The sequence below is a fragment of the Dromiciops gliroides genome, chromosome 2, assembly GCF_019393635.1.
Source record: "Dromiciops gliroides isolate mDroGli1 chromosome 2, mDroGli1.pri, whole genome shotgun sequence".
NCBI lineage: Eukaryota > Metazoa > Chordata > Mammalia > Microbiotheria > Microbiotheriidae > Dromiciops > Dromiciops gliroides.
In genome coordinates this window covers 241,374,175-241,662,532 of record NC_057862.1, presented here as the reverse complement: position 1 = coordinate 241,662,532, position 288,358 = coordinate 241,374,175, and the positions used below count along the sequence as shown (strand labels likewise).

The 288,358-nt window shown below is 37.2% G+C and overlaps 1 protein-coding gene and 1 pseudogene across 5 annotated transcripts; both read left to right on the top strand.

Annotated features, from left to right (window-relative positions):
• The first annotated feature begins 18,523 nt into the window (after positions 1–18,523).
• On the top strand, positions 18,524–18,639 carry LOC122745039 (annotated as a pseudogene).
• A 29,920-nt stretch (positions 18,640–48,559) lies between these two features.
• On the top strand, positions 48,560–261,537 carry PCNX1 (pecanex 1). Of its 5 annotated transcripts, none has more exons than XM_043989025.1 (36): positions 48,560–48,724; positions 83,018–83,226; positions 105,895–106,000; positions 111,221–111,266; positions 115,427–115,516; positions 120,909–122,588; positions 139,158–139,287; positions 146,677–146,861; positions 174,270–174,360; positions 176,730–176,787; positions 178,607–178,824; positions 180,944–181,097; positions 188,222–188,254; positions 189,560–189,731; positions 190,370–190,480; positions 191,807–191,898; positions 192,868–192,977; positions 193,372–193,477; positions 196,371–196,463; positions 199,942–200,092; positions 202,710–202,851; positions 204,100–204,277; positions 206,381–206,489; positions 211,520–211,649; positions 212,736–212,794; positions 213,910–214,125; positions 217,356–217,609; positions 223,108–223,338; positions 224,114–224,214; positions 229,235–229,385; positions 239,254–239,484; positions 240,295–240,569; positions 242,087–242,292; positions 248,984–249,423; positions 249,980–250,120; positions 255,790–261,537. In XM_043989025.1, exons 1-36 carry the CDS (start codon positions 48,572–48,574, stop codon positions 255,928–255,930), a joined length of 6,993 nt encoding a protein of 2,330 aa, XP_043844960.1. In that variant the 5' UTR covers positions 48,560–48,571; the 3' UTR covers positions 255,931–261,537. The 5 variants fall into 5 exon arrangements, with proteins under 5 accessions (XP_043844960.1, XP_043844961.1, XP_043844959.1 ...); XM_043989026.1 differs by having other exon boundaries at positions 139,155–139,287; positions 178,622–178,824; XM_043989024.1 differs by having other exon boundaries at positions 139,155–139,287.
• Positions 261,538–288,358: the final 26,821 nt, after the last annotated feature.

Below are 288,358 nucleotides of genomic sequence, written 5' to 3'. Positions count from 1 at the left end.
GATCTGAGAGAGAGATTCCATTGACCATCCTTTTACCTGTTAGTCTTATTAATAAAATGATTAAATTACCCAGAAACTATGTCTCTCGTATTTTTAATCATCACGAAGGGGAAATATATCCCCAAAAAGTCATAAACTATTCATATCTTGGATTCAGTAATACCACTACTATGCATGTAACCCAAAGAAATCAAAGAAAGAGGAAAAAGATACATATACATATATATGCAAATATTTATAGTTGCATTTATTGTTATAGCAAAAAAACTGGAATCAAGGACATCAATTTGGGAATGGTTGAACAAATTATCATATATTAATGTAATATAAAACAGTAAATATCCATAAATATAATTCACATGAACAAGAGTTTTTGGGGTCTCCAATAATTTTTAAGAGTGTAAAGGGATCCTAAAACCAAAATTTCTGAGAACCATTGATCTAAAAAAATCCCAATAAAAGTATTATCTCTGTTCTAAAAAGTTATAAAAATAAATCAATAGCTCCCTTTCCTAGCTCTGAGCCCCCAGTTTTACTGAACTTTTTTTTCTTCTTCTTTTAAAGTTTCTTATTATAAGGGATGGCTCTCTGGAATGTGATAGACAGAGGGATAGAAGGAAATGTAAGTAATGCCAAAGAAGCAAAACTGAGAATAGAAGGAATCTACTGTTTACTTTACAAAAGAAATAAAAAGCAAAAACAACTAGAAATATCATAGTCAAGATCTAGAATTACCAGGTTAAAGTAAAAGTGTTGCAAATAGTCACAAAGAGAGAGTTCAGGTACTAAGTCAGCATAGTCAAGATCATATATGTGTAACGATTGGAATGACGCCACTTGCTGGAGACTTACTGTAGGAAAGCTCCAACATCAAGGGCCTCTGAGGGCAGGACTATGGGGCTTTCTTTGGTGTCAGGAAGTGACGTTGGCTTGTGGGAGGAAGAAGGGGGAGGCTGGTGTTCTGTCTCTCTTTCCTGAGGACTCTGGTGGAGAGGGGAGCTACAAATGCACTCTCCCTTTAATAGATAGGAATCTAGGCCTTTCTCTCTCTCTTTACAAAATTCTTATTCTCCTTAATAAATGCTTAAAAGTCTAACTCTTGCTAAAGCTTATAATTTATTGGTGACCACTCATTAGATAATTTAGACAGTATAGCTAGAATTTTAGTCCTTACAGATGACTATAACACAATTACCATAAAAAAGAAAAAATCAGGGGAGCAACTAGGTAGTGCAGTGGATAAAGCCCCAGCCCTGAATTCAGGAGGACCTGAGTTCAAATCCGGCCTCAAACACTTGAAACTTACTAGCTGTGTGACCCTGGGCAAGTCACTTAACCCTCATTGCCCCACCAAAAAAACACAACAACAACAAAAAACAACAACAAAAAGGAGAAAATCCAACCTCCTCTCCTGGCTCTGAGACTACAAAAAGAAGAAAAGAGAGTCAATAAAGCTTTTAAAAATAAGTAAGAGAGGGGCAGCTAGGTGGTGCAGTGGATAGAGCACCGGCCCTGGAGTCAGGAGTACCTGAGTTCAAATCCGGCCTCAGACACTTAACACTTACTAGCTGTGTGACCCTGGGTAAGTCACTTAACCCCAATTGCCTCACACAAAAAGAGAGAGAGAGAGAGAGAGAGAGAGAGAATACCATTTTACAGATGAGGAAACTGAGAATGAGATAAAATATACTTTAGCCTAAAGAAGAAAAGTTTTAGGGGGGGCATTTAGCAACCATCTGTCTTTTGGGAAAAGAATTAGATGTGTTCTTGCATAGAGGTTTATAGAATCAATGATTCAGAGCTGTAAGGGACTCCAGAGATCACCCAATCCATTCTCCTCATTTGACAGATGAGAAAATCAAGGCTCACATGGCATAAGTAGAAGCAAGTGGTAGAAGTCACAAAGGCACATTTTAGCTGGATGAAAATGCTGGAGGAAAAATGTCCTATCCAATTAGAGCTTTCTAAAAGAGGACTGGTCTGACCCTGGAAGCAGAGGGTTCCTTATTACTTATAAGCATTCAAAGGGAAGCTGGATGTCCACTTGTTTCCCAGAGAGCATTCTTCAAAAGTACAGACTGGACCAAAAAAACCTCTGAAAGTCCTTACCAACTCTGAGATGCTGTGATTTTGGATGGAATAACAGGGCTTTGTGTGAAATCTCACAAATACCAGAGATTGAATGCCTCTACTGCATAATTGCAGTTGGCAGTACATGTGTGTGTGTGTAACCAGTGGCATTCTCCCAGTGCAAATGCCTGGCTACACCTGCTCCATTCCCCCTCTTTCGTCCAGCTGCCTTGCCCTCCCTTCTCCTCTACCCACTGAACTAACAAAGAGTGTGAGTCAGACTGGGCAGGGGAGAGGGGAGGGTCAGCAACAGGCCAGTCTTTCCAATCTGTGATACATACAAATACTGTGACTAGGACAAAAGGTGGGTTATAGCCAGGTGCAGATTAAGAATAAGTGAATGAATGGAGAGACAGAGAGAGAGACAGACAGACAGAGACACATAGAGAGACAAAGAGAAAGAGACTGAGAAAGAGAGAGACAGAGAGATACTTAGACAGATAAGTACAATACCAAAAGGTGAGCAATCAACTAAAGAAGCCCAAGCAGTTACCAATGACCTATTAATTTAATTGACAACTAATGACCTTTTCTCACTTCTCATCCTTCTTGACCTCTTTGCAGCATTTGACTCTGTTGATCACCCTTTCCTTCTATATACTTTCTCATCTTTGGGTTCTTACGATCTTGATGTCTTTTAGTTCTCTTCCTTTTAGTTCTCTTCCTACCTATCTGATCCCTCCCCAGTCTCTTTTGTTGGATTTTCATTCAGGGCATGTCCCTTTACTGTGGGTGTCCCCCAAAGCTCCATCTTGGACTTCCTTCTATTCTCCTTCTATACTATCTCACTTGATGATCTCATCAGTCCCCATGGATTCAATAACCGTCTTAGATGATTCCCTCTCTCCTTAGCCCATTCACATTATGAACCACCTCTTGGATCCCACCTAGACATCTCAAACTTGAAATGTCAAAACCAGAACTCATTACCTTTCCCTAAAGACTCATCCCTCTTCTAAATTTCCCTATTTCTGAGGAGAGCACCCCTATTCTTCTAATCACCCAAGTTCCTCACCTTAGTGTTATACTTGACTCCTCACTCTCTCATCGCACATCCAATCAGTTGCCAATTCTTGTCACTTCTACCATCACACTTATTTCTATATCTCTCCTTTCTCTTGATTCACATGACCAACACCTTAGGTGAGGCCTCTATCACCTTTTGCCTGGCTACTGCAATTACATCTTAATTGGTCTCTCTGACTCAAGTCTTTCTCCATTCCAACCCATTCTCCACTGAGCTGCCAGTGATTTCCCTAAAGCAAAGGACAGTTTGTGTCACACACATACCACTACTATCTTCTACCACCCCTCCTCATCATCATTTTACTCCAGTGACTCCCTATTACTTGTAGAAACAAATATAAATTCCTCTGTCTGGCATTTAAATGTTTTCACAACCTATCCCTTGCCTATCTTTCCAGTAAAGGTATACTGGTAAATATTTAACAACCAGCTCTCCAAAAAAAAAAAAAAAAAAAAAAAAGGAAGGAAGGAAGAAATTCGTATAAGATACACTTTTTTTTTTTTTAGTGAGGCAATTGGGGTTAAGTGACTTGCCCAGGGTCACACAGCTAGTAAGTGTTAAGTGTCTGAGGCCGGATTTGAACTCAGGTCCTCCTGACTCCAGGGCCCGTGCTCTATCCACTGCACCATCTAGCTGCCCCATAAGATACACTTTTAAGTTTGGTCTGCATTACTTACATTTTCTCCATCACTTTAAGTCTAAACAATTAGAAAAACAATAAATCAAGTCCTGATTTATAGAAATTTCCAATTTCCAAGGTGTAAATGCTCACAGTGAATATTTAACAATCACCTATGGGAGTTTGTTTGAGCTGGCTCAAGAACACCCCTGCTTTCCAGTCTTCTTACATATTAATCTTTTCTAGACACCCTATCATCCAGCCATGCTGTCCTACTTGCTGTGGCCTTAACTAGGATACCCATCTACTCTTATCATGCCTTTTAACTGGCTATCCCCCTTGCCTGGAATGTTCTCTTTCTTTACTTTTACATCCTAGAATCTCTTGCTTCTTTCAAGACTCAGGTCAAATATTACCTTTAGGAGACCTTTCCCAGATTCTCCATTAGCTAGTGCCTTCCCCTCTCAGAATACCTTTCACCCATTCTGAGTATTCTGTATGCTTGCATTATAACTATTTAAATATATGTTGTGTCCCTTCAGAATGTAAGTTCCTGGAGGGCAGGGGCTGTTCTTACTTTTTCTTTAAATTCTAAGCAGTTAGCCCAGTGCCTAATCCATAGTAAGTGTTGATTGGTTTTGATTGATTGGTTAATTGATTAATAATAATAATTAATAATAACTAACATTTATATAGCACCTACTATGTACCAGGCACTGTACTAACTAATTTACAAGTATTATCTCTTTTGATCCTCACAACAACCCCAGGAGATCTTTTTTTATCCCCATTTTACCATAGAGGAAACTGAGGCAAATAGAGATGAAGTGACTTGCTCAAGGTCACACAGCTAGTCAGTGTCTGAGACTAGATTTGAACTTAGGTCTTTTTGAATTTATGGCTAGCTGTCTATCCACTGTGCCACATAGCTGGCTGTGGAAAAACAGAGAGACAGACTGAGCATCAGGGACCAACAACCTCAGGGACAGGAATCTGGGCAACGAAGACTCTCAAAAGCCCAGAAGGTGACTGAGTAACAGAGATCCCATAATTCAAATGTATATGATGAACATGTTACCCATCTCTTGATAGAGGGAATGGACTCAAAGTAAAGATTGAGGCATATTTTTTTTGTACATGGCCAAGGTGGGTATTTGTTTCGCTTGACTATATGTATTTGTAACAGGGGCCTTCTTTGTCTTTCCTTCTCAATTAGGGTGGGGTAGGGGCAGGAGTTAAGATGGAAAGAAGGTGAAATTTCATTTGAAAAAAAAATTTTAAATAACATGCCTAATGAGTGGGTGGGAAGGATAAATATCAGCCCTCCTGGTTTTATGTGGCTAGAGCTCAGCTACTTATGGGAAAATGTGGTTCAGTCCTAAAGGGCTTATCATTTTTGGATGATGCAGCAAGTTTTGAATAGTAGTCTGTTGGTTCTGCATCCAGTGATGGTTGAAGGAAGGAGCAGGTATCAGAGGATTGTTAATTAAGCCAGAAGGAATGGTCCACTCAGAAGACTTTAAAAAGATTAACTTTGGGGGCAGCTAGGTGGCGCAGTGGATAAAGCACCAGCCCTGGATTCAGGAATATCTGTGTTCAAATTTGGCTTCAAACATTTGGTACTTACTAGCTGTGTGACCCTGGGCAAGTCACTTAACCCTCATTGACCCACAAAAAAAAAATTAACTCTGCTCTCTGGTTCTCTTTCTTCCTGGCTATTCCGTCATGATGCTTTGAGATGTTCCCTGAAAGGGGAGGGGAGGGTTTGGTGCCTGTCCCTCAACCCTAGCAGAAATGTCAGACTCTTCTCATGTGGAAGGTGGAGCAGAGGTCAACTGAATTAGGTGAACTTTAACCCCTGGACGCCTTTTCTCTGAGCATAGGTGATTGAACAATGATGTCAAAATAAATGTTTCTAGCCTTGGAGGCAATGTTGTAGTTCAGGAGTGCCTGGGTCTCTCATTTGGAAGTAACTGGCCATAGGAGGAATTGTTTTTTAATATCAAGACCACAAGCAAGATGATAAACCTAACCCCTTGGCCTCACTATGGACCTTGAGAAAAACAGTAGAGAGTCACATTGAAGATGAAATGTCAATTCAACAGTCTTGCAAACTACTTCATGTTTGATGTTTTGAGCCTTAACCTCTCAGAAGAATGTAAAAGTAGTTATGTCATTACTGTTGCTTGTTTAAGTCTGTTAATGTGTTCTTGTGAGTATCTAATGTCAAGCATTCATTTTGTGTGTAAGAAATAAATAACTGCCCTATGCCTGATTTACATTTTATAGTGAGTACCTTTCTGCTCTCCACTTTTGGGGTAATACTAGCTCTGAGCAAAACTAAGCTTTAAGTAATTTCCCCCCAGGTTCCCAGTGTGAATTTACTAAGACCCAGGAAGTCTGAGAAAAAGAACCCCATTCCTCTCATTAGGAGCTAGGTTTCCCTGGGACTGAAACTAGTTCACCCATGCCTAGGAGTAGACTGAGAGTGGTCCCTTAGGGGGAAGGAGAGAGGGAGGGAGAGGGAGAGACAGAGACAGAGACAGAGAGACAGAGAGAGACAGAGGTATAACAACAGTTGGACATATACTGTGATATATCTGAGCAACATATATGGAACACCAACAAGAAAATAATTTTACAAAGAAATGGGAGAACAAGCCACTACAAACAGAGGGAGCTCCTCTTTGGTTTTCTATAGGAGAGTTTTTTTAGGCTCTTGATTTTTCTACAGTTCCTGAAGTTGGGGAGAGAGGAACAAGGGGATTAAGAGCCAATTCTAACATCACCTTAAAAGTAGAGAATTTAAGCAAAAGGAGAATATATCTGGAATACAGAATATAAAGCTAGCTCAAGGTCATTCCTATTTTTTTTTGAAAAAGAGTGATTTAGCTTATTTCAAATGATTCTTTCTCCATTTAAAAACTCACCAGTGTTCCAATGAATCTGTGATCTCATTAATGTAGGTACTCCCTCTAGTGATATAAATCACAAGCCATCCGTGCCTGCCCATATGCTTTTTTCCATGTCTTTCCATAAATCTGCCAGAGGGGTCCACATAAGCTTCTGGGAACTTTCTTCAGGTTCTCTTGACAACGTAAGGATTGCAATGAGCATATGAGCTGACCACTGGTGACAATAATAGCTGACACTCACATGTCACCTTAAGGCATGCAAAGTGCTTTACATACATGTTTTATTTCATCTTCACGAGAGGTAGAAATTGTTATTCCCATTTTACAGGTAAAGACAACTTGACTCAGGGAAATTAAGTGATTAAGTTCACATAACTAGGATCTGTATCAGGATTAGATCCAAGGTTTCCCTGACTCCAAGTCCAGTACTCTGTCTTTACCATGATGAATCTGGTTATCAGTTGTGTGAGTATTGCTTTGTGTTTTTGTTCCTAGAGTTTAATGCTATGCCTGGCACATAGTAAGAGCTTAATATTATTCCTTGTTGGCTGACAGACTGACTCTTCCTACAAAAGTCATTTGCCTTTTTTTCTGGCTATACATTTCTCTTATGGCATTTTTTACATTGATTCTCTGGCATAATTGTTCATTTGTAACTTATTACAGTCTGCTGTGATCTGCTTTATGCCTCTGGCTGTGTGTAAATTATAGGTGGTATAATCATCTGTGTGCCTGTCTGTCTTTATATACCAAATGTGACCATTATCATCATTCTCACAAAGAATAATAGAAAGAATAGGTCTCATTGGAACCAGCAGCACAGCCTAAGCCCTGCCTCTGGCATATCTTTTCTATTATATGAGCTGTCCTTGGTACCTAGGGGCACCATCTATTTGGGGAAGGGGGGGTTCTGAAAACAATCTCAAAGGATCTAGATCAGATCTCATTAGCTAAATGAGATTGGACTAAGTGAGGTTAATGCCTAGAGTGGAACATTCCAGGGAAAACACAGGAGGCTAAAGATGATGCTCATGATATAGGAGTTGATGACATGCAAAGCTGTAAGACATGATAGGTTCAGCTTGGTCTCAGGGGAGTACTCCCTGCTGATATAAAACTAATGTCAGGACTTTCTCTGGTCATCAACCATGATATAAAGTGTTGTTTGCCAGATTGAGACTGTTAACCTTAATGATCCTACCACAGTTCAATAGAACTGATTATATGATGCTAGTTTTAAGTTATTTTTCAGTCATATTAATATACTTGATTGTCAAGTGTGAATTAAGAAGTCCTGATGTGTTTGATTAAAACACCTGTTCTATGTTTTGTAACATTTACATAACCTCAATCAATTTCACATTCATCTTGTAATCCTCCAATGATTCTTAAGCTTTTTGAATATTGGATACTTAGTACAGTGCCCAGTACAGTGCCTGCAACATTTATTATTCAGTCATGTTTGACTTACTGTCCATGGAGTTTTCTTGGCAAAGATACTGGAGTGGTTTGCCATTTCCTTCTCTAGAAGATTAAGGCAGAGGTTAAGTGACTTGCCCAAGGTCACATAGCTAGTCAGTGTCTGAGACCGGAATTGAACTCAGGTTTTCCTGGTTCCAAACCCAACACTCTATCCACTGAACCATCTAGCTGCCCTGCCTAGAACAGAGTTGGTACTTAACAAATTTTTATTGTTGATGTTTTTATTCAGGTAAAACAACTTGTGTGAGGGAAATAATTTTAATTACTTTCAAAACTTCATAACTCTTAAATTAATACATAATTTGGTTTTATAATGGAGTTAATGTCCCTAGCGTTACACATCTTTAAAATTTCAATGAGTCTGGCTATAACTTGAGGGCAACTTGGGCTCAAAATTGCCACTATATGTCCTCTCTTCCTGCACCCAGAAAAGATAGAATTCTTGTTTTCACTGCCAGCAAACATCATTATCTGCATTGTATAGCTAGAGGAAGTTAAACACAGAAAAGATATATGATCTAAGAGTACAGTGAGCTGTAAATTGAGCTTATCTTTTCTGGGTTTAGATCTTTTCCTTTTTCACTGCCACTTTTTAGTTATTGTTCTTGTTCTGAACAGATTGCATAGGTTTAGGGAGTTCCTGCTATAACACCATCTTAATAGTCTCTCCCACAGAGATTATGAATGTTGTCGCTATATTACTAAAATGAAATAAATCTTGTGGATAGCGGCAATTTAGAGAAGGCACTAAAATTAAGAGGGAATGGCTCCTTGTAAAAGGTGGGACTTTAGCTGAGACTTGAAGGAAGACAGGAGGCAGAGATGGGGGGGCGGGGAGACAGTTTTTTGGAGGCATGAGATGATCACCATAGAACCTTTCCAAGCTTTTTCATTCCTCCTCAAACTTCCCATGGTTTCCCCAATCCCCACCCTCTCAGCTGAGAAACTTGCCTCATATGTTACTGAAAAAAGCCATTTGCCTAATGCTCCTTCATCTCCCCTCTTCCTCATCTCACTCCACTCTGATGCTTTCTGCCACTACCTTTTCCTTTACCCATCTCAAATAATGAGGTGGCTGTTCTCTTTGCCAAGGCAAACCCCTCTACATGCAAAAGTGATTCCATTCTATCTTACCTTTTTCAATAGTTTGCCTCTTTGTCATCTCCATTTATCTTCATCCTCTTATCTTCAGACTCTCTTTTTTATCAGCTGCTTCCCTACTGCCTGTAAACACACCCATGACTTCCCCATCCTAAAAAAAAAAAAAAAAACAACCAAACCCGTCACTTGATTCATCCATCCCTGATAGCTATCGTTCCATATTTCTCTTCCATTTTGTGGCTAAACTTGAGAAGGCTGTCTACACTGGTTTCCTCCACTTCCTTTCTTTTCATTCTCTCTAATCTGGCTTCTGATCTCATCATTCAACCAAAGTCATTCTCTTTGAAATTACTAACGGTTTCTTCATTGCCAAATCCAGCGATCTTTTCTCTAGCCTTATCCTACTTGATCTCTCTGAAACTTTTGATACTGCCCATCACTCTCTTCTCTGATACTACCCTCTCCTAGTTCTCCTCCTACCTATATGACCACTTCTCAGTATCCTTTGCCAAACCTTCATTCAGGCCATACTAAACAAAGGTGTCCCAAAGGGTTATGTTCTGGGTCTTTTTTCACCCTCTAGTCTATTTCACAGTGATTTCATCATTTCCCATGGATTCAATGATCATCTTGATGCTGCTGATTCTCAAATCTATTTATATTATAAGCTCTCTGCTGACCTCTTATCTAGCATCTCCAACTTCTTGTTGGACATCTTGAACTGAATGTTCCATAGACATTTTACACTCAATATACCTAAAGAATTGACTTTATCTTTCCCCCCAAACCCTCCTTTCTTCCTAATCTCCCTGTTACAGTTGAGGGTACTACTATCTTCCCAGTCACCCAAGTGCCCAACTTAGATATCATCAATTCCTCACTCTCCCTTAACCCACCCCTCATCATATCCAATCTGTTGCCAAGGCTTATTGATTTTACCTCCATAACATCTCTTGAATATGCTCCCATCTTTCCTCTGACACTGACACTACCCCAGTGCAGGCCCTCATCATCTCATGCTAGTACTATTGCAATGGCTTGCAATTGCAATGAACATAAAATAGATAATAAAAAATAGAAATAGCAAATAAAAGAATCCCCTATTGGCATCCAAAGACCTTCTTTTTTTGTGGGGCAATGAGGGTTAAGTGACTTGTCCAGGGTCACACAGCTAGTAAATATCAAGTGTCTGAGGCCAGATTTGAACTCAGGTGTTCCTGAATCCAGGGCTGGTGCTTTAGCCACTGTGCCACTTAGGTGCCCCCAAAGTCCTTCATAATCTCTCCTTCCCCCATCTTTCCTTAGACCTCCCCTCCTACCATTACCATTTGCTTTTTAGTTTGGTGACACTGGTCTCCTTGCTATTCCTCAAACAAGACAATCCATCTCCTAACTCCAGACATTTTCATTGGTTGACCCCATACTACCTCCAGGCTTCCCTAGGTTCCTTCTAGCAGAAACCTTTCCTAATTATCCCTTTTAATTCTCATGTCTTTCCTCTGTTGATTATTTCCAATTTATCCTGCATAACTTGTTTTTACCCAGCTATTTTGCATGTCATCTCCCCCATTAGATTGCAAGCTCCTTCACAACAAGGATTGTCTCAGAATTTAGTGCAGTGCTTGGCACACAGTAGATGTTTAATGAATGCTAGTTGACTGATTGATGAAGTTTCCTGTGTGGGAGGAACAGTAAGGATGCCAGTGTCACTTGATCACAGACTAAGGAACAAGAGAGTAAGATGTAAGGCTGAAAAGGGAGGAAAGGACCAGATTATGGAGGACTTTTTAAAGAAATATATTTTATTTTTTCCCAATTGCATATAAAACATTTTTTAACATTTGTTTTTTAAAAACTTGAGTTCTAAATTCTCTTCCTCCCTCCCCTTTCCCTTCCCTAAGATGGTAAGCAATTTGATATATGTTATACACATACAACCATGCAAAACATATTCCCATGGTCTCCATGTTCAGAAAGAAAATACAGATCAAAAAGAAAAAAGAAAGTAAAAAATACTATGCTTCCATCTGCATTCAGACTCCATCAGTTCTTTCTCTGTAAGTGGATAGCATTTTTTTATCGTAAGTCCTTTGGAATTGTCTTGGATCATTTTATTGCTCAGAATAGCTAAGTCATTCACAGTTGATCATCATACAATATTGCTATTACTGTGTATAATGATCTTCTGGGTCTACTCACTTCACTATGTTTCACTTCATGAAAGTTTTTCTAGGTTGTTTTTTCTGAAATCATCCTGCTAGTTATTTCTTATATCACAATAGTATTTCATCATAATCATATCATAACTTGTTTAGCCATTCCCCAATTGATGAGCCTCCCCTCAATTTCCAATTTTTGCCACCACAAAAAGCTGCTATAAATATTTTTGTACACATAGGAGCCCTTCCCCCCCTTTTTTTTTAAGTGAGGCAATTGGAGTTAAGTGACTTGCCCAAGGTCACACAGCTAGTAAGTGTTAAGTGTCTGAGGCCTGATTTAAACTCAGGTACTCCTGATTCCAGGGCCGGTGCTCTATCCACTGCGCCACCTAGCTGCCCCCCCCCTTTTTTTTAATCTCTTTGGGATACAGACCTAATGGTGGTATTGCTGGATCAAAGGGTTTTATTGCCCTTTGGGCACAGTTACAAATTACTCTATGGAGGGCTTTAAAAGTCAAACAAGCAGGGGTAGCTAGGTGGCAGTGGATAAAGCACTGGCCCTGGATTCAGGAGTTCCTGAATTCAAATCTGGCCTCAGACACTTGACACTTACTAGCTGTGTGACCCTGGGCAAGTCACTTAACCCCCATTGCCCTGTAACGATTGGAATGACGCCACCTGCTGGAGACTTACTGTAGAAGAGTTTCACCCATGAAGCGAAGGTCTTTGAGGGCAAGACCAGGAGTCTTTTCTTTGGCGTCACTTCCTGACGCAGGCTAGTGGGAGGAGGAAGGAAGAGACTGGCGCTGAGTCTCGGGCTCTTTCCTTTGGACTCTGGTGGAGAGCGGAGCTAGAAATGTGCTCTCCCTTTAATAGATAGGAATCTAGGCCTTTCTCTCTCTTTACCAAAATTCTTATTCTCCTTAATAAATGCTTAAAAGTCTAACTCTTGCTAAAGCTTATAATTTATTGGCGACCACTCATTAGATATTTTAGACAGTTTAGCTAGAATTTTAACCCTTAACAGCCCCGCAAAAAAAAAAAAGTCAAACAAGGGATTTTATATTTGATTCTAGAGGTAATAAGAAGCCACTGAAGTTTATTGAATAGGGAAGTGACATGGTCAGACCTAAGCTGACTATAGGAAGATCATCGTGATAGCTGAGTGCAGAATGGACTGGATTGGGGAGTAACTTGAAACCGGGAAACTAACCAGCAGGCTTTCAATAGTCCAGGCAGGAGGTGATGAGGGCCTGCACCAGAGAGGTGGTAGTATCAAAAGAGAGGAAGGAACATACATGAGAAATGTTATGAAGGTGGAAAAACACAGGATATGATGACTGATTGGCTATGGGGGAAGCAGATCCACGCACATTCTGTCTGTGTGCTTTCTGGAGGCCAGGAGTGTGGGCAAGACTGGTAAGAGGAGTCGAGGGGTAGCATTAATTCTGGAGATTCTGCTCCTGTTGTAGTTTTGACACTGGTATAGTCTGTGACAAAAATCACTTTCTAGAAAGAGCTTTTCCCAACTGCCTCACAACATAGATAGAGCTCAGCTACAATGATGTTCTAGGGAAAAACCTAGTTAAGTTACAGAAAAATTCTGGTCTTTACTCTGCATCCTAAAGACAAAAAGTGGTAGGGGCAGAAGGGTGCAGCCTTCTCTTATGCCTTGAGGGTCCAACTGATATGATCCCCACCCTGTCCATTTGCAAACAAAAGGCCAGCTCTGATTTTGAAATGTTAGTCTCACAGCATCATTTCTGAAATATGAATCATGCCTTACTCTTTTAGCATCTAAAATGATGCTATCATTCCAGCTGGGATTATATACTGATTGTACCAGACAGAAACCTGCTTATCACATTATTTTTCTTTTTTTTCTCCTTTCTTGGGCTAAAGATGACAATGACTCATTCAAGCAATGCTGAAAAATGGACTTTGGTAGTGACTAATTGCTAAGGCAGTAATTCCAATAAAGCCTTCCAGTAGCATAACAGTTTTGGCAGACAAATAGTACAGTCCTTACTAAAGTCCACATCATGTTTGTCAATGTCATCAGCAAACATTTATTGATTGCTATCAAAATTCAGCTCTTCTTCCACCTGCTATTAAGTTTATGCAAAGCCTAAAGGGTAGTCAAGTAGGAACTAAAAGGAGAAGAATGGAACAAGCATGTGTTAAATGTATTTTTTTAAAGTGCCTACTATGTGTTAGGCATTGTACCAAGTGCTTTACAAACTCATTTGATTTTCACAACAATCCTGGGAAGTAGGTACTGTTATTATCTCCATTTAACAGTTGAGGAAACTGAGGCTAGGAGGTTAAATGACTTGCCCAGACAGCTACTAAATGGCTGAGGTGAGATTTGAACTCAAGTCTTCCTGATTCTGGGCCCAAAGAACAATTCACTGATCTACCTAGCTAATTAGAAGCTCACTTATGGAAACAAAGAACAATAAATGCCTAAAAAATGTAGAAGCAGAATTTTAAAAGCTAGTGGTTTTCTACTTTGAGACTTCTCTGACTGACTTCTCCACCACACTCCTGGAAGTTCATTATTGAGATAACTTGGGACTCCACCTCCTCCCTCTGCTTCTCTGATTGGAGTCCAGGGCCATGAACTCTAAACCTCCATTCAGAGAGTTCAGCTCAGACATATCCTCATTGCTCCCCTGGCTGCACTCTTTTGGTACTTCTCTGACTGACTTCATCATGCCTTTGGGTGTGGGTATCTTCTTTTCTTTGTACCCTCTACCCTTAGCCTCCTTTTGTGTGTGTGTGTGATCTTCCCCCATTAAATTTTAAGCATCTTGAGGGTAAGAACTATCTTTCTCTTTTTTTCTTCATATTTGTATCTCTAGCACTTAGCACAATGCCTGGCATATAGTAGCCACTTAATAAATGTTTACTGATTGTAAATTAATAAGTATTTATTGCCTAGTTCCACACTATGAGAAATACAAAGGAATCATAAGAATCAACCCTTTGACCTCAAGATGGATACAATCTATTTGACAGACAAAACATGAAACTATTAGAGAACCAGTTATACAGGATAGGATGCTATGCCAGTATTAAATTGTGTGGTAGAAATTATAAATACTCTAGGAGTTCTAGAAGGGAGATATTGATATGTATTAGAACAGTCAGGAAAAGTTTTATAGAGAGATGAGAGTTGAACTCTACCTTGAAAGATGAATAGGTTTTGGATAAGCAAAAAAGCACCAAGATAGTTGAGGAAGGAGAATAAGACCAGCTACCCCCTTCTACCTTACACTTAAATAAATATAGTCCTATGTCTTAGAAGAAGGGTTGATGGTATTCCTTGCCCTTGGTAAATTCTTTTTTTTTTTTAATGAGGCAATTGGGGTTAAGTGACTTGCCCAGGGTCACACAGCTAGTAAGTATTAAGTGTCTGAGGCTGGGTTTGAACTCAGGTCCTCCTGACTCCAGTGCTGGTGCTCTATCCATTGCACCACCTAGCTGCCCGCCTTGGTAAATTCTTTACTGGAGATGTTGAAAGCAAAGAGAAGCTAGACAAAATAATAACGAAAATTCATTTGGAGGAAGAAAAGATAGAGATTATTAAAGGAAATAATTAAAAAAGTAGTAGAACTAAAGAAAAAATAGTTCTCTCAGATCTAAAACTATATCATAAAGTAAAAATAAAATATTCGTTGGTCTAGTTAAAAATTAGAAAAGATGATAAATGAAACAGATGAGGCAGAAAGAATCAGAAATTACTGCACTCAATCACCTGATGTTCAATAAATCCAAAAACAAATTACCTAGGAAAGTCCACCCTAATTGGTAGAAAACCTGGAAAGCATCTTGGCAGAAATTATATTTAGATCAGTACCTTATACTATGGTTCACAATAAATTCATATTGAATGTGTGACCTAAGTATTAAAGATCTATTTCTCAGCTCTAGACATTTTCACTGGCTGTTCCCCAAGCCTGGAATTCTCTCCCTCCTCATCACTGTCTTCCAGCTTCTCTGACTTCCTTCAAGATCCAGCTAAAATTTTGTCTTGTATGGGTAGCCTTTCCCAATCCTTCTTAATTCTAGTGTCTTTCTTCTGTTAATTATTTCCAATTTGTCCTGTATTTAACTTATTCATACATAGTCCTTTGCATGCAGTCTCCTCTATAGATTGCAAACTCCTTACTAACAAGGGTGTGTCTTTTGTTTTCCTTTGTACCCCCAGCCCAGCCCAGCACATAGTAGGCACTTGAATAAATGCTTATTGACTCACTGATTGACTGAAAAGGATAGAGACTGGAAGCAGGAATACTATTAAAGACTGGAAGCAGGAATACTATTAAAAAGTTCTTTCAATGGTCTGAGAGGCAATGAAGGTAGGAACTAGTGTGGTAGTCGTGCAAGTTGAGAAAAGGGAATGGAAGTAAGAGGTGTTGTGGCAGTAGAAATGACAAAACTTTCAACTCATTGGAAATGATGTGGGAGGGAAATTGAAGAGTCAAGAATGACTCTAGGGGGGCAGCTAGGTGGTGCGGTGGATAGAGCACCGGCCCTGGAGTTAGGAGTACCTGAGTTCAAATCTGGCCTCAGACACTTAACACTTACTAGCTGTGTGACCCTGGGCAAGTCACTTAACCCCAATTGCCTCACTAAAAAAAAAAAAATTAAGTTAAAAAATGACTCTGGGTTAAGAATATGGGTGCCTGGAAGGAAGCCCTCAACAAAAATAGGAAAGAGTTAGGATGGAGAGAGGGTTGGAGTGGGAAATAGAATAAATTATATTTTAAATGCATTGATTTTAAGTCATCTACAAGACAATCATTTGGAAAGGCCCAATAAGCAGTTGGTAATGCCCTTTTTAAATAGGTGAATAAATTCTGATATGGAGAGATAAAGTGTCTTGTCCAGGTCACACAGGTTAGTAAGTAAACAGCAGGGTCAGGATTGAAAGCAAACTTTCTGAATCCAAAGCCAGTGCTTTATTTATCATATTATATAACAGTTGATCAGCAGGCAAGGATTTCAAAACCTATTGCTAATGATTAGCCTTCTCAAAGCCCCAACATCCTGGTGTATACTGTTAGAGTAGGGATAGGGTTGGAGTAAGGAAGTCAAAGCAGTAGGGACAAAGAAAGAGAATCTCTTCTCCTGTTAGTTACTTCTTTCAAAGTCAGGGCAGGAAACAGCAAGGTTAGAGCTAATCTCTGCCCATCAGAAGTTGCTTAAACAGAAGTGAGAGTGGAACCTAGTTGCCCATATGAATACAGGTTGACCCCAATTTGAAGGAAGATTTTTTTAAATTTAAGATCAATTTATAGTATCTAACATATGGTATACTAGAAGGTGGGGCTCTTCTGAAAAGGGTGCAGTTTGAAAAAGTAGGCCCTCATTGCAGCATCTCTGCTTAAATTTGGCAGCACCTGGCAAAGATGCTGAAGAGAGTGGGAGATAGACCCGTCACCTGAACATATGGTGCAGGTCCTTGTCAAAGAACAGCTTATTTAAAGGTGACCCTGCATTCCTATAACTCTGAGTAGAACAGATCAGTTCCTTTCCCACATGAAACAGGGCATGATAAATTTGCTTTGGATCTAAGATATTGGCCCAAAGTTTAGTATCCAGATGATCTTTTTTAAAAAATTATTATTTTGTTTTTAAAGAAAACGTCCATCATAAAGGAGCATACATTATAGCAGGTAGGGCATTGGTTCCCAGTTTGATATTCATATTAGCATAATAATATTGTCATTTATATATTGATTTAAAATCTGTAATGCACCTTTTTTTGTGAGGCAATGAGGGTTAAGTGACTTGCCCAGTGTCACACAGCTAGTAAGTGTCAAGTGTCTGAGGCTGGATTTGAACTCAGGTCCTCCTGAATCCAGGGCTGGTGCTTTATCCACTATGCCACTTAGCTGCCCCTGTAATGCACTTTTATGAACATGTCATTTGAATTTTACAATGATTATATAAGAAGAATACCCCCATTTTACCTCCATTTTTACCCTCATTTTACAAAGAAGAAAACCGAGACTCAGAAGGTTTGCCTATGGAGCAAGCATCAGAGGTAAGAGCCGAACCCTACATCTTCCTGATGTCAGGTGGGTTACTTTGCACACAGTGCCATAGAAGGTGTTTAGATAAACCTCAAAGGCTCTTCTAGAAAGGTTCAAAGAAGAAACCAAGCACATTTGGCCAAAGTATTTCTTGGATCATGTATAGGAAAAATGGTAAGCTGGTGGCTCAAATTCCCTCTGCATCCAAATCCCTCCTCTTGGGGCCCCTATGAAAGATAGTCCAGTGTGGCCCTGGATTCAGGAGAACCTGAGTTCAAATCTGGCTTTAGACACTTGACACTTACTATCTGTGTGACCCTGGGCAAGTCACTTAATCCTCATTGCCCTGCAAAAAAAAAAAAAAAAAAAAAGGAAAGGTAGTCCAGCAGCAGCTAGAGCAGAGTGACTGACAAATGGTAAAACTGAGGAACTTCCAGGCCTACAAATACTGCCTACAAATAGCATTGCTGTCCATCTTTGCCTTCCCTTTTTTAAAAGTAACTATGAGAATCAACACTTGAATGTACGTGAGGGTGAGGAACAGACTTCCAAAGTCTGGGGCAAAATATAAGGGAGCCACAATGAAACTGATTAGGAACCATGGTAACATTGGTTTTGTAGAGCTCTGACTGGAAGAGTCACAGAGAAAGCTACATCCTCTGTGTAGTAAGGTAGGTTGGCCCTTGGGCTACTGAACTTGACCAGTTCAGCTGTTGAGAGCCCAGGGTGTGGAAAAGCATTTCTTCAGGGTGTTGTTGAAAGATTTAATTTCATCAATCTGGTAAGTTTCCCAATATATGTGTGACAGTGATGTGTGTGTGTGTGTGTGTGTGTGCATGTGTGTATACACGTGGTATGTGCTGCAATAGCAACAGAAGCAGATTATGCTGGTTCATGTTCTGACATCTATAGTCCCTCAGAAAAGTACTGTTATTTTATCATTATCAAGCAAGTGAGAGCTGCAGAAAGAGAAAGCAAATGCTTTGTTGGTAGAACTTTATACTGATACAACCATTCTGGAAAGGCAAGAAATTGACTAAAATGGTGCTGTCTTCAATAGCACAGGCTAAAATTGGAACAATGCAGAAAAGATGAGCAAGTCCCATGAGCCACAGAGGTGACATCATGAACAAATAAAAGGAGCAAGAAAGAAATTACTTTTCAGATCAATGGATAAGAAAAGAGTTCATTACCAAATATTGGATAGAGAAGATAGACAGAAGATAGAATGGACAAGACTGATTACATACAATTAAGGAAGTTTTACACAAAGAAACCCAATGCTGCTAAAATTAGAAGGGAAGCAGGTAACTGAGAGAAAAATCTTTGCAGCCAGTTCTTCAGATGAAGTTCTAATTTCCCTATATATATATATTTTTTTCAATGTGTTTAAATTTTTAAGAATAAGACATTTCCCAATTGAATAATGGCCAAAGGCTATGTATAGGCAGCTTTCAAAGGAAGAAATTCAGGCTATCAATAGTCATATTTTTTTAAAAGCTCTAAATCGGGGCAGCTAGATGGCACAGTGGATAAAGCACTGGCCCTGGATTCAGGAGGACCTGAGTTCAAATCCAGCCTCAGACACTTGACACTTACTAGCTGTGTGACCCTGGGCAACTCACTTAACCCCCATTGCCCCGCAAAAAAAAAAAAAAAAGCAAAACAAAAATCTCCAAATCATTAGTAATTAGAGAAATGCAAATTAAAGCCACTCTGAGATTCTACCTCACACCTATTAGATTGATAAAGTTGACAAAAAAGGTAAATGACAATTCTGCAGGAAAATGGGGACATTGATCCACTGATAGTAGAGTCATGAATTGGTCTGAGCATTCTGGAAAGTAATTTGAAATCATCCCCCCAAAATTCATTCAATTATGAATACCATTTGACCCAGCAATATCACTACTAGGCATATACTCCAAAGAGATCATAGAAAGAGGAAAGGATCCTATATGTACAAAAAATATTTATAATAGCTCTTTTTGTATTAGCAAAGGACTGGAAGCAAAAAACTGGGGTGCCCATTAACTGGAGTATGGGCTGGGCTGGCCAAATTATTGTATGCAAATATGATATGATTGTGCATAAGAAAAGATGAGGACAACTTCAGTGAAACCTGGGAAGATTAGGATGAGCTGATGAAAAGTATAATGAGCAAAAATGGGAGAACAACCCATACAATGCCTGACAACACTGTAAAAACAACGTTTACAAACTTAAGAACTCTAATCAAAGCAAGGACAAATTTTTATTCCAGAGGAACAAAGATTAAGCATGCTATCCATAAGGGTATAAAATGAGACATTTTTTTTTGACATGACCAAAACAGGAATGTGTTTTGCTTAACTCTGTATATTTGTTACAAGGGTAAGAAAAATTATAAACTACACTCCCTTGCTTTATGTTTTCATTTTTGTTTAATTTCTATTGATACCTTTTCTTTTCTTTCTTTTTTTTTATGGTGAGGCAATTGGGGTTAAGTGACTTGCCCAGGGTCACACAGCTAGTAAGTGTCAAGTGTCTGAGGCTGGATTTGAACTCAGGTCCTCCTGAATCCAGGGCCGGTGCTTTATCCACTGCACCAACTAGCTGCCCCAATACCTTTTATTTTTAAATTACCTACACTTACCAATATATCCTCCACCCCTGACCAGAGAGCCATCTCTTATAACAAATAATTTTTTAAAAGAGGGAAAAATACAATTCAGCAAAACTAACCAACACATCAATGAAGTCCCACATTATATGTAATGCTTTTCATACAAAGTCCCCAGTCACTATGATGAAAGAAAAGAGTTCATCTTCATTATCTCTTCCTTGGGACCATACTTGGCTTTTATAATTTCACAGTGTTCAGTTTTTTGGTTTTTGTTTTTTGGGTTTTTTGTGGGGCAATGGGGGTTAAGTGACTTGCCCAGGGTCACACAGCTAATAAGTGTCAAGTGTCTGAGGCCGGATTTGAACTCGGGTACTTCTGAATCCAGGGTCGGTGCTTTATCCACTGCGCCACCTAGCTGCCCCCTTAGAATTCTTAATAGTAAAATTCCTTTACATTCACATATGACAACTTGTTTAGTCATTCCCTAGTAAATGGATATCTACTTTGTTTCTATGTCTTTGCTACTACAAAAAGAATAGGTATAGGGGCAGCTAGATGGTGCAGTGGATAGAGCACCGGTCCTGGATTCAGGAGTACCTGGGTTCAAATCCAGCCTCAGACACTTAACACTTACTAGCTGTGTGACCCTGGGCAAGTCACTTAACCCCAACTGCCCCTCAAAAAAAAAAAAGAATAGGTATAAATATTTTGATGTGGATGTGGGACCTTTAAAAAAAAAAAGTGATTGACTTTCTTGAGACATATGCCTAGGAGGGACCAAAACAGAAATGTGTTTTGCTTAGCTATGTGTATTTGTTACAAGGGTTTTTGATTTGCTTTTCCCACCTTCATGTTTTAGAGTGGGGAGAGAGAAAATTGATTATTGTTCATTGAAAAAAATTAAATGTAGTTTTTTTAAAAAAAGAAAGTAACTAAAAAGTCCAGACCATTTGATTCAGATAACCCACTCTGATTTGTAGCTTGGCAGGGTCTGGCTGCATGGACTTAGAAACTATCCTTTGCACATGTTCAAGAGTGCCTTGATAGGACCACTATCTGCCTGGATCATAGTGAGTGCTGTATAAATCCTTATTCCCTGTCCTGCTTCTTGCAGACTTCAAAAGTCTCAGCAGTAAAGAAATCATACCAACCTAGTTTTCCAGTGAATCTATAATGTTGTGAAAGTACTCCCAAGATTAAACATGTCTATTGGGGGGGGGGCGGGGCAATGAGAATCAAGTGACTTGCCCAGGATCACACAGCTAGTAAATGTCAAGTGTCTGAGGCTGGATTTGAACTCAGGTCCTCCTGAATCCAAGGCCAATGTTTTATCCACTGCGCCACCTAGCTGCCCCCTCCTCTGCATTTTGAAGATTGGGCTTTGCCCAGTTGATATGAAATCATTGCTTCAGATTATAAAAATAAGATAATTTTAGGCATTAGAGATCTATCCCCACTGACAAATCCTGTTCTCTGGTCATCTTCTCCCTAGTTGTCTTGCTTCCAAACCAGGGACCGTACCCAAAGGTCTTAACCCTTTTACCTTGAGAATTTCCATTCTAGAAAACCTGGATTCTAGAATGGGATGTGGGGTATAGGGGATGAGGACTACCTCAGGGGCTGGCTCTGTGTTCTATGGTGGAAATGTGCAAGCCACAGAACAGGCGTGGGTACGGGGGGGGGGGGGTCAGAAAGATTTCCCAGCCTTTTTACTCCTTAGACACTCAAGTATTGGAAAGCTTCCCAGGCTCTCTACCCTGTCCAGAATCAAGTCCAGACTTTATGCTAGTCCTTAGTGCATGGTCTGGCTCCCAGTTTTAGGTAGTTCTTCTATCTGTTCTCAGTCCAAACTCAGCACCCCTGGCGTGTCTCAGGCTACAGACAGGAATGCAGGTCCCAGCAGCTGCTTGCCAAGCTGACTGCTATGGTTTTTCCCTCTTCTTGCACCCAGATTGCCGCTAGGAGGTGTCTCCTGGACTGTGGCCACAGCAGCCACTATGGTCTAACAGTTCGAATTCCCAGAGTCATTTGCTATTAACCTGACTGGCAGGCAGCCAGTGAGCCTTGGCTAAACACATTCATCACCCTCCACCCTACCCCCAAGCCACAAGGCCTCCATCCTCTAATAAGGCCTCTAAACTGTCAAGACTGAGCACTCCCTGGCTTGAGAAGAGAGATACAGTGGATTCCCATAGGAAGGAGTGGGGGGTAGGGAAGGAGATAAGTGCTAGAATCTGCATTAATGTTCACTCTCTTTAAATCATCATCAATATCCTTCAGGCCCAGGGGGAACAGGACTACAATTCAGATAGATGAAAGACAAATGCATGGGCACTGGTTATACATATATGTTGATGTGGTTTAATACCACACAGTATCATATTTCTTGGTTTAAAGATCCCAGTGACCCACAATAGTTTTTCAGAATAGAGATTCATGGATAGTGGCTCTGTTTATTCTTCTCCTTTCTGGGAGAGCCGCTATATCCTTTCCTCTCCCCTTCTTTCTCACCATTAATCCCAATACTCCAGTGGATTTGTGAAATCATTAATGTCAATATTCTCTCCAAATGGGGCAGCTAGGTGGTACAGTGGATACTCTGAGTTCAAATCTCACTTCAGACACTTACTAGCTGTGTGACCCTGGGCAAGTCACTTAACCGCAATTGCCTTAAACATCCGGGGTCATCTCCAGTCATCCTGATGTATATCTTGCCACAGGACCCATATGTCTCTGGAAGAGACAGTGAGGTTGGTGTCCTTGCACAGCCCTCCTCCCTCACTTAAATCCAATTCGCTGCAAGTCATGACATCACCTCCGCGTTGTCATGGTCAAAGAACATGTCAAAAGACAAAGAACAGCAGCATTCTCTCCAATGATGCTGTTCACAACCCATCCTTGACTGCCACTGTGTAACCCTAACTTTTGTCCTCCCATAAGTTCACCACAGGGGGTTCATAGTTATAAAAACAATAGCTAGTATTTATATAGTGCTTTATTATTTGCAAAGAACTTTACAATTATTATCTCATTTTGTCCTCCATACACGTCTGAGAGGCAGGTGCTATTATTACCCTCATTGCACTGAGGAGGAAACTGAAGACTAATATGTAAGTGTGTAAGGCTGGATTTGAACTAAGGTCTTTCTGACTCCAGGTCTAGCACTCTATCTATTGCCCCACTTAGCTATCTACACTATCCATGATGCCTATACCACGACCTTCCATTATGTGGATACATATGAAACAAAGAGTTCATGTGAATTTCTTACCTTCTCTTCAAGACTGACCATCTATTCTTTTTTTCTTGTCATATATTGCTCTGTTGCCATCTTTTATACTACTTCTGTGTAACTCCTCATTTGTAATCTGTCACAACCTGCTTCTACCCACCACAAATCTCTCATTTAGTGATCCTCAATTCCAGTACTTTGGAAATTGTAGCATTCTATGACACATATATACAACATCCCTGAAAGAATATTGGTATTTGAAAAAATGGGCCTTTGTTTCAGGGTAGAGCTTGGGATCACTAAAAGAACTATGCTATTGCCCAGAGGCAAATTAGTCTCTCTCCTCCACTTGTTCAATTATGACCTGCTTCAATGTCAGTTTGGAATATTTGAGAAATAGCTCTATATTCAACTGTATAGCATAGTCAGGACAATAGGCATTCTTTACCTCCTTAATTTTTTCTATGTAAAGAATTGGGCAGAGTGATCATGGATCTCATTTAGAAGAATGTACTAAGTTCTAGGGCTTGATATAATCAATACAATGTCACCTATAAGCAGAAGCATCTGGAAGAGGTCTCGCCAGCTATAGGGAATACTTCTTGGGCTTAGACTCTGCTCTGAACCTCCTCTAGAATGATGGCTAATGCTTTGGCAAAGATGTCCAATGTGATGCCATATTGTTATGCTATAAGAAATGAGAGGGGGCAGCTAGGTGGCTCAGTGGATAGAGCACCAGCCCTGGAGTCAGGAGTACCTGAGTTCAAATCTGGCCTCAGACACTTGACACTTAATAGCTGTGTGACCCTGGGCAAATCACTTAACCCCCCACTGCCCTTGAAAAAAAAAAAGAAATGAGGAAGTAGAAAATTTAAAAGACATGGAAAGGGTTACATGAAATGATGCAGAGTGAAGCAAGCAGAAACATCAGTTTGCAACATAATATCAGTATGATAAAGATTAACATTTTCAAGGACATATATAAATTAATAAGGAACGAAGTAAACAGAACCAGGAGAACAACAACACAGTAAAAACAATTTGGAAAATTGTAAGCAAACCTTGTTGTTGTTGTTGTTGTTGTTATTATTGTTGTTGTGTTGTTCAGTCATGTCTGACTCTTTGTGACCCCATGGATCATAGCACACCAGGCACTGGTGTCCTCCACTATCTCTCAAAGTCTGTCCAAGCTCATGTTCATTGAATTCATGACACTATCTATCCATCTCATCCTCTGCCACTCTTTTCTCCTTTTGCCTCTAATTTTTCCCAACATCAGGGTCTTTTCCGATGAATCCTGTTTTCTCATTTTCTGGCCAAAGTATTTAAGCTTCAACTTCAGTATAGGTCCTTCCAATGAACAGTTTAAATTAATTTCTTTAAATATTGATTGATTTGATCTCCTTGCTTTCCAAAAGACTCTCAGAAGTCTTCTTTTCCAGTACCACAATGCAAAAGCATTGATTATATAGCACTCAACTTCCTTTGTAGTTCATCTCTCATAGCCATACATTACTACAGGGAAAACCATAGCTTGGACTTTACAGACCTTTATCAGCAAGGGGATGTCTCTACTTTCCAGTATGCTGTCCAGATTTGCCATAGCTTTCCTTCCAATGACCAAGTATCTTTTAATTTCATGGCTACAGTCATCATCTGCAGTGATCTTTGAGGCCAAGAATATAAAATCTGACACCACTTCCATTTCTTCTCCCTCTATTTGCCAGGAAGTAATGGCACCAGTTGCCAAGATCTTAGGGCTTTTTTTTCAATGTTAAACATCAAGCCAGCTTTTATACTCTACTCTTTCACCCTCATCAAGAGGCTTCTTAATTCCTCTTTACTTTCTGCCATCAGAGTGGTATCATGTTCATATCTGAGATTGTTGATATTTCTTCCAGCAACCTTAATTCCAGCTTTTGGTTCATCCAGTCTGGCATTTCACATAATGTACTCTGCATATAAGTTATTTAACTTAACTAAATAAGTTAATATACAACCTTATCATACTCCTTTCATACCTTCCATACCAATCAGCTGTTCCATGTTCAGTCCTAACAATTGCTCTTGTCCACATATGGGCTCCTCAGGAAACAAGTAAGATGATCTGGTACTTCCATCTCTTTGATGCTTACTATATTTTGTTGTGATTCACACAGGCAAAGGCTTTAATGTAGTTTTGGTTCTCTAGTTCTTCTGCCTCTTTGAAAACCAGTTTGTACTCCTGGTAATTCCAGATTCAAATATTGATGTGCTGAGTCACTTTATTCTTTCTGGAACAACTTGTAGTTATCCTCTGCTCTTCCCCAGTCATCCGTTGGACACTTTCCAATCTGAGGGGTTTATCTTCTGATGTCATATCTCTTATCATTTTAATACTGTTCATGGAGTTTTCTTGGCAAAGATACTGGAGTGATTTGCTATTTCCTTCTCCAGTAGATGACCTTTTATCAGAACTCTCCACTATGAACCATCTGTCTTGGGTAACCCTGTACAGCATAGCTCATAGTTTCATTGAGCTACCCAAGCCCCTCCACTACAAAAAGGCAGTGATCCAGGAAAAGGTAAGCAAACCTAGTGTTTGATAAACCCAATGGTCCCACCTATTAGAACAAGAACTCACTAATTAACAAAAACTGTTGGGGAAACTGGAAAGTAGTCTGGAAGAAGTCAGGAATAGATCAACATCTCATGCCATATACCAAGATAAGCTTTAAATGGGTTATTTAGACATGAAAGGTGAAATAAAGCAAATAACAGAATCATGGGAAAAAGCACTTGCCAGATCTATGGTTAAGGGAAAAGTTCATAACCAAACAAGAGATAGAAAGATTCATAGGAGGTAAAAATGAATAATTTTGATTATATTAAATTTAAAAGGTTTTGCACAAACAAAACCAATGCAGCCAAAATTAGAAGGAAAGCGGGAAAGTGGAGGGGGGAGGAGGATTATAGCAAGTTTCTCTGATAAAAGTCTCATTTGTCAAATACAGAGGAAATTGAGCTGAATTTATAAAAATAAGATCCTTTCTCCAATTGATAAATGGTCAAAGAATATGAACTGGCACTTTTCAGAGGAAGAAAAAACTATTAATAGTCATATGAAAATGCCCTAAATCACTAATAATTAGACAAATGCATATTAAAACAACTCTGAAGTGCCACCTCATTCCTTTGAGATTGGTTTAGATGACAGAAAAGGAAAATGATAAATGATGGAGAGGATATGGGAAAATAGGTACATGAAAGCAGTGTTGGTGGAATTATGAACTAGGTCCAACCATTCTGGAGAACAATTTGGAACCAAGCCCAAAAAACCATAAAACTGCACATAACCTTTGTTCCTTCCTTCTAGGTCTAGCCCCCCAAAAAAATTAAAAAGAAAAAAGACTCATGTACTAAAAAAAATTATAGCAGCTCTTTTTGTGCTGGAAACTGAGGGGATATCCATCAATTGGGGAATGCCTAAACATGTTATAGTATATGAATATGAATAGTATAGTATATGAATATGATGGAATATTATTATTCTATAAGAAATGGTAAAGGGTAAGTTTAGTATAGTATATGAATATAATATATGAATATGACAGAATACTATTGTTCTATAAAAAATGGTAAAGGGTAAGTTTTCAGAAAAAACTTTGAAGACTTATATGAACTGATGCAAAGGGAAGTGAGAAGAACCAGGAGAACAACATACATAGTAACAGTAATAATGTAAAGATAATCAACTAAGAAAGACAGTAATTCTGATCAATACAATAATATACCACAATTCCAAAGGACTCATGAAGAAAAATGCTATCTCCAGATAGAGAACTGATGGACTGAAAAGGCAGAATAAAGTATTTTTCTCTTTATTTTTCCTGCTTTTAAAATATGGAATATGGCTAACATGGAAGTATGTTTAGCATGATCTCACATATATAATGGATATTATATTTCTTTCCTCCTCAATCAGTGGGGCAGGGGATGCAAAGAGGAAAAGAATTCAGAACTGAAAATAAAAATAAAGTTAAAAAAGAGAAAGTTACAAGCTGTGATCAATACAATGGACATTCATGATTGGTTGAAGAGAACAGATGAAACATGCTATCTATTACAGAATGATGATGAATTTAGAGTATATATATATATGTATATATACATATATATGTATGTATGTTTTTGTATAGGCTTAGGGGAATTTGCTTTGCTTCACTCTGCATAATTGTTATAAGAAATTAACTTTTTAATTTGGAACCATGCCCAAAGGGCTTTAGAACTGTGCATACCCTTTGATCCAGCAATGTCATTGCTAGGTTTATATCCCAAAGACATCCCCAAAAAGAGAAAAAGACCAATTTGTACAAAAATATTTATAGCAGCTCTTTTTGTTTTGGTTAAGAATTGGAAATCAAAGGAATGCCCATCAATTGGGGAATGGCTAAATAAGCTGTAATATATGATGGTGATGGAATATTATTGTGCTATAAGAAATGACAAGCTGGATGATTTCAGAAAGGCCTGGAAAGACTTGTATAAACTGATGCATAGTGAAAATAGCAGATCCAAGAGAACATTGTGCACAGAGAAAGCAATATTGTTTGATGAAGAACTGTGAAAGACTTAACCATTCTCAGCAATACAATGATCAAAGACAATCCCAAAAGACTATTGATGAAATATACTATTGTTAAGGGCTAAAATTCTAGCTAAACTGTCTAAAATATCTAATGAGTGGTCGCCACTAAATTATAAGCTTTAGCAAGAGTTAGACTTTTAAGCATTTATTAAGGAGAATAAGAATTTGGTAAAGGGAGAGAAAGGCCTAGATTCCTATCTATTAAAGGGAGAGCACATTTCTAGCTCCGCTCTCCACCAGAGTCCAAAGGAAAACGAGTAAGAGCGAGCGCCAGTCTCTTCCTTCTTCCTCTCACTAGCCCGCGTCACTTCCTGACGCCAAAGAAAAGACTCCTGGTCTTGCCCTCAAAGGCCTTCGCTTCATGGGCGGAACTCTTCTACAGTAAGTCTCCAACAGGTGGAGTTATTCCAATTGTTACACTATCTACCTCCAAAGAAAGAACTGATATTGATGGAACACATGCTATTTTTCACTTTCTTTCATTGTTTTTTCTTTTATTCAAGTTTTCATATACAAAATGACAAATATGGTAATATTTTATATAAGCATAAATGTATAACTTATATCTGATTGCTTACTGCCTCAAGGAGGGGAGAGGGGAGGAGGGAAGGAGGGATAAAAATTGGAACCCAAAACTATAAATAAAAATGTTTATTACTTAAAAAAAATAAATTGGCTTTCTAAAAAAATTGTAAATGAGGAGGGAGGGAGATAAAATAAATATATTTCTGTTAAATTTTTAAAATAGAATGGTGAGGGAGCATTAAAGATGTGAAATGTGTGAACTTTCAGACAAGATATTATTTTACTTAACTGCTTTACTTTGTAACAAGAAACCTCTCATAAAGCAAGGATAATAAGTATTTGTAATGTAAAAACAAACATAATAAAACCTAGAGAAGGGGGCAGCTAGATGGTACAGTGGTTAAAGCACCGGCCCTGAATTCAGGAGTACCTGAGTTCAAATCCGGCCTCAGACACTTGACGCTTACTAGCTGTGTGACCCTGGGCAAGTCACTTAACCCCCATTGCCTGCAAAAAAAACCCAAAAAACAACAAAAAAAACCTAGAGAAAATGCCTTTTGTAATAATCTATCTCCATTTTTTTATGGCAAACACACAAGTGAAAAAATAGAGATGGCATCCTAGTTCCAAATGTTGACAAATTTCCAGCCAACATATGGGAAGAACTGAATAATGAGAGTATTAATCCTACTTTTGTCTTTAGTTCTGTGTTCAATTATTGAATTTACATCTTTTTAGTGTAATCCATGTAGCAGGGATTGTCAAATTTTAGAGTTGCATTAAGTTAGTACTGTGTGATACCATGACCTTGTTCCTATACCTTTTCCACTCTAAAAGTATTTGGAATATATACATTATGTGTATTTAATTCTCTAAGTATCTATAAATTTAGCAAGGTAGTTACTCCTTCCACCAAAGCTGACCACAAACCCTCTATAACTTAGTAGATGATAGATGAAAACTGTGGTAGCTAAAAATGTCATCACCCTACATCTAACATGGTACTGTGTCTCTCCAAATGTAGCTAGTCTACACTGTGATGATCAACTATGATTAACTGGGCCCATACTCTAAACCTTTCCAGTTTGGGGGGGACCAGCCAAAGCTTGTCCTCTGTTGGTGTCTAGTCTTTGAGAGCCCAAGGTCACCTCCATACCACAATAAGGCAAAACTTTAGTGGAGAAAATGTCTGTGTATATACTTAACCAGTTTATTAAAATTTGTTTTGTTTTGGGAGACTGCTAGGTGGCACAGTGGATAAAGGACTGACCCTGGATTCAGGAGGACCTGAGTTCAAATCTAGCCTCAGACATTTGACACTTACCAGCTGTGTGATCCGGGGCAAGTCATTTAACCCTCATTGCCCCCCCCCCGAAAAAACTTGTTTTGATAATTGGTAACCCCCCAACCCATGGACAAGTCACTAAACCTGTATGTGTTTCTCTGCTATGACTGCTCATGTGGCGAGGGAGAATGTTTCTCCAAGTATTTTGCCTGAAACACATGGTTAGAGCAGAAGGAAGTACATCTGCTGAAGCAACTCAGACCTGTGTGGTGTGCACCTGGACTGTGCTTGTGTCAACAACAAAACTTTCCAAACTAAGCACCAGACCCCCCCAAAAAAAGTGTACCAGGTGTTGTGTAAAGAATAATTTTAACTCAGGAAAAAAAAGGAAGTTCCTAGCAAATCAAGGCTCCTGTTCAGGGTGATTGTCTAGGAAAACATACCTCTGCCTCAGTCCTTGCAGGAAAAGTCATTTGAAAAAAGTTAAGTATTCCTAAAGGCATTTGGAATGAGGATTTTAAAACAAAAAGTCCTGAAAGTAAATTTATTATTGGGAGTTACCATTTAAAGAAGAGTCCAATTTTCTAAGCTCAGGAAAAAAAACACCTGACTCTCAAGACTAGTTGTTCATGAGTATTTTTAAGGTATTATATTTTTAAGTCTCCTGTTAAGAGGAGCTTCTTTCACCCTAGTAAACTCCACAGTCCTGATGTCTCTACACTATTAAGGGTGCTTTGTTATTAGCCTGAAAGAGTGAGAGATGACATCACATAAAGCAAGTGCTCCCTCCTCCTCCTCCTCCTCTTCTTCAAGACAAGCAGGGTTAAGTGATTTGCCCATGGTCTGAGGCAGCATTTGAACTCACATCCTCCTGACTTCAGGGAATGTGCTCTATCCACTGTGCCATCTAGGTGCTCCCAGCCCATGGCAGTAGGGTTTGATGCTGGGCAATTCAGCTCAAGAAAGGACCTCAATATCTGATAGCTTATCTTGCCAGGTGATCTTTGGAATTTTCCTAAGACAATTCAAATGGAAGTGATCCAGATTTTACAGGTATATAACAATGAGCTCAGCACAGCTTGGTAGGCAGTCTAATACCTCTTCTCTCCCACACTTTCTTTTGGAGCCTCTTAAATACTAACTCTGGCAATGTGTGCATCAACCTCATCATCTTTGTGTATATCTCTGGAAAATATACTGCCAAGGTAGATGGGCTTAACCACAGCATTCAAAATTTCTCCATTTGCTGTAACCGATGGTTTCATGTATGGATCGTGTGGTGCTGGCTGGTGGAGAACCTCTGTTTTCATGGTATTAATTGTCAGGTCAAAATTAGCACAAAATGACAGAGAATTAACCCATTACCCAACAAGAGATTTTAGGAGTTTTAGGACTTCATCTCAAAACCCCTTGTTTACCCAACCCAATTACATCTTAGCCTCTGAGGCCACATTGAGTGTTCACATCTGTGAACAAAAAGTCACACACTAATTCTTCCTCAACGTTAGTTTTGGCTTGTAGCCTTTTCAAGTTAGATAATTTACCATTCATGCTGTAGCTGGCCTTGATGTCATTTTCATCCTCATTGAGGCAATCAGGGTTAAATGACCTGTCCAGGGTCACACAGTATCTGAGGCCAGATTTTAATTCAGGTCCTCCTGACTCCAGGGCTAGTGCTCTATTTGCTGCATCATCTACCTGCCCCACCAGAGTAGATTTAGTGAATTCATGTTATCCAACTTCAACTTGACTGTTGCTGAAGCAAGGCAATCTTTTTGTTCGCCACCATTTTATTCTCTAACCCACTCCTACAAAAACTTTGCCAAAACTTCTCTCTTCAACCCTCAATCTGCCTCCTTTCTCTCAGCTGAAGACTTTGCCTCTTCACTGAGAAAATGAAGGTCATATGAATTGACCTCAGTCTTCTCCTCTTCCCTTCATTTTAAAACCCCTTGACAACATTGATATGATCACACACATATCATTCTCAGTTCCTTTCTCTAGATTCTGAAAATGAGGCGGTTCTTCTAACAAAGGCCAACCCCTCACTTGATGTACTTTTTTTGGGGGGGAGCAGGGCAATGGGGGTTAAGTGACTTGCCCAGGGTCACACAGCTAGTAAGTGTCAAGTGTCTGAGGCCGGATTTGAACTCAGGTACTCCTGAATCCAGGGCCGGTGCTTTATCCACTGCACCACCTAGCTGCCCCCACTTGATGTACTCTTTTTTTTTTTTAATTTTTTTTTTTTTTTAGTGAGGCAATTGGGGTTAAGTGACTTGCCCAAGGTCACACAGCTAGTAAGTGTTAAGTGTCTGAGGCCGGATTTGAACTCAGGTACTCCTGATTCCAGGGCCGGTGCTCTATCCACTGCGCCACCTAGCTGCCCCCACTTGATGTACTCTTGATCCTGCCCCCTTCCACTTTCTCCAAGTCGTTTTCCCTTCAATCATCCTTCCTCTCTATATCTCCTCCCAAATTGTTTTAAACATAGGAAATGAAAAAATTGAAAGCCTCTGGTTGAGTGATCCACCCTACCTTTGTCAATTTGAACTATTCTATCATTGCTACATTTTGTTTTGTCTTGTCTATGGTCACTGATATCGAGCATCTTTTTAGATAACCACCTAATAAAGGTCAAATTTTGTCCAGATAGGATGAAGGCTTTAAAAAGCCCAACCAAAAGAATAAAAGCATAAGTATAGGGTTGAATTGGTTGACTCTTGGATCTAGGTTGAATAGCGTAGAAAATTTAAGTCAGAGCAGGGATAATGGCCTGAGAAATCACTGAAGGGTACCGAGATTAGAGGTCTTAATGAGAGCAAAGAATAGGTTTAGGATGCAGTGAGGCATAAAGAAGATTTGAAAGGATACAAAGTTATGGTCAGACAGAGAAATGACAAAGTTTCTAAGTAGGGAAACAGAGCACTTGTGAGGAATGGTAAGATCCAGTGTGTGATCATATCTATGTGTGTCTGAGATAGAGACTAGATCATGAGATTTAAGGAAACTGAGGAACTGGGAGGTTGGCAGAATGAAAATTGTGACAGAGAATGAGTTTTGTTGCATTCCTGACATTCTTTTTATTAGGCAGAAAAGAGCTGGGGGCAGCTAGGTGGCACAGTAGATAATGCACCAGCCCTGGATTCAGGAGGACCTGACTTCAAATCGGGCCTTAGACACTTAACACTTACTAGCTGTGTGACCCTGGGCAGGTCACTTAATCTTCACTGACCCACCAAAAAAAAAAAAAAAAGAGCTAATGCTGTTTCATGTGGAGCTAAACACATGGAGTCCAAGCATCACTGCATTCTCAAAGTTTCTTCAATTCTGATTGATTAAGTGGTGCCCAGTATCCCCGAATATTTTTCTTGGTAACAGAGACTAGGGAATTTGTATTGGCCCTGGCTCTTGTTATTAAAAGGACCAAAGATAAAGTCAACTCTGAGTCTTTGCTTTGCAAATCCAAATTAATGTTTTATGTGACTAGAAGATTCCAGAGACAGACCCTTAGAATGATTGAAGACTCAAGGTTAGTCTTCTTATCTAGGGCTATTAATAAAAAAAACAGGCCCTTGGTTAAATCATTTTGAACATAGACAACGAGATATTTTATCATTGAGGTGATAGTTGCCTCCTCTGACCATTCCCTGACCCCACCAAAAAAGTGGTGTTTGGGGGAGTGTGTATATTTTAAGTGAAGACAATTAAAGTCTTTTTTTTTTAACTGGAGACAATTAGGGTTATTGTCACATCTGGGTCTATTTAGGGCTGCCTTTAGTTATGGCAGAAATCTCTCTCTTTTTTTTTTTTTGCAGGGCAATGAGGATTAAATGACTTGCCCATGGTCACACAGCTAGTGTCTGAGGTAAAATTTGAACTCAGATCCTATCCACTATGCCATCTATCTGCCCTTGTCAAGACTCTACAAAGAGAGAAAGGATACCAAGGCCCTTCATCAATGATGTTGTGAGTTGCCTTGGCCTCAGTGTGCCTCACTAACATCATACTCTGTGTCCACACTTTTTCTCTATATTGTGTGTATTTGTAGGAGGGTACACTCCAGGATTATAGGGAGAATATTTTGTAGCTACCATTTCTACCATGAGTTCTTTTGTAAGAACTAATTGTCGGGGGGCAGCTAGGTGGCACAGTGGATAGAGCACAGGCCCTGGAGTCAGGAGTACCTGGGTTCAAATCTGGCCTCAGACACTTAACACTTACTAACTGTGTGACCCTGGGCAAGTCACTTAACCCCAATTGCCTCACCAAAAAAAAAAAAAAAAGAACTAATTGTGACTATTAGCTTATTGTTAATGACAAGCCCACTAGTGGGGGCTTGTGAGCTACAATTTTAGAAACGTATCACCTGGAATCTGGAAGTAGCAGTTGCCCTCTGAGGATCCAATTTGAGAATGTGATTGCAAGTTGAGGAAGTATTCCAGAAAGGGTGTTACAAAAGCATGGTAAAGCTTGCCAGAGCTTGTCCTCAGTTGGTCTAGCCTTTCAGAATCTAGCGTCATCTCTAAGCCATGACGAGGTATTGAAACAGGACTTTACAGAGAGAGGTCCCAGAGATACAAAGATGAAAAACAACACGCATAACAATTCTTCCCCTTGATGTTTTCCCAAAGGTTCTGAGCCCCATTGGGACATATATAATGTAACAACAAGCAGAAGAGCCAGATCACCAAGACAACCACCAACATGCTTTTCCACTTCATGAAGCTGTTTTACCTGGGTCCATCTTTCTGTCATTTCTAGAATACTCAAGAATAGTAGCATTCTGTGGCTGATCTCCAAATATGCCTGCAAATGTGAGCACTCTTTCTCTTCTTTAAGTATCCTAACTGAACACAACTTCTATTTAGGGGAAATGATAGTGCAATCACCTGCTAAACAGCCTCTAGCCAAGCTCTATGGTTCAGCCAAATTCTCATGCTAACAGATGTCATAAAACTCTCATGAAAATTATTGCTTTAGTTAAGAGTTATTAAAGCATACTAATAAAAATTATTGTGTATGCTGTTATGTCATGCCTGGGCCCTTTAAATGTTATGATGGAGGTGGGATTTCAGAACAAAAGCAAACCAGATAATGCTGTCAAAACTATTTCCAAAAAGTTACATTACCACAGAGTCACCTGGACCAAAAAAAAATTATATTTTACCATTGTTGGAGGTAACCAACTGAAACCACACCACAGAACATGCCTGAGTGAAGGAACTGTAGATACAACACCCTGATTCCCCAGCTGCCTTCATGATGGTCAGCACGCTGGGGAATATAGAGATATGCTCTCAAGAAGAAAACTTCCTGGAAAAAACAGAAATACAGAGGCTTACCATGGCCTGACTCAATTTACAAACAACTGAAATTACCTACAGTCAGTCATTAAGCATTTATTAAGTGCCTACTATGTGCCAGGCACTGTGCTAAGTGCTGGTTTACACAGAGACAAAAGATAGTCCCTGCCCTCAAGGAGTTCACAATCTAATGAGAGAGACAACAAAAAACCAAATATGTACAGACAAGCTATATGCAGGATACATAGAAAATAATCAAAAGATGGAATTAAGAGGGATTACAAAAGGCTTCCTGTAAAAGATGGGATTTTATTGGGATTTAAAGGAAGCCAGGAAAAAAAAAAAAAAGATAAAGGAAGCCAGGGAGGTCAGTAGTCTAAATGGAAGAGGGAGACTATTCCAGGCATGAGGGACAGTGGAATGGTGGCATGATTGCCTCTAATTTATTTTGTTTGGTTTCTGAAAATCTGTGGAACCTCTTTACCTAGAGAACCCCTTTTTCTGGGTTGGTATTGGTGGTTTGGCTTCCCTAGATGTTCCTATAGGAAATAAAATCACACTAACAAGGTCATAAACATCCTTCCTCTATTCATTGATGGCCTCTTTCCCTAATGTCAGCTCTAGCCTAGATATGACCTCATATACCCACTCTGACTAGTATAGACTATAAGCATGGCCCTGTCATGGCAACCACACCTTATTCTCTCTCTAGACTGACTCATTTATCCAAAATTGGCCTCATCCTGTCATTGGATTTTGGATATTGGAACAAAATAAGACATTCATCAGTCACTCAATAGTTAATAAAATAAAAGATGAATTTAGCTATAGCAGGAAAAGGATAGTCAACAAGAATAGGCGTATATCAAAACTCAAATTGATTTAGCTGAGAGAAGTTCCTTTGATTGTTATTTGTTAAGATCCACTGGCCAAGTCCTGGAATTCCTCACAGTTGCTTTATACTAAGGAGATGAAGAAATTATATCAACAGTCTGAGAATTTAGTTTCTTGAGACAACCAAATTTTGAGGAGTATCTCAGTACCTTTTAAGGAAAAAATTAGCCTAATTTGCATTGGAAGATGAGATATGATATTGCTCTAACCACAAAAATAAAACATTTACTAAATAAGGTAAAAGCACTAATAATCATAATGTTATCAACTCCTCTTCTGGCCTTCTTGGTTCTACTGAACAAAGTCAATACTCTTTTCCTCTTGAACTGATGAAGCAGTGACACACTCTTTTAGCTTAACAGGAAGCTGAGACAGTGTCATGTTCTTTTAGAAAAAAAGAATAGATCGACATAGTAGTACTTATTCAGTGACAAGTAGTACCATTTAGCCAGAGAACTACAAAACTGTTCAGGTTGGTTTTCTGGGCAATGCAGAAAAGCCCATGCAACTCTTCATTTAATAGGATCCTGCTCTCTTCAATCAGATTCTAGAAAAGTAAAACCTTGTCTCCAATAAGAACAGCTCATAGTTAACACGGGTGCAAAGTTTAACTTCTCCCTGTCAAAACAAGAGGTTCCTCTTTCTCAATCTATAGATAGAAGTTAAGAGCAACAACCTTAGACATCTCTGTACACAGCCACAGAATTCAGTTCTTCTTTAATCAGTACAGCAGCTAAAGAGTTGTCTAGCTGACCCAGACTTTCTCCAGTCAAGTAGTTCCTCTCTCTCAATCAGCAGGCTCCCATCAAAGCAGAGGACAAGGGAGGGCAGTGGAGGGAGTAAGCATTTATATAGCTGCTATCTCAATGATAGTCTTTTATGTCTTCTTTCCCCTGCTTTTTGTGACTCCTGGGCTCTACTTACTTTCTTCTGCTCCTTTTTGTGTATTTCTTTCTAAAGCTTATTCTCAAAGCTTCTTCTCTGAGTTCTTATGTCTTCTAATGTCCCAAATCAGAGCCTCCTATTGGTCATTAACTCATCTTTACCTTAAATGGTAGAATTCAGGAAAGTTTCCTTTCCTTATAGAATCTTTACAGAATCTTTCCATAGTATCTAAAAAGTTATTTATCGGGGCAGCTAGGTGGCGCAGTGCATAGAGCCCCAGCCCTGGATTCAGGAGTACCTGAGTTCAAATCCGACCTCAGACACTTGATACTTACTAGCTGTGTGACCCTGGACAAGTCACTTAACCCCAATTGCCTCACACACACACAAAAAAGTTATTTATCATTTTGTTGGTTGTAGCCTTCAAAATCTAAAAGCAATCTCATGCAAATGGGACCCACTATGCTTTGGCAGCCATTATGACTTGAGTCTGTCTTCAAATAGGTCCTCTCTTCACATTTTCGACCTAGTCCCCAGAACAGCCTCACCTTTTTATCTGAAGAGCTGTGTTTCTTCCATTGTGGAAGTTTTTGTTTGTTTGTTTGTTTGTTTGTTTGTTTCAGTTTTTCCCATACAAATGTTCTTTCTGCCCTTTTCAGAAACCAAGCTGGTCACATGAGGAAGGGGCACCACCTCACGCAGTTATTCTACATGACTAAGGCCTGCACTGCTGGAGAAGGAAATGGCAAACCACTCCAGTATCTTTGCCAAGAAAACCCCAAATGGGGTCATAAAGAGTCAGACACAACTGGAAAAAAAAAAGACTGAACAACAGCAACAAAGCCCGCAGTACACTTCTCATTGGTTACACATTCACTTACAATTCATATTCTTTGTTCTTTCTTCCCATGGACTTTCTAGTAAAGGACTGGCTGATGCTAATGGTCATGGCTATTTTATCCTGAATCATGGAGTCACAGACTTAGCTATAAGTCTACAAGTCATCTTGGATATAATTTAATATATTAGAGAGCAGAGAGGAAGTGCTTTATTGGAGACCATCCAGGTAGTAGAAAGCAGAGACTGGATTTGAAATCAGGCCCCAGGGGGCAGCTAGGTGGCACAGTGGATGGAGCACTGGCCCTGGATTCAGGAGGACCTGAGTTCAAATCCAGCCTCAGACACTTGACACTTACTAGCTGTGTGACCTGGGCAAGTCACTTAACCCCAATTGCCTCAAAAAAAAAAAGATCAATATGAAATCAGGCCCCATAACTTGAAATCCTATAGTCTTTCTACTAAACTGAACTGCCTTCTACACTTTTTTGTGTGTTCACAATTCTTTTTTTTTTTTTAGGTGGGGGTGGGGGAAAGGTGATCATTTGCTAATTCCTGCATTTTCTTCTCATCTGATAGCAGAAGTTTGAACTCATCAACTCTTTTTCAACAGGGGATTGTACTCCCTCACCCTTATAAACAAAACCCCATTAGGGCAGAGGTATCAAACACAGTCACAGAACTCTTGAGTCAGTTTAATATGTAATTGAGAAATATTTAACAAAGCAAATAAAAATATCATAAAATATAGGTAATATTACATTTACAAACTAAGTGGATATGTGGCCCATAGGGATCCTTATCATCAGTGGTTCCATTTCTATTTGAGTTTGACACCAGTGCCCCAGGCTGGGGCTTCTTAAACTTTTTCCACTTGCGACCCCTTTTTGCCAGATAATTTTTTACTCAACCCTGCGTATATAGGTATATAAAATAGGTATACATAACCTTTTACTGTTGCGAAATTTTGCATGACCCCCGAATTCAGTTACATGACCCCATATGGGATCTCAACCCACAGTTTAAGAAGATTTGCTCTAGGCTGCCCTGCTCACAGGAAAATATTTGTTAGTAGACCCTTCATGGCTTTAAGTGCTACAGTGGAGTCTTGAGAGGAGTGGATGACTCTTCCAGGTTAGTTTTGGGGAAAGTACAATAACTTGTATGGCAGTTTAGACAGGATTGTAATATTAGAGCCATTGCCACCCAACTATTACTTCTAAAAAGGGCCATGTTGATTGACCACTCCTAAAACTACCCTACTTAAGTGAGCCCAATGTCTAGACAGACCAACCTCCTCCCTCAGAGCTCTCATCAAATATTCCAGTTTGTGGGGCAGTTAGGCAGCGAGGTGGATAAAGCAACCAGCCCTGGATTCAGGAGGACCTGTGTTCAAATTTGACCTCAGATACTTGATATTTACTAGCTGTGTGACCCTGGACAAGTCACTTAATTCTCATTGCCCCACAAAAAACCAACCAAACAAAAAACTACAAATGTTCCAGTTTGCTCTTTTGTGAGTAAAAGGAATATTCTACCTTACTACTAAACTGTGATTTCCCAAGGCCCTAGAATAATTCAAAGATTAACAGTGTGCCCTGGTCACTGGCACCAGGCAAAGAATTCTTTGGAGAGTAAACATTAAAAGAAACTTTTGGGCAGCTAGGTGGCACAATGGACAGAACACCAGCCCTGGAGTCAGGAGGACCTGAATTCAAATCCGACCTCAGACACTTAACACTTACTAGCTGTGTGACCCTGGGCAAGTCACTTAACCCCAATTGCCTCACTAAAAAAAAAAAAAAGAAGAAGAAAAGAAAAAAAAAGAAGAAGAAAAGAAACCTTTGCCATACTCCTGGATTTCATTTCCTGATACTGGTGGGCTTTTTTCTCCTGGACATTAGTAGGTCAGGTAACTTTATAGTGGTATAAGGAAGCTGAGGTTTTGCTAGACAAAATAGAGGAACAAAACAAGTAGGCTTTGCTGTTGGTATAGATGCTCCACAAAGGCAGGAATGTTGGGATGGGTAGAGGGAGAAGGCTGCATGATGTAGTGATTAAGACACTGATTTGGAGCCTGGAAGATGTAGATTCAAATTCCCCAGCCAGAAGCTTGATAGCTGTATGATTATGAACAAGTCACTTAAACTCTCTGTGTCTCAGGGCCCTCCCGCATAAAATGAGGGAGCTGTTTCCAAGTTTCCAAACTTTTAAGTCTAGGAGAACAATTACCTTATTTTTTTTTTATCATAGCTTTTGTTTTGGCTCAAATTCACTTGCATAAGACAGAGGTGATTTGGGTTGTACCCAATCCTAAATCAGGGGACTTCAGTCTCCACACCCTGCCCCACTCCCAGACACTCTGTTAGGAAAGTTATGTTTATATTTTCCTCCATTTGTCTCTAATGTTGTTTTCCCCCCCAAGTTATGATTCTCCCTGATTCTGTTGTAAACGCACGTTCCTTCAGTTCCTTTAGCTTACTTTTTTGTTGTCGTCGTTGTTGTTGTTGTATGGGAAGCTGTCAATGGGTTGTAATTTGTACTCATGAAGGGAACAATCATATCAATAACATCATAGATCCATTAAAATATTGACACAATGATTTACTCTAATGGTTTTTCTCTATGTCACTAAAGTACATATCTCTCTATTGATATTGTGTTTATACATCTGTGGGTGATTTTTTTCCTCATTCCTTTATTTCACATTATTACTTACAGTATTCAGTATAGTCTTTGGTATATATTATAGCTTACTTTTTTTAAGGTGGCCCTATTCCCATTGGCTCTCTTCCCCCCACCCTCTCACTCCTCCCATTAGTTATCCCATTCCCTTTGGGGTTTCCACTTATTATTTTCTTTTTCTTTCCTGCTTTTATCTGATTATTTAATTCTTCCCCCATTCTTCTCCTCTCAGTTAAGTAGGTCTCCTCCTTTTTGCCTCAACTTAAACTCATCCTATTCTTTAGGTTTTTAATTTTTTTTCTGCATCCCTTTCCAGAGAGAGTTTCTTTTATTCTCTTCATTAGCCATTCTTTCTGTTTACTAGGATGTATGGGGTGTTCGGGGAGGATTAGTACTTTCTGGTGTGAAGGCTTGATGAGCCCTTTTCAGGACTGTTCACCCACCTTTGGTATCCACCTATCATCCGGCTCTCACCTGTTACTCCAAAAAGCTATAGCATGCCGTGCAGCTACACTCAGTAAAATCTTCTCAGTAGAGGGGCCAAAACAGGTTGAGGGTAATCAATAGGCCTCAAACCTATTGGCGAGTTAGGGGATGCCTACCTCGAACATGTGAAGACTTCCCCAGGGTAGAATGGGCAGATGGGAATAATTTATTCCAAGGGCCATGAAGGCAGCTGAAGCAGGCATTATGGTATGCTTAGAGCTTGGTCAGATATCCAAGATGCTAAGGTCATCAACTGCATCCTGGGCCATTGCCAGTTGTCCTGACTTTTGCCTTTCTGTTGGACTTCAATGACTCCAGAAGAGAGAGGGAAGTGGACAACTCTGTGTAACTCTGCCTCACTTAATTCCAATTCATGAGCAAGTCAAGACATTACCCCATGATGCCATTGGTCCTCTTTGACAATGAAGGATGAAGAAGAATAACATCTCTAGACTCTCATTCTTTGGTTCATAACCCTTATAATTATTTAGTCTCTCTCTATTCTCTGGATTCTTCATGGAATCAAAACTTCCAAGGTATCCACTCTCTCCTTTCTTCTCTAAATTGTTTTTGCCACTTCTTTAAAAGGATTACCCCCTGTCCCCCCATTCCCTCTTTTCACTGTGCCTCACTCCTAGAACAAGATCCTTCCTGTAGGTGACAGAGAAGACATTTATCCTATAGTAGGACCTTTCCCCCTCACCCCTGACTCTGACTATGTACCAACAACACTGATCTATACCCTCCCCAGGTTAATTTCTTTTCTTCATTTACCTCAAAATTTCCTTCCTAGGTACATGTGTTCCTGTTCTCCCAGGTGTAAATGCTCTCTGGAGCCACTCTATCTGGCTTTTATTAGCTGGGTATGGTGGCTATGATTAGATAGCTGTCACCTTATCTTTATCAGTGAAGGGTTCATTATACTCTATTAGAATTTGCTGATGGTCTGTGGGCAACCCTGAAGATATAATCCCAGAAGCTGATTGAGAAACAATGCCCAGACAAGACTATGTTCTTAGCAGTCACCAAGAGACCCTTGGAACAATGTACTCGAGGGAGGTAGTCCATGAATGATCTTATGAGAATAATGATCTTCTTTATTCCATCAATGTTTATTCCATCAAAATCTAGAGGGGAAAAGCAGACCCACTGAGAACAATTTAATGACATCACCAGAAGATAATGATGATTTTAAGGCATCACAGGCATGAGTTGCCTCTCTGCAAATGGGCCCTAGTCACATATTCCCTATGTGTATGTCCTTCATGACTGATTCCTGCATGGGACTGCTCCCTCCATTGATGATATGTATATTTGTACAGAAGTGTGCCCCAGATTTAGGGAGGGAAATCCTATTTCAATTTTTCTTATTAGCCAATTTCATTAAATATGGCTCTGTTTTGAACTGGTTGTATCTTCTGGATGGCTAGAGAAAAATGAATACATTGGCAGGTGCTTGTTGGTTTGAACCTTGAACTTAGAGTAGTTAATCTTGGGAGGACTGTACTCCAGATGCCAGTAAAGTCCATGATCTCAAATTGTCCATAGACGTGGAAGATAAAATCTTTGCCTAGCCTCTTCTTGTTCAATCTCAGGGCTCCATTGCCTTTCTAAGGAATTCCTTCAAAATTTGTCTTGATTTCAGGGCTGCTGGCACTGCCTAGCTAGAAGACTGAAGGGTTGCCCCTTTAGGGACCATAATCTTTGACTGAACCAGCATGGAACCTCTTGGTATCTGATTGGCTAAATCTAATCTTCCTTGGCTGGTTCCAAGTCTATCCTCCAGATGGTCATTCAGTTGCATGGCCATATTAAAAAACGCTGTCTAATCTCTAGGCTTAGGATATCCTAAGAGAAATAATTCCAAAGATCTTAAGGGAGCACTTTAAAAGCAGCCTGACTCTATTGACTCCTGCCAGTTAAATATGGCTTTCAGTTGGCAGAACTCATTGTTATAGACTAACAATGAATACCTTTCCTGCCAGAGTCCTAACAAGACTGTAGTCTTATTAGAAAGGAAGGAGCCTTGCTGCTGAAAGTTATGCATAACAGAGTTGGTCATATCTCTAAGCCTGCTAGGAACTGTGCCTGGTTGAGTTAATGTTATCTCCTCAGGAAGAACAATTTCTTTCATCAGAAGGAAGGGAAGAATTATTTATGAAGCACCTACTGTGTGCTAGACATTGTACTAAGTGCTTTACCAATATCATCCCATTTGATTCTCACAATGACCCTGGCGGGGGAGGTGTTATTATTATCCCCATTTTACAGTTGAGGAAACTGAGGCAAACAATAGTTAAATGACCTGCCCAGAGTCACACAGCTAGTAAAGTGTTGGCATATGGCTCCGTCCACTGTACTGCCTTGCTGCCTTTACAAGAGGAAGAACTTCCATTCATGGGGATCATAGATACTTAGATCTGAAAAGGGCTCTGTGTGTGTGTGTGTGTGTTGTGTGTATGTGTGTGTGTGTGTGTTCAGTTGTTTCAGTTGTGTCCAACTCTTTATGACCCCATTTGAGATTTTCTTGCAAAGATACTGGAGTGGTTTGCCATTTCCTTCTCCAGCTCATTTTACAGATGGGGAAACCAAGGCAAACAGGTTAAAGTGACTTGCCCAGGGTCACCCAGCCAGTAAGTGTCTGAGGTCAGATTTGAACTCAGGAAGATGAGTCTTCTTTACTCCAGGCCTTCGATCTATCCATTGTACCACCTACCTGCCCTCTTTCTAGAATCATAGTTTCAGCAAGTAGCAGAATCAGGCCTTGAACCCAGGTTCTCTAACCCCAAATATGTCCACTGGAGTAATGGGACAATGATTCCATGATGTAGCATACAGATATCTGATAGGTAGTAAACAGAGCCATATGTTTAATTTTTTTTTTTTTAGTGAGGCAATTAGGGTTAAGTGACTTGCCCAGGGTCACACAGCTAGTAAGTGTTAAGTGTCTGAGGCCGGATTTGTAACAGGATCGGACTGAGCAGGTTTCATTAGGCAACCTAAAGCAGAAGAAGCCCAGCGACTGAGACAATGCAGCTGAGATGTGTTTTCACCACTGCCCTTCCCTTCTCCCTCACTGAAGGCAGCTAGCCTGTAAGAACTAACAGGAGAGATATTTCTGATACTGGTTTAACCTATCTTTTGGAGCTCTACCACTAGGCAGAACAAAGAGGGACTGAGGGGAGGCTGCCTGCTAACTGGCAATTCCCTTTCCAGCATTCTCTAAGCTTCAAGGAGATAAAAATTTGACTTGAAGGCATATTACTCTGAATTGTGTCTGGGGTTAACCCAGTACTGCTGAATGAATGAATGAATGAATGAATGAGAAACACTTATTAAGTACAAACAACAGGACAAGGCCTGTGCTAAGCAAGAGGGACACAGATACAAAAACAGAGACAATCCTTAGCCTCAAGGACCTTATATTCTTTGGTTTTGGGGGCAGGGCAATGAGGGTTAAGTGACTTGCCCAGGGTCACACAGCTAGTAAGTGTCAAGTGTCTGAGGCTGGATTTGAACTCAGGTCCTTCTGAATCCAGGACCAGTGCTTTATCCACTGTGCCACCTAGCTGCCCCAAGGACCTTATATTCTAACCGAGGGATACAGCTCACTTGGGAAGTGATTGAAAGGGTGAGAGGCACTTTGGTTCAGAAAGTTAGCACGACCGTGATCATTGGGGAATAGATTGACCCACCCCTTCCAAGAACCTTGGCGAAGTGTGTTTGATCATGGTTCTACAACTGGAGGGAGGGTGGTTGGTGAGGCTGTGAAGGAGTAGGGAATGAGGCACAGATGGGGAATCTTTCTGAAACAGTGGGCCAGGAAAGGCTCTCTACGATTAAAACAGGGAAGCCCAAAGGTGGAGGCTCCAGAGATGAAACTGTCAAAACCTCTGGGGCATGGTCTATGGTGTGGTCTCAAGTTAGTAGCTAGAGGCTGTAGATCAAGGCAGAAGCCCCCCATTTTGGAGCTCAAGTCATAGGACCATAAGATCAAAATCGTCCTAGCACAGGCCTGTGAGTCATAACTTGCCAGTCTGAACATCTCTGCTCCTTAGTGGGCTTGTGTGAGGTTTTTGCAGCCTCACAGTGTTCTATTTGAGCATGAGCACATCTGCTGTCAGCACTGACAGTACCCCAGGGGCCTATGAACTATTTCGTAAGTGAATAGGATTAACTGACAGAAGCACAAATGTAGATAGGCAATATGTCATGGCTGTTGACTGACTTGCTAAGTGTGGCACATTACTAATGACTTCTATGCATGGCTGAGAGAGTAACACTTAAGCAAATTAAATTCCTTACCTTTCATCCTGCTCTAGAAATTGGTGTCTAAGAAGAAGGTGACCCAGCTAAAGTCAGAAAAAACAGTCTTGCTTTTTTATTACCTCTTTTCTCACATTTTTTGTCTTACTTTGGACAAACCACTTAACATCTCAGTGCCTTAGTATTCCTTTTTTTTTTTTTAAATAGGAATTCAGTTGTAACCGGGCACCCATGAAGCACTTTCAAAGCTACAGATGAAAGATTCTAAAGAAGTTTAAATTATTCATTCTCAAGCTTCCTTTGTTAAGAGTCAAACAACCATTTAGAAAGACAGCCTTTTTATTGAGTTCCTTCAATTGCTAATTCCCTGTGTGGATTAATTAACATCTTTATCAAATTCCTTTATCCGGTCCAGGGGTAAATTTCTAGTTGCTCCTTTGCCTTCTCTGTAGGAACCTAGGTGATATTAAAGTTGTACATTCTTCCAGGTGTTTTATTCCAATGAGCTTATTCTCAACATCCTGAGACAAATGAATTTCCTTCCTCCTTTGGTATACCGTGGTTCAATGGAATCAGCCCTGGATTTGGAATCAGAAGCCCTAGGATGGAATCTTGACTCTGCTACTTCCTACCCATTTGTCTGACATTTGACAAGGCACTTATTCTTTCTGGGGCTTAGTCCCCTCATCTGTAAATTAGTTATATGATTAAACTATATGATCTCTGAGATGCTTACTAGCATTTGTGATCCTATACTGTATGAATGGCATCTTTACAATTCCTTGGTTTTATGTTGAAGATGGAAACATATCCTTTTAATTTAAGGTTTAATATAAAATTTTAATCTTTATAATTGGGTCAACATAATGTTTTAAAAATTATCAACACACTGCTACCAATAGCTAGCATTTATATAATGCTCTGAGGCTTGCAAAGTACTTTACAAATATTTTTTCACTTACAATAACCCTGAGAGGTAGGTACTATTATTATTCCTATTTTACCAATGAGGAAACTGAGTCACAGAGAGGTTAAGTGACTTGCCTACAGTCACACTGGTAGTAAATGTCTGAGGCAGGATTTGAACTGAGGACTTCCTTACTCCAGTTCAATGCTCTATTCATGAACCACCTGGGTACCTCCTAATATTACCTCTACTAGTCTATATAGTGCTTTCAGATTTTCAAAATGTTTTATATATATTGTCTCAATTGATTCTCACAACAACCTTGGGAGTCTTTTACAGAAGAGGAAACTTAGGCTTAAGACAAATAACAGCCCCCCCCCCAATAATCTATTATGAACTTCAGGAGACCTTATTGGAGTAAAATGGTCTTAAGGTCATAAGAAATCAAAGCATTACTTCTGATTGTTGAAGCTATGGGGGAAAGAAAATTGTCCTGGAGATTTTCTTCTACCATAGTCAAACTGGGCTGATGATGAATTTCTGCTGTCCAGAAAAATGCCATAATTAGAAATGGGGTAGGTGGTATTCATATTGTCAGTTATGATTAGCTTTTAAACAATCTTGTATTTTAATTAAAAAATTTTGTAAACATTATCTTCCAGTGCACAATGCTATGTAGCTAGGCTTGTTTTTTTTCTTGGTCAATCTCAGCTTCTGATTTCTGCTGCATTTGATGCTCACCAGACTGATAATAAGATGCCCTGATGGCCTCAGAACATTTCAGTTCCTCTTTTCATCACTTGGAGGAGATTCCATTCAGGATATTGAGTATTTTTAATTGTGTCTTAGTTTGCCTCATCAACTGGGGTATAAACTTCATCCTTAATTTACTTTGTTTTATTTGTCTCAACTGAGATCAGAAACCTTTCAACTATTATGCAGAACTAAATATGACTCCTATTTTAAGGATCAGAGAAACAGAGGCACAATGTATCAATGCAATTTGGGATTAGGCTAAAAGTGAATAAACTGAATTTTTGGAATAGAATTGAGGAATATACAATGTTCGTGTACACACAAAGTATGAATGAATAGATGAAGGAAGGAATGAAAAAGCATTTATTAAATCCTTACTAGGTGAAAAGTACTGTGCTCAGGCTGAGATTGCAAACAGAAAAGCAAGCAGTCTCTGTTCTCAAGAAGGATCATGTTTCTGTAGGGGCAGCTACAAAGCAAATGGCAATCCATCTTTTAAAACGTTATTTTCCCTGGTTAAACCATATCTATTTCTGATGTTGACCATTTGACAGTGCCTGGGGCTTTGGTGGAAATAACTTTTTTTTTTTAAAGCTACTGGTGATAAATGAGACCTTTACAGTGTTTAGAACTAGAAGGGACCTTAGGGATCATCTATTTCCATCTCCTCATTTTATAAAAAAGGAGACGGGCCCAAGGAGGTGAATGATGAGCCCAAGGTAGAGTAGCATAGCTGAGATTCAAACCATAGTTCTTTTCCTCTCAATTCAGTGTTCTGTTACTTCTTCCAGCACTGTGGTCAAGTTATCTTATCTGCCAGAAACTAAACAAATTCTAAACCTTTCCCCTGCTCTCCTTGCCTACTTCATGCAATAATTTCGGCCTTTATCTAGCCTTGGCACGAATAAGTCTCAAATATTCATAAAAATCTGGCTCTCTTTCTCATGTCTAGTCCACCTACCACCCCACTTCTGCAGTAAATCATCCTTTAGATCTCAGACTGTGTGCGGGGGAAGGGTGGGCATGCCTAGCACAAGCACTCTCATTTCCTCCAGGCCTACGATGGACATCAGATTGGGTCACCATTGCTCTTTAAATTTTTTGTAGAGACATGGTACACGTGTGTGCCGAGGGAGACGGTAAAGGGAAGACCAACTGGTTTCTTCTCTGAATCAGAGGAAACCTATATTTTTTGCACAAAGCACCAGTAAACGCATCCTTGTTTGGAAGCTAGAAAGAAGGCCCCAGAGCTGGCACTTTAAATGTGACTTTAAAGCTCCTTAACCCAACGCCCGAACAGCTGTGAACAGCCCCAGCCGGGTCCCCCGCTTCCCTCGCCCAGCACTTCTCCGCGAGGGCGAGAGAGGGCGGCAGAGAGCGCCTGCGCGGAGGGGAGGGGGCTGAAGGGAGGAGGGGGCGGAGCTGGAGGGGGTGCGGCTCTCTCGGGCTGGGTCTCCCTCTCACCCCAGCGGAGAGCGAGCGAGCGGGAGGGCGACCGGCTGGGGCTCGGGTCGCGGTCGTGGCGGCGGGACCGGGCCGGAGAAGGGGCGGGGCCCGGGGGCGCTGGCGGTCGGCCGGCGGCGGCGGGGGCCCCGCTCGGGGTGTTAGGGGACAAGATGGCGGCTGCGGCGGCCCTCCGCAGGCCGGGCTCCTCCTCCTCCTCTTCCTCCTCCTCCGGCACTAGTAGCAGCCTCAGCCGCGGCGGCGCCGGTCCCATCTCCCCGCGCTCCGAAGGGGGATAGACGGGGGCCGCGGCGGGCGCGGGCGCGGGCTCGGGGCGCGGGCGGGCGAGCGGGCGGGGATGGGGTCCCAGACGCTGCAAATCCTCCGGCAGGGGGTGTGGGCCGCGCTCAGCGGCGGCTGGTACTACGACCCGCACCAAGGCACCTTCGTGAACGCGCTGCATCTCTACCTGTGGCTGTTCCTGCTCGGCCTGCCCTTCACTCTCTACATGGTGAGTGTGGGTGAGTGTGAGCGCGTGTGTGCGTGTGCGCGTGTGCCTGTGCCCGGCTGCGGCCCGAGGGGACCCCGACGTGGGGGCGGGGGGCCTCGCCCGGCCCCGGGCCCCCGGCATCGCTGCTCCTTCTCCCCCTTGGGGGAACCCCCGCCTCTTCTCCCCCTTAAGCCGCCCCCCACTCTCTCCGCCCCTTCTCCTTTAGGGCGACCCCTGCCTTTGCCTGTCCCTTCTCCCCCCGTCGCTGCCCCTTCTTCCCACTTAGGTCCCTCCCCCCCCCCCAATCGCTGCTGCTTCCCGTTTCGGGTGACATCCCCATCGCTGCCCCCTTTCCCCTCCACTTAGGGAGACCCCTGCTTCTGCTTGTCCCTTCTCTCCCTTTTATGCTCCCTCTATATCTTCGCTCCTTCTCCTCCTTTAGGACACCCCCCCCCCCCGTTGCAGCCCCTTCTTCCTTAGGGAGACCCCCGCCTCTGCCCACCCCTTTTCCCCCTTTAGGAGGAGCACCGACCCCCGCCATCGCTGCTGCCCTCTCCTGCTCTCCCACGCTTCCCCTCCCTGGCGCGGCTACTCCGGGCTCCTCGTAGGTTCTTCCGATTCCTCTCCCTTACTCAGTCTACCTATTGAATTGGGTGACCTGGAGGAGGGATTGGGAACGAGGAGACTCTCCCCCCCCCCCCCCGTTTCCCCCCTCCCACTTCTGCCACCAGGCACGCTCTCCCTGGAGCTGGGCCTCCACACTCTTGGCATCCCACCGAGGCCAATCAGAACCGATGGACCCAGTTCTCGGTCTCTTCAGTAAATAATTACTGCCCCCACTCCCCCCTGCCAAGATTCCGCATTTCCTCTTGGGGACTATGGCTTTCTCTTTGGCCTGCTATTGGCTCTTCTGCCCCTTACCAGAGGTCCCTTCTGGTCTAGAGCCCTCCGTGTGAAGAGAATCTACTCTTCCACCCCCTCCCCTCCCCCCTCCCCCCTTTAACCAATGCCAAGTCCGGGGAAGAGCATGCACTAGTGTTTAAAATAAACTTATGGATCCTTTGAATCCATGTTCTGTATTTGCCAATTTCAAAGGGAGTAGATTAAAATTGGGTACTTTACCTTTATAATGCCTCTTTTGAAAATCACACCCTTTCCATTGCTTTCTTCCTGGCTCTTGTGTTTACCAGCCTAGCCTGAAGAGGATCATTTGAATGGTGTTTAAGGACATTTGTTTGGGCTGTTTCTAGGCCTTTTACCAACTGGAAGAGGAAAGTACTGCCTGTTGCAGAATTTATCTTTGATCAACTTCTTAAAGCTCTTGTTTTTTAGCTGTTGTTAACCTTGACTGCTCTAAGTGATTTCTTGACACCCCAGGTTAGGGTAAGGCATTAGGATATGGGGAAAGAGATGATACTTTAAAAATAATTGTAGCCTAGTAACTGGAAGGGAGAAGAAGAAAAGTTATATGTGGAATGTTAACTTTGTTCTTGAGGTGTGTTTTCCTAAAACTATATTTTCTCTAAGTTGGTAATTCTTTGTGGAACCAGAGAAATGCTAAAAGATTAAGCCAGAACCTGTTAGACTACAGTCTCTAAGAAGGGTTAAAAGTATATTTTGCTATCTTTTTAGGTTTGACATTATGGGCTTGTTTTCTGAGAGTTCAATTCTATTATTAGAAGAAAATGATAATTTAAAAAATAAATTCCAGGTTAAAAATGAGATCCTCCATTAGGTTTTCACTTTGTTGAAAGTTATTTTGTATTTAGTGACTGTTGGGTGGAAGTGAAAAGCCTAATTTTCATTATTATAACTATTATTAAATTTTGTTTTTCAGGAACTTTTTTTTGTCTGCCCTTTTACATTGTAGGTTTATGTACAGTTGCATAATTTAAACCATTTTAAAACTTAAATCTCACTGTGTATTCTCCAATGTCCAGCCTTTATATTCAGCTGTTAGGAAAAAGAAAATTTGTTTGTCAAAGAGTTTGCTGTCTTTCTAATTGTGACCTTATATTTATTTCTAAAGGGACATGAACAGTTTAGGATCAGCATAGGGAACTTTTGAGCTTTTTCTGATAAATCCAGAAAAATCCTAAATTGAAAACAACTTTTTGAGTCATATATGTAGAGTAGTGAATGTCTTCCTAGGATAAAGCCCTCCATAAGTTAACTGCTCCCAGGCACTGTGATTACTGAGGTCAAGTCGATTGGCCTAATTAGCAAACTCTGTTAAATGAGATTAGAAAAGGGAGGGAGAAGGAGAATACTGACTGTTCTTTCTTTACATAAGTGGACTGATCACGGGCAATTCTTGCTTTATGTAAGTGGACTGGTCCTAGAACCTACATAAAGTGATTTCTACACATTTTTTCATAATATTAATTTGCCTAAGCCAAGGGGGAGGGAGTCTGGAAGGAAAGGGGCTTGCAAGGAGGGGACTGGCAAGACCAGAACCCAGAGGAAGATGGGGGTGGGGAGGTTTACACATGGGGGCCAGAGACATGGGCACAGATAGGAGAGGACTGGGGACTGGTGACATGTGTGGGCTGGTGGGGATAGACATGCAGTACCTGAGTGAAGATACAGGGAAGACAGACACAGAGATCCATAAGGCTGGAGACAACAGGCAAGTGGGCAGAGGTCTTTTCTCTTAGTTCACGAGGTCTCCAGACCAAACCCCCAGCCTGAGGTAGCAACAGCAGTAAAGGTCTCTCCCTTCTGTTTTCATTTGGAATTTAAAAAAATATATTGTTGTTGTTGGGGGTTGGGAGTCTGTGGAGCACCCAGCAAGGGGGGCAAGTTCGAGAAGAAGGGAAGGGGTAGAAAGCAAGTGCACAGAACTGTACAGTAAAGTGACCAGAAATAGGGTGATTTTTTTTTTGGAAATGTAGATTTCTTTTAGAATTCTTTCTGTAAAGCAGAATTTGCATGATGATTTTGCAGTGAAATGAGAATTGTCTCTACTGAAGTTGAAATTAAGGGCATAGCTTTTAGAGTTTATTCTACAGAATTCTCTGAAAATGTGAGGAAATGTGCCTTTTTTTTTTTTTTGAGAGGATGTCATCAAGGCACTGTACTAGGTGCTAAAGGGCAGGATGTAAAGATGAATAACTATCAGTTAATAAGCATGGATTGAGTTCCTCCTAGGAGCTAGACTCTGTGCTAAGGGCTAGGGATAATAAAAAAGGCAAAACCAGCTCCTGTTCTCAAGGACCTCACGTTCTAAAGGGGGAAACTACATGCAAACTTTTTTTTTCAGAGAAGATATATAGAATATATACTTTTTACACACATACACTTTACAGCTACTTAAAATTAGTGGAGAAGATAAGAAAAATAACTGATATAAGCTAGAATATACTTGAGCAAAAGAGTTAAAATGAAGTGCTCCAAGAGTTCAGAAGAGGGGGAAACACTTCTGAGATTCAAGGAACTTCCTGGAAGATGTTGGTAGCATGTAAAGCTGGGGCACAGTCATTAGATTGTAAGGCCATCTGTTAGATTATGAGCTCCTTGAGGGCAGGAACTACCTTTTGTCTCTTTTTGTATGTCCAGCACTTAGCACAGTGCTTGGTACTGAATGGGTCCTCAATAAATGTTGACTGTTTGTTTGGAATATGAAGGATAAGGTAGGATTTTAGTCAAGCCTGTGTCAGATACTATGCTAAGCACTGGGAAGATCAACACAAAAGTGAAGTAGTTACTACTTTTGAGGTCTAGCCTGGGGTAATGTGTAAGTTGATATAAAATAGCTACAAGCTAATATTTTGAGGAAAGCATTAGAAGCTGTGGGTATTAAGGCCTTATATAGAAAATAGTGGTTTAGGTGAGCCTTGAAACGGGATTATGAGAGGCAAGAGTGAGGAAGATGGCTAGTTTGATTGGATTGTAGTGTATGTGAAGGAATGTAGTGTGTAATAAGGTTGGAAAGGTAGCCTTGGAGGAATAGAGTTTGTGGTTTATTGAGTAGGGGGTGAGTTGGGCCCCTTTGAGCTTTAGGAAAACTTATTTGGCATCTGTGAAGAAAATGCATTGGGGTGAATGAGAATTGAGGCAGGGAGACCAAATAGGAGACTATCGTGATAATCCAGGTGAGAAGTGATGAGGGTCTGAATTAGGATGGAAGCTGTGGAAGTAAAGTAAAGTAAAGTAAAGGGGACTTGTGAGAGATGTAGGAACAATCAAGATTTTGTAACTGGTTGGTTAAATGGGATGAGTAAGAGTGAGGAGTTGAAGATTATATCCAGGTTAATCTGAGTAGCTGGAAAGATGATGAAATAGGAAGAAAAAGGAAATTTCAGTAGTGGGTGGATTTCAGGGGAGAGAAGAAGATAATGAGTTCTGATTTGGACATTGAGTTTGAGATACCTACAGGACATCTATTTTGAAATATCCTATAGGTAGTGCTGCCCCAGGGGAGAGAATAGGACTGCATGTATAGATCTGATAAGTCATCTACATAGAGGTAATAATTAAATCTGTGGTACAAATCCATGGCATGTTGCATATTTAAAAAATAATTTTCAGATAATTCTTTACAGTAAACACTAAAAACTGGGCCTTTAATTTCAATTTCAGTATTCATCTCCTTGCCCTTCTTTCCAGTTTCACTTAGAAGAGATTGATTAGTTGATGATGTTACCAGGATAGAATGTAGAGAGAGAAAAGGACGTAGGGCAAAGACAAGATAGAAACGTGGGGTGAGCTCACAGTTAGGGGATGTGATAGGGCTGATGATCTAGCCAAGGAAACAGAAGGAAAAATTGAAGGGGAGGGAAATCAAGGAATAGGGAATAACTAAACAAAGATAAGAAGGTAGGAAAGCATAATGAAAAGGTTAGTTTGAATTGGGTAGAGTATAGGAAAGTATACAGGACATGGCTAGAAAGGTAGGTTGTGGAAAGGCTAAATGCAAAGCTAAGGAGTTTCATCTTTATTGTTTAAAATTATTTTTATTTTTAAAATTTTCAAAAAAGAACCATTGTAACAAATATGTATAGTCAAGCAAAACTAATTCTACCCTGGCCATGTCCAGAAATATTTCTTATTCTGCATCTTGTGGCCATTACCTCTCTGTCAGGAGGTTGTTTGTTGTATTGTTATTGTACAAATTAAACTGTCTCTGTTCAGTTTATTCTGCATCAGTTCATACAAATCTTTTCAGGTTTCTCTGAAACCATCCCTTTGGATTTGGAGTCAGGAAGACTTAAATTCAATTCTGCTTCAGACACTTATTTGCTTTGTGATCTTGGGCAAATTTCTTAACCTTTCTCAGCCTCAAGTTTCCTAATATGTAAAATGGGGGTGGTTGTGAGGATCAAATGAGATGACTAAATCACTTTGCAAACCTTAAAGCACTACATAACTACTAGCTATTAATAGTATTCTTTAAAAAAAAAAAGGGGGCAGCTAGGTGGCACAGTGGATAAAGCACCGGCCCTGGATTCAAGAGGACCTGAGTTCAAATCCAGCCTCAGACACTTGACACTTAACACTTACTAGCTGTGTGACCCTGGGCAAGTCACTTAATCCTCATTGCCCCAACCAAAAAAAAGGAAAGAAAAAGAAAAAAAAGAATAGTATTCTTACTGGACAATGCTATTTCATTACATTTATATAATATCATTTGTTTAGCCATTCCCCAGTTGGTGGGTACCACCTTAATTTCTAGGTGTTTTTTTTTTTGTCACTACAAAAAGATCAGCTATAAATATTTTTGTACAAATTGGTTCTTTCTCTCTTTCTTTGCTCTCTTTTGGGTATAGGCAGAGTCCATGAGATGGCTAGGTCAAAGGATAAGTACACTTTAGTGACTTTGGGGCATAGTTCCAAATTGCTTTGTTGTTTCATCCTTTCTTTTTGAAGAGGACCAATGGCATTACAGGGTGATATCTTCACTTGCTTATGAATTGGATTTAAGTGACCCAGGAATTGCACAAAGTTGTCAGCCTTACTCTTTCTTCAGAGTCAGCAAAGCCTAGTAGCAGGACAAAAGTCAAGGTGACTGGCCAGGCTTGGTGTCTTCAATGTCTGACTGAGCTGTAAGTACTACGGTGTTTATTTCAGCTACCTTCATGGCCATTGGGACAAATTGTTCTCATCCACCCATTCTTTGGGGGTGGATAGGGTTGAGGGAGGGCAGGGGAGCCTTCACATGCTTGGGGTAGACTTCCCCTAATTCACCAATGGGTTTTGAGGCCTATTAGTTACCCTGAATCTGGTTTAGCCCATTTGCTGAGAGGGTTTTACTGGGGTGTGGCCACTCAGCTTCTTGGAGCCACAGGTGAGAGAATTGGGTGATAGGTAGACACCAAAGGAGAGCCTGAAAAGGGCTCTCAGCAAGTCCTCACACCAGATGCACTAGTCTTCCCTTGACACATTGCTTTAAGGAATGTTGGACCAATCCATAGCTCCACTAGTAGTATATCAATATTCATGTTTTAACAAAGCCCCTCCATTTTTTTGGTTAACTTTGCCAATCTGATGTATGTGAGTCATATGTGAGAGCAACCTCAAAGTTGTTTTAATTTCCATTTTGAAAATTATTTGTGATTTGGAGAATTTTTTACATAGTCATTGATAGCTTAGATTTCATCCTTTGAAAACTTCTTATATAGATTTTTTTGACCATTTATTTATGGGGAATGGAGATTGATATTTAGTAGGTAGTAGTTAGACCTCAAAGTTCATACTAGGGAAGTAAGAGTTTGTAACTTTCAGAGGAAGGTTATAGTATATGGTGTATTTATTTTAAAGGGGTGAGGATAGGGGTGGGAGGTAAAATGAGGATGGGGGGCTGTGATTGAAAGTAGAGAAACCAGTTTTATAAAGGAGGCTGTTAAAGTAGTTCAAACATGAGGTAATGAAGGTCTGAATTCAGTGGAGTGGGAATTTGGAAAAAGGACATACATAGAGAGAATAAAAAGGGTAGGGTGGCTAGAGCTTAACAAATAAGTAATTGGATATGGGCAGGGTGTGGAAGAGTGGGAGAAAAGGGGGAATCAAAGATGAATCTGAGGTTTTGAGGCTGGGTGCCTCAGAAGATAAATCAATTTTAGAGTCAAAAGTGATCTTAGAAATTATCTTCTGTAAAATGAGAGGGGTTGGCTCAGTGGCTTCCAGGGTTCCTTTCAGCTATAATAGGAAAAGTAAGAGAACAGATTTGGGTGGAGAAGATAAATTTTCGTTTTACTGAGTCTGAAATGGAAAAGTTTTACCACATTGGTCACATAGTAGAAATTGGACAGTTTCTGATGTTAGAATGTGTAAAAATGTTAGAATTTGGAATGTGTAAAAAATATGTAGTCAACTGTTAGTTGAATAGCTTTTTAGTAAAGAGGCTTATTTAGGACAGGAAGACGTAGGGGATTTATGTAAAGTTTTTGGTTTGTAGTAAAAGGTTTGATTGCTATTTTGAAAGACGAGGAGCACTTGTAACTTCAGTTTGAGATTTTTCAGTCAAATTTAATTGTTTTCTCATCTATTGAAAATCAAGAAGCACTTTCTGATTAACTTCCATAGCATTTTGTATACCTCTAAAGTACATTCTGCCTTTTATTATTAGCCATTTGTCTACTTATTTTTCCCATTAGACACCAATAACCCTATTTTAAGAATTTCAACTTAGGCATGCAAAACAAAGTTGGACATTGACCATGTCCAAAAATGTGTATTTCATTCTGAATATTTAGTGTATAATAATAACTAATATTTATATAGCACTTAGGCTAGGGAGTGTGTTAAATGCTTTATAATTACTTCATTTAATCTTCACAACAACCCTGGGAGGTAGGTGTTATCATTTTCACCATTTTACAGATGAAGAAACTAAGACACACAAGAGTTAAAGTGACTTGCTGGAGGAAGGGAGTGTCACACAGCTAGTAAGTGTCAAAGGTTGGATTTGAATTCAAGTATTCTTGACATTAGGGCCAGTGCTCTAGCCACTGCACCACCTAGCTGTCTCTGTCAGGAGGTAGGCAGCAGTCTTCTTTATTAGTTCCCTGGAATCATGGTTTATTATTGTATTGATCAGAGTTCTTAAGTCTTTCAAAGTTAATTTGTTTTTACAATATTGCTGTAAGAATATAAAGTGTTCTCAATTTTCCCATGTTTCTCTGAAGCTGTCCCCTTTATCCTTTCTGAGGGAGGAGGGAAATAAGCATTTATTAAGCACCTATTATGTCAGGCACTGTGCTAAACATTTTACAAAGATCATCTCCTTTAATTCTTAAACTGACAGAAGTAGGCTTTTGCATTCATATACTAAGTTTTTTCAGCCATTTCCCAACTGATGGACACCCCTTTAGTTTCTAGTTCTTGGCTATCACCAAAAGAGCTTCTACTGCCAAAAGTAGTGTCTTGTATAGAGTAGATGGTTATTAAATGTTTGTTGAGAGAAGTAGCAGGATATAGTAGATTGAGAGTCAGACTGTGTGACCCTGAGCAAAGTCATTTAATCTCAGTGCTGCAGCCCTGTAAAACTATTAAATTGCAGAGCAGATAGTGATCTGTACTGGTAGTAAGATTTTCCTCCCAAATGAGTTCCCTATACCAATTCAATTACAGGTCAAATTTCAACCCCCCTCCACATGCCTATTGAATTGAACATAGATTGATCCTGAGAATGGCCAGGATTACACAGAAAAGAGAAAAACTGAAATTGTAATTAATCACCAATAGTAGGTTCTGAACAGAATATGCATTTGGTAGCATATAAATTAAGGGTAAGTGTTCTGGATTTGGATTCAAATCCCCTTCCTACAACTATCCCTCAAGTGATTTGAAACAAGACATTTCTCTGTGGGCCTCAGTTTACTTATATGTAAAAAGTGACATGGAGTTGAATTACCAGTTAAGGTTCCTTCCACCTAAGCCCTAAAACAATTAACTGTTGATTTATTTGTGTGTATGTCATGTATATGTTATAGGGGAGAGGATGATGAATAAGACATGGTAGTTGCTCTCCAAACTAGGGAAGCAGGTAGTGCAGTGGATAGAGCACTGGGTCTGGAGTCAAGAAGACCTGAATTCAAATACAGCCTCAGATGTTTATTAGCAGTGAGACCCTGGTCAGGTCCCTTAACCCTGTTTGCTTCAGTTTCCCCATCCATAAAATGAGCTGAGGAAGGAAATGGGAAACCACTCCAGTATCTTTGCCAAGAAAACCCTAAAAGGGGTCACAGAGTCAGACATAACAAACTTGCTCTCCAGGGTATCAGTTGTCCGGGGGGAGATTATACAGCTATTTAACTATCAAAACCTGTAACATTTAAAAGAAAGAGAGAAGAAAGTGTTTGTGATATTCAGAAAGAGGAGAGATTACTTCTCTCTTGGAAGGTTTCATTGGAAGTAATGTTTGAATATGAAGTTGAAGGCTATATAGAAATTACATGGAGCTGCAATGGCAGAAAGAACAAGAGCTATGTGAGCAGAAACTTGTGTATAGCTCTGTTGTATTATCATAGTACGTATGTATAGTGAAAGTTCATTAATTTATGGTTCAGCAGAAAGGAATACTCAGATGACTGGTTTAAAACGTAGCAGTTCTACTGACTACCAAACTATACAGATAGTTTAGTCCTTCCAGGCTTCATTTTCTTCATCTGCAAAATGAGGTCATTGCACTAAATTACCTCTAAGGCATGAATTCTTTTTTTTTTTTTTTTTTTTTGCAGGGCAATGAGGGTTAAGTGACTTTCCCAGGGGCACACAGCTAGTAAGTGTCAAGTGTCTGAGGCCGTATTTGAACTCAGGTCCTCCTGAATCTAAGGCCAGTGCTTTATCCACTGCATCACTTAGCTGCCCCATAGGCATGAATTCTTAACCAGGGATCCCCAGACCTGCACAGGGATGAATGGATAGATTTCAGGGGGTCCATGAGCTTGAGCTGGAAAAACATTTTCTGCTAACGTCCAAATTGGAATTTTGCATTTCCTTCAATTTTGAATGTACCTAAATATATTATTCTGAGAAGTGGTCTATAAGGCATCACCACACTGCCATAGGGGCTCATGGAATAAAAAAGAGCAAAGTTTTAAGAGACACTTTACTCTCATTAGGCCAAAAATGAATTTTAAAATTGTTAAAGTTTATTTGTTAAAGTCCTTTAAAAAAATCCTTTAATATTCAAATTGTATCATGGTAATGCCATTGTGAAATCGAGGTTATAACTTCTAATTACGTAGAATTTGGGGAATTCATGTAGTATTTTAAGAATAATTTATATAATTAGAGGATGGCTTGTCATCTCTAGATCATTTTCTTGGCATCATTTTCACTGTTCAGGACTTGGAAGAATCTGTTAATTGTAGAAGAAAAGTTGGTGGTAATGTAATGGTGGTAATACTCTATATTAGCTAAAAGAACATAGTAGTCAACCAGGTTTTTTGCTGGCAAGATTTTAAAGTAAGTTACACTAATGAAATGTTTAAAATCACCAAAGTTTCAGGCATACTCCGCTTCACAGTAACTTCAGTAATACATTATAACTAAGCCCTATTAGAAAATCCTTTGTACAGTAATATACTTTTTTCATGGCACTAGCCACTTTTTATAACAAGTTTAACTTCATATTTTCTACTTGTGTTTTCTTGAAACCAGTTAACTTATTAGTCAGTGTATCCCAATACTTTGATATATCAGAATAATTGAAATGATAATTGAATTTCAATGGCAGCATCTTTCATTAATTAATTCTTTTTTTTTTAATTTTTTTTTTTAGTGAGGCATTTGGGGTTAAGTGACTTGCCCAGGGTCACACAGCTAGTAAGTGTTAAGTGTCTGAGGCCAGATTTGAACTCAGGTACTCCTGACTCCAGGGCCGGTGCTCTATCCACTTCGCCATCTAGCTGCCCCTACATAATATTTTTAAATTTTCATGTTGATTCAACTAAACTAGCCTCTAAAATCCACCAAAAAGGGATTTTAAAATAAATTGGCCAGGAAAAACTAATACTTCTATTTTGTTTTTGTTAAAGTAATTTAAAAAAAGACCCCTTAACAGTCCTTAACATCATTGATCTATCTCCCTTATAGTCAAGATTATTATTTCACCTTAAAGATTTTTTACTTTTCAATTTTATAAGTATCTGCTTCAGTTAGCTTTGCTAAATAACATGAACACATCAATTTTCTATAGTAGCTGCAAAATTAACCCCCAAATGAGTGTTTTAAAAGTATTGTATATAGTATATACCTTTAAAATTTTTTGGAAGATATAACAACAGAAATAATCCAGTTCACTGACTTGGATACTAAGTGATAGATATTCTTGTATGCTTACCAAAAAAATTTGAGTTTGTGATGGAGGGGATTCAAAACAGAGTCTCATTTAAGGAGAGATTTCTTGTGGATGGTAAGATCTTCCAGGAACTCATGTTGCAAATGGTACTGTGTTAATTGCATTAAGTCCCAAGACATTGCAGATTCTTTGGATTGTAAAGGAAACCAATTACATTGATACAGTAATGAAAATATTAAAAAACAACAACAACAACAACAAAAACAAGTTCATTTATCCCAGGTTAGGAGTCCCACCTATTGATCTTGTTTATCAGTATTTATATTTGATATAGGCATTATAGATGACTAATGAGTTAGACCTAGAAGTGAATAAATGAAAGAGAAAAGGCTGGATTGCAAAGTACTTCTACTGATACCAATTTTTCAAAACTTTGAGGCCCTCTCTTTTCAACATAAATATTTTACAGATGTTGTATGGTAGAGAGACTTGGAAGATCATTGGTTCCAAAAAATTAAAGCTGAGCATTATATGGAGGGTAATGGGAGAAAGATATATGGTAGTTTTGATCAAGTTGCTTCTTCTAACTAAGAATGTCAAAAAACAGGAGCAAAGGATGTCATCAAAGAATTATATAGCAGAAAAAGATGAGCTGGTTATGTGGCTAGATTGGGGCATGATGGGTGGGTGAAATACTCCTTTGGTATACCTTTATCATGTCAGGAGAAAGGGAAGGGAGACAGACTTCAAGCATTTTGGGTGGACCTTCTTTGGTGAACCTTGGGGAACATATGGATGACATTTGCACGGGCATGACAAGATTACAGTGTTCATTGTTGGAAGATCACAAATCCATTTGAATATATGAGAAAAAATTCATTTAAAAAAATGAATCCTATTTAATAATACATTGAAATGGTAAATTAGTCCAATTTAGAATGATTCTAAGAAAGTGACTAAAATGTCCCAAGGAAGTTAAAGACATTGTTTAAAGCAAAATATTCATAGTGATACTTTTTGTGTTAGCAAAGGATTGGAAATAAATTACCTGTCAACTGGAGAGTGATTAAGCAAGTTGTGGTATGTGAATGTAACATTGTGCTGTAAGAAATAACAAATAGAAAAAATTAGGAGAAATATCAGTCAGCAAGGCTTTATTAAGTATCTGCTATATACCAGAAACACTGGTAGGTGCTAGGGATATAGACATAAAGATTGAAAACAGTCCCTCCTTGCAGTGAGTTTAATTTTAATGGAAGACATATGAATGGGTCCATAATGTAGTAAACAGAACCAGGAAAACTATGCATAATGACTATAACAATGTGAATGCTAAGAACAACAAAATGAAACTGAGTACTGTATAATTATAATGATCAAGCTTGGTCCTGGGCAAGCATTGAAAAAAATGCATTGGAAAGGTAGTGAGCTCTCAAACTCACAATGTGATTGCTCCAAAAAACCTCCAAATAATGCCATAGGACAATTCCTGGAGCAGCAAAATCCACAGAAGAATGTACTGAGATCATTTTCCAACCGAGGAGGGCTTGGAATGTCGGAAGGAGGGAGCTGCTATGCTGAGGCTGGAATGGAGCCCAAACCCACAGTAACCCTGACACAGATCCAGTCCCAGAAAGGTCTTGCCAGAGAAAGAGACACCTAGAGTCTCTGAATCAGCTGCAGCGCCAGTGTTGTCTAGAACTAAGCTCACAGTCTGGTGAGAGGGCTGAGCCTTTGGCAGGGGGAAGATTAGAGGGGTCTCTGCTGGTGCTGAGGTGGAACTTGGGTTTTTCACCTCTGCTGGGAACCAGGAGGTAGGCTTGAGTAGCAGTGGCCCAGGTTGGGGAAGGGCACAGGCTGGTTGGAGCTGACAACCACAGCATGCAAAGCTGGTTGATTAGCAAGTTGGTCTGAGGTCACCTACAGACCACGGAACAGGCCAGGCAAGTGAAGAACCTGATCCTCCTTAAATCATACCACCTGGGACACCTTGAAGCTTAGGACAGTGCAGCCTGGAAATAGTTCCCACTTTAATGAGCTTTAAGTCAAGTAAAAGAAAGGCAAGATGAGCAGACAGAGAAAGGTGAGGACCATAGTTTCTTTAGTGACAAGGAAGATCGAGGTACACCCTGAAAGGAGGATGGCAACGTCAGGGCCCCAATATCTAAAGCTTGCAAGAAAAATATGAATTGGTCTCAGGCCATAGAGGCACTCAAAAAGGACTTTGAAGATAAAGTTAGAGAGGTACAGGAAAAAATGGAAAGAGAAATGAGGGTGATGCAGGAAAGATATGAGAAAAAAGTCAACAGCTTGAAAAGCCAAATGGAAAAGGAGTTACAAAAGCTCTCTAACAAAAATAATTGCCTAAGAATTAGGATTGAACAAATAGAAGCTAGTGACTTTATGAGAAACCAAGACACAATAAAGCAAATCCAAATGAATAAAAAAATAGAGGGCAATGTGAAATATCTTATTGGAAAAACTGCTGACCTGGAAAATAGGTCAAGGAGAGATAATTTGAAAATTATTGGTCTACCTGAAAACCATGATCAAGGAAAGAGCTTAGACATCATCTTCCAAGAAATTGTCAGGGAAAATTGCCCTGGTGTTCTCGAAGCAGAAGGTAAAATAGAAATTGAAAGAATCCACTGATTACCTCCTGAAAGAGATCCCAAAAGGAAAACTCCCTGGAATATTATAGCCAAATTCCAGAGCTCTCAGGTCAAGGAGAAAATATCGCAAGCTGCCAAAAAGAAAGAATTCAAGTACTATGGATGGAGCCCCAGTCAGGAAAGCACAAGATCTAGCAGCTTCTATATTAAAGAACTGGAGGGCATGGAATATGATATTCCAGAGGGCAAAGGAACTGGGATTACAACCAAGAATCACCTATCCAGCAAAACTGATCATAATCTTTCAGAGGAAAAAATGGGACTTAAATGAAAAAAAAAGGACTTTCAGGTATACAAATACCTGAAAAGATTTGAACTGAATGGAAAATTTGACTTTCAAATATAAGACTCTAGAGAACCATAAAAAGTTGGAGTTAGGTGACATGCCTAGGGTCGTGCAGTGGGTGAGTGTCTTATGTCTGAGGCCGGATTGGGGCTGGGGTCCTCCTGGGTCCCGGGTGGAAGCTTTGCCCACTGTGTCACCCAGCTGCCCCGTGATGACATCTTTAGGGTAAAATTGAGGGGTAAGAGGAATGTACAGTGGGGAGGGGCAAGGGGAGAAGTAACATGGGGTGAAATCCTACATGAAAGAAACAGGAAAGGGCTTATGGAGTGGGGGAAGAGATGGGGAAGGAGCAGGGCAGTAAATGAGCCCAACACTCACCAGAATTGGCTCAAAGACCATAATCTCATCAGAATTGGCCCAAGGAGGGAATAACGTACACACACAATTGGGTGAAGTAATCTGTCTAACCCTGCAGGAAAATAGGAGGGGAAGGGAGGGCAGGGGGGCAGCTAGGTGGCACAGTGGATAAAGTACCGGCCCAGGATTCAGGAGTACCTGAGTTCAAATCCGGCCTCAGACACTTGACACATACTAGCTGTGTGACCCTGGGCAAGTCACTTAACCCCCATTGCCCCGCAAAAAAAAAAAAAAAAAAAGAAGGGAGGGCAGATTGGACAAGGGGACAGTCAGAAGTAAATCCCTTTTGAAGAGGGATAGGGTGAAAGAAGATGGATAATAGAGTTAATATCATGGGGAAAGGAATAGGATGGAGGGAAATAGTTAACTATTAATTGCGAAAAAGAGAAAAGGGGAAAAAATTGTACAAAAAATATTTATAACAACTCTTTGTGGTGGCTAAGAATTGGAAATCAAAGGAATGTCCATCAATTGGGGAATGACTGAAGAAGCTGTGGTATATGATTGTAATAGAGTGTTATTGTGTTGTGAGACGTGACGGGCAGGATGATTTCAGAGAAACCTAGAGAGACTCATATGAACTGATGTATAGTGAAGTGAGCGAAACTGGGAGGACACTGTGCAGAGTGACAGCAGTATTCTATGAGCAACTATGAATGTCTTGACTACTCTCAGCAATGCAATGATCCAAGATGATTGTCTTCCAAGCATGCTATCTACTCCCAGAGAAAGAACTGATATTGATTGAACACAGACTAAAAAAAAAGCACTTGGGGATTATACATATATAACCTATATCAGATTGGTTGCTGTCTTGTAGAGGGGGGAGGAAAGAGAGGGAGGGAGAAAATTTTGGAACTCTAAATCTTATGAAAATGAATGTTGAAAACTACCTTTACATGTAATTGGAAAAAATAAAATAAATGTTTGTTGTTAAAAAAAAAAAATCACTATACTCTTTGATCCAGCAATACCACTACTTCAACAGAATTTCACCCACCCATCACCCACTGCTGGGTCTATATCCTAAAGAGATTAAAGAAAAAGAACCTATGTAATTTTTGTGGGTAGTAAAGAATTAGAAATTGAGGGGATGCTCATCAATTGAGGAATACTATTTCACTATTAGAAATGAGCAATGTCTGAGGCTGGATTTGAACTCAGGTCCTCCCGAATCTAGGACTGGTACTTTATCCACTGTGCCACCTAGCTGTTCCTGCCATGTTTTTTCTGAAACCATTCCCTTCCTGATTTCTTCTTTTTTTTTTTTTTTAAAAAGTATGGTTTTCAAATTCACATTTGTAAGATTTTGAGTTCCAAATTTTTTCCCTTCTTCCTCCCCAAGACAGCAAGTACTCTGGTATAGGTTATATAGTACAATTAAGGTGAACATATTTCCACATTAGTCATGTTGTAAAAGAAGAATCATTACAAAAGGGAAAAGCCACAAGAAAGAAGAAATAAAAAAACAACAAAAAAAGTGAAAACAGTGTACTTTGATCTGCATTCAGACTCCATAGTTCTTTTTTTTGGATGTGGAGAGTATTTTCCATCATGAGTCTTTCGAAATTGTCTTGGATCATTGTATTGCTGAGAAGAGATAAGTCTATCATAGTTGACCTTCATACAGTGTTATTGTTACTGTGTACAGTGTTCATCTGGTTCTGCTCACTTCAATCAGCATCAGTTCATGTAAGTCTTTTCAAGTTTTTCTGAAATTGGCCTGCTCGTCTCTTTTTTTTTGTTTTTGGCGAGGCAGTTGAGGTTATGTGACTTGCCCAGGGTCACACAGCTACTAAGTGTTAAGTGTCTGAGACCAGATTTGAACTCGGGTCCTCCTGAATCCAGGTCAGTACTCTATCCACTGTGCCACCTAGCTGCCCCCTGCTCATCATTTCTGACAGCACAGTAGTATTCCATTACATTCATAAACCGCAACTTGTTCAGCCATTCCCCAATTGATGGACATTCCCTCAATTTCCAGTTCTTTGCTACCACAAAAAGAGCAGCTATTATTAATAGGTTTTCATCTCATATAGTTGTCTATGTTTTTTGTGTATCTATAGATGTCATAATTTTCTATGTATCTTGGAGATCAGACCTTTATTGGATATTTAATACAAAGATTTATTTCCCACTTGACTGCTTCTTTTGTTGGTTGAAGAAATTTTGTTTCTGCAGAAACTTTTCAATTTATTGTAATCAAATTGAAGTATTTTATCTTCTGTAATTGTCCTATGTCTAACTTGGTTCAGAATTTACCCCCTTCCTGTGATAAGTATATGTAATCTTTTTGTTTAATTTTTAATAATCAGGTCACATCCATTTTGAATTTATTGTGGAATATGGTTTAAAATGTTGGTCTAAACCTAATTTCTTTTTTTTTTTTTAAGTGAGGCATTTGGGGTTAAGTGACTTGCCTAGGGTCACACAGCTAGTAAGTGTCAAGTGTCTCAGGCTGGATTTGAACTCAGGCACTCCTGAATCCAGGGCCGGTGCTCTATCCACTGCACCACTTAGCTGCCCCTTTCCATGATCTCTTTGGGAAAAAGACCCAAAAGGAAACACCTAGTTTCTAAGTGTCTTAGGCCGGATTTGAACTCAGGTACTCCTGACTCCAGGGATGGTGCTCTATCCACTGCTCCACCTAGCTGCCCCTAAACCTAATTTCTTTCAGGCTGCTTTACAGTTTTCACAGTTGTTCTTTCCTAGGTAATATTTATTTTCAGATTTATCAAACATTTGATTATAGAATTCATTTATTTTTTGTTGTTTAGTCTGTTTCACTAATCTACTTTTTTAAAAGCAGTATCAAATGATTTTGATAATTACTACTTTTTATTAAAAGAAATCTAGGTCTAGAAGTGCCATTTCCTTTTAATTTCTAACTTTTTTCCAGTTTTTTTCTTGATATCCTAGATCTTGCTCTGTAAAGTATCCTTTTGGTAGTTTGATAGGACTAAATCTATAAATTAAGTATTGTTATTGCATTAGCTTGCCCCAGCCATGAGCAATGTGGATCCTTCTCACTGTTTAAGTTCTTTATTTCTTAAAGGAACATTTTGTAATTATAACTATCAAGTTACTGAGTTACTTTGGTAGACTGACTCCCACACATATCATGCTTTTTGTACATATTTTGAATGGGACTTAACTTTCTATTGACTCTGGTTCTTCTTATGTGGCTATGTAGAATTTTTATAATTTTTTTCGGGGGGGAGGGTATTTTGTAGCCTGTAACTTTACTGGAGCTATTAAATTTCTCACTTAGTTTCTTTGCTGAATCCATAGGATTTTTATCAGTCACCTTATTCTGGATTAAACCTCATGTTTAGCCTATCTCTTTAGTCTAAGAAGGTAGAAGAGATTAGTTCATATTCATAGGTGGGTAAGGCTAGGGCATCTAGAATTACTGCCAAACCAGCAGAGGTTGGTTGTTTGGAAATGGACAGACCATCAGAGATTTTCTTTAGTCCACTGCTGAAAGTTTTTGCCTTATCTTAATGGAGATCAGGCTTCCATGCTACTGCCTGCTATCTCCTCACTGGGCCTCCTATCATCTGGCCATCATACTCATACCTGACCCATTGGAACCTTGGACTTTGACCCTTGGTCCCTAGGGTTTGATAGCTGAACTTTTGCCTTACTTACCTTGCCAGGGACTAGATCTACATTTCCTCATTAGCATGTAGCTCATTGAAGGCAAGGACTTGCTTATATTTGTATATGCTTTCTTTTTTTTTTTTTAGTGAGGCAATTGGGGTTAAGTGACTTGCCTAGGGTCACACAGCTAGTGTTAAGTGTCTGAGGCCGGATTTGAACTCAGGTACTCCTGAATCCAGGGCCGGTGCTCTATCCACTGCGCCACCTAGCTGCCCCCTGTATATGCTTTCTTATATTTGTATCTCCCTTGCTTGGCATGGTTCCTGGCACATAGAGCACTCAGTAAATGGTCTGCCTTCCTACCCGCCTGCTATTAACATTCAGACATATAGATAAATTGTATCAAATCATGGCAAAACAAAAAAACTACCATCATGGCACACTGTCTCTCTTAGTCCACAAAGGATTTATTTACCCAGTCTCTTTGATGGAATTACAAAAATACTTAAGATCTTTACTGTCATATTTTGCTGGAACAACCATTGATGTTTGAAGGATGACAGCTGTCCTGAGAATAGACAGGAAGATTAGTTACAAACTAAAGCAACTTGAATCATATCAGACTGTTTTCCTTTCCTACACCTCCTTATTTCTTTGAAGGTTGTTTATTCACAAACTAAAGAGTTAACCCCTTTTGTCATCTTGGTCATCTTATTGTTTGAGGGTTTTTTTTTTTTAATTTACTCTTGTGATACTGGAATCCAGTGTTATATGTATGTGGATATCCAGCATGCTGGTAGCATACAATTAAGTAATATTTGTTAAATGCTTTGTTAAGGAAAGCACTTTAGAACACATCAGGCTATCGTCATTTAAAAGTCAGTATTTCAGGTAATGTATTTTGAGACCTTTGAATTTAGCATTGTAAAGGATCTTAGAGATCATCTAGCTCAAATTTTATATTCTGTGATGGAAAAACTGAAGCCCAGAATGAGTGGTTAAGTTACTCATTAGTAGGATCGTGTTAGAATTGGGACTAAAACTCAGGTCTCTTTACTCCTAATACAGTGTTCTTTTTTTTTTTTTTTAAATCAATTTCTGGAAGATGGCTTTATTTTGCTTAAAGTTATTGATCTTAACAACTACATTGGGTTTTGGGTGAACATTCTATCCTTAAATGTTTCATATCATCTAAAAAGCATTTCCTGATGAATTCAAGAATTCCTATGTGTTAGACATGGTATAGTTCCTATGGTTACAGCATTACAGGGAGTGTCAGAACCAGGTTTCAAATCCAGCTCCTGATTGTAAATTCAATATTATTTCCACTATGTCATGTTGCTTTCATATAGGAGTGATATGTACCTAAGTAAATATAGTAAGGTGTGATGGGGCAAAAGAGATTCAGAAACAGTGCCTTAAGAAAATTTGAGGGAGGAGAAGATAACCTTTTGCTAGATGATTTAAAGAAAAATTTCATGGACCACATAATACCTGAACTAGACCAGCTTAAAATATCTTATCTCCTGTCACCTCATCCACCATTTTTCTAACATCCCTAGTTGTTGTCCTTTGTTCTCTAAGAGGACCAAAATAACATCACGATGTCAGTCAAGTTACAGTGTGTCTGACCATGACTGATCAAACCAATACGAGTTTGGAATGCTCTACTACAGGTCGGGCACAAATAATCGATGGGAACATTTGGGTTGGATTCTCTAAACTTGTGCTTCTTGTGTTTCTTTTGAGCTACTTCAGTTCTGCTTTGCTCATAGAGCATAGCATGCTCTATGTCTCTCATATCTACATCTCTATTTTTGTTAAGGATGCTACTACAGAGTCACCACCTTAGTTCAGATTCTCATCATTCTCTGCTGGGTTATTGCAGTAGCTTCCTAAATGGCCTTCTAGTCTCAGGTCTCTCCGTTTTCCACTTCATTTGATACATAGCTGCCAAACTAATACTCTTAAAACAGAGGACCAACCTTTTCTCTCCCCTGCTCAAGGAGCTCAAGTGGCTCCCTATTGCTTCTAGTATCACATACATATCCCCCTGGCATTTAATCTCCTTCACAGCCCGACTCTAGTCTACTTTTCATGACTTATTGAATATTGCTCTACTTCATACACTCAGTGTTCCAGCCAACTTGTTCCCTGATCCTGTTATTTTGTTTTCTACATCCATTACTTTGCATAGGCTGTCCCCCAGGTCTGGAACAAAATCCCCTTACTTATTCCTCTTAGAATACCTCTCTTCTTTTAAGGCTCAGGTGAAGTGCCAGTGCCTTCCTACCAAAACAAAAACCAAACAAGTTAACAACCCCCCCCCCCCAAAAAAAAAAACCCCAAACACCCAGCCCTTTTCTTATTTTTTAGTACCTTCTTGCCCTCTCCTCTGAAATTATTTTGTATTCACTTACCTATGTGTTCTTGTTTCCTCTTAATGTAATGTAAGTTCCTTGAGAGTAGGACTTTTTTATTTTTGTCTTTGTATCCCTGGTGCTTAGTCTAGCACCTGATCCAGAATAAGTGCTTGATAAATGTTGAATGATGAGCCTAATTAAAAAGAATTCTGTCATAAAAGAAAAAAAAATACCTCCAAGCTTTGTAATGGTATGTGGTGACCCATATTATAAAGCTCAAGCAGTGTGTGTAAATTACAACAGCATTTACCAAGTCAAGGCATATTTAAATAGATTAACATTTTACTAGAAAAAAGAATAGCATTCTTATTTTTGTTTGTTTTTTAGCAGGGCAATGAGGGTTAAGTGACTTGACCAGGGTCACACAGCTAGTAAGTGTCAAGTGTCTGAGGCCAGATTTGAACTCACGTCCTCCTGAATCCAGGGCCAGTGTTTTATCCACTGCACCACCTAGCTGCCCCCAGCATTCTTATTTTTATTAACTTTTTAGTACTGGAACTGGAGCATTAACTGGAGCTGAAAAAAGCTCTACTCTATTAGGAGAAAGATTGTTCAGTTTGGAATCAGGACCTGTATATTTGAATCTTGGCTTTATCCCTTGTTTTTCGACTTTTGGCAAGTCTCCTTTAACCTCTTTGCATCTTAGCTTTAAGTTGAGGGGTGGTTGTGGTTGGGACTGATCTTTAAAGAAAGTCCTCTGGAGCTCTAAAACTTATGATTCTTAGTTATTTGTTAAATGTTTGATACTTCTTACACTTTCACTTTCCAAATTGTAAACCAAGTTTTTTCCTGTTCAGTTTTTTAAAGAAAAAGATCAAACTTAAGTTTTAGAAACAATCAACTCTTTGTCCCACTCCATTTGTGATTACATACTCTTAAATTCAATAGTGAAATAGAGATTTAGCATTAAATAAAATGGACTTAAATGAGATCATTATGTAGGTAAGGATTTAAAAACATTTGAATATATGACACTAAATTAATGTTCTGATGGCATGGGACAAAAAAAGGTCATGCATATTAAGAATGTAATTTTTCTACCTAGTACATTTTTTTCCTGCCTCTCTCAATAGAAAGAAAAAGGACATTCCCTTTGTTCTTACACCTATTTGCTTTTATCTCATGATGTCAGGTTTTGGTTTCATGGAACATTTTTCCATCTGCAAGTTGTAGGCCTTGTTCATAGAAACCTGGGTTTTTCCTCTCAGAGTTTATGAAAAATTTCCAAGGTTTACTTGCTCCTTTCCCTCAAATTAGCACCCAACACATTTTTAGATTTTTAAAGGACTTTTATTGTCATTAGCTTAGAACATTCTTTCACATGATTCCGTCAACAGGCGTGTATTAACTATATAATGCATGTTAAGCAAGCATATGATGAGGTGTGCATAATTCCAAATTGTGCTAATTCACAGCTTCACCAGCAGTGCATTAGCGTGTCTCTCTTTCTAGAGCTTCTCCAGAATTGACTCTTTTCATCTTTTGTCATCTTTGCCATTTTGCTGGATATTATGCAAAGTCACAGTTGTTTTGACTTTCGTATCTCTTAATATTAATGACTCGAACCAAAGTTTCATATGGTTTTTAATAGCTTGCAAGTTTCAAGATTTGATTCATGTTGCATGCTACTGTCATCCTCTCCATTTATTTTGTGCCATAGCTTATACCTCCAAACCATTTTCCCAAGACCACTATCAATCAGTTGTGAAATTGAGCAAGGTCTTGTGATTTTCTTTGTATGGCTGAACGAAACCTGCCAATTCTCATTGTTAACATCAACCCTGAGCTCATTACACATTTTGAGTACATGGGCAATAATAATAGAAGCTTTTGCTGTCAGCTGTTTCAGAGCTAGAGCTTTTTCTTTGATTGGGAGGGTTTCACCTTAATTCATATGTTTCTGTGACATAAACAGACTTTAAAAATTGCTTTTAGAGAAAAAATGTTCTTCCTAGTAGGATGAGGGTTAAAGCATGTCCTCTTTCTCTTCTTTTTTGATTTTCTCTGATAATAGGCCTCTTTTCCCTTCTCCATTTTCCAGCCTATAGTAACTAAATATTATAATACGTAATTTAACTTTAGTTTATTCTTTTTTTTGGCCAGGCAATGAGGATTAAGTGACTTGCCCAAGGTCACACCACTAGTGTCAAGTATCTGAGGTCAGATTTGAACTCGGGTCCTCCTGAATCCAGGGCCAGTGCTTTATCCACTGTGCCACCTAGCTGCCCTAGTTTATTCTTTTCAAGGAAGAAACTACCTACAAAGCATCTTTTTCAGACAGATATATTGTATACACACAAATACATAGGTACTGTGCTAATGGCATGATAGAACATGTATTTTTTGTTTTTTACTGTTTGAGAATGGATGAATCCTTTTGTTTTTGTGATCTTAACAATTAATTTTAGTACAGTATTTAAGTGAAGCATCTAAGGTATATATAATCATATATGTAATTTTATATATGTAGATAAACATTTTGCATCAATTTCTGTTTTTGCATTATCAGAAAAGTCTTATTTTCTCAATCAGAAAATTTGCCAGATTTAAAGTAATGAATTTGAGGTATGCAGTCATTATGTTTTACTTATGAACTTTAAGTTGTAAATGTATATGAAACCTTATAATACTGTGTTACAGTGTATGGTTTGATATAAGATTTGTGTCATATTCAAGGAAGTTTTAGTTATAGAGCTACCAAAAAAGCATCTTTAGCTTCATTTCTCAAATATATAGAGAACTGAATCAAATTTATAAGAATACAAGTCATTTCCCAATTGGGGAATGGTCAAAGGATGTGAATAGGCAGTTTTCAGATGAAGAAATTAAAGCTATTATAACCATATGAAAAAATGTTCTCAATCACTGTTGATTAAAGAACTGCAAATTAAAACTACTCTGAGGTACCATCTCACACCTATCAGATTGGCTAATATGACAAAAAAGGAAAATGATAAACATTGGAGAAGATGTGGGAAAATCAGAACACTGATGGGTTATTGGTGGAGTTGTGAATTGATCGAACTATTCTGGAGAGCAATTTGGAACTATGCCCAAAGGGCTATAAAACTGACCCTATTACTGACCCAGTAATACCACTACTAGGTCTGTATCCCAAAGAGATCATAAAAAAAGAAAAAGGAATCACATGTACAAAGATTTATAGCTGCTCTTTTTATGGTGACAAAGAATTGGAAATTGAAGGGATGCCCATCAGTTGGGGAATGGCTGAACAAGTTGTGGTATATGAATGTAATGGAATACTATTGTGTTGTAAGAAATGATGAGTAAGCATATTTCAGAAAACCCTGGAAGGACTTACATGAACTGATGCTGAATGAAGTGAGCAGAACCAGATAAACATGGTCCACAAAAACAGCAACATTGTGTAATGATCAACTGTGATAGATGTAGCTCTTCTCAGCAACTCAATGATCCAAGACAGTATACTCATGATGGAAAATGCTCTCCACATCCAGAAAAAGAACTATGAAGTTTGAATGCAGATTGAAGCATGCTGTTTTCACTTTTTTTTTTCCTTTCTTGTGGTTTTTCTCTTTTGTTCTGATTCTTTCACATCATTAGTCATAGAAGTATGTTCAACATGATTGTACTGTGTAACCTATATCAGATTGCTTGCTGTCTTGGGGGAGAGGGAGGGAGAAACATTTGTAACTCAAAATCTTACAAAAACAAATGTTAAAAACTATCTTCACACGTAATTGGAAAAAGTAAAAGAAAATACTATTAAAAAATAAAAGAAAAGGTATGATAGAATGAACTCTGAAAGAGATCTTATTACAGTATTAAATATAGTAAAGTGATAAATACAAGGTTGCTTGTTTGGCAGAATCGATGAAGTCTTATTAGTTGGGGTTGTGACGAAGGTGGGTTTTTTTGGTAATAAACATTTTTATTTATAGTTTTGGGTTCCAATTTTTATCCCTCTTTTCCTCCCTCCCTTCCCCTTCCCCTTCCCCCAGGTGGCAATAAGATATGGATTATACATGTACAGTTATGTAAAACATTACCATTTTGTATCCAGAAGTATTTGAGTAGGTTTTTTCAGGATGTACTTCACAGGGTTACATTGTGTTCTGGTTTTACCTTGATGTAGGATCAACTAATTTCTCTTTATCATTGCACTGAGAGGTGATCAGACAGACTAATTGATTCTAACAAAATACTGATTTATAAATTAGAATGTTATTTAAAAATTTTTAAATGGATGACATACCCAGCCAAAACAGAAATTTTTCAGCTTCCCAGGAGTTCCCCTTCTTCATTGGGTAGGCCCATTCAGCACACCAAATGTAAATCAAAAGATTGCTTGATGAATTTAAAAATAAGGCAAATAGATATTTCTAGAAAGCTGTGATAGTCATAAAAATGTAGACATACTATGGTCCTATTGTACAGAGAGCAGACTTCATCGTCAAGGCAGGTTGGGTTCAAGTCCCACATTATCAGTCATCATCGAAATGAATGTTTTTCATATTTAATAACTAGTTATTATATTAGGACCAAGATTTTTCCCTTTTCTGCTTCCTCATCTAGAAACTAACCAGTGTAGGAAATCTCTTAGAGATTTACCCAGGTCAAGATCTAATCAGACATGTAAAGAAATTTTAACTTTAGGCTAATGGGTGTATTCCTGCTCATTTTGTTTGCTCAGACAGGTCTGGGAAAGTGTGGATTCTCCCTTTTGTCAGACAGATTATGTGGAAATTGTTGTCTCTTTGACCAAGATTTGAGTGACCCAAGTTACCTACCCCAAGACCTTCATTTTAATATAGTCCACACCTCTCATTTTATTAGCAAGTCTGGGTTGATTGCCACACTCAGGAATATCTTCTCTTTGAAGGGCATATAAACTGTGACTCCATGCCCATTAGGGGTCTTTAGTCTAAGAGAAGGCTAACTGACCATCCTTTTATTAATAATCTGCTGACCTTATTAATAAATGATTAAATTACCCAGAAACTATGCCTCTTAAACCTTTTTAATCATCAATCATCATTATTTGTATAGTGCTTTAAGGTTTGCAAAATTCTTTACAAATAAGAACTTTCACAACTAATATAACTTCTCAGTATCCCAGAAACTTTATTAGAATAGTTACTTATTTGCGTTGCTAGGAGTTTCCTCACTATGAGTTACCTACATCCACAAAATCTGAGATGGAATAAAAAAATTCCTTATGAATTATGCTTTTTCACTCTAGGTGTATTTCTTTTTTGTTTTGTTTTGTTTTTGTTTTAGTGAGGTAATTGGGGCTAAGTGACTTGCCCAGGGTCACACAGCTAGTAAGTGTTAAGTGTCTGAGGCTGGATTTGAACTCAGGTACTCCTGACTCCAGGGCCTGTGCTCTATCCACTGCGCCACCTAGCTGACCCTAGGTGTATTTCTTTTTTAAAAAATGGTGTTTGTGGGGTGCATTTATCTTCTCTGCATTCTACTAGAGAAATCATTGTTTATCCTTCCTTCTTTAAGAGGAACATGATGTCAGAAAGGTGATAACATGACTTGCAAGTAAATTGTATTTAAGTAAGGGAAGGCTATGTCACCAGGCTCAGTCTCTCTTCTGTAGACATCTGGGTCCAGTGGCAAGATAGAGATTAAGACAACTGAAGATGGCCCCTCTAGTGACCATAGACTAATTCTGGATATTTACCACTCAACATTACTCACTGTGTTGCTGCTGGGTTATTTGAAAGTAACTTGATGACCAAATTTTTTTCTAAGATTTTATCCAGACTATCTTTTTTCTTTTTGCATTTGTCCATGTCACTTTTTCCAGATTAGCATACTTTTGTAATAAGTTATAGTACCTACATTTGTTAATTATTTTTTATTTATTACATTTCAAAGGGTGGCTGTTGCTTTAGGACATTGGAAAAGGGGAGTGTGTGTGTGGAAAGGGAGACAGGAGAGAGGGAATGGCTTAATTTACTGTTAAGATTATCTTCAAGTCACACTTTAAGATAGCTTACTTCTGCGTCAGATTCCTGTAGGATAACCACATCTGAGAAGTATGGCTTCTTGGTACCTTCAGTGATATAGCTTCTTGATCTTGTTTATAGATTCTGGAATATACCTTCGGTAGCCTGGAGTTCCTTGTTCATGTTATTTTTCCTTTTCAACTTAAATATCGAAAATACCTTTGAATGAATTTCTGCCTTTCAGAGTTATGTTTTTGTCAGGTTATTTGGAAACTCATAATTAATTATCATTTGAAAACAATCTTTTTTTGGGAGGAGGGGGATAGATTTTCCTTTGTAAGCTAGAGATGACTCCTGGCATTTTTTGGGTGCTTATTTTGAATCTTTGTTCTTTGGTTCCTAAATACCATAAATGTTATATAAGCTATAAATAGTCCTATTCACAACAAAGAGATAAAAAGTATTTATCCCTCTAACTAGCTGCTTTTGGAACACAAAGAAAAACAGAACAAGAAAAAGAAAAAAAAAGGAGGCTGTTAGATTTTTAAAAAATTGTTGCTTGGATCCACTATTTTGTCTAGTTTACAACCATCCAAGTGAAATCCTGGCTTCTCTTCTGGTATCTATCTGTTTACCCAGACCAAGACCTTGGACTATCAGTTTTCCATAACTCCCTATCTGTTGATCTTCATACTCAAGTTTTAGTCAAACCTAGAGTTGTGCAAGATAATAGTAAGCTTTTATAGTCTGAATTTTGACTGCCCAGAAATAGGTATTCCATTTATTACACTGTTTTTATGAAACAGATTCTCTGTTTCCACCTGAAGTCATAGCTCTCATGAAATCATTTAACAAGGTTAGGTGAGGCATGCTTGTACTTGTTATAATTCTCCTATGATTTTGATTGATCTACTTTTTTTCAAGGAGCTTTGTCTTTGAAAATGTATATGTGTAGTTAAACCTGATTAATTCAATCTCCACTAAAACAATTGTTATAAATTATAAATGTTACATGTGATTATGCTATAGTAGAATTAAAAAATTAATTCCTCTGTAAATCTTCTGTACTTAGTTATGATATTAGTGGAGTTAAACCTGTGTTAGCTCTGAAAAAGGGTACACAATATACCCTTTGCTTAGACATTACTAAATATTTGTTGAATAAATCAGCTTCCTCATAAGTAAAATGAGATTAGATTCTTTAGGTGGTCTCTAACGTCTCTTCCAGTTCTAACGTCTCTGTGGTTCTGTGTTTCTACAAATGAACACATTATTTGAAATTATACACTGTTTGAATCTTAGTTTCTTGTAGAAATTCATTTTATGAATTTAAATAAAAATGTATTTTTTTCAGTGATGATTTTTGAGCACATGTTCAGTTTCAGGGAAATAAAGCAGATATTAATCATGACAATTATTTTGGAAAGGTTTAATTGAATTAAATTAATATAATATCTTGCTTTTATTCATACTAATGCATAGCATTAAAATGTATTATCTCATTTGAACTAAACAGCAGTTCTGTAAGGTAGATAAGCTGGACATTATTACCCACATTTTACAGTCAGGACTAAATGGCTTGACTTCCCTTCCTCTGTTTGGTGTACCTTATTTACACATCTTAGCTCAAAATATAGACTGTTTGAAAGGAATAAAACTTGATTTTATAAACTCATATAGTTTTGACCTAACTTAATTTGGAAAAGGTCCTGTTCGTGTCCCTCCTATCTAGTTAGTCATGCCTTTTTTTTTTTTTTTTTGGTGAGGCAATTGGGGTTAAGTGACTTGCCCAGGGTCACACAGCTAGTAAGTGTTAAGTGTCTGAGGTTGGATTTGAACTCAGGTCCTCCTGAATCCAGGGCCGGTGCTCTATCCACTGCACCACCCAGCTGCCCCTAGTCATGCCTTTTTATTTCTTATTGGCAAAGATTTATTGCGTTGGAAGCATATAAAGGGGAAGCCATAAAGGAATGTTGCTGTTGTTGTTTATTCATTCAGTCATGTCCAGTGCTCTATCTCTTGAAGTCTGTCCAAGTTTGTGCTCATTGTTTTCATGACACTGTTTATCCATCTCATCCTTTTGTTTTCAGTCTTTCCCAATATCAGGGTCTTCTCAGTATGTGATGAGAGTATTTAAGCTTCATCTTCAGTATTTGACCCTCTGCTTTGACCTCCTTGATGTCCAAGGGATTCTCAAAAGTCTTCTCTAGCACCCCAATTCAAAAGCTTCGATTCTTTGGTGCTCAGCTCATACAGCCATACATTTCTACTGGGCATACCATAGTTTTGATTATATGGATCTTGTCAGCAAGGTGATATATCTGCTTTTTAGTATGTTGTCAGATTTGCCATAGCTTTCCTTCCAGTGAGCAAGCACATCTTTTAATTTCATGGCTGCAGTAGCCATCTGTAGTGAGCTTTGAACCCAAGAATATAAAATCTGTCACCACTTCCATTTCTTCTCCCTCTATTTGCCAGGAAGCGATAGGACTAGTTACCAAGATCTTAGTATTGTTTTTAATGTTAAGCAGGAGACAGGTAAGATGATCTAGTACTACCATCTCTTTGAGGACTTGCCACATTTTGTTGTGATCCATGCAGTCAAAGAATTTAGTGTTGTCAATGAATCAAAAGTAGATTTTTTCTGGAACCTCCTTGCTTTCTCCATAATCCAGCAAATGTTGGCAATTTGGTCTTTAGATCCTCTACCTCTTTGAAAACCAGCCTACTCTTCTGCTAATTCTTGGTTCACATTGCTGAAACCTAGCTTGCAGAATCGTAAGCATAACCTTGATGGTGGCATGTGAGATGAGTGCATTTGCTTGTTAATTTAAACTTTCCTTGGCATTGCTCTTCTTTAGAATTCAGATGGAAACTGATCTTCCAATCTAGTGGCCACTGTTGAGTTTTCTAAATTTGTTGGCATATTGAGTGCAAGTACTTCAACAGCATCATATTTTAAATAACTCAGCTAGAATCCCATCACCTCCACTAGTGTTATTGTTAGCACTGCTTCCTAAGGCCCACTTGACTATATTTTCCAGGATGTCTGGCTCTAGAACAGTGGGACTCTCATTCTAGTGTCATCTCTTTATCATTTTAGTACAGTCCAAGGAGTTTTCTTGGTAAAGATACTGGAGAGTGATTTGTTATTTCCTTTCTCCAGTGGATTACCTTTTGTCAGAACTCTCCACTCTGAACTGTTTTGGGTGACCCTGCACGTCATCCCACCCCACCCTCAACCTGTGACAATACAGTGTTGGGGGTGGGGGTTATAAAAGAAAACAGTTGACTTTAAGAATGTTTTTGGAAGTTGAAGATCAAGGTCCATAACTGTTACTCAGTTAAGTTCTCTATGTGTCAGTTTCCTTCTCTATAAAATGGAAATAATTGCATTTCTTACACATAGTATTTTTGTGAAGAAAGTGCTTTATAAACCATAAAGTTATAAATGTAGGGTTTTGTTATTTCTGGAGTTTCATAGTTGAAATATCTTTCAGACTATTTGTTATAATTGTCTCAGTATTCAAGTGGTCATACCGTAGTATTTCATTATTAAGTTAGGATATTATTTTATGTACCTTTAGTCATAAAGAAAAGAATCAAAGAAATAGCAAAGGCTGATCTTGTTGGGCTCATGAAACTAATTGGGAGGGAAAAAACTTAATAAACTTAAGTGTTAATTTAGTTCTGTCACTGCTTATAAAATCTAAGGAAAGATAATTGGCAAGTTGAATATCTTATAAAGAAAATATAGATTTGATCATAATATAAGATTTTACTTGCAATACATAAAAAAGGTATGTGAGATTGTGACCTGGCCTCAGATTTTTCAGATGAATGGGCAGTATTTCAGGGAGAATGGTGTAAAGTATCATATTGTCAGTTAGGAGGCCTGCATCGTGGTATAAGATCTACCATTAAGGGCAGCTAGATGGTGTAGTGGATAGAGCACTGGCCTTGGATTCAGGAGGACCTGAGTTCAAATTCGGCCTCAGACACTTGATACTTAACTAGCTGTGTGACCCTGGGCAAGTCACTTAACCCTCATTGCCCTGCAAAACAACAAAAACCAAAAACCAAAAAAAAAAAAAAAAGATCTACCATTAACAACTCTTAGGATACTGGGGAAATGACTTAATTTTTATTTTCCTGATCTGCAGAATGAAGGAAACAAAGGTGTTAGATTAGATAAAGACTAAGATTCTTTTCAGTTCTAACTCCTGAGATTCTTCCATATAAACTTTTGTACCAGGTCTAACAGCACCTAAAAATTGTGAAGCCAGGTATAAGGCTGTTTGTAATCTAAGCATGAAGTTCTGAGAGAGAACTTCATTCTAAAGAGTTAACACACTGCCTAGACATATTTTAAGATCAATAAGGACAATTCTTACTTTGTGAGCCTTCCCGTTCCTTTCTGTGTTTCTTAATGTATGTTGACCATATCGGTTACTTGGAAAGAACATGGTTTCAGCATCATAGGTTGGTTCTCTCTCTACCCCATCACCAATTGTAGTAATTAATTTCATTCTCAGTTCTTAAGTGCTTTTGGTAGTAGTAGGATAGAAATGAAAGCATTTAATGGTTATGTTATATCTGTCTATGCCAGTTGTTGTTCAGTTGTTCAGTCGCGTCTGATTTTTTGTGACCCCATGCACCATAACATACAAAGCCCTTCTGTTCTCTTATCTCGTGAAGTCCTTCCAGGTTCATGTTTGTTGCTTCTGTCTATAACTATCTCTTCATATCATTCTTTACCATTTACTTTTCCCTTCACTCTTTCTCGGTATCAGGTTTTTTCCAATGAGTCCTGTATTCTCATTTTGTGGCCAAAGCATTTAAGCTTCAATTTCTGTATTTGTCCTTCCAATTAATACGCAGAGTTCACTGATTTGATCTCCTTGCTTTCAAAAAGCTTCTCCAGCACCACAGTTTAAAAACATTGATTCTATGCAGGTAGGATTCTCAAAATTGTTGGGTTTTGTGGATATTTTATGAGAACAAAGCAAGGGTCACAATATCTGTGTACCCTATACCCTACACTGATAAGTTTGGAATAATCAGCTTGATTTTAATTACCTGAGGGAAAGTTGTGCTTTGTTCCTTCAACATTAATTTGAAGTTTATTTTGTAATAAAATGTTATGTTTAAGGTGAATTTCTACATAATTCTGAGTGTCCTTAATAGATCTGCTGTCTCTGAGACTAGAGTCCAGATTAGTGCTGTTTGAAACAGATAACTAAAACTCTGTAAACACAGGTTATAAACAACATCATGTGGTATCTGTTAGTGTATAAAACTGAAGAAAAGCTGACTGTCTAGTTGTAAGGTTTTTAAAAAATGATTCATTCTAGATGATCACTAGAAGCACATAAAGCCAGTTGCTTTTTGAAATTCTGTTTACAAAAACTAAATTGCAACAACAAGGAGATTTTCTTATCTGCTGACATTAATATCTGAGCTGTCTCCATGCCAGCAGACAGCCCAGTGAAGTGATGCAAATAGTGCAGAGGGCAAGTTTAAACAAAGCTATTAAAGATCCCGCTTGCATTTATTTCCACTGTTTACCCCTTTGGAGAATAAGAGTTGTTTTAGAACAGGTGTCCCCTCTAGCCTGGAAATGTTAACGATAATCTCTGATGGGAATTAATTACTTTTGAACTATGTGACATAAAACAAATTAGTCACTTCTATGCTTTGAACAGGAAATACTTGTCACTCATAAGTTAAGCTTCTAGTTTGACATTTCGGATTCCTTTTTTTTTTCCCTTTCAATGTACAGAAGTTAAAGGAAATATTTGTACTTAATGTTATTCACTCTTTAGTGTCTTTTTTGCATTCAAACCACTCCCCTTTATACTATGGCTATGGGGAAATGGGCCTTTTGTTTAAATTTTGATTTTTTTTTTTTTACCCCTTTGCCCCTAATGTAACGGAAGTGCATGTGTGTGCTAGAACATACATTCAGCACCCCCTTTTTTAAAAAAAGAAAAGGTCAATTTTGATTTGTTTTTGAGAAATTTTTTTAAACAACTCTTTGAAATAACTCCACAAGTTGGGTCAACAAAGCGAGGTGGTAGGAATCCAGGAATATAATACACCACTTTCAACAAACTGTCAGCCCAGTAGCCTATCCATGGCAGGAAAACAATTTGTTCTGTTAAGAGAATGTTTAGGCTGACTGCTATCCACTTGAAATGGAGTGGCAAAAAATAAAAGCGCGTGTAACCATATATCAGGAGAGAAAGAGGAAAGATGGACAGTCATTTTCAGTTTTTGTTTTCTCCAGTGCTTAAATTGCATTCAAACACTATTATTGCATACTTATATTTTTACAGTTGGTTCTACTTTCACCCATTTTCTAGAAACAGCTAAAAAGACAAGCAGTTAAAATACTGAAGAAAAACGGTAATTCCTTTGAAAATGCATGTTTTGTATATTCAAATAAGATGACTTAAAAAATTAAAAAATTAAATTTTTGGCTCTAGTGCAGCATTAAGCACTGTTAGGTGACTAGGATTTTTTGCAAAGGAACATCTTGCCTTTTCCCAGTCCATGTCCCCAGTTCTTTCCTTTTTACCATTCAGGTGTGTTAGATTTTACAAAGCACTGAGTTTTTTATTTAGAAGAATTGAGACAGCTCCTTCTCCCCCTTACCTTTCTGCCAAAACAGGCCCATTGAAAGTGCGTAAACATAATAAAAGGCCTTCTCTCCATCTGGTGTGTGAGAAAATCAGTAATGTGCCATTCTACTCAAATAGTATCCTGCTAGAAAGCTCCAGAAATTCTCTCATTTCTCAATTTCTCTCAGTTCTCAGAAATTGTCTCAATTCTCTTTTGCCAGAAAGTACCAGAAATTCTCACGGAAGTCTCATGACACTTGCTAGGCTTTGAAATAAGAACTTAGAACAGTCTTTTCCTTTTCTAGTCACCTGATAGAATTCAGTCTCTGTTTTAAAATCTATTATGATGCTTCAGTTTCCAAAGTACTTTCCTCATAATACACCCATGGAGTAGGTAGTAGTATATTTACCCCTATTTTACATAAACTGAAAATGCACAAAAGATGAACTGAAGCTTTGAGAGGTTGTGACTGCTGTGATCACATAGCTAGTTAAGTGTCTGAGAGGGGAATTCTAACACATGTTTCCAGATTCTGAGTCAGGGAGTCTTGATTAATATTTGCTCTTTTGAGTTTCCAGCAGAACTGTATCTTTATGTATTTAAAAAAGCCAAACCTGTTATTCTTCCTTTTTTATATGAGAATTTTAACCTGCTTTTCTGAATGAGAAATACACATTACAAATAAAGCAGTTTAGATTACATAAGTGTATAGATAATTGCATTTGGATTATATTTCCCTAAAAAAAACCTTTATTTGTAAACTTCCAAATAGCAAGGCTATAATTTGGCTACTTTAAATCTTCAATAATCTGACTTAATAGAGATGTATCACAAGTTTCCAATATGGAAAGCTGTTGAATGCTTCCATAACATATTAGGTTCCTTCTACCACTAAATTATAGGTTATCATTGTCATAGGGAAAAGGTTGGGGTCCTTAGGTATTCCTCAGTAAAGAATTATTTTGATGTTAACCCATGGCATCTAGAATATAGCACTAAATAAATAGTAGGCACTTGCAAAATTCTTATTGATTCATATTTTGATTAATTTCTTTTCCTTATGTAAAAATAACTTCTATTTTGTCTTTCATTTCTCTTGAAGGCCCTTCCTTCTTCCATGATTATAGTAGCAGTTTACTGTCCAATGATAGCTGCTATCTTCATTGTTCTGAAGATGGTCAATTACCGCCTGCACAGAGCACTTGATGAAGGAGAAGTTATAGAGAAGAATGCCAATGAACTCACTGATCGGGGAACCAAACCTGAAAAAGATAGCTGTTCAACCAGGAGAAAAGATAGCAATGGACCTAGGTAAGGAAGTCTGCTTTTCCATCTTGCATATGCTAAAACCATACTTAATGGTTTTAGTTGTCAGTATGGTGACTAGGTTACTAAGTAGGTTGATTAGGGTTAGTTTTTACAGATTGTGGCTAATAGATTAAACATAACTTGTCTGCATGGGGACTAGACCCATAACTGAGGTATATGATGCATCTTAGAACAACATTATGAATACCCACTTTAGATATCTGTGATATTTTCATGTCGTTGAACCTTAACTTGAGCTAAAAAAAAACTCTTTGTGAACACATGTAGGAATAATACAGCATGATCAAGAAATCATATGTAATCTTCGGTAATAAAAATGGTAATATCTTTGGATCAATTTGCACTCTGAGTTTTTATTATTCCATATAAAATTTTATTGTCTTCTTTTGGAATTAGGCATGAGAGGAAGAATGTATTCCTGATTATCAGCTAGGAAGGAACTTATGATCCACTGTATCTCATTGGACATTTGAAATCTTCTTCCTAAAACTAAGTTTTGGTACCAGAGAAGTGAATGAATTATATATTTGGAAATTGTGTCCTTTCATAGCCTTTTTGGTTGCTAGTTCTTAATTTTTTGGGTGATGAAGGTGCCATGCCTTCACTTGGCTATATCTCTACTTGGTAATAAAGTGTTTGTAAAGGTGGTCAGGTGTCTGGTTGCCTACAGTTATCTTTTCCACATTGCAGTTTTCCCCACTATGGTTTTGATATATTGTGGGGTCAGCATAAGAAATTAAATGGGATTTTTTGGGGGGAATTTTGTGGAAGCCATGGATGGCACACAAAGACCAGCAGATGACACAGAATCTATGACCAAACTCTTAACCCAGATTTCACAATAAGGTACTGTAAACACCCCAGAAAGAAAAAGAAAAAGAAAATCAGACTACTTCTGTGGTACAAAGTGAGGGAGGACCAAAATATTTTATGAGGATTTTTCAGATCATGGGGGTGCCATGCCCCTAGCTGCTGTGATAAGGAAGGGATAATTGTAATAGCTCTACTATGTAACTTAGACTAGGATATGGTCCTTTGGTGGTAAGGACTCTGTATTACCGGTGCCATTTGTGTTGAGAACAACTTCTGCATTATAAGCAGATACTTTGAGATGCAGATAATCAGAAGTTGATAATATTTGAATTAATCATTTAGCAAAAAGAAAAACTTTTTTTCCTATATGATTATAAACTTCTAGCATTATTCTTATACCTTAGAGAACAAAAATCAGTAACCTTTTTAGGATTGAGCTCTACTAATGGGACCAAGTAATGTCCTGGGTGCCACTGGTATTTAGGTATAAGCAGGCAAGAAGGTGAAAAGGTGTAAATAAAAAAGGAAGGAGAAAATAAACAGCAAGAGAAGAAGAAAAAGGAAACAAAAGTGGTCATATGGTGGCAAACTAGAAATGACAGTCTTGGGAATGAATGAAAGGTAATCAGAAATGACCTCACCGAGATATTTGAAACTAGGTAGCACAGGTCTATGTGTACCAACAGGGCCTATTTTTAAAAAATGTAATTGTAATTTGCATGTTTTATATAAATATGTTCTTAAATAGTTTTCAAGTCAACATCTTATTTCTCCTAAAGCTATCGTTATTGATTTGTTTTCCCCTATTCCTTTTTTACTTATCAATGATCTGTTATAATTAATCTATTTCTGTAGCTCCAGAACTAAACATCAGAGGGAGGGGCAGACCCAAAGAGCCAGAGAAGAGGTAATAGTAGAGAGGCACTCAAATGACTATGAACTAACTTTAAAAATGTTGAGTTGTAATTTGAGTAATTCAGAATTATAACGTTTTTCAGATGCTAGTGTTTTAGAAATTAATTTAGTAATACTATCCAAAAGAATTTTTGAGGAAGTGTAATTTAATTATTTGATCAGCTTTTATGGGTATGGAGAAAAATTTTCAGTTACTTGAGGGTGGAGGGGTTTGGCTTTGTTTTAAGAAAGTGAAAATGACAGCTAATTGTGAAGTGGTGCAAATATAAGGACTCTGATGGCTTCTAATCAATAGCTGGTTTATGTAAATTGGTATTTCCTAGAACTAGGTGCTTGCTTAGCATTGAATATGATAAAAAGAAGCCTTATGCTGATTTTTTTTTTTTGGCCTTCCCCACTCATTAATGGTTTTTCTAGCCTATTTTATTATCAGGAGAAGCCAGGGTTGTTTAAAAAAAAAATCAAAAAACCCAAATGTACCAGCATGACTTTATAACTAGATACTTGTTTTAGTCAGTTTCTGGCAAGACTCTTTTTAGGTTAGATTGTAGTATCCTAGAGCCTAATCTCATCCAGTTTGAGCTGAAATAGGCTTTGCAGTCCAACCTCTCATTCTCCAGGCAAGGAAATGGAGACTCATAGAAGCTCAGTGATTTTTTTCCCCCATAGTCACACAACCAAAAGGTGTTAGAGGAAGTCTAGTACTCAATTTACTTGTTTTTGAAGTAATTTAATTGATTTGTTTTATAACTGAAGTCTTAAAATTTAAAACTAAATTTGAATTTTTCTTTTGATAATTGTATTTCTTAGAAGGATTAAAGCACTGACAAAGTTACAGACTTTCTATATAAGAATAGAAATAGGTTACAGGGATATGGGGGAATAGAGTAAATTTGGGGTCTGGATAAAATTGATATTATTATCCTTAAAAAATTCAATGAATTTTTAAATTGTTTCAGAATTGGACTCGTTACATATTCAACAATTTTTGGAACTTGAAAAATGCATGGAACATGAGCAGATTTGCAGATTCTTCAGTCAGAATAATATTAACTAATATTTTTGGATATTGGTTAATCAATTAAAAATCATGAATTAACCAAGAGTACGGATATACATTGTAAGTTGGTTAGTATTTTGAGCACCTTAACTTTGGTGTGTTCTAGATTTAAGAATGAGGCCTTGTGGCCTCATAAAATTGATTTGAGTTTTCTAAAGAAATTATTACAATCATAACTTGATAAGATGCCTACTTTGGAAATGTATGAGAGCCAATATTGTTCCTTTTGTTAATACTTTTATATTCATGAACAAGTAGTAATCTAAGCATTTATACAGAAGAATTTCAGGTGTACTTTTTCCCCAGATTTTGTTGAGATTTGGAACTATTTACTGAGGATTGTTTTCATGCCAGTTCTGAAACTCAGTTTAGTAGTTTGTTTATAATTGAGTTTTGAAACATATGCACTTTCTAGGAGTAAATTATATTAAAGGATAGCTTTGGGAATTTAATAATTGACTTTACATCAAGACAGGATTTGGATATACCAGGTATATAATAATCACTGAGGCTCCTTCAGTCATAAAAAATTATAACTGAGGAGCTGTCTTATTGCCCAAAGAAAAAGCTGTCTATAGGTCCCTAGAAGGAGTTAGTGTTTTTTGAGAAAGTTCAAAGCCAAAGTGAGTTTTAGAAATTATTTGTTGATTCCTGTTATGGTTATATCCTGGTTTACAAATGGACAATCAATGTTATAAAAGTCCAAGAGTGAGAAGCATTCCCCAAACTTCTCTTGCTTGCCACAAATGAAGAAGGATATATGTGGCTAGGAGCCAGTGTTACCTACCAGTGCCACCACATTCCTTCCAATAGCAAAGCATTTTTCTATGCAAATAGTATGGTGGTTAGGTTTCTAGGAAAATGTCTTTACCCCATAATACAGTTCAGTGTCTTTATTGATTAAATAGGCTCTTATAAGCTATTCTGGGAACATGACCATGGTTTATAGCTGTTTTAAAAATTGAAAATGTGTGTTAAATTCCAAACTTCAAAATCAACTTTTATAAAACGACCTGTTTGAGGTGAGGCTGTCTATACTCAGGTTTATCTTTTTTGCTTTGTCACAGAAGTTTAACAGCATGCTTTGTTTGAACAGCATTCCAAGTCCCTTGTCTCAAAGATTAATTCTTATTATAATTTTCTCTTTTTGAATGTCATGATGACAAAATTTAAGTGTTAAAAAAGTCCAGTGTGGGGGCAGCTAGGTGGTGCAGTGGATAAAGGACTGGCCCTGGATTCAGGAGGACCTAAGTTCAAATTTGGCCTCAGATACTTGATGCTTACTAGCTGTGTGACCCTGGGCAATTCACTTAACCCTCATTGCATGCCCCTTCCCCCCCAAAAAACAAAAGTTCAGTGTCACTACTTAAATCTTTATCTGAGAATCATTTTCTGCAGGTATTTATTTGTTAAGCTTGTGGAGGACAGTAAGCCACAGTTTACACTGTAAATTTGGTCTATATAGAATAATGTGTAATAGATTCTATCAAAAAAAAAAAAAAGGCAGGGGGGGGAATCCCTATTCTTAAAGAGTATTCAGTTTATTGGGGAAGATGGCTTGTGACACACACACACACACACACACAATGGATAGAAAATTACAAAATAATTTCAGAGTTGTTAAATATAAGGTAGAGAGGTTACTAGTGCTTGAGAGAATCAGGACAGGCTTCAGGTAGAAGTTGGTTTTTCAGCTGTGTCTTGAAGGAATAAAGGGATTTTATGAAGCAGATATGAGGAAGTAGCATGGGTCCTGGAGTCAGGAGGACCTGAGTTCAAATCCAGCCTCAGACACTTGACACTAGCTGTGTGATCCTGGGTTTCCTTTGGTTTAGGAAAATATAAAAACTTCCCCTTTACCTCCTTCTCCCTTTCTATCTTATTGTTACTTTCTATTCCATTCTTTTGTAATTAATTCTTTTGTAGCTTTTAAAAATTGCTGCAGTTCTGTAATTTTGGCAAAAAGATGTTTTATTTCAGAAGAGAAGCACTCTTAAACTCTAACAGGTATGGTGTATGACCAGTACAAAGGTAGAGAGGTAGGATATAAAGCGCTTTGTATGAGGAACAAACACAGAGAAAGGATAATTCATTTAGACTATAGAATATGGGAAGAGAATGCATGCTGAGTATAGTGAAGCTGGGAACCGTAATGAAGCTAAGATGATGTTGTAAAGGGCTTTACAAATCAAATAGAGGGGTTTATATTTTATCCTAGAGGCAATAGGGAGCTATTGGAGTTGGAGGAGGGATCTTTACTTAGGGAAAATCCCTTTAGTAGCTTAGTGGAGGATATATTAGAGTGGGGAGAGAAATCAGCCATGAAGACTAATAGGAAGCCATTGCAATAATCTAGGTTGAGGCATGATGAAGGCTTGCACTACAGTGATGATTATGTGAGTAGAGAGTGAAGGGATTAGATTTGAGTTATATTATAGAGATAGAAATGACAAGATTTGACGTATGATTGATACAAAACAGGGAGATTGACAGAATGGTGGTTCCATTAATAGAGATAAGGTAGTTTGTAAGAAAGGTAGATTTTGGGGAAAATGGAATGAGTTCTGTTTTGGACATGTTGAATTTGAGATGCCTCTGAGACTACCAGTTTGACATGCCAAGGAGGCAGATGGGGCTGGAGCTCAGGAAAGAGACTGGAACTAGCTAACTTGGTTGTGATTATTGGACCCCTGAGGCCCATTGGACCTGAGTCACTAAAACAGAAAATGTAGAAAGAGAGGTGGGCAGCTAGGTGGCACAGCAGATGGAATGCTGGGCTTGAAGTCAGGAAGACTCATCTTCCTGAGTTCAAATCTGGCCTCAGACATTTACGAGCAGTGTAACCCTGGGCAAGTCACTTAACCCTTTTTATTTCAGTTCCCTCATTTGTAAAATGAGCTGGAGAAGGAAATGGCAAACACTTGAGTATCTTTGCCAAGAGAACCCCAAATGAGGTTACAAAGTGTCAGACACAACTGAAAGAACTGAACAACAACAAAAAGAAAGAGAAGAGGGTCCAAGACACATCTATAGTTTTGGCACACGATATGAATAAGGTGACTGAGAAGATAGGAGCAGGACCAATAGAAAAGTGTCATGAAAACACAGAGAAGACTGAATGTCCTGGAGGGGAGGGGTAGTCAGCAGTGTCAGATATAGCAGAGAGACAAGTTTGAGGACTGAGAAAAGACCATCAGATTTAGGAATTAAGAGAAAATAGTTTCAGTTAGTTTACGTGAGAAAACAGATTGGTAAGCATTGAGGAGTAAGTGAAAGAATAGGAAATACAGAAATACAGGTAGTGAATGTAGAAAGTTTATTCTTGAAGTTTGGCTGAGAAAAGGAAGAGAGATAGAGGATGATAATTTGGAGGGATGGAAAGTAGAGTAGTGAAGGGATTTTTTTTTCCTTTTTTTAAAGGATGAAGACAACTTGCTCATTCTTGAAGGCAATAGGGAAGAAACTAGTGCATTAGAAGGAGAGAAAAAGGGGAAGATTAAGGAGACAGTTTGCTGGAATGGATTAGTGTATATGTAGAGGGGTTAGCCTTGTTAAGGAGAAGGGCTCCCTCAGAGTTGGGAGGAAAGAAGGTAATGCAGCATGATTACAAGGGATTTTTAGCTGAAGAGAAGGGGGAGAAAATGGAGCTCATAGGGAATAGACTCAGTTTTCTCAGGAGAGAAATAGTCAGTGCCCTTGGCTATGAAAAGTGTCATGGAAAGGCTTGAGGAAAGAAGAGGTTTGGAATAACTTCTTTGGGGAGAAATAAAAGCTCAGGGAATAACATAAAGGTGCTCTTGTTACAGTTACTTGTGTATTTTCCCTTACTATACTTCTTAACCTGTTTATCCTATCCCTCCTCACTCCTCTGCTTTACTTCTACCTGCTACCTTGCCCTCCTATTCCTTACCCTACTTACCTCTTTTCACCTATTTATGATGAGAGTAGATTCCATCACTACCTACCCTCCCCCCCCACTAGCTTCTTTTGTATTGATTTTTCTTTTTTTGTCACATTTGTATGAGGTAATTACTCCTTTTCATTTCTCCTTACAGTTTTATTTTTTTTTAATCACCCCATCAATACTCAGGTTAGCCAAAGTTTTTCTGTCAAAGTAATTAAAAAATGACAGTCATAAAAGTGCTACTTATATTTTCATATATAAGAAGTACTTTGTCCCTTCTAATTGGTCTTTAATGTTTATCTTATATTTCTCCTAGATGTTACATGTTGAATTTCCCTTAAGTTCTGAGTTTTTTGTCACAAAAACCTAAAAGTCTTTCAATTTGTTGAATATCCATTTTTTTTTCCTATTCAGGATTGTACTTAACTTTGCTGGATAAGTTACTCTTGGTCATATCCCTAGCTCTTTTGCTATGCAGAATATAATATTCTAGGACCTACAGTCATTTAGCATAGTAGCTGCTAGGTCTTGTTAATCCTTATTGTAGCTCCATGATATTTACATTGTTTTTTTCTTGTTGCTTCCAATATTTTCTCCTTAACCTGGGAGCTTTGAAACTTGGCAATGGTATTCCTGTATTTTTTTCTATTTCTGCTTTGCCTTCTTATTCTAGAACTTCAGGGTAATTTTCCTTGATAGTTTCTTGTAATATTGTATAAAGATTTTTTTAATCATAATTTTTAGGTAGTCTAGTTCTTATATTCTTTCTCCTCAGTCTGTTCTCTAGATCAGTTGTTTTTCTGATGAGATGTGTCATTTTCTCTTCTATTTTTCATTCTTTTGGTTTTGTTTTATGATTTCTTGTTGGCTTAGAATGTCATTATCTCCCCCATGCTGAATACTAGTTTTCAAGGAATTATTTTCTTAAGTTTTTGGTTCTTTATTTCAAGTTGGTTGACTTTCCTTTCATAATTTTCTTGGATTGCTCTTATTTTTTTCCTAATTTTTCCTCAGTCTCTCTTACTTGGTTTTTAAAGTCCTTTCTAAGTTCATCCAATTCTTTTGTTTACTTGGGACCATTCAACATTTCTCATTGAAAAAGGAATTACTTTTTTTAGCTTCATTATCTTGCTCTGAATATGAACCCAGATCTTTTCTGTCCCTGTAGTAACTATCTAAGGGTTCTTTCTCTTTTGCGTGTTCATTTTTATTCATTTATTTTTGTTTTATTTTGGTCTTTAGTAGTTATTTTCTGAGATCTGTCTTGGGGCCCAACCTTGGACTCTCCTTTCCACTCTAAGACATAGCTATCAACCCCAGCCACAATGTTCTGCAAATGATCTTGTTCCCTTCAGTCCCTCTGGTGGCTGCAAATTATAGCTGTCCCCACTGCCATGAAACCGAAACCAGGGACTCTCCTCTCCTGCAGGTGCCCACAACCCATAGTGTCTCCACCCCTTGTTATTGCACTCACCAGGTATGTGCTAGCTCCTTTTCCCTGCAGTCACAGCCCTGGTCAGCACAGGTGTGCTTGGTGTCCCTCAGCAGTGGAAGGTCTTTCAATCTTGTCTTACTCAACTGTCAGAGGCAGTTGGGTGGTACAGTGGATAGAGCACTGACCCTGGAATCAAGAAGACAGTTCAGATCTCACCTCAGACACTTACTAGCTATGTCACCCTGGGCAAGCCACTTAATCCCAATTGCCTTAAACATTTGGGGCCATCATCAGTCATCCTCATTTATTTCTGGAGCCATATGGCTCTGGAGGAGAGAGTGAGGTTGGTGACTTTGCACAGCTCTCCCTCACTAAATCCAATTCACTGCAAGTCATTACACAACCTGATGTTATAGTCCTTTTTGGGAACAAAAGACAAACAACATTCTCTCCAATGATGTTGTTCATAACCCATCCTTGACTTCCACTGTGTAACCCTAACTTTTGTCCTCTCACAAGTTCCCCAACAGGGGATTGTAAAAAATGTAAAAAAAAATTAACTATAACTAATCTGGAAAAATTTATAACTGGATTTATATGAAAAATTATAATTTTAGTCACCCAGCTAGTAAGTGTCTAAGGCCAGATTTGAACTAAGAAAGACAAATCTCCCTGACTTCTGGCCTGGCACTGTACTACATAGCTGCCCCTTCTGGTCCCATCTAGCAGATTAATATAGGGTTTTGTCCTTTGCCCTGTTGTTTTAAATAATTTTAGTAATTATTTGGCTGCAGAGAGATGGCAAGCTCTTCAGATTTTTAAATGGTATAAAACCGGAAAGGATAGTTAATATATTATAGAATGGAGTTTCTAAAAGATATTGATTGGAGTGATGGGCAATTTAATAGGGATAATTGTGAATTTTATATTTAGATTTAAAAAAAAAACTACACAAGAACAAATTGAGGATGATGTGGCCAAAAAGCAATTCATGTGGAAAAGATGGGCATTTTATTGGTCTACATGATTACTACGAGCAGAATATTATGCCAGCCAAAACAACTAGTGCAATCTTGTCCTGCATTAGAGAACAAGGATGGTGTTAGTTCTACCATACTAGTCATACCATATGTAGAATATTGTGTCCATTTAAGGATGTCACAATTGAGAAACAATTGACAAGCTGAACTCTGTTCAGAAGAGCTTGACTACAATAATCATGGTACTTGTAATTCTCTGGAGTGAACTTCACTTTGATTAGAGAAGCTTGGGATGGTTATCTTTGAATATAGAACTTTTTTTTCCCAGGGGAATGTAAAGAAGATATAATTGACATTTCATATATTTCAAAGTTTGTCATGTGGAAAAGAGGTTAGACTTGGTGTGCTTATCCTCCTTAAGGGCAGAAGCATAACCTGTGAGCTGAAGTTAGTGAAAAGCAGGTTTTGACTCATCATATATTGCGGTGTTTATCGCTTAACAAGAGATATCCAGAAGTACAGTGGGCTGTGTGGAGAGTTGGTGTAATTCTATCACTGGTTATCTTCAAGAAGAGGTTGATCATTTGTTAAAGATGTTGTACAGGGATTTCAGGTTTCAAGTAAAGGTTAGACTAGGTGATTCTTTGTTGTGATAAGTAGTTCAGTCTTCTTTCTACTCTGTTACATGCTGACTCGTAAACACTGGCTACTTTTAACAACTTGATTGCTAGAATCTTTAATAGAAGTGATGGAAAATGTTGTCATTTGCTTTACAGACCAAAGTATGGAAACTACTCTGGTTTGATGTGCCTTCTATTTTTTGTTAATCTTTTTTGAAATTAGCATTTTGGTAGTAAGGTACAGCATAATGTGATGAGAGAATGAATCCCTCAAGGTAAATTACTAGGAAGCTATTCCTAGAATCTTGAAACTGAGTTACCATCCACCATCCCTATAGTTTTTGTTATTTCCCCTTCCATCATCATTTTACTTTATTCCAGAATTTTTAATGTGTTTAACAATAAAACATGTTTTTTAATAATAAAACATCTGATTTTGGAGTTCTAGTTTTAAATGGCTTTCCAAAGCCATTACTTGAAAGCTTTAGAGTGATATCTACATACCTCAACATACTTTATTTCACTACATAACAATACTGTTATTTTAGAAAGAATTCACAGACTGAACTTCGTTCAGAAGAGGATGCTATTATGTAGTAGAATGAAGTGTTGTATATGGATCCCACCCTAGGGAGGTTTATAGTTTGATATTTCCTGTAATTTTCTTTATAAATGCAGTCACTGCTGTTTATATTTACATTTTTAGGACAGTAGTGGAAGTATGTACATTGATACGTACATAGTCTTTTTTTTTCTCTCTCATGAGCTTATAAGTAGTAGTTTATAATTTTTCTTCCTTAGTCTCTTGGCAGTGTAATACCTTTTCTGCCCATCTCTTATAACTCAGTAACACTAGTAAGGTAGATTAAGGACTCTAAATTTGAAATTGATGCAGGGAGACTATTAGAGTAATTTTTCTGAAAAACAAATTTATTCTCGTCCTTATAGCCTTTAATTCTTGCTGTTCTCAGCAAATCAGCTAGAGTACATTTTGCAGTTGTTCATACCCAGTTGTCATAATCCCAATTCTAGAAAATTTTCTGAGGTCCTAAAGAAGTTCAGACATTGTCCTTTCCTCAGTTCCTTACACTAAAGAGTCGCAATGAATTACATAAATGTTATATGAAAATTCCCAAGAAGTTACTTCACTATAGTTTTTAGACAGCCCACAAATTAACCACCTTTAGGGGGAAGGCCTAGGCCTCCCTAACTGGTGGTTCTAGAGGCTACATTTGGCTTTTATCGGAGGGCCCCTTATTATCTAACAGTTTGAGAGCTTTAGGGTTTGATTTTTGGCTTAGGTTGGACTGAAGGGCTTTTATTGTCTAGGGGCTGGTCCAGTCTTACTAGTATTTCCATGGATCATAGACTTAGAGCTGGCAGGGCCCTTACACTCCATTAAGCTTTATCCAGATGAATGTTATGGGTATTCCAAGATCAGTTTTCGAGGTGTACATATGTGAGGGCTGTCTCCTATGATAGATTTGTTTTTGTTTTTTGGTGAGGCAATGAGGGTTAAGTGACTTGCCCAGGGTCACACAGCTAGTAAGTGTCAAGTGTCTGAGGCCGGATTTGAATTTAGGTACTCCTGAATCCAGAGCCTGTGCTTTATCCACTGCACCACCTAGCTGCCCCTCCTATGATAGATTATTGATGGGGCAATAGAGGAGCAGATTGTATTTTTAAAAATAATAGTAAACAAATTTTTTTAAAGTTCTGAGTTCCAGATTCTATTGGTGAGCAATCAGGTATAGGTTATACATGTGCAATTATGTAAAACATTACTATATTAGTAATTTTGTACAAGAAAACTCCAAAAAAATGAAAGAAATAAAGCGAAAAATTGCATGCTTCAGTCTATGTTTAGTCTATCTCTTTCTTTGGAGGTGGATAGATATTATGTCCTTTGGGATTGCCTTGGATCTTTGTATTGCTGAGAGTAGTTAAGTCATTCACAGTTCTTCATCAAACACTACTGCACAGTGACCTGTGCACAGTGTTTTCCTGGTTCTGATCACTTCACTGTATATCAGTTCATATAAATCATTCCAGACCTTTCTGAAATCATCCTGCTTGTCATTTCTCGTAGCACAATAATATTTCATTATAATCATATGCCACATATTCATCTATTCCCCAGTTGATGGATATTCCTTTGATTTCCAGTTCTTAGCCACGACAAAAAGAGCTGCTATAAATATTTTTGTACATATAGGTTTTTTTCTCTTTTTTGGATGTCTTTGAGATGTAAACATAGCAGTGATATGCACAGTTTGATAGCCATTTGGGCATGGTTCCAGAATGGTTGGATCAGTTCATAAATCCACCAACAGTGGATTAGCATTCCAGTTTTCCCACATCCTCTCCAATATCTAATATTTTCCTTTCTTGTTATATTTGCCACTCTGATAGGTTTGAGGTGATACCTCAGAGTTGTTTTAATTTGCATTTCCCTGATAATTGTGATTTAAAGCATTTTATTCATATGACGATAGCGTTGATTTCTTTGTCTGAAAACTGCCTGTTCATATCTTTTGACCATTTATCAATTGGGGAATAACTTGTATTCTAATAAATTTGTCTCAATTCTCTATATATTTGAGAAATGAGGCCTTTATCAGATATACTTGTTTCAAAAATTCTTTCCCAATTTTCTGCTTTCCTTATAATCTTGGTTACATTAGTTTTGTTTGTGCAAAAGCTTTTTAAATTTTATATAATCAAAGTTATCTGTTTTACATTTTGTATTGCTCTTTATGTCTTCTTTGGTCCTAAATTTCTTTTATTTCTTTAGGGTAATTTATCTTTTTGTAGATATTCAACCATTTCATTTAGATTGTAAAATTTATTTGCATATAATTGAGCAAAATAGTCTCTAACAATTGTCTTAATTTCCTCTTCATTGATGATGAGTCCACCCTTTTCATTTTTGATGCTAGTAATTTGGTTTCCTTTCCTTTGTTTTTTGATAAAATTAATCAATGATTTATCTATTTTATTGTGTTTTTTTCATAAAACCAGCTTCTAGTTTTATTTATTAGTTCAGTAGTTTTCTTTCAGAATTATCAATCTCTCCTTTGATTTTCAGGATTTCCAATTTGGTATTTAGTTGGGCATTTTTAATTTGTTCATTTTCTAGTTTTTTTGGTTTCATGCTCAATTCATTGATCTGCTTTTTCTCTATTTTATTGATGTAAGCAGTTAGGCATATAAATTTTTCCCTAAGTATGGCTTTGGCTGCATCCCATAAAGTTTGATATGTTCTCATCATTGTCATTTTCTTTAATGAAAATGATTGTTTCTATGATTTTTTCTTTGACCCACTTGTTTTTTAGGATCAGATTATTTAATTTCCCTTTTTTTGGTGAGGCATTTGGGGCTAAGTGACTTGCCCAAGGTCACACAGCTGGTGTCAGATGTCTGAGGTTGGATCTGAACTCAGGTACTCCTGAATCCAGGGCCGGTGCTTTATCCACTGCGCAACCTAGTTGCCCCTCCAATTAATTTTTAATCTCTTTCAGTTCATTATTGAATGTAATTTTTACTGCATTTTGATCTGAAAAGGATGCACTTATTTTTGCTTTTCTGCATCTGCTGGGAGATTTTTATTTCCTTTGTCATTTTTTGTGTAGGTCCCATGTAGTGCTGAGAAGGTTACTTCTTTCTATTGCCATTCAATTTTCTCCAGAGAGCTATCATATCTAACTTTTACAGAATTGTATTCATTTCCTTAACTTCTTTCTCGTTTATTTTTTGATTAGATTTATCCAGTTCTGAGAGGGGAAGGTTAAGGTCCCCTAGTAGTATAGTTTTATTATCTATTTCTTCCTGTAACTCATTCAACTTCTTCAAAAATTTAGATGCTGTACCATTTGGTGCCTATATGTTAAGTATTGATATGACTTCATTGTCTCTGGTACCTTTCAGCAAGATATACTTTGCTTCTTTTATCTCTTTTAATTAGATCTTTTTTTGCTTCTGCTTTGTCAGAAATTATGATTGCTACCACTGCTTTCTTTGCTTCTGCTGAAGCATAATAGATTCTGTTTCAGCTCTTTATGTTTATCTTGTGTATAACTCTCTGCTTCACATGTGTTTCTTATAAAGATATTGTAGGAGGGCAGCACAGTGGATAAAGCATTGTCTCTGGATTCAGGAGGACCTGAGTTCAAATCCTACCTTAGACACTTGCCACTTACTAGCTGTGTGATCCTGGGCAAGTCATTTAACCCTCATTGCCCGCAGGAAAAAGAAAAAAGTGAGGCTATTGTAAGATTTTGGTTTTTAATCCATTCTGTTATCTGCTTCTGTTTAACAGGTGAATTCATCTCCTTTACATTTATAGTTATTCTTTTTTTTTTTTTTTTTTTGGTGAGGCAATTGGGGTTAAGTGACTAGGCCAGGGTCACACAGCTAGTAAGTGTCACGTATCTGAGGCTGGATTTGAACTCAGGTCCTCTTGACTCCAGGACTGGTGCTCTATCCACTGTGCCACCTAGCTGCCCTACATTTATAGTTATAACTGTTTATTTCCTTCCATGCTATTTTTCACTTGTTCCCCCCCCCCATTTTTAGCTCCCACCTTTTCCCTCCTCAAAAGTGTTTTACTTTTGATCACAGCCTTCCCCAATATCCCTTCCATTTCATCACTCCCCTTTCCCCCTTCTATTATCCCTGTCCTTTTTTAACTTCCTTATAGGGTAAGATAGATTTCAATATCCAACTGAGTGTGTATGTTATTCCCTCTTTGAGCCATTTTTTATGAGAATTAGGTTTAACCTTTACCTGCGCCCCTCCAATTTTGTCCTCCATTATAATAATTCTTTCATGTCTCTTTTGTGTGGGACAATTTACCTCATTCAGTTTCTCCCCTTCTTCCATGCAATTTCTTTTTCTTTATTTTGTTTTTTTGGGTATCAACCCATCAATGTCACTTCATAATCTGCTTCTCTAGGATTTTTTTTTTTTCCTGAGACCAATTTACATTTTTCTTTGAAGCTTCACCTGTAGCCATTTTGTTACTATAGTCCTCCCCTATCATCATAGTAACTTTCTATGGTCAAACTTTTTTTTTTTGGCTCATTTTTATGCCTTTTTTTGTGAATTGGTGTTTTATGGGCTTTTTCCTGCACTGTCCCAAGTTTTTGTGCTGAGGCTCTGGGTCTTACTGGTGGCTTTCACTAGGCTGTAGGGCTTAGTCAATTTTTTTCTCTGTAGGGTAAGCTTCCCTTCTCACTGGTATTGGGGGGGCTTGGTCCTCCCTTTTGGCCTCCCCTGGGTGTGGGCTGGCCTTTTCCAGAGTTGGTGCTCTGTTGCTGGGTTGCTATAGTTAAAAGTCATTCTGGTTATTGTCCCTGGAGGAGGGATCTTGTTGCTGGTCCTTCTCAGGGGCAGTATCCTGCTGCTGTGTTGCTATGGTAACAGAGTCTCTCTGCTAGCAGGCCCTGGAGGAATAGTTTTGTTGCAGATCTGCCCAAGTGATGGGGCACTGTTACTGGTTTGCTATGGAAAAAGAGTCTCTGGGCTGGTAGGCCCCAGGAGTGAGAACTTGATATTGGCCAGCCTTGGGTAGGGCTTCACTACTGGTTAGCAATGGGGTCAAAGCCTGTGGTTTGTGCTGGGGTTGTTGTGGCAGGTGAGGGTTCTTGCAATGCTTCCCAAACTACTCACTTGCCCAGGGGACTGCTAGTTTCCACGAGGATGGGGCATCACTGGTAGATTTGCTCCAGGCTTAGAACCCTGCTTCAGGCTTCCTGCTGTGAGCCTAGCTACTGCTGCTGCTGTTCTTAGATCTCTTTTGCCTCCCACCCAGGTAAAGTAAACCTTTCTGCAGGGCTGGTGAGATGCTTCTCTGCCCCTGGAACAATTCTGCAGCGGTTTTCTATTGGTTTGGAGGGGAAATTTGGGAGAGCTTCAGAGGGTTCCTTCCTCACTTTGCCATCTTGGCACTGGAAGTCCAGTTGTATTTTGAATTTACAGTGTTTCTTATTTTTAAAAACTAGTTCATATTATGGACATAGGACTTGAAGGTATATAAACAGATAGGACATCTTATGGAGGCTTTAACTTTGATTAATACTACCTTGCTGCATTACTTGGGTTCAGTAAAGGGACAGACAGGAGAATATTTTTATAATTTCATGGCATCTAAAAAGCTAGTTTCCTTATTTAGATTAAGCAACTATTTAATGTTACTTTCCTTTAGCTTAGTATCTTAAGTGTTGAAAATAGCCCATTCATTTCATTTTCCTTTGGTTTAGGAAAATATAAAAACTTCCCCTTTACCTCCTTCTCCCTTTCTATCTTATTGTTACTTTCTATTCCATTCTTTTGTAATTAATTCTTTTGTAGCTTTTAAAAATTGCTGCAGTTCTGTAATTTTGGCAAAAAGATGTTTTATTTCAGAAGAGAAGCACTCCTAAAATAGGAATGATAGAAATATAAGCAATATATATTTTTAAAAGTCATTGAGTTTAAACCCTTTATTTTATAGATGAGGAAACAAGCACAGTTGGATTAAGTGACTTGCCTAGGATTATATAGCTATTAAGTCTCTGAGACTGTATTTGAACTAGGTTCTTTGCCCTCTCCTTTTTACCACACAGGCTCTAGACTGCTAGTGGATCTAAATCTTATCAATCTCATGTTCCTAGAGCCATACTCAAAGCTTACAATGGGAGAAGGTATATTACCACTTTCTAATCTTCAAGGTAGTGGGCCCAGCAAAGCAGCTCTTTCTACCACCCCCCACTGTATCTACATGTATAGATATCTGTATTTGCCTGGAGAGCTACTGTGGCTACTCCAGTCTCTACTGGTGGCCTAAAGGCTGCACTATCATGCCCCAGCTCTTCATCCTCAAGCTTAACCATTTTAAGTACTCTTTCCCACTTTGGCCTCTCCTTCTGATTGGATGACTCCTCTTAAATAATTTAAAAGGGGGGGGGGTGCCAAGACCAGCCATGTCTCATTTTTCTCTAAGCCACACTTCCTCCTTTGCTGTAGCCCAAGCATAGTACCTTTGTCTCTTTCCCTTGCCACCCTTCTCCTCCTCTTTTTTTTAATGTGTTATCTTCCACCCATTAGCATGTAAGCTCCGTGAGGGCAGGGCCTGTCTCTTTCTACTTGTATGTGTATTCCCAGTGTTTAGCACAGTTCCTGGCACATAGTAGATGCTTAATAAATAGGGTGGTGTCCCATGTACAAGGTGATATTTAATTGCTCCCTACACTTGGCCGTAGAGTGTGGGATGCCCTATTGAGGCAGCATAGATACAGTGTACCATAATCATTTCCTTTATGAATTTCATCCTCATTCATTGATTTCCATTTGGGGAACTGGCTGTCGAGGTTTTGTTGTTATTGTTGTTGTTTTTTTATCGGGGCCACAGCTCCTCATGTTAGGTACCTAAAAAGAATGGTCTTTTTCTGGGGTGTCTATAACTGTTTCATCTGGATTTGTACAAGTAAATTGTCTGTGAGATTCCCAAACTGATATAACTCTTCTGCAGAAAGATTTCAGTTGGATTACATCCCTACCAATCATTGTTCTAGTGACTTAACAAGGTCTTGTGAACTTCTGCAGCTTTATAATTCCTTGGTGGCAAAATACCTCTCACTCTTTGATCTTGTGACAAAAGAAATAACCTGCTGGCTCCCTGGGGCTTGCTTATCTTTGGGGGGGGGGCGGGGCAGTGAGGGTTAAGTGACTTGCCCAAGGTCACACAGCTAGTGTCAAGTGTCTGAGGAGGGATTTGAACCCAGGTCCTCCTGAATCCAAGGCCAGCGCTTTATCCACTGTGTCGCCTAGCTGTCCCTAGGGCTTGCTTATCTTTGCTCTTGATTTTCTTCACTTATACACCTGATAATTTCCATTGAAACCTCCTGGTTGGAGACCATATTTCCTTCCCGGGATCAGATTTCTGTCCATATAAGGATTTTCCCTTTCACTTCTGCTATTGTTGAAGTTCAAAAGTCTGTTTTCAAGGCATGGTCCTTAAAAACAAAGAGCATATTCATTACTAATTCTGGTCATTAAATATGTTTACTTTCATTTCCTTATGTTGGCAGTCCAGCTTTTTTAGTACCATTAACCAGAGGGGGAGAATTTTAGTCCTCATGGTATCTGTATTCTTCCTGTCACAATGAGAAGACTTGATATATATGGTCATATTGTGGCAGCCAAGGGATGCCAGTCCTCTGTGCCCTTTCTTTACTGAATTAGGTTCATTATGAACCAAACTTGTCAGCTACTCCAAACATCTTGAGTCAGGCCTGACTTTAGTCCAGTGGTATACAGCTCAGGATTGGAATAAAATGAGACCCTCATGGACCATCTAATATTTAACAAAAGCCATTTATTTGACAATAGCTTGAAAAGAATATTCAATAAGAATACAGCATTGATTCAGTTTGGGTATACTTCCCCTTCTACATTTCCTACATTGGAAGTTTTTGTAAAACTAGAGGAGTAATTTGAACCTTAGTCTTGAGGCAGATTCTCTTGCTTTTTTAGGTAGACATTCACCTAGCCTATGTGGAATATATGCTGCTTTTGCCACAACTGTGGACTGGTTTTTGTTTTTTTTTTTTAATAGGTGAAGATAACTGAAGCACAAAGAGTTAAAAACACTTATGATTTGTTTAGTGCTATGCAAGTCAAAGTTGCTCACCTTATTAGATATCATTGCCTCTTTTTAAAAATAAATTTTTATTCATTTTGAGAACTATTTTTTCATATTCTTTGACCATTTATCCATCTGGGAATGGCTATTAATACTATATATAATTATTGTTTATATAGCTGTGATAACAAGCCCTTACCAGAGAAATTTGATACTTTTTAAAAAATTACCATTCGACCACTTCTCTTCTTATCCTATATGCGTTTATATGTCTATCTAAAAATATTATGGAATTACAGGGAAACTTGCTTTATACTAAAAAGAACTTACAAATACAGTAATACGTTTTCTCCTTGCTGTAAGTGAAGAACTCCATGTATCCCTTAATGACTCATTATGGTATGAAAGTAACCCCGTGTTCATACCAAGCTGAAAAGGCTTTCAGTCGAGGCTTAATGATGGATATTTTATCTAATAGTCAGCCAAAGCAGATTTGGCAAACCAGAAGGTTAGCCAACAAGTGATAAAGTGATATACTCACTCATTCATATTTCTCTCTCTCTCTGTAAAATAAGGCTCCTTCAGTATAGAAGTATAAGTGTAGATCACAAAAATAAATGGAATCTAAAACTAGGATGTTTCAGTATACCTCATTACCTTATTAATGGCACTGTAGTTCAGTTGAAAGAATGTTAAACCTGGAATCAGAAGACTTGAATTTGAATTTTGACTCTACTTCTCAGGACTGTGTGATTTTAGACAAGTTATTTAATCATTCTGCATCTTAGTTTCTTCATCTCTAAAATGGGGGTAATAATACCTGTAATATTTACCATATAGGGATGTTGTAAAGATCAAATGAGATGACACATATGAAGCTCTAAAAGACAGAATTGTATAAATGTAAACCCTTGTTACGGTTTTTCTTTATGACTAAGGTAGCAGCAAAAAATTGTTTCCATAGAAGTATGCAGAAACTCTTATTCTTGTTTGATATGCTTGTCCATATCTTTTCTCTGTCCTTTTTATTCTTTACAATTCCAGTGGAAACAAGATTAGGGAATGAAGTCCAGTGCAGGTAGCAGCCACGTTTCTGGTTACTTAGCACTAGTATAGCTTGTGTGGACTGGGAAATTGAAAACTTTGATAGCAGCTGCTACTTTAGTATTAGATTTTTTCCCCCCCTTAAATATCAAATAAAAGATAATGTCCATATACATTGTAGAACAGAAGGGGGAGATTACACCTGAATTTGTGACTCTCTATTATGTAAAGCTTGCTTTTCTTTTTAAGTATATAGTAAGTTTTTCATATAACTTTATAAAAACTGCCCTTCTTGCCTTTGATTACTTCTGGCTTTCCTTTAAAAAAAATCTTTTTATAAACATCCCTAGTTTCCCTCTTCTACCTCCTTCTACCCTATTCAAAAGCAAAACAAAAACATGCATATTCCCCAAAATGAACTATTACATTGAATACAACATTAATTTTGTCCAGAACTATGTTGAATCCATCACCTCTCTGTCAGGAGGTGGGTGTCATGTTTCAGCAGCGATATTCTGAAATTGCGAATAATCACAACTAGAGTGCTGTATTTCTCCATTGAACTTTTTAGCCCTTTATAGCCTTTTCTTGACTTTTGAGATATTATTTCAGACAATCCAGTAGGATTTTTTTCCTGTGTGGGCATTCCTAGCTGTTAAAACTTAAGTTTCCTTCTTTCTCTCCCAAATCTATTAGGACTGAACTAAGTGAACTTTCTTTATTAGTAGATGGTGTTCAACATGACACTTTTTCATTTTACCCTGAAGTATTTTAAACTTCAGGTATTAAAATTAAGTTAGTGTCAGGGGCAGCTAGGTGGCGCAATGGATAGAGCACTGCCTTGGATTCAGGAGAACCTGAGTTCAAATCTAGCCTCAGACACTTAACACTTACTAGCTGTGTGACCCTGGGCAAGTCACTTAACCCCAATTGCCTCACCAAAAAAAAAAAAATGACAAAAAAAAATTGTTAGTATCCATAATTCTGTATGACATATTTAATGAAAACAAAAAAGACTGCTGTAGTCTTTTGTTAATAATAATAATAATAACAACAAGTAACCTTTATATAGTTCTTTAAGCTTTGCAAAAGGCTTCACAAGTATTATCTCATTCTTACAACAATGCTTGAGAGAGAGAATGGATGCTGTTATCTTCATTTTTTTTTTCCAGTTAAGGAAACGGAGGCAAATAGTTTAAGTGGCTTGCCCAGGGTCACAGTGTCTGAGGTTAAATTTGAACTCAGATCTTCCTGACTCCAGGTCCAATGTTCTCTCTACTGGGCCACCTAGCTGCCTAGTCATCCTAGGCTCACACATTGGAATTATACTTCCTGCTACAATGTAGACCTGACAGTAATCTGCTAATATTCTTATTACTAAGCATAATTTACTTTGTACATCTACCGTTAGACAGGAAAATAATATGCAGCACAAGGTGAAGAAGCATCATTTGGCGGGGGGTGGGAGGTGGTGGTGGTGGAGGTATGTATGAGGCAGTTGGTGTTAAATGACTTGCCCAGGATCACACAGCTAGTGTCAAGTGTCTGAGGCTGAATTTGAACTCAGGTCCTCCTGACTCCAGGACCCATGCTCTATTCACTGTGCCACCTAGCTGCCCCCCCAGAAGCATTGCTCTTGTTCACATGCTGCTGCATGGGGCATAAGAAGTTCTGCTAATTCTGCTGATTGTTTTCACCTCACATTTAACTTATTTCTTCCTAACTCAGCCCTCAGTGCAGCAAGGTGATTCTTTCACTCCTCTCTATTTGATTTTCTTTCCCAGTAGCCACAGTAGCTATTTCAAATATTCTTTTTCTTTCCTCAAGCCTTCTTCTACCCACCCTCAGCTGAGACCCTTTCTTCAAAATGAACACTTTACCAAAATAAATAAATAAATAAAAAAATAAGTGTTTACTCTGAGAACCCCCACATCTGATAATCCTTTCTCATCTCACAATGCCTTGACATCGTCCCCTACTATTTCTTTTTTCGTTGTAGTCTCAGCTGAAGAGATGGTCTTTCTCCTGACCAAAGTCAACTTTTCTCCTCTTCCTTTATGTTCTCCTGTCTTTTCCTACAGATTGCCCTCACTGTCATCTATCTAGTCTCTCTAATCTTCAGTGTCTCCCTCTCTTTAGGAGACACTTAATTAAACATATCCAAAATATCTCCTATCCTAAACACACATGCACACGCACACGCACACGCACACGCACGCGCGTGCACACACACACACACACACACACACACACACACACACACACACCCCTTTCTCTTGAACCTACCACCTCTACTAATTATTTTTCTCTATCTCTCTTCCCTTTTACAGTTTAATTCCTTGAAAAAGCTGCGTGCATTTGGTGTTTCCACTTCCTTTTGTCTTACTTTCTCTTTAACCCCCTGCATTCTGGATTCTGACCTTATTATGCAACCCAAACTGCTCTTTCCAAAGTTAGCAAGGACTCCCCAATTCTCATGCCTGAAATACATTCCCTTCTTCCTTCTGACCTTTTGGAATCCCTAGTTTGCTTCAAAGCTCAGCCTGTGAGTCGCATTCCATTTTAAGAAGTCTTTCCTGATTCCCATAACTTCTAGTAGTACATCCCTTCTAAAAACTATCTTGTATTCATTTAGTATATATCATGTAAGTATACGTTGTCTCCTACATTGGAATGTAAGTTTTTCAAGGGCAGGGGATATTTTGCTTTTGTCTCTATATCGCTAGCATAGAGCCTGGCTCATAGTGGGTACTTAACAAATGCTTTTTGATTGTTCATTGATTCTTGAATCAAATAAGTTGAAGTTTCTTTTGCAGATCATGGCTACTGTGTTTGGTATTTGATTCTTTATGTGTAGGCATTATATCCTGTGAACAATACTCTTTCACCTCATTTGGCTTATTGGTAATTAATTATTGTAGTTTCCAGAATTCCCATTATTTTAATTAAGGTAGGATTCTAATGTGTTAGGAAAGTAGATTGGTTTAATGGATTCCTTATATATTATCAGGCTATATGTTTCTGACAGGAAATAATAACATGTCAGACTTAAAGTATAGGATGGATTTTTTTTTTAAACTACTTTAGTATGTAATTACTAATACAGTCATTGGAAGGCCTGAGGTTAATGGGGGGAAATTTTTGGCCTATTGTGAAATAAGTAGGTAAATTTTTAAGAATCTAGCAACCATCAGCATAAATAAATCACATATGTTTTGCTCAAATGAGGTTTTTTTTTCCCACTTTTTTTCCATAGTGACCCTGGTGGAGGTATTGAAATGTCTGAGTTTATTCGAGAGGCTACACCCCCAGTTGGTTGCAGTTCACGAAATTCTTATGCTGGTCTAGACCCAAGCAATCAGGTAGGAGCCTCTCCTATTCTTTATGTTGTCATAGTATATCTGATGTGCCTTTTACTTTCACTTGATCTTTGTTTGACTAGTAGATTAAACTTTTGTGGGCTATTCAAAAGCTTTCTATTTATACTACTTTTATTTCTAATGGACTTTCATATAATCTTGTTTTACATAATATCCCACTCAGATAGACATCAACAAATCAGTAACCCTGTTTTAAAGACGGTAAAACCAGAGGCCTGGCATGTCTGTTGTCTTGAGACCAGCCTAAGTTTGCTGAAAGGCTTGGCATATAGGTGACAGTATTTATCCACAGCAGTTTCCTGCTGGAAGTCTCTACTTAGATGTTACAGTCTCACTTTAAACTAAATATGACTAAAACTGGATTCCTGATCTTCTCAAAGCCAGTTCCCCTATTTTGTCGGTGGAATTATGACCCATTTTATCACCGAGGTCTGAAACCTTGTATTCATCTACAATTTTTGCCTTCTTCCTGAGATTCCTGAAATTACCAAGGCCCTTTGATTTTTATACAGTCTGCCCCTTTCTTTCCCTTCTCATTGCTGTCATAATATTCTAGGCCCCTGTTTCTCTATGTCTGTACTGCTGGTCCAATAGTTTCCTAATTGGCTTTTCCATGTCTTCAAGCTCTCTCCACCATCCAGCCTATTTATCTTAAATTTCACTCTACACTATCACTCTGTACCATTCATTCCCTGCCCAAGAATCTTTACTGATTCTCATTACCCATTGAATAATTGCCTAAATTCCATACTCTTCCCTTGAATCAGGTCCTCCATACTCTTCTACTTATTTTCAGCATGCTTTGATGACTTGCTTATACTTAAGGATTTATCCTGCTAGCCAAACTAATCAGTTTGTTTTTAAAGACACCATGTGCATTTTCCTCTTGCCCCTTTATCTGTAATGGCCTCCTCTTCCTATTTGTGCCAAAGTCCTTTTCTCCCTCTAATACCCATCTGAAGTCCTACCTCCTCTCCTACTCAATGATGTCTTTCGAATGATCTTAGCCTATGATGATTATTCTCTCCTCTGAACTACTGTAAGTTTTACTCTTGATTCATTTGACACTTGTCACAATCTCTTGTTTTTATTTGTTGGTTTTGTTTTTGTAATCAGATTGTAAGCGTCTCAAGGAGAAGCACTGTAGCATTAGATCTTCTTGGTATCCCTGGCCCATAGCAGAATCCTGCACATAATAAGCACAGAGTGGCTGTTCATTGGTTATATAGAGCTGTAGGGACTCTCGAAACCTTTTGGTACAAACTTCTTCTTCTATAGAAGGGGAAACTTGAGACCTAGGACAATTAAGTGACTTGACCAAGGTCACACAGGTAGTAAGTGCCAGAGGCAGGAGTTTTCTTGTTATAAGACCAGAATATTACAGGTACCTTGAGCTTAATAGACTGGAAAAAAGTGCTAGATTTAGAGTCATAGAACCTGGGTTTTAATCCTTCCTCTGCTACTGTGTGGCTTTGGTCAGGTTACTCAGCTTTTCTGAGTCAATCTCAGTTTTCTCATCTGAAAATAAAGGACTTAGATTTTATTCTTTATAGTCTCAGCTCTAAGTCCCATGACTCTGTGCCCAGGGCTTTTATTACTTGATACATGCCAAGGAGAGAGCTGTCCTTATATCTAATGAATTAATGTCACTGAAAGCTATAAAATGTCATAAACACATAAGATGTTCAATTAAAATAGATTTCATGATTTCTGATTATAATTAAGTTCAATAAGATGGACTGAATTAAGGAATTTGTATTTCTAGTTATTCAACAAAAACAAGTGGGAAAATAATCTCAGTCAGCAGTATCTCTTTTAGTATTTGTATTTCATCCCATATATTCATTACAAGTAGATCAAGTGAAGGGAAGAATATTGTTTTGTGAGAGATACTTGGATGTAATTAGATTGGTACTTATTTTTTAAAAAAGAAATATGGTAAAGAGGAAAGCATTACTCATTCTTAAATTTTTTGTTTTGGTGGCAGTTGTTCCTATCTTATCTTTTGTGGATAATAAATTGGTAATTAGGCTTTTGGTCTTTGAATGATTAGAAATTTTAGTTTCTTTGGAATTTGCAGGGTCAGGCTCTTTATTGAAAAATGTAACCTGTTTTTGACTACCCCAGAGACAGATCTACATTTATCTAGGATTTGGAGAGGAGCCTATGCTTTTTTCATTTGTTTCAAAAATGAAGGATCAGCATTGGTCCCTGGAAACTGCCTGATGACTTCATATCACAAGAGCTTGTTCATTGTATTCTATGGAGATACTCCAACTCTGAACACTATTAAGAAAAAACACCTATTTTTTTTTTAAAGCAATAAATCTGAGGGGCAGCTAGGTGGCTCAGTGGATAAAGCACCAGTCCTGGAATCAGGAGGACCTGAGTTCAAATCTGACCTCAGACACTTGACACTTACTAGCTGTGTGACCCTGGGCAAGTCACTTACCCCCCCATGGCCCTGCCAAAAAAAGCAACAAATCTGATTGGAATGGGGGAACTTTTGAAAGCTGATGTACCTTTTAGATTTGTGGTTTCAGATTTTCAGTTATTTTTAACTAGACACAATTGACATACTCTTATTGTTTTCCTTAAGCAGAGCTTGGTGCTTTACTTAGATTTTTTTCAGTTGTTAATCAGTTCATAAAATAGGAAGAGTTATACACCAGAGTATACCCAGTTATACACCATGAAGGCCATTTTAGAAATATGTTCAGAAATTTGTTGTCAGACCTTTTGTTTTGAAAAGGGTGGGTGAAGTTTTTACAATTGTGACTTTTTAAAAAAAGTCTCTTCCCTCAGATTTTACAGAGGAAGATAGGACTTTTTTTTGGGGGGGGGTTCTTTTTTTTGTTTGTTGTTTTTTTGTTTAAGTGATTTGTCCAATATCACAGAGCTAGGTAGTAGAAAAATAGTTCTAGAACCCAGGTACCTTGAACAAGTATAGTACTTTGCCCACCGAATCACATTTTTTCTTTCTTTCTTTCTTTTTTTTTTTGCAGGGCAGTGGGGGTTAAGTGACTTGCCCAGGGTCACACAGCTAGTAAGTGTCAAGTGTCTGAGGCCGGATTTGAACTCAGGTACTCCTGAATCCAGGGCCAGTGCTTTATCCACTGCGCCACCTAGCCGCCCCCCACATTTTTTCTTAAAGTATTGTTTTGCTTTTTCTTCCCTTCCTTTTTTGTGATATAGTTGTGGTTACTCTCAGGTGCTTTTGTCTGGTGGAAGATGGTTGGTAAGAAAGGACTACATCTAAGAAGGAAGAATTGTAGAGAAATAATTTTATGATTGCTGTTTCAGCTTGAGAACAACTGAGGATCTTTTTCTTACATACTGCCTGGCAATCACCATATGAAATTGTCTTAATAAGTTACCTGTATGACTTATCTTGTATAAGAGTAGGATGTACATGAAGATGGACTAATCTCAGAATTTCATAGTAATATCTATAAACTTGCTATTTCTTTAATTAATATGCTCTTTCTAACCAGCAGCTATATTTATTATGGGGCTGGTTTGAAGAAAAAATTGTGCTAAAGCCTGAGAATTATGGTTAATGTTAAAAACAGGAGATCAAAATAATAAGTTGTGGTGGTCTTATAAAACTTCATTTTGGTTAGTCTTTTTCCGGCTGTTTATTTTTTCTATTTAATTATGAAGATGATAGTCATTGTTCAAATGACTAAATTTTCAAATTTTTCATGAATGTTAATTCTGTGAGTGCATTAAATATTATTTTAGAAGAAAAAAATTAAGGCTCTTTAGTTCTCCTTTGGTGAATCTGTTTGAAATTATGTTTGTAGGAGCAGTTGCCAAGAATGTTGTTTAATAGCTCCACTGTTATACTTTGTTTTCTGGGATGAATTTCAGGATTTCTTGTTACTTTCTCTCTTTATAAAATTCTCGAGTTAATGTAATAATTTTTTACTGTAAAACTTTAAAAGAGGTTTCATATCCTTTTGGGGGGGCGGGGCAGGGCAGTGAGGGTTAAGTGACTTGTCCAAGGTCACATAGCTAGTGTCAAGTGCCTGAGGCTAGATTTGAACTCAGTTCCTCCTGAATCCAGGGCTGGTGCTTTATCCACTGTGCCACCTAGCTGCCCCTTTATATCCTTTTTTACAATTTTTTTTTTTTTTTACTAAGCAGAACCTATCTTCCCATTATCTTCTCCCCATCCCCTTCCAGTTGGAAAAGAAAGAAAATCTGAGCCCCTGTAAGAAATATGTATAGTTAAACAAAACAATTTCTTTCATTGGCCATGTACAAAAAAACATATGTCTCAGTTTGCCTTCTACCTCACCTCTTTATCATGAAGTAGTTTTAATATCATCAGCCCTCTGGAAATAGGATTTGACATAATGTTGATCAGAGTTCTTAAGTCTTTAGTAGAAGTTTTATATACTTTTGATTAACATCACTAAAACTAAGTTCATTGATCACATTTTTAATTTTTTTTTTTTTTGGTGGGGCAATGAGGGTTAAGTGACTTGCTGTGGGTCACACAACTAGTAAGTGCCAAGTGTTTTGAGGCTGAATTTGAACTCAGGTCCTCCTGAATCCAGGGCCAGCGCTTTATCTACTGCGCCACCTAGCTGCCCCTACATTTAAATTTTTAAAAAAATATTATATATTAGACCTGGAAATTTCTTTTCTTAAAATTGCTTTTAACTTTGGTTATTTTCAATACCATTTAGTAGGCACTTAAAATAAATACTTTGTTAGTCCAGCACAGAGATAAATACATATTGAAATAGTCTTTGTAAAAGTCAGACTTTGGGGCAGCTAGGTGGCACAGTGGATAAAGCACTGGCCCTGGATTCAGGAGTACCTGAGTTCAAATCCGGCTTTGGACACTTGACACTTACTAGCTGTGTCACCCTGGGCAAGTCACTTAACCCCCATTGCCCTGCAAAAAAAGAAAAAAAAAGTCAGACTTGAATATCTTTGTAACTTGCTGTAGGATATTTAGTTTTCTATACCCCAATTTCTGAGTACATTATGGAACATATGAACTTTTTAGTTATATACACCCAATGTTTGTTTTACTTTTTCACTCAAAATAACATAACAGTTTGCTTTTTTTGGGTCAAGATAAGAATGGTTGAAAGTACATATGGATCATATCAATATGGAGTTCATTAATCTATTGCTTTATAAAATTAATTTGTTTGAAAATTAATAATCATGTTTTGTTTCCAGATTGGGTCTGGTTCACCTCGACTTGGAACAGAAGCAACCATTAAAGGTTAGACTTTAACTTAAATTTGAAAATTATCTCATTGTTTCTGTTTAATTTTTTCTTATCAGTCAATCATAAAACATTTACTGAGACTTGGGGATACAAGAAAGGCAAAAAACAGCCCCTGCCCTCAAGGAACTTACATTTTCATGGAGGAGACAACATGTAAATAACTGGGTAAATCCAAGATCGATATAGACTGGGAAATGAGCAAGGGGGCGGGTGGCACTGGTAAAGGTCTCCTGTATAAGGTGGTGTTACTGACACCTCGATATTCTGAAGGCTTCCTAATTTCGTAAGTGCTCATTGAAACCTTTCTGTGCCTTCTTACTCTCTGATTCTTGTTCATGTCTTTCCATAATTTCTCTGTAGAGATTCATCTAATGGGCTGGAAGCTTTCTTCTGTTTCTCTTAATATCTTGGAGGTAACTACTGTAACATTTAGGCTGTTCATCTATTGCCCTTTTTTTGTGCTAAATAACTAGTCTACCTTTTCCCAGTCAGAAATATCCTCATGTAACGATTGGAATGACGCCACCTGCTGGATACTTACTGTAGAAGAGTTCTGCCCATGAAGCGAAGGTCTTTGAGGGCAAGACCAGGAGTCTTTTCTTTGGCGGGGAGGAAGTGACGCAGACTAGTGGGAGGAGGAAGGAAGAGACTGGCGCTGACTCTGGGTCTCTTTCCTGAGGACGCTGGCGGAGAAGGGAGCTAGAAATGTGCTCTCCCTTTAATAGATAGGAATCTAGGCCTTTCTCTCTCTCTTTACCAAATTCTTATTCTCCTTAATAAATGCTTAAAAGTCTAACTCTTGCTAAAGCTTGTAATTGATTGGCGACCACTCATTAGATATTTTAGACAGTTTAGCTAGAATTTTAGCCCTTAACACTCAGTAACATCTTTCGTACTGTCTTTCCATCAAAAGTCATTCCTTATCATGTTTTGCAGCCTGCTTAATCCTTAATATTATTAGCCTTTGGGTTACTTATTATTTTCATTCTTTTCCTGAGATAGTGGTATTTCATTATTGTAGAGCTCTATTACACCATCCTTGGAGGAGGGATAAAATATGTCACCTCTAGTATTTATGTTAAAGAGAAGGCCTTTTGCACCAGAAACTAATTTATAATCTATACATGATGAACTCAGCAATGAGCCAAACCAAGGATTGAGTAGATCAGGCTAGCTTATATTTGAAAAACTATAAGATGCTTTTAGTGATTTCAAACAGCTTGCTGGTAGAAACCTTCATCTTTTTAGCACCACTATTACCCTACAGCTATTGTTTAGCTGTATAATAAAATAATGAAACCAAGAACTATTATTATAAGTAACTCAAGGCAACGGAACAATGCACATGAAACTGAATGGGTAGTCCGTCATGATATTACTTCCCCTCTGGTTGGATTATTTGGACTCATTCAGTGTACTGCCTGTCCAGTTGTATATATCATAGTTTATGCAATATATGTTTTCCATCCACTTATGTTTAACCATCCACGCTAAGAAATAATATTTTGCTCTGCTGTAAGGTAGTCTTAGAGAGTTTTGAAGACCAAGCTAATTAGTATATCTCATCTTAATAGGAACATTCAGGCACTGCCACTATTATTAGGGAATCTTTTTTTATTTTTTGGCACTATGTTTAGAACATTTTCCATGACACCTTAAGGTTAACATCTCTCTCTGCTTTGATGTCAATAGTCAGTGGATTATTCAATGAAGGTAACTATATAGTCACATTTGATATAATTTTATATTTTCATAGTGTTGTATAATTGTAAAAGGTAAATGAAAGATACTTTGTATGACAGGTGCCTTATGTTTTACTAAGTCATTTAAAAAAATCAGTTAACAATTGGCAGATCTGATTCTCCATGCCCTCTCAATCAGTTGTGCATTATTTATTTATTTATTTTGGTGAGTCAGTTGGGGTTAAGTGACTTGCCCAGGGTCACACAGCTGGTAAGTGTTAAGTGTCTGAGGCTGGATTTGAACTCAGGTCCTCCTGACTTCAGGGCCGGTGCTCTATCCACTGCGCCACCTAGCTGCCCCCAGTTGTGTATTTATAATGATATAGTCTGCTGTAGAAAAAATTTCTGTGCCAATCCTGCCTGTTCCTCCTCATATTTTCTTCAAGGATCCACTTAATGTGTGTGTAGATAATTCTTTTGAAGATCTTATGTGAGAAAATAAGAATATTGGTTAGTAGTTGCTTGATGTTATCTTTGTTATCTTTGAGGGATAAAAATCATGTCTATTCTTTAAAAAAATTTTCCTCTCTTTGAGATTCTGTTCTGTGAAATTTTTTTTTTTTTTTGATGAGGCAATTGGGGTTAATTGACTTGCCTAGGGTCACGCAGCTAGTAATTGTTAAGTGTCTGAGGCCAAATTTGAACTCAGGTCCTCCTGAATTCAGGGCCAGTGCTCTATCCACTGTGCCACCTAGCTGCCTCTCTTTGAGATTCTGAAAATTATGTTACCTCTGGTACAGATTCTTACATATCTATTTGCTTAGTTTACTGGTATAATGGAAAGATCACTGAATTTTAAATTTGAGGTCCTAGATTCAAATTCCACCTCTTTACTACTTCTATAATCCTAAGGAAGTCATTTAATCACTCTGGATCAGTTTCATCAAATGTCAAAATGAGAGTTGAACTAGAGGACTTAAATGGCTCTTCTAGTTCTAAATCAATCATATTATTCCCCCTTCCTCCCCTCCCCCCCTCCCCCATTTGATATTGTTTTGTTTTGGGGGGGGCGGTTTGGTGAGGCAAATGAAGTTGCCCAGGGTCACACAGCTAGTAAGTGTCAAGTGTCTGAGGTCAGATTTGAACTCAGGTCCTCCTGAATCCAGGGCCAGTGCTCTCTCCACTGTGCCACCTAGCTGCCCCCCATTTGATATTAAGTACCATTGTTACTTTCTCTTGTAATGCATGAGGGTACTGAGATGGTAAAGTTTGAAAATTTGGTTGTTCCACTGTTCTCACCAGCAAAAACTGATCACTCAAAAACCTGGTAAACCTGTACCATCTACCAAAACAAATGGCATCTATTTGCTGTACTCTTCCTAATTTCATCTATATTCTCTGGAAGATTTTTTTTGGGGGGGCAGGGCAATGAGGGCATCTAGCTGCCTCCCCCCCCCTTTTTTTTAATAGTATGTCTGAATCTAGCACCAAGGTTCTTGCAGGCTTATTGAAAATATTGATCATTAATGTGCTAATTTAGGTTGAAATACATTGTCAGAATCTTTCTTCATAGTGGATTTTTAGACCTAATAATTTTATAGAAAATAATTTTTATTTTAGAAGTTGATAAATTAAAATTATGCTATTCCAGGCCAGCTAGGCAGCTCAGTGGATAAAGCACCAGCCCTGGATTCAGGAGGACCTGAGTTCAAATCTGTCCTCAGACACTTGACATGTACTAGCTGTATGATCCTGGGCAAGTCACTTAACCCTCATTGCCCTGCAAAAAACAAAACAAAACTATTCCCGTTTGCATAAACATGCCATAAAAGTGTGAATGTATTGAACTTCTCTAATAAATTGATTCTTTTGACTTTTCTGTTTAATTTGTGGAGCTGGAGAAATTAAGCTTTTGTTAAAATCTGAGTTTTGTTTTTAAGATTTGTTTTAGTGGGTGGGCATTTGCGTTTTGTATTACTGGGGTGAAGTATGGCAGATTAGATTACTCAATTTTAAACTTCTAAATTAAGAATACAAAATAGGGAATGGTGGTAAGGGAAAAATAATTATATATGCTACATTTTTCTTTTTCCCTTTGTTCTCCTTTACATCTTTATAGAAAAATTACTATTATTTTAATAGCTTTCCAGTTGTGAAGTCCTTGTTTTTTTTTTTTTTTACTATTAGTAGTTTAAAAGCAGTTGGAAAATTGGTATATTACAAGATTATTTAAATGTATAAGAAATAGCAAGTATTTTATTCCAGATATTTAATTTCTTGGCTTACTGGCATATTAGGAGTTCAGAATCTCACAGTTCATCCATTTTTTTTAACTTTGGAATTGAATGATACCTTTGGATAGATGCATAGTTACCCATATATTCAGTTCCTTAGTCTAGCCAGGAGGTATAGTTTTTTCTTTTAAGACAATAAACACCCTAATGTGTTTCTTTTAAACTTTTTTTTTTTTAGGAGATACTGACACTGCCAAGACTTCCGATGATATTAGTTTAAGCCTCGGACAGAGTTCTAGTCTGTGTAAAGAAGGAAGTGAAGAACAAGGTGAGATTCTCTTGTGCTTAAATGTTCAGGAATCTGAGAAATCAAATAAAAAATCAGTTAAGTGTCTACTACAAGCCAAGCATTGGCTTATAGTAGTCACTGGAAAGGCAGATAGAAAAGTGTGACAGTCCCTGCCCTCGGGAAGCTTCGATTTTAGTGGAGGAAACAACACATATAATGCAGTGGCTTCTGAGGAAGGAAGTTTTCATCTATGGCATCCTAGGAATGGTGAATGGAGCTGAATCAGAGGACCCTTTCCAAAAACAGTGGTAGCATCGATTTAATCATTGCTTCCTGAGAAGAAAGTAGAAGGGACGGGGGGGAGGAGGGAGAGCTCTAGGAAGTTATTTGTGCAGCATTAGGGCTGATGGCAGAGTGTCATGGGGGAATGGAGTTTGAAGCTTGGTCCTGGGCCAGCCAGATAGAGTGGGATAAGTGAGTTTGCATTCATATGAGTACTCAGCAACCACCAGGACAAGTGAATTCCAAGACAGAGTTGGAGAGCTGAGTTCATTGACTCTTTTCAGGATGGTAGGGTGGTCTTTGACTATCTGGTCTCCAGGAAGCTGTTCCAGGTGGTGAAAAGGTGAGCTGTGTTAGGAAGGTGACAAAATATTTGGAGTGAATGATTGAATGTTCATGAATATTATTTTATTTTCACAGAATTCCTCTAGAGTAGGAATTGACAGATAAAATATTCTTGTTTTACACGTAGAAAATCTGTAGCACAAACTGATTAAATGACTTTCCCAAGGTCATACATAGGAGGACTTGATGCCTTGTCTTCTACCTTCAAATTCTGTATTCTTTTCATTAGTCTGTGGATGATATGTAATGGAAATGTAAGATAGCAAAATTTATAAAGCTACTAAAAGTCCTTAAATTTGGATAGTTTGAACTCTATCAGTTATATGTAAATTTTAAATTGCATGGATGTTATTGCCAAGTTCTTCCAAATGTGCCTTCTTATTAGGAGGCAGCATGATACTGTGGACACATTGCTGTCTCTAGACTCCAGGGACCTAGGTTCAAATCTTGCCTCTTACTACCTAATTGTTTGTGTGACATACATCTTGTTCCTTTATAGCTTCTGTGATCTTAGGAAAATCACTTAAAAAGAAACTGAGGGCCAGGGAGGTTATCTGTTAAATGAAGGAGCTGAAGTCATTGGCCTTTTGAGGTCCATTCTAGCTCCTGTCAGTGATTGTATAATGTAATTAGCATTTAGGATTTGACAGTCAGAACAAAAGTTTCCAGCTTTTATGGAACTATAGCAGCTTGTCATCAATATTTTTGATACCCCCTGTTTTAGAAATTCAGAAATCTTAGAGGTCACCTAGCCTAGCCTGTATCAGAACAAAAATCCCCTTTATAATAGCTCCCAAAGGGTTCATTGTTCCTTTAAAAGAAAAAAACCACACACACCAAAACCAAGCCTCTTGAGATGGAGAATTTATTGCCTTTTGAGGCAGTCTGTTTAAATAGTTTGTATTTTTAGGTAATTATTTTTTACATTGAACTGAAATCTGCTTGCATGTAACTTTTACTCCCTTGTTTCTAGGTTCTTTCTGAGGCCAAGAAAAACAAATGTTATTACTTTAAAAAAAAATTAGTATTTTATTTTTCCCAATAACATGTAAAATTAGTTTTTAACATTTATTTTTAAAACTTTGAGATCCAAATTCACCCCCCCCGCCCCCGTGAGAAGGCAAGCATATAATTGCTTTTTAAAAATAAGAAATCCTTTCAAATATTTAAAAACAGTTATCATGTCTTCTCCCCTCTTCCTCTCCCCCCACATCTTGCCACCTACCCAGGTCTTTTTTTCTGTGTACATCCTTGGTTCTTTGCTCTTATGGCATGAAATCCAGACCTTTTACTATCCTGGTTCATCTCTGGACACACTAGCCTTAGTCATTTCCCTTCTTAAGGAGTACCAAGAACTATTTTGAATATGATGTTCTAGATGTCGTCTGACAGAAGGTCTCAGAACAGCAAGACAAATGCCTCTCTTCTTTGGGACACTTACCTCTATTATTGAACTAACAGTTTGCTGTAGAACTTTTACATGTGATCTACTGTCTACCTCCTCGTCTTCTACTTGTACAGTTGATTTTTTAAAAACTCAAGTCTAGGACTTTATATTTGATGTATTTATAATATATTCGTGTTAATGTAGTGATAATACTTAAAATGAAGACGATACAAACAAGATAGAATGTGACAGGCACATAGTAAATATATCAATTATAATTTATAATACTGTATAATAAATTTATTACTGTTACATTTAGAGTCTTATTTTATTTATTTTGTCTTTAAAATCTTTTTCGATCTTGACTCAGTTGCCCACGAAGTTATTCCTCCTACCCTCATTTGTAAATTTTGAAAGCATGCTATCTATATTAGCATCTAAATCATTGAAAAAAGTGTTGATTGGAACGTTTCTTTTTCTTTTGTTTTTTGTTTTTTTGTGGGGGCAATGAAGGTTAAGTGACTTGCCCAGGGTCACACATCTAGTAAGTGTCAGATGTCTGAGGCTGGATTTGAACTCAGGCCCTCCTAAATCCAAGGCTGGTGCCACTGTGCCACCTAGCTGCCCCCAGCAGTGGTTTCATAGGATATTTTCCTTAGAATTCAGTCTTAATTACTATGATGTGGGCCTAGTTGTTTAATTATGAATCTAATTGAGCTAATGTATAGCTGATGTTTCTCCATCTTTTCACCAAGATAAGTATGAGATACTTAGTGTGTGTCCTATTGAAATCTCATTATGAGTAATAGTACAAAAAGTACAACCAAAAAAAATTAAAACCAATTACAACCAAAAAATTGTAAGGCATTGTTAGTGGAGGCATAGTTTCCAGAACCAGGAATATATTACCCTATTCTGACTTTCAGTCCATTAGAACAGTGGTGCCAAAAGTAACAAAATGAAAATTTATAGGATAAATATACAATCCTATAACTGAATTTGAAATCAGTTGTAGAAGTATAAGGTAGGGAGAAAGATGTGACTAGAAAAAGCACCCAAGGGTTCTGCAGCTATGACAGTACATGTCAGCATGTCCATGTTGGCAGGTAAGAAAGCTCATTTGACCTTCAGCTATTTATTCATAGCAATATGGTTCTTTTATTCTAGAAAGAAAATGGAGTCCCACTGTACTGTGCTCTGTTCATCTAATTTTATATATTATATATTGTTGTATTATTTTCTATTAGTTTTACTAAATTTTTAACACTTTCTGAAATTAAGATTTTTTTAAAATAGTCTGGAATTTTTTTGTTCCAATTACTAAAAATAAAATCTCTCCGCCCTGCCCCCCCCCCCCCCCAGTCTTTTCTTAGAGCCAGCCAATGGTGCTGTAGAGTGCTGGACCTGAAATCAGAAATAGCTGAGTTCAAATCCAGCCTGAGGCATATACTAGCTCTGGGACCTTGGGCAAATCACTTAATCTGTTTGCCTCAGTTTCATCAAATGAGATAATATTGTAAAGACTTGGCACTGTGCCTGGCACATAGTAGATGCTATATAAATGTTTATTCCCTTCTTTCTTTAAACACACAGAGAGTGGCTCAGATGAACAATACCTATTAAATGGGTGAATACAAAGATTTATAAAGATTTATAGGATACAGATATCTTTTTCTTAACCTTAGGGCTTGAAATGGTAATTGGCTAATCTGAAACCTTTTACCAACCAAAGTGAAGGGGTTTTATTTTATTCTTTCTATGAGTTTTCTGTTAACTACAAGGAAAGGATTGACCACTGTATCATAATATTAAAAAAAGCCACACCTGTTTTGTAGCATTCACTAAACTTGACAAAAGTGATTTGGAGTACATAATTTAGAGTTTGAGGACAATTTTTTTTCCTGTGTACACTGGGAATAGAACAGGGAAGATCTGGTATATGCTCTGGTCAAGAGATCTAGGTTAGAAGCATGGGATTCAATCGTTCTATAGATGAGGAGACTGAAGTTTTAAGGGATGAAGTGATTAGTAGTGGTTAAACATCAGAAAGACTTACTGGTGTTAGGATTGACAAATTCAACCTCTGCTGAATTCTTTAAAAAAACAAAACAAAACAAAACCCAACAACAACAACAAAAAAACCAGAATAGCTTTAAAATTTTAAAAGGTGGTGGTTTATTTTTAGACCCATCTAAAAGTAGGAAAATGGATTAAATGATCTTTTAAGACCTGTTCTACCTTAGTTCTTCAAGTGTGGCACAGTGTGGTACTGATGAAAAAAGGCTGGGCTGTCTTTGGAGTTAGAAGACCTGGCTGGTTTCACATCTTGACTATACCCCTGGTTGTATAACTGTGGGAATTTAGCGAAATCATTTAACCTTTGGCTTAGATTGTTGTTCAGTAGTGTCTGACACTTCATAACCCCACTTGGGGTTTTCTTGACAAAGATACTGGAGTGGTTTGCCATTTCCTTCCCCAGTTCATTCTACAGATGGAGATACTGAGGCAGACAGGTGAAGTGACTTGCTTAGGGTCACACAGCTAGGAAATGTCTGAGGTCAGATTTAAACTCAGGAAGATGAGTTTCAGCACTCTATCCACTGTGCCACCTAGTTGTTAAGTAAAATGTTGCCTTATATAATCACATTGCCTTAATCCAGTTGCAGTTATGGTAGATTAATAGTAAAATATGTTTTCTCTTTTATAGCATTTAAAATGTCTATAGCTTTGCATGGAGTAAATTGATGAAAATTATTCTGGTATTTAGTGTATGTCATATACATGTCATGAATATTTATTTATTTCATATAATATGATAGAAAGATTTATTAGTAATAGCCTTATTTAATTTTAACTTTGTGGAAGATGAAAATGATATATTCAGATATATTCTTCCCTTTTGTTTATGAATCTGAGAAGTGTCCAGCTTATGTTAAATAGGGTGACAAATAGAAGCTGTGATTGGTTAGTCATCTTCCCCTTTTCCTCCTGTACTAAATAAATAGCAAGACTATTTCATTAATGACCTTTTAAATGTACTGGCCAGGTATTGTTAGACATATATTCTTCCATTTCAAATGATTCCTCTATTGATTTATAAAATGGCCTTGATATTTCAGAAGAATTCTGAATTATGTTTATTCTTTCACTGAATCTACTCAACTCTTTCCAGGTCAGTTAGTTAAGCATATAGATGTGATTTTTGTCTATTCCATCCATAGAATGGTTTCTTTGTATAGCTACAAATTAGGAATCAAGGCTGTAAATAGTGGGTGGCTGGCAACTTGTCACTGAACTACTTAAGAAATTGTTTATACTTGGTTTACTGTACATTAGGAATTCCTGCCATTGCTAAGCATTAGAAAGCATATAACAGATTTATGTTAGTTAACCTTTCCAAATATGTGTTTGAAACAGATTTGGCAGCTGATCGGAAGCTTTTCCATCCAGTCTCCAATGACTCCTTCATCTCTATCCAGCCTTCATTATCTTCCTGTGGACAGGACTTACCAAGGGACTTCAGTGACAAAGCAAGCTCCCCGAACCACCACCACCATGTGGATCAGTCTCTGTCTAATGCCTGTGACACAGAAGTGGCTTCTCTTGTGCCATTGCACTCACACTCTTATAGGAAAGATCACCGGCCTCGCGGTGTTCCAAGGACCTCCAGTTCTGCTGTAGCTTTTCCAGATACAACTCTAAATGATTTCCCCCTCTATCAGCAAAGGCGAGGTCTGGATCCAGTCAGTGAGTTAGAAGCTTCCAAACCTCATTCAGGATCCAAAGAATCTTTGGGAGAAAATTCTTGCTTATCTGGGGATTTGAAAAGCTTCAGTCCACAGCCCCCTGCAAAAAGTGGAAAGAACAAGCCTTTGAAAGCAGACAAAAGTGTAGACAGCTTAAGAAGCCTGAGTACAAGGAGTAGTGGCTCAACAGAAAGCTACTGCAGTGGAACTGATCGGGATACGAACAGTACCATCAGTAGTTATAAAAGTGAGCAGACAAGCTCAACACACATAGAAAGTATCTTATCAGAGCATGAAGATTCTCCTAGAGGAGGGAAAAGAACTTCTAAGAAAAAAGAGGTCTTTGTTAACCAAGAGGAAGATAGTAGCTATACCAGTGATAAAAGGACTAGCAGTGAAATGACTGCTTTGGAATTGAGTACAAATAGTGGTGTACAGGAAGCCACGGATTCCAATGCCTTAGATGATGTGCAAAGTCAGAAGGGTCTTAGTACCTCTGCGTCTGAAGAAGCTAATAAAAATCCTCATGCAAATGAATTTACTACACAAGCAGACAAGACTGTTGGAAATACTGACAAAAGAGAGGAGCAGAGCGATAAGTCAGCTGTTTCAGTTGACTCAAGAATTTGTAAAGATGTTGGTGGAAAACAAAAGGAAGGGGATGTGCGCCCTAAATCCTCGAGCTTAATCCACCGCACAGCCTCTGCCCACAAGTCAGGCAGGAGACGGACAGGAAAAAAGAGGGCTAGCAGTTTTGACTCAAGCCGTCACAGGGAATATGTTTCTTTTCGCGGCATATCAGCTACCAAACCTCACAGTGCTATATTTTGTCATGATGAGGATTCAAGTGATCAAAGTGACTTGAGCAGGACTTCAAGCATGCAGTCAGCTCACCAGTTTAGCAGTGATAGCTCTTCCAGTACCACTTCCCATTCATGTCAGTCTCCTGAAGGAAAGTACAGTGCTTTAAAGACCAAATACATTAATAAAGAAAGAAGTGCTGATTCTGAACATACACACAAGGGTTATATGGGTCCTGAAGGAACTAGCAAAAAGCGGACATCACGGCGGACTAATAGCACAAATAGTGCCAAGAGTCGTGCCCGAGTATTGAGCCTGGACAGTGGTACTGTTGCATGTTTGAATGATGCAAATAGGCTAATGGCACCAGGGAGCATAAAACCATTAACTACTTCGAAATCAGATCTTGAGGCCAAAGAAGGAGAAGTACTAGATGAACTATCTTTATTGGGAAGGGCTTCACAGTTAGAATCAGTCACTCGATCTAGGAATAGTTTGCCAAGCCAGGTTACTTTTCCCGAAGGGGAAGAGCAAGATGCAACAAGTGGAGGTAAGTAACTAAACTACAAGAAGAAAATTTTGCCAAGTGAAACTGCTACAGTGTATTACTGAGTAGTGTTACTTCATGTTATGTTTCTCTATATTCCTGTGCATTTAGACAGTTAAAAATGGAGTTTGGTCATATGCCATATGCTGCATTTGTTATAGACACAAGCAACAAATTGCTTTTGTAATTATTTAATGAAAATAATTTTGAATCCATTATTGATGACATTCTTTTCCTAACCAGTGGTAATGGCTTATTACATTTAGCTGTTGTGACAGACTGGTCTTTTCTTTGTATAAAGTAAAGATGATTCATTCAGACATTTGGGCACTTTAACTATATTGCAGTTTGTCCACCAATATTTCAAAATTCTACTTTTGTAACATGTCATGTTGTTCAGAGCTTTGTAAAAATTACTTTATCTGACCCCAATTACTTGAAGATATTATGGCTTATGTTTGCAATTTCTACATTTCTTTATTTCCTCATTTTCAGCTAAGTATGCTTACTTCTTCTATAACAACATTTTTAAAACAATAGAATTGAATTTTTTAAATTTTGCATTTTGTATCGAACACTGAATATATAATCTTCATGTAAAAAGCAATAATCATTTTTCAGTTATCTTATTTTAGTTGAAATAGCTTTAGTTAACTACTTGCTAAAGCTAAATTTTGTCACAAGCTCTCATACTGTACAGAAAAAAGTGAACAACTTGGCTTCTATCACATAGTCTTGTACTTTGTCATTGTATTTTAAAGTTAGCAAAGCATTGACATTTTAAGGTAGGTATTATAGTTTCATTATTAGACTTTGACAGTCTGTATTTGTTTTCTTAGAGCATCTTGTTTGTTTTTCTCAGGCCTTAAGGTCCTGAATGTGATAAATTAAGGCTTTGGGTTCTAATTTGGATTCTAATTTTTTCCCCACTAATCTGTTTTTATGTGATTTAAGCTTTACTACTTTTTAAATTTTGAGTTTGAATATATCCTTTTATTAAAAATTTAATTAAACTGAGCATATGTTGCTTATACAAACATCTTAAAATAGAATTATCATCCAGTTGCTTTTTCTTTCAAACAAGTCGAGTAGAAACTACCTTAGCCTGTTTTGTGGCAAACACTGTTTTTAGGGTAGGTTCTGCAAAAAGGTAATTACTGATATAAGTATCAAAAGAACATGATTGCATATTCCGGAGAACTATGATTGTTTTCTGTATGGCTGCTGCCAATGCAGATTGTTCGATAGTTGCTTTCCTCAAAAAATATAATTTCTCATTATTGTTTCTTTGAACTCAGGCAGATTGGCTGCTGCAGGAGGAGAGGGAGAGGGAAAAGGAAAGGGAGAAGGGGGGTTAGAGAAGGGGGGAGGAGAGAGAGAGAGAGAGAGAGAGAGAGAGAGAGAGAGAGAGTGTGTGTGTGTGTGTGTGTGTGTCTTGGCTACTTTCTCACTTAAAGCCTTCTCTGTTTGGTGTTGAACCTGCTAGAGCTTGTGATTTACTGCTGTGTTGAATCGGGAAAGACCCTTGTGGAGGAATGGGAATATTAAGATATTGTGTTTATAGCACCCTCTCAAATGAGGCTTCTGAGACCTAAAGATGGGAGAAATGTTATATCCATAATGTTGACAAAATAATTAAGATAACTTGGGTCTTCATTAATGTGGATTAAAAATGTTTAGTTGGTAGAGCTAAATATTTTTAATGGCTTCTAACACAAAACTATTTGTGATTAGAAAGAGTTAAGTTTTGAAAATGTTCATTCATATAAAGTTCTTGCTGTTAAAATGTTATGTATTACTGGGGGAACAAATAATTAATTGAATGCTATTGTGTTTTCATGGTTAGATGTCTTTTGCTCTATATGGGGGGGAATAAATTATTTTATTTTGAGAACTTCAAGATGATATTTACCGATTCTTCCCTTTTACATGGATTTTGGTATTTACTAAGAGATATTTGTAGAAGGATGTTAAAAAATAATGTATTGAAACTTTCTAAACTATTATATATGAAAGTAGTCTGTGAGCTATGTAAATATACTTTTTTTTAAAAAAACATAATGTGTTTTAAAGGCTACCTGTCTCATCCCAGTTTTGGAAAATTGTGAATAAGAAAATAATTAGATTCTTACAGAGTTCTGCTTTTCCTCCTTTTTGTTATTTGTGCTTTGATTCTTGTTGTGTACAAAACACACTGCATTTTGCACATAGAAAGGATTTTTGTTTACACTATCATTAATTGTCATGGGTCTATCTGGCAAATTAGGAAATTCCCTGTGGTCAACAACCCTTTGTTGGCAAATATCCATCTTCAGGTTTGTGGAAAACAAGTAATCTTCAAGTTCATGGAAAGTTCAGTAAACACATCTCCAAAATACATAGTTCTTAGAACCATAAACTACACAAAATTTATATATTTAATTTCATCATGATGACCATGAGAGGTACAGAAAGTTGCAAAAACGTATCTTCTTGTTTCATTTGTTGGGAAACAAAAATTTTGGTTTTGTATTATTATATTTAAGCTTAGGCAAAATATGTTATTTTTATGTTACCCTTTTACCTACTAGATTAATTTTTAGATATAAAAAGCAGGTATGAGGGAAAATATTAAAAATGTAACAATTTTTTATATTAGGAATTTAATCCTAGAAGTCTGTCTTCCATTATACCATAGCGTAGCACCTCATATTTAGCAAAATCTAAGTAATATCTGACTGATAGTAAGAAGCAAATAGAAAAATGTTACTTTAATAGTCACAATTCTGTGTATAAACAATTCATGCTTTGGTAATGTGGATTTTTTTCCCTTTAAGATTTTTTTTTGTTTTTTTTGTGTGTGAGGCAATTGGGGTTAGGTGACTTGCCCAGGGTCACACAGCCAGTAAGTATTAAGTGTCTGAGGTCGGATTTGAACTCAGGTCCTCCTGACTCCGGTCTAGTGCTCTATCTACTGCGCCACCTAGCTGCCCTTCCCTTAAGTTTTAATAGTAGTATGTTGCATTGGTAGTCTTGTGCTTTAGCTATGCTCTCTCTAAGTGTTTGTTTTCTTGAATATTCATCATTGATGAACATTTTATTATATTGAGTTGGATTAAATAAAATTTTTATGAAGAATTTTATATTACTGCTTAAATGCAAAGAGCATTTTAAGCACAACATACTAATTAACATATTCTATAATTTATTTGTATTTCTCCATTTACGTGGATAGTTACATTTCTTGGCCGTGATTCTGGATAAAAAAGTGTCAGCATTGTGTATTGATAAGACAAATGCCCTAGCTTTTATGTCTGTTATCTTAAAAAATATCTGTCTATTTGCTTTCATGATGTTAAAATATGGAAATGTTCAGAAACTTGGGTTTAACAGTAGCTTATTTTTGTTATCATTTATTAATTTCCTTTTTTATAAGTAAGCACAGGTAATTCTTTTGGTAAGCAATTTTTTGATTCTTACCCTTTTAATTATGCCATAGCATTCTATTATAACACTGTTTTGAGAGGAAAAGTATGAAATGTGCTTGCTCTCCCTGTCATGCCTGTCTCTTGCTCCCTTGCTGAAGTCTCCAACTGAAAAGCATCTTCTCCTGGGGCTTCTCTCAGAAGCCTTTTGTGAAACAGGAAACAGGGCCGTGTACGTACACACACACACACACACACACACACACACACACACACACACACACACACGCCCAAGCTAATTGACTGGTAGCACTGATTGACAGGTCCCATAGTTGGTTCTATAGATGTAACTTCCGGGTGCAGGTTAACTTCTAGATGCTAAAGTCACATGGTTTTTAAATCACATGCTTTCTCCTCATGGTGGAGTTTCCCTGCAATATCTTCCCAACAGGGGTGTCATTCCAATTCTCATACTTCTAAGTCAGATATATTGTTGGATTTGGTGGAGACAGGTTGGTTATCAAAGTTGGGCTTTTAAAACTCCTGTATTGTTCTGGTTTGTGTATATATGTATATGTAGACACATATATCCATGCCTATGTCATTCCTTTGAAATATTTGCAGAGTTCTTTCCTTTATACTTAAAACTGGGGACATTTTATGTTTCTTTGATTAGAGATTACATTTCTGCTTACTTTTGATAATTTAATCATTCTAAAATCATACATAGGGCCATAGTTAGAACTGAAAGGTAATTCAGATGTTTTCTAGTCTATTCTACTCTTTTTCTACTTCAGCAACCTGAGGACAGAGAAGTTGAAATGACTTGCGCAAGGTAATACAGGTTGAAAGTAGAAGATCTGGGACTTGAACCTAGCTCCTCTCCCACCAAACCTGGCCTTTTTTCCACTCTACCATACTTCTTCTCATGTCCTTGTATTGAGATCAACTGAAATTTATACCCCAACTTCCCCCTCTCCCCACTTTCCCCAGTGTCCCAAGTCTGATACTCTTTTAGTGACTTAGAACCTCAGGTTTTAATTTTTAATTTTTGTTTTGTGGTTACAATTCTTTTGATTTCATCTCTGACCGTATTTGTGCTTTTAGTTCTTTGGTCCTTGAGAGAGCAAGAGATGTGTGCATGCATGAGCATGCATGTGTGTGTGTGCGTGCACACACACACACACACACACACACACACACACACACCCTTTTCCTAATGGAATCTCAGAATGTTTGGGGATTGTTATTTACCCTGAATTTAGTCCCCCACCCCACCCCCATTTATTTCATGTTGTAGCTATACACTCAAATATTTTTTGCAGAATTACAGAGTGTTTGACCTGGAAGAGATCTTAGAGATTATCTACTCTAATGCCCTCATTTTGTAAACGAGGAAACTAAGCCTTGTGGTGGTAGTTATTTGGCCAGGGTTCTATAGCTACCCCATGGGAGAGCTGGAACTAAAACCTAAGTATTCTCACTCCATGTATAGAGTCTTTTCTACTATAACATACCATTTTAATATGAATAAAGTATTCTTTGTAAATAAGCTGTATAATAATCAAGGATAGTTGAGAATGGCTCTAATGTAGTTATATTTGGATTTTTCTACTTATGTGGGAAAGTTAACTGTTATGAACTAGCTTCCAAGGTATGATATTGACATCTTCTTGTAGGTTTTTAAGTCATTCACAGACAATTATTAAATTCCTACCATGTGCCAGGCACTGTGCTGTATACTAAAGAGAATACTAATAAAAATCAAAACCAGCCTGTTTTCAAAGAGCTTCCATTCTAATGGGAAAGGCATGTACATCCATTGGTATTTACAAAGACTTCTTGTTAAGATGGTGACATGGGGCACCTAGGTGGTGCAGTGGATAGAGCACTGGCCCTGGATTCAAGAGGACCTGAGTTCAAATCTGGCCTCAGACACTTGACACTTACTAGCTGTGTGATCCTGGGCAAGTCACTTAACCCCAATTGCCCCACAAAAAAACGAAACAAAACAAACAAAAAAAAGATGGTGACATGAAGAGTTCTCTGTGGACCCAGTTTGCCTAAGGAACACCTTGATAATGGAGCAAAACACCACTAATCTTCTCCATCTTATATAGGACAGCACAAAGAGACCTGAAGTAAGGACAGCTTTGGGTTCTGGTGGTGGACAGCACAGGAAAACCAGCCGGCCCCAGCCTGGGTGGAGGAAAGGGGCTGGCAGAGCCTGGCCCTGGAACAAAGGCCTAATTCAAGAACTAAAGCTGTAGGTTTGAGCGAATGGGGAAAAGAACCTTCCTACAATAAAGAAATGCTATGTGTTAAGGGAAACCCGAGATAAAATTCCAGAGGAGGAAAATAACCAGAAATCTCAGAAAACAGAATGAATTGTCCACAAGGATTTCAAGAATGGGTGGAAAAAGTGAAGAGCTGAAACAAAAGATATGAGACTAAAATGCTTGTGTTACAGGGTGGGCTAACCCTCACACTGGTTATGGTGATACCTACTCACTCTGAGTTACCTCACTTATTCTGATCTACTTCCTCACTAGCAACTCCAAGGTCCTCGAGAAGGACCATCACTCTACAGTTACTTGTAAATATCTCAGGGTGTTGGTAATAACCCTGCTGAGAGGAAATATACTCCCTTACAACTGTTGCTCTTGAGATCTCCCTATGTGTTTCAATTTATACAATCTGCTACTAATAACAATGACACTTAAATCCTAAATATAACCATTTGCTTATCAATAAGACAAAAGAAATAAGAACACAGATACTTACATATAAAAGTAATACATGAAATCCTGAAATAAACTTGGATCACAGAGAGAGAAGAAAAACCTTTGTACTCAGGGGGCATCTCTATGATAATTGCTTATCTGTTGGTTCTCACCCTTCTCTCCCTATGCAAACTTCTATATTCCAAGCATTTACAAGCTCTTTCAACTTAAAATTAAGCCTTAGAAGAAGTTTATTTCTTAATATAAGGAGCATCAGGTTGACTATCTCTGGACTCTGTTGCCCAGCCAGTTCTCCAGTTATTTACATGCTGTGTTGTCCAATCAGAAAAAAAGCTCACAGCTTAGATGAACAATTTGGGAAAGATGAGCCAACCTAACCAGTTCTTTTTGTCCAGCAAAGCAGCAGTGCAGTACCTGTCTTTTCCCTCTCTTAAAATCAGAGGAGGAAGAAATGGGCAACATGCGTTTTTGAGAAAATTAACCTCTCTAAAGCGTAAGTGATTCTGAAAGTTAATAGCTGAAATTGTAGTCTTCATTCCTTCAATCAGGGCCTAGCTTCTAAAGCCACCTTCTCGGGTGACCACTTGTCATGTTGATGCTTTCTGAAGAGCTCCAACAAACTGCTTTTTTGATCCCTGCTTTTTCTTCTCTCATTCTACAGTCCTCGGTCTCAGCCTATCTCCTCTTCATTCTGAGACTTTGAATGGCTTAAAGCCTTCCTGGCTCTTAGCCACTTGAAAGGAAACCTGTGAAATTTCCCCTCTAAAATTTAGTCCTTTTAAAATCATGTTTCTGTCTCTTTGGAGTTTTATCTTCTTAAGTCATAAAATAGTTATGTGCTGATGAACTGGCTGCAGCTCTTAAGTTGTGTACATGGTTCACATCCCATTTTGTATCCTTGCACTTTTTTTTTTTTATAAATCGTGTTTTTCTAGATTTCAAATAATAAATCGATATTCTTTCTCTTTAAGCCATTATGCTACTATCCACATACACTCAAGGCATCATCCTAAGTCATTCACAATGAACTTTAATGTATTTATTGTACAGTTGATTTTTTTTTTAATCCTAAACTCCTGAAATCCCATCTAAAAGTTGTGGGTTTTATACACATATTTTAGCAGTTTTTATTAAACTAAAATTCTTTTCCTTCTTTTAGTCACCATGATATTAAATCTATATTAGTGGGGCAGCTAGATGGCGCAGTGGATGGAGCACCGGCCCTGGAGTCAGGAGTACCTGAGTTCAAATCCGGCCTCAGACACTTAACACTTAACTAGCTGTGTGACCCTGGGAAAGTCACTTAGCCCCAATTGCCTCACTAAAAAAAAAAAAAAATCTATATTAGTAACAATATCTCATGTCCTTTAATAGTTCTTAAAAATTATTTCCTTTGTATAGAAGTTATTTTTTTCTGACCATTTCATCACTAAACTGCTTCAAATTACTAAGGATAGTACATTATATTCTTCCCCCAATGAATATTTTCAGTCTTCTGAAAAATTAAAATTTCATGGTAAGACCATCCTGACATTTATATAACAAAAAGGCAAATATTTACATAATTGACTCTTTTTTTGAGTCATTTCAGTCAGGCCTGACTCTTTATGACCCCATTCTGGGTCTTCTTGGCAAAAATACTAGAGTGGTTTGCCATTTCCTTTTTCAGTTCATTTTATAGTTGAGGGAAACTGAGGTAAACTGTTAAATGATTTGCCCAGGGTCACACAGCTAGTAAGTGTCTGAGGCTAGAAAAATCAGTTTGTCTGAGTCTAGGCCTGGCATTTTACCCACTGTGCTACCTAGCTGCCCAACTAACATTTTGCATAACATTTTTTCTTATGGCTAGACAAATATGTAAACACAAGTCATTTTTAGTCATAACAATAACACCTATGCTATAGCAGATAGACAACCAAAATTTACGTGTGAAATTTTTATATACTTTTAACCTTAATTCTTGAATTTCTTATTTTAGTATAATTGTAACTGAACTTATACTTTAGTTCATGCAAGCTATCATAGTCCCTTCTGAATTCACTCTTTGAACAACTAGGATATTCAGGTAAAGTTGAATTGCCTCTAGGCTTAATGCTCTTTGATCATATGAACTTTTATTTTCCTATTAGTGACATATATTAAGACTAAAAATAAATCATGTACATGAGCTCAAATATTTTATTGATGCTTACATTTTTCAGATATGTTGCATGAGTTGGGTGGAACTTTGTGTTGAACATTGAACATGTTATACATTTATTATATACATCATTAAGCTATTTTGTGAACAGTAAGATCTATTTCAGTAGATCAAAGGTCCTCTTTTGAGCTAAATGTTTAAAATCGTTATATAGTGCCTTCATGGCTATGACAAGGGACTATTAATTCTTTCCTGATTATCTATGTAATATCAGTTAGCATTTTTTTTTTTGAGAGGCAATGAGGGTTAAGTGACTCACCCAACATCATACAGCTAGTAAGTATCAAGTGTCTAAGGCTGGATTTGAATTCAGGTTCTCTTGAATCCAGGGCCAGTGCTTTATCCACTGCGCCACCTAGCTGCCCCTATCAGCATTAGCATTTTATATAATGTTCCATTCTGAAACTTCAATTTCTATTTCTTCAGTAGTATTCTCTGTAGGGTTAGTCCACTTACTTTATAGGTTGTATTATTTATCGTCATTCATTTGTTCTCATTGATCTTTCTGATCAATGATGCTCATTGATCATCTCATTAATCTCGTCAATATTTGATAAATATTATTGGCATATATAGGACATGTGCCTTTAGAGAACAGTTCTAACTTCAGAGATGCACTTGGATTGATTGTGTTAACTTTCAGAATGACAAGTAGCTATTACTTCTACCAATATCAGTACCAATATTTTATCATCAAATCTATTAGATAGGACATTGGCATATTACTTTTTTCCTAGTCAACTGTGCTTACTAAATTGGTAATTAACTAGTATGTCATTTGTCTTTGACAAGAAGCATGCAGTGCAAAAGTGATCAAAATGTATATTACAGTGTTGTTATTTGTGCATGCTTCTAATTTTGTTCTGTACTAAACTTTTCAGTGCTAGCCCATGTTAAAACTAAAAATATTAGTTTATGTTTTTGGATACTTAGTTTCACTACCAATAAGTCTTCTTGACCAATAGTGTCAAACTCAAATAGAAATAGATTTCTGTATGCAGAATATTGATGTATGAAACCACAAATTAACATATCCATGTTGCATTTTTATTTTGTTAAACATTTCTCAGTTACATTTTAATTGAGTTTGGGTTGTACCCTGTGAGTTTGACACTTCTGCTTTAGACCATCACTTTCTTGATATAAAAGTGCTTCCAAGCCCTAGGGTTTGGGTTATCATAGGTCAAAATTGGTGCGTTAACCCAATCTTTTTTGGGGGGGGCAAGGCAATTGGGGTTAAGTGACTTGCCCAGGGTCACACGGCTAGTAAGTGTTAAGTATCTGAGGGCAGTTTTGAACTCAGGTCCTCCTGACTCCAGGGCCAGTGCTCTATCCACTGCACCACCTAGCTGCCCCAACGCGTTAACCCAATCTTTAAAAGTTTGTTTTGCATCTCAGTATTCTCCATTTCGTTTCCCACGATTTAATAATTAACACTTTTTGGTTTTTGTAGTCATTGCTAAGACACAGCCACCTGAGTAGTGCTTGTATCCTTTCTATATCAGTGCTCACTTCTTGCTAAAATGTTATATCACCTACGTACTTCAAGGAGGCTCTATAAAATGTGCATTGATGATTGATCTTCATATATTGATAATCACAGACCAACTCCCTCTCTTACCATTTTCACCAGTCAGGTTATTTTAACTTGTTTTTTCCCTCCAAATACAGTGATAGTAGAAAAATACACCAACATTTCCAGGTAGTTCATGTCACCAACTATCTTTTCCCTCAGCTCCTGAAAAGTGGCAGGTGCTCCAAAGATGCCTTGAAATAGGCTCAAACTGATAAAATCCTGCTGGACACATGAATTCTTTGTTTTCTTTGGCTATTGAAATTTGATAATAGCCATTGCTTAAGTTCAAAACCAAGAACTAGTGACTAACTAAAGCATCTTGAATTCCTGGCATTGTGATCTCTTTTAGGCCTTTCATGTTTGACAATCTGCATTTCAGCCTTTACAGTTTTTGTCTCACAAGATGCTCCCATTAATGAGCAGTTCTTTTTTAGATCATGGATTCTTAATCTGGAACATGAGGCTTAAAAAACATTTTGATAACTTTTTCATTATAATTGGTTTTCTTTATAATTTTATGTATTTAAAAACATTGTTCTGAGGAGTCCATTGGTTTTAGCAGACTGTGAAAAAGGTCTAAGATGCAAACAAAACAGTTAGACCTCTGTTTTATATGGTTTCTAAGATCTTCCATTACAGAGAGCTGAATTTTCATGACTGATCTCTGAATGATCTAGATCAGAGTTTTTTGTTTGGTTTGTTTTGAACTTTTTAAATATACGTCATGGAACCCATTTGTAGTTTGATGAAGCCTATGGACCCCTTCTGAGGACAGTGTTTTTAAATATATAAAATAAAATACATAGGATTACAAAAAAAATCAATTATGTAAAACCAAGGTACATTAGTGCATAATTGGTGGAATTGTGAATAAGTCCAATTTTTCTTAAAAACCATTTAGAACTGAACCCATAAAGGTTGCAAAACAGTATCTACCCTTTGACCCTACAATATTATTAGACATATACCCTAATGAAATCAAGGATAGAAGCAAAGAACCTAAATGTATAATGATATTTATAGCAGTACTTTTTGTTGCAGCAACAAAATATTGATGTCCATCATTTGGTGAATGGCTAAATAAATGGTGATATTAAAGCATAAGAAGTGAGGAATGTGACTGATTCCAAGAAATATATAAAGAACTGATTGGGAATGAATTGAGCAGAACCAGAATAATTTACTCAGTTGACAACAGTAATGAGGAAAACTTTAGAAAAACTTGAAACTTTGACTAAAACAAAGGACTGATACTTAAGTTTATCTTGCACTTCTTGATGGCTGATGGCCTAGAATGTAGACCCAGATATGTATTCTCCGATATGGCCAGTATCTTTATTTTGTTTTGATAGAATGGGTCATACATAATTATCATGACAAGAGGCATGTACTTTATGGGAGATGGGGTGTTGGCCAGTGGCATTTTAAAAAATTTTAATGATTGACAATGGTATGCTGGAAAGAGCAATAGACATGTGCATTCTTTTTCCCTCCTTCATATTTTGAAACATTTGTGCTTGTTGATGATTAAGTGAATAATAAATACTTAATTTTATTAAATAGCTATATCAAAATATGTGTAGACTAAGATGGAAGGTACCCTTAGAGGGGAAAGGAACTAGCAGCTGGAGGGGATTAAGAAAGGTCTAATGCTGAAGGTAGTATTTGAGATGAGTTTTCAAGGAAGTCAGATTCTGAGGGGCTTAACTTTCCAGGCGTGGAAGATAGCCAGTGTAAAGGCATAGAATAGGAGATTGAGAACTTGAACTAAACTTCCTTGAACTGTACATTGTGTGTGGAGGAACAGGTGTAAAAAGATTGGAAAGATAAGAAGAGGCCAGGATGTGAAGAGCTTTAAATGCTAGAATTCATAACTTTATACTAGAAGTAATAGGGAGCTGGTGGAGTTTAATGTTAGGTGAGGCCCAAGTAACATAACTAGACCTACATTTAAAGAGGCTGGATTGGAGTGGGGAGAGACAAGAAGACAAATTAAGAGACTAAGCAGTAGTCCAGGTGAGAAGCAACATGGCCTTTCACTAAGCCAGTGGCTGTGAATGGAGAGAGTACATGTATACAAGAGATGATGTGGAGAAGGAAACAAGATTTGGTATTTCATCATATTTGTTATATGTGTAGAGTCAGTGAGAGTTCATGTATGACACTGAGATTGTGGACTTTTGATTAGATGATACCTAGTAACAAGACTAGATGACCTCAAGCTTTATTTTAAGCCTTTTGTTAGTCTAAATTATATTTAGTGCTTTGAAATAATTTGCTTGTAAGAAAGTATATACCTACTTGTCTGATTTATTTATTGCTGAATGAGAATTATTCTAAGCTTGCTAAGAGTAGATAAAGCTCTATCTTGGACCCTCTTCCCTTTTGTCCTAATATTTTCTGTCTTATGATTTCATTAGCTCCCCTGAATTCAGTTATTATCTTTATTCAGAGGACCCTCTAATTTTTATATCCAGCTCGAGTGTTTTTTCTTGAACTCGTTTCATATTGCCAATTTTCTGCTAGATATCTATTTAATTGTCAAGTCTCATTAATCCTATTTGTACACAGAGGATCTTAATGTTGAATTTGATAACTTGTTTTAAAATTTTGTTGGACTGTTTCTATATGGCCCGTTTCTTATGTAAGCTCATTTATATTATGTTATTATTCTGATTTCATAAGCTTCACTATACTGCCAAGGGGTTCATGACAGAAAAAAGGTTAAGAACCCCTGCTCTACATTTTTCACAAGCTGCATCTCATGCTCCACACACATAAAACTGTTACCCTTGTTCAGGCCCACATCACCTTTTGCTTGGACTCCTTACTGCATTAGCTTCTGAATTAGTTTTTCTAGTTTTCAGTCCTTTCCAGTGTATACTGTGGCAAAATTAATATTCATAAAATATCTTTCTATGTCACTGCTTTTGCTTTAGAAACTTTAGTGATTTATTTCCTCTAAAAGTACAAACTTCCCTTTTCATTTAAAGCCCTTTACACTTTGTAGTCAGTTTCAGTTTAAAGTCCTTCACAATTTGGACTCAGCCTATCTTTCCAAGGCTAATTTCACATTAATGACCCTTGTTACGTAATCTAATTTCCAGTCAAACCGATCTGTTCATTTTTTTCTCATGCTATAATCCATGTCCCATTTTCATGGGGTTTTTTGCACAAATTCTCTCCCATGCTTAGATTTCTCTCCTCTTCATCTCTGACCTTTTGGAATTCCTAGCTTTTCTAAAGGCTCAGTTCAGGTGTCACCTCTTACAGAAGTCCTTTCCTAATTCTTCCAGTTAGTATTCTCTAACACTTATTCCCCCTTGCTTAGTAAGTGTGTATTGATTTGAATTCTCCACACTTTAACTTTTTCTTAAATTAAGAGCTTTAGCAAGAAATGCTTATGACTAATGATCATTGTTTTATATCTGACTGTATATAACTAGTTTCCATTTCTCTCTTGACTCTCAAGTTTCACTTCTCTGTCACCCATTGGACATTTCTGCCTGGGTGTCACTTAGGCATTTCAAGCTCCCCATGACTAAAAGCAAATCAGTTGTCTTTCTCCTTAACCAGCAAACTTTCCAGTTAGTTCCAGTTAAAGATCTGCAACTTGAGAGTAATTTTTGACTTTTCATTTTTTTTCACCAATCCATCCAGTCAGTTGCCAAGTTTTGTCGATTCTACCGTTATAGCATCTCACACATCTGCCACCTTCTCTCTACTCTTAACAGCCACTATCCCAACTCAGGCATTCAGTGCCTCTCACATAGACCATGTCACTTCCCTGCTCAAGAAGGTCCAGTGATGCCCTCTTGCTTTTTGGATCAAATAAAAACTCCTTAGTTTTTCATTTTATTTTTTTATTTGTGATATATAATTATATTTTATGCATATATTAAACATAGATATAATATACACAAATACATATAGTGTATATAATATAAATTTTCTACATTATTACATTTAGATATACCTAGATATATTCTAATACATTTAACTTAACATTTTAATTCTTTAAATAACTGTTATATAAATAACAAATACATACCAATTTATATAAATAATTTATGACAAATTTGTTTAAATATAATTACTATATAAATAATATCTAAATTCATAAATGCACAACATATATGTGTGTGTGTATATATATATACACCTCCTGTACCTTTCCCAGCATACCCCTCCCCCACCTTTCCAGAGTAAACATTTTTATTTATATTTTTCTATTCCAATCTCTATCCCTCCCTTTCCCCCTCCCTTCCCTCCTCCCTGAGGCAGTAAATAATCTGATATGGATTATACATATATGATCATGGAAAACATCACCATATTTGTCACTTAATGAAAGAATGTGAAAAAATAGCATGCCCCAATCTGTTCCATCAATATCAGTTCTTTCCCTGGAGGTGGATAGTATGTTTCATCAGTATTCCTTTGAAATTGACTTGGATTATTGCATTGCTGTTAATAATCAAGTCATTCACAGTTCTTCATCAAATAATATTGCTGTTTCTGTGTAGAGTATTCTCTTGGTTCTGCTCACTTCCCAATACATCATTTCATTCATGTCTTTCCGAGCTGTTTTGAAGCCCTTATTTTTTTCAAATAATTTAATTGGGATTAATTGTTCTATTAAAAGTTTGGTAGAAGTTTGGCATTTTAAAACTTTGTCATGATCTGACTCTAGCCTACATTTCCATGCTTATTACAAATTGTCCCATTTTGGCTTTCCTTAAACCAAACATTGTTTCTTGTCTCCTTGCTTGGAATGCACTTCCTCTTCACCTCTGCATCTTTGAATCCATAATTTCCCTTCACAGCTCAGCTAAAGTCACCTCCTTCATGATACCTTTCCTGATTTTGTCCTCCTCCCCCAAGTTGTTTCTCCCTGCCCTAAAAATTACCTTTCATTTACTTGTATAAGTTTAAATGTGTACGTGTTGTACATGTATTCCCTTCATAGAATGCAGCTCCTTGAGGAGAAGGAATAATTTGTTTTTGTCTTTGCACCCCCAGTTTCTCTCACAGAGTAGTTGCTTTATAACTACTGGATAGATTTCAGCCAGATGTCCTTTATTCTTTCCTCGGTGATTTGACTGGCTTATTCCCCCCCCCCCTTTTCCTTGTTTCAGGGGAGGGGAATGAGAATATGTCCTAGAAATGGTCCATAGTCAGCTTTTTTTTCCCCCCACAAGAATTCCCGATCTTACAATGTAGATATTTGTTAAAGCATAGCATTCTGTCAGAGGCTTTGTTGTTCAGTCATTTCAGTCGTGTCCAACTCTTTGTGTTCCCATTTGGGGTTTTCTTGCCAGAGGTACTGGAATGGTTTGTTATTTCTTTTTCCAGCTCATTTTCCCAATGAGGAAACTGAGGCAAACAGGGTTAAGTGATTTGCCCAGGGCCTTACAGTTAGTGTCTGAGACCAAATTTGAACTCAGGAAGATGAGTCCTCTGGACTTTGGGCCCTGCACTCTATCCACTACACCACTCGTGGCCCTATGCATACAGCATATATCAACCATATCCCATTCTCTTGAAGTAGTATCTTCCAAACAGAAGGATAGTGTGTATATGTATACATATGTATGTATGTATGTATGTATGTATGTATGTATAGACATATTTGCAGCTCAGTTTCTGTTTAACTTCTGTTGTCTTATTTTTGTTTAATATCAGAAGAACCTAAGTAAAAACAATAAAACACAGGTTATAGACATATTTTGTATTTTTTTCAGCTATTACTAGGAAAAAAAACCCTCAGAAATACTCCCCAATTCTAGAACCAAACTTTTCTAACCTGAAACAATTCTCTAAATGTATTTTTAAAAGAAATTATAAGGTTTTTTAAAAAATTTAAATTGATAAAATGAATGTAGCAGTGTCCGCTTGAGAGAGGAGTAGTATGTTAGACTGATGTAGTATATTGCTATTTTAATGAGTTTTACTTCTGTACATCAGAGTTCGTTTGTACTTGTACTTTATTGTTTTTGAAGCAAACACTTAACCCTTCACTTTTTGATAATAGTATACTGCTGAGAAGGGGAAATAACACTGATGTTGATCCAGAGGCATATGCATTCATCAAACTGAGTTTGGTAGGAGAACCCACAGTTAAAATTTATTTGTACATTACTAAAATGAGATTTCAGTAAGCCATTTGTGCAACTTAACAGTTGTATTTGATGCTGCCAAAAAATTGTAGAGTCAGCATATGAGAGCACTAGTTAAATTTTTAAACTTACCTTCTCTTCTAGATAAGGAAAATGAAATACATATAAACTAGAGCAGAAAGGGAGTAAATACAATCAAAAGACCTTCAGTAGAGCTTTTAAGTGATTTGAAAATCTTAAAAAGGTATTTGAGATAAAAAAGTGGAAAGCAGAGCAGATTTTGTTTTTTAAATAGTTTGGTAGAATTGGCATTTATTTTTAAGAAAGTAATCACCTTAGATATGCATTTTTTTGAACTCTACATAGAATGAAAGATAATACATTAGTTATTTCTAAAAACAAATTTATTTAGTTGATAAGGCCACATCTCCTGGGATAGTGGGGAGGCAAGGGAAAGACAGACTTTAAGCTGCGTGTTTACACTCCTGACTGGGTTCCTATTTGACCTGAGTCTGTCTTGATGCAGCAGCACAGGACAGCGAGGAGATGGTTACATTTCGCCGTGAACGCAGCACATTTAGGCGTCAGGCAGTGCGGCGCAGGCACAATGCAGGGAGTAACCCCACCCCTCCTACATTGCTCATCGGATCACCCCTCAGGTACAGTATTAAAAGTTCCACCATATTCAGCATGCATGTAGCCATCTTTAACCTTTCCTCTTTTCTTTTCTCCTCTCTCCCACCTCCCATTTCCAAGAAATCATTTGAATAACTTATGTTCTTTCTTCTAATCCTTCCTTTAATCAATGCCTTAATAAGCTCTTTTGGGCTCTCCTTGCATGTATGTGATGATGGGCTTGTTGAAATGCGCATGTCTATGTTGCACCTTTTTTCTCCAGAATATTCAGATAAACCATATTTTATTTGCTTGCAGAAAAAATTTAGCAGTCACATCAGTATAAAAAACAGCTTTCAGCCAAATCTGTTTTGTTAGTTATATTTAGTATTTTACTTACTGGCTCAGTATGATATGGTAGAAATAGTAGTACTTCACTGAGGATTGGGAGATCTGAACACTATCTTGACTGCTACTTACAAATTCTATGACTTCATTTTAACTTCTACAACTAATTATTTCTTATTTGTAGATTTAGTGGGGTAGACTAGTTAACCTCTTAGTTTCCTTCTAGCCTTAAATTCTATAGTAATAGAAGTATTAGTTTGGGCATTTTTTCTCTTTATGATTTCCTGTGAAGAAACATGGGAATAAGCAGTTTGAGTCCTTATTCCTGATTAACATAAATAATTTAAGCAATTGTAAATTTAATATATCAGATAAAAATCAGTCCATCATTATTAGTTACATGAAAATTTATTTCACTATTTTATTCGCAAGTTGTCTTCATACCTTTGAACCTTATAGGATTTTGGTACCAAACAACTAATGTATGAAAAGTAATGATAACTTGAGACCTAGATACATATGTAAATCTGTGTCTAAATTTTCAACACTTAACATACTTTGAAGAAAAAATATATTGGTTCTAGTATTATAAAGTAAGGGGGCATGCACTGATTCCTCAGATGAGAAATCTTTTCCTGTTAAATCTCCAAAATAATAATACCCCATGTGAATACTTCAGTTTATTCTCATTTACACTTAGTTGTATTAATTTGTATTCTGAATTAACTAGAAATTAGTTACTAAAACAACAAATGGAAGGCTATTTAAAGACTCGGGCACCATATAATTCTAGAAGCACATCCCCCAAAATATATTTTAGTACTATGTATAATTTTCCTTGGTATCTGAAAGCATTTGCTGTAAGAAATTTCATGGAATCTTTTCATTTAAAACCCAAGGAAATAATTATTTTAGTTAAAACCTAACATGGAGACTATAGGTGGTGGAAGATCAAGTCATTCATTTTGGGCTAAATCTTATTTTTTAAAAATCCAGTTTTATTTGTACTCTGCTATATTTTAAAGTTTTCTTAAATTTTAATTTCACTATTACTATAAGGCAGGATTTCTTCCTTCACAGCTCCATCTCTTAAAGTCACAGTGTTGTACATATGGCTTGATGTTCAGCTTAAATGAACAGTTAAGAAAGACAGACTCTAATAAAAGAAGAAATTTAGTTTTAGTTTTGTTTTTGTTTTTGCAGGGCAGTGAGGGTTAAGTGACTTGCTCAGGGTCACATAGCTAGTAAGTGCCAAGTGTCTGAGGCTGGATTTGAACTCAGGTCCTCCTGAATCCAGGGCCAGTGTTTTATCCACTGTGCCACCTAGCTGCCCTCAGCAATTTGGTTTAAGAAAAAAAATTAAGCTTCTTTTGCTTTTTTTTGTGTCTGCCCTTCATCATTCTTTTCTTTGCTGTTATACTTCTCTCTTACCCTGCCTTACTCTGCCTTTATTTCATTCGAAACTTCTCTCTTCTTTTTTTTTTTTTTTTTTTGCTGATAGCCTTTTAGGCAATACTGTAACACTCTGAAATAGTTTTGCATTTTACCTATCTTTTACCTCTTTTTGTTTCTTGCAACCTTTCCCTTTTCCCTAACTGCTACTTCTAGACAACTTCCCCATTCACTCAATAAGATGTCACTTAAAAATCCTTAAATCTTTTTTCTTAATCATTTTTTTCTCCCAGAGCTCTCTGTGATTTGCTGCAAGTGGGCCTGGTTGATGCTCACTCACTAAAACAACCTAGAGCTGTTAACATAAATTGTCTGGTAAAGTAGATCCTGATGCTGCTCCATAGTTGAATACCCCAAGAGGATACATGAATTTTATTTTCACCTACATTTGTAGGTTTTTGAATATGATCTTACTATTACAAGGAAAGTGTGGCGTGTGTAAGTTATATGTAAAATGTAAAACAATACAGATTTCCCTTCTTCCTCAGACTAAATGTATAAGACAGCGGCTCCTTTTTAAAACCTGTTAATAGAAGTGTTATAGTAGATCTTACCATCCTTCCAGTCTGGGCTATAGGCTAAGTGTTCTTATAATGTCTTTTAGCATATTAACTAAACTAGCTTCAATGGAATTTTAAACAGACTCATATTATGCCAATTTCTAGTTTGTAGCCGATAGTGCTGAAGGTCAGTTATAGTACAATTTAAAGACAAAGGTTGTCTGTTTCCTCAATAATAACTTGACCTTCTTGCGTAGGAATAGCATATTATTGAAAAGGAAACTGAAGAAGTATCTTGGTACAATTTTTCAAATTTAGCTTCTTAATAAAAATTCTTATAGGATAGCCATGTAAAATTTAAAGATTTTTTTTTTTGCTAAGAAAAAAAACTGAAAAAAACTGACAACATGATTTAATGATACTTTTTTATGTTTTAATGACTAGTTTTCAGCTTTAGATAGTTTAAAGCAAGTTGCTTTGAATTGTAAATGTCCTAGGGTTAAATGCGCCAAATCAGTTATTTCAGCAAGAGAATTGGTACATAATATGTAATGTATATTATGATTTTAATATATTTCTGTATTCCTGGTGGTATCTTTTTTTCATCAAAACAGGCTTACAGATCAATGGGTTTTTTAGGCTCTCAATTTTTGCCAAGCTGTAACTAAAATCTATAACTAGTCTTTCCCATAGTATCTGTTACCAAAAAGTAAAAACCAAGGGTGGTAATCTTATGAAATATGGTAGTAGATTTGAGGGTGATATCAAGTTTTTTACTTAATTAAAAAAAAATTTTTTTAATCTACCTTTATCTAGTTTCTGTTCATACTGAACCTGTAGACCTGAGTTACTTGCATGGTTGCCTTGAAGAAATTCAGTTCTATTATTAAAACAGGTGATATATTTCTCTTGTGTGTGTGGGAATTTTTCAGTTTTTAAAACTTGATGCATGTAAAGATCTATAATTAAATTCAAAACACATACATTAAGTACCTGCTGTTCACAAGGCACAGTACTAGGCACTGGAAGTACAATGATGAAAAATAAGCCTCTCCTCTCAATGAGTTTACCATCCACTCAGAGTCAGATTAGATGTGCCCAAATAAATATAATAACAAATAGAATGTGATCGTGATGTATCAAGATTATAGTAATGAGTTCATTGAGGTCAGGAATCTTTCCTGTAGACTTAAGATAAATATTTTTGAACACCTGATATGTGTAAGACCTATTTCTAGGCAGTATGGGTGAAAGAAATAAAACATGAAAACTGGTTCCCAAATCTGACTACAAAGACAAGTATTTAAAAAATGATCATACTTGGCAGTATGTATTAAATTCTAAACATACAAACAATTAAAAGGGAAAGATTAAAAACTATGATTTTGTAGTGCTAATTGATAAAGCTTTAAATGTCACCAAGGCTATTAGAAGCTATCGATGTTTAGGCTTAATCTCTTCCTTTTCTTTGTTATTTTTTGCCAGTAGTATTTCTTTTTCTCATTCTAGGGGTTCTTGCATAATACTGGATGTTGCTGAGTTGATCAGTAATACCAAGGTTCATTTAATAGTGAGCTAATGGCTTCTAGAGAAATATTTCCGAACATTTTTCTGTGAAAATTTTTCTTAGCATTTTTTTCTTTCTGGAAATATTTTGAAATTTTGAAAACACAAATTGATGGCAGTGAGAGGCTTAAACATTTGATTTATGAATAGCTTTTAATATAAAAGTTCAAATGTTCACTGACCATGTAGATTTAGAGGTAACATTTTTTTTCTTAGTTATGGGTTTGATTTTCATATGATTGTGGCATAGTAGAAAAACGTGGAATTTCTATCAATTTTCATACATATGTAGTACAGAAGAAAAGAATGTGTGATTTATAGTAAAATGACCTGGGTTTGCCTACCCGCTCTACTTGCACCGTTTATATGACCTTATAGCAAGTCACTGAACATCTTTGTGCCTCAATTTCTTCATCTATAAAATAAGATAGAGTAGATGAGCTCCAAGGTGTTTTCTAACATTAAATCTATGATGTTGTGCTATTGAGACTTTTTTTCCCTTTGTAATTATGATCCTAGACGGATATATGATATTATGAATCTCTGAAATTATGACATAATCTTAAATATTTATTTAGAATATGTACTCTGAATGCTTTAAAAATTACATAAAGTAGACTCTTAACTATTTCCACTTTAAACGACCACTTTGGTAGCTAAATAGCCCTTTTCTTTTCAGTTTGCTTTGTCCATAATTTTTGGTTCTGAAAAGTCATGCCATTATAAGCAATTGAATGTTGCCTTACCTCAGTTTTTTTTTCCACTTTTGAATAAATTTCATTTTAGCAAATCCCCCAGGTTAGTTTTTTTGATGATGAAGAGTAGAAGATCAAATTATTTTATATTCCTGTTTTGTAGAAAATATTTTTTTCTGGCATTATATTACATACCAAGAACTATCTTTTCATTTGTATCTATTTAAACTATAGTTTACCTTTAGCCGTAAGACACATTGATGAGGAAGTAAGTGCTCACATATCCATAGGCTAAAACATGCTTTTCATGATTGGCAATTCAGTGAGGTTTTTGGGTCATTGTTGCAAATTGGCTTTTTGACATTGTCCTGTGTGCATGCTTGTGCTTAATTTTGCATGTTTAAAGAAACCCAATAATTTTCTAAGTGATTTTCTAATGGTTCTAAAAGAAAGGAGCTGAAAAACAGATGTTCCAGAATGTGTTTGTTGCTGTAACTTGGATTGAGAGCTATATCAGGTATATTCTGCTCAGTCTTTTATTTATGCAATTGTTTCAGATTTCACATTTGCCACTCTTCTGACTATAAAATATTTTTTAAAAACATCAAAATATCTGTATATTGAACAATAAATATTATTAAAGGTAGTTGAATTAAAACAATAGAATAAATTGATGAGGCTTTATAAAATCTCATTTCTTCTGCCCTTGTATCTTTTTGAAAAATGGTTTTTAATCCACACCTTTTAGACATGTGTGATATTGTTGGTATGGATATTATTACCAGACCAGTTCTCAACTTCCTTAATATTCTTGTACTTTAAAAAACTTATTCTATTGGAAAAATTCATTACCTTACAACCAACTTGTGATCTATCCTCTCTGAACTTAGGTAGGCAGGTCCTGGGACAACACATGTATAGCCTGTTAACTGGGCCCACTAATTAATATATTCCAGTTAATTAATGTTTCCTTTCATGAAGTTAAATTTAGCAGAATGCTAAAAAAAATGAGTTGTATAATATTTAAAAAATAATATATAATGAACTTGCAATTCAGCAGGCACCCATTGATTGCAAACTTTGCTAAAGATACTGTATTATAAACAAAGAATATTAAGATTGGTACCCTAAAGACTTATCTCTCAAGGAGGTTACAGTCTAATGGTTAGGAGAATCAGGACCTCATTAATGGTAAAGGGTTTGGTTCTCCTCAGGGCTGCCTGGAAACTCCCTGGGAGAGAAGATGCTCTGCCTTGTGATGATGAGCTTTTGGAACTTAATGTTGAAGGCTGGGTTTTAAACCTCAATGCCTACAGTGGTAAGCCTGGCTTTGTGGAAATTTGTCAGCTCCTTGCCTGCATGCTTCTCAATGACAGTCTTCAAGCCTGTGGGTGGCCATGTAGAATGAGATCCCTATGGTGCTCAACAGCAATGGCCAGCTGTTAAACATCCATCTTTGTCAGTAACTGCCCAGTCTACTCTCATGATAAAGGCTGCCACTCCTTTGTTATTGCATGGCTGCATTTACTATGTTGTCAATCATGAGGATGGCAAGTAACTTCTCATATATCAGTTTGTAGACCATTAGCCATACTTTCTGGTCATAGAGTGGTAGTATGTGTCTCCATGAAGAACATATCTTTCAAGTGCCCTATGACATATTGGAAGCATAGCACATCTAGGATCATGCCATAGCTAGTCTTTCCAATATTTAAGAATAATGTATTTTCTTCACTTTTGAGGCATTTTAAAAGAAAAATTTTGCTGCTGATACAATGCAAAAGCTAAACAGTCCTTTCTAGTTTGCTTCCATTTAAGTTTTTCTGAAATAAAGAATATATGTTAAACTATATTATGGACTGGGAAAAAAGAAAAACATCTTCAAAATGAAAATAGACATTATGCTGCTAAGTAATCAAAAATGGTACATTTATTGTGGTTTAAAAATTGGCTTTTGGTATGAATATTTTAGTCTTACGGGATACTTTTAGAGTTTGAACCAGGGATTGATAAGAATCTTACAGATAAGACTTCTTATCCTAAATTTTCTTTTGCCACCATTTTAGTTTATATTTTATTTGAACTTTTATTTTAGGTTATCTGATATTTGCCTGTTTCCTAGTCTAAACATTTTTTTCCCGTTTAGTTCAATGAGAATTCTATAACTTCAGAGCAAGTTGGGTTTATAATGAGTTTGAATAGCTGGTACCTTATATTGATCACTTGTATGACATATTTTGGAGTTGAGGGTCCATGAACTTCTATGGGAAAAAAAATTATATCTTTTGTTTCACCAATCTTTGGGTGTTTTGGTTTTGTTGTTGTTGTTGTTTTTTATCCTATGTACTTTATTTTATGCATTTAAAAACATTCTTCTAAGTGGTTCATAGGTTTTACCATACTTCTTTGAAGGATTCCATGATATAAAAAAAGTTCTAGAAACTGATCATGAGCCCCAAGTGAGGTCTGTCCTCTAAAGTATCAGGTTTTTCCCCACAGACATTAAAAGGACTCTACTTCTTGTCCTTTTCTATTACACCATATAACAGTAAACAAACTCCTTAATTTAACAAATACATAATGGTTACCTACAATTTGTAAAATACTGTGATATAGACACTGTGAACCACATATAGAAGAGCATGCAGTGAAGAAACAAAAAGATTTCTGAAGCTCCGAGCTATATTAGAGATACTGGTTTACATTTATTTCAGCAATAAAAACTGTACATTTTACAAAGGCTTTTCTCTTATGCTATGCTTAATGATAAATTTATCCTTTTGAAATCTGTTTTCTGTGTTGCTTCATTTCTGGCTATTGTTTTCTCTTATTCTTCCCTATAATGTCTTCCCCAATCCATGTTTTTTCGTAGCCTTCAAGATGGTCAGCAAGGCCAGCAGTCCACAGCCCAGGTCAAAGTCCAGTCCCGTCCCCCTTCCCAGGCTGCAGTGCTCAGTGCTAGTGCCTCCTTGCTGGTGAGAAATGGGAGTGTCCACTTAGAAGCATCACATGACAATGCATCTGCTGTAGGCGGTAGCAGTTTGCATCATGAACTTGGTATGCAGGCCTTATGTAACCTTGGTGACATGGAAGTTTTAATGCAGCAGATAATGGGTAATGATGAACTGAAATTCACTTTCCACATAGCTTCATTTCAGAACCATATATAGGGATACTTTTTAACAGGATTTAGGTTAAGCATGAAGAGGAAAAATATAACTCCTGCTTTTCTCTTCTCATTTTCTCTCCACTCTTGTCCCACACTTTTCTTTCCAGCATGTTCACTGTAAAGGAACATTTTTTAAAAAAGTTTGATGTTAATGTTTTATGCTTTCTCATAATCTAAATAGTTGTATCATTAAGTGCATAAATATCTTGTAGAAGAATGCTGAATTTTTCTCTTCTGTGCTTAATAGTTCTGTTTTTTATGGGAAAGAGACACTTTGTTTTGAAGTGAATGTTAATCATCTTTTCTATGATTCATTCCAGTCCTGAATGTTATGCTCTGAGATAATTATAATTGCATTATAATACCAAATACCTTTCTCTGCACCTATAATAATTTTCTGTTAGTAGATCAATCTATGGTCTCTAATTTAGTGATCATTTAGGACCATAAGATCATAGATTTAGAGCTGAAAGTTACCTTACTAGTCTAATGGTCTCACTTTTAAAATGTGGAAATGGGGGGGTTGGAAAGGTTTAATGACTTGTTTAAAGTCACACATGAAGTAAGAAAACAGGATTTGAACCCAGGTTTGTAGACCCCAGATCTTCTTTCTGTTGCATGCTGCTGGGCTCCACCTGGTGGATCCAAAGACTGTTTTGTTTTTTAAGCCCCTGCCCTCTTAAGGAGCTTATATTCTACTCTACATGTTACATATTACTTTACAAATAAGTAATAATGATGATACCTGACACAAACTGAAAGTTTGTGAAAGACTTTACACACATTATCAAATTTAGCCTTATTTTAAGTCCTAGAGGTAATACTGAGCAATCATTAAACATTTATTAAGCACCTACTTTGTGCCAGGCACTATGCTAAGTGCTGGACATAAGAAAAGGGGCAAAAGACAATCTCTGCCCTCAAGGAGCTTAGAATCTGTTGCGGGGAGATGACATAAACAAGTATATAAAAAGTAAGCTATACATAGGATAAATAGGAAATAATTAACAGATCGAAGGCATTGAGAAGGATTGGGGAAGGGGCAGCTAGGTGGCACAGTGGATAAAGCACCAGCCCTGAATTCAGGAGGACCTGAGTTCAAAGCTGACCTCAGACACTTACTAATTGTATGACCCTCGGCAAGTCACTTAACCCTCATTGCCCCACCAAAAAAAAAAAAAAAAGGATTGGGGAAGGTTTCCTACACAAGATGAGATTTTCATTGGAACTTAAAAGAATCCAGGGAACTCAGTAGTCAGAGCAGAGGAGGGAGAACATTCCAGGCATGGGGGGACAGTCAGAGAAAATGGAGTCAAGAGATAGAACGTCTTGTTTGTGGAATAGTCAGGAGGCCAGTGTCACTGAATCAGAGGATGTATCAGGGAATAAGGTGTGAGGAGACTGGAAAGGTAGGAGGGGACTAGGTTATGAAGGGCTTTGAGTGCTAAACAGAGCATTTTGTATTTGTTCCTGGAGGCAGTAGGAAGCTACTGGAGTTTATTGAGTACAGGCAATAAAGTGGTCAGACCTGTATTTTAGGAAAATCACTTTGGTGGCTGAAGAGTGGACAGATGAGTGCGAAGAGACTTGAGGCAGGCTGACTCACCAGCTGGCTATTGTAATAATCCAGGCATAAGGTGGTGAGGGCCTGTATTAGAGTGGTGGCAGTGTCTGAAGAGAGAAGGGGGTATGTTTGAGAAATATTACAAAGGTGAAATCGACTTGTCTTGGCAACAGATTGGGGAGTGGGGGTGGAAGTGAGAAATAACGAGAAGTCCATGATATTTTATAGGTTGGGAGCCTGAAAGAGTGGGAGGATGGTGTTGTCTTATACAGTGATAAGGAAAGTAGGGTGCAGGGTTTAGGGGGAAAGATAATGAGTTTAAGATGCCTACTGGACATCTAGATACCTGAAAGGCAGATGTGAGATTGGAGGTCAGCATTGAAGGTTGGCTAGTTGATTTGAGAATCATCATCAGCATAGAAGTGAATGAGATCACCAAGTGAAATGGTAATGAGGGAGAAGAGATGAGGGCCAGGGACAGAAACCTGAGGGCCACCTATGACACCTATGATTTAGGGGGTGGGTTCTAGATGAGGATCCAGCAAAGGAGAGACTGAGAAGGTTCAATCAGATGTGTAGAAAGAAGACCAGGACAGGGTGGTGTCCTAAAAACCTAGACACAGGAGAATATTGAGGAGAGGATGATAAACAGTGTCAGAGGCTGCAGAGAGGTCAAAAGAAGTAATGTTTGAGAAAAGGTCATTTTATAGATGAGAAAGAGTGACTTTTGCTTATGGTCATTAGTTTACTAGTGTCAGTGGTAGGATTTGACTCCAGGTCTTCATCTTTACAAATCCAATCATCTATTGTGCTGCAGACTACTTATTTTTTTAAAAATAATTTTTAAATGATATTTTCTATTTCTTACATCACCATAGTATCCCATGTACCCTTCCTAGAGAGCCATCTGATGACTTATTTCCTCCTTTAGAGAGAGAAAAAAGTCAGCACAACTGATAGTTAAATTGAAAAAGTCCAAAAATATGAGAAATGTGTAATATCTATGGACCTCTCACCTCCATGAAAGGGTACTTTTGGGGGTATCTTGTCATGTCTCTTCATTTGAGTCTCACTTCATCTTTATAATTTTGTTACATTTACTTTTGATTTTTTGGTGTGATGTTTTTTTCCAATTTCATCATTACAGTTATTGCGTTTATTGTTTTCTTGGCTCTACTTACTTTACTCTGCATCAATTCATACAGGTCTTTCCTTGCTTCTCTGTACTCATCATAAATATAATTTCTTAAAGTATAATAGTATTCCATTATATTCATGTGCAACAATTTATTTAGCCATTCCCTTGCTGATGAGCATCTACTCAGTTTCCAATTCTTGGGTATCACGGAAAATGCTGCTATAAATATTTTGGAGCATATAGGGACTTTTTTTTCTTACAGTAGCTTCCTTGGGGTATGAGCCCAATAATAGAGGCCATGGTTAGTCATTTTATTAGCATAATTTCAAATTGCTTTCCAAAATGGTTGTAACATTTCACAACTCTGCCAACAATGTATCCATTTTGAATGCATTGTGGAATGTAGTGTAAGATGTTGGTCCTCGCCTCATTTCTGCCAGACTTTTTTATAGTATTCCTAGTGGTTTTTTTTTTAATCAAATAGAGAGGTGTTGTGTTTTTTTTAGTTAAATAGGGAGTTTTCTCCTGTATAATTTGTTTTCCCCTTTATCAAACACTAATTTATTGAGTTCTACTGTTTGTGAATCTTCCTTCTGTAGTCTGTTCCATTGTTCTATTTCTTGATTCTTTAACCAATTCTAGATGGTTTTGATGATTGCTGCTTTATGATATAGTTTGAGTGAAGTGTTATTCCTTCTTCATCCTTGCTCCTTTTCATCATTTCCCTTGATATTCTAAATATTTTTTTCCAAATGAATTTTGTTATTACTTTATTACAGACTAGCTAATAAGGACAATTATTTTCTGAAAATGATAAAGCAAGAAAAAAATTTGTGTTTCCACTTTTGATATTATTAGTCAAATATATAACTAGAATTTTACTGTTGGTATATATGCATTTTCAAGTAACAGTTATTTTTAGTTGCAAATATATTCTGTAAAGTAGTAACAGTGCCTTTAATGCTAATGACATCTCTTTTCATAATATTTTTCTTAAATAAGTTTAAAGTTAGTTACAGATATGATTCATATTCATAACATTGCCATAAGTGTTTGTTTAGTACTACCCTGTGTCATAGATTTTGCATTGTGGTTGCTGTAGTAGATTTACTAAAGGACAAAGTTTTAATTTGATTGATTTTGAATCTCGAGACATTTATCTCAGCAGATGTAATTACAGTATTAGTTAGCTTTTTCCTGCAAAGGTATTTGGTGTGCTACAAAGCTTCGCCTAGAAATCCTTTACTGTATGACCATCAAATCTTTTTTTAAAAAAATAAAATTTTTTTGGATATCTTTTGTTCTTTTATTGCCTTAATTTTTTTTTGGCGGGGGTGGGGGGGGTGGGGGGGTGAGGCAATTGGGGTTAAGTGACTTGCCCAGGGCCACATAGCTAGTAAGTGTTAAGTGTCTGAGGCCAGATTTGAACACAGGTACTCCTGACTCCAGGGCCAGTGCTCTATCCACTGCGCCACCTAGCTGCCCCTGCCTTAATTTTTCTTACATTTCTTCCTTTCTCTCCTCACAAAAGTCCTTCCTTATAACAGAACTCATGAATTCTCTCTCACTTTACCTCTTGAGGGAGATGTTTCTTCACATATCAATTCTTTGGGGTAAAGCTTGTTCTTTATAATTCTGCAGCATTCATTTTCATTTGTTTTCTGGTTCTTTCTATTTACACTGTTGTAGCCATTGTGTATATTGTTTTTTTTTGGCTTCATTTATTTCACTCTCTATCAGTTCATTTGAATCTATACATGCTTCTGTGTTCATCATGTTCCTTATTTGTTACAGCATGGTAATATTCTATTTTATTTATGTACAGAGGTTTCTTTAGCCATTACCCAGTGTTGAAGTCTTAATGAAATGCCAGTCCCTTGCACATGAAATGTTAATGTATTGGGGGGGGCGGGGCAATGAGGGTTAAGTGACTTGCCCAGGGTCACATAGCTAGTAAGTATGAAGTGTATGAGACTGGATTTGAACTCAAGTCCTTCTGAATCCAGGGCCAGTGCTCTATCCTCTGCTCCACCTAGCTGCCCCTAATGTTAATGTATTCTTATACCAGCATTTACAGTGGTATAGGCTGCCAAATTGGGTTTTACAGTCCTTAATGGCTGGGGGTGGGGGTAGACTGTATGAGTTAGGGAACTGTGGTGTATGTGTACTGTGGTGTATTAAAGATGACTGACAAAGGGACCAGCAGAACTGCAATTTCATATCAGAGACTGGTAGGAAAACTCAATTTCCTGCCATATGTTTCTCAAGAATTTTGGCTGTATTCTTTTAATTAAATGCTTGACTATTTCAAGAGATTTTATTCATGGTGACCTCACTAGAATGGCAAGAAGGTAACAATTGTGCTTTAGGATTTTGTAGCACAAATTATATTTAAATTAAAATGATTTTGCCTAGCACAATAAGGATGATGAATTTTTTTCTGTTTAATTGGTTTTTTAAAAAGTACCAGTTGGGCAGTATTCACAATATTTAGAGTATATTTGTGTTTTGTGTGTGTGTGTGTGTGTGTGTGTGTGTGTGTGTGTGTGTGTACACACACACACATATAAATGAATTACTCACTGGAGACCCTTTCTTGAATTGAAAGACACTGAGTTCAAATCCGGCCTCAGACACTTAACACTTACTAGCTGTGTGACCCTGGGCAAGTCACTTAACCCCAGTTGCCTCACTTTAAAAAAAAAAAAGAAAGAAAAAAAGAAAGGCACTAACAATCTGAAGAATGTATTCTTTTAGATGATAAACCTTTCTTTATACCCTTGCACTATACCTTTGTGGGACTACTACGTGTGTATTTATGTATTTCTAGCATTCATTCCTTTTATTTAGGGAATCTTAGAATGAAAGGGGGCCACAAAGGTTATCTGGACCAAGACATTACTGATGAAATTACTCCTAATGAAAAATGGTCATCAAGCCCTCATGCCTTTATTTCTTTAGATCTCTTGCCTAGCATTTTACACACTTGTTTTACACTCCTCTACTTTTCTCTTCTTAGTGAAATAGTAACTGTCCATTATTATTCATGATTCTCTAAGTATTTATTGCCTGTTGCATCCATCTTTCTTCAGCTTGTCAAGTTAGTCAAGTATTGCTGATTAGGGCACTTTGAGGGATCTTTTGATTTTTCTTTAGCAGTTGCTGTTTAAAATTATAATTGATGTTAATGTAGTTCCTGTTGTACATTATGTATTTTTCATCATCGGTTTTAAAAATAATTTAGGATTGAGTTCTTTTAATTTTATGTCATTTTTTTCTAATCTATTACTAATTCTGATGTTTACTCTTATGACTTGGTGACTTGATTATGGAATGAGACTCACATAAAAAATGAGTCATTGCCTAGCAATTTAAATTTTATTTATTTATTTATTTTTAGTGAGGCAATTGGGCTAGCAATTTAAATTTAATTTTTTTGTAATGTTATTAAGTGTTTGCCATTTTCAATGCTACCCTTTTCCCTTTTTTTCACATAAAGCTGTGAATGTGTATTGTTTGTTTATACCTTGCTTTCCTTAAGTATATAAGAAACTCAGTCCGTTTTCATAGATGATCCTAAAACTGTATAATGGATGATGATTCTGTCAAATGGCACCCAATCTTGTGCCCAGTTCTGGTAAAGGAGTCCTCTGGAATCTCTTTCTGACCAAATTTTTCTGTCCTCATACTGTTCCCTGGGTGCTGTGCACTCTTGATTCCCCTGCAGCTGCCTCTGGCCCACAGCTGGTAATACTTCCACCTCACCACCTCCTAGTGTCTGAAGACTTCTCCTTCCATTTCTGGACTGGAAAAATGACTCATTGTGACTGTTTGTTGATTATCCCATTAATAATTCAGTTCAGCCTGCTTTTTATGAACTTTAGAGGGATGTAATGGGAGAGTTTGGCAAAAATGCTCACTTGACTCTGCTGTCTTGGTTTCCCCTTATAAATTCACTTAAGGTTCATTTAATTTCTTTTTCTGAGATTCTGTTATTTAAATATTCAATTTTTATATTCATTTGGGAAGTTGATGTTTTTATATTTATTAATTTCATTTGTCTTATTGGCATATAATTTGGAAAAATAGCTTATATTATTTTTTCTTCATCTGTGGTAAATTCTTTCATATACAATTCTGACAATTTAATTGTTCTCTTTAAAAAATAACTAATAGATAGGAATGTCTGATCTTTTTCTTTATTCTTTATTTCTCTCCCTCCCCCCAAAAGCTAGCTACCAGTTTTGTCATTTTAGTATAATTTTTGTTTTCGATTTTGTTAATATTTATTTATTTATTTATTTATTTATTTATTTATTTTTGGCGCGGGGCAATTGGGGTTAAGTGACTTGCCCAGGGTCACACAGCTAGTAAGTATCAAGTGTCTGAGGCTGGATTTGAACTTAGGTACTCCTGAATCCAGAGCCAGTGCTTTATCCACTGCGCCACCTAGCTTCCCCCGATTTTGTTAATCTTTTCTCTGACTTTCAGAATTTGTTTTTTGGTGTTTAGTTAGAGTTTTATGATTTGTTGATTTTTCTAGGTTTTTAAAAAATTGTGCGCCTGTTTCATTGATTTATACTTTCTCTTTTTTGTTGATGAAAGTTTAGAGATAAAAAACAATTCTTCTAGATACTGATTGGGCTGCATGCTCAAGATTTTCCAATTCTTTTGAAGAAAATGTTCATGATGGAAAGACATAAATTGTAGGTGTAGTAAATAAAATAAACTGTTTCCTTGTGCACAGTACATAGTACAGTAGGAAAAAAAAGTAACCCTGGGCTCTTTTCCTAACATACTCACAGGGGCAATTAGTAGATCGTGAAGAAACAGTAGTTTACCAGCTTTCACATTCGTTCCAACTTCTACATGGGACAAAAGATTATAATATATACAATTGTAAATATCTCTACAGTGAGTACCTTTCTAGTTGATTATATTGGGGCTTTGTATTTTGAGTGCTTTGATGTTAGAATAGCTGAGAGAATTATACAGATAGATTTTTTTAAAAAATCCATTTATTCAGTTTCATATTATTTCCTCCCTCAGATGAGAGTAGTTGATAAGGCATTCTTTAAGACATTGTTTTGATGAAGAGCTTTGTGAGAAATAGTAAGCTTTCAAAGAAAGCCTAACTGAAAACTAGGAGCACCTTGCCCTCCTGTAAAACCACTATTTCATAATTAAGCTCTGGGCTTAGTTGACCTCCAAGCTTCTTTTTAATTTTCAGTTTATGATTATTTGAAATTCTTTCTTTTGGGGGGGGGGAGGCAATTGAGGTTAAGTGACTTGCCCAGGGTCACACAGCTAGCAAGTGTTAAGTGTAATTTCAGACTTTTCTCCCTCCCTCCCCTCCCTCCGCCCTCCCCTAGACAGCAGGCAATCTGACATAGGTTTTATACACACACACACACACACACACACACACACACACACACACACACGCAATTATTTGAAATTCTTAATCTATCATGGATCCCTGAAGAAAAGTCTATAAATTTCAGCTTCAGACTTTAAAAATTGTTTTTATAAGATCAATATCTAAAATAATTTTAATGGCTTCTTTGAATAGTCACATATTGACCCAGTAATAAGCTGTTGAAATAGAAATCATTTTTAAGCTTTGGTTTTATATTTGAAACCAATAAGTCTCTCCTGACTTCATACTATATGCATTTCTCATGTAACATGAAGAGCTTCACAAGTATTTACATGTTCTAATAAACATCTGGGTTGCATGGCACACAATTTCTCCTCAACAGAATACAAAATATTTTATACTTTTGTCTTAAGATGTTCAATTGTATATCAAAGTGTAAAACTTAATATCACTTTGAAAAAATAAAAGTGCTTAGGTTTTTTTATTTGGAGGGTGATATGAAATACAGATAAAATAAGTAACATTTTAAAAAATCTTTTCAATAAATGAAAATATTTCATTGTATCTCAAACAGAAATGTAGGGAGAATTTGGGAAAGTACTTGATAACATGTACAACTTCTTTTCCATAAAATTTTTATTTCTGCAATTGTATAGTTGCTCTTGGTTTATAGAGAGACTTTTAGAATGTTATATCTGGTAGCTCAGAATATCTGCATAGCCTCACATTGCTTTATGAGATGATGGGGTACCTGGGTCTGAGTGAGACTCTTTGACAGTATCTGGTCTGCATTCATGGAGTAGTTTGGAGACTATATGGGAGTGGAGAGAGCAGCAAGACTTTGCCTGGTCCTCTTGTTCCTAGCAGTCCTCTTGTCCACCTGGATTTATTCTCAAAATTTAACCCTCACACACAGTATAAGCAATAAATCTTTAGTGAATACCACCTCTCATCCAGCATCCATGCATTAAAAAAATAGTTCTACTGTTAACAAAGGAGATGGATATTTTTTGCAGTCTTTTTGCTAGCCTTTCATTCTCTTGCTTTCCATTGTACCTCTCTCTTGTTAAGAGACTTAAGTCAATGCCAGGGACTGTGCTAAGCTCTCAAGCATACCAAGAAAGGTAAAAGATAGTCACTGTTCTCAAGGAGCTTTTAATCTGATGGGGGAGACAACATACAAATAACTATGTACAAATAAACTATGCACTGGATAAGTTGGAAATAACCAGTTCTTTTCATTTAAATTTATGACCCACATGTGTTCTAGAGAAGGGCAGGTTTCTTTCCCAATTTTGAGTGACTTGAGGAGAATTGGAAGGAATTTACTGGGGCAAATGATGGACTTAAAACCACTTAGGAACTACAAGTATGATGAGAACCTATAAGATCCATAACCTATAAAGTAATAGCCTATAATAATCAATTTAAGATTGAAATTCACTGAATATGTTTTAACCAATACAGAATTGAACTTCTCATTGAAAACTTAAAAGGGTAGATTTTTGTCTTGATCTAGGAAAGGGAAAAGGCTGTGGAATGGAGATTGACTTACTTAATAATTAGGTCTGTTGAATCTCCATGATCATAAATAACTAGATGATATAAAGAGCTTCCATTTTTCTAGTCTTGTGTACAGCAGGAGCATCAAGTTTTTGTAGCAAATCCTCCATGTTTCACCAGTACTTAATGTCTTCATAATCTAGATTAAAAATTTAAAAATGTTAAAATGTCTATTCTTCCCCTGCCCCCGCCCCAGGGCAGGGCAATGAGGGTTAAGTGACTTGCCCAGGGTCACACAGCTAGTAAGTGTCAAGTGTCTGAGGCCGGATTTGAACTCAGGTACTCCTGAATTCAGGGCCAGTGCTCTATCCACTGCGCCACCTAGTTGCCCCCTTAAAATGTCTGTTCTTGTAAAAGCTGTATTTACTCTGGGGCTTTGCATTTGCTATAGTACTTAAGTTCTTATATAATAAATTACATATATCAGAGTAGTGATAGGATTAAATTTTCCAGAATGCAAGCATAATTAAGTAAGCTTTTGTCTTGATTGATTATTACTAGTAAAAAGAGAGAACCATATAGCATAGTTTGTCCTTGGTGTTAGGAAGACCTGGGTTCAAATTCTTCCTCTGGCAAATGATAGCTAACCTCTCAGTGCCTCATATATATCTTTGTTTTTACAACTGCAGATTACAAATGAGTAGCCCACCTGCATTGGGGGAGGTAATTTTCACATAGGAAGCTACTTACATAAATGTAATTACAGATTAGTGCTATATTCATGGGGTGGCAGAGAAGAATGTGAAAGCTTGCATAATTTAGCTCTTTTTTTTTACATCCATTGCCATCATTTAGAATTCATTTATTATTATAAATCTTCCATCTAAAAAGTCCATTAACCTTTCTGATTTTATTTTTGTTGGTTTCCAAATTTCCTTTGGAATCAAAGAACATAGGTTCAGATCCTGCCTCTGACACATCTGTGAGATATTGGCCAAGCCAATTCACCTATGTCTCAGTTTCTTCATTTATAAAATTGGAGTGTTGGACTAGGTCTGAGATAGTGAAATGTGTTGTTTTCATCAAAATGTAGTGAGACAGGGGCAGCTAGGTGGCACAGTGCATAGAGCACTGGCCCTGGATTCACTAGGACCTGAATTCAAATCTGGCCTGAGACACTTAACACTTCCTAGCTGTGTGACCCTGGGCAAGTCACTTAACCCCAATTGCCTCACAAAAAAAAAAAATGTAGTGAGACAGACCCCAAAAACAGCAATAAAAGAACCCCTGGAGCAGAAAACCCCACAAAAATAAGGGCTGAAATTATTTTCCAGCTATAAATAGATTAAAGAGGGCCCTGCTGGGCTGCAAGTAAAGTCCAACCCTAATATCATGCCGACAGAGACCCCAGGTACGCTGCATGAAAGAAATTTACCCCCAAGCCTCTGAATCAGCTGCAGCACCACGGTGAGAGGGCTGAACGGCTGGCTGGGGACGGGGGGAGGGGGGAACACAGGGGTATCAGCGGGACCTAGGGAGGAATTCAGCTGTCCCACCCCAGCAGGGAACCAGGAAGAAATCCTGAGCAGCAGGAGGCCCAGGTAGGGGAATGGCACAGGCTCTTCAGAGCTAAAAACCACCACAGCATTATGCTGGCTGGTTAACTAGCAAGTTGGCTTGAGGTTATCTTCAGACCAGAGAACAGGCCAGGCAAGAAAAAAAAACCCGCCCTCCCTCAAACCAAAACACCTGGGACCCTCTGAAGCTTGGGACAGTAGTATAGCCTAGAAGCACGCCCCCCCTCCCCCCCCCCCCCCCCCCCCCCCCCCCCCCCCCCCCCCCGCCCCTTCCAGTGGGGAGTTAAAAGTCAAGTAAAAGATGAGCAAGCAAAAAAAGTTCAGAACTATAGAAAGTTTCTTCAGTGATAAGGAAGATCAAGGTACATCCTCAGAAGAGGAAAACCACCTCAGGGCTCCTACATCCAAAGCTTCCAAGAAAAATATGAATTGGTCTTAGGCCATGGAAGCTCTCAAAAGGGCCTTTGAAGAGAAAGTAGGAGAGGGGGCAGCTAGGTGGCACAGTGGATAGAGCATCAGCCCTGGATTCAGGAGGACCTGAGTTCAAATCCGGTCTCAGACACTTGACACTTAGCAACTGTGTGACCCTGGGCAAGTCACAACCCCAATTGCCTCACCAAAAAAACAACAAAAAAATAGAAAGTAGGAGAGATAGAAGGAAGGTGTTGAGAGAGGGAAGAAAGAATGGAAGGTATAGAGAGAGGGAAGAAAGAATGGAGAGGAATGCAGGAGAGTCATGAGAAAAAAGTCAACAGTTTGGAAAGTCAAATGGAAAAGGAGATAAAAATGCTGTCTGATGAAAATAATTGCCTAAGAATTAGGATTGAACAAATGGAAGCTAGTGACTTTATGAGAAACCAAGACATGGTAAAGTAAATCCAACTGAATGAAAAAATAGAGGATGGGGGCAGCTAGATGGCACAGTGGTAAAGCACCGGCCCTGGATTCAGGAGTACCTGAGTTCAAATCCGGCCTCAGACACTTGACATTTACTAGCTGTGTGACCCTGGGCAAGTCACTTAACCCTCATTACCCTGCAAAAAAAAAAAAATAGAGGGAAATGTGAAATATCTCCTTGGAAAAACAGCTGACCTGGAAAATAAATCCAGAAGAGAGAATTTGAAAATCATTGGACTACCTGAAAACCATGACCAAAATAAGAGCTTAGACACCATCCTCCATGAGATTGTTAGGGGAAATTGCCCTGATATTCTAGAAGCAGAAGCTAAAATAGAAATTGAAAGAATCCACCAATCACCTCCTGAAAGAGATTCCAAAAGGAAAACCTCCAGGAATATTATAGCCAAATTCCAGAACTCCCAGGTCAGGGAGAAAATATTGCAAGCAGCTAGAAAAAAGGAACTAAAATACTGTGGAGCTTCAATAAAGATAAAACAAGATCTAGCAGCATCTACATTAAAGGACCAGAGGGCATGGAATATGATATTCGAGAGGGCAGAGGAACTGGGACTACAGCCAACAATCATGTACCCAGCAAAACTGAGTGTAATCTTTCAGAGGAAAAAAAAAATGTAGTGAGACAGGTCAGTTTTAAAGTAATGAATTGGTGTCTTTCATTTTGCATTTGAAACAGTTAATATGCCTTCATAAAAATCCAGTAAAGTTTTCTTAAATCTGTATAGACAGAAATTGGACTTTCTTAGGGTATATTCAGTATAATTATGATTTGAGTCTGTATCAGTATAGAACTTTATCCTTTCAATTCTATTCTTTTTATAAAGCACATTAACCTGCAATAAATGAACATATTAGTTTATAAATGTTTTTCTAAAAAAAAATCAGGATTCTTTTTCTGATGTCCCCCCCCATACATACATACACACACACACACACACACACACACACACACACACACACACACACACACACACACCATTTAAGTAAAAGGCAATGGCTTTATTTCAGTTACCTGAAGTTTTTATTCTCAGTTAAATTTCAAAACTACTGACATTACTAGAATTATCAGATTTAAAAAGTAGAATTTTTAAATTCTTTTCCTTTTTAATGTTGTAGTGATAGGGGCAGCTAGGTGGCGCAGTGGGTAAAGCACCAGCTCTTTATTCAGGAGTACCTGAGTTCAAATCCGGCCTCAGGCACTTGACACTTACTAGCTGTGTGACTCTAGGCAAGTCACTTAATCCCATTGCCCCTCCACCCCCCAATGTTGTAGTGATTATATAATTTGTTCTCTTGGTTCTTGCCACTTTGCTGTGGAATAACAGTCCTCCAAGCTTTCTCTAAATCAGTCTATTTTGTCATTCCTTATAGCACAATTCTATTCCATTACTTATTTATATACCATAATTTGTTCAGTCTTTTCCCAATTGAGGACTACCTACTTTGTAGTTCTTTGTGCAAAGATGCTACTATAATGTTTTGGGTTTTGGGGTTTTTTTGTATCTATAGGTCTCTTTCCTCTTTCTTTAATCTCTTTGTAGTATAAGATTAGTAGTGAGATGGCTAGATCAAAAGACATATATGGGGGCAGCTAGGTGGTGCAGTGAATAGAGCACCGGCCCTGGAGTCAGGAGTACCTGAGTTCAAATCCGGCCTCAGACACTTGACACTTACTAGCTGTGTGACCCTGGGCAAGTCACTTAACCCCAATTGCTTCACTTAAAAAAAAAAAAAAGACATATATAGTTTAACGGCCACTGCTTTTTGGATGTAATTCCAAAATGCTTTCTAGAATGGTTGGATCAGTTCATATATCCACTTAAATTTCATTAGTGTGGAAAGTGAGCCAAGATAGTAGAGTAGAAGAAATCAGTACAATCAGATTCCCACGCAATTCCAGCATCATATAGAGTAGTGATCAAACAGTCAAAGGAAAAACATTTTTCCAGCCTAAGCTACCAAATTCAGCCTATAGCCAAGTGACCAGGGCAAGATCTATGGATAGGTTGGGATCATGGGCTCAGTACTTAGTAGGCCATCAGTATGGGGACTCCTGGAGCTTATTTCAGATTTCTTCTCTGGCCCAGATCAGCAGCATGGGTTCTGCCAGCTGGGCTAGGAGTACAAACTCAGTGCCTGGAGCTCCAAGTGTGGCTATACTGAAATCAGATCCTGGACTCAGTCCCTTGTTCAGGATATTAGTGGAGTGGGGCCAGGATCATGAATTCAGTCTCCAGAACTCTCAAAGTTCGGCCAGCAGCTCCAGGTTGCCCATAGCAGATTGCAAGAGATAATAGAATTAATAGGTTAGCACAAGAAAGAGATACAAAACCATACATAAGTATAGACTAACTGAAAAGGACTCCATAAGGAAAAAAAAAAGTTATTAAAACAGTTAAAAAATTGAAACAATGGAGGGAAATGTAAGGTATCTCCTTTAAAAAGGGGCCGGGCCGGGGGGTGCAGCTAGGTGGTGCAGTGGATAAAGCACTGGCCCTGGATTCAGGAGTACCTGAGTTCAAATCCGGCCTCAGACACTTGACATTTACTAGCTGTGTGACCCTGGGCAAGTCACTTAACCCTCATTGCCCCGCCAAAAAGAGAGAGCGAGCGAGCATGGGAACAAAAATAGTCATAGTAGAACCAGAGATTAAAGCAAAACTAGAAATTAATATTCTGAAAAATCACAAAGTGAAAACTCTTAGGAATATTATAGCTAAAATCAGCTTAAAGAAAAAATACTACAAGCAAAGAGTTCAAGTCCAAAGTAGCCACAATAGTAGCTTCCACAATAAAGTAGTGGAGAGTATGGAAGATAGTATTTTTTTTTTTAAGGCAATTGGTTTGTAGAGCCAAGAATACTTGCAAAACTGAGTATCATTCTACAGGAGACTAAGTGGATCTTAAAAGTAATAGATGCTTTTCAAGCATCCTGGTGAAAGCTGAATACTAACTTTAAATACTAACATGGGAGTAGAGAGAAAAATAAAAAGGTAAATACAAGTGAGCAGTGAGAAAAGACATCAAAAAGATGAAGTGTTTTCATTCTCATGTTGGGAAGGAAAGTTTATGATATAAGCATTTCCTCCCTAGGAATTGTAATGGTATTAGGTATCAGAAAATCAGATAAGATGGAGAGCCTGAAACTGATTTTCATAAAGTTTGGATAAAAGAAGAAAGGAAAAAAAGGGGGGGAAATGGATTCATTAGGAGAGAAAATGGAAAGAGTAGGTGGAACCTTTTATCTCACATAATCTTGGGGTACACATATACATCTATAAAAATGAGGATGGGGTAGGCCAAATCCTGAATTAATTTTACTTTCATCTGAACTGATCAAAAGAGAGTAGAAAACACACACACACACACACACACACACATACATACACAATTTGGTGTGGAGATACGTTCAGTTCACCTGGGAAGGAGGAAAAAATGGTGAGAGGGAAAATGGGTAAAATAAGAGGTACAATTGGTGTAGAGAAGGAGTTTTAGAATTTAAAAGGGAAATTGTGAATAGAAATTTAAAATTTTTGAAGTTTTTGCACAAATTAATGTATACTATTAGAAGAATTTAAAAAAATTTACATCATTTAGTCTTTTATTTTTCTTCTTTATCTTATCTCTCTTGAGGTATTACAAGCATTTTTCTCAGGAGAAATCTGACCTTCACTGTGGTTCTTAATGTACTTGATGTGCTTCAACTAAACATTAATGTTCTTTCAAATACCCTATTACCTCATTTTAATCTTCCCATTTTTTTCCCATGCCTACTAAGACCTTTATTCTTTATACCCCCAAGTTCTTTTTCCTGGCCATCACCTCTGGACTTCACCATTGTCTCCAGAAACTCATAGATCTAAGGAGAAGACCCGGGTACCCACCTCATCATTTCCCAGTAGTGGTTCTCCTATGCTTAATTGTGGTCTAGAGAAATTCACCTGCCTCCTTAGATCACATCAACTATTTTGTTTTTGTTTTTGTTTTGTTTTTTGCAGGGCAATGAAGGTTAAGTGACTTGCCCAGGGTCACACAGCTAGTATGTGTCAAGTGTCTGAGGCCGGATTTGAACTCAGGTACTCCTGAATCCAGGGCCAGTGCTTTATCCACTGCGCCACCTAGCTGCCCCCTACATCAACTATTAAAACTCATACTTCCCCACTTCCCTTTTCCCCGACTGGGGAGGTTGGAAGGTATATCAGAAAACTTGAGCAATACAATGATCCAAGACAGTTCCAAGGGACTCATGATGGAAAATGCTATCTGCATCCAGAAAAGGGACTGTGTAATCTGAATGCAAATTGAACCATACTGTTTTCACTTTTTTTGTTGTTTTTTCTTTCTTGAGGTTTTTCCCTTTTGTTCTGATTCTTCTTTCATAACATGACTAATGTGGAAATATGTTTAATGTGATTATACATGTCTAACCTATATCAGATTGCTCGCCTTCTTGGGGAGAGGGGAGGGAAAGGAGAGGAGAAAAATGTGGAACTCAAAATCTTATAAAAACAAATGTTGTTGGGCAGCTACATGGTGCAGTGGATAAAGCACCAGCCTTCACATACACGCAAAAAAAAAGGTCCATATTCTCTAGAGATCCATTATATCTAACCTTTCTAAAATTCTGTTCATCACTTTAGCTTCTTTCTTGATTATTTTATATTTAAATTCATCAAAGTCTGAGGGGAAAATTGAGGTCTGCTACTATTACAGCTTTTACTTATAATTTATTTAACTCTAAGAATTTAGAAGCTATGCCATTTGGTGCATATGTGTTCAGTGATGATATTAATTAATTTTCCATACTAACTTTTAAGAAAATACAGTTTCCTTTGTCTTTTTTAATTATGTCTACTTTTGCTTTGTCTGAAATCACAATTTGTATCCCTGCTTTGTTTTGTTTTTTTGTTTTTGTTTTTGCAGGGCAATGAGGATTAAATGACTTGCCCAGGGTCACACAGCTAGTAAATGTCAAGTGTTTGAGGTCAGATTTGAGCTCAGGTCCCCCTGAATCTAGGGCTGGTGCTTTATGCACTGTGTCACCTAGCTGCCCCCTATATCCCTGTTTTTAAAATTTCGTCTAAAGCATAATAGAGAGTCTGCTTTAATGCCTTATTTAAACTATGTGTATTTTTCTGTCTCAGACGTGTTGCTTGTAAGCAACATATTATTTGATTTTGGTTTCTAGGCTATTCTGCTATCCTCTTTCAGTTTATCCTCTTTCAGTTTCCTCCCATTCACATTCACAGTTATGATTGCTAACTGTTTCCCTCCAATCAATCAGCAAACATTTATTAAGAGCTTACAGGGTAGCAGGCATGGTGCCAAATCCTGGGGATACAAAAGGAGACAAAAGACAATTCCTGACCACAAGGAGCTCACAGGTCTAATGGGGAAGACAACAAGAACACATATACTCATACTCAGACCAACTTGTATACAAGATAAATAAGAAATTAACAAAGGGAAAACACCAGAATTAAAGAGGAATTTGCAATGACTTCTTTTAGAAGATGCATTTTTGATTGGGTTTTAAAGGAAGCCAGGATAGCCAGTAGCCAGAGATGAGGAGTCAACATTCCAGGCAATGGCAGATAGCCAGAGAAAATGCACAGGGCTGAGAAATGTAGTTTCTTGTTTGCAGATCAGCCAGGAGACAAGTGTTACTAGATCAAAGAGTACATGACAGAGTAAGAGGTAAGAAGGCTGTAAAGGTAGAAGGGGGATAGGTTATGAAAGGCTTTCAGTTTCAAAAAGAGCTTTTTGTTTTGATCCTAGAGGCAACAGGAACCGCTAGAGTTTATTGACAAGGTGGGTAACATAATCAGACTTTAGGAAAATCACTTTGGTGGGTGAAGAGAGGATGGGAGTGGGAAGAGATTTGAGGCAGGCTGACCCACCATCAGGCTATTTATAGTAGTCAAAGCTTGAGGTGATTATGGCCTACACTAGAATGGCGGCAGTGTCAGAGAAAGGAAATGGGGTATATTGATGAGAGGTTGCAAAGTTAAAATTGAAATCAACAAGAAATTGGATATGTGAAAGATTGGGATGGGGTGAGAGATAGTGAGGGATCCAGGATGAGCCTGAGGTTGGGAGCCTGAAGGACTAGAGGATGGTATTGTACTCTACAGAGCATCCATCCTATTCTTATTTTTCTTTCTCTTTTTTGCCCTGTTCTCTCTATATGGGTATGTTTTGCCTCAGATTAATGCCTCTCTTGATCTGTCCTCCCTCTAAATCCTATTAAGATGAATTTCTGTACCCCCCCCCCGTGTGTGTATATGTATTCTTTCCTCCCTTAAACAGTTCAGATGAGAATGAAGTTCAAATGTCAGTACCTCCTGCTACTCCCTTTTATATACATTCTTCTTGTGTGCTCCATTTATATAAGATAATTTCCCCTATTCTCTTCCTCCCTTCTAGTGAACTCCTACCCTTCCATTGTTCTTTTGCCATCATCCAAATGTAATAGAATCACATCCAGACCCTCATTTAATTAACCTCCCTCTGAGACCCCTGGTTATTGTAAAGTTCTTATATATCATCTCTCCATATAAGAATGTATACATTTTATGTGAACCATATCTGAACAGTGGGTGATGAGCTGCCAGATAACTCCCATTCCTGCACTTAGCACTAGATCTCTTGCCTTGGTGCTGTGTCTTGGCTCTCTTTATGTCCCTAGCCACTGGAATGTTCCCAGTCACTGCTTCTGCCAGCACTCCTGCAAAGTCCTCAGTGTCTGCACACCTCTCTGTCTTCCTAAGCTGTGGGCTAGAAAAATGTGACTTTTTCCTCAGCTTTCCCAATTAGAGTATGGCCTGTGTTGAGAGAGATGTACTGAGTAAGCCAGGAAAAAAAGCTTTTGCTCATTCTGCCCTCTTGACCCCACCTCATTTAAGATGCTTTTCTCAGTCCTGTGCAGCCCATTGATTTTTTAGGAGTTGCTCACCTGTTCTTCCTGGGGTGCATTCCTTTTCTTGATTCCCTATCGCCTATGCTAGTTCTTCCTTGAATCCATAATGCCCCCCCTTTTTTCCCTAAAAGGCTTTCTCTTTAAAGTTATTTCATGCTTTGAATGCTATATGTCTCTTCTCCCTGCTAGATGGCATGTCCCCTCTCTGCAGTAGCTCTTCTGCAAGATGTCATGGCTGATAGGACCTGAAGGGAAAGGAAAAATCTCCCCTTTGTTTGGTAGTGGTACAGGGGTCAAATGCCACAGAGATGCTTGCTACCTCAGTGGTCTGAAACTCCAGAACTCTCTCCAGGGCTTGACAAGGCAGTTTTTTAAAGGCCTCCAAGGATCTAGTCTTTCTTCCCCACTTAATTTCAACCCTTTACCTTTTTTTAAAAAAATAATAATTAACATTTTTATTTATAGTTTTGAGTTCCAAGTTTTATCCCTCCCTTTCTTCCCCCCTCCCTGAAGTGGTAAGGAATTAGATGTGGGTTTATACATGTACAGTTATGTAAAACATTACCATATTAAACATTTTGTATAAGAAAACGAATAAAATAAAAAAATGAAAGAGTGAAAAATAGCATGCTTCAGTCTGTGTTCAATCAGTATCAGTTCTTTCTTTGGAGGTAGATAGTATACTTCATTATTAGTCCTTTGGGTGCCCTTTACCTTCTATAATTACATCAGCTAGTTAGAGGAGAGGCACCCCCTCCCCTTTTACATTTAAATTCCTAAATTTTGCTGCTCCTTTGATTACTATGAGGACTTCAAGGATTAAAGGGTCACATAGGAACAAAATTATTCTGTATTTTGCATTTTTCTGGATTGAAATACATCTCTGATGTTTTATTTTCATATTTTAATGTGTATATTTCCCCTGATAGAATGTAAGCTCATGGAGGGCAGGGATTGTTGTAGTTTTTTTTCTTTCTTTCTGGCATGGGCTCAGTAGTACTTGTTTAATAAATGTATTTTGATTGATTTGTGATATTAAAAGCCAGCATGGTATTTTGTTTAGAGTGCTGGAGTTGAAGTTATGAAGACTTAAGTAGGTTCACATTGTAACCCTTAGTTGGACAAGTTACTAAATCACAGTTCCTTAACACTGTTTGGTTGATAGAGCTCTAAGGGAAACTAACAATATAGTGGCAGAAGTAAAATTATATCCTTTTTTCTTTTTTTTTGGCAGGGCAATGAGGGTTAAGTGACTTGCCCAGGGTCACACAGCTAGTTAATTGTCAATTGTCTGAGGCTGGATTTGAACTCAGGTACTCGTGAATCCAGGGCTGGTGCTTTATCCACTGCGCCACCTAGCTGCCCCTATCCTTTTTTCCTAAGACTATTTTTTATTGTGCTTTTTAAAAATTATTAAGGAATGTTGGTCAGCTGAGTGGCTGACCCCCCAACATGTCCTGCCTTAGTATGCTAATAAATTTCTTTTTAGCTTTATATTCTTGAATTTTGTCTTTTTAAATAGGGCAAAGGCCTAAACACAGAATTTTCCTTTTAAAAATCTGGCAAGTCAGGGAGATTTTTTTGAGGACCTTTGCCTGTGACTGTCACTTAGAAGAACCCTACTCTACCCCCCCCCCCCAAACCCCCCCCCAGCCTGCACTCAGGCCTTTGCCTAATAGCTGGTCTGAATGGATTCAGTAGTGGTTAGTTAGCCATGAAGTGATTGGACAGTTTAACTCCCCCAGACTCAGCAAGGATAAGCAGAAATAATTCCCATATGCAAACATTCTTTCCATTAATGCATGAAGGAGCAGAAAAGGGCAGCTGGTGAATACAGGCCCAGCATTAGGTTTCCCAGAAACAAAAAGGATAAGGGAATACAAGTACCAATATGAGATTGGCACAGAATAAGCCTCCTGCTGATTCCCTATTAGGCAAGCTGTTGTAAAAGGAAAGACTGCCAGTTTGACAGGGAATGTCCTTGGAAACTAGGGTTCATAATTATGAGAAACAAATTTGGCCAGATAAATATGGCACTTTTGGTTATTATCATCTGTGACTGTTAAAACCAGATCTGAAAAAACTAGAACCTAAGGAAGGCGGAAAAAATCATGGAATTCTTAAATTTTTTTTTTTGGTAGAGAATAATCAGAGAAGATGGAAGTAAAGATTTTGATGGGCCCCAGAAAGGAAGCAATGTGAGGTGGGCTTGATGGACCTTCCACTTCAGAAGTTCTCTAGTGGTGAGACAAGCACAGACAAAGGGACCTTAGAAGGGTGGAATCTCAAAACATCTCTCCCAGCTTTAGGCAGTGGAGATTCTTTCTACCTTCGCAACCTTCACCAGGTTGGAGATTTCAGAGATAAAGACAAGAAAAGGAAGGGAGTCTTTTTCCTGGTTTGTAGAAATGTATGGCATTACACAGAGTTCATGTTTTTGAACATGAGCTAGAGACTAAAATTTATAACCAAACTATAATATCTTTACTGTAAATTTCCAAATTGTGGTTTAAAGTTTTTTGTAGCTGCTAAAATGTTTTACTGGATTTTTGAGTTTTGCAGCTGGGATTAAGATTTCGTGTCAACCCTTCCTCTAGGGTGGTACATTTTGTTCTAATAGAAGTTGAATTTCAACTCCTAGAGAATAAACATAACTGGAGGTAGTTTGAAATGATTCAACAGAATTTAATTATTTAGGCAAGTAGTAGCTAAATCATCTAAATTGAAATAGACTGCACAACTTCAGAAGTAAAAAATTGGTATTATATAAGGAATATATTATATAAAAGAGATTCAGTGAAATGTTAGACTAGAATATGATTAAGAAACAAGATGAGATGGATTTAAGAAAATAGTGAAGGTAAAGAGAAGTGAGAAATCAGTGTAAATGAAAGGATAGTTTCAGAATTGGTAGACTTCAATCAAAGTCTAACAGAAATATAACAATAAAGGAAGAAAGTTTAAGAGAGCTCTAAAGGAAGGAGATGGAATTGTGAGACTGATTGGTGGAACTACTTCATCAACCTCCTGAGGGCTTCCCAGAGTTTAAACTGTAAAGAATAGTAGGTACTTCTGAAGTATACTTTATCTACCCCCTTAAAATATTAGAGGGCAGCTGGGTGGTATAATGGATAGAGTGCCAGACTTGGAGTCAGGAAGACCCGAGTTCGAATAGACACTATGTGACCTGGGGCAAGTCATTTAAGTCTCTTTGCCTCAGTTTTCTTATCTGTAAAATGAACTGGAAAAGGAAATGGCAAACCACTCCAATATCTTTGCCAAGAAAATCCCAAATGGGGTCTAGGAGAATTGGACATGACTTAACAACAACAAATAAAGTATCCCAACACAAAGGAATTGATTTGGCTCATTGGGTGACATTAAAGGACCTTCCCCTGCCAAAAAAGGTTATAAGGAGGTGAGAGGGCTGCCAGGAATTTTTTTGAACATGAGCTAACTGAAAGCAGTAGGGTCTGAAATTTGAGGTGCTTCAGCTAATGACCTTTGAGAAAAGTGAGATTTTTTTAATGATTACCCATTGGTTATTATAAATCCAAATTTAATCTGGTTAAAGTTTGTTCTGGAACTAAATGATAATGTGGTTTCATTTAAAGTGAGATATGTTCTCCTATTAGGATAATTGTGGTAGATCAGAACTTAATGGAAAATACATTTTCTATTTGGTATTAAGGCAATATGCTGGGGGAAATGTGATTAGAAAAGTTTGGGTTTCTTATATGACCTTGGTGATATGTAAATCTCCTCTCTCAATTTAGTACCTTGTGAGTCCTCTAAGTAGTTTACTCTGCAACTTGACTTAGTTTACCTGTAGAGCCTATTTAACTAGGTTTTGTTTCCTTAAGGGATGTATGAGATTAGGACTCTGTTTAACTAAGTTTGTTTGGCTTTTAGGATATTAAAGGAAACATGGGATTATGATTTCTGTGATACACATTATACTTGTTTCCTATTATGAATTTAAATCCCCTAGTTTATAGTCATTGATGCATGCTCAAATTGATTTGGCACAAGCAGCTGAGATTAGGATGGTGTGGTTGAGAATAAAAGAACAATATAGATCTGATTGTGGTGCTGTACCATGAGTCAGGTTAACACCAAAGGAGGAATATTATGTAAACTCAGTCACTAATGCAGTCATTCTGAAGTGACCCCATCTTTCTTTTTTTTTAAAGAATTTTATTTTTCTGAATTAAATGTAAAAGCAAATTTTGACATAATTTTATTTTTAAACTTTGTGTTCCCAACTTCTCTTCCTCCCTCCCTTCCCACCCCAACCCAAGAACTCAAACAATTCAATATAAATTATACATGAGTAGTCATAGAAAACAATTTTACATTAGCTAGTTTGTGAGAGAAAACAGATAAAAACAAAACTTCAGATTAAAGAATTGTCAAAAAAAATTGTGTTTTCAGATACCATCAATTCTTTTTCTGTAGATGGACTGCGATTTTCATAAGTTCTTCAGAGTTATATTGGATCATTGCCTTGCTGAAAATAACCATGTGCTTCCCAGCAGATCATCTTACACTAATGCTGTTATTTTGTATACAGTACATTTCTCTCTGTTTCAGTTCATGTGGGTCTTTCCAGGTTTTTCTGATAGCATCCTGTTCATCATAATTTTTATATAGTACCTTGAACTTGACAGAATTTTCTTCACAATAGCCCAGCAGAGTAGGTACCATACGTTTTGACATTGTAGTCAATCATCATAACTTTCTCTCCATCCCATTCCCTTCCAATGATATTCACTCTATTGTCTATTTTATTTTGCCCTATTCCTCTTCAAAAGTGTTTTGCTACCGACTTCCCCTTCCCCTGCTCTACCCTCCCTTCATTCACCCTTCCCCTCCTGCTTTCTTGTAGGGTTAAATAGATTACTCTTCCCAGTTGGGTGTGTGTTATTCCCTCCTTGAGTCCACTCTGATGAGGTTAAGGCCTTTGAGCTAATTCTGTTTTCTAAATTTTTCTTCCTCCCTCCCTCCTCAACTCTATGAAATCAAGCAATTCAATATATGTCATACATGTGGTGTTATGCCGAACATCTTCACCTTCCTCTAAAGTGTTTTGCTTTTTACAGCTCCCTCCTGCAAACTTCCCTTCCCTCCTTCCCCTCTTCCCCCCTGCCCCCATCTCCTTCTCCTCCCACTTTTCCTCAGGACAAAAATATATTACTATACCCGCTGGAGTATGTATGTTATTCCCTCTTTGAGCCAGTTCTGATGATAGTGAGGTTCACTCACTCCCCCACTCCTTCCCCCTCTTCCCCTCCCCTGCATAAGCTTTTTTCTTGTTTCTTTCATGTGAACTACCTCTCCCCATGCCACCTCTTCCCTTCCCCTTCCCCCAGTCCATTCTTCCTACCCCTCAACCCTATTTTAAAGATGAGTGACCCCATCTTTCAACCTTGCTGACGTTAGGGTGGGTGGTCCTGTAGGAGAGGGCATTTGCTCTAATAGTAGCAGTATCTATCTCCTTGCTGCTACTCTTCTTTGAGTACAGGGCAGCAGCTGCCAGGCATGCTCATTTAGCTCCTCTCTCCATTTGAAAGGTAGGCCAATCAAATTACTTAGGGAGGAGCTGAGGCAGCACTAATCCCACCTCTTCAGTCAAAATACCTTTGCCTTCATATGGATGATGCTTTCTCCTCTCTATAAAAGCAGTGCTCAATTTCAGTGCTGGGTCAGCCCAGTCAGAGACTTTACTTTATGTGATAGTAAGATCCTTTTTCACTTTAAAAAACAACAATTTATAAAATAGAAAACTATTGAGGAATATTGCTGGATGATTCTTATCACATAATCCCAATATTCGTATTACCATGGAGATCTTATATATTTAGATTATATTACATTATTCATAAAACTTAATTCTAAAGTCTAAAGCATTTACTATTTTATACATCCCAATTTATGCATTTTCTTTATCCTCTTTAATATTTGAGTTGTTTTATATTTGAATATCAGTTTAACAAAGGCTTATACATTCTACTCATGTTAACTATAAATTTTGATTAATAATTTGGAAGATGACAGAAAGTTGGTAGACTAAACAGTTCTTAATTTTCTGATGCCAATGGGAAAACAGATGTTGCATGGAATAGTAATACTTTACATATGATCTCTGGTTTTTAAATGTTAGCAAAAAAAACCCACTAATTGAATTTTGTTTTCATCATTCTACTATCCACTTGATACAATCCTGTTCTCCTTTCTCCATATAAAACAAAACACCTTTAATTAAAACTGCTGGGAAGTAGCCAGACTGACTACTGCTTATAGTTTAGTTCTTCTCTTCAATATCTGGTAAAGTTGCTGATATACAAATGAAGTGTTTAAAACCAAAAAACACTCTGGTTAGTCTACAAAATGGATAATCATTCTTTTATGGATTTCAAAGAATACTTTTCCACTAACCTAAGAGAGATCTGTTAGGCTCAAGGCCCAAAGTAAAAGTGCTTTTTTAAAAAAGTTTCAAAATAAGTTTTTTTCTAAAAGTCTCTTCTGTTTGTTTTGTTTTTGTTTTTTGTTTTTGTTTTGAGGCAATTGGGGTTAAGTGACTTGCCCAGGGTCACACAGCTAGTCAGTATCAAGGGTCAGAGGCAGATTTGAACTCAGGTCCTCCTGAATCCAGGGCTGGTGCTCTATCCACTGCGCCACCTAGCTGTCCCTTAAAAGTCTCTTCTTGGGGCAGCTAGATGGCGCAGTGGTTAAAGCACCGGCCCTGGATTCAGGAGTACCTGAGTTCAAATCCGGCCTCAGACACTTGACACTTACTAGCTGTGTGACCCTGGGCAAGTCACTTAACCCCCATTGCCTTTAAAAAAAAAGTCTCTTCTTTGGGGCTCACCTAAATTATTGCAATATCCTTTAAAATTATATTTTTTTGGTGGCAGCTAGGTGGTGAAGTGGATATATCCGGCCTCAGATACTTGACACACCAGCTGTGTGACCCTGGGCAAGTCACTTAACCCCCATTGCCCTGCAAAACAAACAAAAAGTCTCTTGTTTAATAATAATCTTGATTGTTATAGCTAGGGAAAGGAGAAAAGAGTTGAACTTGTTTTCAACTCCCTTCACCCTCCTATCTCAGAAATCATAGTTACTTAAATAGACCAAAGAATCCAGCAAACTGAGGGAAGAGAGAGGAGTATATTCGTTGTACCTTCGGGGGGAGGGGGTGTGGGGGGTGTTACTGGGTTTGAAGGATTTTTTTGGTACACTCAGGTTGGAGCAGAGGCACCTTGGTTTAGTGGATAGAAAACTGGTCTTAGAGTCAAGAAGATTTGAAGTCCATTCTCTTGTCTTTATTAGCCCAGGGCTAGTCACTTAACTTCTCAGTGACTCAGACAACTCTATGATATTGTAACTCTTTCTGATCTGTATTATTGGGGGAGTTTGCTTTGGGGGAAATTCACTTTATAAGTGAATTCATGAATTTGGAGTAAAACAAACACTATCTATTTAAGTATCTTTTGAGCACCTGGAAATCCTTCAGATTATTATTTAGAGCAGTATTTTTTACATAAACAAATTTCCATTACAACAAAATAATTTGTCCCACTGAGTTCATTGTAATTGTTGCTTAAGATGTAATCTACTTAAGACAATTGTCATTTTAAAAATATTTTTTGTGGGAGTTTTGGGGTTGGCCAGTGTTTCAGTTATTGTTGCTAAATTTTCTTAAATTTCCAGTCATGTGATTTGTGATAGATTAGAAAATTATTGTACTATTAACTAATTTTAATCTAAAACTAATGTCGATGTTAGCATAATTGATCAGTCTTTTGATGAACCATTTCTTCTTACAAAACTCTAAATTTGAAAGCAGTGAAGTTAACTTGGAATTTTATTTCATATCAAACTTAAAGCAGCCTTTCAGTATAATTGCCTCTTGACATTATTGGCAACTAAATTAGATCATCTGTAAGGAATATTAAATTCATTTGATATTATCTAGATTTGTTGTACTGAGTTTGTTAGGTTAAAATTAGAGATAAATACATTTTAGAAACAACTGCAAAATTGACAAAGTATCTTTACTTTGATTCCATTTTAATACCCTAGGTTGAAGTTCTGACTTATGATATTCATTTCCATTTACACTATGTTAAATTTTATACGCTGATGATTTATGTTGACCTGTAGAATTTTATGTCATATTTTTCTCATTATTTAACTTATATAAGCTATATATAGGGCAAAGGGGGAAGTGGGAGCTTCACCTGTATTCTAATGGCTCTTTTTCTTTCCCCTTTCCCTCCTTTTTTTGGTAGGTAAGTTCTCTTCTACACTTTATGAGACTGGTGGCTGTGACATGTCACTTGTGAATTTTGAACCAGCAGCAAGAAGAGCATCCAATATCTGGTGTGTGCAAATTCAATTTCCAATTATTAACATTTGTTTATTTCTTTTTTAGCCAAATGCTTTGAAGTTTCTGAGCCTTGAATCATAAATACGGTTATAAAATCCTTCATATTTATGCAAATTTAGTTAATTTGTCAGAGTTTATTTTCTGAAGAGGTTTTTTTTTTTTTAAGTTAGTAACTTCCCTTGGAAATTGGGAAGAAATATTTTAAAAATAAGATTTTTTTCTAGTGAGGGAGAATTCTTTTGTTATATGGTTTCAGAACTTAGCTACATTTTCTGAGTTGGTGCTGAATTATATTTATATGGAAAATTATATTTACAATAAAATCCTTTAATTTAAATTGCATGTCATCAACCTTTTTTCCTTCTTTTTAAAATCACATTTCCTGAGGGCTAAATGTGTTTTTTGTGTGTGGTTTGTTTTTGGTTTTTTGTTGTTGGGCTTTTTTTGTGGAGCAATGGGGGTTAAGTGACTTGCCCAGGGTCACACAGCTAGTAAGTCTCAAGTGGCTGAGGCCGGATTTGAACTCAGGTCCTCCTGACTCCAGGGCCGGTGCTCTATCCACTGTGCCACCTAACTGCCCCTTGTGTTTATTTTTAATAAAATAATTAGGGCAGCTAGGTGGCGCAGTGGGTAAAGCACCGGCCCTGGATTCAGGAGGACCTGAATTCAAATCCGGCCTCAGACACTTGACGCTTACTAACTGTGTGACCCTAGTAGGCAAGTCACTTAACCCCAATTGCCTCACCAAAAAAAAAAAAGAAAGAAAGAAATATACAAAATAAAATAATTAGCCCGTATTTATCACAGGTTGGATGTAGAACATTTCTGAAAATGAGGATATTTTTTCACATTTTGTATTTTTCTTAGGAATGAAATACAGAAAATGTGACATCAATGGTGGGGTGTGGGTGCAAATTCATTTTCAGTAACAGATTTATTAAGTGTTTACTCTGTGGAAGCACTAGGTGCTACATGAAAAATAGATACCATCCCAACCCTCAAGGAGTTTGTCATCTCTTAGGGAGAAATGACATGTATACAAATAAGTGTACAAGGAATTGTGTCATAAGGCAAAAAGGAGATCAAGATAAACCAGATTTAGGATGGAGGGACAACTTTCAGTAGGGAAGATCAGAGGCTTCTTTGAGGAAGTGGCTGCTGAGCTGAATTTTGAATAGAGATGGAAATGAGTTTTTAGTATATTCCAGGTGTCTGGAGTGAAATCTTGTTTCTATAAGTGATTTATCATTGCTAATCAGGATCCCTCAAGTTGTATGTTTTTCTGCCTCCTCTCAATTACCCTTTCCCTAAGTGACTGAGATTAGGTTAAAGTTCTAAGACCTTTTTTCTGTTAAAACTTTGTCTTAATAATTAGTTATCTTTGAAGTTATACATCATTAAAGGGTGTCTGTATGTTTGTATATGGTTTAAATTAAATTAGCTTGTTACAAGGGTATTAACCAGTATTAGGATAATTGAACTTTATGACATTTCTGTAGGACTCTTAAGTGCTTTGCTACATTATCTCATTTGAACCTTAAAATAACCCTATGAAATAGATCCCAGAAGTTTTTATTGCTATTTTACAGAGTGGAAACTGAGGTTTAGAAAGATCAAGTCTCTTGCTCTTGGCGCTATGGGAGAAGCCAAAATCAAACCCAGGTCCCTTCTGACTTTAAGTTCAATGATTCATCTTCTGCTCTAAGGTCATTTGACCACTTCTGGCCAGCCATGTGAGAGATATCATAGTATAGTAGAAAGAGCACTGGATTTAGTGAGAGGACCTCGTGCTGCTGGCTCTGCTTTACATTAGCTCTATCACCTTAGGAAGGCAACTTAACTCCACTGGGCCTCTATTTCCTCAGGTTGTAAAATGAAAGAATAGAACATTTAAGAGCCCTATAATCCTAGTTTATTATTCCTGATGGGTATAATATATAGAAATAGTATCTTTTTTAAAAAAATCAAATATCAAAGTACACTCTGCTAAAGTGAAAAAATCATTGAAACTTGTGACTTAATACCTTTTCTAGCTGGCATAGTATTTATTATATTATAATTAATAAAACTTCTGATTAAACTAGCATTGTGTACGGATTCAAAGAGTCCAGGGGAATTTGAAATTTCAGTCATTAACATGACTGAAAGAAAAAAGTTGTACCATAAAAGTTAGAATTAGCTTGGACATTTAAAATATGAAAATAGTTGCACTATGGAAACTTATTTTGAATCATGTATCTGTTTATTAAATTACTGTTTTGGAACTTACAAATGGCAAAATTACTATGTAAGCACACATCTCTTCTAGAGAATTGCTTACAAAAACTATTTATAAACTGAAATGTTTCTCATTTTGTTTTAGTGACACGGACTCTCATGTATCCAGTTCTACCTCAGTTCGATTTTATCCACATGATGTGGTAGGTTTTATATTTGTGTTTACAAGTTGATGTAACTTTGAGGTTTGGTGAAATATAAGTGGATTAATGAAGATGCAGTTGCTGTGTTCTTATCTCACATTTGTTCTTATACTATTATTTTATAAAGTGAACTTTATAAGTTACACTTATTTGTAGACCAATAAAATTTAAAGGTTGACTTGGGGATTTCTAAATGTATGCTTTCTCTCTAAATTTCTTAAAAGACTTTAAGTCAACAATATTAAAATAAAATAGCAGACCACTCCAGTATCTTTGCCAAGAAAATTCCATGGATAGCATTGGCATGCTATGGTCCATGGAGTCACAAAGAGTTAGACACAACTGAACAATTGAATGACAACAACAAAACCATACTTTGGCTTTGTGAGATTAAAAAAATATATAGTAAATAATATCTCCTTAAGCCTCAGGTAGTGTGAGGGCCAATATTTGATATACGGAGCGTAATTTGGGTGACGCCTTAATACTTGGGTCCCGGAAATATGAGGGACCTTATAGGTTTAACCCTCCCCTCTGAACTGCCCTTTTTAGATATTTCTCCTAGGACAATAAGAAAGGAGCCTCTAAGATAAAAACAGGAATGTTAATCTTTACCACAAATAATTTTTACCACAGTAGATTTTAATCTAGTTGGAGATATAAATTCACATAAAAACTTTATGAAACAAAAAATTCAAGTTAATGTAGTACTAGCTACTATATAGATGGAATGTAAGCTCTTTGAGGGACAGCTGTTTGATTTTTGTCTTTGTATCCCTAGTGCCCAGCACAGTACTTAGCAAATAGGTTAAGAAATTGATTGATTGCTTCATTGTATATAATTGCTGAAGGAACACCAAATTCTGATGTGATAGAATAGGATGGGGTTGATTGGTGCTAATGATGGAAGAGGGGTCAGTTATGAGCAAGGTCTTAAAGGATTTGAGGGATATAGATTAGCAGAAAGGAGAGGAAAGATAATTTCAGATATTAGAGAGTTGCATTTATGAATATATTGAGGAATAAGTGTCAATTATAGAAAGAAAAATTATTTGACCAAATCAGATTCAGAGTTGATGTTGAGAAGAGCAAAGACTTTTAATTTTTCTTACAACAATTTTTAGAAACCAAGTTGTGAGGGGAAAGGGTTGCAAACAAACTTTTTTTTTCCCATTGCTAAAGCAAAATCCTAAGTTTATAGACAGTCTAGTAGATTGGTCATTTTCAGAGATGAGGGAATCTGGGAAGTAAATGGTCAACAAAAAGTGAAAATGTAGTGTTTTTGTTGTTGTTGTTGTTGTTGTTGTTTTTAAGTAATGGTTGAGTGGGTGGCCTAAATGCCATGTTGTGAAGAAATAATGTCAAAGCATCAAAATTAAGCCAAAAGAATTGAGATTTGGTATGAAGAATGCCACAATTATTTGCTGAAGAGACACCATAGCTTCATTATAAATAATCATTAGGTAGGACAGAAGAATTTGTAGTGGTTTTAGTGTTTGGAAGTTTTAATAGAAATTCACAAATGAACCCAAAAAAAACTATCATTTTTCAAACCCCTCCTTGTTAAATCTTTAAGCCTTTTACCAAAGAACTATTTGGTGATGGAAGTTTCATGTTTTCTACCTTCTGGTTCTTTCTTTCTTGAATTACTAATAATAAGTGAAATATCCCAAAGATGGCAGGAGTTATCTGAGGAAGAAAAGAAATGAAACTGGATAATCTTGGATTATTCAGGTTCATTAACTGGATAGTCCACTCTTGAATCGTGAGTTGGATATATTATAACTAATATGTAGTTTCAATGTTAACCTTCTTATAGCTCTCTCTTCCCCAGATTCGATTGAATAGACTGTTGACTATTGATCCAGATTTGTTGGAGCAACAAGACATAGATTTAAGCCCTGACCTGCAGGAACATATGCAACCACAAGAAGAAGCTGCCCAAAAAGTAGAGCACTATTACCGCTTTTGGATTCTGCCCCAACTTTGGATCGGCATTAACTTTGACAGACTTACTCTTCTAGCCCTGTTTGATAGGTGAGAAAATGGGATTTGTAAGTTACGCCTAGCTTTGCTTTTTGATTGTAATAAAAATAGGGGCCCCCTTTGGTTACAAATAAACTATTAATGAGAGTGGAAGCATTCCAATAAAATGTAAGTTCATTCAGGCTAGGAACTGTTTCATTTTTTGCTTTTGTTCTCAGTGACTAGAATGGTGTCTAATAAATGATTGATAGTATAAAGTTATATGCAATAGATTTAGGTTTAAATCCTGGCTTTATTACTTAGTTGACTCAGTGACCATGGGCACTAGGGCATTAGGGCAGCTAGGTGGTGTAGTGCTTAAAGCACTGGCCCTGGAGGCAGGAGGACATTAGTTCAAATCTCATCTCAGACACTTGCTCTGTGACCCAAGGCAAGTCAGTTAACTACAATTGCCTTAAACATCTGAGGCAACCTCCAGTTGTCCTGGTGTATATTTTGTTCCTGGACTCAGATGGCTCTGGAGGAGAGAGTGAGGTTGGTGACCTTGCACAGCCCTCACTCACTTAATCCAGTTCAGTGCAAGTCATGATACCACCTCCTGATGTCATGGTCCTCTTTCAGAATGAAGGACAAACAACAACCACCTAACCTCAGTGACCGTGGGCAAATCTTATAACTTCTCTGAACCGCAGGTTCCTTATCTGTAAAGTGAGAGTATTGGGCTAGATGTCTTGTCTACCTCTAAATATGCTTACCCTGTATCAATGGGAATGTTTTCATCATATTCAAATGATGTTATTTGTGGCTCCCTACTCTATATTTTTCTATAGTCATCCTAAGTTCATTTAAAAAAAATGTCCTGTAGGGGGCAGCTAGGTGGCACAATGGATAAAGCACCAGCCCTGGATTCAGAAGGACCTGAGGTCAAATCCAGCCTCAGACACTTGACACTTACAAGTTGTGTGACCCTGGGCTAGTCACTTAACCCTCATTGCCCTGCCGCGCCCCCCCCTCCAATGTTCTGTGACTGTTATAAATAGGCAAGATCAGAAGGGATAAATCTATCCATGAATCCAGCAACTCTTAGCTCCTTCACAAGTGATGGTTCTCCTTAATATGAAGTTGTACAATTAAATGCTACTCCTCAATACCAAACTATGAGAGTATAGCTGTATATAATGATTAGGAGGTTTCACATCTGTTTGTAGCCAAAGCCAAGTTAGTAAAGATTATTTTATAAGTTAAAGTGCCTTTTTGGGGCAGCTAGGTGGCGCAGTGGATAAAGCACCAGCCCTGGATTCAGGAGGACCCAAGTTCAAATCCGGCCTCAAGACACTTGACACTTACTAGCTGTGTGACCCTGAGCAAGTCACTTAACCCCCATTGCCCTGCAAAAAAAAAATGCCTTTTAACTGTTAATATGAAAAACAGCAACTATAATACCTTCACTTTATTTATAAACCCGTCACATATCCTGGCCATCATCACAAATATGTTAATTATGTTTTATTATAATATCTTATCTTATTGTGATGTCTATCATGATTACAATGAAAATTATCAGTGTTCTATCAAGTAATATTCTTATAATTTCTGTTTAATGTAAAGAAACTAGGTTGTGTTCTAAATTGAATCAAGACAAGAAAAAGACTTAGTTGGTATCTAGCAAGGGTCAAACACTTTTATGTAATGATATTTATAATACAGTGCTGCATTAAGTCTTCTAAGAAAATGTTTTAAGGATTTAGTTTTTAGATTTAACTTCTTTTGATAACCTGCTTATTAGCATTTTTAGTCTTCTAAACTCTTAGCATTTATTTTGACAAATAGTATAGTCACTATAGCATGTCACATGCTCTCTAAAACATTTTAATAGGGGTGAAATTAATTTCTCTTTGTTATGAAAATGTATGAACTTTGTGTTAAAATATTAACATTTCTGTTAATGGCATGTTCTGTTTAGATTAATGTAACATATACTAATTTTCTCATTAGTTTCTTTTAAAATGGAAGGTAATCCAGAATGTAGCTAATTTATACAGAGCTCCAGAAAATTATCCCTAGCTAAATATTGTAGCTTTATATTAGTAACTTCCCTTTCTTCTCCCCTGTCCAGTTTCTAGAACTTACTAATCTAATTAATTCAGTTTAATTTTTTGCTTTTTTTCAGGAATCGTGAGATACTAGAAAATGTGTTGGCTGTCATCCTGGCTATTCTTGTTGCTTTTTTGGGATCTGTCCTCCTTATACAAGGCTTCTTCAGGGATATCTGGGTCTTCCAGTTCTGCCTGGTGATAGCCAGTTGTCAGTACTCACTACTTAAGGTATCCAATTTTTCCCTTTTTAATGCTAGAAATAGATAGATAGAATAAGGAAGTACATATATATTTATGTAATTGGATTCATACTGAAATGTTAACTTTTGGATTTGGCCTACTTGGATATTAGAGTTGGATTGGACAGTGGAGAGCAGTTGGGATTTGCAGAGGTCAAAAACCTAAAACCAAATGGTAATGTGTAACTGGTACTTCTTAAAATGCTCTTTTCTAGAAGTGGACAGGCAAAAAGAATATTTTTTGGCATATGTTAAAAGCAGAAATATGAATATTTTATAATCCTAATTATAATTATATATTATATAATATAATTATAATCCTTTTTCTTCCAAGTAATATCTCACATTCTCTATTTGTGCATGTTTTGACCAGTTGGGCACCTATTAGCTTAAGCTGAGGCCATGTATTTGTCTTGTAGAAGAAATACTCACTACCCTGCATTTTGGGGCACCAATCTTCCAGAACAAATTTATTAATTAAATTATTTTAAACATCTCAAGAGAGAAATAGAACAGTACAGAGATCTATCTTGTCTTCAAAAAGTTCTCTGACCAAGCATTTTTCTAGTTAAAATGGATAAGATTCAAAAACAAAGATTCCATATAAAAGATGAAATACAGAAGTACAAATTTTAGGTTAACAGTTTTGATTTGTCGAACAAAACAATTCCCTATGTACCTCCAAGAACCGTTTTGCTAAAACTGTTTAATACATCTTTTACCACTCTCTGGAAAGATTCTTCTTTCAATTTTGTTAAAATTAACTCAAAATAATTATTTTAACTGAATAAGGAAAAGGTACATTTTTGCTTTTAGTTCGATCATTAACCTAATCACTTTCTGGGGAAATTCTTTCCTAGGCTGATCAAATTTTTGAAAACTTTAGAATAAGAATGATGTAAAGGGGCAGCTAGGTGGCATGGTGGATAAAGCACCAGCCCTGGATTCAGGAGGACCTGAGTTCAAATCTAGCCTCAGACACTTGACACTTAACTTAGCTGTGTGACCCTGGCCAAGTCACTTAACCCTCATTACCCCACAAAAAACAAACAAACAAACAAACAAAAAGAATGATGTGAAAAGATTTCAGTGCAGGGCATCGTCTCCTCAGATTTGATTAAGTACAAATTAGGTGTTCTAAGGATTATATATAAAAACACTGAGAAAAGACTTCTTATTACTTTAAAAAGAGGGAATGAGGGGAGTGGTGCTTCCATAGTTCTTAGTAGACATGTAATTACATGTCTACTTTAGTGCCAGAGGAGCAACAAAGAAATAGAACCTTCTGCTTCTGGGTAATGTATTAAACAACTCTTCTACCACCCCTTTTTATAGCCAGCAAAGAGAATTGATCAATTCTATTCCCTCTGAGAGGTGGTGGGCACCAATTTCATTAACCTTCATTTGTATAAAGAAAAACATTCAGGGATTATGGTTTGAGGACATGACGCTACAGGAAACGGAGGTAGCAATTTATTTCTGGACTAAAGACTTGCTTTCCTCCTTTAAATTTTTAAAAGTTAACGCTATAGAAGACATTGAAGGTTTTTAAAAATATAAGTCATTAATTGTGATAACTATGTAACAGAAGACTAGACTAGCCAATGAGCCCAGTATTTAGGAGCACGTACAGAGTGCTTCTAATACAGTTTCTAAAGGGACTTTAGAGCACGTGAGGACATTCTTTAATGTGATGTCCATGTGATAAAGAGGATCCTTTTTTGACTGGCTGTGTATCCAGAAGTGGCAGGTGAAGAGGAAGGCATTCAAAGGCCTCTGAGTTTTCTTCCATCTGAGACTAACTCCCTATCTTTAATTGCCTTTCATGCAGTTAAATGCAAATAGGTAATTTTCCATTCCTGCTGTTAAGACTCAGATTCTTATTCTCTCTCTGACACAAACTGGTTGTGTGATTCTGAGCAAGTCATTTAACCTTTCAAGGTGCTAGGGTACCCTCCAAGATTGTAAGTTGCTGAGAAGGTGCCGATCTGCATTGTTAGCTTTTCCCCACTCTTGTTAGTTACCAATGCCAATGAAATCACAGTCCCTATTCTTATTTACTTGCACATGTCCTCCTCTACAAGTTTTTACTTTGAAAAAGCAAATATTTCTGAAATAAACCTGTTGCTTTATGCTGAGCTCGGTTGGTCTTTTCAGAAAAGATAAAGTGTTAGAGTCAGCACATACTCGGCTGCTTTTCTTTCTTGACTCATTGGCATAAAGCATTTCCTATTTTCTCCTCCCTTTCCTAGTGATGGGAGTGGGTGACAGTATTGGAATCATTGTGCTTCAAATGATTAAGGAGAAATCATCAAGAGTACAGGTACTATCCTAGCTGCCTACACCTGTTTCTCTTTCAGAGAGGTCTAGGCATAAATATCAAATTTGAAAAAAATAAAGAATTATCTTCAGAAAGTCCAATGATCAGAAATATCATTTTTCCTCTTACAGTTACAAAAGGAAAGCCTCTATTTAGATAGTATCTTTTAGCAACAAGATATTGCTAAGAAAAGGGACTAATATTAGACCTAAACTCCAAATTAAGTTTGGAATTTCACTGTACATCCCTGAGAGTCTTCAGTAAAGAGTGACGAGGGGACAGCTAGGTGGCACAGTGGATAGAGCACTGGCCCTGAATTCAGGAGGACCTGAGTTCAAATCCAGCCTCAGACACTTGACACTTACTAGCTGTGTGACCCTGAGCAAGTCACTTAACCCTCATTGCCCCGCACCCACCTCCCCAAGAGAGTGAAGAGGATAATGAAAAGTTCAAATATTAATTGTCAGTATAGAAGGCTAGGATGTAGGGGTTTTTTCTAATTATCCCTTCTTCTCTTCTTGATAGTGTAGAAGCCAGAGGAGAAAAGAGAGAATAATGCGAGCAATACTTGAAGAGAATTTTTACAATTTGCATAACTTTATGTAAATGAGTCCCCCACTTAGTTTTAAGTCTCTAGCCTGGTTAAGCACTTTTGGCTCTTTTGCTGCCATATATGATGTCTACACTTGGATGCCCTAAAGTCATTTCTGACTCAGCATATAGAAACAAAGTGGCAACATGGTGTAGTGTATGGAAAGCTGGCTTTGGAATTTGGAAATCTTCCTGTGACCCACTCTATTTAGCCATGTATTGGGGGTGGGGAACAAATCACTTGACCAATCTATTGGTGCCCTGGGCTACTCTCCATGTTTCCAGTTTGTACATTGGGGCAATATATACATTGGGAATTATCCACACAGCAGAAATCACAGGACTAAAAACAAAAAAACTCATCACCATCTGTCGCATATTATCTCCCCATTCCAACTATCCAACCTCATTTTGATTTCAAAATTCCACTAGTCCCAGTCTACTTTGATTTATTCTTTGTCTTGTCCCAATAGCAGCAGTTTAACATCTATCTTCTTGGCTCTTTTTCTCTCTGCATTTAAACAAGTAAGTCTCTCTTGGGTGTTGTATTACAGTGGAAAGAGCACGTAATGTAGTTAGACTGTTAAGACTTAGGTTCAAATCCATGCTGTCTTTTATTAAGCAAATCACTCTATTTCTCTAAGCTTCTTCATTTTCCTTACCTATAAAATGATATACCGCCTACCTCACAATTTGTTGTTAAAAGGTCACTTAATAATATATGTCAGCTGTTATCATCATCATCATATTTTTGTCCTAATATTTGCTGGCAGTTTTCTCAAGTAGATGATCCCTTCCTTTTGTCTCCTTTTTCTTAATTCCATTTACTGCTTCCGAAGTTATTAGTAATCCCTTAATTGCCAATTTTGGAAGCTTTTTCTTACTGTTCATTCTTTGACTTCTGCAGTATTTGGCCCTGTAAACCACCTCCTTCTCCATTTAAAAACTCTTTCCTAGATGAACTATATTCAGATTCTCTCTAACCTCTTACTACGTTTGTCTCCACTGATTCCTTTTCCCTTTTTTTTGTGCTCCAACTGGTCATTCCTTGTCACAACTAGGTCAGTCCTTGTCACTCTTGCCTTTCTATGGCCTCTTTCTCAGTGAATTAACCCACTTTTCTGTTCACTTGGATACAGATTATTTTTCCATCTTATTTTCTGCCCTAACCTCGTCCATCAAGTACCAATTCTCTGTCTCTTGCCACCTGCTGGGCACTGGAATGGTTTGCTGTCTCCTCCACCTCATCAATTCTAAAACAGAACCTTCTCCCTACAAACTCCTGACTTCACTACTTCTGTTCTTCCCACTTTTTCTTTGTGGTATCATCCTATCAACCAGACTTTCAAGGTCTGTTATCTTTGACCTGATCCCTTTTTATCTAAGTCACTAAGTTCTGTGAGAAAATTCTGAGTGAAATGTCCTTCAAACCTGTCTCTTCCTTTCTGTTCCCATTATTACCATCCTCATCCAGTTCCTCATGACTGAATTATTGTTGTAGCCTCCTTATTGGGCTTCCTGCTTGTAGGTTTTCCTTTCCTATCTGTCCAACAGTACTATTAAATTAATCTTCCTAGAATGCTTCATTTGCAGTGTTAGTCTCCTGCTCAAAAGCCTTTGCTATTTTCCCATTACCTATAGGATTAAGTTTAAACTCCATAAGGCGATCCCAATACATGCTTTCAGTGCTTTACATGAACCATTCAGACTCTTCCCAGATGAACTATATTGTTCCCTAAATATGCTTTGCTAATTTCCCATTCTGAATTCGTTTATACCATTGCTTTTGTCTAAAATTATCCCTCTCTTCTCCTTGTTGTTATAATTATGATAATATTGTTATCATCCATAGCAGTAATAATGGCTCACTTTTATTTGTCCACTTAAGGTTAATAAAGTGCTTTCCTTAAAACAATCCTGTGAGGTAGGTAGCCCAGTGCAGTTATTATCTTCAGTTTCCAGATGAGGAATCTAAGACTCAGCAAAGTTAAGTGAATTGTCTATGATCATAATTAGAAAGTATCATAGATGAACCTTGAACTTAATTTATGCAAGCTTCCAGTGTGGTATTTCAGGCATTATTCAATCATACCTCTCTCAATCTTATCCCCCAGTGCTCCCTATTATAATCCTCCTTATTTACCCAGGCATGCATGTAACCTCCTTCCTCCACACCTCATGCCTCTTATAACATGTTGTAGACCTCTCCTCCCATAATTTTTCTTCTCTAATTTTGTAAATCTTATAATTCCTTGAAGATTTATCTAGCTGCCTTCTTTGATTAACTCAGGCCTTAATGCTCTTAATCTTTTATTAATTCCCTTAGCTTTCTAATCTGTACCCCAGAGTCCAGCACCTAATTAATAATATTCTCTGACTGTATATTGTCTCTTTAACTAGATTCATTGTGTTCTCTATGTCCTGTCAGAGAGCCTTGCACTCAGTTGGCATTGAGGACATGTAGACTGAGTAGAACATGAATGTAATTGAAGAAGGGTGTTTGAGGATAGATCTTAAGAACTAATTCTCTCCTTATATTTTGTGGATTAAGGTGTCTTTTCCCTGACCATGACTCCTCTCTGTGTTGTTTCCTTAATTAGAATCTAAGTTTTTTGCTTTTGTAGTTTGTATTTCTCACCCTTATGCTTAGCACAGTGCTTGGCCCTAAGGCTTATTAATAAATGCTTTTTTTATTCATCTGTTATAAAATAAGAAAGTGAGTAAATAGAAGAGAATCTAGATTCATATCCTTATAATTGTTTCCATTTTAGATTTGAGTGGAGTAGATTTTCAGGTACTTCCAAAAATGTCATTGCTCATTGATAAATTTGTGAATTATAGAATTTTATCTAGAATACAACAGCCTCTCCTCTCCATTCATTGACTTATTAAGCAAACATTTGTTAAATGTTCTTTAAGTGTAAGGAATACCTAGTTGCTATAGAAAATATTAAATCTAAGAATGTGCAGCCTTTGCCTTCAAGGACCTTACAGTTGAAGAGTACAAAGGACAGATATGATACTAAAAGGTAGGGAGAAGCAGGCTAGCAGATGAGGGTGATTGGGGAAAAGGCCTCAAAGAGGAGGTGCACTTTGAGCTGAGCTTTGAAGAAAACTAGAACTTCTAAGAGGATGAGGTCAGAAGGCAGTTATTCCAGGCATGAGGGAAGGCTCTGGGCAAAGCTGTGGAGTTGGGAAGTTGAGTTCATTTGTGTGAGAAATCACATTAGGTTGGCTTGGCTGGACAGAGAGTGCATGGAAGAGAATGATGTGTCATAGACTGTGTGTGTTCAGTTTAGTCATGGTTTGAAGTATCAGCAGAAAAGAGATGCTTAGTAGGAAGCTGGAAATACTGGTTTGGGGCTGGAGATAGAGATGTGGGGAATTAACCTCAAACAGCTGATAATTGAGGAGTTGAATATTGATATGGAAGATTGGTAAATCTTAAGGGATAAAAGACATTTATGTGTCTTTTAACATTTGCACTGACACCAACACTGTTGTTCAATTTTGTGTATCCTGTTTAACATATATGTTGATGTCTGTTAATATATGATTCCTTATTTCTATTATTATCATCCCTATTTTACAGATGAGGAAATTGAGGTTGAGGTAAGCTAAGGGACTTGCCCAGGGTTACACAGTTAAATCGGTTTATGAATCATGATTTGAACTCAGGTCTTCACGACCATGTCCATCATTATATATCCACTCTTCCACCAAGGTGTTGCTTCACTTGTGAACATTACAGTTTTATGTCTTTGCTGAATAGACAATATGAATTAAATATTAGAACCAAAAAATATCATTGTAAGTCCCAGGGATAGGAAAGAACTAACATGATACTAGGATTCATATTAGAGCGACCCATGTTATATTAGAGGAAGAGTTTATTTATCTAAAGCTTTGAAATAATGATCATATGTTAGTAGGTATCGCTTCATAAATACTAAGCTGGATACACCATTTTGAACATATCCTTCTATAGTTTGTCTCACAGAGAAAAATAATTTCCTTGCCATGATAATCAATCTATATGTGGTACTAAATCCCCATTCATTGGAATTAACAGGTAGAAATATTAATGTCTGCATTTTACTCTTTATCTTAAACTTGCCTTCATTTTGGAAAATGGTTCTAAAGTGAACAGAACCTCAGGGGTGTAATTTATCTAACTTTGACTCTTTCTGTTTCATTTTCAGAGTGTCCAACCAGATTCTTCTTCACCTAGACATGTAAGTTGTTATAATCCACAAAAAATACAGCATTTAGCCAAGCCTACCTTAGTGTGAGTGCCTAAATGAAGGTTCACAATGCTACCACCTCACTGATGAGTCATGAAATATTCCTGGAGATGCCATTGAGAGGTTCTTATTAACTCCCAACAAATTTGGTATTTGGGAATAGAGATAGATTATCAATATGTAATATAATTAGTTTGTATTTGCAAATTCTAGTTGTAACATTGAAGATTATTCTAACAACTTATTTTTACCAAATCTTTCAGTTGAATGATGTCAGTTAAATAAGAATTGATTAGGTGAAACATTACATTTTCTGATTGTACTTATTGTTATTTTCATATTGGTGTTCCAAAATGTATGGTCTTCCCTTACAGAATCCAAGTTCCTTGAGAGTAACCATGATTTCATTTTCATTTTTATATACCTTGAACCTAGTCTAGTGCCTATCATGTCCTAAGAACTCATTGACTGATCAGTATCATAAATACAGTTAATAGATAGACATAGATTTTATCCATTCATTTTGATTGCTTTGTATATTGCTTCTCAAGCATTACTAACAGGTAGAAAAAAAGGTAGCTATGCTTCTCCTTTCCTTATCCTCCAGGAAACTCTTTAGTGTAGTGGAAAGAGCACTGGACTAAGCTTTAGGACGTCTGGATTCTGGTCCTTAGGTTTGGGCAGGCTCGGAGAGATCATCTAGTCCAAACCCTTTGGTGCAAAGGGCAAGCGGTGCCCAAGGACATGGCATTTATTACACTTACTCTGTGTCAGGACACACGGAAAGGCAAAAGCAGTCCTTGACCTTAAAGAGCTCACAGTCTAATGAGAGACACCATGCAAACAGCTGTGTATAATGTGGAATACGTTGGAGGTACTCTCAGAGGGCAGGCACTATGGGGAACCAGGAAAGGATTCCTGCAGAAGGTGGGATGTTAGCTGAGGATTGAAAGGAGCCAAGAAATCCAGGACTTAGAGATGAGGAAAGAGAGGAGTATTCCAGGGATGGAAGTTTGAATCCCTGCATTATCTCTGTGAGTACAGGGTAATCACTTTATCTTTCTGACCCTTACTTTGTTGTTCTCAAAAACTGGTGAATAGGGCATATGGTGGATTAACTGATCCATAAGGGCCTCATGTGATTGATATAAGTCTAAACTTGATGAGAATTTTTAAAGGTGAGTGGGAATATATTTTAGCTCTTAGGTATAGTATAATATATAGTATTATCAAAGAAACTTATTTTTCATGAAATGAATTATTTTAAGTAACTAAGCTATTTTCTATCATTTCCAGGGTCATAATCGCATCATAGCCTATAGTAGACCAGTTTATTTCTGTTTATGTTGTGGTCTTATTTGGCTCCTGGATTATGGCAGCAGAAACCTTCCCACAACCAGGTTCAAGTTATATGGAATGGCTTTCACCAATCCACTGCTGCTTATGTCAGCCAGAGATTTAGTTATAGGTGAGTCATATTTAAATTGTCTTATGTCATCAACATTGATTTATGGGGCAGCTAGGTGGCACAGTGGATAGAGCACCGGCCCGGGATTCAGGAGGACCTGAGTTCAAATCCGGCCTCGGAAACTTAACAATTACTAGCTGGGTGACCCTGGGCAAGTCACTTAACCCCAATTGCCTCACCAAAAAAAACACAACCCAGCAACATTGATTTATTAGTGTACTAGCAGTATTCACTGAGTCAGACTGGCTACTGAATGCACTATCAAGGAAGATTCACATACTGTAATTGTGTTTTGATCCTTTATATTAATCTGCCTAGTGGAGGGGAAAAAGTGGTTTCTCAGAAGTAAAAACTAGGAATGTTTATTAAAGTGTTTTAAAAAAAAGCTCTTTCATTATATTTATTAAGCAGAAAAAAAATGAAGCACCTGTCCATGTGTACTTAATGTTTTCATTTAAAATGGCTAAATTAGTTATTTTTTAGGAAGCTTAACATTTTATAATGATCATTTATATCAAAATGTCACTTCTAAATAAGATGTCACCATTTTATAATCCTAAAAGAAACTGAGGGATATGTTACTATAAAGATCCTTATATTAATCTAATTTCACGTCATTTCTTTTTTTGGGGGGGTAGTGTTCACACTATGTTTCCCCATAGTGTTCTTTGTTGGGCTCCTGCCTCAGGTGAATACATTTGTGATGTACCTCTGTGAACAACTGGATATTCATGTGTTTGGTGGCAATGGTGAGTGCATTTTATATGTTGGAGAGAACAGAAGCAAAATGACTAATCATCAGTGTTAAGAAGTAGCCTCTAATTTAATATAGGTTTACTTTCAGATCTGAAGTAAAATTATATTGCTTACTTTGTATGAAAAAATGACCAAGATTTAGTTTAGTCAAATGTATCTTTCAATGAAAGACCCAAAGTTATTGAAATTAGAGTTTCTTATGTAAGAAATGATAAGATACCATTTTAATAAAACTTGTAGTTTTTAAGTTTATAGTAAAATGAGATAGATGTAAACACATTTATGAAAAAGCACTGTATCCTTCTCCCTAAAATTACAAGTCTGAGAGAAATTATATAACATTTTAAAAATACAATTTTGTATTTGTTTTCTTTTTTGTAATTTTTTTTTAGAAAGTATTTAATCTGGAGAATTATTTTACTGAAGAAGCTTTTGGGGAAATTATCTGTTTTCAGTCAGAATTTGTGGTTGAAAAAGCTATTCTTGGGGTCAGCTAGGTGGCGCAGTGGATAAAGCACCAGTCCTGGAATCAGGAGGACCTGAGTTCAAATTTGACCTCAGACACTTGACACTTACTAGCTATGTAACCCTGGGCAAGTCACTTAACCCTCATTGCCCCACCCCACTCCCAAAATATATCTATATATGTATAGATCTAGATATATAGATATTCCTACATAATAAATGTCTTTCAAAAATTAAAGAAAAATTTGATGGAATAATAGGAAAATACTGAGATTACTGTACCAGGTGCAATTATTTGAATAACAAGAAGAAATATTATTCCTAATAATCAATGTTTCACCTTCTACCTTGTTCTGACTTTAAACAAAATGATGCTAGTCCATTTTTTCTACTTCCTTTGTTGTTTCTTCTTACTGCTTCAATAGTTAAAATAGTTCATTTATTCATTTAAAATTTTGTAGTGAAATTAATCATAGTGCTTCATCCAATGCCAGAAGATGAAATGACAAAATTTTGCTACTACTTCTTCATTTTGGTTTTTCCTTTCACCCTGCTTTCCTAGTTCCTGTTTTTTGCCTGAATTGTTTACATTAATCATCCATCTTGTTCTTTTCATCTTTACCTTTTCATCATCAAATTGTACTTTTATTTCTCTGATTTTGAAGTGATATGCCAGATTTTTCAATTATACTTTGTATTTTATCCTCTCAGTCTTTTGACGTTAAAATCTCAAAGTATCACCAGAACTAGTAGAGAGAATAAAGATAAACTGAAGATAAACACTGAAATCTATAGACTGTTTTCATCTGCAGATGATTACAAAAGGTTAACTTGTGTTTCTTCCACATGTCTAGCCACTACAAGCTTGCTCGCAGCACTTTACAGTTTCATCTGTAGTATTGTGGCAGTAGCATTATTATATGGACTTTGTTATGGCGCTCTAAGGGTAAGCAGTGAATTAAAGTTTATTTTGTTAGGTTACTACTTAATAAAGATAATCATCTTTTTTTAATTTTTCATCACAGTCATTTTACTGAACATAGCGTTAGCACAGTCTTAATATGTCATATATTTATTGATTTGAATGATTTTGAGCTTTCTTAGAATTGTTTTCTTACTTAAGGCCAAGGGAGAAATATACTTAGTGTCAGATTTTAAAACAAAATTTAGAAGTTAGAAATGCTGTTGATTATAATTAATTGATAATGTATCTGTATCCCCAGTTCCTACCATGCTGCCTGGGACAAGGTAGCATCTAATCCTTATTGATTAATGGATAGATAAAATTAGTCACTTAAAGTTTATTGAATGTTCATCAAAAAAAACCCTTTTTAGTAGGTACTATAAAACAAACCAACAAGACAGCTAATACATACAGAGGAAGCCCATATTTATGTAACTGCTTGGGTGCTTAGGGTACAAATAACTTTTGAAAATAATGTGGCAGCCTTCCTAGCAATCCTGAGACAGCCTAGATCCAAGCATAGTAGATAAGAGTGACACATGTAATTACCAAGAGTAATTTTATTTATAATTCTACAATTCTGAAAAGAAAGGGTAGATTACAAATTTTGCTGGTGAATCGTAGAATTTTTTTGATCCCAAAAGTTTTCAGGAAGGAAGGGAGTCTTCCTAAGTGCTCTTGCCAGGATGATAATTGTACTGTATAAATGAAATAATTTAGACAAATGCCTCAGAGTGGAAGGTCACCTAATAAAAATGAACCCTAAGGTAAGATTGTCTGAACTTGAGAAAGTGTGGTATATTGGTAGATGACAACAGAATGAAAGATGTGCAGTGTTTTTCTTGCTGAATTTAATTTTCTTTTACCCATATGTTAATTTAAAAACATTAAAAGTGGAAATATGAATTATAGACTTATTTATTACTCATTCTGCTCATTTTTTTCCAACAGGATTCTTGGGATGGCCAACATATTCCTGTACTTTTCTCTGTATTTTGTGGTTTGTTAGTGGCGATATCCTATCATCTCAGCAGGCAAAGTAGTGATCCATCTGTACTTTTGTAAGTAAAACCAAAAACCATATTGAATTAAGAAAATTCATATAAGGATTTAAGCATTTTGGATGAGTTTTTTTTTCCCTTAGCCCACCCCAAAGTGCTACTGCTGTGACTTTTTGTTTTAGATTTCTAAACATAATAACTTTGGATGATTATAGCCACATAAGCTCAGAGGATTTGGCAGATTTGAAAGGTATTAAATTGTATGTTGTATGATGAAAAGACTAAATGTTATACTCAATTAGCTTATAACAACGTAGACCCGTTAGTATGACATCATTAGTTCATGATTAAACTAGATTCATCTTTTCATTTCCTTCTTGAAACTATAATTCTTTGCTGTTTGAGGCACTACTTTTCACTGATATGTCTGATGTAGTTTTTCCTTATATTGTAGCTCTTTGGTGCAATCAAAAATTTTTCCAAATACAGAAGAGAAAAACCCAGAGGATCCTCTCTCAGAAGTAAAAGACCCACTGCCTGACAAACTTAGAAATTCTGTTGTAAGTTCCCTAAGGTGTTGTCCCTTTTTAAACGACCTGAAAATGTAAATCATCGATACTGAAATGTTTGTACTTTTAGATTATATACTGTTTAAAAAACTTTCTACAGATTATTATGAAGACCAGATTATGGTCATTCAATTGTAATGTGTTTTATTTAGCTCATTTAAAAATTTTAACATGTGTTAACCTCTTCCTAATTCTTATTTTCTAAATATAGTGAAATAGATAATTTGCAGAGAATGGATTTTGGAGCAGCTGAAACTAAGTGATATCATTAGTCATAGAATGATAACATTTTGAACAATTATATTTAATTGAATGTAGCATATAAAAATTAAGAAGTCAGTTTCAAATAGCAAGATACTTGTTTTCAGATATTTCTATATTTTATTTCCTTTTACATAAGGAAACTTACTTTTCAAATAGGGCTCAGGAGAAATCCATGTGGACACAAATTGTCTTCTTCCTCTTATTTGCTGCTACAAATAAGATCCCCAGTTTTTATGACTGTTGTCATCACTCTCTATCAGCATCAAAGATTCAAAGCAAGTTCTTAACTCCTGTAGCTATTGAGATTTCTAGTCTCCAGACTTTCAGGGAACACAAAGATTTGTTATATCTAAGAGCCTTAGCAACTCCAAGGAAGGAGGAAGGAAAAGAAAGGGGCAAGACATTATAACTATTCTCACAGTATTCTCAGGCTGCCTTGGATTCTGCTCTAAACTCTAGGATTGATATAGCTGTAAAGTCATATGTGGCTTTCTAGGGGTGGGTCATACAGATAATCAAATTGAAAGAGGGTAGGAAATACACAATATATAAATTACCTGGATAATAAGAGATCTTTACAAATCTCTTCATGTTTGGTGCCTATTCCTAAAAATCATTAGGCATGTTTAAAATATTAATTAATATAATTCATTTATGTGTGTGGATGTTTTTTGTCCCTAGGTTGATACATTATCTAAATTCTTACTTTGGATTGTTAACATTAGTGGAAGGCAGTAGACTTAAATATGGAACTGACTAAAAAAGGTAGTGGAGAATAAAGGAGATTAGAGAGATCTTGGCAAGACCACCTTTAATTAGCCAAAGAAGAGGCTAAGATGGAATAAAGTCAGTTTGTCCACTCTCAAGTATAACACACAGATGCTTGGTGTTTCCCAGTAGCCAAAGTTATGAGAGATAACAAGTAGCCAAAGTTATGAGGGATAACAAGGCTTCCTTGGCAGAAAATGATTTGCCAGTGCTGGGATTCCCTTAGGATTAAAATGCTTTATGACAGTATTGAACTTTTAAACTTTAGCTCAGAGTTTTTCTTTAATTAAAAGTGATGAATAGGAAAACTGAACTTTGGCATCTAACTGAGAAAAAGGAACCCTAAACTTTGAACTCATGAGCTGCTTCTTTCAGAGACAAAGAAGAAATTGAAGTTTTTATAGAATAAAATAAAGAATAAGGTTACTAAATAGAATCAATTACAGAGTGAAATCACTTATGAAATAGAAAATCAATATTATATTTTACTGCCAAAGTAATTTTCTTAAAGTGTATGTCTGAATGTGTTACTTCATTAATTTGCATTACTTTCCTACTCAATATATTTCAGTGGCCCCCTATTACCTCCATGTTCAGATATAAATGGTATCTTCCTACCTTTCCAGTCTTTTCACTCTTTGAGTGGTAATATTAGCTTTTCTTTGTAAAAGCAGTTTAAGGTTTTCATAATAATTTATTCAAAAGACCCTTAGTGTAGGCATTGAAAATATAATTTTTCCTATTTCATAGATGAATTGACTGACACTCAGGTCAGTAACTTTTCCAGTGTCATTTGAACTTAGGTCTCTCCAAACTTTATTGCTTTTTCAGCCACCTGCAGGTGGGTTGGAGCTAAATTATAGAATGCCAAGCTAAGAATGACCAATTTGAATGCTAGGCTTTAGTAAGCAAATAGGGACCATAGAAACTTCTGAGTAAGGGTTGGTATTATTCTTGCTGTGCATTTAAAAGGTTCATTCAGTAACAGTATATAGGGTGGAATGGGACAAGATTCGAGATGAGACATGAACACATACGGCATATGCATAATCTGACTAGAGCAGAAGATTCTCTATGGATAGGCACTGAGATAGGATAAACAGCAGTTCAGATTATCTGGAGAACTTAGAGGGAAAGGCAGAAGAATTGGGGGGGCTTCTATGAATTCTGTCTTCAGAATCTTATCAAAAATAAACCTTGATTAAGAGCTTACTTTGTGTGTATCACTGGGGATGCAAAGATGAAAATTAAATTGTCTCTCCCTTTAAGGAGCATACATTCATACATAATACTGAGTTCCATAGTCTATTTTCCTTCTCCTCCCCCCAATCTTTTTTCCTTGCACTTTGCCACATTTTTGCTCAGTTAGAATAGTAACCGTCCAGAGAGCAAAAACAAGTTCGGCCGATACAGTAGAAAGGAATTGTTCAGTGCCTGCTTGTGGACTAGCATCATTATTTTTCCTTTGCTGTATAATGCCATTTGCGCTCTCTTACTCTCATTTTCTCCTTATTGAGAAATAGAGTACCTGGTCTAGTGGAAAGAATTCCTATTTCACAAAGTTTTCATTTATTTGTTAGGTCCATTACTAAACATGAAAAATTCAATAAGTCATTAACTTCTCCATTTTTTAAATGTTTTAAAAACTAAACTAAAATTTAAAAGTTTTAAGGACAAGTGCTATTTGCTGTAATTATCATGAATGAGGAAGAAATTAGAATAGTGGAAAGTAGCCCTGGAACAATTCCTTAATTCAAATAAATTAGCTTCATTTAATTTTGAGTATATAGGAAGACAAACTTAAAAAAAAAATCAGATTGATTCATTTTTATGTTTCTATTTTGTTCTATAGAGTGAACGGTTACAATCTGACCTCATAGTTTGCATAGTGATTGGTGTGCTGTATTTTGCAATTCATGTCAGCACAGTGTTCACGGTTTTACAGGTAAAGTATTAATCTTTCTCTTGAAAAGAAACCCTACTAGCTTCTTATTGTTGATTCATTTCTAATTTGATTTGATTTGTAATGTTTCCTTCTTATGGTATAGTAGTTATTTAAAGAGGATTTTATGTACAGATCCAATTTTTAGTCTGAATGTGTAGACCGACATTTGATTTCATTTCATTTGAATGTAACGTGTATGTATGTGTATGTATATAAAAATCTACATACATACACATTGTCACAAACCTATTTCTAAGCATATGTCTATATGAATTAGTAACATACTATGCAGTTCAATAGATAAAAGAAAACTCTTCTTCATCCCTAATCTAATCCAATCTAACAGTTAGTTATTAAGGTTCTACTATCTGCAAAGCACAAAGGATACAAAGATAAAACATACCCTCAAGGAATGTAACTTTGAGGAGGTATAGATAGATAAAGTAATACATGATTGCTTGAAGAGGAAGAAAGCACTGGACTAGGGGCTTTAGGTATTGCTTCTTATAGTATGTGGTACAAGATGAGCCCTGAAAAAAGACAGGAATCCTCTTAGGTAGAGATGGGGAAACAGTATATTCTAGACATGGGAGACAGATGCCCAGTACAAAGACACAGAGATAGGAAATATAATGCTGAGGTGAGGGAACAACAAGTAAGCAAGTTTGGTTGAAATTTGAAATATGTCAAGGGGAATAATGTGAAAGAAATTTGATTTATAATGGGAAGCTGAACTAGTATTACAATCTTGTGAATGGTTAAAGGTAATAGATGCAAAAAATGTTGTGGAATCTGAATTGGCAAGAGTTGGAAGCTAAGTGGTTTGAGGAGTGAAAGGGAGAAAAGAGCTGAGGAGTTATCCTTAGGTTAGTAGTGTTTTCAGTAGAAATAAAGAATTCCATTTTGGATGTGTTGGATTTCAGATGCCATTGGGACATTTAGTTTGAGATATGCCATGAGTAAATAGTGTTCAAGATTGACGCCAAGGTTAGGTATCTAATTCTGGGATTCATCACATAGAAGTGAAATTTGCATCCATGGGATCTGATAATGTCATCCAGGGAAAGCTGTATAGAGATTTGAAAAGAAGGCTGGGATAGGACCTTGGGGAATATGAGGGTTTGGGTTTCAGATTGGGATGAAAACCTGGTAAAAGAGACCTAGGAGGAGACGGTCAGACATAGGAAGAAAACCAGAAGAGAAAACAGTTACAATAAAATAGTGTGTCTTTTGAAATATTGGGGGGACACCTGTCTCTGTTCTAAGTTATTGGAAAACTTAGCTGGGATTTCCAAGATAATACTACTTATAAATTCGAGGCTATTGCACCAGTTTTCGGCATTAAGTATTTATATTATTAAATCATATTAAATGTTAGTAAAGAGTTGACTGCATTTAAGGCAAGCCAAAAATCCCCAGCACCATAGAGAGTGAGCACATGGCTCCCCAAAGTTCAGAGATCCCACATTATCTAGATAGAAAAGAAGAGGGATCCCTGGCTGCCTCCTCTGGTGTCCTAGTCCAAGAGAGCATGAGAGAGTGTAAGCCCCTTGCGGACCAGACGAGAGGCAGTCCTTATACATTGTTCAAAGCTAATTGGCTAGTATCATTCAAATGTATAGGTTTACTGAACCTAAGGGTGGTCCATATTAAAATGAGCTGTACATCCTGAGGTCAGAGTCCAAAGGACAGACCCTCTGAGGGCAAAAGGCTTTCAGGTAGGTGTGGGGTTTTTTTTTGGTTTTTTTGTTTTTTGTTTTTTGCGGGGCAGTGAGGGTTAAGTGATTTGCCGAGGGTCACATAGCTCGTAAGTGTCAAGTCTGAGGCTGGATTTGAACTCGGGTCTGCCTGAATCCAGGGCTAATGCTTTATCTACTGTGCCACCTAGCCACCCCCTACATGTGGTTTTAATCTCTGTTGTTTCTACTGAGTTAATCTGATTTCCATTTCTAAGGACTCTGGGCTGGCTCTGTGAAACCAGCCAGATTGGGGGGGGGGCAGTCTCTGCGTCCCCCAAAAAACCCATTATTAATAATTATTTTCTCACAATAGAGAAGAATAATGTTTAATAAGGGAGACTTGTTGCCAGTGTAAATTAGTTGAGAAAGGCATTTAAAAAGACTGTAACCTCAAGAGGACTATTTCAGTGGAGTGGTGAACTTGGGATCCTAATTACAAGAGTTTGAGAAGTGAATGAGGGGGGGCAGCTGGTGGCGCAGTGGATAGAGCACCGACCCTGGATTCAGGAGGACCTGAGTTCAAATCCAGCCTCAGACACTTAACACTTACTAGCTGTGTGCCTCTGGGCAAGTCACTTAACCTCAATTGCGTCACTAGAGAGAGAGAGAGAGAGAGAGAGAGAGAGAGAGAGAGAGGTGAATGAGAGTGAGGAAATGGGGCAACGAGTATAGACAACTCTTCCTAGGAGTTTGTCGGGGAAAGGAAAAATATAGAAATCAATAACTTGAGGTGGAGTACAGTGAGGATTTTTGAAGAATGGTAAAGGCTTGGGCATATTTCTGGGTGGCAGAGAAGGAAACATTGCATGTTGAGAAATTGAAAATTATATAGAGAGGAAATCATCAAAAGCACAAACTTCTAGCAGAGACAGAAATGGATGGGATCAAACATACAAGTAGAAAAGGGGGCCTTGGCAAGCAGAAGGACCACATCTTCATTAGTGAGAGTAGCAAAGGTGGAGAGAGTTTAAGATGATGTTATTAAAAGTTTAAAAATATGGGATAAGAGATGAAATGTCTTTCCTGTTTTCTCAGCAAAGTAGATAGTGAGGTCCTCTGATGAGAGAGAAACAGAAGTGGGTTAGGAGACTTGAGGAGAGAAGAGAATGATTGGAACAGCTCCTGTAGGAGAGTGTAGCAGAGGTTCAGTTAGGAATAAAAGGATGACAGTGCTTTGAGAACCCTGATGAGTTAGAAAATACATATTTTTAGTGGACCCTGTCAGTAGGATCATGTTACCCCCTCCAGCATGTTGAAGAGAGGGGACATGTCTGTTATGTCTGTTTATTTAAAAGTATCATCTTTCTGTTGCTAGCTGACAATAACCTCGAGGGCCAAAGTAATTTCATAAATTGTTCTGAAATTCACAGAGGATACTGATAGAACAGCAACATTTACCCCCAGTTTTCTCCCCTAGTCATATAAGCAATACTTTGAGACACTATTTTCTCCCCAAAGGAAGCCATATTGATTGTAAACATTTATAGTATATTTGTTATCCCTTACTTCCATAAATGATTTAAACAAAAAAAAATTATAGAAATAGTAACTTGTAGACAAATGTTTCCTGGAAGCTAGAGTTGACCTAATAGTAGTCTATTATTAGACTATATTTGTGTCTTCATTGTTACATGGGAAAGCAAATTTAAAGAAATGACAAGTTAATTGTGAGTTTAGTGTTTGCCTCAAAAGTATTTATTTATTTAATTTTTGGTTTTTTGGCTTTACTTTTTCTTTAGCCTGCTCTGAAGTATGTTCTCTATACCTTGGTCGGCTCCGTAGGCTTTTTAACCCATTACATGCTGCCTCAGGTTCGGAAGCAGCTACCTTGGCACTGTTTCTCTCACCCACTGCTGAAAACCAAGGAATATTACCAATTTGAAGTTCGAAGTAAGTAACATTAACACTTTTGGGGGGGTGGGGCGGGGAGGCAATTGGGGTTAATTGACTTGCTCAAGATCACACAGCTAGTAAGTTTCACGTATCTGAGGCCAGATTTGAACTCAGGTCCTCCTGACTCCAGGGCCGGTGCTCTATCTACTGTGCCACCTAGTTGCCCCTACACATTTATTCATTCGTTTATTAATTTTGGTGAGGCAGTTGAGGTTAAGTGACTTGCCCAGGGTCACTGTCCGAGGCCGGATTTGAACTCAGGTCCTCCTGAATCCAGGGCCAGTACTCTATCCACTGTGCCACCTAGCTGCCCCTACAAATTCATTTTTAATTGGAAAAAATGCCATTCAACTTTACGGTTACATGTGAAAATCCTTTTACTACCTACCTGATTTCCTTTGGTTTAATTCTATAGTCAACAAACTTTTCTAGAGAGAAAATTAGTCATTGTTTGAAAATTAAGGAATCAAATATTGCAAACTATTCAGTGGAGACCTTGTATTTTCAAAGATTTGGTAGTCTTGGCCTATTACCTAAGTTGATTATGTTAATAGGACCATCACCCCAAATTTGATCCCTTTTCATGTTGACTAGCTTTGCCCAGAAAATCAACTCTTCCATGAGTAACATTGTCCAGCCAATTTCATAATATTTACCTTGGTATCTAATATGGTACACACCTAGAAAAATAACTCAAAAGCAAATATTCTATAGAAGATTGATGGTCATCATCATCACATACAGTGTGAATAATAATGTGAATATATTTTATACATTTTATGTTCAAAAAATGAACAATTTTTGTTGAGAACTTTTACTTATAATATTAATAATATGTTTACATAGTTGTTTCTTTTCAAAATGTTTTTCATGCATTATCGCTTTTTATTCTTAAAACAACCCCCTGCAACATGGAGAAATATAATTCTTTTTATTTTATAGGTAAGGAAAGTAAGGCTTTGAGAAGTAAAACTATGGCCCAGTGTTATACAACTTATAATTGTCAGAGATGGGATTCAGATTCAAATCCAGTGCTCTTTGCAGTGTACCAACTAAATTAAGACAATTGTTAACCATGTAACTTTTTGACTCTTAAGATTTTTTTTGAACATTTGTTGCCTTCTGAAGACCTCTCACTTAGCAAACTATTTAAAATATGTGCATTTTTAGTTTATCTGTAATTAGACACCTTAGTAGCAGCATTATATTGACAGCGCCTCACAGTGCTTAATTTTTAATGGGCATTTTCTTGGTGGTGATATTATATCACACTAAATGTATTTCTTTTGTTGGCTTGTTAAAAAATTATAATGTCAAAATTGGTATGTTTTAGAAAAAGGGCTATTGAATTAACCAACAGAGTGAAAACATTTCACACATCCAGGAGCTTATTAAAACATGGTGAGGGGTAGCTAGGTGATGCAGTGGATAAAGCACTGGCCTTGGATTCAGGAGTACCTGAGTTCAAATCCAGCTTCAGACACTTGACACTTACTAGCTGTGACCCTGGGCAAATCACTTAACCCCAATTGCCTCACCAAAAAACAAACAAACAAACAAAAAACACAGAAAAAACCCATGGTGACATTGTTTTCAGTAACTCATACATTTCAGATTAAAATTCATTTTGCCTTGGGAATTTTCTTCAATGAAACAAACATATGAAATATTTGAAAGGTATTTTGAAGATATATGGAATCCTACATGATTTTCAGGGCCATTGCTTCAGGTGCTGAGGTGTCTTTTTCATGTCTGCTTATATATATCTGGATACAGCATTTAGGAAATGAAGCAAATAAATAAATAAATATGTACGTCATTTACCTTTTGGTAAAAATCTTTGTGAAAATTGAAGTACTTTTCTTTATTAATATAAGTCATAGAAACAAAAATCATGAGTTTCTAGATCTTTAGTGGGTTTAGTGAATTAGATCCACAAAAATCTGAGAACTGGATATCTGATTTGTAATTGACTTGAATTAATTGCCTCTATTAGATCTGTGATTTAAGCTGTGCTAGTATTCCCTCCTAAAGCAGATCACAACCTTCCTGTGCCTTAAACCATAGACAAAACTAGTTTTTCATCAGGTAGTCAAACATATTGATCTTTATAGGCCTTAAAATTATTTGTTCTTTTGTTATAATTTTGCCTTTTTTTTCAAAATAAATTAAAGTGTGTGTTGTATCCATTGGTTTACCTTTCCTAGCTTAAATAGGCTGGTGCTAAATGGGCATACTGTCTGTCCCTGGGCATATTCACTGAAATCTTTCCAAGTAAAACCTGCAAAGGCTTAGGTTCTGCTATAAAAGCCTTCAAAACCCTAGGTTTACCTTCTGCTTTAGGATAAGTTATTGAAATAAAACTGTAATGAAGGATTGGGCCATAATCTTTAACACTATAATTTTATAAGTGCCAATTGTTGATCTCACAGGTCACTTAAAAGTTGGCAGTGGATTGGATATGAATTACTGAATTTCATATATATATATATTGTTTGCACTAACCTTGAATTATTGTTTGAATAGTATAAGATTTCCCTTTCTTACCCAGTGACTAAGCTATCTATAATGCCAAAATGACACATAGTCTTTCTGATTTCTGTTACCCTGTTAGATGCAGCCCATATGATGTGGTTTGAGAAACTTCATGTATGGCTTATTTTTGTGGAGAAGAATGTTATCTACCCATTGATTGTTCTTAATGAGCTCAGTAGCAGCGCAAAGACTATTGCTAGTCCCAAGAAACTGGATACTGAGTAAGTATAAAAGTCTTTTAATACTAAGCTGCCCTGTCATGATCTTTTCTAGGCAAAATTGTGAAGTAACCAATAAACAAATACTTATTGATCTCCCATTATGTACTAGACACCATCTGAGAAATGTTTAAAAATGGCCTTGTTTCCTTCCTTTTTTTCATTCTGTTTTTTACTTTCTAATACAGAAAGCCTTCCTCTTCTCCCTCTAGTACTATAACCTGTTTTAAAAATTGATGTTCCAAATGACCAACTACCATGGGTGGTTTCTATTCTTAAAACATTTTTCCCCCGTTTCCTTTTTTTTTCTTCTCATATTGCCACTAGCCCGGTTCAACCCCATAGCACCTCTAGCCTGGACTATCTGCCTCCTAACTGATTTTTGTCCTTTATTTCTTTCTTCTCAATGGGTTACATTGCAGCTGACAAAATGATCTTTCTAAGGCACAAGTCTGTCCATGTCATTCTTCTACTCAAAAACTAATTATTGCCTCTTTATTAAATTCCAAACCTCCACTCAGTATTGGAACTCTAGCTCCACAGTCTGGTTTCCACCATGATTTTACAATGCTGCAATGCCACTCTTCCTCTATTCTATATTCCAGCCAGACTGGACCGTAAGTTTTTCCTTAAACTTAGCATTCCCTCTTCCATCTCTGTGGATTCATGAAGACCATTTTCAGGCCTGAAATCGACTCTTTCTCAAGAGTCTGCCTTTCAGAATTCTCTTCCTCCAGGTTCTGTTCAGGTGCCCTTTGGTCCCTGATTTCCCAAGATGAACATAATTGTTTCTTCTATAGATTTCCATGAAGTACAGTACTTGTATCTTTCCTTTTTTCCTCATCAATCTATGTTATATTGTACTTATGTATGTATAATACATTTTCCTTCCTTGAGGACAGGGTTTTTTTTGTTGTTGTTTTTGTTCCTAAATAAAGCCTAACAGAGCCTGGCACATAGTATACACTTATTGGAAGTGGATTGATTGAATCGATGAAAAACTCTTTCATGTTGCTTAAAATCTTTTAATAATCAGGCTACTTAGGATTTGACTTGATTAGACTAGGGAGTTTCATAATGTGTAAAAACCCAAGAATATTATTTGGTTAACCAACAGAGAAAATCATTTGTATTTCATCCAGAAATTAAAAGCCAAGTAAATTGAGCCTTTTAAGAGTGGTAAGTAGTTTTTATTTCTCAGATTTGTCACACAGTCAGCAGCTAATGAATTTTGCTTTTATCCTATTATAGGTTAGGTGCTTTAATGATCACCATTGCTGGTATGAAGTTGCTACGTTCTTCTTTCAGCAGCCCAACTTGTCAGTATGTCACCGTCATCTTCACTGTGCTCTTTTTCAAATTTGACTATGAGGCTTTGTCAGAGACAATGCTGTTAGATCTCTTCTTCATGTCCATATTCTTCAACAAGGTAACTTAACATTGAAAGTTTTATTCTCAGCTTTAGGAACTCTGGCCTGAACAATAACAACAGAATACTTCATGATCATTATGCCAAAATTTGGCCCGACCCTACCTCTCAGTAACAAATTTGTTTCTCTTTCCTAGAGGGATGATATTGTTATGTAAGTGCTAACCTGTGATATTTACTAATAAAGTATTGGAATTTTAGAAAAGAAAGAAATAGTCTAGTCTAGAGTAATACAAAAAGGCTTCATAAAAGAGGCAGAACTTGATCTGGGTCCTGAAGAATAAGTGGTATTCACACACAGAAAAGATGGTTGGATAGTCCAGGTTACTTTGGAGATAGGGAAGGGCAAGGCAAGCAGGAGTATGCGAAAGCATATAGGCAGAAATGAGTGTAGTATATATGGGAGGTTAGGGAGGGAGTCAGTCTTGTTGGAACACATTATTATGGACTGAAGATATGGTTGTAATTAAGGTTAGGTAAGTAGAGAGGCCTTGATTACAGAAGGCCTTGAAAACCAGATAGAAATCGGAGTCTTAAATTCTTAAGGTAAGTAAGATGATGAAAATTACATTTTCACAGTATGTAGAATTGAATTGTAATAGTAGGAAGATCCTGGAGGCAGGGAGAACAGTTAGAAGGTTATTGTAATACAGTTGTTATTTTTCTTTTTAGTTGTTTGATGTTGAGGGCATTGTTAGCAATAAAACTATAGGAGTTCAAAATTCTCTTCTTAAACGTGTTTAACTAGAGAAATAGGGGTAGAGATTGGAGCTATGATTTCATTCCAGTGAGAAATGCTAGGTGAGAAACTCCCTCTGCCAATGTAGATTGGCCCCTTGTCTGCAAATTATATCTTAGAGGCATCTGCCCAGAGCACTGAGTTCAGTAACTTACTGAGGGTCATATACCCATTATCTGTCAGTGAGGCAACATAAACTCTCAGGTCTTTCTTATCTTTGAGGATAGCTCTCTATCTGTCATACCATACTGCTTCCATTTCATCTGATCACTTATAAAAGGTTATCAGTTTCATTACTTATTTTCATCAGTGTTTTACCTCTGCATTATTTCCACAGTGTGAGATTTTACTACATCAACTATTGTTCTTGAGTTTTATCCTTTTATTTACTCTCCTGATGAACAGGGAAATGATAAGAATAGAAATGGACTATGGAACAGAGAAGTATTTCTAAGATAATAGGACAATCAACAGAAGGAACATACAATTGCTGTAAATCTTTAAACCTTTAGACTAAAGTTAGACCTTATTTTACTAGTCTGTAAGAAAATAAAGTTGCAGGGGGACAGTCATTTAAACAAAAAATCCACAGTTCTAGTATCATGCCTTTTTTGATTGAAGATTATATTCCCAACCTATAGTCCCTACATATAATAGGTCTGTGAATATAATATTAATGATAACAACGAACATTTACATAGGCACTGTGTTAAGTGTTTTACAATTATTATCTCATTTGGTCCTCACAACAACCATGAGAGGTAAGTGCTATTATTATTTCCATTTTACAGTTGAGGAACTTGAGGCAGAAAAAGTGACTTGCCCAGGATCATATAGCTAGGAAATTTCTGAGGCTGAATCTGAACTGCCAAGTGCTTTATCCACTGTACCACCAGCAGCCTCATAAACTTTGAGTAGGAGTTGTGGTAGAAGACATGAGTTTGTACATAAAGAGTTAATGAAAATATTTACTACTTTTTATTATTCTGTGAAAAATATACTAGTTAGTTATTTTAAAAGACTTGCCTGATTCCTAACATATTTGTGGGCTTTGCCTCTTCCCCAAGGCTCCACCTCTACCCGCACCACTTTGGCACCTAACTGCAGTGCCACTAGAAGGCATCAAAGTACACCAGAGTCAAACTCACACCCATGAAATAGGTCAGGGATAATGATCCTTATTCTTTAAAATGTGCTGAAGTCTTACGTGGCATAGCATTTCTAACTGCTGACTCCAATATCAAAAGACCTGCTGTTTTCCTGTTAAGAATAGATGCCATAGTCTCCTTTAATTTCTAAAATTACAAATCATTTTGATGGTAAGATTTTCTTACTAATTTTTCTCTTCTGTTCTTTTCTTGCAGCTTTGGGAACTTCTATATAAGTTGCGGTTTGTGTATACTTATATTGCACCATGGCAGATTACATGGGGCTCTGCTTTTCATGCTTTTGCCCAGCCTTTTGCTGTGCCTCGTATCCTTCTGTTTAAAACTTTGCAAGAATACATGATTTTCTTTTGTAGGAAAGGGATTTTGCATATTGTTCATTATAGACTAAAGCAACCAACTAATTAAGTACCTGGACCAAGAATTGGACTAGATGCTGGAGATACAAAGACAAAATTTAAAAGTCCCTGTTTCCAGAGGTGCTTACATTCTGTTGTGGGAGACATCTGGTACATATATCAGTATGTTCAGAATAAATAAGTATATGTAGGATAAATGGAAATTTCATTCATGATAGTTAATTACAAGATTGTTAGTCTGGGAAGAAAGTAGCCAGTTGGGGAGCTCAAGGTAGAGATGGTAATTTAGTTAAATATTGAAGGAAGTGAAGCATACCTTGAAGTGGAGGTGAAGATGGGGCTCATTCCATGGAAAGAAATAGTGGAGTTGGAGTATTGTGTGTAAGGAGAAAGGAGAAGGATTCTGGGGAGTAAACTTGCCTCATACTTCACTTGAAAGCTTCCCTTTCTCTCTTCATCCTTTTGCCACTTTCTCTTCCTTCACCACTGTTTCACATTAAAAGGTAATTCTTCTCCTTGCCAAAGCAAACTCTTCTACATTCACAAGAGATCCCTTTTCATCATCTCCAGCCTAATCTCCCGATTTGCTATCCCCACTCTCATTATCTTCAATCTCTCCTTATATAGTGGCTACTTTTCTCCTGCCTATAAACATGCCCATATCTCCCCCATCCTTGCTAGCTATCCTGCTATATTCTAGCTTAACTCCTTGTGAAGGCTGTTTGAGATAATTTTCTTTCCTCTCACTCTCTTCTTAATTCTCTTTAATTTGGCTTCTGACTTCATCATTCAGCTGAAAGTGCTCTCTTCAAAGTTGCAGGAATCGGGGCAGCTAGGTGGCACAGTGGATAGAGCACCAGCCCTGGATTCAGGAAGACCTGAGTTCAAATCTGACCTCAGACACTTGACACTTACTAGCTGTGTGACCCTGGGCAAGTCACTTAACCCCAATTGCCTCACCAAAAAAAAAAAAGTTTCAGGAATCACCTGAATTTCCAAATCCCATTGGTTCCCATGAAAACTGGGAACCGGAGAGCCTGAAAGGATGGTGGTACCTCTGACAGTAATAAGGAAGTTAGGAAGAAAAGGGGGTTTGAGGAAAAAATAAGGAGTTTAGCTTTGGACTGGTTGAGTTTAAAATGTCTACAAGACATCCAATATATAACCAATAGGTAGGTAGAGATATGAGAACAGAGATCAGCCTTTTCTCAGTCCTCATTCTTCTTGACCTCTCTGTGACCTTTGACACTATTGATCATACTCTTCTTGATACTTTCTTCTCTTTAGGTTTTCATGATAATGTTGTTCTCCTAGTACCTTTCTGACCATTCCTTTTCAGTTTCCTTTGCTGGATCTTCATGTAGGTCTAACTGTGTAACCCTTGTTAAGTATCCTTGTCCCCTGAGGGAGCTAGGTGGTACAGTGGATAGAGCACAGGCCCTGAAGTTGGGAGGATCTGAGTTCAAATCTCAGTTCAGCCACTTTGCTATATGTGTAACCCTGGGCAAGTTATTTAACTCCATTTGCCTCAAACATCTGGCCCCATCTCCAGTCATCCTGATATATATCTTGCCACTGGACTCAGATGGCTCTGGAGGAGTGAGGTTGGTAACCTTGCACAGCCCTCCCTCACTTAAATCCAATTCAGTGCAAGTCATGATATCACCTCCTGATATCCTAGTCCTCTTAGACAATGAAGGACAAACAACAATATCAACAGTGTCCCCTAAGGTTCTGTCCTGGGCACTCATCTCTTCTCTGCTATTTGAATTAATGATCTCATCAGCTTCCATGCTGATTACTGAGAATCTACTTGTCCAGCTTTTTGCTCTCTGCTGATCTCTGTTCTCACATCTCTACTTACCTATTGGTTATATATTGGATGTCTTGTAGACATTTTAAACTCAACCAGTCCAAAGCTAAACTCCTTATTTTTTTCCTCAAACCCCCTTTTCTTCCTAACTTCCTTATTACTGTCAGAGGTACCACCATCCTTTCAGTCTCTCCGGTTCCCAGTTTTCATGTCATCCTCAACTCCTCATTCTCTCTGATTTCCCATATCCAATCTGTTGCCAAATTTTTTTTATTTTATCTTCATTAGCATCTCTTGTATCCTTCTCTCCTCTGATATTGCCACTACCCTGGTATAGACTTTATCATCTCCAACCTCCAGTCTTTCAGTAGTCTGCTGGTGGGTTTCCCTGTCACACTTCAGTCTGTCCTCCACTCAGTTGTTAAATTGGTCTTGCTAAGGGGCAATTGTAACTATATCACCCAGGATCCTATTCAATCAACTCTAGTAGCTACCTGTTGTCTCCAGGATCAGATATAAAATCCTCTGTTTTGCTTTTAAAGCCCTCCATAACCTGACCCTTTCCTATCTTTCCAGTCCTCTTACACGACACCACCTCTAGCTTGAGCCCTGGCCCCATGTCACATCTCCAGTGACACCAGCCTCCTTGTTATTCCTTGCACGTGATGCTGTATCTTTCAATTCTGGGCATTTTCCCTATCTGTTCTCCATTCCTGAAACTCTGTTCTTCATTTTTACTTCCTAGTTTTCTTCTCTTCCTTCAGGTCACAGTCAAGTCCCACCTTCTCCAAGAAGCTTTTCTCAGTACCTGTTAGTGTTAGTCTCTTGTGCAGCTTTTCTCTGATTTATCTCGAGTGTGAGAGAGAGAGAGAGAGAGAGAGAGAGAGAGAGTGTGTGTGTGTGTGTGTGTGTGTGTGTGTGTGTGTGTGTGTGTGTGTGTGTGTGTGTGTAGTTTTTACCTAGTTGTTTGCTTTTGGCTCCTCCATTGACTGAGCTCCTTGAGAACATGGATTGTCCTTTGTCTTTTTTTGTATCTTTAGTATAGTGCCTGACACGAAGTAGGTGCCTAATAATTTCTTACTGACTGAGAAACATAAGTTGGGACCAGGTAGTAAAGGATTTTATAGGCCATACAGGAGTTTATATTTTTAATCCTAGAGGCAACTGGGAACTACTGAAGTTTATTGAGTAGGGGGGTGACATGATTGGGCGTATGCCACTTTGGCAGCTGTTACAGGGAAAGACTTGAGTCCAGAGAATATTACTGTGGGTGAAAAGTAGAGGGCATAAACTAAAGTGGTTAGTATTTTAGCATAATATAAAGACTGCAGACCCAGAAGGATTGGTGGTCCCTTCAGAAATAGGAAATACAGACGAGGGGTGGTTTTGGAGATAAAGATAATGAAACAAAATAATACCTTGCTTTATAAGTGTCGAGTTATTACTGTCAGCATTTCAGTATTTGCGCAGTTGACCACAAAAAACTTTTCAGCAGGGATGCTTTGGGGCTTAAGAACACAGACTTAGCATTTGTTCACAACTATGATTAGTGCCCCATCACCATCACGGCCAAGAAGTGGAAGGGAATCATGGGCACAAGCATATGAGAAAAGACACTAATGTGAGCTAGATCCATAGGATTTCTATGATGCTGGTGATTTGCTTGTTATAATCCCCATTCCCTCTTCCACCCCCATCAAATCAAGTGGTAAGGATTTGATATTGCTGTCTGGAAATCTTATGTATGATCTTAGATGTCTCCCTTTGGCACCTACATTCTCTCCTACTTTTCCTTCTGTGTCCTTTTTTTAAACCTGATTCTTATGCCTTGAATATGTTCGGCCTTCCTATGTATATCTTCCTCCAATCATCCTTTGTACTCCTATTTGTTCAGATTCTGCCCATATCTCAAAGCCTTTCTCAAATTCCAACTCTTCTATGAAGCATTCTGTTTCCCTAGTCAGAAATGATCTTCTCTGAAGTTTCAAGTATTGTTGAATTAAAAAAAAAATGTATTGTGCTATGTTGAGAATCAGATCTATCAGAATCTTAATTATTTATTTACAAGTGAGAGTTTCTCTGGCCATTGCAGTTACAGAATTCAGACAGGTAAAAAAATAGCCTATATACATATATACATACATACATATGTATGTATCTATGTACTTAAAAAATTGTTTTATAAGATTGCTTTCGGTTAAACAGCCAGGATTCTTGCAGAATAGAAGATTTTATGTTGTTTTTAGAATCCTCCCAATTTTCATAGCATTAAATGAGCATATTGTCTCTAGAGCCCCTGGATTTACAATTTTAATTGCTTTAACTCCTAGAACTGGCAACTGCAGATTTTTGAATGTGAGAGCTCTCCCCACCCACAGTCCCCCACCCTTCTTATCTCTGATGCGTGTTTACACTTTACTAGTTAAAGTTTGAGCCTTGCATGATTTTTATTCCACAGTACTTTATACCTTTCTAATGTATTTAAAACTTTTTCTTTTGTATTAATGTTTTTTGTTTACTTGTCTTTTTTCTAGCTCTTAGCTCAAGAGTGTTGTACACTTTTATATCCTCTTTAGTGCCTAGCCCATAGTTTAAGTGTTCAATAATGTTTGCTGAATACCAAGATCTTTTTTTTCTGAATTTCCCCAGACTCTCTTGTAAATAAAGGGAAAAACTCTTCACATGAAAATATAAAAGCTTATTTGAAACCTTATGCATTTTAATTGTGAATTTTGGGGATCTTTTTTATTGGATAGAAAAAATATCACATTTCTCAACCTCAAAAAGATATAGTCCAGACTTGTATTATTATCCTTTACTTACTTTTTATCTCCCTTGTTGTCTATTGAAATCCATGGTGGGTAGCTACTCTTATCAAGAAATATCTAATTTGGGAGTTTATTCCATGGTTAGCCTCTAGAAATTTCTTTAGTAGGATAGTACAAATTTACTATTATGACTAAGATGTATGAATTAAGTTTAGAAATAGACTCTATCATTTAAACAACCCACAGCCTACCCTTTCCATCTCCTTATTTAAAGGATTCATTTACCTAATCATAAGAACGAAAATACATTTGTAAGAAATTTGTTTTCCCTTCCATTTTCAGAGTACTACTGTCTGATTAGGATAAATGGTGTTTTCTTTAACCAGTTTTCCCACAGATTCAGCCATGTTGTTTGTCCAGGCTGCTATATCTGCCTTCTTCTCTACTCCACTAAACCCCTTTTTGGGAAGTGCGATATTCATCACTTCATATGTTCGACCAGTCAAATTCTGGGAGAGAGACTACAAGTGAGCAAAATTAAACTATTTAGAAACCTTTTAAAAGTTATTTTTAATAGTTAATACTGTCATATTAATAATTATAATTATTTGAAAACAAAGTAGTTTATAGAATTTGACCTTTTTCTTTCTCCTTTAAACCTAATGCATACCTGTTTTTACTTGGTGTTAACAGTATTTGTATTCTCTTCCTTTCCTATGAACAGTGTTGTTAGGGTGTTGTTTTTGCAGGAAGTGACATTTTTTTTTTGCCATGATGAGAAAGGTACAGATGTGTTTAGGTTGTATGGTCATAAATCTAGAACTGGAAAGGAGCCTCAGAAGCTCTTTAGTACATGTGAGAAAATTGAGGCCCTGTGATGGATGTTACTTGAATTGCCCCATGTTACTAAGGTAGTAAGCAACAGAGGTCAAATGTAAAACATGTCTTCTGACTTGAGAGCCCATGCTGTTTTACACTGAACCACAATTAAAAGTTAGCAAAAATAGTAAGATAACTAGCAAGACACAAAAGCTTTATCCTTCGTGTTATGCCAGTAAAGAGATTTGAGCAGATATTCCATAGTGGTTAATTACTAGACGGAGATGATAATTTTCTCCTCTGTACAGCTTAATGTTAGATGTTCATAGCAGGATGGGATGTTAGTTAGGCAGGTAATAGATCTTAATTAGTCATAGAGGGCTTCAGAGCTTAGTCAGTATTTTCCTTTGACTTGCACATGGTGTCAGAGGGAGGCAGGTAGAAATAATTGTAAGTTTTCAAAGATGCCAAGTATATAGTGGTTGCAAATCAAGAAGGAAGTATATCTTTTACTTTGTGCCAGCCTTACAGATATCACAGGTGTCCTTTTTTCAGAAGTACATAGTTTAAAAATGACATCAGCATTTTTATTAAAATGTTATTAACTTTAGACAGATATCTGAGTTACATTTTGGAAAACCTGTGTTAGATATTAAATTTTCTATAAATTTTCATAGAATTATGTTTTTCTTCTCTTCATTTTATAATTTCTCCCCCCAACCCCATCCTCAGCTTTATTTTTTCTACATAGCATAATAGAATCTATTAATAATGTTTTGTTTTATTTTATTCAGCACCAAGCGTGTGGATCATTCAAACACCAGATTGGCTTCTCAGCTTGATAGAAATCCAGGTAATATCACTAAGTTCTCATTGAAACTAAATGAATTTTGTGTATCTCAGAAAGAAAGTAAATCATTTTCAGAAACCCAATAAGTGGTGGTGAGAAGACTGGCTCTCCTTACTTTCTATAGGCTGGAAGGGCAATACCCACTCATGGGCTTAAGCTCACTTCTGATTTGCTTGGAAGTTTTGACCTGCTCCATTTCTGGCATGGGCTTATTTACCCTTCCTCAGACAGCCTGGTGTACCCCAATTTCAGGGGATGCTCACTTTATTGGTGCTGGGTTTAGTGGGGACAGCCAATTGAATTTAGCCCTGCTGTAGCCCGGAACCAAGCTCAACTGATCCAAAAGCCTCACACTTCTCCTTTATAAAGATTACTTAAAATACTTTTATCAGGAGGAAAAAAAAAGATTACTGGTGTGAGCCTTCTCTGTGCCTGGACCATTCAATTACTTTTATTCTTCCTTCATTTAAAAAAATCCCATCCTATTTTATATCTCTTTGCAAAAGAAAATAGTACTCATAGGAAAACTCTTTTCTTTGAGAAATGAGAAAGTTAAAGTTCATTTTCTTTAATCAGGAGCCCACCACTGTGGAATTCATCTCTGGATACAATTCCATTTTTTTTTTGTCTTTTCCTTTTTCTATAACTCGTGTTTTAAACCTCTAAAATTTTTACATCGTTTGTTTGGGTTTTTTGGGCTTATATGAATAATTCTTTATCTTGTAATTATTTCATATTTTTGTAACAATGTGAAAAAAACAGCAATAAAAAACCAGACATTAGTCAGGAAATTTAAGTATATAAACCTAAAAAGACTTTATCTGACCATTTAAAATTTTCCGTTTTATAAAAATGATTACACATTGGACATTTGTGAATTATGGGTAGATGGTTTCAAAACAAGAGAGGAAATTAAAGAATGTAAGAATGCAAATCATAGGCTAAAGTAAAACTAAGGATTTTAAGTGCATAAAATGGATTTCTTTTGTCAAAAAATAACTAGATAACAACCTTCACTAGAAGTGAGTTTATTTTTTAATATGTAAAGCAATATTATTTCAGTTAGGCAGTAAAAGTAGTGAAAGTTAAGATTTGTTTTTATTTTTTAATCCCTGCAGGATCAGATGACAACAATTTGAATTCCATCTTTTATGAGCATTTAACACGTTCCTTACAGCACAGTCTATGTGGAGATTTGCTGCTTGGGCGATGGGGAAACTACAGTACTGGGGACTGTTTCATTCTTGCTTCTGATTATCTCAATGCATTGGTACATCTTATAGAGATAGGCAATGGCCTTGTCACTTTCCAGCTAAGGGGACTTGAATTTAGAGGTAAGGTGTTTATTAGTCTTATTTCTAAAGTTGAATCTGCCTTGATTTATGTTTTATTTGTTGATAGCCTAAATCCCAAAGTAGATGTTAACATAAAATTAAGCCTTAACTATTGGAATAGAAAAATGAAAAATCAGAATATTAAATTTTGTTCAGTTTCATATTTAGAGAATAGTTATAAGGTATCCCTTGTATATGAAGATGATGCTACTAATACACTATGAGTAGTTTGAGTTATTTTTCCTGGCATTATGAGTGATATGTCCTTATTCAGATCTAAGTTTGAGTCACAAAATGCATTTTGAAAGTATATAATAGAAATTCATTACTGTAATGATACAAGACACAAGAAGAGCTTCCCTATATTAATGATGCATGGGGGGGGCAGCTAGGTGGCGCAGTGGATAGAGCACCAGCCCTGGATTCAGGAGGACCTGAGTTCAAATCCGGCCTCAGACACTTGACACTTACTAGCTGTGTGACCCTAGGCAAGTCACTTAACCCCAAATGCCCCACAAAAAAAATAAATAAATGATGCATGGTCCATTTCTTTGACACTTTATGCCTTGAAGGATATTGATGTGACTTGCCATATATCCAAAATTGGGGGAAATTCCTCAATTTTCGATTCATTGTTCTCTTCTTTTTCTATATTCTTAGGCATTATATCCACTGTTGCAGCTTTAGTTCTCTGCCCTATGTGAATTTTTCCCATATTTGTTTCCGTAAGACTGATGTATAAATTCTTAGTTTATCTGTCCTTGTCAGAAGTTAGAATCAGATAATTATGGAGCTGGAAATGACCTTATGGAACACCTGATACAGCATTTATATTTCAAAAATGAGGGAACTGAAGTACAGAAGTATTGAATGAATAAAAAAGTCTTTTAAACTGTTTTCTGTGTGCCAAACACTGCGTTAAGTACTGGAGATACAAATAAAAAAGAGACAGGCCTCTCAAGAAGCTCTCATACTGTACCTAGGGGAATCAGCACATATAAGAAAGTTTAGGAAGATCTGGAAGCCCCAGATATTCAGGGTCAAGGTTGATGACAAGGCCTGGGCATCCTCGTGGTATATGAGCAGTTTACATGCCATTTTCCAGGAATGGGGAAAATGAATCATCAGAGCACTCATTAAGAACTGGTGGCTTGGGGCAGCTAGATGGTGCAGTGGATAAAGCACCAGCCCTGGATTCAGGAGTACCTGAGTTCAAATCTGGCCTCAGACACTTGACACTTAATATCTGTGTGACCCTGGGCAAGTCACTTAACCCCAATTGCCTCACCCCCCCCCCAAAAAAAAAAGAACTGGTGGCTCTCCATTTTACTGGAAAAACTGCAGTTGGTATAACTTGGTACTATAAAATACTTGTATTTTGCAAATATCTATCATTAGAACTTCCTTGGGACAGTCAAATTGTTCTCTTTATTGGAACAACTTAATGGAATATTTAAAAAGAAATTTTACCTTAGAAATAAAATTTAGAAATTGGCTGTGGAACATAATCAGTTAGAATTTTTTTAATGGTTTATTGAAATAGAGGTTCTCAGAAATAAAGAAGTAATAATTCATCAGTCGTTAATTATGTGTATTTTTTGGCTCAAACCTGTAATTTTTATTGGTTCAAGGGAACTCCCAAAGAAGGAAACTGTTAAAACAACTTTTAACTTATAGTCTCCTCACATTATCTGGAGAACTGACATAAGTTCATAACCTCAGGGTCATATAGCAATACACACATGCAAGCATACATCTACATATAAACGTATACCTGTGTGTGGGGGACAGTCAGAGAAGCAGCACAGGATGGTGTTGAGAGTAGTCTGTTTGAGAATACAGGAAAGGATGGGATCAAAGATACTTATAGAGGAGTTTGCTTTGGTAAGGAGAAGGGCCACCTTTTTATTAGAATCTAGAGTGAAGGAAAAACTAATGGGCCAATATGAGATGAGAAAGGGAGAAGATGATCATGATTTCGTTGGTGAAGTATGAAACTAGGTCCTGAGCTGAGAAGGCAAGAGACTTTTTGGAGGCTGGAGGAGCAATGATAAGGTTTAGAATAGCCACAGGCTTGAATAAGATAGAAGTAGGATTGTTTTATTGTCATGAGGGCCTAGTTTTGAAGACAACAGTTTCCTGACTTGTTTCAGCAGCAGTAAATAGGAACAAAGAAGGTGGATGATGGGAGTGTTACAAAATTAGGGACTAACAAGTTCCAGTGAGAGGACAAAGGAACAAGGATGTTAAGAGCAAAGGATTGTATATAATTAAATTGGTTTTTCATGAAGTCAAAGAAGCAAAGTAGAGCCTAATGCAAAGGTGCAGGCTTGGGAATGTACTAAGCATGATTGGAGGTCCTGGGAAGGACAAAGAATAAGCAGGGTTAGCATTTTAAAAGGCATTGGGAAAGAGAATGATATAAAAGATTATGATCAGATAGAGGAAGTTCAGAGTTGATGAACTTTGTGGGTGATGACAAGATCAAAGGCATGACTATGTCTAGAAGTCGAATGGGAGGTCAAAGGAACTAAGTAGATTGAGGAACTGGGAAGTTAGTATATTTGTGTAAATATCAGTTTGCTTGTTGAAGTACCCTACTATGATGTCAAGAATTGCCAGGCTTATGGGAAATATAGTGAGCTAGGCACTGAACTCATTGAGAAGAGGGAGAATAACCTGTGGTTTGATAGCTGCCAGAAGCTGGCTTGGATGATAAATTTGCTTGTAGTAGAGGGAGAGACTAGACATGACATTGGGAAACAAGGAGTATTTCAGTTCCCCCACCAAGATCAGTGAATTTTAGGGTATGAGAGAAAGTGTTGCCTCAAGATTAGGTCCACCTCTCAAACATTTGGTATACCTGTCTTTTGCCTATTCCAAATAAGTCACCAAGATGGTAAATGGCCACAGTTTTACTGCATGTTACTTTTTGTAGATGACTGACCACACCTCTTTTAAAATAAGATTACTAGTATAGATTCTGGGACAATAAGGGAAAGTGGCTGGGTTTTCTAATTTAACAGAAGACAAAAGTTCTGTTGAATATAATCCACACACAAATAATCAGCAGTTGAATTGAATTTTTGTCAGCAGCATATACTATATTCCTTAAGATGATGGAAATTTCAGGATTTGTAGCATTCTTTTATTTTTTTAGTTTTAATCCATGACATTTTCTATTTATTCACTTAATTTTTTCCCTTTATAACGGTCTTCTTTTTTTAAAGGTACTTACTGCCAACAAAGAGAAGTAGAAGCTATTACTGAAGGAGTAGATGAAGATGATGGTTTTTGTTGCTGTGAGCCTGGTCATCTTCCCCACATGCTCTCCTTTAATGCTGCATTTAGTCAACGCTGGCTAGCTTGGGAGGTTCTTGTCACCAAGTATGTGCTGGAAGGCTACAGCATCACTGACAATAGTGCAGCTTCCATGCTGCAAGTGTTTGATCTTCGGAAAATACTCACCACATACTATGTTAAAGTAAGGGATTTGAAGAACATAGTAAGATCTGATAGTTTAAAATATAAATGATCTCTGGTATCCCAGAACAGATGTATTTATAAAGTCACATTGTTGCTTTCTTTAGTAATACTTCATTGAAGCAAACAGTATTAAAGATAGTAAATAATGGCTCTTCATCTCTTCAATTAGTAATGTATTTTACAAAAATACAGTTTGCAAAAATGTTTTTGGTCTCTCATTTAGAAATCTGCACAAAGCTCAAGTGATCAAAATGATATAAACCTTTAGCAGTTTTTTTCATGCTCTCCTAAGATTGTGTGGGTGCTTTGCTTGGTACATTATAAAATCATATTATACAAAGTTAAATGGGCTCTCACTTGAGCAAGTCATTCCTTTTATTCCTTCCTAATTGATTCACCATTTCATTCTCTTCAGAAGCTATTAGAAACTTTCTCATATCTCCCTTCTCACAACTCAGCTAAGGATCTCTCTTTTTTTTTTTTTTTTAGTGAGGCAATTGGGGTTAAGTGACTTGCCTAGGGTCACACAGCTAGTAAGTGTTAAGTGTCTGAGGCCGGATTTGAACTCAGGTACTCCTGACTCCAGGGCCAGTGCTCTATCCACTGCGCCATCTAGCTGCCCCTAAGGATCTCTTACTTCACTGAGACAACTGAGGTCATTTACTGTGAGCTCCCTCTACTTTCCCTTTATTCATCTCAAAACATCTTAACACCATCTTCCACACCTTCCTTTCCCCTAGTCTCTGTCAATGAGGTGTACTTTCTTGCTAAGGCCAACCCTTCTCTTTGTGTCTATAATCTCATCTTGTTCTTCTTGTCCCCTTACATAAACTTTCCCACACCCCCGAGTTATCTTCATTTTCTCCCTATATTCTGCTTCCCTCCTAACTCCTTTTAAACATAGCCAATTCTCTATCCTTAAAAGATTTTTTTAAACCATCCCTTCAAAACTACTGTCCTAAATCTCTCTTCCCTTTCTCAGACTCTGAGAAAAAGCTGTCTACTCTTTGACCCATTTCCTCTCCTTTCACTTTTCAACCTTTTTCAGTCTGAGTTCTGACCTCATTATTCATTCTCTTTTCTCTACAAAGTTACTAGTAAAGTCTTAATTGCCAAATCTGATAGCCCTTTCTCATTTTCCATCATTTTTGATCTCTCTGCTATGATACTCTTTTCTTATATATTCTTTTTCTTTCTTTCTTCTTTTTTTTTAAAATACTGTCATCTCCTGCTTCTATCTATTCAAACTGCTCTTTGTCCTCCTTTGCTGGCTCATCCATATCCTATTCCCTTGTGATTGTACCCGAAAAGTCCCTCCTGGGCCCCCTGTTTCTCTTGGTATATTGCTTTTTTTTCCCATTTGACTGGGTGTCTTCCTTCTCATGGTGACTTGATCAGTTCTTGTGTGTTTGACTAACAGAACTGTAAATCAGCCTTAGTCTTTCCTTTGAGCATCAGTCCTATATAACTAACTGCCTTTTTCTAAAATAATTTTTTATTTTGGGGGACTGCTAGGTGGTGCAGTGGATAAAGCACTGGCCCTGGATTCAGGAGGACCTGAGTTCAAATCCAGCCTCAGACACTTGACACTTACTGGCTGTGTGACCCTGGGCAAGTCACTTAACCCTCATTGCCCCACCCCCAAAAACAAACAAAAAAAATTATTTTAATCTTTCTCAATTACATGTAAAGATATTTTTTGAGTTCCACATTTTTCTTTCACCCTCCCTTCCCTCCCCCTTCCTGAGGCCAGCAGTCAGCTGGATGTAGATTATGCATTACTATCATACTAACTGCCTTTCAAACATTTCAAAGTAGATATCCCAGAGAAATCTCAAACTCAATATGTCTAAAACAGAATTTATTATCTTTTCCCCTATATCCACTCCTCTTCCAAATTTCCCTATTTCTGAAAGCACCACCATTCTTTTTGTTTGTTTGTTTTTTGTTTTTTGGTTAGGCAATTGGGGTTAAGTGACTTGCCCAGGGTCACACAGCCAGTAAGTGTTAAGTGTCTGAGGCCGGATTTGAACTCAGGTACTCCTGATTCCAGGGCTGGTGCTCTATCCACTGCGCCATCTAGCTGCCCCTACCACTATTCTTTTAGAGAAATGTTCAAAAGGTGAAATGAACAGGCCTTTGCAACAGCTTGGATGGGCAGGGGTGTGGTGGGATGGGGGTTGCAGTGAGAAATAGTGAGGAATCAAGAATGACACCCAGGTTGAGCTTGAGACTGAGAGGATGGGATTGCCTTTGATGGTGATAGAGAAGTTTAGAGTGAGGAAGAATTTAGGGGGAAAAATAATTAGTTTATCTCTTTTTGAATATATTGCATTTAACATATGTACTGGACATGATTAGACACCTGAAAGGCAGTTGAAGATTGAAGACTGGAGGTCAGTAGAAAGGCTGGGACAGGATAGGTAGATTTAAGAATCATCAACATAGAGATGGTAATTAAATCCCTGGGAACTGATGAGCTCACTATGTGAAATAGTATAAAGGAAGAAAAGAGGGCAGCTCAGGACAGAAGAATTCCATTGGGACACCTGCAGTTGGAGGATATGGTCTGGGTGAGAATCCAGCTAAGGATACTGAAAATGAGCCGTCAGAGAGGAAGGATTAGAGAACTGGGAGAGAGAAGCATCCCAAACAAAAAACTAGAGAAGAGATTACCAAGGCAGAAAGCTAAGGAAAGGTCAAGAAGATTGAGGACTGAGAACAAATTACTGGATTTGGCAATTAAAAGGATCCTGGTAACTTTCCACTCCAGTCTATTCTCCACACTTAAGTAACTATGTGACTACCTTACTCAGTGGCTCCTTGTTGCTTCTAAAATAAAATAAAATAAAATAAAATAAACTCCTCTATTTAGCTTTCTTTTTTAAAGAATGTATTGTTGCGCAGTGGATAGAGCACTGGCCCTGGAGTCAGGAGTACCTGAGTTCAAATCCGGCCTCAGACACTTACTAGCTGTGTGACCTGCCCCCCCCCCCCAATGCATTGTTGGGGCAGCTAGGTGGCGCAGTGAATAAAGCACCAGCCCTAGATTCAGGAGGACCTGAGTTCAAATCCAGTCTGAGACACTTGACACTTGGTAGCTATGTGAACCTGGGCAAGTCACTTAACCCTCATTGCCCTGCCCCGCCACCCCAAATTATTTTTCAATCTTTTTTTGTATATGTGTGTGTGAAGCAATTGGGGTTAAGTGACTTGCCCAGGGTCACACAGTTACTAAGTGTTAAGTGTCTGAGGCCAGATTTGAACTCAGTTCCTCCTGACTCCAGGACTGATGCTTTATCCACTGCACCACCTAGCTGCCTCTATTGTTTATTTTTGACATTCCCTTTTTTTAATTTAAATTTTGAGTTACAAATTTTCTCCTTCCCTTTAGCCCCTCCCCCATCCATTGGGAAGGCAAGCAATATGATATCAAGTATAAAAGTGAAATCATGCAAAATATATTTCCATATTAGCCATGTTGCAAAGGGGAAAAAAGCAAGAAAAATAAAGTGGGAAAAATTATACTTCAGTTTGCATTCAGTTCATCAGTTCTCTCTTTGGAGGTGTATAGCATTTTTGATCATTAATCCTTTGGAATTGTCTTGGATCACTGTATTAAGTATTTCGCAGTTAAACATTGTTATAATATGACTCTTATTGTGTACAGTGATATCCTGATTCTGCTCACTTTGCAGCAATTCATATAAGTTTTTAAGAATTTTCTGAAACCATTCTGCTTATCACTTCTTGTAGCACAATAGTATTCCATCACACTCACAGAACACAACTTGTTCAGCCATTCCCCAATTGATCCTCTCAATTTCAAATTCTTTACCATTCCAAAAAGAACTGCTTTAAATATTTTTGTGCCTATATGTTGTTTTCCTTTTTCTTTGATCTCTTTGGTATCCAGAGCTAGTAGTGGTTTTGCTGGAACAAAAGGTAGGCACGTGGGGAATACCCAGTGAAAATGCCCAGAACTGGGAGTTGGAGTGTTGCGTGTAACAAATAGCAGCAAGGAAGCTAGTGCCTCTGGTGGTAGAGTGTATAGGGGTGAGAGGTGTAAGTCAGAGAACTGGAAAGGTAGGGAAAACCTTAGTATTGCTGGGTTGTAGAACACGTGGAAGGGAGTAAGATTTAGTAAGATTTGAAAGGGAAAGGAAGAGGCTCACTCTCTTGGTTTCTGACTGCTTCTTTTGGTGTTCATTCTGTCTCCTTTGCTTGATCATCATCCTAATTTCCCAGGGCTCTATCCTGGGTGCTCTTCTTTTCTCCTTCTACACCTCTCCTCTCGCCATCTCATTAGTTCCATTGGTTCAGTCATCTCTGTAACTGTTCTCTAAATCTGTATGTCCAGCTGTAATCTCCTTAATTCCAGTTCTATATCACTAACTCCCTGTTGGATGATTCTATCTACATTTCTTGTTGATACCTTAAATATATGTCGAACCTTTCCCCCCAAATCCATCCCTCCAAACTTTCTGTTGCAGACATCACTGTCTTTCTAGTCACCCAGGCTTGTAACCTTGGAGCTATCCTTGGCTCTTTCTTGCAGTTCCCTATATCCAGTTAGTTACCACATCTTATCAGTTCTACCTCCTCATCTTCCCTCTCATTCATCACCTTTTCTCCATTCATACAGCCAATACCATAGTTCAGGCCCATGTTAAAGTCACCTATTTAATTGCGCTCTCTCTCTCTCTACTTCTAATCTTATTCTCTTTCTAATCTGTCTTCCAACTTGACATTTCCTTTTTTTTTTAAAGTGAGGCAGTTGGGGTTAAGTGACTTGCCTAGGATCACACAGTTGGTAAATGTTAAGTGTCTGAGACTGGATTTGAACTCAGGTCCTCCTGACTCCAGGACCAGTGCACTATCCACTGTGCCACCTAGCTGCCCCCCAGCTTGACATTTCTAAGACACATATCTGAGCATGTCACTCACCTACTTAAAATTCATCAATCACTACTGCCTCTGGGAGAAAGTAGAAAATTGTTAGCTTGGTTTTTAAATCTCTTCACAGCATGGCTCCCACTTACCTTTCCAACAATATTTCATATTACTTTTGTTTTATGCTTTCTTAGGTCTGGTCAAACTGAACTGTTTAGCTATACCTGTCATTGACATTCTATCACTTGTCACCATACCTTTGCACAGGTGGTTTCCCATGTCTTAGAATTTGCTCCTCTTTCACCTCCACTTCTTAGCATCCTTTTTAGAACTCATCCTTTCAAAACACAGATTATATGCCACCTCCTACCCAAGGTCTTTTCTGATCCCCTCCAGTTGTTGGTGTTCTCTCAATCTTTTAACTTATCTAGTGTACATGTTGCATTTCTTTCCTCCTTACCACCCGCAGAATATGTTTTTTAGTGGTAGTCTTTGTATCTCCATCGCTTAAATAAGCACTTTGCACATGGTAGATAGCTAATGTCTTAATTTTGCATTTTAAGGCTTTTTTTTTTCCTATGTTTCATTGTTGTTGCAATTTAGGGTATCATCTATTATGTCACAACCTCCTCCAAACTAGAGGAATGGCTGGCCAATGAGACAATGCAGGAAGGACTACGCTTATGTGCCGATCGCAATTATGTTGATGTGGACCCTACATTTAATCCAAATATTGATGAAGATTATGATCATCGGCTAGCAGGCATATCTAGAGAGAGTTTCTGTGTGATTTACCTCAACTGGATTGAATATTGCTGTTCTCGAAGAGCAAAGGTGGGTGTGATTGAGTATGCTTTGCACCTTCTTTTCCAGGTTTCTCTTCTATGTATTGCTCACATGATTTGTTAAATATGCATGAAATTAAGTTGGGTTTTTGATGTATTCTCATCATGACTTGTATATTTGGTTAAGGGAATTAACTACATTTCATGTTCATAAGAAAAATTAAGCCAAGCTATTCACCCTATTGTTTGATGGAAGTATTTTATTAAATAATGAAATGGCACTGTTTTTTCTAAGGGTTTGATAAAGTAAACTGTTCTATATGCATATTATAGTTCATCATGGGCAAACTAAAGTGAAATGTGCATTTAAATTTACTTCCATTCTCTCATCTGATGACAGATAAATTGACTACTATCATGTAAAACTGCTTGTCATCAGCTAAGCTTATGACAGTAGGTAAAATATATTCACCTATTTCACCTATTATTAGAATGAATATTTCTATTTGGAGCTATTAGAAAAACTGATTTAAAAAGTTTTCCACTTGGTAAATTATAAGACAACAATTTTTCTTGTATCATATTTTTTATAGCACCAGATTAAATCTCAGGATCCCAAAGTATTCATGGCTTATACTAATGATTCACTTTCTCTTAGGGCTAAATTTATTTTTATTAGGATTTTTATTTGAAGATAAAGCCAAATAATAAATGAGAGTTCCACTTTTTATTTTACATCCCTTTCTACTTAGAGTGCTATTTTCCTTCAGCCCACGTTATTAGGTAGTCATCCATTCTCTAACATTTTTTCACTTTTTCCAAAGCCACTAGATGCAGATAAAGATTCCTCCCTAGTAACTCTTTGTTATGGACTCTGTGTTCTGGGACGGAGAGCCTTAGGCACTGCTGCCCACCATATGTCTAGGTAAGAAAATGCCTCTCTTTTTTTAAAAAAAAAAAAAAGAGAGAACAATCGGATAGATTATATGTGAATATCATCTCTTTAAGAAAGTGTGTCTTACCTTGAAGGAAAGTACAGTTATCCCTTCCACCTCAGGCCTTTCCCCATTGTGGTTTCGATATATTGCAAGTTGGCATAAGAAATTAAATGCAAATTTGGGGGGAGTTTTGTGGAAGCTGCAGATGACACTTGAAAGCCAGCAGATGAGACAGAAAATTTAGAAACTCAGAAATGCTTACAATGTATGCATAGTATTGTACCATATCAACATATTTTATCTTTTAATGCCATAATACTTCAAACTTCTCTGGTATGAAGGGAGAACCAGAAAATTGTATGTGGATTTTCGATATTGCTGGGTTGCTACACCCCCAGCCCCCATGATGGGGAAGGGGTGCTGGTATAATTTAGGTCTAGAGCCAAACCATTCCTCCCTCCTAGCTCAAGCATTTCATTTGAGTGTTTTCTCCTTGGATAGGTTCCCTGTGTGCCCACCCCCTTCACCACTAGAGTTTGCTGTTGCCTGGCTTTCCTCTTCCTTCTCCCTTTTTTCCTCCTGCTTTCCAAAGTGGCAATTAGCTCATCTGTTAAATTTGTACTAATACAAGAACACTTTTGGGGTATCTTGGGGGTCGTCCTTTAGTTCCTAGGCTAACTTAAGAGCTTTTTGGAGTTAATGTATAATTTTATGGCTTTTCTATTTATTTTGTTGCATTTACTTATTTCAAAGGATACCTGGCCAAGTGGGTAGAGAGAGGGCCTCAGAGAGAGGAAGACATGGGTCCATGTCTTGTTTTGCCTGTAACACACATTAGCCATGTGTGAACCTTGTCTAGTCAATTAACCTCTCAGAGTCTTAGAGTTGCTTAGAGCACTGAGTCTTAACTATAACTCTTGAAGACTGTAAGCAAAGGAAATGCTGTCCTGAGAGTTTCCTCCTCTTGGAGTTACACTGTATCAGTGAAAGCACAGGTCCAGTTCCTATTCCTATTTCCTTACATAAATCAAATAAGATAGTAAGAATAGCATGGGGCAGCTAGGTTACGCAGTAGAGTGAGCACTGGCCTGGCAGTCAGGAGGACCAGAGTTCAAATCCAGCCTCAGACACTGGACATTTACTACTCTGTGACCCTGTGCAAGTCACTTAATCCTAATTGCCCGAGAGAGAGGTGTAACAAGGTTAGTAGGAATAGCCCTCACTTGTAACTGGTTTATTTGGGTCATTGTCATCACATATAGGTCACCCCTTCTTAGTCTGCTATTTGATTTTTTTCTCACATTTAATCATATTATCTTGAGACCTAGGATTATCCAGGGGTATGCCCATGTAGCTCCTTTGTTAAATAAAATTTCAAAATATGTCTCTCAATCAACTAAGCTCAGAGCTCCCACCCTAGTACTTAGTAGTATTAATTTAATAAACCTCCTATTTGGATAGTAGTTACTCATCTTTATCTATTGAATCCTTTAATCTAGGATTAAATTAATATCATACTTAATGAGCACAGTTTATCAACAATAAAATCAATAATAAAACAATTCTTTATATCTTAGTTGTGAGAATCACAGCCAGAGTCACCACAAACTTCACTGTAAAAGCAGAGGTATCATCTTCCCTTCTGAAAACACAATTCCAGACCATTTAGTTCACTCAGCATAATAAAATTTCTTTGCATGAATCCTTTCCAACTTCTTAGCGTGAAAAAAGAAATTAATATCTCTTTTTCTCTCTCCTCTCACTCTCCACAATTTCTCACAGGTCATCACATATTAACATTAAACTTGCACACATTCTCCTTAACTCCATTGGGATTAGTACCTCACAGAATTACAGAACTATAACTCTCTCAATGAGAAAGTAAGTTTCCATACTTCCATAGGAAAGACTTTTAAAATAGGAATTACAGGAAGAATCAGTAGAGTGGTTAAAATCTCTCCTGTAAGATAATATAAAAGAATTATTTAAAAATTACTCTTTTAAAAGTTGATTACCACTTTCCCGAGATCAAATGATTAGCAGAATATAAGCTGGAACAAATAGCTCACTTCAAAACCTAATTCAGCCTTATTACTGTGTTCCTCTACCTTATCTCCCTTTGCTTCTTTCTCCTGTCTTTCCCTCTGTTTTTATTCCCATTATGTATCTTTGTCTTTTCCCATTCAGTTTGATTTGTCTTTATCAGTCTCCTCTGTCATTCTCCTTTCTCTTCCTTTTTTACCACTCCTTTCCCCCTTTATCTCCTTTCCTCTACTTTTAATACCTTCCCACATTATTAGATTTGAAAGATATTTTTTTTTGTTCTTGCTGAGTATAATTTTATGATCCCTTTTCTTAATTTAAAACTTGAGCAAGATAAATATTTTGTTTCTACTTCTAAGGAAGAAAAAATAAAATAAATTGCTGTTCTGTATGTGAAAATCAATTATTTTTCCCCATGATCAATGAGAGAGAGAGAAACTAAGAAATCACTTATTAAGTGTCTTGTGAGTGCCAGGCATTATCCGAAGCACTTTACAGATATCTTACTTGATCCTCACAACAACCAGGGAAGGTAAGTGCTATTATGATGTCCATTTTATGGTTGAGGAGAGTGAAGCCGACTGAGGGTAACTGAATTGTCCAGGGTCACACAGCTAGTAAGTGACTGAGGACATATTTGAATTCAAGTTTTCTTGATTCTAGGCCCAGTTCTCTATGCATGATGCCATCTAGCTGCTAGATGGAAAATGTTTCCCTACAAAGAGAAAATTGTTTTTAACTTTTATAAATTTTTATAGTATTATAATGTCTTTCTATTCTTTCCAAGCTTCTATGAAGCTTCCCGTGATCCTCTTACCTAGAAATAGTCTTTCCCCAACCAGTCTTTAATATGTGGCACCACTCTGAATCCTTTTATGCAACTTGATCATATTGTAACTTGTATTATGGTTTTTATGACTATATTTTATTTTCTCTCCTCGGTTCTTTCATGAGAGTATGAACTCTTTGAGTGCTGGGACTGTCATCTTTTTCTTTGTATTTCCAGTGGTGCTTAATAAGTAAAATGAAAGAGAAGGTAGTTAATATTTAAAAGGAGTAAAGATTAAATAAGGAATACAATTAAAGATCATTTTTTAAAAACCATCAGCCCATAAAATTGGTACAAGAATAGTAATTTGTCTGGAAAAAAATCTGGGAGGTTTCTTGGACTGCACAGTCAGTATGAGTTAACAGGATACTGGGCTGGTCAAGAAAGCTAATGGGCTCTTGGGCTACTAGCAGAGAAGCACTACTTCCAGGAATAAGAAGAAGGAAATAATCCCACTGCATTTTGCTCTGGTGAGACCACATCAAACAATAGCATATACAAATGCTCAAAAATATGAAATAAGGGGCAGCTAGGTGGCGTAGTGGATAGAGCACCGGCCCTGGATTCAGGAGGACCTGAGTTCAAATGTGGCCTCAGACACTTAACACTTACTAGCTGTGTAACCCTGGGCAAGTCACTTAACCCCAACTGCCTCCCCCCCAGAATGAAATAAATGGGAAGTGATTTTGGCAGGAGGTAGCAATAGTGTGGGGATAAAGGGGTTGTCAGGAAAGACCTGGTATAGGAAATGGGAGTTGGGCTGAGCTTTTAAGAAAACCAGGGATTCCAAGAAGCCAAGATGAAGGCGGTTTGTGTTGCAAGCATGGGAGATAGATGGCCTGTGCAAAGATGCATAGAGATGGAATATCAGGTGGCCCAAAAAAAAAAACAGATAGGACCAGTCTGGCCAAGCCAAACTGGTTACAGGGAATTAATATGTGTATAATAAGCTTGAAAACGTGGTTTGGGTCAAAATTTTGAAAGGTTCTAAGTGCCATACAGACAACTGCATCCTGGAGTCAATAGGGAACCATTGGAGCTTCTTGACCAAGGGAGGACACAGCGCTGTGCTTTAGGAATGTCCCTTTGGCAGTTGTGTGAGGGGGGTTGTTTTGGCAAGAGAAGAGACTACACATCTGGAGTGTGGCGTTCATTCTAGTTGCCCCAGTGTTGAAAGGATGTTGTTAAGCTGGAGAGTAGCCGTGGCAGGACAAGCAGGAGAGGGAAGGACCTAGATAGAGTCCGTGTTGGAAGGACAGAATTGTCTTCAGGTACTTGAAAGAAGAGGGATTAGACTCACTTTGCTTTGCCTCAGAGCTCAGAACCAGGAGCAGTGGGTCAGAGCCACAAAGAGGCAGATTTGACTTCATGTAAGGATAATTTAGTAATAATTAAAGCTATTCCACATCAGTGAAATAGGTTGTTCTGGACTTATTGTGTCTTGAAGCAGAGACTTTATGACTACTTGTCAGGTATGTCGTAGATTAAATTCTTTTGGGCTATCAGTTAAACAAGATAGACAACTAAGGTTCCTTTCAATTTTAGTATTTACATTGTTCTTTAAGGTTTGCAAAGTGCCTTACGTATTATCTTATATGCTCCTCAAATTCAATTCACCCTCCATTTCTTTGACTTTCTCTATTTTGTTGTTTAGTCATTTCAGTCATGTGTGACTTTTCATGACCCTAGAGGTCTTGGCAGATAGAGTGGCTTACCATTTCATTCTCCAGCTCATTTTACCGATGTGGAAACTGAAGCAAACAGAGCTTAAATGATTTTCCCAGGGTCACATAGCTAGTGTCTGATTCCGGATTTGAACTCAAGTCTTCTTGACTCCAGATCCAGCACTCTGCTCCATGCCTTCCTATATTCTTAACTTTTCGTTCTACTTTCTATGTAAAGTTATTTAAAAGAATGTAAATATATATTGTTTCCTCGCAAATACATTAAAAAAAATAAAACAAATAGAAAAAAGAAGTTCACTGTTTTAAATTATTATGCATGATACTTTATATCTTTTAGTCTCATCTTGGTTTGTTCTAAGTTGTAGCCATAACCAGTTTTTTATTTCTATGGATATGATAGAGAGGATTTAAAAAAAAAATAATACGCCTTTTTCTCTCCACTAATCATAGTAATTTGGAGTCATTCCTGTATGGCTTACATGCCTTATTTAAAGGAGACTTCCGGATTTCTTCAATCAGAGATGAATGGATCTTTGCTGACATGGAATTACTAAGAAAAGTGGTAGTCCCTGGAATCCGCATGTCACTTAAACTTCATCAGGTAAGAAAATGAGGTAGTTAAGTAACCCATAAATCCAGTCTTAAGTTAAACTCAGTATGCCTGCTTTCCAGAGCTGATACATCAACATGCAATAAAACTGTATTTTGGGCATAACAAAACTCTCCATGTTAGAAGTCATAATATGATTTCTGTTGTAGGCAGCTTTCTTTTCTTACCCCAAATAATTATTGAATTTTACTAGGACCTCTTTGCCACTTATCCAAAAGTATAGCAGTAATATCTTTACTAATGCTTTTATAGTGTCAGTCTAAATTAGATGAAACATGATTTTTAAAAAACTTTCTCTTGAAAACAAAAATTCTTCCTCTCATTTGTGATGAACAGTGGGAGATCTTGATGAATGGGAAAATGTTAAGTAATAGAATGCATTCTCTATAGTTTCTATCATTTTTCTTTTAGGAGCGAGGTTTATATTCAAAGGAAACTGATGTGTTGGTGAATTTTGAAAGAATAATTTGTGGTAGATTCTTAGATCTTTTGCTCTAATTCATTGGATGGCAGGAGCTGTCTTGCTTATTTGCATTTGTATTCCCAGCACTTAGCATAGGACCTGGATTATAGTACTTAATAAATGGCTTTCCTCCCTGCTTCCATCCATTAATTTATCATGCCTCTCCCCTGGGTGAATGCTAGCTAGCTTAAAATACAATATAACCTGCTCCCTAGGGAATTATAGCTTAGCCACTCACTGAATTACAAATTTCATTTAAAATGTTACTTGGAATTAAAAACTACTATGAGTAGAGTTAGTCTTCCTTTTAAACTGTCTACACAGAGTAGTGAAACACTGTTGGAGTCCAAATAAAGCATTTAAGAGAACCTCTAGATCATTTAGAGAATATACCACCAAATTAAGTACTGACACTTCTAATAACTCAACTTGACAATATTATCAGAACTGATCATAGAGACCATGATATGACTCATTAAAATTCATCTGCTGAACTTAGACCTCATTGTTGGAATAAAGGTTGCATTTCTGACTAAGTGATATGACTATAGTTTAAATGTTGCAATTAAGTTGTTAATGTTATTAGTTGCTGTTAAATGCATTATTAAAATGAAGAGTATCATAAAGAATTTTCTGTGAAAAATGGAGCATTGTTTTTAGGATACCAGTTACAGATGACGAAAGTCCATTTAGGGTCACATAAATTTCACCAATTAAGGACTAAGCCAGGAAACAAAAAATGCAATTCATTTATTTATTCATTCATTCATTCATTCATTCATTCATTCATTCATTCATTCATTCATTCATTCATTTATTTTGGTGAGGCAATTGGGGTTAAGTGACTTGCCCAGGGTCACACAGCTAGTAAGTGTTAAGTGTCTGAGGCTGGATTTGAACTCAGGTCCTCCTGAATCCAGGGCCGGTGCTCTATCCACTGTGCCACCTAGCTGCCCCCAAAAAAGTGCAATTTAAAAGATGAAAAGACTAGTAGTAGTTCAGGTTAAAAAATTTGGGGGGCGGGGCAGCTAGGTGGCGCAGTGGATAGAGCACTGGCCCTGGATTCAGGAGGACCTGAGTTCAAATCCAGCCTCAGACACTTAACACTTACTAGCTGTGTGACCCTGGGCAAGTCACTTAACCCCAATTGCCTCACCCCCCAAAAAAAAATTGGGGGGGGGAATTTTTAAACAAATGATTATTTTATTAGATATAACTACTACATGATGCAAAATTCTCCAAATGCAAAACTCTGATCAGATTATATTATTCCTGACAAATAATTAGTGACATATTGCATACCTTAGTAAGAGAAGAAATTTGAGACACAGTGTCTCTTAGCATCATATCTGGACTATTGTCAGTAGCCTCCTAACTGTACTCCTTGTCTTCACTCTGTGCTCACCATATGATTAAGCCTCCTGAAATGCTACTTTGAACATATCACTCTCTAGTTCTAGCAAAATTTCTATTGTTTCTTAATGCTTAATAGATTAAGTCCAAATTAAGTCCCTGACATTAAAGATTCTCTGTTGACCTGTTTGTCCATCCTTCTCTCTCTCTACTCCCTGGCATACCAACCAAATTGGTACATTCACTATCTGTCTCTAACCTGCTTTATACAATTTCACCCCTGTACTTTTTACTCATGGTGCTTCTCTCTACCTTAAATGTTCTCTTTCAATCTCTGCCTCTTGAAATCCTAATCACCTGTGGTCCAGGTTTTGTTGGTGTTTTTTTCCCAACATGAATGAAATGAGTATTATATTCAGAAAAGGTTGAAAACAGTAGATTGCTTTATGGATCCCTACAATTAGAGTCTACTTTCACCAGGAATGCAGTCCTACAATGTACAAATGCCTCTGTAGTGGCCCCTTTTCCAGGCCCATTTCCTTCCTTTGCTGTAGTCAGCAATACCTTTTAAAGGTAGGGCAATGCTAATAATTATGGATAAGGTCTAATAAGGACAGTTAGAGTTGGAAACAGTTGGAACCTGCCATTCTGGAGGAAGGAGTCTAAGGCTAATAATAGTTACAACTGAGACAGAGGCTTTAGCCAGTGCCACAGTGACTAGTCTTTTTCTTCTTTGAGTTACATATACTGACCTAGCTTGCTTGCCAAAAGCAGGTATCAACAACAGTCATAAAGACATTAAATTACTTGACAGCATTGTAGATCACATTGAAGACCTATGACTAAGAGTCAGTAGGGCTTCATGAAGACAAAATCAAGACAGCGTAACCTAATTTTCTTTTCTGATAAGGTTATTAGACTTGTAGATCAGAGGAATGCCTGTGAAATGTCTTCCATAATATCCTTACGGAAAATATGAAGTAATATCATCAGAGTAGTAGTATAGTTAGGTGGATTTGGAATATAACACAAAGCTAAAAGAGCTAGCTACACAAGTGGACCATAGATTGAGCATCCAAAAAGACTTTTTAGGCCAGAATGATGGATGGGACATAGTAAAATAAAATTTATTAGAGAATACTAAAAGTAAACTCAAGGGGCAGGATGATGGGAGGGAACTGGTATGAAATTATTGTGGATAAAATTAATCATGGGTACCTCTCACCTATCAGATTGGCTAATATGACAAAAAAGGAAAATAATAAATGTTGGAGAAGCTGTGGAAAAATTGGAACACTAATGCATTGTTGGTGGAGTTGTGAACAGATCCAGCCATTCTGGAGAGCAATTTGGAACTATGCCCAAAGGACTGTGGATGGGATTGTGCATACCTTTTGACCCAGTAATACTACTATTAGGTCTGTATGCCAAAGAGATCATAAAAAAAGGAAAAGGACCCACTTGTACAAAAATATTTATAGCCGCTCTCTTTGTAGTGGCAGAGCATTGGAAATCAAGGAAATGCCCATCAATTGTGGAATGGCTGAACAAGTTGTAGGATATGAATGTAATGGAATACTATTGTGTTGTAAGAAATGATGAGCAGGCAGATTTCAGAAAATCCTTGAAAGACTTAAATGGACTGATGCTGAGTGAGCAGAACAAAGAGAACATTGTACACAGTAACAGCCACATTGTGTGATGATCAACTGTGATAGACTTAGCTCTTCTCAACAATATAATGTGATTGTATATATATATAACCTATATCGGATTGATTTCTGTCTTGGGGACAGGGAGAGGAGAGAGAGAGAGAAAAAAAAATTTGGAACTAAAAATCTTATGAAAACAAATGTTGAAAACTATCTTTACATGTAACTGGAAAATATTAATAAATACTTTTATGATTTAAAAAATTAATCATGGGGACTGCATGCTGGTTTTTTAAAAGGGAGAGATCAATACAAAATGGGTCCCCATTAGTAACAAAAAGAGTTGTGGTAAATATTTTTGCACATGTGGTTTTCCTTTTCCTTTGATCTCTTTGGGATGCAGACCTAGTGGTCTTACTATGCACAGTTTTATAGCCTTTTGGATATAGTTCCAAATTGTGTGCCAGAATGGTTGATCTAGTTTGCAACTCCACTGGCAGTTTATTGGTGTACCTATTTTCCCTTAGGTAGCTAGGTGGCACAGTGGAGAGAGTACAAGTCCAAATGTCAGGAAGGCTTATCTTCCTGAGTTCAAATCTGGCTTCAGACACTTCTGAACCTGGGAAAATCACTTAACCTTGTCTGCCTCATCAATAAAATGAGCTACTGAAGAAACTGGCAAACCACTCTAAGCAGTATCTTTGCTGAGAAAACCCCAAATGGGGTCACCCAGAGTCAGACATAGTTAAAAAATGACTGAAGAACAAAGTTTTCCCCTCATCCACTCCAGTATGTGTTATTTTTGAGAAGTGTGAAGTGGTATCTCAGAGTTGTTTTAATTTATGTTTCTCTAATCAATAGTAAGTTAGAGCAATTTTCCATGACTATAGATAGCTTTGATTTCTTCTTTTGAAAACTGCCTGTCCATATCCTTTGACCATTTATTAATTGCGGAATGGCTCTTATTCTATACATTTGACTCAGTTGCCTGCCTGCCTGCCTGCCTGCCTAGCTAGCTAGCTACCTACCTACGTACCTACCTATGAGAAATGAGGCCTTTTATTAGAGAAACGTTGTAAAATTTTTGGCTAAAACTTCATTGTCTATGGTACCTTTTAGCAAAATGTAGTTTCCCTGATTACCTCTTTTGATCGGGTCCATTTTTACTTTTAGCAGTTAGTATTTGAACCCAAGTCCTCTCATCTGTTTCTGATACTCTTTTTTTTTTTTTTTTATGTATGAGGTATTTTATTTTTTCCGTTACATGTAAAGATAGTTCTCAACTTTTGTTTATACAAGCTTTACAATTTCAGATTTTTCTCCCCCCTCCCCTAGACAGCAGGTAATCTGATATAGGTTATATCTATATATCTCTATACATATACATATATATATATATATATATATACACACACACACATATATATACACATAATAGCATTAATCCTATTTCTGCATTAATCCTGTTACAAGAGAAAGAATCCGAGCAGTGATGCAAAACCTCAAAATAGAAAGAAAAAAAAAACCAACAGCACCCAAAACAAAAGAAATAATATGGTTCAATCAGCATCTATACTCCACAGTTCTTTCTTTCTTTTTTTTCTTGGATATGGAGATCCTCTTCTATCATGAGTTCCCTGGAACTCTTCTGTACCATTGCATTGGTGAGAAGAATATAGTCCATCACAGTAGGTCAACACTCAATGTTGATGATACTGTGTACAATGTTCTTCTGGTTCTGCTCATCTCACTCATCATCAGCTCACGTAAGACCCTCCAGGTTTCTCTGAACTCTTCCTGCTCATCATTTCTTACAGCACAATAGTATTCCATTGTATTCATATACCACAACTTGTCCAGCCATTCCCCAATTGATGGGCACCCCCTCAACTTCCAATTCCTTGCTACCACGTAAAGAGCAGCTATAAATATTTTTGTACTCTGATACTCTTTTTACTGTCTTAGTGTTGTGACCGCAAGATGGGTCTAGAACATACAAAGTAGTGTTAGATATAGAGAAAACACATTTATGTGAAGGAATCCCTGAACTGGAGGGATTCAAAGAACTGTTTAGGCAAAGATTGATTGAGGCAGAATCAGAAGCAGTATTGTGATTGTATCACAGTACATACTATTGAGACAGAATAATAACAACAGCTGACATTTAAGGTTTATTAAGTGCCTTAGATACATTATCTAATTCATTTGATCCCTTTTCCTGATCTCCCCAATTAACTGCTCTCTACTTCCACCAAGTATCTGAGTAGGTGTATTTTCCCCTATAGAATATATGTTCCCTGAGGGCAGGGACTGTTTTGGGGTTTTGTTTCCTTTCCACTTAGCAAAATTGTTTTGCAAATAGGAGCTTAACAAATATTTATTGAATTGAATTTGATCTTCTGAACAAACCTGTGAGGTAGGAACTGCTTTTTTTTTTTTCCCCAACCTGACCAGTCATTTCATAAATGTTGGGAGCTTATGGTGAGGAGTAACTCTGCCTATACAACCTTCTCTGCAACTCAGAGTTTTGGAAGGGTGGCCCTGGCACCACCGAGAAGGGAAGTGACCTGCCAGGTCACAGCCAGTGTGGGGCAAAGGCAAGACTGGTACCCAGGGCTTCCCGACCTGGAGGCTAGCTCTCGACTACACTATTCTTCCTCTTTATTTTGTTTGTTTTTGGTAGGGCAATAAGGGTTAAGTGACTTGCCCAGGGTCACACAGCTAGTAAGTGTCAAGTGTCTGAGGTCAGATTTGAATTCAAGTCCTTCTGAATCCAGGGCTGGTGCTTTATCCATTGTGCCACCTAGCTGCCCCCTATTCTGCCTCTTTTGGTAGTAAATCTTATAGTTATTGTTATTTCCAGTTTTAAAGAGAAAGAAATAATCTTGGAAAGGCTAACTTTTTTTTACCCATAGTTGCCTAACCAGTATAAGAGGCAGAGTTTGAGCCTATGTTTCTCCTAACTGTGGGTTGAACAATATTTCTACTACATCACCCTACTTCTCAGAAAGAGGAAATAAATGAAGCATTTGAGAAACAGGCCATGAATATGACACAAAAGCAGAATAATTGTAGTGATGGGGGAATCTCTTATCTAAACATCTGTTGGAGTTCCTTGTCTGCCAAAAGTTAAACAGCTAATAATTTCCTGGCTTCCCTTACTGATAATTTTAGCCTTCAAAAGGTGATGGAAACAATGAGAGAAGCTCTTTTTCTGAACCACATTCTCACTTGGAAAGTAGAATTTATGTGGAAATAAGTTGGAGGAGTTACCATTTTATATTAAAATTCATATTGTGAAGGGAAGGAAAACTGGAAATAGCCTGACATGTACACAGGCTTTTAGGAGAACAGATTTCAGAGAAGTCTGGCTAGTGTCCCAAAGGCTAAAATTCCTTGAGGGAAGTCACTTCAAAAAGGGACCAGAAACATGGTATTTTTAAGTTTACAAAGTCCTTTCCTCACAACAACTTGAATATGAGGTAGATGGTATAAGTATATTGCCCTCCATTTTGCAGATGAGGAAACTGAGGCTCAGAGGAAAATAATTTTGCTCAAAGTCTTAGGACCTGAACCCAGGTCTCCTATGAATCCAGCCTTCTTTTTTACTATGCTGGCAAAAGTGGCAAATATGATTCCTGATCCTTGCAACATTATTGCACCCAAGAGAGCTAGAATGCTATAGAGCTAGCCCAGCACACTAGAAAGGGAAATAAATTGAGCCAGTTTTCTAAAAAAGGGAAAGATTAGGGGGGGCAGCTAGGTGGCGCAGTGTATAAAGCATGGCCCTGGATTCAAGAGGACCTGAGTTCAAATCCGGCCTCAGATACTTGACACTTACTAGCTGTGTGACCCTGGGCAAGTCACTTAACCCCCATTGCCCCGCAAAAAAAAAGAAAGAAAACAAAAAGGGGAAAGATTAGAGGCTGTAAACTATAGGCTAGTAGTGAGTTTCAATTTCTGGCAAGATTCTAGAATGCATTATTAAAGGAATATTTAGGGCACATCTACAAGCAAATGCAGCAATGACACTCCATTGCTTCATCAACAGAAGCTGGTCATCCCTTTCTAACCTCATTGTTTATTTTTGATCCTTAAAGACAGGATACTGTAATCTATAGAGAGTGACTGGGGTCAAGTAACATTATTTTTCTGTGCTTCAAGCAACTTTCTAGAAATCTGCATTGGACACTAACCCTGAGGGTTTCTTTCCCATGTTGGTGAAATTATAGCTTCTTATACTATTTTCATATTCTGAACATGTTGATAGAGAATACTATATATAGATAGTGTTCAGTAAATCTAGCAAAGTGTCTGATATTGTTTCTCATGCTGTTCTTATAGACAAGGTGCAGAGCTGTTGACTAGTTTATAATATAGTTAAAGTGGATTTGAAACTGTTTAAATAAACAGGCCTACAGAGTAGTCAGTCATTAATGAGTGGTTCAGTGTCAGTTTGGAAGGAATTGTATGGTAGAATGCCTCGAGATTTTGTCTTTGGCTCTGGCTTTTCAACATTCTCATCATTAATTTGGAGAAAGACAAAGTTGGCATGCTTATCAAATTTGCAAACCTAAGAAGGAGAGCTAAAATGGTGGATGACAGTGTCTGGATGTAGAAAGTATTTGATGAGTCAAAAACAAAGCGATTCATATGAAAAAAATTTGGGAGTTTTATTGAATTGCAAGCTCATTATGTGTCACTCATTTGTTATGGCAGCTGAGCAAGCAACTGCAATTTTTTGCTATGTTGTACAGGCCTGTGGAGATAGATCCCATGCTGGTGCTGTGGTCAGCTCTTGGTGTCATGTTTAAGATGCTTATTGATAAGTTGAAACATATTCCAAGAAAGATACTCAGGATCTTGAAAGGCATCAAAATTCATGCTACATAATCATCAATTGAAGGTATCAGGAACATTTGGTCTAGGTGTGAGCAGATTTGTAGAGGGCATGATAACTGCCTTTCAAGTATTTGGAAGAGGCAGCAGATTTGTTCTGCTTGACTATAGCAAGTTGAACTGAGAGAAACATGCTTAAGTTACAGAGGCAGACTTAGATTTCCTTCCTGTGTAAGGAAAAATTTCCTAATAATTAGAACTTTCCAAAAGTAGAACAGCCTCACTCTGCAGATAATGAGTCCCTCTCAGTAGAGATCTTCACACAGACATAGTATTGGGCAAGAGGGTGATAAAAGAACATTGATGATGGATTGTTTTTTCTTTAAGTCTGCTCCACATCAGATTCTTCATTTTCTTCATGACTGCTAATATCTGGTATTGGGACAATGGGCAGGGGTCCTCCTCCCTCCTTTGCTATCTTCAGGGTGTACCTCCTTGCTGGATGTGGACTAGCAGAAGTGTGGTGAGGAGGTGTGGCAAACTTGAACCATTAGATTATGCTCTCCTGCAAGGCAGGGACTATCCATTTTATTTTAAACAAAAATCCTGGAACTTAGCTAGTGTATGGCACATACTAGGTACTTAATAAATGTTTTTTGATTCACTAAAAGATTGGAAAGGTGATTCCTGTGGGAATGGATAAAATGGCTGGCTTCTGAAGTCCCTTATTAAACCCCAAAATTCCATAATCACCTCAATTACTAGTGTTAGCTCTTTCCTCTGAGCTTCCATACAGTTCACTTGTAATTTGTCTTTAGTTATTGTCAGAGTAGTCTGTAGTTTATTATGAACAGGACTGCCAGTGTTTTTCCTTCAGTTTCAACGTGTAGTTTAACATGTAGCAAAAGAAGGAAAGGAAAGAGGACCTCATTCTTGCTGTCACAGGACCTTCTTCCACGGCCCCATAACTACCTATACCCTCTCTGGTCTTAAGCCTGAGAGGTGCTAGAATCTTTATGAGCCATCTAAGGCAGCTTCTCAGGAAAGACTGCCAGATTTGGATCCCTGGCACAGTGCTGTGAATTTGATGTATCAATTATGCATCCAAAAGGAACATTTCTAACTGAATTTGATGTAGGAATCATCAGAAACCTAGTAAAAATTGTTTTTAGATGACAAGCATATGTGATACGGTAAGACATGATTTGCTGAGCATTTGTTGGTTTAATATGCAAAATCATATACTCTTTGAGAAAACATCTATTTTAAAATGTATTAGATATGTCATAACTAATGTCATTAGTTTAACATGTTAAAATTAGTCATAACACAGTCATGTAAAAAAAAAAAGTCATTCTTGGTGGATAGCAGGGACTCATTAACAAAATAAAGCCAGTTTTCCAGAGCTAATCCTTAGATTGGTCATATATAAATATGTGGGTTGGTGGGAGTTAAACATTGCTTTTACGCCAGTTCTAAAGTACTTTTATTCCAGAGACGTGGGCATTTTTTCTTCTTTAAAAAGTGAATAAATGTTGTTTTCCTTGCTCAGGATCACTTCACTTCTCCAGATGAGTATGACGACCCTACTGTACTTTATGAAGCCATCATGTCACATGAACAAAATCTGGTAATAGCTCATGAAGGCGATCCTGCTTGGAGGAGTGCAGTGCTCTCTAACTCTCCTTCCCTTCTTGCCCTGCGCCATGTCATGGATGATGGCACCAATGAATACAAGATCATCATGCTCAACAAGCGCTACCTTAGCTTCAGGGTTATCAAAGTAAGTTCCTTGGAGACTGATTTTTATCAGTGAGAGTGTTTCATTAACCCCAGGGGCTAGTCTTTGCTGGATGTTTCACTGGCATCATGAGTTACCTCAGAATTTCTTCAAAATACAAAACAATTCTCTGCCTCTCCTATGGCTAAAACAGCCCAAAAATATGGCCGTGATTTAGTCTCATCTCTAAAACTTTTTCACATACTTTTAAAGCCTTGATGTTATAATAATGGGCTTAATTATTGTCTAATTAGATTTTGGTGCTCTCTTAGCCGCTGCCCATGCAGTCTGAGCAGCATAGATCTTATGAAAGTTTGCTACAATAACTCTGGTCCCTAGGTAGGAAAAACTTAACTTTTCCTTCATAGTAATTAAATATTGTCTGCAGTTAGCTCTAAAGTCCTCTCGAGTTTTTAAATAATCATCACTTTACTTTTCTTTTTCTGCATCTCTCAAACTCTTCAGTAGACTTAATTTTCAAATTCACACTTTGCTAGTTTGAATGCTATCAGTTATTTATGACTGTTTCTTTCAGAAGTGTCTAACAGCCCAACCTTGCATCCAGTTGAAAGTACTAAATATAGAAGAAGAAAAAACATCATTGTTCTTGGCTTTAGTATATGTCAAAAGTAGGGAACAAGTTTTATATAATCTCATTAAATACACAATAGCAACAGCATAATAGTGTTGAAGGAAATTGGTGAACTTGTCTTCATTTATATTAGTGTATTGATTTTCATAATTCTTGTGATCACTTTTAGAGTTCTGAGAAAGATCATGTTTAGTTCTTAGACAGTTTTCCCATGTTTACAGGTGAATAAAGAATGTGTTCGTGGCCTTTGGGCGGGACAACAACAGGAATTAGTTTTCTTGCGCAACCGGAACCCAGAAAGAGGGAGCATCCAAAATGCAAAACAAGCCCTGAGAAACATGATTAATTCATCATGTGACCAACCTATTGGATACCCCATCTATGTCTCACCCCTGACAACATCTTACTCTGACAGCCATGAACAGTTAAAGGACATACTGGGGGGGCCCATCAGCCTGGGAAATATCAGAAACTTTGTGGTATCGACCTGGCACAGGTGAGCTATAAGGAAGGAAGAAGCTGTGAACAGTGGGAAGGTGGGGGGATGGTGCCACTTCTCATCATGTTAAATCTTAATTCTCTAGAGTTAAGTAGAATTAATATCCTCATTACTGATGTTATTACTTGTGGTTCTAGCATTTGAAAGCTAGATCCAAGTGACATATATCAAAAAAGATCATAATTATTTCATCATAGAAACATCAGTCTTTCATTTTATTGTCTTTCTCATTCTAAGCTATGACATGTTACACTACCAAATTGTGTGGACCACTTAGCAGAAAAATTGATCACTAATTTTGTACAAATTGAATGATTTTTTAAAATTCAATTCCAGTTGTGGGAAAGTACTGTATGTTTATTAAGGCTCCTAGTTGTATATGTGCTACAGATGCATGGCTTCTTTTCTGACACTGAGTCACTGCACAAGACACAAAGGAATCTTATCTGTCTTCAGTTCTCACTGTACTAAGTATGCACACAGATCCTTGGCTTCAATGTTCCTTTTCCCTCACACATCCCAGGAGGTTTGGGACTATGGAAGGCTTAGACCAGAAAGCAGCTTTAGAGACAAGGGAGTTTCTGAGTCTTTGAAAAGAAAGCCAAAGAAATAGGCAACATAAAATCTTTACTTGATTATTTTTAAAAGAAGCTTTTGTCCGGTGATTTGAAAAGCTGTTTGATTGACCAGGAGTCAAATAGATATCCTGAATTCTTTCCCTAACTGTTGCAAATTCCTTTGTCTCTGGCAAGTTGCATAAGCTCCCACCCACAGACTCCAATACTATATTTTAAAATCATGAGAGTACTGCATTTGCTAATTAAATGCAAATATCTCTGAGGGTTTTCTTATCTTATTTCCTCCCTCCCTGCTTCTCATCATTCCTAGACTGTTTCAAGACCCTGATATATTGCCTATTATCACATTAGCTCTTATCATATGGCTTTAAGGGAAGGGCCTTACCATTTTAATGTTAACTTTAATCAAAACAAAAGGGAGAACAGAAAATGAATTAGTGATGGACGTAGATGGTACTTTCGTTTTTTTAGAATTTTTGTATTGGAGTCTTTTCCCTAGGAGCAAGAAAAGAAACCCTGTAAAATGCCAGAGATGGGAAAGGATTTGGAGATTTCTCAGAAGTGCAAATAAATGAGGTCTTAAGGGTGTGTACATGTTTCAATCATCAAGCAGACACAAGCACAAATTCTATTTCCAAATATAATTTTTATGGTATAGTAGAGTATTATTGTGCCTCTCCTAATGTAGAAAAGGTATATATAGAGTATATGAAGCACATTGGGTAGGGTGGAAGGTGATGATGGTTCCTAGTTCATTCTTCTAAAAATATAACAAAATTTTTTGTTATATTCGATGTCATTTTGAGTAGTTTTCCATGGGGAGCATTATTAGAATTAACTTAGACTGTTAACATGGTACAGGATAAGTGGAAAAGAATAGAATCCATACCTTGAGGTATCTGCACCTAATAACTCTGAGCTGTGTTTTGTTCATAGGTTAAGGAAGGGTTGTGGAGCAGGCTGTAACAGTGGTGGGAACATTGAAGATTCAGATGCAGGAGGTGGAACTTCTTGCACCAGTAATAATGCAACAAATGCCAATGAACCTCAGAGCAACGTGTTACAAGGAGGCAATGGAAATTCAGGACAAGGGCCTGGAGCTGGGCTCTACCCTCCTGTCACATCTCATCTTCCAACACTTGGTAATAATGAGATTCTTTGTGTAATGGTGTTCATTTTTTAGCTGTGGTGACTAGCTGTGATTGTGACTGTTTCTGATATCTAACACATATAGCTTAGTTGCTCACTGTCTTGAATAACTCACCCAGAAAACCCTTGAGTCACAGCATATTCAGACCAGAAGGGCCCACAGAGAGAATCTCCTGTCGCACCTTCATTTTACATAAGGGAAACTCAGACACTGAGTACTTGTGTCACCCAGGATTGCACCGATAGTGACAGAGCTGGGCTGAGAAGCTGCTTTCTGTCCACTATCCCACACTGCCTCTCAGTCATCCGTCTTTGCTATGATAGTTTGTAGGAGTAGTTCCATCACTGAGCACCTTCAAATGACTTTCATCCTTCCTGACCATTTCCTGTTTCTCAGGAAATTCTTTACTTCGTGATCCCTGCCCTACCATGAGACTGAGTTTTTTATGTTATATCTTAATCATTTATCTAGAGAGCTCCTAGTGAGAAACTGTCTTTACCAACATAGATCTGTACCTAAGACTATTGGCTGCAGAGGGAGTTGCCTGAGGCATTGAGAAATTAAGTGGCTGGCTCAGCAACATGCAGGCCATATGTCAGAGGTGAGACTTAAACACTTGTCTTCCTAACTCTAAGGCCAGCTCTCTTTCCCCTCTGCTACACTGTTTCTCAGGGTTCCCCATCACTGATAATATCACAATACCTGAAAAATGCTTTAGTACAGTCCATCAGAATATTACTCTTGCTTCTTAGATTGGATACAATTTCCTGGTCTCCAGCTTTGATACCGTCACTGCTTTTTTCCTTGTTCCAATTCTATCAGTGACCTTCTGGTTTTTTTAAATTAGCATCCTCCAAATTCCTATTTAACATATAATAAAATGCCCATAAGATAACTTTTCTGTATTAAAAGTTCTTCTGACCCAGAGAGAGAAATACTCCTTGTCCTCCAGTGCCACCTCAAGACCATTGTTCTATCACTGTCTTGTCAAATGTATTTTTTTTAACAATCATATAATCCAAACTCTTCATTTTACAGATGAGAAAATGAAGCTCAGAGAGGGACAGTGTCTTACCCAGCTTCATACAGCTAATAAGTGAGATTCTCTGGGCCTCATTGTTTTCATCTGAAAAATAAGGAGATTGGGCTAGAGCAGAGCTTCTTAAACTTTTTCCACTTGCAGCCCTTTTTCGCCAGAGACATTTTTAGGCAACCCTAGGTATAAAAGTATATAAAATAGCTATACATAACCTTTGCTATTTTTCATGCCACCCCCCCAGTTCAGTTATGTGACCCCATATTCGGGTCATGACCCACAGTTTAAGAAGCTTTGGACTTATGAGGGCCGAAATTTAATATATGGGCCTAAGGTCCTTTCTAGTTCTACATCTACAATCCTAAGATGGACCTTGAGGAATGATGGAAGATGAGAAGAGAAAATATCAAAGATAAAGTCAGGGCTTTGAACAAAGAATACAAAGTAAATGGAACCATATTATGTCTAAGGCCCTTTTTAGCTGTATATCTATAATCTGTGATTCATTTTGTTTTATCTTGTGAGGCAATAGGGATTAAGTGACTTGCCCAGAGTCACACAGCTAGTAAGTGTCTGAGGCCATGTTTAAACTTGAGTCCTCCTGAATCCAGGGCTGGTGCTTTATCCACTGTGCCACCTAGCTGCCCCCTGTGATTCATTTTGGTGACAGAAATAGTGAAGTCAGAAGGAACAAATTTATGGGGAAGGATTACAAATTTAGTTTTAGATATTTTGAACTTGTGATTTTAGTGAACATCCAAGTGAATATGAAGTCACTATGAATGTGAAGTTCAGAAGAGGGGGTCAGGACTAGAGGCAGAGGTCATTGCATGGAAGCACTGAAGTAAATTATATTGCTAAGGCAGGGGAAATAGTATGTTCCTTATGAAAATGGAAGAAAGGTTTTCAGTTTCAAAACAAACAAGAAAAAACTTGGAGAAGCAATGGAGAAGCTTGACTTATGTCAGAAGGTTGAACGGTTGCAGAAGGTCACCCAGAGAAGAACTACCTACCTACTACTAGGTTTGAGGCTCTTCCTAAAGAGGAGGAGCAAGAAGCAAGAATTAATACTTGTCGAATCTATTTCTATTCACTGAGAAAGAAACAGCTGCTTGTACAATATAAAATGGAGATACTGATTCAAAAGTACTGTCAGGATCAGGAAGGATCAGAGAAAGAAGGAGGAGGGATAAATGAATTTGAAAACATTCATCAAAATTTGGGGAGACAGAAAGAAAATAAATTTAAAGGAAAGCCAAGAATAACTTGATTAGATTTGGGGAGAGCAGAATACAAAAGATTCAGAGAAAGAGAAGATATAAAGTGGGATCCCATAGATTAAAATTCTACAGCAGATGTCAGCCCAAGGGATAGGGGAAAGATCACAAGAATTATGAAGACACAAAAAGAATAAAGAAAGAGAGAGAATAACTAAAGAGAGCAACGTGGATAAATAGGGAGCTTACTAACCAAGTCAGATTTCAGAAAGACATTTACAAACTCAAACATAAAGTATTTCCACAAAATGTAGTTATTTCTAATGAAATTTCCCTATTATTTCTTTGTTTTTGTTATCATTATATAGAAATGGTGATTTTTTTTTAAAATGGAGGGGCAGCTAGGTGGCGCAGTGGATGGAGCACCGGCCCTGGAGTCAGGAGTACCTGAGTTCAAATCCGGCCTCAGACACTTGACACTTACTAGCTGTGTGACCCTGGGCAAGTCATTTAACCCCCATTGCCTCACCCAAAAAAAAAGGATATATTTTGGATGAAATACTGCATGTGATTTCAAACTGCCTCTAATCCTCCCATTGTAATGTACTTATCATGAAACATTTTATATTATAGTTGTGTTTTATCCCCCTTCTAAGCCAAAAAGTTCATGAGAGAAGTACCTGGAACAGTGCTTTGCATACAGTAGACACTTAATAAATTTATCAGTGCAGTGACTTGGTAGAACAACAAACTGCTTTAACATTTCTCCAAACCTTCTAAATACATAAACCTGAACCAGGCAGTTCAGCACTGCACCTTCTTTCCAGTATCCCTGAAGTCATTTAGCCTGCCTAGCTGACAAAGTATATATGGAAAGTCAGGGCAGTGGCTGTTGAGACTCCAAACCTCACATAAGTTACCGTGTCCTTTTTTTTAAACCAGAACTGTGATTTCATTGTACAGTCATCCCTCCACAGTCATAGTTTTGGTTATTTGTGGCTGGCCATGGATAATTGAATGGGAATTTGGGGAGATTTGCATGCATTCAGGAAAATCTCAGATGTAAAGAAAACTAAAAAAAGTCTTAGTAAGTCATAAGTGCACAAATACTGTATATTATTAATCAGTTTTATCATTTACTTATTAATTACATTTTATTTTAAGTTCCAGTGTGCTAAAAGAACTAAAGGCTACACTCTTGGGAATGCCTATTCTTCATCTCTACCATGCAGAGTTAGTCATGTGTTTGTTGTCTCTTGTGCCTTTCCTTGCAGGAAATCAGTGAAGTGATTGCTTCAGCTACACAGGTGGCTGCAAAGACTGATGGAGAAACTGCAACTTTATTTTTATGGGTGTAGTGTGTTGTTTTACTTGTTTTGTGTGTTAATATGATCAGAGTTGTTAAAATAAAGGTTTGGGGTGGGGGCCTAGTGTTATTTGCCCCTTTTTTTTTTAACTTTGGGGGGTCCTATTCCCCTGCCCCAGTTGAGAAAGGACTATGTAAGGAGCACTAGGGCACTAGGATCAGGATGTGTCAAAAGTGGGAGTAGAACCCAAATCTTCCCTTCAAAGGCCACTTCTCTATGCATGCTGCCTCTCAGAAATGTAATTTGTAGACGAGAATGGAGTAAGAATGACAGGTGCTAGAATTTGGAAGGATGCAGTTACTCAGGAAAGGCTTCCTAGAGGAGATGACATCTGAACTCCATTTTGATTATTAGTGGGATATTAAATGATGGAGATAAAGAGTTTAGATCTCATTCCATATATAGGTTATTGTATAAGAAAAGGTACAGGGGCAGCTAGGTGGTGCAGTGAATAAAGCACCAGCCCTGGATTCAGGAGGACCTGAGTTCAAATCCGGCCTCAGACACTTGACACTTACTACCCGTGTGACCCTGGGCAAGTCACTTAACCCTCATTGCCCCACCAGAAAAGAAAAAGAAAAGGTACAAGCATGAAAGCATTGGTTTTATAGACTAGAAAGTGTGAATGATTCACTTCATACTATATTATTCCAGAGTCATACCTGATGTATACATGACTTAACAGGTACTATGCTTGTGCTACAAGTTTTGGATCATAGAGTTATTAAATCCAAATATAATTTAAGAATTTTGTTCTAATCTATGCTTTGAGGTATTCTAGGCCCAGGTTGCTGAGACATCTAGTATTTGTCTTTGCATGGTCTTAGCCTCCAAAATGGAAGTTTACTTTGTATATCTAGACATGATCATTTGACAGGAAGCCTGTAGCACTAGATATTACCACTTTCTGGGAACAGCATCCTTGATGATCATAATTTAGACCTACATTCAAGGTTGGAGGCCAGTGCCCCGTAGCAATCATTCTTTTCAGTTCTATTTCTTTACTAGGGTGCTATTAAGTCATCTGCCAAATGCATTTGGGACCCAGCTTCTAGATTCAAAGCAAATTTGTTGTGTGGTCTTTTGGCCAAATTTCTCATGGCCTCCTGATTTTACTTTGTCAGAGATGTTAATAAATATTTAACTTTATTGTTGCTTCCCATTATAAAGTCTCATTCCTAAAAAAAAAAAATTTAAAAAAATAAAAAATTATCATTCCTTTTACCCACCCTGGTCATAAGTATTAATGACAACTGACATAATTAGAATTTTCCACAAAGAGGTTAAGTATTTAACTACTTCACCGGTTATTCAACCAAACAACCCTTAGCTGTTAGCTTTTGGGCCCACCACCTTTTTAGCTGTCTTGATACGTGCCTCTACTGGAGAGTAAGCTAGAGAAATAAAAAAAAAAATCCAAACAGGGCATTTTAATATTTCTAGTAAAAAGATTTTATGAGTAAGGCAGCTAAACTAGAAATTAAAATGAAGTTTTGAGACGCTGTGGATTTCAGTTATCAGTTCTACATACTGGTTTTCTAGTAAGAAAAATTGAGAATTGAGTACGAATGAATCAGGGTTAGACTAGCATTTTCAAAATTACCTCCAATATCTTAGGATTTTATATTCTCTAAAATTGTGGTGTTCACTATCTTTAAATTCTTTTCTATCATAGACTTTGTTCAATATTAATATTTATGGTACATTTTAAGAATTTTAGTTTATTTCTAAATGAAAAAATGAAATTTCAAATCTGCTTCCTCATACTTGATCTTTTATGGTAGATGGGTCTTTCTTGTAACTATGTAATTTGTAAATCCTCTGCTTTCCAGTCTTAGGTTATTCTGGTCTGCATTTTTCCTATATCAGCTTTGTCCAAAAACAGTGAGACAATTGATTGTCCGTTTGTTGTCTCTCGTTTTCACTACTTCACTGATCTACTTTGCCAGGCATAGATGTCCTAAACATTATCTTTTACAATATATCTCACCTAATCATTATTGGTAACATTGCTGCAGGCTACCTAATGTTTATCTATTAGTATTTTCATTGCCTCTTGGGGTAACTTTGTAATTTTTATTCATCTGAGTCGCTAATTCATAGTCATTAGCCTCACTGAAAGAGTATTAAAGCTTCTTCAAACATTGGGGGCAATTGTAGTGATTTGTATTTTTAAAGTGAGTAATTTAAAAATATATATCAATCCTCATGGACTAAAGAATATTGTTGAACTATATTAGAAAAATATGGGATATGACTACTCATGCATAATTTATTTTGAATTGCTTGCATTCTTGTGGGTGGGGGGTGGGAAGGGAGGGAGAAAGAGAAGTTGGAACACAAAGTTTTTAAAAATTGATGTCAAAATTTGTTTTTATATATATTTTGGAAAATAAAATTCTAAATAAAAATTTAAAAACACCTTTTAAATTAAAAAAAAGAAAAATATGGGATAGTGAAAATTTCTTTAGCATATTCTTAATGTATGTGAAAGCTAAACTCAGTTCTCACAAGGTAATCAGATTAATAAACTAAGATTAAAATAGTTTATGGAGTGCAGATATAGTACTGTATTCACAATTTGATTCATTTAGAATATATTTGGGGCAGCTAGGTAGTACAGTGGATAAAGCACTGGCCCTGGATTCAGGAGGACCTGAGTTCAAATCCAGCCTCAGACACTTGACACTTACTAGCTGTATGTCCCTGGGCAAGTCACTTAACCCTTATTGCCATGGGGGAAAGGGAAAAAAAAAAGGGATATATTTGAAATATGTGGCATTCCAAAGAAAGAACTTGAAATTTATTATAATAAATGTTGTAAGTGTGTCTTTCTGATGACAGAGTTGGGGGTAAATATTGTTTTAGCAAGTGAAGCTTGTTTTTTAAATAACAAGTAAAGAAATAAATGTTCTAGATACTCATTAACTGTGAGACAGTTTTCAAGAATTCTACATGTGAGATATGTGCTTCTTTACATTAGCTGGGTTACAGTCTCAAGGATTCAGAAATGAAAAGTATTAAGTTTATAGTACTCTTATTGAAGTGATTTTCCCCCCCTAGGTACCAGCCACAGCTCCCATTCTGTACAATCAAGTCTGGTTAGGCATTCTCCGGCTCGTGCCTCAGTTGCCAGTCAGTCCTCTTACTGCTATAGCAGCCGTCATTCATCTCTCCGAATGTCCACTACAGGATTTGTGCCTTGCCGGCGCTCTTCCACCAGTCAAATTTCCCTTCGTAATTTACCATCATCCATCCAGTCCCGCCTTTCCATGGTGAACCAAATGGAACCTACTAACCAGACTGGCCTGACCAGTATGCAGCATGGCCTTCCATCTTCCAGCAGCTCCAGCCAAAGCATCCCAGCCTGCAAACATGCCCTTGTGGGTTTTCTAGGGACAGAAGGAGGACAGAATATTGCTACTGATACACAATCAGGCAGCAACTTAAGTCCTGCCAACAATCCACAGGCCAAAAAGGGAGATGTGATTTACAGAATCCAAGTAAGTAAGGAAAGAATTTGTCTTTTGTTGTTGACCCAAGTTTGACTTAAGTCTTCTGTCCATGGGACCATAACCAATACTACAGACTTTTATGTATATTGGCTGTCTTGAACTTTTAAACAGCTTTGACCGGTTATGCCTTCGAGTTATTTCTAAATTTTCCTAAATGGAAGTTAGATTGGATTTTCTTTTAAAATATACCAGGTTATATTTTCTAAAAACTTGAATGCCTTAGGAGAATTGAAGCTAGTGCTAAGGCTTGTATTAGTCTGCTTTTATTTGAAGAAGCAAATAGATCTTTGCAGTGGTAATTTTTCCACCAGTCTTTATAAGCCATTCTTACTGGGTTACTGTAAAAAGTTCTCACAATAGGATGAAAGGAATTTGGAAAGAGGACTTTTAAAGTTTCCCACTTCTTTTAACACGCTGCCTGGATCTGGACATTCAAAGAGTGCAGTGTCATATTAGGGATTCTTTTTGAGTTCTACAGTTTTCATGAAGGTAAGAGAGGGGGAAAGCATGCATTTTAATCAGACCATTTCTGTTTACAATATAGATTGTGGATCCCAGTCAGATTTTGGAAGGGATCAACCTGTCAAAAAGGAAGGAGCTGCAGTGGCCAGATGAGGGGATTCGGTTAAAAGCTGGAAGAAACAGCTGGAAAGACTGGACTCCTCAAGAAGGCATGGAAGGACATGTAAGTCTTATTAAAAAATTGGTTTCATGATTTGATTTTAAAAGTATCCAATAAGCATTAGATAATTTCAGTACATGCTTTTGGTGAATGTGATGATTCATATACTGCTTATTTTGAGCTTGACCTTATACATTCCCAAGATCAGTTTTTTTAAAAATGTTATTTCTCCTAAGCATATGAGAGAGAAGTTGTATATGCTTAGTCAAGTATTTTAATTGTGTAGTTGTACATCATTTTATTACAAATATTTTTGGGGCAGCTAGGTGGAGCAGTGGATAAAGCACTGGCCCTGGATTCAGGAGAACCTGAGTTCAAATCTGGCCTCAGACACTTGACACTTACTAGCTGTGTGAACCTGGGCAAGTCATTTAACCCTCATTGCCCCACAAAAAAAAAAACAAATAAACAAACAAATATTTTTAATAGAAGAGAAATAGTGAGTTCTATTTTAAGTCCATCTGTAGTTTTTAATGAAGAAATTATATGTTGTTCCTCATTCAGGGTAATATAGTTCATCTCTCTCTCTCCCCCACCCCCTTTATTAAAAGGATACGCCTGGACCCATTATTGTCATTTCTAGTGAGGACAAAAAAAACATAATAAAATTCTGCCTTTTGGTTATTTGGTTCTGTAATTTGGTTTTGACACTCAATTCACATGGAGAAGGGAGTAATTAGTCAAATGGTCTTCCAGAAAGAACATAAGTGCAAGAGTTCTTTTCATTCCAGTGAGGTAGCTTTGAAATCACTATAAACCTTCAGAGTTGATTACGTTTAGAGTAGGAGTTAGTATTGGACAACAGTAGCAATTGTTTTTATGGCCACTAAAACCTTCAGAAAACACAACACAAAGAAGTGCACAAATGTATAAATCATGCACATGCTGCATAAATATCCACTTTTTTCAAGGAGAACAAAATTAAAATTCAAAATCAACAAAATGAATCTAACAGCAAATTTGTTCCAACTGGCAGTGAATGTAGTGCAGTGATTATTTAATGTTCTCTACAAACAAGATCAAATTTGAGTCAGGGCTTGTCAAATTGCGATGAATATACAATATGCTATTGTCACTGCAAGTTGGCCTAGCCTTACAACACAGATGAGTGCATTATCACTGAATATAAACGTGGAATATGTAAATTCTCAGTTAAATAACTTTTGCATGGCAGTTAAACGTTCCATAACATCTGTTTATTTCTCATACATATTGGATAATGACAATATAATTAGGTAGTCTCCCCCAAAAAACAACTTTTTTGAAACCTGAAATAACTCAAGAATGTTTACAGAAATTCATTTAAAGGTTTTGACAATTAAATTTAAATGGAATTGTCTTAAATTTTTTATTACAGTGAAATAATACTGTTTTGTGATGAATACATAGCTGCTTTGAAGAGAATCCAGTGGGACAACTGATAGCTAGTACAAGCAGAGCCTTAAGAGACAATTTTTTTGTTTTTTGGTGGGGCAATGGGGGTTAAGTGACTTGCCCAAGGTCACACAGCTAGTAAGTGTCAAGTGTCTGAGGCCGGATTTGAACTCGGGTACTCCTGAATCCAGGGCCAGTGCTTTATCCACTGCGCCACCTAGCCGCCCCTAAGAGACAGTTTAAATAGCAGAAATATTAAGTAAAAAGTTCAAATCCAGGAAAATACAACGTTAGCAAGATGAGAATTGTTCCTGAGAAAAATTGATGCTTTTATAATTAAAACCAGACAATATTGTGAAGAATTTTCAGAAATCTTGTCTGACATCAGAATGATTGCTTGCATTGTATATAAGATCCAAGCAGTTGCTTACAGAATTGCTAAGTATACAGAGTTGAATTCTGTAGGAGAAACACTGCAATTTATAGCTAATTATATGGTCAAAATAATCCTTGGGAAATCATAAGCAGAGCAATTTTGAATGGATCCAGTGCTTTCTTGGTGAGCAAAATTGTCCAATTGTCTAAAGAACTTTGCAGTCAATTCATTGAGAGGCTAAAATCTTTTTTTTTTTCATTGCATGGATAAACCATCAGATATAGAGATGCTCATTTGATTATTTTTTATATATTATTTAAACTGATGTCAGGGGAGATTGATAATAATACAGTATCAAAAGAAATTCTTAATATAATGAGATAGATTATTTTTTAACTTGAAATTATATAATATGGAAAAAATTGTATTGAACACTGAGCTGATGGAGTTGATGTCAGGATGAACTGTAGGTTTGTAAGCATTATTTTAGTATGTGCCTCTTTGTTTAATTTGGACACAATGCTTATAGCCAACGTGTCAAGAAATGTGTTGTTTTGCGGCAGCTAGATCGAGCAGTGGATAGAGCACCGGCCCTGGAGTCAGGAGGACCTGAGTTCAAATCCGGCCTCAGACACTTAACACTTACTAGCTGTGTGACCCTGGGCAAGTCACTTAACCCCAATTGCCTCACTAAAAAAAAAGAGAAAGAAATGTGACGTTTTTTCAGACTGTCACAAAGGTAATCATTTTTATGAAAAACTGTCCCTTAAAAAGGAAAGTTTTGTAAAAGTTTTTAACAATATGGAGGTAAAGCAGACATGTGTAGTATTCTGAAACATACTGGTTTTTGTGTGCCAAAGCAAAGGGCATTTGAGCTTAAATAAGGAATTGCCTTTTTTTTTTTAGTGATAATAAAAACTAAGCAAATTCATTTTTATAACAAAATTTACCTCCTGAAACTTATGCATTTGGTGGATGTTTTTGGTTCCAGAAATATAACATAGGTGACTGCATTTATGGAAATGTTCACAAAGTAATATTTTTGTGTTTCCCAATTTAAAAAAACAACAAAAAACAATCCAGCTTTGTAAAAGAAATAGAAAGGAGTAAAGACATGATTATTCATTCCTTTGACCTGTCTATGGAAGCAATTATTACTTTATTTTAAAGACCTGGCTATTTCTCAATATAAATGGATATGGAACCTGTTTGTTATGGGCAAATACACCCCGTACATCTAGCTTTATTTCATCTGAGCAAGAATAATTGATGGCCAAAAAAAAGAATAGTTGATGGCCTTGTCTTGTGGTAGTACATTGAATTAAAGCATGTGAAACCTAAAAATATGACTGTTTTGTGTACAAATGAATAGAGTTTTTTGGTTTATCAAACAAAGCTATGCAAATTTCACTACAGTTCATAATATTTTTATGTGAAATGAGGTTTTCTGCTATAGCTATCAAACAAAAGCTCAGTCTCTATTACTAATTGAGTAATACTTCATTTTTAGAAACTTTGTGTTGGAAGACAAGTCCACCCATCAGATTAATAATAATATTATTGTGGCTATTTTAGACATTATAAAAATCTTTAAAGGTTTTTAGTCATTAAATACTTGTGTATCTGTGTTTATGGTTTATTATTAAATTGTGGTATTTACTTGAATAACATAGCTAAGGGAATTGTGGAGGTTGTTTTATGAAAGTGTAATAAAAATAATAATTAAAGGGACAAAAAAGGAAGTATCACTACTACATAAGGTTTGGAAACCACTGCCTTATTCTTTACCTTACTTTTTTAAACATATGATCTTGTTTCAAGAATACCTCTGATGTAAATGTACCAATTTTAAATTCTACTTCTAACGTACATAGGGTAGACTTTGTTAATGTTTGCTGCTAAATTATACAAAAGTGCATTTAACTGAATGAGTGTGGGGGTGGGGTTGTACTTATATTTTACCTGTCCTGACTGAATATTGCACTAGGCTGTGGAGACTGGCACATTATACCTCAAGGAACCATGATGGTTCATAGAATTCTTAGCATTTGCCTTAAAAGCATTTTTGGAACTTGTTTCCAAAAAGTCTTAATTGCCAACCATGTTCATCATACAGTGTCATCCCATTTTAATACTTGACATAGGGTAAAAGGAAGAAGGAAAATAAAAATAGAAAGCTTAGAATTATAGAATAAAATGACATTTGATTTTTTAAAATTTTTACTTTTTTTAAAATTTGTGGTGGCAAATATTTTGCCTTGAGTTTTACTCATATAGTAGGTATGAACCTACCATATTATAGATCGAAGTTTGATATTTAATGCTACGCACCTTATTCCTTGAAGTTGTGCTTATAACATCCCTTATAAGCAGTTATCCAACCTCTGTTTGAGGACCTTCAATGACAGGAAACTCAAGACCACCCAAGGCAGCCATTCCATTTTGGAACAACTTTCATTATTAACTTGATTTCCTTTACACTGAATCAAGATCCACCTCCCTATAATTTCTGCTCCATTAATCCTATTTCTGCCCTCTGATGCCAAGTAGAATCACCACCATACGTGTCATCTTGAGTTCTTTGTAAAATAGAACAGAACTGAACACAGTGCCCCAGATGTCATGTGGACACAGCATTGTACAGTAGTTCTGTTTCCTCACTAACTGGAGATCACATTAACTTCTTATCAGAATCATTATCACCTCTTTAATGATCCTAGGCTTGAGAACTGCCTAGCCCTATGCCCAAGTCTCCAGCTACCAAGAAAGCTTTTAAACTAGATTACTTAAGTCTCCTTTTCTACCCTGTATGGAATGTTAGGCAGGCAGTAGTAATCTTAATGGAAGGATGTGAGTTCCTGTGTGCTTCACTGCTGTCTGAGGAGTAACAACACAGGATAGGAAGCAAGAAGAGGTGACATTAGATTGCTCTCGATCTTTTTCTTCTCCCAGAAGCATCATTGGTTTTGTTTAAGTTGTGGTGAATTGTCAAAATTTCTGACAGTGATATTAAGACCTAAATACATATTCCAAAGCCAAATATAAATTACTTTTTCATTACCTATCTATACCCGCTTTGGTTAGCATAGATAATTATGAATTGAGTATTAAGTTCAAGTGTTAGCTATAGGGAATGTTGGCCTGGGGGGGGGGAGTCCCCAGTTTTGTAGAAATTAGAAAAACGAAAAACTCATTAAATGATATAAAAAAAATAGTTCATGTATTTGATTCAAGTTTGATTTTTTTTTTTTTTTTTTGCTGTAGTCAAAATTGCCTGTGAAACTAGCAACCCATTAGTATGAAGTTTATCTTTCATGCCTGGGATTCAACTCTGGTCTGCCTATAGAGAACTAAAACTATTAGCTACAGAGCAACAAAAATCATAAGCCCTTTTCCCACCAATTCCTCATTGCTACTTAAAATGGTATTTCTCTAAGAGTGCCCATACTAGACAGTTTGTGTTTCCCATGCCAGTGTATAGCTAGAAGCTTTCTATTTTTTTTTTTTAATTTTTAAAAACTTAATTAATTAATTAATTTTTTGAGAGGCAGTGGGGGTTAAGTGACTTGCCCAGGGTCACAGAGCTAGTAAGTGTTAAGTGCCCCAGGCCAGCTTTGAACTCAGGTCCTCCTGAATCCAGGGCCAGTGCTTTATCCACTGCGCCACCTAGCTGTCCCCTAGAAGCTTTCTTTTTAAAGTAGTCCAACATTATCAGCCTTGCAAAGCATGTTTCAAATCTTTAATGTCACATCTTGCTCCATGATGTACGGAATCCTGAGCTAGAGTGTTACTTAAGATCTTAGGATTTAGAGCTAGAAAAGAACCTTGAAGATCATGTAGTAACACTCCCTCATTTTACTGAGGAGAAAGCTTAAGCCAGAGGATAATGATACTAACTTCTATTTTATTGTGGCTTTTCTAGGTGATTCACCGATGGGTGCCTTGCAGCAGAGATCCAGGTAGTAGATCCCACATAGACAAGACTATCCTCCTAGTCCAGATTGATGACAAATATGTTGCTGTGATCGAAACTGGAGTACTAGAACTTGGGGCTGAAGTGTAAACCGTGTTTCGCGACTACATTTCATCTCTTCCTCCCTCAATCCCAAGACTTTGGAAAAGGCACGGAGGGAGTAGGAGAAGGGTCTCCCAGGAGTCACTTCAGGCCTGGGAGGACTTAACAAATAGAATGGGCTTAGACGAGCCTCTTTCTCCCCGCCCCCTCACTCCTGCCACTGTTTCCATCCCCCCAAAAAGTTCAAATATTTTTTTAAGTTCGCTGCTGAGGAAACATTTTGCATGAAGGATAAAGATTTTATTAAGAAGCATCTCTTTTAAAAAAACAAACAAAAAACTTTTTCTATGCATTGCATATGCTTTAAATCAACAAACTCTTCATTTCTAAAATATGAACTCATCATATTTTTCTAATTTATTTGCCAAAAATAATTGCTATGTTTGGTCACAGAACATATGAAATCCACTTACCTTAATTTTTAAAAATCAACTTGTGTACAAACTTTCAGTTCAACCTAAAGCAGTATAGAAGTTTAATGCATAGTAAGAGACTATGAACAGACAGATTTATCTTATTCCTTGTGAGCTAAAAACTTTAATGAGAAAACTGCACTAATTTTTTTACAGCAATGCACTAAGAAGTCTGAGGTTGCTCAGAACATTTATTTATATATATATATATATATATATAATATATATAAGATTAAAAAAAACATTATTTAAATTGCCTCTGGGATTTTCCCCTCCCTTTCCACATAATCACAGATGGCAGGAGCTACATTGCTCATCCTTTTTCTTGGTTGGTTCAGTATGTTAGATTTCATACCAGTGCATTTGTTGTTTTCTTTACATGGAATCCTAAATCTTGAGATGAACCTATCTATATGTTGGCATTGTTTCCCAAAGCCATTTTTCGTGGTGCATTCAGTAATGTGAACACTACTGCCAATTATTGTGTCCACATCAAGGATGAGCACCCAGTGCAGCAGGATAGATCCTGTTTTTCTACAGCAGTCATAGAGATTCTGCTCCTCACCAGTTATGTTGGTATCAATTTCCAAGATAAAACACTTTTCACTTTGCAAGGGGAGGACAAATCTCAAAGAGCTGAGTGAAGAGGTTGTAGTGCTAGAGGGCCTCATAAGGATGTCTTGAAGGCATTCAGCTCAATTCAATAGTTTATCCAAGTTTAAAAAAAAAAACTTAAAAAAAAATTACACAGATGGTGCAGCCCTTATCAAATCACCCTTAATCACTTTGCCTTTTCTTTTCCTTTTCTCTTCATTCTTTTTCTATTACTTGAATTTTATTTCCTATGATTATATATTCTGTATAACTGTAATTTGGAATATTTATAACTGTGAAGTTGACTTAATTCATGTGTTGTCACATATCCTGGATTTTATTAGGTTTTCTAATGTGTGTATTCAGGGATATGCGTAACTCAAGCTTACATTAGGTTGGGTGGGAGTTGCAGCTTCGATTTCATTTGCAGCTCTTAATACTTTTTTTCTAACTCCATGAACAGAGTTCCCCTTTTAGTGTGAGACTGTGTGAAGGAGACTGCATACATAGGTTTATCATTTGGAAGCAGCCATCTTTCTACCTCCATATGATCTGACTGTTTAAATTGTCTTGGGAGGAGGTACATTTGTTCCCCAAGGGCATTGAAATGCCTCACAAAGAAAATCTTGGAGTAACTATTTCAGGGATAAAAATGAAAGAATACAAGGTATTATTGCTGTTCTGATAAAAGACCCATCTGCTTTTACTCACTTTCTTTTCTTTTCCATTTTTTTTTTGGGTGGGGCAAAGTGGGTTAAGTGACTTGCCCAGGGTCACGCAGCTAATAAGTGTCAAGTGTCTGAGGCTGAATTTGAACTCAGGTACTCCTGACTCCAGGGCCAGGGCTTTATCCACTGCACCACCTAGCTGCCTCTACTCAGTTATTTTTGATCCAAATGGCATGTAGTTAAAATACCCTTTATATTGGGTTTTGCTTAAGTTGGTACACTGTTAAAAATCCCCTCTTTCAGAATTGAAGATTCTATAATGGTACATCACCTGTACTATTGAAATAATGTGTAAGCTGAGGTTTGTTTTTTTTTTTATCAGACTTTTGCATAGACTGACATTTCTGAATTAACTGCTTATTATTTCCCTGATACATACATTATAACATATATAAATTTGCTTTAATTAGTAAGTTACACCATCAAAGTTTAGTGTTCCTTTTACTATGAGGATAAGGTCTTAACTTTTTAAAAACAACCCTTTTAATAGGACTTATGTATTCTCTTCTTTTTGAAATGTATGTGACCCTCTTCATTGATGAATTAGGAATAAGGCTTAAGGATAAATGAAAGAGAAGTCTTTCTAGATTTAACAAGAGTATTCTGATTTGTTCTCATAAAAGAATTTTACATGGGTGGTGTAATCAGGAGCTGGGTAAATTTTTTTCTAGAAAAATATTAAATTGATCATAAGATCATAATGGCAACTTTACTTCAAAAGAAGTCTCAAGTGCAATATAATAAGATTTTATTTCAAGAGAAAAATAGGTTTTCTTCACTAGGAGTTAGATATTGTTAGACTATAATCCATTAGTATCAAGAAACAAGAATTGTTGATCCTAAAAAACCTCTTTACGTGAAGCAAAGTTATACATGATAAAAGCCCTCTCATTTTCATTCAAAAAAATCTCAGAATACCTTGAATGTTTAGTTCCTCATCGGTATTTTTTCCATTTTGTACAAGTGACACCACCAATAGCTATGATATATTCTTTTATATCAGGTAACTAATTTAGAAAACATTTATAAATTTTCCACTGTAATAAAAGGGGGAAAATTGAGTTATTTTTCTTATTTTTAATCCTCAAAAAGGTATTTCTATTTGGTGTGCCCTCTTAACATTTTTCATTGATCTCAACATATAAGATCCCAAAATTGTAGGAAGCTATTTTGTGGCTTTTACATTTAAATAACTCACAATTATTTCTTTTACATGAGTGAGTTTTAGAGGCCCATATTTTGAAAGTACAGGAATTTATATTCTATGTCAACCTTTGCAATTCACAGAAAGTGTATCTTTGGTGTCTCTTTTCTCATCTTCCCTTCTATCAGAAGTGGGAAATTGGATGGTTTATGATTTGTTAAGTTTTTCTTCTAGAATAGCCCCAACAGAAAGGCTAAGAATGAATCTACTGGTTCTTTTACAAGTTCTTAAGTCAGTATGATCCCTTCTTTTTCTGAATATATTATTTATAAAGACCTTCCTGGATTACTTTTCACTAAAGAAAGTTAATCTTTCCAAATCTAGTTCACGTATCCTTTTTCCAAGTATTAAAAAAAAACAAAAAACTGGTAAATTTTAAAGATTTAGAGGGGGAAAGTATTGGGACATATCAATATGAGACTTAGCCCTTTCCTTTTACCAAAAGTAGGGAAGTTATGACCTAGCTTCACTGCATTTCTTATATTGGAAAAGAGTTATACAAGAAAATGTAGTACTATTAAAGTACCACTAGTACTTGTCCTTAATGAGGTAAAGAAAACTGTATCTGTAGACCATGTGCCAAACAATGAAACTGATAGTTTCTGCAAGAAAATCTAACTTATTGAGCAGATATGCTTTCCTTATACTTCTCGAGTTTTTGGCTTAGTGGTTGGTTTCTCCAACATCCAACTTTAATGAATTTTTTAAAGGCTCATTAAATATTGAGGCACACATCTCTTAACCTTAATAGATGGCACTTTGTCAGCTGAGCATCAGTTCTGCCTTCACCTTGGAATGTAGGTTAACAGATTGCTTTATTGGATCATTAATTAAAAGCCTGAGCCGTTTTTATGTATGATTTACCTAGTTCCTGAAAAGATGTCTTATTGTATTAGCCAACTTTAAAATGTCTACCAGAAGGATTTATGGCTTACTACTTTGAGTTATTTGAGTTATTCTTCCATGGATATTGTTTCTGCTTGTCAATTGTTACTGTTCTTGTGTTTTTTTATGTTATTCTTTCATGAATATGGACAAATTTAGGTATTTTTAAAGTATAGATATTCATGCTATTGAAGTGCTTGACATATTCCTACTTTCATCATGTGAGATGATCATAAAAAATTACTGGAATTATTGATTGTTGTTTTGACAGGGTCCCACTAGTGCTTTTTGTCATAGATGTAATTCATTGTCATACTGGATCTAAAAATCTGTTTAATATTTTTGATGGCTTTTACTTGAATTATAATTATGTAGATATTTTTAGTCAGATATGTATGATAGCATCATATATCTCTATAGATATATAGATATGTATCATACTTTAAAAAGTCATTGGTCATGTAACTTTACTTTTCAGTCTTACATGGAAATATTTGTTAAGGTCAGGGTTTGGGAAGACGGATACCCTGTGTATTCAGTATAACTGAATGAAGAGAGTGTCTTAAATTGTTTCCTTAGCCCAAATTTCAGATCTCCATTTCGCAAGGAACAAAAAGCCAAAACAATTTATTGTTTTGTTCCTTCCACTACTCCCCCCCACAAAAAAAGTCTGAGTGATATGCTTCCAAATTTTCTTATTTCAAACTGGTTAAATGTTTAGTTAAAAGCTCTAAATGGGAAGGAACTAATTGTGCAGATAGTATATAGTAATCGTTAACTTTGCCTTGAAGCTAAGCTAAATTGTGAATCATTTCAACAATGTCACTTGTCTGGAATGATGTAGCTATTTCCCCAATAATACTTAAATGAACTTTTAAATGGACCACATATTTTTCCTAAACTAGGGCGAATAACTTCTGGTTTTGAAATGAATGCCACATCTCCTAAATAATAAAAGACTTTGTATTTGTATTAAGATTTTAAAAAATTGGGAGAAACCAGAGCAGATTAATAACACCAGTGTTATATGACAACTTTGTTTCAAGGCTTTTATACCTATTATATAGGGTTATATCTATTCTGTTGTAATCTTTATTATGCTCTGTACTTAATGGCTTCTGACTTGGTAGAGCCCAACTGGAAGAAATGAAGGTCACTTAGCACAGGGGTGAGAATAAACTGCTAATTGTTGTTCCCCCAGTTCAGGACTCGTTCTGTTTTCAAAATAAAGAAATGGATATAAGGATGGCTGCTCCAAATGACCTCCAGGGCTTAGTATACTTAAGTTTCACAAGCCTTCAGAATATAAAGCTTGATTTCACAATGGAAAAATAGAAATGGGGTTAAATATCTGCTTTTGCTTTTTAAAAACTCACCATGTAAGAAAAACTGCATCCTTAAATTGAACACATTTACTTTATGTTGTGAGCTTTACTTGAGGAAATGGAAGGAGGAATATGTAAAGTAGCTAGTAGGAAGGTGTGAGGGTGAAATAATGGATTTACTTTTTCTGATACGGGGCTCAGAAAAGCATATATTGCCTCTACCAGCATATGGATATTGATTGGAAATAGGGATATATGTACTCACGTGTGTCTGTGAGTGTGTCTGCGTGTGTGTTACTGGAAACCGCCTGTAAATATTGTAGTTGTTTTAAATGGAAAATAAAAGCTGAGGTTTTTTTGTTTTTGTTTTGCAAATGTGTTGCAACAAAAGGACAGTATTGACAGTGGATAAAACACTGAGGAAATAAATTTTTTTTTTCATTTTTTGCGTGGTCCTTCTTTATCTCCCCACCCCTTAACATCTAAGAAATATAGAAAAAAATAATTACGCTGTACCTAAAAATACTATTGCCTCATTTCCTTGAACACTGACCCCAAAGACCTGGATTCAGACTCTGGCTCTCTGATGCTTGTCACCTGTGTGACTTTGACTTAATCTTCCTAGGTTTTATTTTCTTCCTCAGCAAAATAAGGGGACTGGACTAGGTGGCTTTCCATGTCCCTTGCAGGTCTAAAACTACATCCTGTAATAATGATATGTCTTATAAGAGATTAAACAAATAGATCTTTATGCCAAACAATAAGCACAAAAGAGGTGTGGGGAGAGAATATTATAGTTTGAAATATCTAAATTGGCTACTCATGGGCTAAGAATATTGTAATAGGAGGCATTTCTCATGGAAGTAACTAATGTAGGGCTATGGTAAATTCTACACTATGGTGTGATAACACTTGAAAATAGTTTTTTGTTTACTGTCAAGAAAATTAGGCAGGAACCAACTTCCTTAGAGAGTTTACCAGTCATAGGACAATCTTGCAGAAGACAGGGTCTTCTAGCAAGCTTCTTCCTTATCTGCACAAAGAATGGAAGAAATAACAAAATTGTCAAAATGAATGTGCATCCTAAATATGAAAGGTAACATCAGAAACTTAGTAGAGAAACCTGTTACCTTTTACAACTACAGCAGGAAGAGTTCTTAAGAGAAAGTAACCCCAAAAGATCAAGATAATTTAAATGACACAAATTAAAGAGCTTTTGCATGAACAAAATGTATCTAGCTGCAGGGTAACTATTCATGTAAAACATTCTTTGCATTAAGTATCTGATAAAAGTCTGAAAGCCAAGATAATGTTGAGAACTAACCAAAGACAGCTGAAAACATAGCTCTTTGAACTGGGGAAGGAAATGGCAAACAGCTTCAGTATCTTTGCCAAGAAAATCCCATACAGGGTCACGAAGAGTCAGACATGACAACAACAAAAATAGCTCTTTGAAGTTTACCTCCCCCCCCACACACACACACGTATAGTCTAATTGGTTTGAACACTAACTCTGAAAAAAAATACACAAATACAGCATCTTCACAGCCTCTCGTGAGGAAATGGGCTGAGAAGTTGACTTGTCCAGGGTCACCCAGCTAGTAAATATCAAAATCAGGGTTTGAAACCCAGATGTTGCCAACTCAAGTCCAGCGCTCTAGCCACTACATCACCTAGTGGCTGTGATCAAAGGATTATGAACAATTTTCAAAAGAACAAATATATATATATATACTACTACACAGACATCTCATCAGTTTTCATTAATAACCATCTCTGTGCTAACCATTCTCAAATCTACCTATTGTGCCCCAAACCCTGCTGACCTTCAATTTCCCATTTCCAACTGCCTTTCAGATATCTCAAACTGGATGTCTAGTGGACATCTTAAAAAACTTAACATGTCCAAAACCAAATTCATTCTCTTTTCCTCTGAACCTTCCCCCACTCCTACCTTCCCTATTACTGTAGGGGGCAAAACTGTCTTCCCAGTCCCTCAGGTTCACAACCTCCAGAATCAAATACAAAATGTTTGGCACTCAAAACCCTTGATAGCCTACTTAGCCGCCTCCTACCTTTCCAGACTTCTTAGACCTTACTCCCTGAAAAGTACTGTTCAGTCAGTGCCATTCCATCTATTCCATGAACAAGTCACTATTTCTTTGTTTTAGTCATTTTTTCTAGCTGTTCATCATACCTGGAAGACCCCTTCTCCATCTCTGCCTCTTGGCTTCCTTTAAGGCCCAACTAAAAGCCTATCTTTTATATAAAGCCTTTTCTAACACCTCAATAACAGTGCCTTCCCTCTCTTAATTACTATTTATCCTGTGTATAGCTTGTTTGTATATATTTGCTTGTTATCTCCCCTATTAGACTGTGAGCTCCTTGGGAGCAGGGACTGCCTTTTTCCTCTTTTTGTATCCCCATTGCTTAGCATGGTACCCAGCTGGCACTTAATAAATGTAGGTCCTTAATAAATGCTTATTGACTGACTAAAACATTTGGAATTATGCTTTTTTAAAAAACTTGATTTGAAATGTCACAGACTCTTCCACTGAGATATCTCACTATAAAAGCATATGCCCCAAATATGTCAAAGTGAGAGTGAAAGATGAAATACACTCCCAAAATAACAGTACTTTTTATGGTATCAAAAAATTGGAAACAAAGTAGAAGCCCATGAATTGAAGAAGACAGCACTATAAGAAAGTGAATAAGAATTTGGAGAAGCATGACAAAACTTTAATGAATTGATGCAGAATGAAATAGGCAGAACCAAGAAGCCAGTATACACAACTAACAGTGATAATGGAAAGAAAAAATTAAGTTGAACACTTTGGAAATATAACAACTAAGCATGTCCCCGAAGGAGATAACAGAAAATGTATTTTCCTCTTTTCTTTAAGGAGGTAGAGTACTCCAGGTGTGGAATGTCACATGCATAATTTCAGCGTTGGATGATACTTGGGTTTTGCTAAAATGATTTTTTCCGTCCTTTATTCTCTGTTCCAAGGGATGACTTGTTGGATACAGATAATTTATATTTATATATATAATTATTAATTATTATATATTATATGACATAATTGAGAAAAATAATTTTTATATATACATATATATAATTGAGAAAGAAAATGTGGCAACTTATGATCTTAGAGAGTTGCCTAGATCATAAGTTGACAACCTGCTTTGGGAGTTTCTTCATCTCAGAGATCCATATACCAATGAAAGCATAGGTCTGGTCCCCGTCCCTCTTCTAGAAATGATAGCAATGACTGTTATACAAGAGGGGGAAAAAATAAGGCATAAACATTTGCAAAAAAAGAATACTTGTTTTAGGTAATGATAGTTTACTTAGAAAACACCAGTGAAGCATCAAAGAAATTAATAGAAACAGCAGCTTCAGTAAAGTGCATGATACAAAAATCAACAAAAAATATCTTTTCAGCATTTCTAAATAGAAATAACAAAAAAAAAAGGAAATAAAGTGGAAATTCCATTTTAAATTATTTTTAAAATGTGTAAAATACCTGAAACTAATCTACCAAAATACACTGAAGGCTTATATAAATGCAGATACAAAAAGAAAAAAACTGAATCAAGGGGCAGCTAGGTGGCACAGTGGATAGAGCACTGGCCCTGGAGTCAGGAGTACCTGAGTTCAAATCCAGCCTCAGACACTTAACACTTACTAGCTGTGTGACCCTGAGCAAGTCACTTAACCCCAATTGCCTCACACACACAAAAAAACCCCAAAATACTGAATCAAGATTGAATGTTCAAAATCAGAAGAATAATTAGGGCTTATGGTTGAGCTATAGAAACATAAAGATGACAATACTACTTATGTTAATTTACATATTTAGTGCTTTACCAGTTAGACCACCAACTGGTTATTTTATAGAGGGAATATACACTAGAGGGCAAAAGATATGAAATTATTCATATCCATGGGGGAGCACTATAGAATTCAAATTACATTCCAAAACATCTCTAAGAACTACTTGATAGTGATTTAACAGTAAAAAGTACATCATTATAACATCAGATATGCATAAATCAGAAACAATTATACTCAGTAATCCTGTTTGATCAACTTTACAACAAATTATTCATAGAATTGACAAGAACTGCTGGAAAAACTGGGAAGTGTTGACAAAATGAAGTTAGACCAGCAATCTTCACCATATACTATAATAAGTTTGAGTGGCTATTCCATCTAAATATCAGAAATTACCAAGATTAAAGGGAAGTAGAAAACTGGGAAAGAATTTTTGAAACAAATATCTCTGATAAAGGCCTCAGTTCTCAAACATATAGAGAACAATCGAGTCAATTTTCTAAAAATACAAGTCATTCCCCAATTGATAAATGGTCAAAGGATATGAACAGGGAGTTTTCAGACAAAGAAATCAAAGCTATCTGTAATCATATGAAAAAATGCTCTAGATCACTATTGATCAGAGAAATGCAAATTAAAACAACTCTGAGGTATCACCTCATACCTATCAGACTGGCAAATATGACAAAAATGGAAAATATTGGATGTTGGAGGGGATGTGGGAAAGCTGGGATGTTAATCCAATGTGGCAGAGTTGTGAAAAGATCCAACCATTCTGGAGAGCAATACCACTGCTAGGTTTATATCCCAAAGACATCCCCCCAAAAGAGAAAAAGACCTATTTGTACTAAAAGATTTATATCAGCTCTTTTTGTTGTGGCTAAGAAATGAAAATCAAAGGATTGCCCACCAATTGGGGAATGGCTAAACAAACTGTGGTATATGATGGTGATGGAATATTATTGTGCTATAAGAAATGACAAGCAGGATGACTTCAGAAAGGCCTGGAAAGACATGTATGAAATGATGTATTGTGAAGTGAGCAGAAACAAGAGAACATTGTACACAGAGATAGCAATATTGTTTGATGAAGAACTGTGAATAATTTGACTATTCTCAACAATACAATGATCCAAGACAATCCCAAAGGACTATTAATGAAACATACTATCTACCTCCAAAGAAAGACTGAAGCATGCTATTTTTCATTTTCATTCATTTTTGTCTTTTAATCAAGTTTGCTTATACAAAATAAATATGGTAATGTTTTTATATAATCATACATGTATAACCCATATCTGATTGTTTGCTGCCTCAGGGAGGGGGAAGGGGAGGGAGGGAAAGAGGGATAAAAATTGGATCCCAAAACTATAAAGAAAAATGTTTATTACTTTAAAAAAATCATCAGGGGCAGCTAGGTGGTGCAGTGGATAGAGCACCGGCCCTGGAGTCAGGAGGACGTGAGTTCAAATCCGGCCTCAGACACTTAACACTTAATAGCTGTGTGACCCTAAGCAAGTCACTTAGCCCCAATTGCCTCACCAAAAAAAAAAAAAAATCATCAGAAAAAAAATTGAAGAGAATCCATAATACTAAGTGGTGAATTCCTAACCAAACAAGGATCACAGAAGATTAAAAAAGATGAAATAGTTTTGTCTTTTTTTTTAATTTCAAGAAATTCAAAAACTTTTTCAGAAACAAAATAAGTGCAGCAGGGCTTAAAACAGGAAGCTACTGATTATTGAAAAAAGACTTTGCTTCAACCATATCCAATGTAGGTTAACTATCTAAACTACATAAGAAATTGATGCAAATATGTAACCCCAAAACTACCCTCCATTAAATAAATGGGCAAAGGATATGAAAAAGTTATCAGAAAAACTGCAAGCTATTAATCCTATCAAAGTTTGCCCTAAGACAAGAGAAAGAAAGCAAAGGTGTGAAGGTAGACAAAGATGAAATTAAAATTATCCATCTGCTGATGCCATGAAGGTTTACTGAGAAAATCCTGGGGAATCAGCAAAGGTACTAGTTGAGACAATATAACTTCAGCAAAGTTGCAGTCTACAAAATAAACCCACAAAATCAATAGTATTTCCATATAATAAAATCCAAGAAGCACCAATATTCAAATTAACAACAAAATATATTTAAAAGCTTCGAGATTAATCTACCAAAATACATTATAATAATGGCTAACATTTATATAGTGCTTACTATTTGCCAGACACTATGTTAAGTGCTTTGCGATTATTATCTTATTTGATCCTCACAACAACTGTAGGAGGTAGGTACCATCATATCCCTATTTACAGATGAGGAACCTGAGACAAATACAGATTAAGTGACTTGGCTAGGGTCACACAGCTATTCTGAAGATAGATCTGAACTCAGATCTTCTTGACTCTAAGCCTGGTGCTCTATCTACTGTACCCTACATAAAATACTTTTTTTTTTTAGTTTATTAATAAATAACATTGATAGAGTGTTCTAAAGTTTATAAGGCACTTTCCTCACGGTAAGTCAGGTGATAAAAATGAGGCTCAGAATATTAAATGACTTGTAGTTATGAAGTTGGAGAAGTGGGACTAGAATTCTGGTCCCCTGACCCCAAGTATACTGCCTTTTCCACTACATATCATGCTGCCTCATCTTTCTAGATTCACCCTTCAAATACGCTCTGTAAATCTGTATCCAAACACTCTCAACGAAAACAAAAAAAAAAAAAAAACTGATGCGACTATAAACCAGTGAGACTGACATAAAATATTTGTAAAAATTCAGGTGTAAGTTGCTACACAACAGCTTAAATAGCTGGGAGAATATTCAGTGCCAATGGCTAGTCTGACACAATAAAAATAATGCTACCAAAGTTAATTTACATTTTTGATGCTTTCCTATCAAACTAACAAAGGGATACTTTACAGCAGTGATGTCAAACTCAAAATAGAAACAGCACCACTAAACCATACATAAGGATTGCTAGGGGCTGCATGTTGACTTAATTTTAAAATGTAATGTTATATGTTACTATATTTTTCTTTATTTTATTAAATATTTTCACATATTTTAGTCTGGCTTTGGCCACATATTTGACATGTCTGCTTTACAGAATTCAATTAAATATAACTAATTTATAGAAAGAAAAGTTCTAAAATATCAAAGGAATTAATGAAAAAAAGATCAAGGGGGAATTGTACCTTCAGACTTCAAACTTTATTATAAAGCAAGTCATCAAAGATGTTTAAAAATGGAGAAGTTCATCAATGGAAACAGATCAGACAAGGGGCAGTTAGAAATCATTGAATTCAACAACTCAGCATGACCTTAATATTACAAATTATACCAGCTGGAAGAATAGCAATAAGTACAGTGAATTCTCGCTCCCCCTCAAACACATCTGAACAGATCTAGAAAATATGGCAGGCTATATGAATCCTGATCAGGAAATGCAAGAAAAAGTCAGGCATTTATCTAGCCTAGATTGGTATACAAAGAGAGAGAGGTCTGGACTCTATAATTATCAGGGGCAACAGAAAGTGTTTAATTAGACAGAAGGCCTAAGAGTGATTCATCTTAATCATTTTAAAAGAAAATTGGTAAAGCAGGTCAAGAGGAATATAGTAGGGAAAGAGGGAGAATTATGTCACATAATTAGGCTATTCTGGTAAACACCTATGTAAACAGAAGCGGGGAGGCTGACACTTGAACTTCCCTCTCATTTTAACTGATCAAAGGAGAGAAGGATATATACACATTTGGGTACAAAAATGCATTTCAGTCAACAGGGAAACAGAAAGCAAAAAACAGAAGGAGGAAAATGAAAGAGGGTAGATTAAGGGAGGAATTAATCCTAAGCAAAACAAATTATAATTAATGTACAAAAATTCTTTTCGGGGTAGCAAGAATTGGAAAATGAAGGGATGCTAATCAGTGGGGGCATGGCTAAACAAGTTATATGTGTGATAGGAAAACTACTGTGCTGCAAGAAATAATGAAGGGGATGGTTTCAGAAAAACCCAGGAAGACTTCTTTGAACTAATACAGAAATGAGCAGAACCAAAAGAACAGTTTATAGAATAATAATGATATTTTAGACAACTCTAAAAGACTTGGGAACTCTGATCAGCATAGCCCAACCACAAGCCCAGAGGATTCATGATGCACCATGCTACCCACCTTCTAACAGAGAAGAGGAATCAGAGTACAGAATGAAACAATTTTTCTTAATATGGCCAATGTGAATATTTGCCTTGTTTGACTATACATGTTTGTAACAGTGGATTTGTTTTCCTTCCTCAACTGAGTTGCAGATAGGAGTTGGGAGGGAAATGTAGGCATTAAAATTAGCCTCAGGCTCCCCAGCAGAGTTTCCCATCCTCCTCTGCTTCAGCTGAGCCTCAGCTGTTACCCTCTAAGCCTGTAAACTTCGTGGATGAAAAGCCCCAGGCAAGGTGCGCCTGTGTGCACAGCGGAGAGGTGCATGAAAAATAGGGGAGACGCTGGGGTTTGCTTCGCCCAGTCCCCAGCTTGGCCCAGGCAGCACGGGGCTCGAGCTGGCCCTGGGGGTGGTGAGCCAGGGTTTCACCTGAAAGAGAAAGTTAATAAAAAAGGACACTAGAGACGCTGAAGAGGGGGGCAGACAGACAGAGGAAGGAGTGGTACAGAGTAAGGGGTTTTTCAGGCATTTGGTGCGACAGTAAAGAGAGGGTCTGACAAGAGAAGGACAGAATCAGTGTAACTCTAGAAGACCCTATCAGAAAGGTACAGGACAGAACCAAGGCAATTGTAGGCTTTATTATAAACAGAATCAAAATAGATATAGATCTTTTCAGGGACATACAGAGAGGTGAAGTCAAAACAGTTATAGGCCTTTTCAGAGAGATATAAAGGAGCAAAATGAGAACAGTCACAGACCCTCTCAAAAGGGTACAGATCAGGGAAATATAGAGAAGTGATGGTTTACAGGGGAGGAGACAACAGTAAATACTAAAAATTTTATTTTTCCAGATTTTAAATACATTAACCCTCCCTACTCCAATTCATCCTCCCCAGAGTAACGAACCTCACGTGACCCTCAAAGTTGAGGACACATATTATGATTGCTTATTAAAAGCCGAAAGAGTAGCAGAATTAACCAAGAAGCAGCTAAGGGCCATTCTGGGAGCAGCTGGGTATTGCAGGCAATGGATACCCTGTTTTGGTGAAATCGGTAAGCCACTTGTGGCTCTGACAAAAATTTCTATCCAAATGTCTTTATAGCTGGATTCCCAGCATTTTTCAGCTATAGCAGAATTGAACCAGCCTGCTGATGTTGCTGCTCCTGTTCCTGCTTGGCCGCAATTTGATCCAAGTCATCTCATTCTACCTGCACCATTTGTAGGTGAAGAACTTCTCCACAAAGAGCATATGGCTTTAACATCTAGAAAGGGTTACTGAACCTGTAACTTATGAAAAGGGTTATTGAACCCTATTGCTTAATTTGTAAGACAATTAATAGACATATTGAGTCTCACTGATGTTTTGGTTCTTTTGATAAACTGTTTATCACTTCAAGTATGCTGATGTTTAAGCTTTTTTTGATAAATTGTTTATCACTTCAAATATCTTTTATTGTCATTGTACTAGAAAGAGAATTTTATGGACAAAATGATGTTGCTGTGATAAAATAATGGGATTTAGCAGATACTCAAACCTGGAGATTAATCTAGACTGATTGAATCAAGTGAGAGTGATTAAATGCTGATTAGCCTACTTCAAGTTAACTGGATTGTAATCACACCTTGAGAACACCTTCAGAACCAATGGATTTGGTTGACGCCAACCAGTCAGCTTGAAGCAGTGTGTAAGGACCGCCTCTGTTCCAGACCTATAAAAAGCTTCCACAATCAGCTTGCTGGAGAGAGATTCTGATTGAAGCAGGCTTGTGGCAGAGGACTTGAGGAAAAACCAGACCAGTCTGTAACTCTAGGCTAAATAGGCTTTTTTCTTAACTTTCTGAACTCCATGGGAATATCTGTAGGCTTTAATAAATGTTTAATGCCCAAGGACTGGTGCTAAAGCTTCTAATTTAAGGTGACCACAATTTAGATTTTAAACATCACATTGCTTAATGAAGATTTTGTAATAATGTTTAATATTTTCAGTCATTTATATTCATTCATCATTAATATGTCATTGTGACTATGTATATAGCTTTTATTATCCTTAGTGAAAGAATAGTAATTTTAGTGTATTGGTCATTGTACCACTTTCCCAAATGACTCTGGGTATGGTTTGAGATTATTGTATATATTACAAGTGTGTCCTACCTTAGGCAGCATAACACGCATTTTTACCATCATATTGTCTTTGGTGAAATTAATATGAGATTTATGAATTATGGAAACTTACCATTTCAGAGACTAATTGCTCTTACACTGAGCTTGATGGAGATGACTCCACTCCACGATGCAGGCCTTGGAGAAAATATATGTACAACAGGAGGAGAGACAGGTACACATAAGATGCCCTAATGGAGACTGTGAGAGAACAGCCATTCAGCGAAACCTGGAGGTGGAATTCCCTTAGTCCAAATACATTCAGTAAGTTCATAGTTTGATAATAGCAACTATGTAGGGCACATCTCTCCCTCCAAAAATTGGCCTGTTGTCATGAAAGCTCCAGCCCATGCACCTAGTTTAACTTAACTTGACTTTTTCATTCAGTCTGGTGGCGTGGTTAGAATCCATCCACCTGAGGCCTAGCACAATTACTGGATGTCTATGCACCACGAGATGTGGTATGGTAACCTTTCCGTAACATTTTCAAGTGTCATCACAAACACATTACTAAATTTGGCCTTGATCCAGACATATAATGGTTAAAAAGTGTTAGTAATGTCATAAACTGTCTCAATTTTGTATTGCTTATGGGTATAAATATCCTCCAAAGGGGGGACTCCAATATGTTGTGTATATATCAAGTTTAAATTTGTTTTGTATATTTTGAAGAACCTTCATTATTTAATTTGAACATTTTTGGACAATGCTATACTAAAGACTAGTGAAAGCTCAGCAGTTCCAGAGACAGCCAGAATCCAGCCCAGAGTCCAGTTCCCCTGATGACATCTCAACCTTCCTTCAAAGATAACATTTAAGGATTTTAAATGGACATTTTTGTTTCTTCCTACATACACCATCTGGAATGTGTATTTTCTACAGAGTCCTTCCCTCTGTGGGCATTGTCAAAGTGCAAGTCCATGAGGGATTGCCCCTCTGGACAAAATTTTCTTTTCCTGTGTTATTAGCATTATGTCCTAGCATAGGTTATGGTATTTTGTTTTGCTCCTGCATCAAGGAAACACACCATGTTTCTTGTCAAAGCAAAGGGGGGACTGTAGGTATTAAAATTAGCCTCAGGCTCCCCAGCAGAGCTTCCCCTCCTCTTCTTCAGCTGCAGGGGGGGTGGGGGGAGATGTGCTTCTGAGCCAGGCTAAGCTGCACAGATGAAAAGTCCCAGGCAAGGCATGGCACGCACAAAAAACAGGGGAGATGCTGGGGTTTGCTTCGCCTAGTCCCCAGCTTGGCCTGGGAAGCACAGGGCTTGGGCTGGCCCTGGGCCGGGGGGGGGGGGGGGGAATGGCGAGCCTGGGTTTCACCTGAAAGAGAAAGTTAATAAAATGGGACACTAGAGACACTGAAGGGGGGTGGACAGACAGTAAAAAAAGCGAGAGGGGACGCCGGAGGACTAAGAGAATGCAAGGAGGTCTATGAGAGAGAGAGAGAGAGAGACACAGGGGTTTGTCATGCCAGTATAGAAAGGGGGTTCACTAAGGAGACTGAGGCTACATATAGAGAGGGAATGCTAGAAGAAGGTCGGTTGGTGAGGAGACACAGGAGGACACTAAGAAAGTTCCAGGCAAGGCAAAAGGTCCAAGCAGCATACCCTTAGGCAAGAGGCAGGTGGAAACTTTATTATATTAAAAGCAGACAGGTCATATAATTTGCATTTCTTTACCCTTATCTTTTACATTGATTTTTATAAATAAACTCTGCTTTGATTGCTTTAAGAGGCATTTTAATCCTTTTTTCCTTATCAGTCTGAGAGGTAGTGGGGGAAAAAATGGCCCATATTATATTAATAGCAGTCGGATAGCCAGCCAGTCAAACATCCACAGTTTTGGCCCCCAGTTAGATTAGTCCCCCCAAGTTAGCAAAAATATTCTAACAGAAAGAAGAAAAATTTGGGGTAATTTTAAAAATAAAATTATTGTTTTAAAAAGATCATACCAATATCTTGGGGGCAGAGCCAAGATGGCAGAGGAAAGGCAGTGAATTACCTGAGCTCTCCCCAAGGCCCCTCCAAATACCTTCAAATAATGCCATAAGACAATTCCTAGAGCAGGAGAACTCCACAAAAGGAGAGGGTGAAATGATTTTCCAGCCAAAGACAATTTAGAAGGTCAGCAGGAAAGGTCTGTTGTGCCAGGGTAAGAGTGGAGAGCAACCTAGCAAACGCCATGCCAGTGCATATCCAACCCCAGCACATATCCAGCCCCAGCAAACCAGGCCTTGGGAGCCTCTGAATCAGCAGCAGAACTCAGCCCACAGATGGTAAGGGGTTGAACACCTGGCCAGAAGGAGATTACAGGGGTCTCTTCGCTAGAACTGAGGCAGGATTCTTGTTTTGCCCATACTTGGATCCAGGTCAAAGTTGGTGGCAGTACCAGATGGGGGAGGAGCACAAGCACACAAGAGGTTGCAACCACAGTGGAGCAGGTTTCATAGTTCCAGGGCAGAAAAGCAGGCCTGTACTCTGTCCAGAGCACAGACCAGGAGAGTAGTAAACATGCCTTTCCTTAAATCATCCCACCTTGGAAGATCTAAAAACTTACAAATTCCTAGAAGTATCTCAGAGAACAGCTGCTCAAATCCCCTGAAGCACTGGAAGCAGTGCCCCCACTTTAAGAAAGAGATGAGTCAAAAAATAGGCTGGGAAAATGAGCAAACAGAAAAAAAAAATGCTGACCCTAGAAAGTTTCTATAGTGACAAGGAAGATCAAAATACACCCTCAGAAGAAGATAAAGTCAAAGCTCCTTCATCCAAAGCTTTCAAGAAAAATATGAGTTGGTCTCAGGTCATAGAAGAGCTCAAAAAGGACTTTAAAAATAAAGTAAGGGGGCAGCTAGGTGGTGCAGTGGAGAGAGCACCGGCCCTGGAGTCAGGAGTACCAGAGTTCAAATCCGGCCTCAGACACTTAACACTTAACTAGCTGTGTGACCCTGGGCAAGTCACTTAACCCCAATTGCCTCACCAAAAAAATTTAAAAATTAAAAAAATAAATAAAGTAAGAGAGGCAGGGAAAAAAATGGAAAGAGAAAATGAGAGTGATGCAAGAAAATCATGAAAAAAGTCAACAGCTTGGTAAAGGACACACACACACACACACACACACAAATACCAAAGAAAATATCACCTTAAAAAACATACTGGGTAAAATGGTAAAAGAGGCACAAAAAGCCAATGAGGAAAAGAACGCTATGAAAAGCTGAATGGGCCAAATGGAAAAGGAGTTACAAAAGCTCTCTGAAGATAATCATTCCTTAAAGATTAGGATTGAGCAAATGGAAGCTAATGACTTTATGAGGAATCAAGAACAATAAAGCAAAACCAAAAACAATGAAGAAATAGAAGGCAATGTAAAATATCTCCTTGGAAAAACAACTAACTTGGAAAATAGATCCAGGAGAGATGATGTGAAAATTATTGGACAACTTGAAAACTATGATCAAAAAAAGAGCTTAGACATCATCTTCCAAGAAATTGTCAGAGAAAATTGCCCTGATGTTTTAGAACCAGAAGGTAAAATAGAAATTGAAGGAACCCACTGATCATCTCCTGAAAGAGATCCCAAAATGAAAACTTCCTATAAAATTATAGCTAAATTCCAGAGCTCTCACGTCAAGGAGAAAATATTGCAAGCAGCCAGAAAGAAACAATTCGAGTATTGTGGAGCCACAGTCAGGACAACACAAGATCTAGCAGCTTCTAAATTAAAGGATAGGAGGGCTTGGAATACGATATTCCTGAAGGCAAAGGAACTTGGATTACAATTGTAACGATTGGAATGATGCCACCTGCTGGAGACTTACTGTAGAAGAGCTCCGCCCATGAGGTGAAGGTCTTTGAGGGCAAGACTATGCGTCTTTTCTTTGGCATCAGGAAGTGATGTTTGCTGGTGGGAGGAAGAAGGGAGGGCCTGGTGCTCTGACTCTCTCTTTTTTTCCTGGGGACTCTGGCGGAGAGGGGAGCTAGAAATGTACTTCCCTTTAATAGATAGATGAATGTAGGCCTCTCTCTCTCTCTTTACCAAATTCTTATTCTCCTTAATAAATGCTTAAAAGTCTAACTCTTGCTAAAGCTTATAATTTATTGGCGACTACTCATTAGATATTTTAGACAGACTAGCTAGAATTTTAGCCCGAATCACCCGCCAGCAAAAGTGAGCACAATACTTCAAGGAGAAATGGGAATTCAATGAAAGAAAGAACTTTCAGGCATTCTTGATGAAAAGGCCTGAGCTGAATAGAAAATTTGACTTTCAAATACAAGACCCTAGAGAAGCATAAAAAGGTAAACAGGAAAAGGAAATCCTAAGAGATATTAAAAAGTTAAAATCTTTATATTCCTACATGAAAAAAAAGTTCATAAGAACTTTTTCATTATTAGGGCAACTGGATGGAGTATATTTAGATAGAGGGCACAAGTGTGAGTTGAATATGAAGGGATGATATCTTTAAAAAATAAAATAAGGGGTGAGAGGAATACACTGGGAGAGGTGGAATGGGTAAAGTATCTCACATAAAAGAAACAAGAAAAAGCTTATACAATGGATGGGAAGATGGGGGTGGTGATAGAAGGGAAGGCAGATTGGGGAAGGGGGCAGTCAGAAGCAAAACACTTTTGAGGACGGACAGGGTGAAAGAAGATAGAAAATAAATGTCATGGGGAGGGAATAGGATGGAAGGAAATATAGTTAGCAATAGTAACTGAAAAAAATTTCAAGCAAGTTTGTCTGGCAAGTCTCATTTCTCAAACACATAGAGAACTGAGTCAAATTTATTAAAATCAGAGCCATTCCCCAATTGAGAGATGATCAAAAGATATGAAGTTTTCAAATGATATAATCAAAGCTACCTATAGCCATATGAAAAAAAAAACACTCTAACTCACCGTTGATTGGAGAGATTCAGGTCAAAACAATTCTGGGTACTACCTCATATCTATTAGATTGGATCATAGGACAGCAGAGGAAAATGACAAATGTTGTAGGGGATATGGAGAAAATGAGACATTAATGCATTGTTGGTGAAGTTGTAAACCAATTTAAATATTCTGTAGAGCAATTTGGAACTATGGTCAAAAGACTATAAAACCATGTATACTTTTCGACCTAGTAATACCACTATTAGCTTGATAGTCAAAAAGAGATAAAAAAAAAAAGGTTGAATTTGAAACTGAAGATATGTCCATCAATTGGGGAATGGCTGAACAAATTATGGGATGAGATTATGCTGGAACGCTATTGTGCTATAAGAAATGATGAGCAGGATGCTATCAGAAAAACCTGGAAAGACTTATATGAGCTGATGCAAAGTTAAATGTGTTGTATACAAAGTAACAGCAATATTGTAAGATGATCGGCTGTGGATGACTTAGCTATTTTAGGCAATACAATGATCTAAAACAACTCTGAAGGACTTAGGAAAAATTCAATCCATCTCCAGAAAAAGAACTAATGGTATCTGAATACAGATTGAAGTATAATTTTTTTTAGTTCATTTTTCTTAAGTTTTTTGTTTGTTTTCTTTCACAACCTGACTAATGTGGAAATGTTTTGCATGACTACACATGTATAACATATATTGAATTGCTTGCATTTTTAAAGGGAGATTGAGGGGAGGGAGGAAGATAATTTGGAACACAAAGTTTTAAAAATCTATGTTAAAAATTGCTTTTACATGTAATTTGGGGGAAAATAAAATTCTAAATAAATGGACAAAACTAAACAACAAAAATTTAAAATAAAACAAATAGAAAAATAAATTTTAAAATCATACCACAAAAAAGATAAACAGATTACAGGTATGAATAGATATATTCTTAATTAAGCAAATGAGAGAGGCAATTACAAAAGATCAGATAAGTTTGATTACATGAAACTGAAATGCTTCAGTGCAAAAATTAATGCATCTAGGTTAAGAAGGAAATGTGGGTGAATGGAAAAATAACCTTAGTATCAAATCTCTTAGCTGACAGTTTGGTATCTAAGATATATACTGTGATGTCTAAAAAATCTAATGTGTGGTCATCTTAAATTAGAAGCTTTAGCACCAGTCTTTGGGCATTAAGCATTTATTAAAGCATACCAGGTATTCACATGGAGTTCAGAAAGTTAAGAAAAGGTCTATCTAGCCTAGAGTTCCAGCCTGGTCAGGTTCTTCCTCAAGTCCTCAGCCATGAGTCTGTTTCAATCATGAACTGCCCCTCAAACTGAGTGTGGAAGCTTTTTATAGGTCTGGAGCAGAGGTGGTCCTTACACATTGATCAAGTTGATTGGTTGAGAGTTGTCTCCTGTTGATGTCCCAGTCCACAGCCTCTGAGAACACACTCTACTCAGGATTGGCCATATGTGGTCTCAATTTAATCAACTTTAACTAGGTTCTCAGTCTCACCCAATTCAATCAATTACAAATCAATCTTCAGGTGGGGCTCCTGGGCATCTGCCAAGTCACATGCATATGTACACATACATGTGCATATATATTTAACAAATACATACATGTGCACACTTACACACATATATACATATAACTATATATGCATACATATATAATAATAAAATCCATCCCTAGTAGATAACTGGTAAAAGGAAATGAACAAAAGAAAGATGGCAAAATATTAATAACCATGTGAAAGAATGCCTCATATCACACACAATAAAAGAAATACAAATCAAAACCCCTTAGGTTTTGACCCTTCATACCAAAGAACTTGGCAAAGATGATAAAATATGGAAATTGTCAGTGTTGGAGGTATTGCAAGAAGATAAGCACATTACCTTATTGTTGATTAATTAATTATGACTACTATGTAAAGCAATTTGGCATTATGTAAATAATCCAGTTTGACCCCAAAATTCCTCTACTAGGCATATACCCCAAAGAAGGTCATAGTAATAAGAAATATACACCAAATAAGTTAAAGCAATGCATTTTGTTGTAGCTAAGAACTAGAAACAAAGTAGATGCCTGTCAATTGGGAAATGGCTAAACAAATTGTGGTAACATATTACATAGCAATATTACTATTCTGGAAGAAATTATGAATATGATGGACACAGAGAAGCATGGGAATACTTACATAAATTGATGTTAACATAAGAAGAGTAAAAAATATATTTACAATTACTATAATAATGTGTGATAAAATAATGGGATTTAGGAGATACTCAAAGGCTCACCTGGAGATTAATCTAAACTGATTTAATTAAGTGAGAGTGATTGACTGCTGATTAGCCTACTTCAAGTTAACTAGATTGTAATCACACCTGGCTAGTCCTTAAGAAGGTATAGTTCTCAGAAGCTAGACTTTGAACTTACCTCCAGACTACCTTCAAGTCCAGTGACCAATGGATTTGGATGATGCTAACCAATCCAGCATGAAGCTGTGTGTAAGGACCGCCCATGTTCTGGACCTATAAAAAGCTTCCACGCTCAGTTTGCTACAGGGTTCATGATTGAAGTAGGCTCATGGCAAGGACTTTAGGAAGAACCAAAACAGGCTAGATAGACCTTTTCATAACTTTCTGAACTCCATGTGAATACCTGGTATGCTTTAATAAATGCATAATGTCCAAAGACTAGTGCTAAAGCTTCTAATTTAAGGCGACCACACAATTTAGATTTTAAACATCACAAATGTAAATAAAGAATAATAACCACAAAAGAACTGAAATTAAATATTGCAGAATTAAGAAGAAAACACAACAAAATACAAGCATGGCCCTAAAGAAAAGAAGAGATATGAGAAGACACCTCCCCCCATTCATTTGCAGAGGTGGAAGTTCCAATGAGTAAAGAGGGCTATATATTTTTAGATTTAAAAAATTTTATTCATCAATATTTAAAAATTTAAAATAATTAACCTCTGATTTTTAAAAATAATTTTGTAGCATTTATACTTCTGAAGTTATCAAAGTTTTAAAATATACTAAAGACTTATGACACATACACAATGTGTGTTAGTTGTTTATGTCTTGGATACCAAACCCTTATCTGAGAAATTTGATACAAATATTTTTCCCCATTCAACCACTTCACTCTTTGACCTAGATGTATTAATTTTGTTTGTGTAAAAGCTTTTTCATTTTATGTGATCAAACTTAGCTATTTTATCTTTTGTTATTGCCTCTATTCCTAACAATGACACATTACCTAACCATAACTATGAAAGGTATATGATCTGCTTTGCTTTTCTCTTTTTCTTTAAAAATAATCTTTGTTATATGGGATCTTTCTCTGGATGGAAGGGCAGGTAGAAATACTAGGTGGAATTTAGGCAATATAACAAAAAAATTTTAATTTACATAAAAAAACCCATGAACATATCAAATTCAAAACAAGCTTTTGACATAATACAACACCTCTTTATATTAAAAAACATTAAAAGGAAACACAATAGACAATAGCTATCTAAAACAAAGAGCTAACATCATGTGTAACAGAAATGCTAGAGCCCTTTTCTTTTTTTTTCTTTTCTTTCTTTCTTTTTTTTTTTTTTTTGCAGGGCAATGGGGGGTTAAGTGACTTGCCCAGAGTCACACAGCTAGTAAGTGTCAAGCATCTGAGGCCGGATTTGAACTCAGGTACTCCTGAATCCAGGGCTGGTGCTTTATCCACTGTGCCACCTAGCTGCCCCTAGAGCCCTTTTCAATAATTGCAGTGGTAAAGCAAGAAGGTATATTATTACAACTATTGATGGATATCATTCTAGCTAGGACAAAGGAAAGGATATTGAAGGAGTAAGTGTAGGCAAAGAAAAAATGACATTGTTGCTTTTAGCATTTGATATTATAGTTTATGTAGTGAATCCAAGAAATTCAAACAAAATTAAAGTAACCACTTCATGAAAGTCGCAGTATGTAAAATAAAGCCTCCCCACCCCAAATCATACAGCTTATCTGTATTTTTTCAATAAAACAGCAGGAAAAATTAGAAAAAATGTATTCAAAATTCCTATACAATGTGCAAATATCTGGAAATGCTACAAAGACACAGGAATTTATAGGTCTGCAGCAACAAAACACTTTCCCCCAAAATAAGGAAGGATAAATTATTGGAAAAATATTAATCTCTCATATAATAAAAGGGATAATAAGACCTAAGATAATTTACAAATTTGGTACCATATCAGTCAAACTACCAAAGAGTTGCCTTATAGAACTAGGAAAAATAATAACATTCACCTGCAAGAACAAAAGTTCAAAAATATCAAGAAAAAATTTTAAAAATCAACCCAGGATTTGGGCCCAACGTCAGTAATCATCAAAACTAATTGGTACTAATTTTAAAAAATAGATAAGTTGACCAGTGAAATAGACTTGGCATACAAGGCCAAGAAGTAGCTGGACACAATTGTATAATATTAGTTAAATTCAAGAACACCAGCTACTAGGGAAAGATCCCCAATTCAACAAAAATTGCTGTGAAAAACTGGAAAACAGTACAACAGAAAATTAGTTTAGACCAACATTTCACACCATATTCCACAATAAGTTACAAAAGGATGCATGACCTAGATATAAAAATTGATATAAACAAATTAGAGGAGAAAGGAAGGAGACAGCTTTCAGAACTCTGGACAGAGGAAGAGTTCTTGCCCTGAAAAATAATAAAGAAGTTCCTAAAAGATAAAATGCACAAATTTGATTTTAATATAATTGAAAAGGTTTTGCAAAAAGATAATCAATGTAGTTAGAATTAGAAAGTAAATTGTTACTGGTAAAAACCCATTTGTAGCACATTTCTTTCATAAAGGTGTGATAACCAAGGTATAGGAGAAATTGATACAAAGCAAAAACCACTACTCAGTATTGTTCAAAGTATATGAATAAAGTTCTCAAATGAACCACAAGCTATCAAATATATTTTTTAAATTCTACAAATCAGGGGAAGCTAGGTGGCACAGTCAATAAAGCACCGACCCTGGAGTTGGGAGTACCAGAGTTCAAATCTGGCCTCAGACACTTGACACTCACTAGCTGTGTGACCCTGGGCAAGTCACTTAACCCCAATTGCCTCAGTAAAAAAAGAGACATAATTCTACAAATCATTAACAATGAAATAGGCAAATTGGGACAACTCTGAAGTTCCACCTCATACCCATAAGATTGGCAAGATACCAAAAAAAGAAAATGACAATTGTTATTGAGGTTTGGGAGAATGGGGAGGGGAGTTATATTAGTGGAGTTGTGAATTGATCTAACCATTCTGGTAGGTAATTTGGAACTATTCCCCCACTCAAATTCCTAAAATATACATGTCCATTGACCCAACATAGCACTACTATGCATAAACCCAAAAGTTATTAACTAAAGAGGGAAAGGATTCATATTTATCAGTCAATCAGGTATTTGTTAAGCACTGGGGATATACAGACAAAAATTAAAGTCCTTACCCTCAAGGGACTTACATTCTATGATGGGAGACATGCAAATAAATAAATATATACAAAACATCTACAAATATTTATCGTGTATCAACTGTGTGCAGCACAGAATTCATAGAAAATATAAACTCTTCCCTCAAAGAGCTTGTTATTTATTTGGAGAGGTAATACATACACATAGAAAGTAAGTAATAATAGAAAGAAATTCATGGTAAGTAGAAAACACTCAAGACAGTAAAAAAAAATGCTAAACACACTCATGAAAAAAGGGGGAGGATACTTTACAAAATAGGTGAGACTATGGCTTGATTTTGAAGGATGATCAGGCTTTCTGGGGTGTAGAGTGTGTCAAGGTAATGGAATATGATAGATGAGATTTAGCAGATACTCAGGGGCCCACCTGGAGACTGGTTTAAACTGATTGAATTGGATAAAGTGACTGACTGCTGACTGGATTACTGGCTTAATTCCAGTTTACTAGATTGTAAACACATCTGGCTGGTACTTAAGGGTACTTAAGAAAGTGATTGTTCTCAGAAACTAAAAACTTTGAACTTTACATGGAGACCACCTTCAGGTCCAGTGAACCAATGAATTTGAATGACACTAGTCAATCAGCTTGAAGAACCTCCCGTTCCTGGGAGGAGAGCAGGAAGCAGGAAGTGGATGCTGGAGAGAGTTCTGTGCTTTTTGGTTGGAGAGATCAGCATGGTGGCAGAGGACTTCAGAAATGGGAACTTAGGAAGGTTAGGATTGCCAGGTTATAGGAAATCTGTTCTCAATCTTTCTCTTTCTTTTACTAGCTTTCAATAAACCCTTAAAAAACCTAAACTCAGGGGCAGCTAGGTGGCACAGTGGATAGAGTACTGGCCCTGGAGTCAGGAGTACCTGAGTTCAAATCCGGCCTCAGACATTTGACACTTGCTAGCTGTGTGACCCTGGGCAAGTCACTTAACCCCAATTGCCTCACAAAAAACAAACAAAAAAACAAACAAAACAAACAAAACAAAACAAAACAAACAACAACAACAACAACCTAAACTCATTTATCAGTGATTTTAGTCCATTTCCCCCCCAAAACTGAGGGAGGACAGATTAGAACCCACATTTAGAATATTAAATTACACAAGAGGAAGAACATGAGTAAGGAAATCTAGATGGGGACAATTTTAAAGAGCAGCAGCTTTCTCCTCATTATCATAATCTCCTCCTTGGGGAAGTTCATAGCCTAATTTGGACTTCTTGGGGTCCTAAGACATCTTCCAAGGAGGGTACCATAATAAGCAAACTATGGACTACCTGAATGTATTTGGCAGTTTTCTCAGCCTCCATCAGGGCATCTTATGTTGTGATGAAATAATGGGATTTCGCAGATATTCAAAGACCCACCTGGAGATTAATCTAGAATCAAGTGAGAGTGATTGACTGCTGATTAGCCTACTTCAAGTTAATTGGATTGTAATCACACCTGGCTATCCCTTAAGAAGGTATTGTTCTCAGAAGCTAGACTGTGAACTCAACTTGAGAACACCTTCAAAACCAATGGATTTGGATGATGCCAACCAATCAGCTTGAAGCAGTGTGTAAGGACTGCCTCTGTTCCAGACCTATAAAAAGCTTTCACAATCAGCTTGCTGTGGAGTTCCTGATTAAACCAGGCTCATGGAGGAGGACTTGAGGAAGAACCCAACCAGGCTTGAACTCTATGCTAGATAGGCTTTTTCTTAACTTTCTGAAATCCTTGTAAATACCTGTATGCTTTAATAAATGTTTAATGCCCAAAGACTGGTGCTGAAGCTTCTAATTTAAGGCCACCATAATTTAGATTTTAAACATCACAATGTGTACCTGTCTCTCCTTCTGTTGTACATATATTCTCTCCAGGGCCTGCATTGTGGAGTTGAACTTTCTCCATCAAGCTCACTGTAAAAGCAATTAGTCCCTGAAATAATAAGTTTCCATAATTCATAAATCTCATATTAATTGCACCAAAGACAATATGATGGTAAAAATGTGTTATGCTGCATATCTGAGGATATACATGTAATATATATAATAATTCCAAATCATACCCACAATACACAGTCATAATGACATACAAATGATAAATGAGTGTAAATGACTAATATTAGACATTATTACATAATCTTCTTTTAGCAAGTAAAACACATCATCTTGTACATGAATTCTCTATCTAGTATGACAATAACAGATATTTGAAGTGATAATTGATTTATCAAAAAGAAATAAAATCTTAATCAGCAAGACTCAATATGTTCATTGATTGTCTTGCAAACCAAGCAATAGGGTTCAATAACCCTTTGGGGTTTTGTTTGTTTTTTGTGTGTGTGGTTTTTTTTTAAACATAATCCTATAAACAGACTCGTTAAACTCATGGTTCTTTCAGAAAAAAATTGTGATAGCTTCAGCTCCTTATTTGGAACTGCTGATTCTGAGTGGTGGTGAGTTTGCGGGTTTGTATTTTTCCTTCCCCTATTCCCTTTTTCATTGTCCCTAGCTTTATTAACCTCACTTGTGTTTTAAATTTGTTCCCATTAATAAACCCTGTTTTGTTTATTGAAAAGTGGCTGTTAATCTCCTTTCTTACCCCAATATTATGGAGAGCCACTCAATTAACTCTCCCCATACTAAATTTGGCCCTTACAGATGGCAAGCCAGGTAGAAGGTAACTAACCTGGTGGATCTCTTTAACCCACCCCACTACCTCCCTTATTTGGCTATTCTCCCTTGCTTTTTAAAGCCTCTGAAAGCCTTATCTCAAGTACTAGTGCTTATCTTGCTAGTCAGAGAAAAGCCAGTCCATTTTAAACTGCACCATGATTGAATATTTTTTTTACCTCATGCCTCTTCTCGTTGGAATATTTTGGGATTGCATAATGTCCCGGCTCAAAGAAATAACCTACTCAGTATTTCATTATAGTTTTAAGGGTTTTATCCTTATCCATACAGTATGAAATCTTTGGAATACTGGAATGGGAGAGCCTATACCCCTCACTGAGTATATGTCTACTATTACTGAAAGCATTATAAATAAATTTGAACCTTACTACTGTAGTATAATCATAGCTCAAATGAATGTAATTTTTATTCTCTCTATTATCATTATTGTAACATGTCATTTTCCCATAAAAAACTGGAAAGAGAGAAAGGAGTATAACCATGGTAGGCCACGTGTTCAGAGAGATGCTAGGACAGCTCCCTCTACTGGAAATGACCTGAGTTCAGAAACAGATTTGGACCTCTCCTTAGAATCAGATCAGCAGAAACTGCTCCCCCTGCAGGATGTTACAGAACATACCCACAGAGGAGTGCAGCTTAAAAATTACACTCCATTTAGCCCAAAGGATTTGAGTGCATGGAAGAAAATTATCCCTAGACTTGATCAAAATCCAAAGTCAGTAATTTCATAGTTAAGGTTTATATTTAATACACATCAACTCACTTGGGCCGATGTCACTTGTCTTATGGAAATTATACTATCCCCGAGTGAGATTTTAGATATTGTCACAGCAGGAAATTCTTTAGTAGACTCAGGACAAGCTACAACAGAATGGCCTCTCCAGGATCTGAATTGGAATTATAATGATGCACAACAATTCCAAGAATTAAAAGATGCTAGGGAAACACTACTGAAGGGAATGGAATCTTGTTCTAAAAAATCTGAAAACTGGCAGAAATTCTTAAAAATCACTCAGGAGCCTAATAAAGCGGCTAGGCAATTTACAAGGCTAGATCCATTAGATTCCAAGGATTCCTACATTGTGCTTAATACATTTGTCCACCAATCCTTGACAGAAATCCATAAATATTTTATAACACAGTGTCCAGGCTGGAAAGATATGACTGTAGAAAAGATTAAAGAAATGGCCACATATCTTTAATCTCCTTTTCCATTTGGCTTTTCAAACTGTTGACTTTTTTCTCACGACTCTCCTGCATTGCTCTCCTTTCTCTTTCCATTCATTCCTCTCTTTCTCTACATCTTCATTCTATCTCTCCTACTTTATCTTCAAAGTCCCTTTTGAGAGCTTCCATGGCCTGAGACCAGTTCATATTTTTCTTGGAAGCTTTGGATGTCGGAAATTTGACCCTGTTATATTATCTTCTTCTTCTGAGGATGTATTGTGGTCTACCTTTCCCCCAAAGAAGTTTTCGATGGTCTTCTGCTTTCTCTGCCTACTCATCTTGGCTTACTATTTCTTGGCTTTTTACTCCTTCTTAAAGTATAGCGCTGCTTCCAGCACACACTGTTCATGCTACAGTGTGGCCCAGGGGGTGATTGGGCTTCTTCTCAGCCTGTCTGGCTTGTGAGTAATCACAGCTGCTTTCTCTTTGACCCAGAAACCGGCCACATATATCTGAGGCAAATGAGAAAAATAGGGATAAACAGAGCATTTTCTCACCAGCACTTTCAGGTCAGGCACTTAAAGGTCAGTACAAAAACCCTAAGGTGTGTCATTACTGTGAAAAACAAGGACACTTGTTGAGAGAATGTAGAATTAGAAAACAAGAACTTAAGCAGGCAATGACTGAGAGTCTTGAAGATTTTTTTCAGGGGAAATCAGAATAATTATGGAAACTTTTACCAGAAAGGAAACAAACAAGGTAATTACAGACCTTATTACAAACAGAATCAGAATAATCATAGACCCTATCATGGAGGTACAGAAGGCCAGAATCAGAATCAGGGTAACTCTAGAATCCCTCAGAGGGAGACACAGGAATGATGGTGCAAAGGGGAAAAATGGACAATAGACACCAAAAGTTTTATTTTTCCAGTCCCTGAATATATTAACCCTCTTATACCAATCCATTCACCTCCCCAGAGTAACAAACCCCATGTGACCCTCAAAGTTGGGGACACTTATTATGATTGTTTATTAGAAACAGGAGCCTCTAAATCAGTCTTAGTAAGTAAACCAGACCCTGGATGCAATGCTATTGGATCTTTAAATGTGGTAGGAGTCTAAGGAAAAGCCCAAAGAGTGGCAAAATTAACCCCTTGCATGCTATCTATGGGGCCTTTAACAGTAGAACATTCATTTTTACTTATGCCTGATGCCCCTGTAAATTTATTAGGTCGTGATCTCCTTTGTCAACTTGGTACAACCATATCTTGTACTCCAGATGGGGCTGTCTCTCTGTGGTTGCCAGAGGATACTGTTCATTTATTACCAATTTTGATTGCAGATGCTCAAGGAGCAGTAGGGGATACATCCAAATCCCCTCTGACATTCTGGAGTCCCTATGGGCCTCATCCTCTACTGAAGTGGGGCTCCTTAAATTTGCCATGCCTGTTACTATTAAAGTTAAAGGGGGACCACCTCCATCCATTCCACAGTATCCATTATGTAAAGAAGCCATAGAAGGGATCTCCCCTGTAATTGAGGCTCTGAAAAGTCAGGGTATTATTGTCCCATGCCATCATTCTCCATGTAATACTCCCATTTTGCCAGAGATGGTTAAACTCCATGATGCAGGCCCTGAAGAGGATATATGTACAACAGGAGAAGGGACAGGTACATGTAAGATGCCCTGATGGAGACCAAGAGAACAGCCATTCAGTGAAACCTGGAGGTGGGATTCCCTTGGTCCAAATCCATTCAGAAAGTCCATAGTTTGTTGATGATAGTGGCTATGTAGAGGATAATTGCTGGACATAGTCCAGTTTTTTCCTCTCTCCCTCCAAAAGTGGCCTGGTGTCATGGAAACTCCAACGCATGCATCTGGTTCAACTTGACTCAGCTTCTTCACTCTGTCTGGTGGCATGGTCAGAATCCATCCACCTGGAGCCTAGCACAATTACTGGATGTCTATGGAACCACAAGATGTGGTATGGTAACTTCCCATAACATTTTCAGGTGTCATCACGGACACAATACTAAATTTGGCCTTGATCCAGACACATGGTGGTAAAAAGTGTTAAAAACCAGGATATAAATCCTTGTCTTAATTGATATTACAACTGCCTCAACTCTGTATTGCATATGGGTATAAATATCCTCCACAGTGGGGAATATAATATACTATATGTATCAAGTTTAAATTTGTTCTATATGGGTTATATTTTGAAGAACTCTCACTGTTTAATTTGATCACTGACAATGCTATACAAAAGACTGGTGGGGAGGGAGGGGCAGCTAGGTGGCTCAGTGGATAGAGCACCAGCCCTGGAATCAGGAGGACCCAAGTTCAAGTCCGGCCTCAGACACTTAACACTTACTAGCTGTATGACCCTGGGCAAGTCACTTAACCCCAACTGCCTCACCAAAAAAAGAAAAAAAAAAGAAGTCAATACTTTACTAAAGACTGGTAGAAATCCAGCAGTTAAACAGGTAAAGTAAAAGTATCCAGAGACTACCAGAATCCAGACTCCCTGATGGCATTTTAACACTCAATAAAGACAAGATTTCAAGGACTTCAAATGAACATTTTTGTTTTTTCCTTCTGTTACTATATACACTATCTGTAATATGTATCTTCTACAGAGGCTTTCCCTCTATAGACTTTGTCAAAGCTCGAGTCCATGAGGAACTGCCCCTCTGGACAAAATTTTCCCTTTCTCCCTTTCCTATATTGTTATTAGTATATTGTTTGTTAGCATAGGTTATGATATTCTGTTATTTTTTACTGCTTCATCAATGAAACAGCCTGTGTTTCTTAATGAAATTCAGGGGGGGGGTGTAAGGAATTAA

Bases quoted from the DNA above. Each gene is read 5' to 3' on its own strand.
- PCNX1 (XM_043989024.1), top strand. From the start codon at position 48,572: ATGGGGTCCCAGACGCTGCAAATCCTCCGGCAGGGGGTGTGGGCCGCG. The intron at 181,098-188,221 runs GTATCCAATTTT...TTTCATTTTCAG, and splicing joins GTCAGTACTCACTACTTAAG to AGTGTCCAACCAGATTCTTC. The intron at 239,485-240,294 runs GTAAGTTCCTTG...CCATGTTTACAG, and splicing joins TTAGCTTCAGGGTTATCAAA to GTGAATAAAGAATGTGTTCG.